We start from the raw sequence: 255,306 nt of genomic DNA on the forward strand, positions 1-255,306 counted from the left end.
CGGCCGGAGGATGGTCTTGCTCTCCCGCTTCAGGAATGGGGGGGGGGGGTATCACCCCCTCTTCCCCTGGGACCCCCTCACCCCGGCCACGCCGCGGGACCACCCCAGGGACAATCCGCCCGCGGTGGCCCCCCAGCCCCGGGTCTCCCGCTAAGCCGCTCGCTCCGTCGCCAGCACCAGATAGCTCCGTTTGTTCGTCCGTTTGTTTTAAATATATATATATTATATATATAGAAACATCCTTATTTTTATTTTTTTTTTGGAAGGGGGGAAAAGAGGTTTTGGGAAGGGGTCAGGCGCATCATCACGTCGCTGCTGGTCCTTCTAGTCCGGAGTTACGGGATTAAACCCTTCCCGGTTCGTCGCGTCGAGGCGCAGATGGAACCCCAGGGATGGGGATGGGGGGGGGGAAGGAAACTGGGACACACCCCCCCACACTCCCCCCCTCAACCTCTGTGATTCCCGTGGGATTTCGCAGCCTGGGGAGCGGGATAAAGGCACCGGTGACATTGGAAGCATCTTCCAGAGGAGAGCCACCATCTTGGTTTGCGTTCCCCTGCCTGGCGTCGGGGGTGTCCCCCCACCCCGAAACCGGGGTGATGCCGGGTGGGACCCCAAAACTGGGGTTTTCCTGGGCCGAACTCTCCCATTTGCCTGTTTCCCCCCCCCCATTTTTCCCACTTTCACCCCAAAGTCCAAGCGAGGCAGATCTGGGCACCCCGTTATCCCCATGGGAGAGGTGACAGCCGGGGTGACCGGGATGAACCGGGGTGTCCCCATCCGGGGTGGGGGGGTGGAATTTCGGTCACTTGGGGGGGAGGGGGCGGAGCTCGTTAAAGGTCACCCGTGTCAGAACGAACCCCCCGTGGTCTCGTCCTTCACCGGGGGCGGGGGACACGACACAAGGAGGGGACCCCCCCGGAGCGGGGGACGCCACCATGGGGACCCCCCCAGGGAGCACCGAGTGGGAAAACTGCCCCATGGGGAAGGGGACGATGGGGTGCGCGACAGGGAAAGTGGGGTGCAGCACCCATGGGAGCTCAGACGGGGCAGAAAATCCTTATTTTTCAAAAAAAATCCGTAGGGAAAACCCCACCGCCATCGCATTTTGCCCGTTTTCTCCCCAAAACCCCGCAGCTCCCGCCGCGCCCGGCAGGTGGCGCTGCCCGCGGTGGGGGGAGGGGGGAGTGGGCGGGGCGAAGCGCGGGGAGGGGGCGGGGCTCCGCCGCGTGACGTCAGGGAAAGGGGCGGGGCGTCCGGGAGGAGCGCGCCCGGCGGGTTCATTCATAAGGAGGGGACGAGCCCGGCGGCTCCGCGACGGGCGGGGGGGGCAGGTAAGGGGCACCCCCCGGCCGGGCTACCCCCCCCTCTGCCCGGCGGGGGCTCATTCCGTACTGGGAGGGGCTCATTCCGTACTGGGGGGGCTCATTTCGTACTGGGGGGGGGGTCGGGTTACTTCGTTTTAAAAGGTTTATTCCCCCTCGGGGGGGCGGGGGGGGTCTGGGTTTGGGGTTGCGGCAGCTTCGGGCTGGGGGGGGGTGGGAGGGTGTTTTTTGGGGTGCTCAGCCCCTTGTTTGGAATCAAAAAAGGGTGGGGGGGTTATTGCCTCCAGCTGATGGCTAAGGAGGGGGCGGGGGGAGCTGCGCTGTGGTGCTGCCTGAAGTGGGGTGCGGTGGTCGGAGCCCCCCCGAGGTTAAATTAAAGGGTGGAGAGGGGAGAAAGTAGGTTAAGGAAAACTGAGGGGGAAAAAAAAGAGATAGGAACTGCGTTGGGTTTGGTTTTGTTGGGTTTTTGTTTGTGTTTTTTTTTTTTTTTTCCGGATCTGGAAAATCCCTGAGGTCCCAGTTAAATCCCTGCATCAGGCAGGACGCTGCGGTGAGGGGCTGCACCCCAAACCCGCGGCTGGAGCGTGGCGGTGCCGGGGCTTTGCGCGCCAGCGATGCCTCTGCCATCGTTCGACTTTGACAGCGGATTTTGGGGATGGTTTTGTTGCTCCCACAGCTCTGGCGGGGCCCGAGGGATGCGATAACGCTGAGTTTTGCTCCTGCTGCCGGACAATCCCTTCCTTGTCCGAAGCCGCCTCCAAGAGCCGTTCCCCAAAGTGATTCCGAACAGTTGCTCCTTTTTTTTCCCTGTTTATCTGCAGGAGCCATCAGCTGAAACCCTGTTCCCCCATAGGGAGGAGAAGCCCTCGCTGGAATCCCAGCGGGTGGCTTTGGGTTCCTGACTCTATTAAGGGCATAAAAGATTTGTGGGATTTGGTGGGATCAGGGGGTACCGAAACCAAATCATCCTCCCCGGTGTCTTTGCATCAACGCACCGGCCAAGTGGGGCATGGGGCTGGTGGAGGTTGGGGTATCCCAAAAAAGCAGCTGGCTCTGGCACCGATGGGGTTATTTTTGGGTTTCCTCCAGCTCTTGGGGGGGGGATGATGTTGGTTTTGGTTTCACCCAGGAGCTTCAGGGCTTCTCTTCACCGCGCCAGGGCAGCCGGGCATCCCACCATCACCAGCTGCGGGTTTGTGCCTGCATCCCCCATCCCCACCTGGGATGTCCCTGAGCTGCCCCCAGAAATGGGTCCTGGCGTGGCCGTGACTGGGCAAAACTCCGGTGACAACCGGGAGCTGGGACCCTCTTGCACCTCCTATGTCCCCATGGCTTGGTCATCTAAGGGATGTCCTTAATCCTTGGATTAATCTTGGCTTTAGGTCTGCTTTCCATGGAGCCAGCCCTGTTCCTGGTGGGATTTAAATCCATTTGTCCTGAATTGGTGGGCCAGGATGCTCCAGTGAGCTGGGATGCGTGGGCTTTGCCCACCCGTGGCATCGCTTGGCCACGGCTCATGGTCCCCCAACCACGCTGAGACCTTCCCATCCCTTTCCAGGACCATCGTGGCTCCTTCCCTGGCAGAGCAGCACCCCAAACATCTCGAGGGGGTCCCAAAGGTGCTGCTATTCCAGGCTTAAATATCACCAGCCCGAAGGATTAAAATACTTCATGTCAGGCTTGAACTCGAGTTTTATTAGTGCTGGCTTAGGGGACGGAGGGCTCACACCCGTTTCACCCTCCTCCCACCATCCAGGGGCACATCCCGAGTCCCCGGCGGGATTCAGGATGTGTCCCCATGGGATGCCATCGCCCTGGGACGATGCTTAGCAGGGAGGTGGCGCGTGGTGGGACTCAGGCTGGTCAGGGCGATGGTGGCAACTGGCTCAGCACCCCCCAAAATCATGGGGTCCCAGCTTGGCGCGGGTGGTGCTGGTGAAGATGGGGCTTGGTGGCTCTTGGTTTGGGGGTGCAGCACCCCAAAAAGGGGAGAAGGGTCGGTTGGCTTCATGCTGGCACCCTGATGGGGTGGGAGGAACCGGAGCCCGGAGGAGGCTCATTTTTGAGGCTGGGCCATCATGTCCCAACCCACGGCTTATAATTCCCCGGCTCTGCCCCGCTCGCCCCCCCCAGCATCTTTAATTAGCTGCATCTCAGACCGACGATGCCGGCCGCTAATTAGGAGAACGTTGTCAGGCAAAGGCTGTAATGAAGCTCCCGCGGGACCGTGATGACCGGGGGAATTTCCATGCGGGCGGCGGAGGCTGGATCCGGGTTTGGGTTATTGGTTGTTTTTTTCCTCCCTCCTCCTGTGCCGTCAGGCTTTATTTTAATTTTTCACAATTAATTGCTGAGCCTGAAGAGGGGGGGGGGGATGAGCCTGTGGGAAACACCTTTTGTTTTCCTTGATTTTTGTTATTTAAATATATATGTATTTATTTATTGTGACTTCGTTTCCTCGTGGCAGATGAATAAGGATTTCCTCCGGAGCAGGAAAAACTTTGATTTAACGGTGTTTAGTATTGTCTGCTCCTTGCGCGGTTGGTCCTGACTCCGTTGCAGGGTTGGTCCCGCTCGGATTTGGGACGGAGTCAGGATCTGCAAGGGACAGGGGTGATGCCGGATCATCCCATAAAACCTCTGATCAAACATTTTTTGGGGGGTGGTGGAGGAGCGCTGCTGCAGGGAGATGCCTTGGAGCATCCCAGGGTGAGGAATACAGTCCCCAGATCGCTCCTCCGCTGGGATTTTCCCTGAATGGTGACCCCAGCACTCCCCCCTCGGGCAGGTCTCCCCTGGTGATGAAGAGGAGCGGGATGTGCTGGTGGCTTGTCACCGTTCTGGGGGTGAGTATGGCCTCATCCATCCCCATCCCATCCTTCTGCATCTCTGCTTTCGGCTCCTCCGACGTTCAAACCCATCCCAGCATCCCCCCTCTATTGCCACAACAGGACACCCCAAAATATTTCTCGGACAGAAACTCCCAGCAGCTCAGCCCCGGGGAGATGCTTAATTTGGGTCAAGGGTGGGGTTTTCCCAAAAAAAATTCTTTCTCCTCATTTTCTCTCCTTTGTCGAAACTTCTCCCAGGGCGGGGGCTGGTAGGGAATGTGGTTTCTCCCTTGCTGGTCCCCCCCGAGGCCACCGTGTTGTCCCACAGAGATGCTCTTGGGATGGGCCCTGTGGGTGCCCCAGGGTGGCTCCTTTGGGGTGGTCTGGCCTGGGTGAGGGTTGCAATGGGTTCACATCTGCCGTGGTGCATGTGATGGTTTTGCTCCACCATGGTGCACACGATGGGTTCGTATCCGTCATGGTGCACATGATGGCTTTGCATCCATCATGGTGCATGCGATGGGTTTGCTCCACCACGGTGCACACAGTGAGTTTGCATCCGTCATGTTGCTGGTGATGGGTTTGCATCTGCCATGGTGCATGCAGTGGGATTGCAGCCATTGCACCGCGTGTGACACGCTGACACCTGCCACAGTGCATGCAGTGAGTTTGCATCCATTGTGTCAGTGGCAATAGGATTGCATCTGCTGCAATAAACACAATGGATTTGCATCCGTCACGGTGCATGCAATGAGTTTGCATCCATTGTGTTGCTGCTGCTGGGTTTGCATCCGTCGGGGTGCGCATGACGGGTTCGCATCCATCATGGTGCACGCGATGGGTTTGCATCCCTCATGCTACTGCTGATGGTTTTGCATCTGTCATGGTGCATGCAATGGGTTTGCTCCACGACGGTGCACACAAGGAGTTTGCATCCATCATGCTGCTGCTGCTGGGGTTGCATTCGTCATGGTGCATGTGATGGGTTTGCATCCACCACGGTGCACACAATGGATTTGCATCCATCATGCTGCTGCTGCTGGGGTTGCATAGGCTGTAGTGTATGCAACGGGATTGCACCCATTGCATCACTTGTGACACGCTGGCATCCAGCGCTGTGCGTGCAATGAGTTTGCATCCATCATGTTGCTGGCGGTGGGTTTGCATCCATCACGCGGTGGGTTTGCATCCACCACGGCACATACACTGGGTTTGCATCCATTGTGTCACTGGTGATGGGTTTGCATCTGCCACTGTCCACATCACAGGTTTGCACCTGTGCCTGATGGCTTCACCTCTGCCACGTCACCCGGACCCGCATCCCTGCCGGCGGTGCTGAGCATCGCTCCCCGCTTCTCCCACAGGTGCTGAGCGGACCCAGCGCGGGGGCCGGGAGCTGCCGTCCCCGCGAGCACGGGACACCGGGATGCCCACCCGGAGAGGAGCCCACCGTGGTAAGCCCGTGCCGGCTCCGTGGCACGGCCACCCCGGAGGGCCGGTGCAGGATGCGGCCATCGCTCACCTCCCTTTCGCTCGGCGCAGGCGTGTGGCTCAGCACAGGGGCCGGTGGGGACGTGCCGGACTTGTCCCCCCGGCACCTTCTCACCGGGGGACGTATCCTGCTCTGCCCACACCCGCTGCCGGACCCAGAACAGGATCCTGGTGGCACCGGGAACGGCGGGGACCGATAGCCGCTGTGGTGGCTGCCTGCTGGGGTGAGCCCAGTTTAGGGGGGGATGCTGCGACCCCCCAGCACCACCAGCGCTCGTGGGCTGGATCCTGACCCTGCCCTCCCACCCTGCAGGTTTTACAGCCCTGAAGGGGAGAGGGAGCCCCGGGGCCGGTGCCTGCCCTGCACCGTTGCTCCCCGCAGCACCCCGGGGTGCCCAGGTGGGTGCCCGGGCCGAAGGCATCACCGCCTTTTTGTGGGTGCTGAAAAAGCTGGTGCCCATTGTGCCAACGTCCCCCCCGGTGATGCCGCAGGACACGTCCCCTTCGGGGCGGATGGTGACGTCTCACTGGGATGTGGCAGCTGAGAACGTCTCCACTTGTGACACGAGTGGCTTCTGCATCCCTGGGGGCCAACCCTGCAACGGGGCTCCTGGGGAAAACGGGGATTTAATCCCAACAAACTCCCTCTCCGAGGCTGAGCTGGTGCCTCCCACCTCCCAGGGCACCGGCGACGAGCCCGCAGCCCCGAAACGCTGGGGCAGCCGGCAGGGACCAACAGGACACGGGTGACCCTGATGGGTGAGGAGGAGGAGGAGGAGGCAGCGACAGCGCAAGCAGCTGTGCTGACCATCGTCCCGGTCTTCTGTGCCATGGGCTTGTTGGGCATCCTGGTCTGCAACCTGCTGAAGAAGAAGGGTTACCACTGCACCTCTGGCAAGGACCCCCAGCCCGGCAGCACTGGTGAGCCCCAGTTGTGCCACCGGGCACCTTTCGGTGATCCCGCATCCATCCTACGTCCATCTGGCTTTGCTCAGCCCATCCCCGTGGCTTCTGGTCCTTGTTGTCCCACTGAGTTCCCCCCGCCAACTTCTGCCTCCAGGCCCCAGCTCCGTCTACCAGCTGGAGGACGCCAACGAGGACACCATCGGGGTGCTGGTGCGGTTGATCACCGAGAAGAAAGGTCAGGGGGGGTCCCTGGGTGGGGGGTGACATGGGCCGGATCCCCGTGACGCCCCCATGGTCTCCCCCAATCCGTAGAAAACGTGGCGGCACTGGAGGAGTTGCTGAAGGAACATCACGGCCAACAGCCAATGCCACCGGGCTGCGTCCCCCCGAATAAGTAAGATCCCCCCAAGGTTGTGCCAAGGACACCCCCACCCCACGGTGGGACCAACCTCGTGCCAATGGTGTCTTCCCCCACCTCCCCTTCCCAGGTTGCACTTCCTGCCTCAGTTTCCCCCTGCCTGCCGCCACCAGCAGCACCTTCACACGGTGCAAGGTCCGGCCCCGTGCGCCCGCTGCAGCCAGAAGAAGTGGCCCGAGGTGCTGCCATCGCTTAGTGCCATCAAGGTCCCTAAACCTGGGGGCCACCCCACTGAGGTCACCATCCTCTCTGTTGGCAGGTAAGTGGGGACCCTGCCACCCCACTAACGTGTCCTCCCTGCCCAGGGTGGGGACAGGCTGATGTGATACCCCCCCCACCTCCCAACAGGTTTCGGGTGTCCCGGATCCCCGAGATGAGGAGTGAGGTGGGGGGTGAACCCCCCTGCGGTCCCCTCCCCACCGGTAGTGGGATGCGGCCCCCGTGGCTGAAAAGCATCGATGGCCCCCCCGAGGTGAGAGGGTGCGGAGGGAGGGTGGTGGGGAGCCCCTGGGAGGTCCTTCCTGGGCGAAAATGGGGCTTCGGGAAGCTGGAGGGTAGAGCGTTAACTCTGAAGCCTAATGAGGGCGCCTGGTGATTTGTGAGGCTAGAGCAGCCCAACGCCCCCAAGCCTCTTCCAGGAGCTGGGAGGCTTAAAAAAATACTGTAAAACTTGAGCCTAAAGGAGTTTGGTGAGTCCCTGTCCTCCCCCTTTCCTCTCGCTCCTTGTGTTTAAGGTGCTATAGGGGGTTGGGGGTTGGGGTCCTGTGCAAGGGAGTGGGTGCTGGTGGGTGCAGAGGCACCATGCTGGCAGCCCCCAGGGTGTCCAGCAGCAGCCAGAACTTTAATATACCCCCCATCCCCTACATATTTGCACGCTCCCATACAGCTACACCTATATACGCCCCTATAGGATGCTTAAAGCACGTATGGAAGTGCCTGCACCCCCCTATATAACACATTTGCATACGTTTACACGTATGATCATACACCCACGTAGGCACAAGAGGCTACACATACGTGTAAGTGCCCTTCTATACGTGCACGCACCTAAACACCCCTTGTGAACCGGGGCCAGGCCGAGGGGATGCGGAGGTGGTGGGGGGGTGTCACACACCACAGGGTGCTGCGGGCTTATGGCAGGGCCTGGCACGGGGTGACGCAGCCGGGTGACTCACGGGCAGCTGCACGGGCACACGTGTCCTCGCACACGTGCACAAGTCCCCCCCAGTCCCCTGCAAGAGGCGCTGGTGCACGTGGCTGCGCTGGAAATGTGTATGCGTGTGCACGCACGTGTATGCACAGGTGAACATGTGCACACGCAAACCCACCTCTGCACACATATGTGTGTGTGTGCTCATGCATGTATGTGCGTGCACATGTATGCAGTTGCACATGCATGCAAACACGCAGCTGGAGCTCTACAAGCTCCTGTGTAATGTATACACGCGTGCACAGATGTGCACGCACGCACTTGCTCAGAGCCTGCAGCGCATGCACGCACATATATGCATGGAGGAATGTGCGTAAATGCACATGCAAACCCACCTCTGCATACGTACACGTGCACCTATGCGCATGCACGCACATGTATGCAGTCAGGCACACGTGCAAACACCCCCAGGCTTGCAGGTGGAGCTCTGTGAGCGTGCATACACGTGTGCACACACACAGGCATGCACACAGGCACTCGTTCGCACACTGCCACACATCTACACGCACGTATGCACATGCAAACGTGGGTAAATGCACGTGCAACCCTACCTCTGTCTGCACACATGCCTACATATGTACATGCATGTGCAGTGCTACACGCATGCAGACACACGTGGAGCTCTACACGTGTGCATGCCCACACACACGAGATGTGCACACGACACCACACAACGCTGCACGTGCAAACACGTGCATGGATGAACATGTGCACATGCAAGCCCACCTCTGCACACATGCACGTATGCGCACACGCATGCAAACAGGCACGCACTTGCATACGGAGCTCTGCAAGTGTGCCCATGCATGCACACAAGCCTGCACATGCAAACCCTCCTCTGCACACATACATAAATGTGTGCACGTGCACGTATGCACACACGTGCGAACGCCCCCACACTTGCACAGGGAGCCCTGTAAGAGTGCACACACGTGTGTGCACACATAGGTGTGCACCTGTTCACACACTGCTGCACATACAGGTATGCAAGGACGAACACTTGGATAAATGCACATGGAAAACATCTCTGCACGCTTACACCGGTGCACATACACCTATGTACATGCTTGCACACGTATGCAAACACACATGCAAACACACCCACACTTGCACACGGAGCTCTTCAAGTGTGCACATGTATGCACACGCTGCTGCACATACAAACACATGCATGGATGAGCACGTGCACATGCAAACCTACCTCTGCATTCACACACGTGTGCACGTGCACATATGTACATGCACACACATGCAAACACATCCATGTTTGCACATGGACCTAAGTGTGCACACACACAGACGTGCACCCAACACCCGTTCACACGTGCAAACGTGTGCACGAACGCGTGCATAAATGTACGTGCAAGCCCACCTCTGCACACATACATGCACGTGTATGCAGCCACACGCGCATGCAAACACACCCCCGCTTGCACCTGGAGCTCTTTAAGTGTGCACACGCGCCCGTTTGCACACGTGCATGCACAAATGCGTGTGCAAACCTGCCTCTGCACCCATGCACATGTGCGCGTGCACCTGCGTACACGCATGCACACGTATGAAGTCACACCACGTGCAAACACGCCCCCACTTGCACGCAGCGCTCTGTAAGCGTGCTCACACGTGCACACACACGTGTGCACACACACGTGTGCACACACACGTGCACCTCCCTCCCTCCCAGGCACCCCTCCGCGGCCCTGTTTAACCCCCCCCACCCCGAACTGGGTGGCTGCTCTTAGCAGGAGGAGTTGTCTCCTCCAGCATGGGATGTCCCTGGGTGGTGACAGCCACTGCGGACGTTGGCCCAAGGAGATGTGGTCACATCACTTGTCCTCCACAGCTGGCACCTGGTCTGGGGGCTGCCTCGGGGGGACGGTGACACCCACAGAGACCCCACGGTGGGGACGGAGGACGTTGGGCACCGTGTGAAAGCCAGTCCTGCTTGGAGCCATGAAACGCTGGAGGTGACGGTGTGGCTTCTGCTCCTGCCACCGAGGTGTCTACCACAGCGTGGCAAATCCAACGTCTTGGCTAGCTGGTGAGAAGGACTGCCCGTCCCCGAGGTCCGGTGGTGGCCACAGCATGTTGGCCTCATGGAGAGCATCTCCAAGAGCCACAACACTGGTGGTGGTGGCCACGACGTGGGGGCCTCATGGAGAAAATCTCTGGGAGCCACAACACTGGTGGTGACCACGCTATGGTGGTCTCATGGAGAGAATCTCCAGAAGCCACAATGCCGGTGGTGGTGGCCACAGCATGGTGGCTGGATGGAGAGCATCTCCGGGAGCCACGACACCAGAGCACAGCCCTACTGGAGGCACCACGCAATGGAGCATGTTGCGTGGCCACGACGCCATTTGAAGGTCACCTTCTGGGTCTGTTGAACTGAAGCCCCTCTCCAGGAACATCATGAGCTCTTGAGTTCCTTCCATCACCAGGTGCCAGCACGCAACATCACAGGCTACAATGGTCCCTGGATCACGGGACAACTCCTACCTTACCAACAACCCAACGAGGGCATGGATTGCTCTGGCCAAGGCTGGTCTCCTGCATCCACATCTCCTCCTCTATCCAAAGTCTCAGTCAGCCCAGGAGAACGTGGTGATCATGCTCTGCTCACCGTAAAGATCACACACTCCACTTTCTATAGGAGCTGTTTCTATAGGACCACGTTGGCTTGGCCATGTCGGGGTCAGCGTGACCACCCGCTCAAGGTTGGGTTGGAGACCCTCAAGCTCCATCACCCACCTAGAAATGGGTTTAAGGCCAGTCCCGTTCACTTCACCACCACATCACCGCACCAAAAAAACAACCACCAAACCCTCTCGGGCTCTTTTATTATTTTTTTTTTTTTGGAAACATTTTAATAGTTATCGAATGTTCTACATCTTACAGTAAATATCGTACAGTTACAAACTCTTGGCTGAAATCTGTCGGGGGGGGGGAGGAGATCACGACCTGATCTTCAGAACCGAAACCAGAACAGAAAACGAAACAGGAGGGGAAAAAAAAAAAATACAACCAACAAACAAAGCAAACCCAACAAACCCCAAATTTCCACTTTGGATGGACAAACCGAGGCTGTGGGGCTTCCCAGGGCATCAGTTCAAGGTCATGTTCCCTACACACCTTGGAGACTTAGACTTGGAAGACGTGGTTCCTCTTGGGTTTTCATCTTTTTTGTTGTTGTTGTTGAGTTTTTTGATATTTATTTTTGCTGAAGAGGTCCCGTAATATTTAAAAAGGAGCTGGCCTGGCAATTGAAATTAATTATATAAAAAAAAAAAATTAATTACATGGAAAGAGGTGTAGGAGCCCAGCGTGGGTTCGCTCCGGGCTCCGGGGATGAGCGGGTGCGATCCTGCATCCCACTTTCTCCTTTTCCCTTCCCGACGGCCACCCACGCTGCGAATCACCAACCTTGGCATCCTGAACCCCCCTGCATCCCGGGAAACCGCCCTCCCCGCTCCGTCCCTCGCAGGAAGACCCAACAATGCCCATCAGGATTTTTTTTTTCCCTACAAACGGTTTGAGCGGTTCCAACTGGGAATCGCTGCCGTTAAACCACGTATTTTGCTATTTCTGCTTCGCCAGGCATCACCGGAACAGGTTATTTTACCCAAATACCAGGAAAATCTATAAATGCCACAATGTGACACACCAGAAAAACACTTTTTCCAAGCTCCTCAACGGGCTGTATTTTCCTTTTTTTCCCTATGGGAATGCTAGAACCCAGCAGATAAAATATCCGGAGCCTGATCCTGCCGACAGCCCGGTGCTCGCGGCAAAGGGAAGGGAAAGGTGGGCAGAGGGTCGCCACGTTTTGGGGATGAGGGATGCTTGGTGGGCCTGAAAATCTTGACAATTAAAAAAACCCAAACAAGCCCAAACCCCCAAAAAAATGGATTTATGGGTATCCAGCGGCTCTTATTGCTATTGTCGGCTGGTTGAGTTTTCCTATCGAAAATAAACCCCCCAAAAGTGGTTTTTTTCCTCCTTCTAGGCAAGAAAAATCCTCGTTTCACCCCTTCCAGCCCGGCACCGGCACCGCATCATCTCAAATCCTCCGCGGGGACGGATCTGCTGCCAGGATGCAGGAGGGGAAGGAAGGGATGGGAAAGATGGGGCTGGGGGGGGATGTTTCTCCGGGAAGGACCGTGTTCAGCGAGATGCCAGCAGCTGGGGGAAAAACCTGATAACCCTGAAACACCCATCATCAACAACAAAAAAATCAACAAAAAAACCCCAACCAACCCCACCCTTAAATAACACTTCATGGTAATTACATCTTGAAACTGCAAAAAAAACCACCCTGGGTTGTTCTTATTATCCATAAAATCCGGGAGCACATCGTCACCCGGTGGGTTCAGCCGCTCGGAGGCGTGATGGGTTCAAGCTCCAAGGGGCTCGCTCGGGTTGGGGGCTGCCACTGCTATTAAAATGCCTTTTTTTTCCCAAAAAAAATCTCAAGTTACAGCTTGTGGTTTAGAGCAGGGATGGATTACGGGGCGTACCAGCGGTTTGGGAGTTATTTTCCTTCCTCTTTAGCTGGAATTTTCATCTCCGATAGACTCTGCTGACCCCCGCTAAGGATGGTTTAACTCCTCCTGCTCTTCTCCGCTAACGCCCACTGTGATCCTTCATCATGGGAAACCCTTTTCCTTAACCAAAGCTTTGCTGGAGTGAAATATTTGAGAAGCTCATGGTCCAAATTAGTGTCCTCCCCCACCCCAGGATCTTCACTTCAGCCATGAGTTGGCCCTTAAGCCATCAGTTGGCCAAGGAAAGGGCTTGGGATTTCCTCCCATGCTTCCATCTACCCAAAAACCCACTTCCCTCCATGGGGAAGGGGACGCAGCTGGAGATCACTGCTGGCATGAGCTGGGGGACATCAAGGCCCACATCGTCACATGGTAGGAACATCTCCCCACCATTGCAGCCCCATGAATCCACCTTGGGAAGGAGCTCCCCAAGCCTGGAGCCATGCGGTGGCCAAGCCTACACCCGACACCAGTTGCCAAAGGGGCTCACCAAAGCCCCTCGCCCAACAGACAGTGAATATTTCACCTCTTTACACCCTGGTTGAGTCAATGGATGTTTCTGCTTGGGCGTAACGGGATGAGGAGCATCATATCTGCTACTGATCCAAGTGAAGGAATTAAAACTAAACCACCCCATGTCAGATCTCATTAGCGGTAACACTGGGTGATCCTCCACGCTCAGCTCCTGGAGCTTTCTAACCCCACCTTTAGTGGTTTCTTTCCTTTCAGGAGAAAGCCTCCCATCTCCTTCCTAGCCATGGGCCAAAATTTTAGCAGTCGTTCCTAATGCCCTCGAGGGCAAAGGGGGCCGAGGGCAGTGGTAGGATGGTGTCTGCTGGTGGAGATGTGCTGGGAAAGGTCCTCCTCTGCAGAGCCCAGGCTGTGATAATGAAGCTCGTTGGACCCTGCAAGTCGTAGTGCCGTTACGTTGGCTCGAGCTTACTCTATCCTACGTGTCTCGGTGCTGATGGACAACAACTGATGTGTAACGTGAAGTCACCACTGAGAGCAAAAAGGGATATTTGAGAGGTCTTCAATTTATTTGATTTATTGGGGTGGGTTTTTGGCCCAGCGTGCTACAAACAGTGGAAGGACGATGTAGTATCGTTATTTCCAAGTGTCCCGTTGCTGTTTTCACGCTAACCTTTGGGTTTGCCAAGCTCAACGGGGCAACCCTCTGATTATTTACTCTTTTTTCCTTCTCTTTCCCTTTTATACACACCCAAAGTGAAACCCAAAGTACTACACGGGCAAAATCCACCTTCCCCATCCCACAGTGTTGATGTTCAGTCTTCACCCACTTTGTTTCCCTTGAGGCTGGGAAAGTCAAGCAGAGCTTTGCTAGATCTCCTTTAAAAACAGCAGAACCAACCAAATGACCCCCATATAGAAGTGCCAGCGCCAACACCCAACCTGACAAACCACTTGGGATCAACTAGCAGTAGGAAAAGTCCTCTTGGGTCTCTAAGCTTGTTTCTCCCCATCTGGACCACACTCATGGGAAGGAGCTCCAGTAGCTCCTCCCCAAAACAGCAGAAGCCAAGCTGGGAGACATCACCAAGATCAAGGAGGTCTCACCCAGGTGCCAACCTGTCATCTTGCTCTTCTGAAAGACGCTCCAGTCTGACCTCTACACCATCACATCCTGGTCAGGGTGACCCTCTAGAGCTGATCCTCACTGCCCTCACCTCCATCTGGAGATGTGATCCAGACATGACCAAAGCAGAGCAACCAACAAAGACAGCTGGGTGCTGACTCAACACCATGCATGGGTTGTAAGTCCACGTCAAGCAGCGCCAGGAGGGATTCCCATCCACCCATCTCCTAACCTGACCTCTTTAAAGGCTCCGGATTTGGCCCGCTGTGATGACCTCAGAGCCCTGGAGATGTGAGAGTTGCGAACATCTCCGTGTGAATGCAACTCTTTTGGCACGCTTGAGAGAAAAATCAAAACCCAATGATGGTTTTGGGTTAGGAAAAAGAAAAAAAGGAAGAAAAACCTTGTTCCTATGCTGGGTTCAGTGACAAGGATTTAAAAATAAACTGGCTGCAAGTGCTGTCTGAAAATACAAACTCTCTCTGCTGCCCTCAAGACAAGTTACTGCTCTACTTGGACACCTCAAGGTGAGATGTTACCAGCCGCAGTTGGCTTCAAGTCCTCGTGCCCCTTGGGTAAGCCAAAACTCCCAGAAATGACCCCGATGCCCACAGCCTCTGCGTGCCCATGGTCTCCCAGCCTGGTCCATGTCAATCATGGAACACCTTCCTTGCTCTCGCCTTTTCTCAGGTACCTTCCATGAGGAAGGCGATGTGTTTATTGCTATGGCTTCCTCTTCCTTCTGCTTCTCCTCTCTCATCAAGCAGAGCAGCTGGACATCATCCCCCTCTCCAGCCTTCCTCTGTGGTTCCAGGATTTGTGCCTGGATGTACGTTTCTCCTAAAAGTCTCCGAGCTTAGTTATAACCCTAAGAACAGGGGCCACCCTGATCACCATGGAGGCATCATGGTTTGGTCTCAGCCTTGCCAATGACACAGCTGTAGGGTGAAGCCACCTGTCTTTCCCCTCACTCTGCCCCAGAGACTTCTCCATCGACCAGCTGCCCTCTTTCCCCACACCAGCAGAATCTGGAGAAGCTCTTCAGACCAATCGCAGGACCTGGAGAAGCTCTTCAGACCAAGCCTTTGACCTGGAGAAGCTCTTCAGACCAATCTCAGGACCTGGAGAAGCTCTTCAGACCAACCCCTGGACCTGGAGAAGCTCTTGAGACCATTCCTTGGACGTGGCGAAGCTCTTCAGACCAACTCTTGGCCACCTCCTTGCTTCCTTCAACAGCCATCTGGCCCACCTCTGCCTGCAAACAGTAGCCATGCAAGGAAGGAGCTGCCTTCTTTGTCGCGCAGCCCCAGGACGTGGCTGATGAGGAGCACCTCGTTTCCCCAAGAGGTGCAAGATGCTACCAGGGCACACGTTTCTCCGCTGCTCTCTTCCCATCAGGCAAGATCCATTTGCCCACTTGGAAAAAGCAGCCTAAAGACCCGATGGTGACCAGTCCTCCTACTTCCTAAGACGAGTGCGTTACGTCGCTAATTATATTTATAGTCTCTTACTCCTACAAAAGAAGGGATGAGTTTGGAATTTCACTGCAGAGAATGCATTTATAACCTATCACGACAGCTATCTGGAAGACACCAATTTTCTTGCAATATGTTATGGAAGATTAAATAATTTATATTATTCAACTAAAAATACCCCAACCAAAATGGGAAGAAGCCTGCCTACCAGCGCTGTGCTTTTCACGTAGTACCCTGAACACCAACCACTCTCACTTGCCAACGAAGATCTAGGCTCTTGTCAACGACGACGACAACGGAAAAATAACGGAAAGGACCCAAACGAAGAAGAAGTGGAGGGGGGGGATCTTTGCACCACTCCGCTGGGCAATGCTGGAAGAGTGAATATTCTGAGCTTTCAAACGATAGGACCAAAGAGAGAACTTTACTATTGCTCAGTGTCAGTATGTGTGTTACACAATTTATGTGGGTTGGGGAGGAGGAAGGGGGAGAGAGAGGGGGGAGGAAAAAAAAAAAAAAAAGAGGCAGAAGATTAGAAAAAGCAGCTTTTACAAAAACCACTAAAGAATGCATAAAGTGACCCTTGCACTTTTTTTTTTGTTTTTTTTTTTTCTTTTGTTCTTGCAAACAGACGAGGCGCTGCGGAACAGCGGCCGCAGCACCGATGTAAGACTTGTGTAGTTGCATACAATGTTTGACTCCGGATCTGGAAAGAGAGCAAACATATTAAAAACAAGGGGTTAGAAGAAGCAAGAAGCACAGGATCAGAGCCCGGGCAGCAGGGATAGCTGACAGGTTGCCCAGAGAGGTGGTGGATGCTCCATCCCTGGAGACGTTCAAGGCCAGGTTGGACGAGGCCCTGAGCAACCTGATCTAGTTGGAGATATCCCTGTTCCTTGCAGGGGGGTTGGACTAGATGACCTTTGAAGGTCCCTTCCAGCCCTAACCATTCTATGATTCTATGATTCTATGACACCCACGGGATTTACGCATCCCTCGCGCCGCTATACGGGCAATTTCTTGGGCGCGGAGCTGGGAAAGCAGCAGCTTGGTATCCAATTGCACGGGATTAAAATATGCAGATGGGATGTTCTCTGCTAATTGCACAACGAGTCATCATGGGGAGGATTAGCCCGCTGTAATTTGGGCTGCAAGGAGAGATTTCAGATAACCCCCCAGGCTGGGTGAGATCTGCGCTGCTTCTCCGGGCAGCGTCATCTGTTCCCATCAGCTCCGTTGCTCCTTAATTTGGGATGATGGAACAAGGGCTCCAGCAACACGCGGAGGGTGTTTAAACGAGCAGCTGGGATTGCTGGGATCCTGAGCACCACCCCAACCTGCAGCCAGTTGCAGGCAGCGGCACGCAGCCCCAGTGCTGATGACCAAGATGATTTAGCATCAGCATACTTTAGCAGAGAACAAACCCATATTCAAGTGATATGAAAGATGGGGAGGGATAGGGAGTGTAGTGACAGGACACGGGGCGATGGCTTTACACTGAAAGAGGGGAGATTTCGATGGGATCTGAGGAAGAAATTCTTCCCTCTGAGGGTGGTGAGGCACTGGCACAGGTTGCCCAGAGAAGCTGTGGCTGCCCCATCCCTAGAAGTGTTCAAGGCCCGGTTGGATGGGGCTTTGGGCAACCTGGTGTAGTGGAGGGTGTCCCTGCCCATGGCAGGGGGGTTGGAACTAGATACTCTTCAAAGGTCCCCTCCAACCCAAACCATTCTGGGAGTCTATGAAAAAGCATGATGCATCCCATCCAAAACCTTAAAGCATGAAAATTTCCACCCTTGCAGTGTCCAACTGCACTTAGAGTGGCTTCATGCCACTGAGGTCACTGGTGTAAATCATAGAATCATAGAATGGTTTGGGTTGGAAGGGACCTTCAAGATCATCCAGTTCCACCCCTCTGCCATGGGCAGGGACATCTTCCACTACACCAGGTTGCTCAAAGCATCATCCAACCTGGCCTTCAACCACCCACCCTGGCCTTGCACGCGCCCAGCTGTACGGCCAAGGTACGCCATGCTTCGCTAACACCCTCCGTAGCCCCATGCCAGCTCTTCTGGAGTCAAAGCATCACCCGGACAAAGGGATCCAGCAGCTTTGTAGGAAGGAGAGAAGCGACGGCAGCGCTCGGTGGCTGTTTAACCGACGAGGGCAGAGCAAGACCCGCAACGGCAGCACTTACATGAATCGGCCGGTGGGTTTACCAGTGTGGAGGTACGTAGCTGTAGGTGGGGGTTCCTTGAGCCCTGTACGTTGGCACGGAAACTGGATGTGCTCCGATGGCGGTGTGTTGTGGGGTGGTCAACAAGGTTCCTGCAACGGGCACGGAGAAACAGTTAGCCAGGAGGAGAGCTCCATGAGGGGAGCGGTACCCTGAGGGTGCGGTGCTGTAGATCGCATCCGAGGGGTGGGCACGGCATCAGCTTTTGCTTTTTTGATTCTCCTAAATATTATTCTGTCTGTGAGACCCGAATCGAAGGCGTTTGACTCAGGTGGTTGGTATCAGCCAGCACCATGAACGGGATAAACCCACCTAAGGCTCCAGCATATTTTCCACACTGCTTTTGGCCCTTAACTCATCTTTGTCCAATTTTCCTTGTCTTTAGTGGCAGCAGAACATGCCACTAACCTGCTGACACCTTCCACCTGCTGAAGGCACCGGGCTAAATGACAGCAGCAGATCACAGCAGGCATGGGGAGGGAGAACACAGCCCCAAACTGCTCTGTTCTGGGAGTAACTGGGTGCTCAAACGACTTCTCAGTTTCTGGGAATCTCTCTACAAATGCTACTGACGAGGCTTTAAGGCATCCCACGTGCATTAATTACATCTATCCACTTCTCAGTGCAAGCACCAGTAAACCTCTCAGAGTGGTTCTTGGCATACCCAGGCTGCAACATCTCCGCTTGCAACTGGGATCGTGGCCCCTCCCAGAGTCCTGGTTCACAGCTAATGCAGATGCAAAGGGATGAATGTCACATTTCCCCACGTAATCCAATACATACAATCCTCAGAACTGCTAATGAGAGAAATATGGGCTTCGGAAAAAAAAAGAAAACCAGCCCACATCCTTCCTTAATGTGCAATTAATTGCAGCTTGAAGCAATCCTGCACATAAAGCGCAGAGGATTTGGGATGCACAAACCAAGGTTAATGTTCATTTTGCCAAATGAAAGCAAAACCATTAAGTATCCTAAAAAAGGAACTCGAGGACAGAAATACAATGGTATCTGAAGATGGACCAACCTGGTTATTCCTCTATTTATGGAACAGACAGAGGAAAGAAAAATATATTTAAGGATGCAAGAGTGCATCCCTGCAGAGTGACCCAAACAAAAGATCTCCTCTGCTCACCTACAAACTGAGTTAGATCAGTATTGGGAGCAAATTAATTGATTTTTGCCGCAAAAGAGTGGTAACCAGCAAGCAAAACGAGCAAGACGAAGCTGCAATTAGCTGCACGGAGAGTTTTTCATCCAGGGCAAGGCTCCTGCACGGGATGTTTGGCTACGTCCCACCTGAGAGATGAAACTCTGGCTCAGAACACAGAAGAATTTTCCTTCTTACCTGCTGACATTGCCATGGTGGTCCCAGCGACCATCCCCATGGCCACACCGTTGGTCCTGGGCGCAGCGACCGGGGCCGGGTAGATGGCCGATGGGATGCTGTTGGGCTGAACCACGGTGGTGTGATGGATAACGTGAGGCTGTGCCGCGTACACTGGCTGGGTGTAATAAGCTCCCTGTTTGAGAAGAGAAAAAAAAGACCATCATCTTTGCCATTCGGTGGAAAGCACAAGCCAAAGCAGTGACTTGAAGCCCGGTATTTTATTTAGAGGCCATCACCAGCCGGCTGTGGCAGCAGAGCCCCACACCTCCCCCCTGTGCCAGATGGGACACAGGAGGTTCCCAAACCCAGCCTGTATCGTGAGCCCAGAGCAGCTCTGCTGTGATGGTCCTTCACTTAGAGACTTCAGTTAGAGACTTAGAGGGCTGGAGCACCTCTGCTACGAGGACAGGTTGCGGGAGCTGGGATTGTTCAGCTTTGAAAAGAGAAGACTTCGGGGGGACCTAATAGCTGCCTTCCAATACCTGAAGGGAACCTACAGGAAGGCTGGGGAGGGACTTTTTACAAGAGTGTCCACTGATAGGACAAAGGGAAATGGGTTTAAGTTGAACAGATTTAGATTAGATCTTAGGAGGAAATTCTTCAGTACGAGGGTGGTGAGATTTTGGAATAAATTGCCCAGAGAAATTGTGGATGCCCCTCCCTGGAGGTGTTCAAGGCCAGGTTGGACGGAGCCTTGAGTAGCCTGGTCTAGTTGAGAGGTGTCCCTGCCCATGACAGGGAGGTTGGATTAGATGATCTCTATGGTCCCTTCCAGCCTGTGCCCTTCTATGATTCTAGGATTCAAGCCTTCAGCTCCTCCAGATGTGTTGCAGAAGCAATACTTATGACAGGCTGGAGAGGTGGGCCGGTGAGAACCTCGTAAAGTTCAACGAGGCCAAGGGCAAGGTCCTGCACGTGGGTCGGGGCAATCCCAAGCATAAGAACAGGCTGGGTGGAGAATGGATGGAGAGCAGCCCTGAGGAGAAGGACTTGGGGGTGTTGGGTGATGAGAAGCTCAACATGAGCCGGCACCGTGCGCTGGCAGCCCAGAAAGCCAACCGTGTCCTGGGCTGCATCCAGAGCAGCGTGGACAGCAGGGCGAGGGAGGGGATTCTGCCCCTCTGCTCTGCTCTCCTGAGACCCCCCTGCACTGCTGCATTCAGCTGTGAGACCCTCAACATCAGAAGGACATGGAGCTGTTGGAGCAGGTGCAGAGGAGGCCATGGAGATGATCCGAGGGCTGGAGCACATCTGCTCTGGAGACAGGCTGGGAGAGTTGGGGCTGTTCAGCCTGGAGAAGAGAAGGCTCCGGGGAGACCTTCCAGCACCTTCCAGCGCCTAAAGGGGCTACAGGAAAGCTGGAGAGGGGCTTTGGACAAGGGTGTGTAGTGACAGGACACGGGGCAATGGCTTTACACTGGAAGAGGGGAGATTTCAATGGGATCTAAGGAAGAAATTCTTCCCTCTGAGGGTGCTGAGGCACTGGCACAGGTTTCCCAGAGAAGCTGTGGCTGCCCCATCCCTGGAAGCGTTCAAGGCCAGGTTGGATGGGGCTTTGGGCAACCTGGTGTAGTGGAAGGTGTCCCTGCCCATGGCAGGGAGGTTGGAACTGGATGATCTTTGAGGTCCCTTCCAACCCAAACCATTCCGTGATTCTACCAAGACAAGCAGGTGTCACACGTAGCTCCTGGTACAAAAAGCTGCCTGTGGGACATCATTAGAGCACTGCTGAGGGGCTGAGCCTTCTCATGAGCAAGCTACTGTGCCTGGAGACCTGGACAAGCAAGGATGAAGCCAATCTCACAGACGTCAGGAGTGGTCCCTGCAATGGATGAAGGTAATAAGACCGGTAGGGGGATGAGCATCATGGGTAAGAGTATCAGCTCATCAGGGACAAACTGTCCTGCCTCTGTTTGGTGGGATGAAAATAGGCCTGGACCCAAAAGACTGTCTGGTGGTGTACAAAATGAACGAGAGATGGAAGAAAAGGAGAATCCATGGCTCTCAGCCGATCCCAAGGTGCTTGCTTGCGTCCAGGAGGCACGTTGTCTTCTCAGGTATCCGATGGGAGACAGAGGGGCTCTGAAATCCAGGTTTTAAACAAATGGGGAAGGATGGGCAGGAGTAAACAAAAAAGGAGCCAACAGGAAAAGCTCCATGTCCAAAATAACGAAGAGCCTGAAACGTGCACAGCCAAAGGAGAGAAGAGCGACCCCTGGGACAGGCAGGGACACTGCCGGTACCTGCCAACCAGGGATGGTCAGCAAGATTAGAGGGTTTAAACCAATGAAGGGAGATTTTATTGTGTGTTAGTGAAAGCCATTAGAGACCCTCTGAAGGTATGGATTCAGAGGAGAAGGAGAGGCAAGTGAACTATTAAATTACTTCTTTCTTTCAGGAGCTACAAAGGTTGACAGGACAAATCGAAGCTGCTGAAAGGCATTTCTTTGGGGAACGAGAAGGACGTGCTAAGATAAATTAGAACCATGAAGAAAAGGTGACTGAGAAACCAGCTGCAGAGAAGGAACATCCCAGGCGGTAAGTGCTGCAAGCACAACGTGCCGAACGGATCTACCAATGCATCTTCTCGCCGTTGTTCCCTTCCAGGCTGTTGAAACTCTTATTTGCCAGTTCCTGGGAAGCAGAGATGAGAAAATGGCATCTACAAGCCCTGCTCCATCTCAGGCTTGCTGATGGGCACTGCTAAGGAGATGTGGCCAAGATCAGAGAAGAATCAGCAGGCAGGGATGGCTCTGGTACCCAGCAGCTTATGCAACGCTCGTTTAATGGATGGAGAGGTGAGAGCGGACAAAATCAGCAAGAGAAGATGCTCCAGTCTTGGCAAGGCATGGAGAAACCACTCCATGAGGTTGTAGCTGCTGGAGAAGTTGGTTATTTGACATTAAAGAGGAAGGGAAAAGCCAGGGAAGCTGTAGGGCCAGATTGCTCTGAGGAACTTGTGATCTACAGCAGGAAGGGGCATCAAGGTGATCTTCAGAGGACATCTGCCCTAAATTGCATCCCTGTGGAGGATCTTGGCGCCAGCACATAGCTGGAGGCAGTGACAATGAAGGAGCAGAGAAGATGGTATTGGAAACCCATCCAGGTGCTCAGGGAGGAGGTGCTCCATGAGGACATGAATCTGGGTCATGCTTGAATCAACTAGTGCTGGTGAAGGTGACACAGGGGCTTTTCCACAGGAGTTGCGATGCAAGTCGAGCGAGATGCCAATGGCCACCAGCAAGTGGTCCTCATGGTGACCCAGACTTATTCATGGCCCTGAGGAAGAGCAGCGTTGAGAGCTGGGGAAGGTGGGGAGAGGTGAGTGCAGGGACCATCCTGGAGCCAGTGAGCCCCAGCAGTCAGGAGTGTGATTTGGGGGAAAGGGACCTGATTCCCAACGACAGGGATGCCTGTGAGCCACAGGGATGCCACAGCGTTGACTCTGCTGCACCATGCAAGACCACATCTCTTCCAGAGCATCCAACAGAGGAGGCAAGAGAGAGACTCCAGCATCCTGGAGACCCACCAAGCACTTCCATCCCACCAGATCATGGATGCTCAGCCCTGATGGCCCTGCAGGAACCTCGGGCTCACCTGCATGCCGTTGAGCGAGGCTGTGAGGTGCCGTGGTGGCCGGCGAGGCACCTACCTGGGTGTACAGGTTCTGCTGTGGATAGGCACTTCTGATGGGGTACATAGCGGTTTGGTATGGATTCGGCGACGGCGAGTAGGGAGGAGGTGCGTTGTTACTCTGGGTCGGTGGGACCTTGTAGGGAGTCCCCGCAGTGTACCCTGGCAAAGACAAGAGCAGTCCGAGTTAGGGTGAGGATGTACAGTTGCAGAGTGGGTCAGCCCAACACGTGAGCAACCTGAACCACCATTCATGATGTACCGGCTGCTTGTGGGCATCACTCGGCGTAGAGGAGACATACTGACATCCCATGGAACCCACCAAGCCAAGACCTCTGAGTCCAGCATCCAGCCCCTGGCTAATCCATCACAGCAGCCGGGGCTGCATCCTCCACCTAGCCTGGCAGCAGCTCTTCCCAAGTTGCCTACACCAGGCCAAAGACCTGATGAGGATTCCCAATGGTCAGGGCATGGCTTGATGGGACTCAACCAGCACTTAAATCACCTTGGACAGCAGTATCTCCACACCTCCTTATCTGTCTCTCTACATCTACTTGATGAGAAGAATGTTTTTTTCTTCTCTCCTCCACACATTTTTGTCCTTTCACCTTTTTTGCTCCAGGTGACGGGCAAAACCAGAATTTAATTGCTGGGAGATCTAATTTCATGGCACAGTGTTGCTGTCCCCTGCCCATGTCCCCAAGCAATGACCGGAAAAGCAGCAACATCAATAGTCCAAACCCTATTATTAAAATGAAAATCACAGAATCAGAGAATGGTTTGGGTTGGAAGGGACCTTCAAGATCAACTCCCAGTTCTGGAGTCCCCAACATAAGAAGGACATGGACCAGTTGGAGAGGGTCCAGAGGAGGGCCACGAAGATGATAAGAGGGCTGGAGCACCTTTCCTATGAGGACAGGCTGAAAGAGTTGGGGCTGTTCAGCCTGGAGAAGAGGAGGCTCCGGGGTGACCTTATAGCGGTCTTCCAGTACCTCAAGGGGGCCTACAGGAAAGATGGGGAGAGGCTGTTCAGGAGGGCCAGTTATGATAGGACAAGGGGTAATGGTTTTAAAATAGAGGGAGGTAGGTTCAGGTTGGATATTAGGAAAAAATTTTTTACTATGAGAGTGGTAGAACACTGGAACAGGTTGCCCAGAGAGGTGGTGGATGCTCCATCCCTGGAGACATTCAAGGCCAGGTTGGACAAGGCCCTGAGCAACCTGATCTAGTTGGAGATATCCCTGTTCCTTGCAGGGGGGTTGGACTAGATGACCTTTGAAGGTCCCTTCCAGCCCTAACCATTCTATGATTCTATGATTCTATGATCATCCAGTTCCAACCCCCCTGCCATGGGCAGGGACATCCTCCACTACACCAGGTTGCCCAAAGCCTCATCCAACCTGGCCTTGAACACTGCCAGGGATGGGGCAGCCACAGCTTCTCAAGGCAACCTGTGCCAGTGCCTCAGCACCCTCAGAGGGAAGAATTTCTTCCTTAGATCCCATCGAAATCTGATGGATGCCTTCAAGTATTTCATCAAGGTGGATAATGTCGAGCAGTTTCCTCTCCTGCAAAGGAGGACTGTGACCTCACAGGGCAGATTGCAATTTTTGTCTTTCTTCTGTTCAGATGTAAGGAGAAGAAAATGGACTTCAGCATCTCCCACTCTTCCTCATTGTCCTATCAGGCAGATTAGCTGGGGCATCCAAGTCCCAGACTTACACTTTATCGAAGGTTGAAGGAAACTTTAACTTATCTTGCAGTGTTTAGGAGACACTGACGATATTGTGAACAAACTAAAATGAAGGATCCTTTCTAAAACATGGAAATTTTTCCCCCAAAACACACCTCACCTAACAAAATATAACCTAAAGGATAACGTAGTATCAGCTGACCTGCTTGCTGTAGGTGTCACCTTGCATTACTGCTGCCATTTGCGTTAAATTCTGAGCTGTTTGGTGCTTATAAAATTTTATTTTCCTTCCAGAAAGACTCAGCGGTACCAGCTCATGATACTTTAATGCGAGTCTGATCCCAGTGTGGCCAACAGGCCTAGGAAGGGGATTGTGCCCCTCTGCTCTGCTCTCCTGAGACCCCCCTGCAGTGCTGCCTTCAGCTCTGGGGTCCCCAGCACAAGAAGGACATGGAGCTGCTGGAGTAGCCCATCCCTGGAAGTGGTCAAGGCCAGGTTGGATGAGGCTTTGAGCAACCTGGTGTCCCTGTCCATGGCAGGGGGTTTGGAAGTAGACGATCTTGAAGGTCCCTTCCAACCCAAATCATTCCACGATTCTATGATCTCTGCTCTTCTTCTGGTTCCTTTCATGGTACCTACCTACCTGCTGGCTTGTGAATATGAGGTTGACCCCCATACCCTCTACCAATTTTGCTCTCCAGGAAGAAAGGGGAGGCTTTAAACAGGTCCATGATACCATTGCATAACCCAGTTTGTACAGCATCTAAAGGAGGTGCGACCTGCACCAAGGGTATGTAGCACCTGAATTCCCAACCTTCAGAGGCATTTCCAAGGAAGGCTCCATGAAGTTGCCCCTGAAGCATTATCACTTAAGTGCTAAATTGGAGAAAATTCCTCAAGAATACTTAAAAGTTGTGCTTTAAGGGTTGTTGGGGTTTTTTTAGGGTAGACTAAAAGCAGGAAGGCATCAAGGTGTTCGTCACAGCTAGATGAATGGTTAAAAAAAATGGAAATGGTAAAAAGTCTGCTAACATGAGCAAGGAAATGCAGGTGGGATGGGATGGGTGGTGAGAAATGGTAGCCAGCTCTTGCAGAAGGGCTGGGAGAAACCATCCTTGGAGCAAACAGGCCCCGAAGGCTGTGTAGGATGGAGAGGAGAAGTCAAAGCTCAGCTCAGCAATAAGATGTTTAACCACTCAAATATAATGAACTAATTTACTCAACCAGTGTTGAGTGTTCAGCAATTAACGAAGGCCAAGATTTCCAGCCTGCTAATATCCCACATGATCCGCCCAGCACTGGAACAGCGTGAAGATAACAAGGAGCTTTCGAGGAACTCCCAAACAGCATCTCACCGCCTCCCGATTACTGCAGATTGGAAGAAATGTCTTAATTAAACAGTGGAATGGCTGTGACCCTTCTTCTGACTCACATTAGCAGGAGAGCAACTATCTTTAAACGAGAGATGAATGCAGCGAGAGGAAATACCGGTTCGAAGTAGCGCCATAACAGCAGAAGTCGAGACTCTTCCATCACGAGGTCCTCCAGGAACCCAGCAACATCACCTACAGACCAACCAACCTCCTGGTTTTCAACCTTATGGATTTTTTTCCTACTCTGAACTCATTTTTTTCAAACAAAGACCTTGGAGCAGCCAGTTCTCGGCATCACGCTTCGTATCCGACAGCCAACTGGAGATGGGGACCAGCTCAAGGCTGCCTTGAATTCTAACACTTGCTGCTGTTTCCTGATTCCTGAATCACGGACTATTTAGCTACGATATTAAGAAAGGTGTTAAACACAGCAGCCCAGGCAGATGTAATCTTCCATGTTTAGAAGGTGGGCAAAAATAGTATGATTTGCGGGTAAAAAAAGACGCGTAATCGAGTTTTAATGACACAAGATGATGGAGGCTCCTCTCGGAAAAGCATGTCTGACCTTCATTTTAAAGCCTAATTACGACTGTCTAACACCTGATTAGGATTAAGGCTTCCAGTACGTAAAGGGGGCCTACAGGAAAGCTGGAGAGGGACTTTTTACAAGGGTGTGTAGTGACAGGACACGGGCAATGGATTTAAACTGAAAGAGGGGAGATTTCGATGGGATCTAAGGAAGAAATTCTTCCCTCTGAGGGTGATGAGGCACTGGCACAGGTTGTCCAGGAGAAGTTGTGGCTGCCCCATCCCTGGAAGTGTTCCAGGCCAGGTTGGATGGGGCTTTGAGCAACCTGGTGTAGTGGAGGGTGTCCCTGCCCGTGGCAGGGGGGTTGGAACTGGATGATCTTTGAGGTCTCTTCCAACCCAAATCATTCTGTGGTTCTATGATCAGGAGGTTGGCATGGCCCGTGCTTCTGCCGCTTCACGGTTCAGCATCAGGCCGGGGTTTTAAAAGCAGGAGTGAGCCTTTAAGCTCCGACTTCTGTTAAAATTGCTGATGAAATCCCTTGTGCCACTCCGGAAATCTCAGCCTTACTGATCCTGCAACACTGTGCCCTGAACTGCCCTAAATTCTGTTTTAGCTCTAAGGCTGGCAAGGGGGGGAAAAAGCTTTGTGCTGAATTTTTTATTATCAGCTCTTCTTGTTTCCACATGAAGAGTTCTCCACCAGCATGGTTCCTTAGATGGGTAAGGAATTGGCTGGATGGCCACATCCAGAGTTACAGTCCACAGCTCAGTGTCCAAGTGGAAACAAGCAACGAGTGGTGTCCCTCAAGCTTGGGTACTGGAACCCGTATGATTTAGTATCTTCGTCAAAGACAGACAGTGGGATTGAGTGCACCCTCAGCAAATTTGCAGATGACACCAAGCTCAGTGGTGCAGTCGACACACCAGTGGGAAGGGATGCCATCCAGAGGGACCTCGACAGGCTTTAGGAGTGGGCCCCAGTGAACCTCATGAGGTTCAACAAGTCCAAGGGCAAGGTCCTGCACATGGGCCAGGGCAACCTCCAGTGTTGATACAGGCTGGGGGATGAATGGACGGAGAGCAGCCCTAAAGAGAAGGTCTTGAGGATACTGGTGGGTGAAAAATTGGACATGAGCCGGCACCGTGCACTGGCAGCCCAGAAAGCCAACCGTGTCCTGGGCTGCATCCAGAGCAGCGTGGGCAGCAGGGCGAGGGAGGGGATTCTGCCCCTCTGCTCTGCTCTCCTGAGACCTCCCTGCAGTGCTGCCTTCAGCTCTGGGGTCCCCAACATCAGAAGGACATGGAGCTGTTGGAGCGGGTCCAGAGGAGGCCACGAAGATGATGCAAGGGCTGGAGCACCTCTGCTCTGGAGACAGGCTGAGAGAGTTGGGGCTGTTCAGCCTGGAGAAGAGAAGGCTCTGGGGAGACCTTCCAGCACCTTCCAGTGCCTAAAGGGGCTACAGGAAAGCTGGAGAGGGGCTTTTTCAAGGACATGTAGTGACAGGACACGGGGCAATGGCTTTAAACTGAAAGAGGGGAGATTTCGATGGGATCTAAGGAAGAAATTTTTCCCTCTGAGGGTGGTGAGGCACTGGCACAGGTTGCCCAGAGAAGTTGTGGCTGCCCCATCCCTGGAAGTGTTCAAGGCCAGGCTGGACGAGAGCAGTCAGGCAGGGGCCAGAGGACATCCCACATACCAGGGGAAGCACTGGGGGCCTTATCAGGGATCTTATCACCCTTCCTGGAGGCATTATTTGGCCTCCGAGGGGATATTACAAGGCTCCACCTGGAAAAGCCTGTTTGACTTCGATCCGTAAGCAGCGTCTCCTCCCCCTGCCTCTACTCAGCCACTTTGAGTTAAAAGGTGGAATTTCATCCTGGTTCCTCGAAAAATCATGCTTTATTTTGGAATTCTCTCTTTAAGTGAATAGGAAATATTTTCCCATTGTTTTTTTGACAAATACCGTTCTGCTCAACCACAGAGCATCACCACTGCAGATATACACCTGCAAACCACCTCAGGGTGCTTCTGGGGACCAGATGCTCCGTTAAAAAAGAGGCCTTCACCTTCTCCTCTTGACTTCCTCCTCTGAAGGAGCACAAGGAGGGTTGGTGCTCTCCTTTTCATGCTCCTTCATGGTTTTAACACACGCGAACGGAAAGGAGCATAGACGCTACCTGGTTTTCAGGAAGAAAAATACCCAAGAGCTCTGCAAAATTTCATCCCAGAAGGGAATGGCAGCAGCAGCCCAGTGCTCCCACTGGGCAGCTCTGGCAGCAGAAGGTGATGGATCTGCTACATGGTGCCAGCGAGAACCCCCAGGACCTGCAGCACTCAGGGAAGGATACACAGACACCTGCACGGACATGAACGATCCCATCCGTTGCAAACAGGCTGATCCCAAATCCAAATAACCCCATCCCCAAACAACCCAGAGGAGGGGAGGCAAACGGGCACAAAACAACCAAGTAAAACCCCAGAAGAAAAGGTTTATTTACTGAATGCTGCAGAAGAAGCCTGGTAAGTTCTGTTCTCGGTCCCGGTGTCCACCGGGAGGTGGAAGGTGCCCTCCGTGGCACAGGAGGAGGAGGTCTGTGGCCAGGCTTGCTTCATCAGAAGTGTAGCTTGAGTGGAGACAGAGAAGAGGTGTCACACAGAGCAATGAAGGTACAACTTCCCGCATTTATGTCACATTTGAATCACTTCGCTGCTCTCTTCCTTCCCCTCCCACCTTTCAAGGTCTACTATCCGTAGGAATTTCACACCGTGGTTCCTCTTGCCCCCCATGGAGGGATGGTTTGCACAGGGCATTGCAGCAAACCAGTTATGTACCCCAAACGACTGGTTTCCTGAGCTAAGTGACCCACATGAAGATCTACACCTGGGGGACATGGCCAGCAGAGCCACCATCCCTCTCCAGATACCACTGGTCACCTCTGTGCATAGGGACTGTGATAGTTTGATGTGTGGGGGGGTGTTCTGGTGGCAGGGGAGGGGATTTGCTCCCTGTGCCACCAGATCTGAGTCCCATCCCCCTCGGGGGAGGTTGAGCCAAGGCGGCGCCTCTGCGAATTGCCCTATTTAAGTTGGGACAAAGGGGCGGGAAAGGGCTTTTTGCTCAGGAGCGAGGAGAGAGCAGGAGGGCGCTGCCCTCGCTCCCGGCTCCCGGCCGGGCGGCCGCTCGGGCCCGGGCCGGCGCCATGTGCTCAAGATGGCGCCGGGGGAGCCGCATGGGGGACTCGGTAAGCGCCCCACTACCGGGGTGCCCACCGGGCCGAGCTCCCCCAGAGAGGATTAATATCTAAGAGAAGACAACCACAATGACCGGGTCAGCAAAGATGGAGCAGGAGGAGGTGTACTGGAGCTGAGGTTTCCCTTGCAATCGGTGTGAGATGGCAGGCGGCCCCCCTGCAGCCAGGGTGTACTCGGCGGAGCAGCGACCCACTCGTGGCCTGTGGAGAAACCCACGTCGGGAAGGAGATGCCTGAGCCCAGGAGAGGTCGTGGAGCAGGGGATGCGCGACCAGGTACTGTTGATAATGGGGCATGGAATGCACGACGAGGTCGTGGAGGCATCTGGAGACCGTGGGACGACCCACGCCGACGCGAGTGGCAGCAGCTCCCTAAGAGGCCGAGACTGGTAAAGCCCGAACTGGTGCGATCCATGGGGAGGATTGCAATCCTGCGGGCAGGACTTACTTTGGAAAAGTTTGGGGACTTTTTCTTTGTGAGTAGGGGATCCACCGAAGCAAGGGAAAAATGGTGTAAAGACTCCTCCTCCTTTAAGAAAGGAGCGGCAGTGAACAACATGGATGAACTGACCTGTACTCCCCCATTCCCTGTCTCCCTGCGCCGCCGGGGGGAAGACAGAGCCAGGAACGAGAGGAAAATAGGGGGTGGGGAGGTGTCGTTTTAAGATCGGGCCTTGTTTTCCCTTTTCTCCTCTCAAGTAACCGGTTTCGTTCCCTTTTGTCTTTTGTTTAGTAACTGTTAATAAATTGTTCTGTTTTATGAAGAAAGCCTGAGTCATGTTTTGCCCGAGACCATGCTTGGTGGGTGCTCCCGCTCGGTTCTTGTCTCGACCCTCAGTCCAAAAACCACGACAGGGACCAATAAGGGTTGTCCTTGGCCTCGTGTCTCCCAGCTGGAAAACAGGCTGAGCCTGGTGTGCAAGACATTTTATTCACAGTAAACCCCTTTGAGATGCTTGCATGGCAGGTACCACCAGTGGACAAGGTACTGGTCACTGGGACCATCCCATCATAGCGTCAGCTGGTCCTTAGAAACTCTGGAAAGGAGAAGCAGCAGAAGCAGTGGCTTTGGGCAGGTCGCCCTGCATCCCAGTTTGCAGAAAAGTATTTATGAAGCCAAGTGAGATAATCCAGAAGAACCTCAAGAGCCAAATTTTGTGGGATTTGGGAAGGGACCAACAGAATTCAGTCATTCTGTGGGTCTTAAATTTTCTGAAAGAGGAAAAGGTGCCATAAAGCAAGTCTGCATGACGGACATAGACATGGCCGACGTGTAGCTAAGGACTGCCATTGCACCGACGGCTTTCTGGAGCACATCTACGGAGAACACACATCACCAACACAAGCCTACAACCAGGCTCCTTCCTAAAGCTGGTGCCTCTGGGAAAGGTTTAACAGGTCTTTTTCCTTTTTTTTCCTTTTTTTTTTTTTCCCCCCTGAAACTATGGATCCGTCCTAACTTTTTGTCCCAGACTAATCTCGAATGGTGGCCCCCACCATCCTTGGTTTAAGTCTCGCCACCTCTACTACGGAAAGAAAATCAAGCGAGGGGCGGTTGTGAAGTTCTGGAGGGTAAAGGAGGTAAAGTGCCACGGCTGCTGGAATCAAAGAGAACCACCAATTTATGGCTTCTTTAAAGGTAATTTGGTTTTGTGAAAGCAGAAGGTAGACCGTTGACATGCTCTCTCTACACCGTATTACTGAATCCCCCAAGAGCTCTAGACGGTTGGAGGTCAGGGCATGCCCCCGTTGTCCCCCTCTCCCTGCTCGAGTGGTAAGATTTCCCCAGAAACGCAGTAACGGGGTTCTGGGTCAGATTTGGAGAAAAAAAAAAAAGGACCTTTGGGCAAGAGAAGAACAACGGAGTCTGATTTCACAGCCAGGGAACTGTTTCTGATAGCAGAACCAGCCCAGAACCATCTGGGACAGAAAGAGGAGCTCTTCAGGAGGGACATCCTGGCCCATAGGAGGAGCTGGTGGGTTTCTTATCCTCCCTGTCCGCCCCAAGGGAGTCACCCATGAAGACATTTTAAGGCTGCACTTCATAACTCCTTCTCCCAAGCAAGTTCCTAACCCCTGCTAACCCCCACAGAAGGGACTTTATGGCTTGGTCAGGGCTTGTAAACTTTTCTGCAGCCCAAAGGCAAGAGCAATGATGTTTTGAACTCCTCCAAAGCCTCCATGTCTGCTCAGACTCTCAATTAACCACCTCTGTAGCTGTGAATCTGAAGCATCACCGGGCTGGAAGTTGGGTACGAGTGAGTGAGGAGACCAAGGAGGAATCGGCGCTGGTGCCAGCCATGACACAGGTCCTAATAGTTGGACGCCACTGCCCAGAGAGAGCAGAGCAGCACTGCTGCAGATCAACCAAAAACTCATGAGCCCACTCTCCTAGTGTGGGATAGAAATACAGAGGACATGGAGGACACCCAGCAGCCATGCTTTACTGGACGACATGGTGATCACCAGCTGCGCAAAGATGTTTACGGGTGCAAGATCTGGCCGGCTGGTGCTTCGCTGCTGGAGACGTGGAAACGTGCTCCTCCTTCCTCACCTTCTTTAAGAGAAAACCAGGAGGTCTGAGGGAAGTGAGAGGTTCAGAGCGCAATTTCTCCTCCACTCAAGCACTGATCACGTTCTGCTCCAAGCCCGTGTCCCCTCCCAAAGGTTTGTGAGTTATTAGGGATTTTCAAACTGCCTTGCTTTGTTTTCCATGGTAAACTGCACTCCTGAACATCACGCTGGAAAGCTAACTCCTAGCACTGAGACAGAAACACTCTTTCACTTACGCTTTTATTCAAAATCAGATTCATTTTTGCCTCTCGATTTCATAAAGCTTTTAATCTCCAAGACTGATGAGACAATTTATTTAGATGTTAGATGAATCCTTCCTCTGAGATTTCTCCTCCCCACATTAGATCTACCAAAAAATCAAGGTAATTTGGGGCTGAGATGGCTGGGAGCTTGCCATAGCTATGCATGTTCTGTACATTAAATCGTGGATCCTCGGAGAATCCATCACTTAAAATTACACAAAAGGTGAATCATAGAATCACAGAATGGTTTGGGTTGGAAGGGATCTCAAAGATCATCCAGTTCCAACCCCCCTGCCATGGGCAGGGACACCTTCCACTACACCAGGTTGCCCAAAGCCTCATCCAGCCTGGCCTTGAACACCTCCAGGGAAGTAGGAAGTAGGCTTCTAGGAATATTAATATCTCCGGCTCCTTTGCAGGAGCTACAATTCACAGAGGTTACAGAAGAACCTAAGAAGGACATGGACCTATTAGAGCGGGTCCAGAGGAGGCCACGAAGACGATCCGAGGGCTGGAGCACCTCTGCTCTGGAGACAGGCTGAGAGAGTTGGGGTTGTTCAGCCTGGAGTAGAGAAGGCTCTGGAGAGACCTTCCAGCACTTGCTGGTCTAGTGGAGGGTGTCCCTGCCCATGGCAGAGAGGGTGGAACTAGATCATCTTTGAGGTCCCTTCCAACCCAAACCATTCTATGATTTCATGATTCTACAACCCAGTCATGACTATCTAATATCATTTAAGGTCTCTCTCTTACCAATGTCTTCTGGATTTGGTTTTACCTCTCACCTGCACTGTTCATTGAAAAATAAAGGGCTTTTATTCATTATCTGTTGGATCCCTGGCAAATCTGGTGATGGGAACTGGACACACAATGTGAACTGAGCATTGGCCTCTGCAGTGTTGGCTCTGGTCTGTCTCCCTCCTTCTGAGGACCTTTAGCCAACGTGGTAATGTTCAGGATACATTTTAAATTGAAAAGCAAAAACATGAATGAGATGTGCCTGAAGAAAATTCCGTGAAGTCTGAACTAGAGTACAGAATCGCAACGAAAGGACAAATCAGATGATACAACCTATACAGTATAAGTATTTCTTGCTTCCCTCTGCCAGCCCTACTGGTGATGGATACAGCCTTGAGCCTCGTACAAAGTTTGTAATAAGTTTAATTCCCCAGGTAGATCCATGACTGTGTACCTCAAAACATGGGAGCATGTGTTCTTGGGAAGCCTACAGGATATTCACTCCGCTAGACCCCAAGATACCCACCTTGATATGTCCCTAAATAGAATCACAGAATGGTTTGGGTGGGAAGATCTCAAAGATCATCCAGTTCCAACCCCCCTGCCATGGGCAGGGACACCCTCCACACACCAGGTTGCTCAAAGCTTCATCCAGCCTGGCCTTGGACACTTCCAGGGATGGGGCAACCACAGCAGCCTCCTTGATAGGACAAGGGGTAATGGTTTTAAAATAGAGGGAGGTAGATTCAGGTTGGATATTAGGAAAAAATTTTTTACCATGAGAGTTGTAGAACACTGGAACAGGTTGCCCAGAGAGGTGGCAGATGCTCCATCCCTGGAGACGTTCAAGGCCCGGTTGGATGAGGCCCTGAGCAACCTGATCTAGTTGGAGATATCCCTGTTCCTTGCAGGGGGGTTGGACTAGATGGCCTTTGAAGGTCCCTTCCAGCCCTAACGATTCTATGATTCTATGATTCTCTGGGCAACCTGTGCCAGTGCCTCACCACCCTCAGAGGGAAGAATTTCTTCCTTAGATCCAACCTAAATCTCCCCTCTTTCAGTTTAAAGCCATCGCCCCGTGTCCTGTCACTACACACCCTTGTCCAAAGCCCCTCTCCAGCTTTCCTGTAGCCCCTTTAGGTACTGGAAGGCTGCAATAGTCAGTGGGTGCCTACAGAGGATGGTCCCGAGCACTTCCGTGGGAAAAGACGCCGCCTCCACTTTCCTTCACAGAGCAACATTTCCTGTGGGAAGGACCCAGAAGCAGGAACGGTGCATCGGAGCCTCCGTCCTGCCCTGCAACGTCCCCGCAGAGACCCTTCATTTCCGAGGCTGATTTTAGAAATCCCTGCTGTGCTCGGGGCGGGGGGGGGCACCGAAGGAAGGGATGGGGAGCATTCTCCTCCCTGCATCATCAATAACTGCGGCTGAAGCAGGAGCCAGGCGCGTGCCCTACTTTCGGGAAAACAGAAAGGCACGCTTGAACGGAGGGAGCTGGAGCACCACCACCACCGCGGGAAGACGGAACGCCTGGGAGGGATCATGCACCAAGCTTAATGAAGACATATATCATTATTATTTTGTTTTTTTTAATTGGCGTGCCTCGTGTCTCTGCAGTAGAGGGATTTTAAGTGCTCGTTTTTACGTACTTGAAAGGAAATTTTTGGAATAGCACTGTCCTAAATAACCGGGCTTATTGCAGGCGTCGGAGTTTGCAACGTCGGCGTTCCGCAGTGCTCTTGTAGCTTGCCTTGTGTCCCTTCTGCTAACAAATGTGGAAAAACGCAACGGGAGAACTGCACAAGGCAGGAACTTGTGTTGTTTCAATGAAGCAGGGTGGGAAGAAATGAGAATCACAGATTCATGGTTAAATTCGTTCCTTTGCTTGGCGCAGGGCTCCTCTGGCTGAGCTTTGCAAGCACTGCAGGGATGGGCGGTTATCTAGGCCTTGAGAAGGGGTGGTTTGAAACAAACTGATGAGTTTATCACCCTTTTAGTGCTCAAACATTAGAGAATATCCACCAGCTACCTGACATGGAAAGAGGAAGGATTCAAGACTGGTTCCAGTTACCATTTTCCTTTCCTCACTGCTGCTGGACCTACAAGGACCAAGGGGACTCTAGACATCTCCAAGCTCTTCTCCATGCCACCTTACACTTCTCAGACTGAGGCAATTACAAAGTTCAGGGCTCTAAACAATTTCATTTTCCATGTGGATTCCAGGGTCTAGGAAAGTACAAGGTCAACAGAAGAGCCTGTCAGTGGACGGGATGCGTTTGACAGCAGCAGTTCTGGTGGGAACATACAGCATCTCTTTCTGCAGCGAGGCAGCGGAAGCCTCAACATCTAAAATTGCTTAAAAATACACTTAGAATCAGTTTGCTGCATCAGAATGAGAGATTTTGGGCAGGGAAACCCTCCACTACACCAGGTTGCCCAAAGCCTCATCCAACCTGGAAGTGTTCAAGGCCAGGTTGGATGAGGCTTTGGGCAACCTGGTGTAGTGGAGGGTGTCCCTGCCCATGGCAGGGGCGTTGGAACTGGATGATCTTTGAGGTCCCTTCCAACCCAAACCGTTCTATGATTCTACGATTTTAAAAACAAAGCACATCCCCTTCTGATTCCAAGTGTGTTTGATGAACCCCAGCAGCATGTTCTTCTCCGTGGTGGGGTTGTTTCCAGCCTCCTGTATGACAGCAGCTGATTCAATCTGAGCAAACGCTCTCTGTACTGACACAGACGACTGGTTTTAACTCAGCCACTGAACCAGGGTATTAGAATCATAGAATCACAGAATGGTTTGGGTTGGAAGGGACCTTAAAGATCATCCAGTTCCAACCCCCCTGCCATGGGCAGAGAAATCCTCCACTACACCAGGTTGCCCAAAGCCTCATCCAATCAGCCTTGAACACTTCCAGGGATGGGGCATCCACAACTTCTCTGGGCAACCTGTTCCACTGCCTCACCGCCCAACTTTTTGAGTATTACTTTAACTCAATTCTGTTTAACACAGTTGAGGATGCTGCCCGCTCTGTCGCCTGTACCCACCGCCGGAATATTTTGTGGAGCTTATTTTGCGGGAGTTGTCTCTCAAAAATCTTTATTTTTTCTCCTTAAAGTCTCTTTTCCATAGAGAAGTGACCACTGACAGTGGGTGTGATGCTGGGAGGTTCTGAGCTTCCCGGGGTTATTAATGTGGCATCTGGCAGACTCGGGATCTTCAAAAACATAATTCAATAAAAACTGGCAGGGAGTTGCAAATAGCTCGAAAAAGACTCTAAATTTAAGAAAGGTCTGAGCCAGGACTGCCTCTGTAGCCTCTCCTCTGCCTCTAAAAATAACGTTGATGGATGCTGTCCTCACTCCCAGCATCACAGGGGCTTTTTTTTCTCCACTAACTGGCTCTTCTGCATCCCTAACTGTCGAGTCGCTGGTCTGAGCATAAAACCCACAAAAGCATCTTTCCTCCTGGCTGCACGCGAACAAGCTGAGGGCTCTGACCCATGTCTCCTGTGAGATAAATCTCCAAAGAGTGGGGAAAAAATGCTGCCGTGACATTAAATTGCATTGATTTGAGTGCACGTTTGCTGAGGACACCAACTGTGTGGTGTGGTGGACACGCTGGAGGGAAGGGATGCCATCCAGAGGGACCTGGACAGGCTGGAGAGTTGGGCCTGTGAGAACCTCATGGAGTTCAACAAGGCCAAGGGCAAGGTCCTGCCACGTGGGTCGGGGCAATCCCAAGCACAAGCACAGGCTGGGTGGAGAATGGATGGAGAGCAGCCCTGAGGAGAAGGACTTGGGGGTGCTGGTGGATGAGAAGCTCACCATGAGCCGGCACCATGCGCTGGCAGCCCAGAAAGCCAACCGTGTCCTGGGCTGCATCCAGAGCAGCGTGGGCAGCAGGGCGAGGGAGGGGATTCTGCCCCTCTGCTCTGCTCTCCTGAGACCCCCCTGCAGTGCTGCCTTCAGCTCTGGGGTCCCCAACACAAGAAGGACATGGAGCTGCTGGAGTGGGTCCAGAGGAGGCCATGGAGATGATGCGAGGGCTGGAGCACCTCTGCTCTGGAGACAGGCTGGGAGAGTTGGGGCTGTTCAGCCTGGAGAAGAGAAGGCTCCGGGGAGACCTTCCAGCACCTTCCAGTGCCTAAAGGGGCTACAGGAAAGCTGGAGAGGGGCTTTGGACAAGGGTGTGTAGTGACAGGACACGGGGCAATGGCTTTGAATTTAAAAAGGGGAGATTTCTAAGAGATCTAAGGAAGAAATTCTTCCCTCTGAGAGTGGTGAGGCACTGGCACAGGTTGCCCAGAGAAGCTGTGGCTGCCCCATCCCTGGCAGTGTTCAAGGCCAGGTTGGATGGGGCTTTGAGCAACCTGGTGTAGTGGAAGGTGTCCCTGCCCATGGCAGGGGGGTTGGAACTGGATGATCTTTGAGATCCCTTCCAGCCCAAACCATTCTGTGATTCCGTGATTCAAGAGCAGGATTATGGAGGTTTTTGCAAAAGAAGAGTTGGGTTGAGGAGCACTAATTTTAGTCTTCAGCACTTCCTCGCTACTTTAGTGCTTAGCTGTGTCGTGTTACGCACTGGGAGATTTTGGTTCTCAAAGCAAAATGACCTGTCAGCTTTCTGGACGATAGGAAATTATTGAAAGCATTTTTTTAAGTATCATAAACAGAGAAATGAAATTTAAACATCAAGACAGCTGCCAAGGCTTTCTCGCTTGAGCCTTAAGCTGCGTAACAAAAAGATCTGGCGAGGGGGGACAAAAATGATCAGAGGATTTATTTTTTAGAGAAAGCAAGTCGGTAAAGATTAGGATTGCACTTCAGGAGGGAGCGCCGGGGGAGTGAACAAAAGGCTGTTTGGCACAAAAAAGATTGACCAGGGCTTTCGTTTCCCCTTTCACATCATGCAAATCTAAAGCAACAGACAATTATTTGCATTGCTTTTAAAAAAATAAATAAACCAAGCCTTAATTAATCTGCAGGATTGCTTGCTGCAAGGTATTGTAGCAAGAAAATACAGCGAGAATCAAAGCATGGGGGAGGTTAAGCATCTTTAATGAAAGAGAGGACACCCACAGCCACAGCCACCAGCATAAAGGTAGGGAAAAATCAAAGTCTTTGTGGTTTTGTGCCTATAAAAGCCGCTGACTAATGAGGTTTGGGGCAGATTATTCCATACCGAACAATTGCAAGGAAATTTCTCAAGGCCAATCTGGCCGATTTTAGGGAGGAGAGACCAAGGTGCATGGACAACCTGGCCCTGGCTGAGCGTGGGGGCTCCTTTCTGCTGGGTGGAGGACACAGGCTGTAGACTCTGCTGCAAGAATGATGGGGGGTACTCAAGGGCTTGCTGCTGCCCACCTGTGCAAACCCCAGTTTCCATGGTTATCCCTGTGTTTCCTTGGTCTCTCTTGGTCTTCTTGACTGTTTCTTCACTGTCTGGGTTGGGGCATCCACTTCGTTCTTGTCTTTGTTGTGGATGCAAGCAACTTCTTTGCTGGAGAGGAGACTTGTCCTCAAGCCCACTCCAGGACCTACTCTTTTACATGCCAGGTGGGTCTCACTTTTCAATCTATTCCTACTATCCTAACCTATACCAAGAAAGCAATCCCATAAAACATCACCCTAGAGGTCTCCTTCACTGAGGGTATCTTGACTGTACCAGAGGTACTTGAGAGAGCATCTACAAACCCACCTTGGGTTCCTGTTCCTCGTAAGCGTGAAGGACATCCCAGGCAGGATTCATCTCAAGCTCTCCTAGTAGGCCAGACAGGCATCCATGGGGCATCTATCCCCAAAGATGGGCTAAATGTCTCTCTAGGGAGGTCTCTCTTTCTGATGAAAGGGACCTGAGCGGGAAGGGTTGGAGAGCTAAGGTCTATACAGCTAAAGAGAAACAAATCTTCTCTAAATGTGGCAATTGCTAAACTACGTGAAAATCTCCTAATCCTTTTTTCTTTCTTTCTAATTTGGAAAATTAAACTGAGCTGAAATAAAATCTTTCCAGGGAAACATGTGGATTTCATCAAGCTTTTGCAAAGAAAAGTTATTTTGTCCGGATAGCAGCACCGCATTTCTGGGGGTTGCTTCGATTCGTTTGCTAGTCGGAACTCCAGCCTCCCAAGGATGGTGCCTGAGATGTACAAGAAGCAAGATAGACCCCCTCAGAAAAAAATATTCCTTGTCCTGCAGCGATTTGGTGTTCCCTTTCCCTTGGGTGTCCCCCTTGGCCATCTCCCCACTCAGTGGTGGAGCTCCTGCCAGTGCAAGGCACAAGCAGTGGCTGGAGACCAGAGACATTTCATGATGTCCAAGCCAATAGGCAAGAAAGCTGCTCTAAACACAGCTGAGCTGGGAGGACATTGCCAGCCTCTGGCAGGACAAGCCACTAATAAATTTGTGAGGTTTTTTTTTTTGATGCTGTGGATGTCTTTTCCTTTTATTCTTTCAGTGTTATATCCTTCAGAGCAATTGGAGGGTGACCAGCACACGTCTAGGGGAATAAACCTTGTTTCATATTACACGTTAAGATTTTCAGTGGGAAGAAACGCAGCTGAAGACCCTCCCAGAAGCACATAAACCCAAACAAAACCCAACAGATCCCTTACAGACCCATCTGCAGTAAACGGCGTTATTTAATAACCTTGCAAACCAACGCTGAATTTAAACTGGGACGTGGAGAAGACGGCACCGAAAGTTTTTGGCAACAAAACCCTCACTGCTGCTCATCAGCCTTGGAAAGCTCCCGAGCCTGGGGATCCACCGGTTTTATGACAAAAACTGGGCAATTGGCAGGAGAAAGGGTTCACCCAGACCACCACAAAGTCCACCTTTGTGTGCGTTACGCAAGCATCTATTTCACTCCGATGACCGCTGAGCACTTAGCTGCAAAGATGGCTTTATTCAGAATGTTTAAAAAGCATTCAGAAGAAACATCTCAGCCAACCAAAAAAAACCATGAAGTCAGAACGAAGGGCAAGATATTGTTTTTCACCTTCAATGTGCGCTTGGAAAGGGGCGAGCAAGAGATTTTCTTCAGGCCTTTTTCACAAAAAACATGAAAAAAGGCACAGTCCTGATTTCAGAAGTGCTTTTCCAACCACAGTTCAGACGCTGCCCATTTTTGCATTTGACCTATGTGACCATACCCCTTAAAGAAAATCCTCTGATAACGCACTACAGCCTAAAAAATCCACAGCTAAAAAATAATGTTCCAATCACACAACAGGTTGGGTTGGAAGGGACCTTCAAAGATCATCTAGTTCCAAACCCCCTGCCATGGGCAGGGACACCTTCCACTACACCAGGTTGCTCAAAGCCCCATCCAGCCTGGCCTTGAACACTTCCAGGGATGGGGCAGCCACAGCTTCTCTGGGCAACAAGATCTCAAGACTGCTATTAAGTAGGAGATTTCCTTTTCTTCTACTACTTTTCACTTAATTCACTTTGGATAAGAGTTACATTTTGAAACTGCTACTTAGCCCTTGGGTTTCCACCACCCTTTGTCATGCCAAGAGGCTCCCATCTCTCAGGTAATTTGGCTGAAAGCAGAGAACTTAACCCTGCTTTAAAAACTCTAGGTCGCTTGGTCCTTCCAAAGGGCTGGTTTCAGTAAAGTACTTAAATGTAGGTTTGACTTCAGTTAAATTTTTTCCTGAGTGGGGGCCTAAGAGAAGTCTTCATCTCCAAAAAGAAAGACTTCTATAAAGGTTTCCAAGTTTGGGCTCGAAAGCATAAAAAAGCAAGCGACTGATTTAGCAGAGCAACTCAAATGTTCTGCATTAAGCATAGAACCTCATTAGACCATGCTGTGGTGAAGATAACTCCTGGTGGACAGGTGAGAATTACTCTATGACTCCTGCTTTTGCTTTGAAGTAACTTCTCTGACTTAAAAACAGTGGAAGGTCTCCTTCTTCTGGAATAAGAAATGTCCCTGCTGGAAGTTCTTTGACAGCAGCTCCAGTGATTAATTCACATTCTGTCCTAATCTACATGAATCCTGTACCATTGGCAACCCTTGGCTATAAGCAATTCCCTCATCTCCCCACCTCACGTAGATGAGGTGTTCAACCTCAAAGTGATGGACAGGGCATGACTGTGTTTGTATTTATTCCACCCACATGCTTTGATGGCTTTGTCCTCTCCAGCTCTCTCTGGTCAGGCAGGAAGGTCCTGGATGTGTGTGCGACCTCCTCCATCCAGACCTTTCTCTGCATCTACACAGCAACATAACCAGAGCTATGGACTGGATATGTGTTTGGCCAAGAGACAACAGTGGAAACCAGACAGAAGGGAGGTGTGGAGAGATGGAGCTCAACAGCAGAGAAGGGAAGGAGCTTGGCAGTCTAGCCATGGGGCTTTGTCAAAAAAAAATCATGACTAATGGAGGAATTCAAATGAAAATGGCTTTGTGACTGATAAGGGGAAGCCTCCTTCCAGTGAGAGGAGCAGAAGGAACAAGGGAGACACTTGTTTGGAAAGGTAAGAGGTGAAGAGGACAGACATCACTGGCTGAGTCGAAAGAGCAATAAGGCTCTGGACACCACGGATGAATGGAGGGGGTGTTGTTTCTAAAAAAAAAAAGACTGTGTTGGATATGAGCAAGAGGGAGGCGAAGAGGGCGATGACACGGTGACAGCAGCGGGCTGGAAAAATTAGTTTTATACCAGCTCTCCAGAAGGGATGGAGGAGAATTTGCCAAGATTGGAGATGGCAGAGAGAACAGGGCTCCAGTGCAGGGGTTGAGCTATGGAGGATGAACACGTTACCCATCAGCCTGGCTGGTAGGATGGTTCAGAGGAACTGCAAAGGAGGATGCGAAAGAGCATGTGGTTGATGTGAAAAATGAAGAATTCCCTGAAAAATTAAGACCTTGTAAGGTTTCCCAGAGATAGAAGGGGAGTAGTGGAGAAGGCAATGAAGGGCAGAGCTTGGCCAAGCTGTCATGGAAAGCTAAAAGAGGCAGATGACAAATACGTCCCCATGGACACGCTGCAGCAGAGGTAGAAAACAACTGGCCAAACCGGGAAAGCCAGGGGAACACAAGATTTTATGGAGAAGAGGACAGCTAGTGCTGTCAAAGATAACCAGTGCACCAAGGCTAAGGCAGAAGAGTTCCAGAGTTCGGCCAGGAAGAGCTTGCTGCATCTTTCAAAGAGACATTTCAGGGTGGTGAAGAGTAGCTGCTGAACAGAAGAAGACACTAGGACAGTCCCTGGGTCCGTCAGTGCCACGGGAAAGCAGGGGACAGTAAAGACACAGCGCAGGAGATCTAGACACCAAACAAGACATGGTTGCACCTATCACATGGAAGGAGGGGAGAAGGACAACCAGTGGGAAGGCAATGTCGAGGAGATAGCCTGTGGTATTCAGAAAAGCCATCGACGTGCAGGTATCACAGCGACGAGGACTGTAAAATTCCTGGCACTGGTATCAAGATATAATTCATGGCTCAAAAGTACTTGGCAACGTAGACAAATATTCCCAACGGAGGGCGTGAAGTCAACGGCAGAGTTAGGAAGGGAAGAGCTCAACACGGGCCCCTTCCATGGAAAATATCTGCTGACAAGCACACGGACCTGCTGGGTTCTGTGCACCCAGCCGGGGAAGGTAAATCCTCCTGCCCGCTTCCACGTGCCCGATACACAGATCTTTACCTGGGGCGTAGCCGGGGCTGCTGGTTGGATACATGTTTGGGTTGTAGGCTGGGGCAGCGGTGGGATAGCCCGTCGGATAACCTGCAAGGAGAAAAAAAAAAGAGAAATTATGCTTTTGCCAACAGGGAGAGAGAAGAGGACAGCATCCCCGGCAAGCGATGAACATCCCGCGTGAGCAAAGAGGCCATCGGCACAGCTGGGAGGTAGAGCACAGATGTACTCTCGGGTGGCCAGGGTGTAGGAAGGACTATGAATGTGCTCTACAGACTTCCACGCGACATCATCAATATTTCACCTTTACTCCTCTAGAAACGAGGACGAGAACCAGAATGCAGAATGAAGGAATGTTCAAGGCGCTCCACCGAGAAAGCACACACCCCGAATGCAAAATTCACCTACGGAAACCCACCAGCACAGCTGTGTTTGAAAGGTTCTCCTCGGCTGCTGCAGCCATCGTAGCTCGATCGTCGTAGAACTTTGCATTCCAACAGCAGAGCTCAGCACCTGGCCCAAGCCCTTGGTGCCCAGCACTTCCATTAACCAGAGCTTCTTGCTAAAGGGATGGTAGCGATGCTGCATGAAAAAATGCCAGCCCTTATCTTCACTCATGACTGCACAACTGCCACCCCTGGGAGGGACCCGATTACCTGCCAGGCCACCTGGAAGGAACACGCACGGCAGCGCGTACCCTTTGAAGCCGCATGAGTTTTTAATGGGCACTTCAGAAAAGGTTGCAGAGCGTCTTCGGTTTTCATCATCTTCACTCGGAGCGGTCACAGGGAGTTCAGGGGAAATCAGCTCAGCTCAGTCAGCTATGTGAAGGACTGGAAATCACGGAACGCTGCAGACCCGAGTCCCTACGTGCACCCACACACAGTGCACCAAACTCTCACTTCATTAGAAGTTCTCGTCCTCCGTGAAGACCACAGACGACAACATCCACACCTCAATTTGCTCCATTTTGCTTTTGTCTACCACTCTACCTCCATTTCTAGGAAGTCTTCCCAACTGAAGACGGTAACACTCGAATAACTCCATCCCTTCTTACGTGCTCCTGCGTAAATCTCTCCGACAGACCGAACGGGACATGTTAATCTTCCTTTGCTGGTGGAGAGTTTGGCTTTGCTGTGCTTCCCCGCCACGGCCACTGCCCTGGTTTGTCTGTGCATCTCGTTGGCCATCGTCCCAGAGCAGAGCCAACCCAACGGTAGACAAAATGACCCTTGGAGAATCTTTCCACGCCAGGCTCCACTGACGCTGCCTGCTGGTTGCCAGCAAAGGCTGGAAAGAGGTAATTAGCAGTCGATCCACACCCAAATTTTTTTTTTTTTTTTTGCTTTATTAAATAAAAGCAAACGTGGGTCTTTCCTCCCCCTTTCTGAGCAGCAAGGCAAACACATCGCAGTCCCCGTGCCCCAAAGCTCTCTGCTCTCCGACTGCGTGCGGATTTCTACAACCTGGCACCCGGCACACAGCCGACTACTGCGGCAAAATTTTGAGGTTCATTTGAATAAATCTTAATTCAACAATCATGACCACTGTACTGGAATAAATGACTGTACGTTCTACCCCCTCATTTTCATCAGCGATATATTTGGCTTCTAAATCAGGTTAATTAAAAATTGCTGTAGTTAATGTTGGATAAGCAGCAGTTTAACAGATTTTATTTTTTTTTTTTTCCCCAGGCTACATAAAACTATGTTGTCATCGTGCTCAGGAATATATACAGCCTTCCAGCAATCAAGAAGCTCCTCGGAAAGTTATTTGCAGATCCAGTGATTGCAAGCAGAACATTAATGATGAAGATCTTAAAGCAGAAATATCTCTGCCTACTCTCTGCTTCATTAGAAGATAACCGTTTCTTTTCCAGTACATTCACCTCTCCAGGGTCCTCCCATCGCCTGCTCGAGCTCGATGATCCCTCATTGCTTCCTGACCAATCTGGCTACGTGTCCAGCTCACTGCTTGACCACACCAAGCGTATTTTCCCTATAATGCTCTCAAACCATGTTTCTACACGAGATTTTATCTCCTTGACATACAGTTTAGTAGCTGATGGCTGTGCGTGCGTGCCATGGCGTTGGGAAGACCCTTGCTCGTCAACAAGGGACAGGATCTAGATGATAGCCTCTCGGGGCACCAAGAGATTCTTCTGGTCTTTGCTGCTGACTAATCCCACCAAATAAGTCCTGAATCCCATAACTGTTGCAGTAGTCCTTAATAATTGTCCTTAACTAATAGTCTTTAAGCCAACAACCACGACAAACACAGTCCTGTGTGGCTACATGCAACAAATGTTTCCTCTGAGATACCACCAGCGCCCACACACTGCCAAATTCAGCGAAAAAGCCCTTCTCTTTTACTCGGATGAAAATTGTAAACATTAGGTTTATACGTAAAAAAAACCCCAAGCCTGAAATAAATCAGATGACTTTCAGACCACAGGAAAACTGTGGCTTTGGGTAAGCTTTTCCACCCAGCCAATTATTGAAAGGCTTCACGGTTATTTCAGGCAGATGAAGACAACCATATATTTAGGTCGTCTTTCCCTTTTTTTGGGTTTAACTTCTGCTTGGTAGGACTGCGTCTTGCTTACCGAGGTATCTTTTGTCATTCTGAAAGAAAGTTATGGCCATTTTCAGAATAATTCCATTTCAGATAAATACCATTTCTATCAAGGAAGCTTTAGTGGCTCCGGACACGAAAATACGCAGCCAGCCTGGCTCTACTCCATCTTCCACTCTGATCTCATAAGCTTTGGTAAGTGATGACCTCCAGCAAGAAAACTTGTCCTTTCTATTTTAAGGGGAAACGGAGATGGGAAAGGTGCAGGAAAATTGATGTGGTTTGCTGCTTTTTTTAGACATACTGAAAGATAAGAAAGTAGCAGAATCTGGGGCAATTTGTGCCAGGGAAAACGTGCTTGAAAATTCCCAGCACTCAAAACCCACAGGGTTTAAAAATACACAAGACATTTTTATACCTTGTTGGTTTTTGAGCCCTTAGGATTTATGTTTGTTGGCTCTTCTTCATCCCCTAAATGACCACAAACAAGCTTCCTCTGGAAAGCAAAAGCTGCAGTCCCCATGATCCCCATGGGACCTGATGAGACGCAGCTGCGGGTCCTGAGGGAAGTGGCGGATGAAGTTCCTAAACCATTATCCATCATATTTGAGAAGTCGTGATGGTCCGGTGAAGTTCCCACCGACCAGAAGAGGGGAAACCTAACTCCATTTTTAAAAAGGGTAAAGTGGAAGACCCAGGGAACAGTCAGTCTCACCTCTGTGCCTGGCAAGATCATGGAGCAGATCCTGCTGGCAACTATGCTAAGGCACATGGAAAATAAGGAGGTGATTGGTGACAGCCAACATGGCTGCACTAAGAGCAAAACGTGCCTGACTAATTTGGTGTCCTTCTATGATGGGGTTACAGTGTTGGTGGATAAGGGAAGAGCAGCTGTCATCATCTACCTGGAGTTGTGCAAAGCATTTGACACTGTCCAGCAGGGCATCCTTGTCTCTAAATTGAACAGACATGGATCTGCCAGATGGACCACTCGGTGGATAAGGAACTGGCTGGATGGTCACACTCAAAGAGTGGCAGGCAATGGCTCCATGTCCAAGTGGAGGCCAGTGACGAGTGGTGTTCCTCAGGGGTCGGTACTGGGGCCGGTGCTATTTAATATCTTTGTGGCGTCATGGGCAGTGAGATCAAGTGCACCCACAGCAAGTTTGCTGTGATAGCAACTGTGTCGTGTGGTGGACACGCTGGAGGAAAGGGATGCCATCCAGAGGGACCTGGACAGGCTGGAGAGGTGGGCATGTGAGAACCTCATGGAGTTCAACAAGGCCAAGAGAAAGGTCCTGCACGTGGGTCGGGGCAATCCCAAGCACAAGTACAGGCTGGGCAGAGAATGGATGGAGAGCAGCCCTGAGGAGAAGGACTTGGGGGTGTTGGGTGATGAGAAGCTCAACATGAGCTGGCACCGTGTGCTGGCAGCCCAGAAAGCCAACCGTGTCCTGGGCTGCATCCAGAGCAGCGTGGGCAGCGGGGCGAGGGAGGGGATTCTGCCCCTCTGCTCTGCTCTCCTGAGACCCCCCTGCAGTGCTGCGTTCAGCTCTGGGGTCCCCAGCACAAGAACGACATGGAGCTGTTGGAGCGGGTCCAGAGGAGGCCACGGAGATGATGCGAGGGCTGGAACACCTCTGCTATGAAGACAGGCTGAGAGAGTTGGGGCTGTTCAGCCTGGAGAAGAGAAGGCTCCGGGGAGATCTTCCAGCACCTTCCAGTACCTAAAGGGGCTACAAGAAAGCTGGAGAGGGGCTTTGGAGAAGGGTGTGTAGCGACAGGACACAGGGCAATGGCTTTGAACTGAAAGAGGGGAGATTTCGATAAGATCTGAGGAAGAAATTCTTCCCTCTGAGGGTGGTGAGGCACTGGAACAGGTTGCCCAGAGAAGCTGTGGCTGCCCCATCCCTGGAAGTGTTCAAGGCCAGGTTGGATGGTGCTTTGGGCAACCTGGTGTAGTGGAAGGTGTTCCTGCCCATGGCAGCAGGACTGGAACTAGATCATCGTCAGGTTGGATGTTAGGAAGTATTTCTTCTCTGAAAGGGTTGTCAGCCACTGGAATAGGCTGCCCAGGGAGGTGGTTGAGTCCCCATCCCTGGATGTGTTTAAGAATAGGGTGGATGATCTACTTAGGGATATGGTTTAATGGGGATTAGGGACGGTTGGACTCCATGATCTCTGAGGTCTTTTCCAACCTCGAAATCTATGAATCTATGAATCTTGAAGGTCCCTCCAACTCATGATGACCCCCATGTCTTACATCCCCTGAGCTATAAGACAAAGCCCGGATCCAATGACCAGGAATGAGCTCAGGAGAAGTGGCAACACCAAAGCATCTGGCATCCTGTTCTGATTTTTCCCCTGCATACCCTAAGAGACCTCCTATAAATCTCTTTTTGTCCTGCTGTCCCTGCTCCACTGCCACCATGTCTGTCTTGCCTCTTCACCTTGAACCAAAAATAACAGCAAGTGGGCCAAACTCCCTTGTTCAATGTTGAGTGCTGCTAATCTTCATGGGCTTCGACATGAAAATGTCAGAAAGAAAATAGCCTTTACTTGCTACTTGTGCGGATCTGCACGTGATGGAACCCTGTCTCTGCTCTGGCTCGGGGCCTTATTACAGCAATGCTACAGAAGGAAAGAAAATGAGATGAAAATGTATTGAACAAAATTTATTAGATTCCTCACAGAAGAAATCAAAAGTTGTTTTCTTGCTTTATTTTAATTTAATATCAGCTCCGCAATCAATAGGAGTAGGAAAGCCGGTGTTCATTTAATGTTCTCCCCAAGGAAAACATCCAGCGCTCCAGCTCGGAGAAGCACAGTTTGAAAAATTACGACGCCAATAACCGGCTGTGCGAAGCGAGGAGCACGCGGGGCTGCATCAAGCAGGTATTTTAAAGCCACCTTTAATTTTTCATGTCTTTCTAAATGTTTCAACACCAATATCTCCAGCTCCGTCGGCCCTGTCCTCTTTGGCGCGACGTTGCTTTTGATGAACATTCCTTTACTGGCACAGGTTGCCCAAAGAAGCTGTGGCTGCCCCATCCCTGGCAGTGGTCCAGGCCAGGTTGGATGAGGCTTTGGGCAACCTGGTATAGTGGAGGGTGTCCCTGCCCATGGCGGGGGGGTTGGAACTGGATGGCCTTTGAGGTCCCTTCCAACCCAAACCATTCCATGATTCTATGATTCTATGAACGGCTTTTAGGCTGCAAGTCCCAGCTACCCACTCCCACTTTTCAACAGGCACACCTTTAAAAGATGTGTTATAAAAGGAGCTCATGAAATAAATTAAAAGAATTATATATTTATATATATATATACATATCAAATTAAATATAGAGACTTCAGATGCGTTTGTTCAGCCCAGGCTCCTTCGCGATTATACTCAGAACACCTATAACGAAGGGGGTTGGAACTGGATGATCTTTGAGGTCCCTTCCAACCCAACCCATTCTGTGATTCTATTTCCAGCTGTATGTATTTTACTGCCTACATGCAAGACAGATGCATCTGTAACCATGCACCATAGCTCACCCCAGACCTCTTCTGCACGAGACAAGAAATGTTTGGATGGGGCATTTAAGACGGCTCTTCCCATCCTGGCATCCTTCTGAGAGAGCTTATTCCTGGTCCCGAGGTACCGAGCTCCTACGCAGCCGCTGGGGTTGTTCTGTACGACAGTACGGCAAAAAAAATGTTGAATTGCTGGGGAGAAATGAGAGGGCAGGAGAAAAAAACCCCGAGATGTTGGCAGGCAAAGGGCTGCCCTCGGTGGAAAGGATGGCAGCAGGGTGGGGGGATTAAAGAATTGAATGGGCAGCGATAGACGGGAAGGGTTTGTTTGGGCTCGTTCGAGGATTAGATTTATTATTCTCTTTCATTCACTTTGGTATTTGAAATTCAGGGTCTTCAGCCTCAGGCACAAACCAGCTCTGGATCTTTCTTTCCATGAGCCACCAGAAGAAGTCTTGTGATACCCTGTAGGTCGGCACCACCAGGCTCCAGAGGATCATTCACAAGGGATAAGTGACATTAAAACCCCATAGCAAAGGCATTTGTGGCAAGTTTTAGAGGGAAAGTCTCCATTCAAAGATCTCCTCCCCATTTGTCTGCTTCCTCTAAAGGAGACTTCAGCACACAGTGCCCATCCTCGCTGTAAATGAGCACCCTGCACCCACTGAATCACAGAATCACAGAAGGTTTGGGTTGAAGGGACCTTAAAGATCATCTAGTTCCAACCCTCCTGCCATGGGCAGGGACATCTTCTACTAGACCATGTCATTCAAAGCTTCATCCAACCTGGCCTTGAACACTTCCAGGGATGGGGCAGCCACAGCTTCTCTGGGCAACCTGTGCCAGTGCCTTACCACCCTCAGAGGGAAGAATTTCTTCCTTATGTCCAATCTAAACCTACCCCTCCTTCAGTTTAAACCATTGCCCCATGTCCTGTCGCTGAAGGCCTTGGTAAAAAGCCCCTCTCCATCTTTCTTAGAGTCACCTTTATATACTGGAAGGCTGCTGGAAGGTCTCCCCGGAGCCTTCTCCTCTCCAGGCTGAACAGCCCCAACTCTCCCAGCCTGTCTCCACAGCAGAGGTGCTCCAGCCCTCGGATCATCTTCGTGTCCTCCTCTGGACCCACTCCAGCAGCTCCATGTCCTTCTTGTGCTGGAGACTCCAGAGCTGAACGCAGCACTGCAGGGGGGCAAAGGAGAAGGGGAGAATCTCCTCTCTCAACCTGTTGGCCACACTTCTTGTGAAGCAGCTCAGCAAACTATAGGTCTTCTGAGCTGCAGGCACACATCATCAGCTTATGCCCAGTTTTTCACCTACCAGCATCCTCAAGACCTTCTCCTTTATCCTTTATTACCCAGTCTGTATTGATACTGGGCACTGCCTCCACCCATGTGCAGGACCTTGCACTTGGCCTTCTTGAACTTCATGAGGTTGACACGGACACACTCCTCAAGCCTGTCCAGGTCCCTCTGGATGGCATCCCTTCCCTCTAGCATATCACTGCAATCCAGATTTGAAATAATTAAGCAAATTTACAAAAAAGACAAAACTGCAGATGCATTACCATGATACTTTTTGACAGTGAAGAACCTCCGTAGGTTAACCAGCATCTTAGCCAGGCTGCAAGCCTGCCTCCGTTAGCTTTAGGTCGGAGCTTCGGAGACACCAACATATGGTATCAAGCAGGGATCAGGCCACATTTTCCCTTAAATTTTATTAATGTTTCTAGTTGTCTCACCGACTGTGCACATTTTTTACACCCATCTAACACAGCCTTCTGAAGGCACACTATAAACCTCAACATATCGTACAATTCACGCCCTCTTGTCCTCCATTTTCTGGATTTGCGCTCTCCTCCATGTACAAACATCACAAAAGCCACATTCAAGAGACAGTGGCGTGTTCAGGAACCGCTGTGGACTTCAGGAGACCTTCCCTGGGCCTCTGTCACTAATTTCTTCCCTCCAGCCTTGCTAAAACGGAGACAGAACTCCGTTGTCTACATACCTGGGGCACAGAGACATTACAAAATGGAGCAGACAGAGCACTTGAGAATACTTAGAGAAGGAATCAATACGAGGAGCTGAACCTGTTACACTGAACCAGTCTGGTTATCACACACCAAAGTCCTTCTCAAAAGGAGCACGCTGGTTTGAGCAGCCCAAACTCAACACGTTCACCCAGGGTTTGGCATCTGCCAGAAGCACCTACCATAATCCACCCACTTGCGATTTCACGCCACGTATGGGTGAGCTTCCAGCTTCAGATCACAAGCAAAATTGTTGGGAGCACCTAAATAACGTATCAGCCAACGCAGCACTGAAAATCCCCAAGAGCTGGATCTCTGCAGGACTTGGGTACTCTTGAAACTCTTGGAAAAGAATCTGCTTCTCTTCGGCCAGAGAGCCCAGGTGGTTCGGTCCATGTTTCAGCCTTCCACCGGTGATTGGGTGAATGAATTGCCGCTTCCAACACTGGTTTCCAAAATGTGCTGTTTAATTTTTTCAAGAAGAGTTTCCATTGGCCATTATCTGATGAAGGTTTAAATGGCTACAAACGGCCTAAATTCATTTCCAAGAGGAGTCTCCTTCATTCGTTCTCCTAGCAAGTCTGGAGCAGTGATACTCTCCTAATGGCCATGGCGCAGGGATTTTTACAAGGACAGATAACAAAGTCCCTTATCTAAGTGCAGGATAAGGCGCTGTCAAACCACACTTCAACCCGTTGGACCACTGCCACCAAGGACTCCAGCTCATGGTTGCTCAGACACTTGCTGCACCATCTCAAGAGCTCATCAACTACCAACATTCAGTGGACTAAAAAGCCAAGCAGCCACACGAAACTGTCCATGTCGAGTCACTCATTGCTCCAAGGTGGATAAATTCAAGGGACGATTTTATAATTTCTCCCTTTTAAACCATATGCCAGCTTGCTTCTGCTGACCAAGAGCTTTGAAGGTGCAACAACAGGTCCAGGACCATTTTCTCTTTACGATCACCTCTTCAGACCAGCTACATGAAGCCAAAATATTTTCACCTGCCAAATACTTTCATGTTATATTTGAAGCCCATCCTCCATTTCTCACTCTTTATCTCCTAGACCTCAGAAACTGTCCAAAAATAGTATTTATGAGTACCATCTCGGGACAGAAACGCGAGAAACTTCACGTCTTCAACCTCACACTGCTGTAAAACCGTTCCCTTTAGACTGATTGAGAATTTATTCTTGCAAAAAGACACATTCTGTGTCATGAACATGCAAATTTGGCACTTGAGGAATTACCCCAGAGCTGAGAAATTAGAGAGCAGACACCACGCAGGCTTCCTGGCATAGCTCCGCCAAAGCCTCCACCAGCCAGACTCGCAGCGATGCTCTTGAAAGTTGATTGCTGGTAGCATTGACAGCAGAATGAATGTGCCTAATTACGTGATGATTGAGGGGCATGGAGAAAATATCTGAGAAGGACATCTGGGAACTCATCCTGCATTGGAAACCAAGCCTCCAGAGATGAATAGCTACGGCCCTTCAGAAGTGGCTTGCAGCAGAGACTCAAACCAACCTTGCTCTCCCATGCCATGAGCCATTCTCTATCCAGAAGGACATCTATTCAGCCCGCCTTGCTCCTCGCACAGCTGCAGAGCTCAGAGCTTGAGCCGTACATCTTCTCCTGCCCTTTGGGGAGTTGTCCTCCGGGGCACATCCCTTGGTGCATGGGAGGTGCATGCGACCTCTGAATGGCTTCTTACACAGGGCATTTTATAGACCTTCTCTGTTCAATGGGGAGTACTTAAAACATCATTCACTTGAATCATAGATTAATTGCTCCAGATTTATCCCACTTAAGGCACCTAAATTAGGTGTGTAGCTGCCCTGATATGACACAGTTGCCTACCTGATATGGGGCAGGTATTCCTGTTGTTCCTTCAGATGTTCATAGAATCAAATTATAGAATGGTTTGGGGTGGAAGGGACCTCAAAGATCATTCAGTTCCAACCCCCCTGCCATGGGCAGGGACACCCTCCACTACACCAGGTTGCCCAAAGCCTCATCCAACCTGGCCTTGAACACTTCCAGGGATGGGGCAGCCACAACTTCTCCTGGGCAACCTGTTCCAGTGCCTCACCACCCTCAGAGCGAAAAATTTCTTCCTTAGATCTAATCAAAATCTCCCCTCTTCCAGTTTAAAGCCATTGCCCCTTGTCCTATCACTACACACCCTTGTCAAAAGTCCCTCTCCAGCTTTCTTGTAGGCCTCTTTAGGTACTGAATATTTCCATAAGATCTCCCCAGAGCCTTCTCTTCTCCAGGCTGACCAACCCCAACTCTCTCATCCTGTCTTCATAGGAGTGGTGCTCTGGCCCTTGGATCATCTTTGTGGCTCTCCTCTGGACTCACTCCAACAGTGGACCTGGCCAGCCAATTCATGGCCAGCCTGTTCATCCTCTCGTATAAGCCATGACCCAACACTATCAGGCTGCTTGTTTTACAGGTTCAGCTGCCTTGGTGGGCATGAGGCTGCAGCAAGGTCAACGGAGAGCAACGCTTCCAAGACCAAGCAGGAGCCCATTGTCACAAGTAACTTACAGGCTGAGGGCAATTAGGATGCTACAGGTACGATTAAATGATTGTACGTGAGATTGCCAGTGTGTTTTAAGATGTTACTGTCCTTCAACTGGAACTTGGGTCAAACTCAGTCCTAAAACATCAAGACATCTCTCACCCATTAGATCTCACTTACCCTCCAGGCTTAATTTTGGCCTCGTGCATTTTAAAAGCCACATCCGTTGTACCAACACTCCTTTCATAGCTCAAAATGTCTATTCCTCAATTCACAGAGTTTTCCACATCAAACCTAAGTCTAGAAGCAGTCTCTAACTCCGGAGGACAGAGCTGAAACCCTCCTAAACTGATTTCTATTTTGGTTTATGCTTAATATTTAACATTACATGAATCTGAGTGAATCCTGTTTTGCCAGCTCACAAAGGCAACCACAGCAGGAAGAACCTTTCTTCTCATCCCACGCAGAACAATGTAACAGTTGAACCAAACACGGCGATCGTACTCGTTTACAGCACAGGGGAAAGGGACCTGGAGGTCCTGGTGGACAGCAGGATGACCATGAGCCAGCCATGTGCCCTTGTGGCCAAGAAGGCCAATGGCATCCTGGGGTGTATTAGAAGGAGTGTGGTTAGTAGGTCGAGAGAGGTTCTCCTCCCCCTCTACTCTGCCCTGGTGAGGCCGCATCTGGAATATTGTGTCCAGTTCTGGGCCCCTCAGTTCAAGAAGGACAAGGAACTGCTTGAGAGAGTCCAGCGCAGGGCCACAAAGGTGATGAAGGGAGTGGAGCATCTCCCTGATGAGGAAAGGCTGAGGGAGCTGGGTCTCTTTAGCTTGGAGAAGAGGAGACTGAGGGGGGACCTCATTCATGTTTATAAATATGGAAAGGGTGACTGTCATGAGGATGGAGCCAGGCTCTTCTCACTGGCATCCAATGACAGGACAAGGGTAAATGGATATAAGCTGGAATATAGGAGGTTCTGCTTAAACATGAGGAAGAACTTCGTCCCAGTAAGGGTACCAGAACACTGGGACAGGCTGCCCAGAGAGGTTGTGGAGTCTCCTTCTCTGGAGATGTTCCAAACCCGCCTGGACGCGTTCTGGTGTGATCTGATCTAGGTGGTCCTGCTCCGGCAGGGGGATTGGACTAGATGATCCTTTGAGGTCCCTCCCAATCCCTGACATTCTGGGATTCTGTGATTCTGTGATTCCATCTCAAGCACTACCCAAACCTCTCCCGTGCTTCTCCTCAAGCATTACAAAGGACAAGCATCCAGATCTGCAAATGCTCCTTGATGCTACAGGGAGCCCAGAGCCTGGGCCAGGTTTCATTTTACACCGATTGTCCCACGTTACCGCCAGTATCCCATCACTCGTTGCCTTGCCATGAAACTATTCATGGTGGACGAGAAGCTCAATATGAGCCGGCAATGTGCTCTTGCGGCCCAGAAGGCCAACCGCATCCTGGGCTGCATCAAGAGGAGCGTGGCCAGCAGGTCAAGGGAGGTGATTCTCCCCCTCTACTCTGCCCTCGTGAGACCTCACTTGGAGTATTGCGTCCAGTTCTGGAGTCCCCAACATAAGAAGGACATGGACCAGTTGGAGAGGGTCCAGAGGAGGGCCACAAAGATGATAAGAGGGCTGGAGCACCTTTCCTATGAGGACAGGCTGAAAGAGTTGGGGCTGTTCAGGCTGGAGAAGAGGAGGCTCCGGGGTGACCTTATAGCGGTCTTCCAGTACCTCAAGGGGGCCTACAAGAAAGATGGGGAGAGGCTGTTCAGGAGGGCCAGTTGTGATAGGACAAGGGGTAATGGTTTTAAAATAGAGGGAGGTAGATTCAGGTTGGATATTAGGAAAAAATTTTTTACCATGAGAGTTGTAGAACACTGGAACAGGTTGCCCAGAGAGGTGGTGGATGCTCCATCCCTGGAGACGTTCAAGGCCCGGTTGGATGAGGCCCTGAGCAACCTGATCTAGTTGGAGATATCCCTGTTCCTTGCAGGGGGGTTGGACTAGATGGCCTTTGAAGGTCCCTTCCAGCCCTAACGATTCTATGATTCTATGATTCTATGATTCTATTCCAGCCCACTCATGCTAAATGGGTGTAAAAAGAGAGGAAAAGCTGAAAGCAAGGGTGGGACCGTTCTGAAGAGCAAGTTAACGGATGATTGAGAATCCAGCGTTTCTGAAGTCTCTGAGGATAATAAATACATTCATCCCCATGAAAAAGTGCCACCCCCTTATTACTGCTTCAAGCCTCATCAGCCCAAGAGTAGAGCAGTCAAACGAACACGTATTCACCAGACACAGGAACTGTTTTTTAAAAAAAGATTTGCTCTAACATTGGATGACCGGCTCTCTTCCCTGGAGACCTTTCACAGTTGGTTCTTTTTCCACCTGAAAGGTCCTTTCCTTTATATAAGCAGCAACTTATTTCTTGCTCGTTACCCACGGCCATGCAAAACCAATCTTCATGTGGACTCTAAAGGCACCCACGGCATCGCTGGTGCTGTTGTCTCCCATTTTTAAAAACTGATGTCCATATAGACCAGCAGTGGCTGACCATGTACTCAGATTGAGGCTCTTTACTCATCACAGAGCTGGAAAATCATATCTCACGCTCGCTGCTGCTGAGGGTTGTAAGTCAGTACTGCTGTCTGATCCCAGGAAAATTGAAGGACTTCAATGAAATGGGGCAATATATCGTATCTACTGTTCAAGAGTTGCCCTTGTGCATTCATGCTGATGGGAGACCTCGTGATGAGCTGCAGACAGATGGCCAAGCCCCCACAGCCTGTAGACTAGCAGCAGTGGGGAAGGATCTGAAGGTAGCAGGGCTCTGGCTGGAGCAGGGTACGTCCTTCCCATCAGTGCACAGGGCTTTGTGCTGTCTCTGTTCCCTGGGCAACCACAGAATCACAGAATGGTTTGAGTTAGAAGGGACCTTTCAAAGATCATTCAGTTCCAACCCCCCTGCCATGGGCAGGGACATCTGCCACTAGACCAGGTTGCTCAAACCCCAATCCAACCTGGCCTTGAGCACGTCCAATGATAAGACATCCACAACTTCTCTGGGCAATGTGTGCCAGTGTCTCACCACCCTCATTGTGAAACATTTCCTCCCTATGCCCAACCTAAATCTCCCCTCTTTCAGTCGAAAACCATTGCCCCTTGTCCTGTCACTACAGGCCCTGGTAAAAAAATCTCTGTCTTTCTTAGAAGCTCCTTTTATATATTGAAAGGCCACAAGAAAGTCTCCGTAGAGAATTCTCTTCTCCAGGCTGAATCACGCCAACTCTCTCAGCCTTTCATAGATTTCATAGATTTCATAGATTTCTAGGTTGGAAAAGACCTTAGAGATCATCGAGCCCAACCATCCCTAATCCCCATTAAACCATATCCTCAAGTAGATCATCCACCCTATTCTTAAACACATCCAGGGATGGGGACTCAACCATCTCCCTGGGCAGCCTATTCCAGTGGCTGACAACCCTTTCAGAGAAGAAATACTTCCTAACATCCAACCTGAATCTCCCCTGACTAAGCTTATGCCCGTTTCCCCTTGTTCTATCACCCAACACTAATGTAAAGAGTCCTTCCCCCACCTCCCCACCATCTTTCTCAAGTATTTATAGGCCGTAATCAGGTCTCCCCTCAGCCTCCTCTTCTCCAGGCTAAACAGCCCCAACTCCCTCAGCCGCTCCCCATAAGTTTTATTTTCCAGCCCCTTGACCAGTTTGGTCGCCCTTCTCTGGACTCGCTCCAGGAGCTCAATATCTCTCTTAAAGCGAGGGGCCCAAAACTGGGCACAATATTCCAGGTGCGGCCTCACCAGTGCCGAGTACAGGGGCAGGATCACTTCCCTGTTCCTGCTGGTCATACTATTCTTGATACACGCCAGTATCCCATTGGCCTTTTTGGCCACCTGGGCACACTGCTGGCTCATATCAAGCCGGTAGTCAACCCTTTATCCATAGGAGAGATATTCCAGCCTTTTGACCATTTTCATGGCGTTCCTCTGGACTTGCTCTAACAAGTCCATGTCTTTCTGGTACTGGGAATCCCACAGTACTCTAGATGGGGTCACATGAGATGGGAGTAAAGGGGAGAACCAACTCTCTCAACCTGGATATTGTATCCTCAACCAGGATACAACTGGCTTTCTGGGCTACAGGCGCACGTTGCTGGCTCACATCTAATTTTGGCATGAAGGAAGGATATAATGGAGCCTCACCGCCTCCTGAGTCTCTGGCTTCACTCTAGCTTCACATTTCCAGGACTGTGAAGACGTTATGCAGGGGTAGGCAGGCTCCCCAGGAGGGGAGGCAGCTCTGGACCTGAAGAGTAGGTCCAGAGGAGGAAGGAAAGAGTAGGAGATGAGGAAGGAAAAGTGCAAGTCCTCTAGTGTGAAAACTTCTGTATCTTCTTCCCTCTCCTTCCTCTCCCTCCGCAGGACCACAGCTTGACCCAAAGGGTGGTGAATTCCACTCGTGTGAAAGCACACAGTCTTTGAAGGAGGGTTTTTTTACAGGTCATCCACATCTTGCATCAAGCACAATACTTGGAGACTACAGAGACAGGAGCTTTACAGGCATCACAGATAACACAATCATGTAGATAACACAATCGTACCTCTGCAACCTTCAGTATAAACCCAACCTCCCCCAAAAGACCTGACAAAAACTACACGAATCTGGCAAAAAAACATTTCTTTTTTAGGACCATTTCCTTTATATGGTACAGACTTCTAAGAAAGCATTACTGAAAGTCATGGGAGCAGCAGAGGTGCCTTTGGCATGAAAGGTGATGGAGAGAAAACCTTCAGTTGATGGCATGATGGTATGGTCTATTCGTCTCCATTTCACAGAGTCACAACGTTGACCTAACGGAGTCCTGCCTGCCTGGAAGAGATTTTCCCAGCTGGAGGTCAAAGGCAGGTGATGGCTGCTGAGGCCTCCCTGCCCTGCAGAGCTGGAGAATCCTGGTTTCTTGGGAATTAGGCAGGAAGAGCTGTGGATTTGCGCAGAGGTCTGAGCTCTTCCATGGGCCCTTGTGGTTGCATGATCCAATGTGTCAGCTTGAAGCTGTTGCCTTCAGCATGCCAGGGAATTAAGAGACTTTACAAGACCTAAAAGACTTTAAGAAAACGACAGAAGCACTGTTTTGGGCATACGTGGCCTTCATTTTCCCTTGCTCAGAGAAAACTTGCTTTTAGACCATTTTTTACTGTTCAATACAGTTGCAAGCTGTTGGCCAAAAAAAGATGATTCCCATATCCATTACTTTTCCAGTTCTACCTGAGTTTTACTTCCCACCTACATCCAAAAGGAACCTCCCCGGCCTCACTGCAGCTGTCTGGGTTGAGGACGCATTTGGATGAGGAAAACTCATCTTGAAAACTAGGAGCAACTGTCCAAAAATATTAGTGAGATAGTTCGGTTATTTAAGGCACATGCTATAAATAAACCACAGTGACAGAACTTGACAGGCTGTCAATCAACGTAACTTCTGGGCGAGAGACGTGTCATATCCTTTCCTACGCTGAGACAAGTCTCTGTGGGAAAGAAGTTCTAGAAAATGGTTGAAGTCAAGCAATATTATTGCTCCCTGCAATTATTTACTTCATTCTGTATTTGACTAATCCAAAGCACGATAGGAACCGCCGCTCATGATAAAATAAAATTGTCCGTTGCCCCAAAGCAAACACAAATCCTCGATAAAGAAGCTATTACAGTTTTTTCTTTAACACTGAACCGTGGCTCCACCTTATCCAATAACGTTCCCCAGGGAAATCTTTAGCTGGAAGGATTAAAATAAGTTCTGATAGTAGCAGGCTGCTAAAGTTACAGCAGCCCAAGTGGTATTCCTTCTATTCTGCCCAAGATAAACCCTGAAGAATAACGATTTTCATTCTTCCTCAAAGGAATCCCAGTCGTGGTGGAAATCAACTTGCCATCACTCTGCAGCCCAAGCCAGGCACCCACATCAGCACTGGGGAACCACTGATATGCCTGTCCCGAGTCAAGCAGAAAAGACTAATGAGGCCAGGGATGCTGGGAGAGGATGGATCTTTTATTAGAGAAGCTGATATAAATACAAAAAAACTGAAACTTTTCCAGGCACAGAAGTCCACCTGCAGCTCTCTCTTAGGAGAATTTGCCACCATTTAGTTTCTTGTGCAGAAGACCAGGTAGTGCAGGAAAAGTGAGTTTCAGAAGTAAGTATTGGTATCCCTTGTGGTGTTTTGGCCCTGATGAGCTCTGGATGTGAGCAAGAGGAGAGACTGAGCCACCAGAACAGCGGGGGCTCTACCATATCATTACATAAGCTCACCATGAGCCAGCACTGTGCGCTGGCAGCCCAGAAAACCAACTGTGTCCTGGGCTGCATCCAGAGCAGCGTGGGCAGCAGGGCGAGGGAGGGGATTCTGCCCCTCTGCTCTGCTCTCCTGAGACCCCCCTGCACTGCTGCATTCAGCTCTGGGGTCCCCAACACAAGAAGGACATGGAGCTGCTGGAGCGGGTCCAGAGGAGGCCACAGAGATGATGCGAGGGCTGGAGCACCTCTGCTCTGGAGACAGGCTGGGAGAGTTGGGGCTGTTCAGCCTGGAGAAGAGAAGGCTCCGGGGAGACCTTCCAGCACCTTCCAGTGCCTAAAGGGGCTACAGGAAAGCTGGAGAGGGGCTTTGGACAAGGGTGTGTAGTGACAGCACATGGGGCAATGGATTTAAACTGAAAGAGGGGAGATTTCGATGGGATCTAAGGAAGAAATTCTTCCCTCTGAGGGTGGTGAGGCACTGGCACAGGTTGCCCAGAGAAGTTGTGGCTGCCCCATCCCTGGAAGTGTTCAAGGCCAGCTTGGATGGGGCTTTGAGCAACCTGGTGTAGTGGAAGGCGTCTCTGCCCATGGCAGCGGAGTTGGAACTGGATGATCTTTAAAGTCCCTTCCAACCCAAACCATTCTGTGATTCTACGATTATCAAGCACACCCTTGCACAGGATGGTCCTGGGGAAAAGCAAGAGGCAAATGTACCAAGGAAAGGCCCACAGCTGAAGAGCAAGCTGAACCAAGAAGGTAATTATTTCCCAGTAAGCTGAGCTGAGCACAAACACCAGGAGATATTACTTGGACACTAGCAATTTGTTCAAAGGACAACTGTTGCTGAGGTTACAGCTGGGCTTCAGCAAGAACCTTATCAAGCTAACGAAGGACATTAACCTACCAGCAGCTAATGACTGTATCACCGTCCTAGCCCTGCTTGTAAACTTCTCCTCTTCTGAATCACTCACCACAGGGATAACACAAGGCACAAGTCTGCGTTGTCAAGACCTGAATAGCTTTGATAAGGTCATCCCTGGCCCTTGTGGAGATCCCACAGCAGTGACGTGATGGACAAAGCTGACTTTCCCTCTGAGGAGCAGTGCACATGGTCAATTTAAAATGTAATGCCTGTTTTCTCCTCAGGAAAACTATCTCAGCAAGAGAAGTTTCTCTTGCTCAGGTAAACAAAACTGTTCCTAAATTAAAGGACTCATAAAAGATGGTTTAGAATCATAGAATCATTTTGGTTGGAAGGGACCTTGTAAATCATCCAGTCCCACCATTAACCTGACACTGCCAAGGCCACCAATAAACCACGGCCCTCAGCACCACAGCTACACGGCTTTTCAATACCTCCAGCGATGGTGACTCCACCACTTCCCTGGGCAGCCTGTTCCAATGCTCCACAACCCTTTTGGGGAAGACGCCTTTCCTCATATCCAACCTAAACCTCCCCTGGAGCAACTTGAGGCCATTTCCTCTTGTCCTATCAAGACAAGTTGTACGAACAGAGCATGGATCAAAAACAAAAAAAGGCAAGGACTCTGCAGGAACTCCTTCCTAAAGCAGAGCAGGTGGCACTGCGGTGCGCTGTAGGCTGCAGAAAGGTCAACCACAAAGAGATGAACCACCTGGAGAACCAAGCTGGGAGAAATACTGCCATCGGCCAGGTCACGTCAAGCCCCTTTCCTGCAGAACTGCTCTCTGGTGATGCCATCAGTGGGAGATGCTCTGCTGTAGAAGAGGATGCTACTGATAAAGCATCATGGTTTAGCAGCCAAGGTGAGAAGCGCGAAGCTGAATTGTAGGTGTGCAAAAGGCAAACAGCATCTTTTTATCGATAAGAACGTTAAGACTCACAGAAACGAAGACTATTTCTGCACGCACAGTCAACGCCAGCACTTGGATGAGGACCTGAGACCCCAAACTCCCAGATTGGTGGCATACCCGATGCCCAGCGCTTCTTAACCTCTCAACCAAGCCACCACGAAAAGCCAACACAGGGCAAAGCATGTCCCATCCCACGTGTCTAACCGTGTCTAACCATGACCAGGCGCAACAAATTCTTACTCAACTGGTGTGAGGTGTGGGCTACAGAGACTGGGACAACACATACGAGCAGCTGTACTGGATCAAAGTAAAGGTCTGTTTAGTCCAGTACCCTGCCTCTGAGAGTGGCCAAAACTGGGCCTAGGATGCCCAGAAAAGAGAGTAGGAAAAATAAATGTTTATTATTCCCTCCCAGTACACTCCAAACCTCCAGTCATCTACAGCCTGGGGAGTTCCTGTGCTAGATACAGTTTTCACCCCATTTAGTACTTACTATTATTTCTCTCTCAGTGGATTTCTCTTCCATGGTCTTCTCAAGTCTTCCCTTGAACTAAATAACCTTTCAGCCTTGGATCACCGCCACCCAACTACTTGTTGAAGAAGCTTCATCTTTGTTTTGTTGGAAGCATTTCCCTTTCCTTCATTTGATGGCTCCTAGTTTTTGTACTACGGAAATGGGGAGTGACTTATTTTTAGTGACCATGTCACCCATGGCTCTGTTGACCTCTCAAATTCCCCTTGGTCATGTCTTAGGCTGCAGCTTTTCAGGCTACTCAGTTGCTCCTTGTACAGAGGCCTTTCCAGACCTTTATTTGCCCTCACTGTCCTTCTCTGAACCTCTTCCAGCTCTCCTAAAGCTTTTCTGAGATGAGGGCCAAAACCACTCAGAGTGTTCCAGAGATGGGTAATCCAGGGAGATGCCCAGAGCTGTATTGGCACACTCTGGTCTTCAACTCCTTTCCTGATTAACTCCTACCATAACATTTGTCTTTTTGGGCAGGTGCTGAGAACTGAGCTGATGTTTTCATGGCACAGTATCCTACTCCTGAGCAGAAGTAGTCAGCTCAGACCCCAGCACCTTCGATGTGAGATTAAGGCTCCTCTTCCTCAAATGCATCACTTCACATTCATCATCTATCCCAAATTCCATCTTTACTGCCTGGTTACTCAAGTCTCATGAGAGGCTTCTGCAAATCTTCACACTCAGCCTTCAACTTCACTGGCCTGAATAATTTAAAATCATCGACACTCCTTCCCTTTCCCAGGTCACTTCTGAAAGTGCTGAACAAACCCAGTTCCCACCGTCGACCTCTGCCAAACGCCAGGACCCCTTCACCAGAAACACTCGTTATTTACTCCAACGCCCTCTTTTTATCTTTTAATAGAATCATAGAATCATAGAATCATAGAATGGTTAGGGCTGGAAGGGACCTTCAAAGGTCATCTAGTCCAACCCCCCTGCAAGGAACAGGGATATCTCCAACTAGATCAGGTTGCCCAGGGCCTCGTCCAACCTGGCCTTGAACGTCTCCAGGGATGGAGCATCCACCACCTCTCTAGGCAACCTGTTCCAGTGTTCTGCCACTCTCATGGTAAAAAATTTTTTCCTAATATCCAACCTGAACCTACCTCCCTCTATTTTAAAACCATTACCCCTTGTCCTATCACAACTGGCCCTCCTGAACAGCCTCTCCCCATCTTTCTTGTAGGCCCCCTTGAGGTACTGGAAGACCGCTATAAGGTCACCCCGGAGCCTCCTCTTCTCCAGCCTGAACAGCCCCAACTCTTTCAGCCTGTCCTCGTAGGAAAGGTGCTCCAGCCCTCTTATCATCTTCGTGGCCCTCCTCTGGACCCTCTCCAACTGGTCCATGTCCTTCTTATGTTGGGGACTAATAAATTACTTATCCTGGAAAGGACCTTCCCTCTCCTGCTGTGATGCTTAGTTTCTCTACAGATCTTTGCTGAGGGACCTTGTTGAACCTGTTGGAAACACCACCTTCTTTCTGCAGGAGCTTGTTGACATCCTTGAACAACGGCAGTAGGTTTGTGAGGCTGCCTCAAGTCTAACCTACTTCTTTCCTGCTTCATCTTTATTATTTTCAGTATCTTTACTTCAAAAGACAATTAAATGTGGTTTTTTTTTTCTATAGAGTAATGAGGCTGAAGCACAACTGCACCAGGCCCTTAGCTCAGCCAGTATTTTCAATCTAAAGAAGGAAAATAGAGTAACTGTTCCTCTTCCTTCTCACAGTGACTACACATAGCTCATTTTTCATCCTGTCCAGAGGTTTCTTCCTCTGGCTTTTCTTGAATATTGTAGAAAGCATTTTCTGGAGCTGTTATAACATGTAGAAGGTCAGCACAGGTGCACGGCAGGTGAGGAGATGCCACAGCAGGGCTCCTGAGATGGCAGCTGAACTGATGCGGAGTGACAAACTAAAGGGAGGTTACAGTCGGAAAAGTGACAGGATTGCCTTTTTTTTCTGAAAAACTCCTCTTTCCTGGGTGTACTCAGAGTCAAATCTGCTTACTTCACCGGCAGAAGTCGCCTTCTGCTCTCACTGGCTTGCAGATGCGACGTGGTTTGGGAAAAGTGAGCTGGATGCTTGCTTGACTCATGTATCTTTAATGGCATAATTATATTCTCAATACTGAATACACATTTCTTTGTCTGAGCTGAAATCTGCACTGAGGTGCAGAGGCTGAAAGGAAAAAAAAACTGCTGTAAAGTGAAATTTGGGGAGATGTACGTAAAGAGAAGGAAGAGGAGGACATCACGTTTCTGGTACTGTTTTTCTACCTTCAAGCTGAGGTTGCCTGGGGCAACTTTTGACACAGAGAATCATAGAATCATGGAATGGTTTGGGTTGGAAGGGACCTCAAAGATCATCCAGTTCCAACCCCCCCTGCCATGGGCAGGGACACCTTCCACTACACCAGGTTGCTCAAAGCCTCATCCAACCTGGCCTTGAACACTTCCAGGGATGGGGCAGCCACAGCTTCTCTGGGCAACCTGTGCCAGTGCCTCACCACCCTCATTGTAAAAAATTTCTTCCTCAGATCCCATCGAAATCTCCCCTCTTTCAGTTTAAAGCCATTGCCCCGTGTCCTGTCACTACATGCCCTTGTCCAAAGCCCCTCTCCAGCTTTCCTGTAGCCCCTTTAGGCACTGGAAGGTGCTAGAAGATCTCCCCGGAGCCTTCTCTTCTCCAGGCTGAACAACCCCAACTCTCCCAGCCTGTCTCCATAGCAGAGGTGCTCCAGCCCTCGGATCATCTTTGTGGCCCTCCTCTGGACTCACTCCAACAGCTCCATGTCCTTCTTGTGGAAGGCTCCACCATGGTGAACTCTAAGCATCAGATCCTTCTTGAGATCCTTCCCTAAGCAAGGAGGAGACAGAGCATCCTTCTGGCTCCAGAGGAAACCTGGGAGTCCAACCCACAAGGACCGGCATGGTTTCATACACGAAGCTACAGAAGTGCAAGCGCTTTTCAATCACGAATGCACCATCTCCCTGCAATCTCACGGAGGGCGAGGAGAGCCTCACGCTTTCCGAAGCGGGCGCTCGGGTCCCCTTCTGCTCTGGCAGAGTTTCTATGGCAACTCTAGATGGGTCTTGAAGGGAGGATTTCTGGTAGGCTCTTTCTGGAGGAGTTTGTAATGTAAATGCAGGCAGGCAGGAGAGCAAGCCCACGCTCTCCCTGCCCTCGGGTTACAGGTTATGGCAGGGTATTTACAATAAGTGCTCAGGAAACAGCCCTTTGTGATTTCCAAAATGCAGTTGTTCATCTGGCTAATCTTCAATTCAGCCTTTTCATCTCCGCTCTCAAGCAGGGAGAAAAAAAAAATCTCTTCAAGCCTCAGCGTTTTGCTCCAGATGTAATTTCTCCATGATGGACACTGTGGTGTGTGCAAGACCTCTGTGCTTCCAGCTATGGAAAGGGAACCAGCTTCAGTGTGCATCTCTGATGTCTTTTTGGACTTTATAATTGGAAATTTGCTCCTGTTTCATATCTATCCTAATTCCTTTCGTCTGCCTGGTTGGCGTTTATGACAATTGAGTCCAAAATATTCCTCATTTCAATGACAGCAGAAACCAGAAAGGGCCTTTCCTACACCAGGTACCTGCAGACGTGTCAGAAATCGGTTTGTCCCCAGAACTTGGCAATCTGAAGAACTCTGCAATGCAAAGAAATGGTTGAAAAGGCTGGAAGAAGGAAGGGAAATCCCAGTTTCACAGCCAGGGATGCCCACACGCCGAGGAACGTTCTAGCCCGCCGCAAGTCACCCAGAAACTGCAAGCGAAGCAGAAGACGACCCTGGTCGGTCTGTTTGGCTCAAGTCTATCCTGCCCCTTCATTTGTCACCTCTCAAAGTGTTGTAGAGATACAGTTTGGATTTTTTCTGGGACAAGTCGCCTTTTTCTGCATAGGAGGGTTTGTTGCTACAGACCTTGTGGGACTGGCGGAGGAGATAACGTTGAGTAATTGGTGTCAGAAACGCTTCTTTCAGACTGCAATTTTACAGGACCAACAACAAGACATTGACTTGGAAAAGAAGTGATGGCCGAAAGCTCCTTACCTGGCCACGCATTACTTTTGGATTTTCTTAATACAGATCATAGAATCATAGAATCATAGAATGGTTAGGGCTGGAAGGGACCTTCAAAGGTCATCTAGTCCAACCCCCCTGCAAGGAACAGGGATATCTCCAACTAGATCAGGTTGCTCAGGGCCTCGTCCAACCTGGCCTTGAACGTCTCCAGGGATGGAGCATCCACCACCTCTCTGGGCAACCTGTTCCAGTGTTCTACAACTCTCATGGTAAAAAAATTTTTCCTAATATCCAACCTGAATCTACCTCCCTCTATTTTAAAACCATTACCCCTTGTCCTATCACAACTGGCCCTCCTGAACAGCCTCTCCCCATCTTTCTTGTAGGCCCCCTTGAGGTACTGGAAGACCGCTATAAGGTCACCCCGGAGCCTCCTCTTCTCCAGCCTGAACAGCCCCAACTCTTTCAGCCTGTCCTCATAGGAAAGGTGCTCCAGCCCTCAGATACTTGACTTTAATTTGCCAGTGTTGGAGCTATCTTAAAAACAGTATTCCAGGTGCGCTGCCAAAGCCAAGGTCCCCAGTGCTGCCGGTTCGGTGTGCCCTGGGCATCCCCAGAGCATGATCGAGGATCAGCGACACAAAACCTGCCCAGTAATTAAGACTCTCGTACAGCACGAGCATTATCCTGCTTCCCATCTCTGCTTTTTACACTCCATATCCCCCTCGGACATTGGCAGCATCTTCCCGGTTTCACCGGAGCTGGTCTTGATTCACACCCTTAAACAAGATCTCTGGGGACACTGAATTTTGTATTTCACCTAATTCTAGTAACAGGCAATTCCAGGATGATCACAACAATGTTACAAAATCAAATTATTGCCCCAAAGGGCCAGTTTTAAAGGATGCACCTGGCGATTTTAATTGGCGAGGGTTCGCAAAGACAAAAATCCCAAATTATAAAATATTTGCGCTGGCGAGAACGGGCCAAGCTTGAGTTAAGCTCGGGTTTAGGAACCACAACATCCTTAACTGAGATATTGAATTTTAAAATGCTAATTAACTTTAAAATGTCCATATGGTATTTTGGACATTTTGGACTTAGCCCAGCCGAGTGAATTGCTCTCAAATACATTAGCTTTAGACAAACACAGCAGCAGATGGAGCACACACAGAATATTAACAAAACCAGTTTTTTGGGTGTTAAAAGGCTTAATGGGTCTCTCACATGTATTTGGGCCAGGAGATTCGATTCAAATTGTGCTTGGGGGAAGCTGAGAATACATAATATTTGAACTGGCAAAACTCCACGGCAGTGTTTAAAAAAAGGCTCGAGCGAAAATCAAATCTAATTTCACCAGCTCAAAAGTGCAAAGGTTCTACTGAAAACAGAAGGGAAATACAGTGATCCCGCAAACATCCCTTATCCTGAGGTCTTTATTATTCATCTTCCAGCCAAGAGCTGGGATGAGGTCCTCTGGTCACCACACCAGACCCTGGAGAAACCCATCAGCAGATGCAGCTCCTGCCCAACTCACCAAAAGCCAGGGAGGAAGAGTAACAGAGCTGAAATCGTGGGGTTTTGCAGCATTTACTACTTCTGGTTCATGAACTGAATTGTTCAATCACGTTACTTCCTAAAGAAGTGTCTATAAACCATGTTCTTGCCCTATAATCCCTCTCCTAAAAACCCAGAACCTAATTTTGGGAAATGTTTTAATTAGAGCTATGTTTTTGTACCAACTGTTCTGGTCGAGCTTCTCTTCAGAAAGCTTTAGAAGAATAAAAAAAAAAAAGAAAAAGCAAATAAAAATCCCTCCCCTCCATCTTGTAAATATTTTATTCCTTACAAACAGACTTCTGCCCAGAAGAAACTACAAACGTATTAAAAACCCACAGCTGAAGGGTGACAGCCCAGGGATGTTTCAGCACAGCACAATTTTCATTTGCCTTCCATAAAACAATGATTTCTATGATAGTCCAACTCAACAAAGCAATTACAGCTAATTAAGTAGATTACATTTTATGGTTGAGGTGCTTTCTCCCAGTTGCTCAAGCAGATGTGATAAATTTGTGGCAGCTCCTCTTTCACTTGTTTTTGATACTGAGAAGCTGTCAGGCTTGTTTTAAAACATCCCAAGACTAGAATCACAGAATCACAGAATGGTTTGGGTTGGAAGGGACCTCAAAGATCATCCAGTTCCACCCCCCCTGCCATGGGCAGGGACACCCTCCACTACACCAGGTTGCCCAAAGCCCCATCCAACCTGGCCTGGAACACTGCCAGGGATGGGGCAGCCACAGCTTCTCTGGGCAACCTGTGCCAGTGCCTCACCACCCTCAGAGGGAAGAATTTCTTCCTTAGATCCCATCGAAATCTCCCCTCTTCCAGTTCAAAGCCATCGCCCTGTGTCCTGTCACTACACACCCTTGTCCAACGCCCCTCTCCAGCTTTCCTGTAGCCTGTTTAGGTACTGGAAGGTGCTGGAAGGTCTCCCCGGAGCCTACTCTTCACCTGGGTGCAACATTTTATGTGGACAATCGGGGGACCTCTGCGACTCTCGGGATGGATGGCAGACATAGAGGCGTGGAGGAAGACAGAAGCACCTCCTCCAGCATCATGCTCAAAACCTGTGACCTCAGCCAACAAGGCTGGGAGACACTATCCAACAAAGTAAAAGCTGAGGGAAAAATCCAGGGACTTGCTTGCTTGTAATCACCGGATTGGCAGTTCTCGTACCTGCATGCTTGGAAAGGAGTTGGGCACTTATTGTGCTTCTCCCTTCCACCGCTGCCAACAAAGCTCTGGAGGAAGCTCAAGTGGATGGATGGCACAGGAGTCTAAAGGTACAAGGAAAGATAAAACCAAATGCTTTGTATGTGATTTAGCAGCTGGAAATGCAGGGGAGGAAGGTGCTGACAGCACTTTCCAATGCATGCGGGTGGCAGTAGGACCGTAGGTGGGCTGCAGACCACCAAAAGCTACGGCATGAAATCAGTGCTGCCCGTCCACGTGGAAGAACAGGAGGGATTTTAGTAACACATCTTGAAATATTTATAACGTTAGATACACAACAAACACTCCTAAAACACGTAATATAAGTGTGGGCACCTCAGAGGTGGTAGATGTGTACCCATGGCGCACGCAAGCCCAAAGCTCAAACGAAAAAGACAGCAAGTATTAAGCAAATAAGTCTTGTGGCTACGCTGTCACGTGCTGTTCACATTTTTGCAGACCTTTGACACGCAAGCCCCAATCCCAAAGGATCAAAAGTGGTCTCCAGTGCCTACATTTAATGAGGGTAACTTATTTCCCCCTATATCACACATGTCTTGAGTTAGACTGAAAGCTCACTGGAGAGAGATGGTATTTTCATGTATAGATCCAGCAAACCAAAGCCAGTAGAAGTATCCCATTCCCACTTCCAAACAGGGTTCTACAGAGTTTCTTCATGATTTAAAGCTGAAAGGCAGTTCTTCAGGATCAGGGTACCCCCTTAGGGATGGAACAGGTTGCCCAGAGAAGCTGTGGATGCCCCATCATTGGAAGTCAAGGTCAGGTTGGACAGGGCTCTGAGCAACCTGATCTAGTGGAAGATGTCCCTGCCCATGGCAGGGGGGTTGGACTACATGATCCTCAAAGGTCCCTTCCAACCCAAACCCTTCTGTGATGGCTCAGCAACACAAGGCGCCATGGATCCCTCTCTGCAGACAGGAGGAAATCAGAAAAGTATCCCGATAGCACTTCCCACCGCATCCATCCCAACGTCCCAACGCAGTTACTCTTCCTCTTGGTTTCCCACAACCACCCACTGCAGAGCTAACAGAGCTCTACCTACCAAAGGAGAAACACCACAACACATGAAATATTGAAAGCTGCAGACTTATGTTTTCAAAAAAAGTATAAAACTGTAACAAAGAACATCACTCTGTGTTCCCTCATTAAATCATCCTGCCTCAGGCATCGCTTTTCCCTACAAACTCGAGGCTTGCCACAGCCCACCCCCCCATCAATGCCTCTGCCCCACCAAGTGGCTCTTGACATGAAGACAAGGCTCCTTGGGTCACTCTATGTGATAGTTTGATGGGGGGGGTGTTCTGGTGGCAGGGGAGGGGATTTGCTCCCTGTGCCACCAGATCTGAGTCCCATCCCTCTCGGAGGGTTGCGCCAAATCGGCGCCTCTGCGAATGGCCCTATTTAAGTTGGGACAAAGGGGCGGGAAAGGGGCTTTTTGGGGTCTTTTGCCCAGGAACGAGGAGAGGGGCGGAGGGCGCTGCCCTCGCTCCTGGCCGGGTGGCTGCCCGGGCTGGCGCCATGTGCTCAAGATGGCGCCGGGGGAGCCACATGGGGGGCTCGGGAAGCGCCTCGCTCCCGGGGTGCCCGCTGGGCCGAGCTCCTCCAGAGGGAATTAAGATCTAAGAGAAAACAACCACAGTGACCCGCTCAGTCAAGATGGAGCAGGAGGAGCTGTGCTGGAGCTGAGGTTTCCCTTGCAATCGGTGTGAGATGGCAGGCGGCCCCCCTGCAGCCAGGGTGTACTCGGCGGAGCAGAAACCCACTTGTGGCCCGTGGAGAAACCCACGTCGGGGAAGAGATGCCCGAGCCCAGGAGAGGCCCATGCAGGGGATGCGCGACCAGGTACTGTTAATAATGGGGCATGGAATGCACGACGGGGTCGTGGAGGCATCTGGAGTCCGTGGGACGCCCCACGCCGACGCGAGTGGCAGCAGCTCCCTGAGGGGCCGAGACTGGTAAAGCCCGAACTGGTGCGATCCATGGGGAAGGATTGCAATCCTGCGGGCAGGGCTTACGCGGGAAAAATTTGGGGATTTTTTCCTCGTGAGTAGGGGATCCACCAAAGCAAGGGAAAAATGGTGTAAGGACTCCTCCTCCTTTGAGAAAGGATCGGCAGTAACATCATGGATGAACTGACCTGCACTCCCCATTCCCTGTCCCCCTGCGCCGCCGGGGGGGAGGTAGAGCCGGGAACAAAAGGAAATAGGGGGTGGGGGAGGTGTTGTTTTAAGATCTGGCCTTGTTTTCTCTTTCTCCTCTCAAGTAACCGGTTTCGTTCCCTTGTGTCTCTTGTTAAGTAACTGTTAATAAATTGTTTTGTTTTAAGAAGAAAACCTGAGTCATGTTTTGCCCAGGACCATGGTTGGTGGGTGCTCCCTCTCGGTTCTTGTCTCGACCCTCAGTCCAAAAACCACGACACTCTACGCCCCCTAATTTCAGCAGAGCAGACGCTTGTGCTGGATTTAGGGAAGATTTTGCGACTCTGTTTTACTGTTCTTAAAGGATTTGAGGATTTTATGCTGCGCTCCTAACTATCCTCTCAAGAATTAAATCCAGAAGCCGACTTCTTGGCAAAAACGTAGGGGACTTTGCAAATCCGTAATGAGTCATCGTGCCACAGGTAGTGAGGCTGGCTTAAAAATATCACGTCCACCAGCGCGTCTGGGAAACGGCACAAAGAGTCACCAGTTCCCTCCAGGAATACCAAATTATAGCAATGGACTCGGATAGAAGAAGGAAGGGGACAAAAAAAGAAAACCTCAGAAGTTGGAGGGGCAAAAGGCGTTATGTCGAGCAAAATAAAAATCAGATGGTTCACATCGGCCTCCTCCTGGCCTGTGAGCTGCTGAGTAGCCAAATTAGCTTAAAAAAAAGGAAGAAAACTAGCTGTGGTTTGGGAGTCAAAACAGCAGCCCACTTCATCAGAACCAGAGGGTTTTAAATGGGGAGTGCAGAAAAATGAGGTTTTAAATGAAGAGAGGAAAAAGCTGTTTGGAGAAATCTCTCAGATGGTTTTAAAAACCATTACCAAAAAAGTCAACAGTAGGAAACCATCATTAATTCATCGCACCAAAATATACTTCCTAAGAGATAATTTGAGGCACTTGAGACTGGAAAAATAGCAATATAACTGTGTAATTACGAATTTTTCCTACACTACTTGATGTAGGAAAGGTCTCTTTCCTAAGCTTTCACACATGTCCCTGCCCACACCTCCGTCTTGGTAAGGACCACCCCAAACCCTGGATTTGGATCATAGAATCACAGAATCATGGAATGGTTTGGGTTGGAAGGGACCTCAAAGATCATCTAGTGCCAACCCCCCTGCCATGGGCAGGGACGCCTTCCACTACACCACGTTGCCCAAAGCCTCATCCAACCTGGCCTGGAACACTTCCAGGGATGGGGCATCTACAACTCCTCTGGGATGATGGGACTGTGGTCCACCATCGCTGGCTCTGCAAGCTGGGGAGCACTGCAAAACCACCCTCCTGCTCTGGAGAACCAGGGGCATCAAGAGGAAGCCATGCTTGAGGGTGCTGTGCAAGGACAAGGTCAATCCTGCTCTGTGTTGACTTCTCCTTGTAGACATGCCCAGAACTACACGCACTTGTGCAACGTTGATGCATTTAAGAAACGCGTTATTGCGTCTACGTTGTTTTTGATGTAAACTTGTAAAATTCTGTATATCCTTCAACAAGGGCTGTGTAAGGCAACATGATGAAGGAGCCAAAACTCATGGCAAGTTTCTGCTTTATCTTCTGCATATGTATGTTAATGGGAACAGTCAAGAACTAAGGATCAGCTGAGGGTGTCTCTAAATTTAAAAAAAAAAATAGCTGAAATGCAACAAGTATGTATTTATCCTGGCATGTTTTTTCAATATCGACATTACCAGCAGAGCACACAGTCCCTCCCCAAAGGTTCAGCAGGCAACGGTGCTACCTTCTCCTTAGATCTCCTGAAATCCTCCTCCGCCTGGATTTCTGCCTCCCACTCCATCTCAGCACGCTGGAGACCTCCCATCATCCGCAAAACCCTGGTCTACTTCCAAGCAGGTCAAGAATAAACAGGATATATTTTACCGGATACGGTTATTTTTAAAGCTATATGAAAAGAACATATTTAAATCATTCTAAAGCCGCAGCGATATAAACACTAAGGTAATCCTTCTTCATCTCTCTAACCTCTTTATGGAGGCACACGTTGTAAAAAGGGTTCTAGCTCAGCTCCTGGCTTCAGCAGGTGTCCAGATTAAAGGATAATCTGGATTCAGGGGCTCAGATTAAAGGATAAAAGGGCTTGCAGGGCCTGCAGGGCCAAGGATGGAGCAGAGGAAAAGGGTTGAGATGTGGTGTAAGGTCATTGGAGTATTTGGCATTGAGGGTACTAGAGTGGTGGGATGGGACAAGGTACAATGGTCATCAGAAGGTGATGGACACTGTAGGAAGAGGTTCCAAATATCAACTCAAGCAGAGAAATGGGTTAATGGTGATCAGTCCCTGAAGAACTGAAGACTTCAAGAGTCCTCAAAGAGCAAGACTGTCCCAACGGGACTAGCATGAGTTGCAGGAGGATCCAGTTGTGTGGGATGACCTTTCATTGATGTGGACCCGTTCCTTGCTTGACATATTTTTGGAGGGATCAGCAGCAGAGACTCAAAGGGGCCAGCAGGTTGGAGGATGGGAACCAAAGGAGGTCTCTCTGGGGGATGTGTGTTCCATATAGAACATTGTGAGGACCTGTTAATCATTTCATTTTCACTGCAGCTTTACAAGATGCGAGATAATCACTCAATATACACCTATAAAAAAATAAATATGCATCAAGCTATAAATTCCTTTTATAAGGGATGCAGTTTTATTTTCACACGGTTGGGAACTGCATATTGAAAACCCTTTCATGAGGAATTATTTCCCCTGAAACATTTTTTTAAGCATCGTTATACAAAGGAGTTGCCAGCTTTTCAGCAGATTTTTCAAGGGTCTGACTACAGGAACGATACTTTGCATTAGCATTCTTTTAATCAGCAGAGCTGAAATCAGCCTCCTCGTTACCAAACGAATCGAGTCAACAAAAAAGGCCAAGTTTGCAGAGACTGCTCCTTCAAACCTGAAGGGACGTTTCTTCATTAAGCTGAAACTCACCAGAAATGAGGAACCGTTTCAGCAGCATCAGCTGAAACAAAGTCCAAGACCCCATCACCAGTGAGTCTGCCCATGTGCTTTCATGTGATGGCAAAGAAGGTCTCTGAGGAAGCGTTTTCATCTGCATCATGGTCTAAAGAAATTGGCAACCAGATCATAGAATCATAGAATCATAGAATCATAGAATCATTGCCATCCAGAGGGACCTCAACAGGCTGGAGAGGTGGGCCCATGCCAACCTCATGAAGTTCAACCAGGCCAAGTGCAAGGTCCTATATCTGGGTCATGGCAATCCCAGGCACAAATACAGACTGGGTGGTGAATGGATCGAGAGCAGCCCTGAGGAGAAGGACTTGGGAGTACTGGTGGACGAGAAGCTCAATATGAGCCGGCAATGTGCTCTTGCGGCCCAGAAGGCCAACCACATCCTGGGCTGCATCAAGAGGAGCGTGGCCAGCAGGTCGAGGGAGGTGATTCTCCCCCTCTACTCTGCCCTCGTGAGACCTCACCTGGAGTACTGCGTCCAGTTCTGGAGCCCCCAACATAAGAAGGACATGGACCAGTTGGAGAGGGTCCAGAGGAGGGCCACAAAGATGATAAGAGGGCTGGAGCACCTTTCCTATGAGGACAGGCTGAAAGAGTTGGGGCTGTTCAGCCTGGAGAAGAGGAGGCTCCGGGGTGACCTTATAGCAGTCTTCCAGTACCTCAAGGGGGCCTACAAGAAAGATGAGGAGAGGCTGTTCAGGAGGGCCAGTTGTGATAGGACAAGGGGTAATGGTTTTAAAATAGAGGGAGGTAGATTCAGATTGGATATTAGGAAAAAATTTTTTACCATGAGAGTTGTAGAACTCTGGCACAGGTTGCCCAGAGAGGTGGTGGATGCCCCATCCCTGGAGACGTTCAAGGCCGGGTTGGACGAGGCCCTGAGCAACCTGATCTAGTTGGAGATATCCCTGTTTGTTGCAGGGGGGTTGGACTAGATGACCTTTGAAGGTCCCTTCCAGCCCTAACCATTCTATGATTCTATGATTCTATGGAATCATGGAATGGTTTGGGTTGGAAGGGACCTGAAAGATCATCCAGTTCCAACGCCCCTGCCATGGAACTAGATGTTCTTTGAGGTCATCTCCTACAGGAATCTGATTTTATCAGACTGGTTTGAGACAGAGTGTCCTTAAGAAACACTTTCAGGAGATTTTGCTCCTTCTTTTAAACACGATCAAGTGCCAATTCCATGTCACTCAGCAAACATCAAGTTGGTCAACAGGAAGAGGCTGTTCTTGGTGCATGGTGACATCTTGGGTGTCCTTGCTGGCACAAGGAGACTGAACTTTGGTCAAATAACCATCAGGCACCTGGTCAGCCGGTGCTCCTACAATCCTGTTCAATATTAATGAACTTCTGTAGATTTACAAGTATAAAATCAACACGTTACAATTAATTTACACCGAGTCACTGTCTTGCAGCATCTCCTCGCAGCAAGCAACTGTAGGGCAAACCAAAACTGAATAATAGCTTCATTTTCTAGGTGAAACTCTGAGATGTAATACTCATCCCCTGCCTCTCCATGTCACCAATGAGTCAAATCTAAGCTTTTGTCCTGGAATAAAATCAAATGAGATCCTAAAACACTGAGCAAAGGTCTGAGATGCAAAATACAGCTGAAGTTAGGAGGAGCCCTACCATTCCTATCAATGATTGGGCTTTCTGCCCAGCTATCAGCCTGCTTGAGCTTAGACCAGTACCACTGACCTCGTATCAAAAGTCAAGTGGTGAACCCTTCAATAGTCAGGCAGCTACTGAACATCCACGTTCCTGCTGCCGGCATCCACCGGGAGCTGTGGCCATCCAGGCACTCCCCACAAGTGCACTTAGGATTTGTGTCCACCTCAAATCCAGCACTGCTTCAAAGTACGAACCAAGAAGAAATCTGGTGACGTTCATCACCTTCTGTCTACTGGAGCCTCTTGATGCCTCTAGAGAAATGAGGAGTTATTGGGGCCTAAATGAACACATCCGTGGGTCCATCTGTAAAATCTGATCTTTTAGGTGTAAAAACAATGGTGGAATGAAAATTCTCCGAACTGAACATTTGTTATTTCTCCATGCTTTAAATATCGAGTTTAACAACGAAATTGCCAACCAAATCACCCATCCAGGAGTTTTAAGACTATAAAAAAAGCTGAGGACTCCTGAGGATACTTTTCAAAAATGAAAGGACCAATAGCAAAGAAGTTCAGAAATATAACAGGAACGGAATGCATTTCATTTCCAGCAAAACAAACTAACAAGAGCTCTATTAGAGGTACGGAACTTTCGAAATTCACGTTGGAAGCATTTCAGGAAATGGTGAAATTTCACCTCGAAGCTCCACGCTTCATTGGAAGCACGTGGGAGTCTTCACTTTTTTTGCAAAGCAGCTGCTCAAGAACTGCAAAGTCACTTATACTGCCATGTGCAAGCTCAAACCAATGGAGGCAAACACCAGGGAGAGCAGAATGACAGCTAGAACAATTAAGAAGTTCATAATCCAGTTTTCCTCATGGAGAAGCGACAGAAATGCTATAAAACCCAAGGAGGTGCAACAGAAAATGGTATGGACAAATGCTGACCACATTACTAGGAGATAAATCTCAATCAGAGCATCCATCTCAAGACAGATCACAGGACAGACATCTCTAGGCAAGGAGAGAAAAGAGCTGGATTCAGTCTCATCTCCTCATCTCCCTCTGATCTCCAACAAAAATGAAAGGTGAATTCTGGGTTGTGCTTCATCCCAAATCGGGGTTTACACCTTTCTTTGGTGACTATTTTTCCCTGAAGAGGACCCTCCATCCTCTTTGTTTCCTGCTCACGATCTGGAAGTTGAAATATCAGCCCATCAGTGAGGAATCTGGACAGCCAGTGTTCTGGCTTCTTTGCAGACTCTTATTTTGAGGATCAGCATCTTGCCTGGTTTTGCTGGCAGTGGACACTTCAACACCTTGCTTTTGTAAAAAGGAAGAGCAGGACTCCACTACACCAGGTTGCCCAAAGCCCCATCCAACCTGGCCTTGAACACTTCCAGGGATGGGGCAGCCACAGCTTCTCTGGGCAACCTGTGCCAGTGCCTCACCACCCTCATCATAAAACATCTCTTCCTTATGTCCAATCTAAATCTCCCCTCCTTCAGTTTAAAGCCATTTTCCCTTGTCCTGTCACTACAGGCCTTGGTAAAAAGTCTCTTTCCATCTTTCTTAGAAGCTCCTTTTATATATGAAAAGGTCGCAATAAGGTCTCCCCGGAGCCTTCTCTTCTCCAGGCTGAACAACCCCAACTCTCTCAGTCTTTCTCCATGGGAGAGGTGTTCCAGTCCTCTGACCACATTTGGTGAAAGTCCAAAACCTACATCCTTCCTGAATGAACAAATTCTGAGGTAAATTTAAAATATAAAGGCAAGAAAACAGGGGATATTCAGTATCAAGCAAAGGCAGACAGAAGAACTCCTGAAGTCCCTGAAGCACCAGTCCCAAGACTGGCTACAGCATGGGACACTTAGAAAATTCTGCATCAACAGAATACAGAATTTGCCAACATTTTAACCTAGAATTCACACTTGTGCTTTAAGAACTGGTTCTGTTCACCTTAAGATAGTGTCATGTTCAAGCACGCTCAAGCGAACATGGTGCTTATGGTATGGTGCTTTGGCAGAGATGATGGAAGGTATCTGCCCCCCTGAGCTTCCTACCTGGCACCTGGAGCTGGTACTCCCCTCTTTCAGTTTAAAGCCATTGCCCCATGTCCTGTCACTCCACACCCTTGTCCCAAGCCCCTCTCCAGCTTTCCTGTAGCCCCTTTAGGTACTGGAAGGTGCTGGAAGGTCTCCCCGGAGCCTTCTCTTCTCCAGGCTGAACAGCCCCAACTCTCCCAGCCTGTCTCCAGAGCAGCGGTGCTCCAGCCCTCCCATCATCTCCGTGGCCTCCTCTGGCCCTGCTCCAGCAGCTCCATGTCCTTCTTGTGTTGGGGACCCCAGAGCTGAAGGCAGTACTGCAGGGGGGTCTCAGGAGAGCAGAGCAGAGGGGCACAATCCCCTCCCTCGCCCTGCCGCCCACGCTGCTCTGGATGCAGCCCAGGATATAGTTGGCTTTCTGGGCTGAATGTCGTTTACGTCTCCAAAATCCAGCAAAATTCACATTGCCTGGCTTCAGGCTGCCTTTATCAACCAGCTAAATGGTGCTGGGCATCGCTGCCCAGTTGAAATTTCATTTTCAGTGCTGCAAACCATCCGAATGGGAAAGACGTACGCGTGCCTTAGCTGATTCCTGCAGTGCTGCTGTGCCCATCGCATGTTCCACCTTCCAAGGTGGTTCCTGCACATTAAATCAATTTATAGAGAAGCTGGGAAGACTTCGGAGTGACCGCAGAGAATGTCGGCATCTCAGGGGCGTACCTGCGCATTTCACACACACTCTTGAGCAACAGCAAACGTACTTGAACAGGGAAACAACACAAAAAGAACCTGAAAAATCAGACCTTTAAATTGGATACACTGGAATGATGAAATTCAAGTCCCCCTGCAATGTGGTTTTGAGGCGAGGAAGCTCAGTGAAGATATCATAGAATCATAGAATCATAGAATGGTTAGGGCTGGAAGGGACCTTCAAAGGTCATCTAGTCCAACCCCCCTGCAAGGAACAGGGATGTCTCCAACTAGATCAGGTTGCTCAGGACCTCGCCCAACCAGGCCTTGAACGTCTCCAGGGATGGAGCATCCACCACCTCTCTGGGCAACCTGTTCCAGTGTTCTACAACTCTCATGGTAAAAAATTTTTTCCTAATATCCAATCTGAATCTACCTCCCTCTATTTTAAAACCATTACCCCTTATATCTAAGGCTGACTTGCAAATGTCAAGGAGAAGAAATGACCTGAGGCTGGTTTGTCACTGTCACAGCTCTGGTTGAATGAGTTTTAACTTTTCCCTGAAGCAACTTCCCGCCGAAGTACAATAAAAAATGCATGAAGACCATCGTCTCTTTTTGCAGGAGGTTTTTCTCCCCATCAAAAATCAACTAACGTGTAACACCTTCAGAGTTCTGACCTAAAATAGATTTCCCATCAGTCACCACTAAAAATGCTTTTAATGACTCAAAATAGGACGCGAAGCTTTATAGCAGAATAGTTGGTACAAAAGCAGATTTTTATTTCAAAGAAGTTAAATTAGGAAGCTAATTTAGAAAGCCAATTTTCTTCCAGGATAAGGCGTCTTTCACATGATTAGGGCAAGAAAAACACCAATGCAGGCTGCAAGGCAACGTACACAGAGGTGCAACTGCTGAGAAAAGGTGACGTTATTGTGTTTACCAGTTCTTTGTATGCGGTTCCAGGCGGTGGACCGCTCTCCCGTAACAAGGAGCCTCAGGAACGCCGTTTGGATACCTCTGCTGGGATACAGCAGGAAGAAATTCGATGCTTTTTCTTCACTGAATGTGTTCTTGCCAGTTGTGGTGCACGGGGAAAACGGAAGGAAAGGTTCTGAAGGTGTTGAGTGCGCTCAACATGGCAAGTTGCTGGAGAAATTTATTGAAACAAATACGCTTCGTTCTTTCATCAAGAGCCCCCTGGGATCCAAAATGAAGGTTTGATAATGGCACCTCAGACTGGTCCAAGGTTATTTAGCCAGATGGAAGCAACCAGTTTCATCGACAGGTCTACTTAACAGCAGAAGTGTAGCAGGAAGAGAATTATTGCGTATAGGACGTTGCACGTTCCCGAGACTACTTATATTCACTCAAATCACTAGAAAATAATGGAATAGATCATCATTGGGTTCAATTCAAAGAGTTCAATATTTATAAAATTTTATCTGCAGCACCTGGTCATGTCATGTGCTACATGACATACAGAGCAAATTCAGTGTATCAACTCCAGTAACCTGAAAAAATGGAGAATAAATGACGTTTACAAGAACAGCAACAGGAAACTTCTCTCTCTCAAAGATCAAGGACAACATGATCCTGAGAAGATACATGTCAGACGTGCAGAGTCCATCCTGCAGTGACATATAGTTACATTCTCCTTTGTCACTGCCATAATTTCAGCTTCCACAAGTCTTCCACAGGCTCCGTTGTTGCTTTCTCTTCTCCTCAACTTCTAAAGCTTTACCTTGTACAACCTAATCTAAAAGAGCAAATGTCAATACTGCCTCTGTGCAAATTACACCTACCTTCCCAACCCTGGATTTGTCCACGGAATACCCTGAATACACTCAAATGGCTGACACCTCATAGATGATCAGGTCATGAAGACAGACATAGCTCCACCTCATCTCCACAAAAGCCTTTCCCACCACATTTTTTACCACTTGCTCTGCAGATCACCGTGATCCTCCTGTGCCCCTCAACTAGGACAGATCTCGCTTCTCCAGACTCTACCCAAAACTTCCCAATTCTTGCTGTTCAACAGCTCTAAACCACAGCCTTTGCCATCCAGCTCTGTAGGCACGTGCCTCAGCCACCACCTTCACTACTGCACTCGCTTCTTCTCAAGGTTGACAACCGCAGTCTCACCCTACCTACGTGCGTTCAGTCTGCCGCTGCAGAGTTCGTTTTCTTAGCTCATCATTAAGACCGAGGAACATCCAATAATAGTCACCCACCTCTTTAACTGCAAATTCGAGGCTCTTCGCAGCCAATCCTCCCCCTTCCTGAAAACATCTCTTCTCCTCACATACAACCTTCTCGTTCTACTGAAACGCCGGTATTTTAATCTTCGAATATTAAAGCCTTTTCCAGCACACACTTCAAAAGGAAAGGAGCCAATAAGAAACAAACAGGTTGAGGTCAGGGTATTTCCCTGTTCAGCTCATAAAATAAAGAGGTGATGTTCCTCCCTCCCCCGCTCTCAGTTCTTGTGTGCAAATTTTAATTGCTTTTCTGACATCTACAGAATGTAATCTTCTCTCCGTGTTGTAACTAGGATTAGGGCAATACGAAGGTAAAGCTATTTTTTATTAATATGGAAATCAGAAAGTCCTTTTGAGAGAAAACTGGGGACTGTTCCTAATACTACTTTATCTATGGGGAATTACTAATCTAAAGAGGAACAGGAAAGAGCTGGCAGCTCGCAAAGCCTTCCAACCTGGGAAAAACACGCTTAACAACATCTAAAAATCTATTCTGATGGAGAGACGAGACTAATATAGTTAAGAAAGGGTTCAAGCCGAAGACAAAAGACAGTTAAACCCCTCAGAACAGTGAACATCAGTTTATCTTGAGAAAAACAATGAAAAAAAAAAGGTAATGAGACCACATGGTACAAGGATAGCTTCCAAACTCTAATGGCTAACTTTGTTCCCAATTCAAATCTTTTCTTGCTGAAGTTCAAATTGTCCCCAAGACTATTCAGCTGAATCTCTAAAGGGCAAAATTTTGAGGAATATGGTGGCATCCAGCTCCATCTATTTGTGCAATGGGAAGAATTTGCAGAGAAGTATCGGGCTATTTTGGATGGACAACCTTAGCTGATTTCTGAACCATTTCTGCTGAAGAGCCTCTCTTTCTTTCAACCCATATGATCTGAACCCATAGAATCATAGAATCATAGAACCACAGAATGGTTAGGGCTGGAAGGGACCTTCAAAGGTCACGGGATGAAAACTTTGGCTCAATTTGAGGTCTTGTACTACCTCCTTGGCTGCCACCATCAATGCACCTGGGTGAATTCACCTAAATATGGAGTTATGCAGATCCTCCCCATCTCCAGCAGCCACACGTTGAGGTGAGAAAGAAAACAAGGAGATGAAAAGTGAGGACTCCTGGTCTTCCCCAGAGAAGTTGTGGCTGCCCCATCCCTGGAAGCATTCACGGTGAGGTTGGACAGGGCTTTGAGCAACCTGATTTAGTGGAAGATGTCCCTGCCCACAGCAGAGGGGTTGGACTCGCTGATCTTCAAAGGTCCCTTCCAGCCCAAACCATTCTGTGATTCTGTGATGCTATGGCTGGAGAGCAGAGATAAAGACAAAAAGCCGTGTCAGCAGTCCCACCTTCCTGCCAAGAGTGACTGCAAGAGTAGGAGACCGGAGATGATTTAGAAGGAGTACAAAAGGTACATCCTGGCAAGCTTAAGCCTGGGAAATTTTACTCCATTTCTCTCTGAAGTACTTCTGAAGCCCTGCTCTGACAGTGCCGCAGGTGCACGCTGAACAATAGGAAGCCTGTGGAAGAGGAACCATACATTGTCCTGGGTTTTTTTTATGTCATCATTGTGTGCATGAGATTAATGGGATTACAAATGGAATTGTCGTGCTTCAGCTATGCCTGGAAACAAAGGCATTTTACTATGACTACCACAGAGGAGTGAAAAGAAGACAACTGTGTTTTATCTTGAAAGCCCTCAGACGCTTTCAGATACAGGAATCAAATAGCTTTGTGTAAAGACAGAAAGCCCTCAAGGACCCGTTGGGCCAAGCTCCGGTGTTTTAAAATGCCAAGATGTGGGAGCAGGCTATTTGTATCGAGACACAACGTCGGAGCACAAGGTTTGGTGGTGTTACAAATCGATTCAGACGTGGGAAAACCTGTACTGAAGTCTCACAAAGCCAGAGGTTCAGCTCCGTGTGCCAGAGAAAAGTAAACACGTCGTTGCATTCAGCAGGTATCCAGTCGTACCATGGTTATATATATATTTACTTTGGTATCTTGAGATGCAACGTGTTCAAACTGGAATTTCTGCTGTATTCAAGACAATGGGCAACGCTCTAAAACCTGCTGACTGTGATGAGCAGCGTAAAAATCATTCACAGGGAGAGCCCTTTCCTAAGGTGTAACATCTTTCTTCCGACCATTTCTTACCGTATTTCATAGAATCACAGAATGGTTTGGGTTGGAAGGGACCTCAAAGATCATCCAGTTCCAACCCCCTGCCATGGGCAGGGACACCCTCCACTACACCAGGTTGCCCAAAGCCCCATCCAACCTGGCCTTGAACACTTCCAGGGATGGGGCAGCCACAACTTCCACAACTTTCCTTCCACATAAGATTTTGCAGGAAGGTAGGTTTGGGAGTTTTAAACATTTTGTAACTCCATTGACATATCCTTGTCACAGCATGTTCTTTTTATTAACTGTGCATTTCTGGGAGGGGAAATACATGTTTTCTGGTTTTAGGAGAAAATATCCATCACCTTAAAGGCATTAAGTGCAGTCTTCACTTGATTCTCCATTAGTTCTCGCAATTTCCAGTACATTTCCTGAATTCTCCCATGAAAATACAAATGATATAATAATAATTTTTTTTTAGCAGTTGGCTCTTGGTGGCATCTCCTGCTGCTACGTGGCTCTGGTCCTGCCCGGACAGATTAACAAGGCTCACCAAACATTTTGTTTGGGTAAGGAACAGCTTAAGGGCATGGCCTCCTTCTTCTATTAAAAGCGCCGCAGGAACTCGGTAACATTTTCCTGTTGATCTCAGCTGCTTGATAAAACGGAGACCTCATCCATTCCTTCAGGAGGAGAGAAGACATTTTTAGGAAGGGAAACCAATTTCCTTCCCGTGTTATCGAGTTAAACACGGTAGTTAACTTTTCAAAGGTATTAAGGTCATTTTGTTGTTCTCCCAGCCAGCGCTCGCTGAGCCGTCGTATCAGCCATCAGGGACTGAGACAGAAAAACTTCAGCTCCGCAGGCAAATTCCTACAGATCATGTGCTCCAGCAGCGAGGGGACGGTCGGCACATATATACTGGCAGTGATGGAATACATCTGAACGCATGGAGCTCAGAACAATTACTGCCCAACAGCCTCCAGCACACCACGAGCGAGAGAAAGGAAAAAAAAAAAAAAAAAATCTTCAACTATCTTTGGAAAGATGAACAATACTTCTCGTTATCAACACTTCATTTAGCATCTTACTTGCCCAAACCCAATTATTTCCAGAAGAGGCGACTACGAATGAGCAGGATGTGAGCAACGCCAGATAATGGGACAAGATAAAAAACCACTCCAAAAGTAATGGACTCATTTGGCATTCGTCAGCCGCGCAGGAATGAGCAAACGCAGATTTCGAATCTAAATTCATGTCAAATGCTTCTGGGTAAAATTATCATGAAGCATATTTCAAAACACCCATTCAAAGTGTCGCTGCTGGTTTCTCCATCCCCCTCCAGCAGAGCAGACACTCTCCTATTCCGTAGCTCCTGGTGTTCCTCCTTCCAGCCCTCACTCCGGTGTTTAAGGCTCTGTGTCCTTTCCCCTATACCCGAACTTGAATTTCATTTTCCACGCTGGTCCAAGCTCTCAGAACACTTTTCAACCCCCATTTAAAGGACTATTTTTGGAGACACCCAAAATGAGTAGAGTGATGATGTCGAGGGATAGGAACCAACACAGAAGACTACCAAGATATGTCCCTAACAACCCTGGACACCCCACAGTCTCACCTCTGCTGCTTCCCAACTCCCTGCTCCTCAGATCAGCAGCTCCGACCGTGTGTTCGCACAGGAGCACACTTTGCACACCACATCCCCAAATAACTTGAGTTCTTAGAAGAGAATAGAACCATCGAGTCATTTTGGTTGGAAGAGATCTTGTAAATCATCCAGTCCCACCGTTAACCTGACACTGCCAAGGCCACCAATAACCACGGCCCTCAGCACCACAGCTACACGGCTTTTCAATGCCTCCAGCGATGGTGACTCCACCACTTTCCTGGGCGGCCCGTTCCAATGCTCCACAACCCTTTTGGGGAAGATGCTTTTCCTCATATCCAACCTAAACCTCCCTGGTGCAACTTCAGGCATTTCCTCTTGTCCTATCACTTGGTACTTGGGAGAAGAGCCCGACCCCCACCTCGCTACAACCTCCTTTCAGGCAGCTGCAGAGAGCGAGAAGGTCTCCCCTCAGCCTCCTTCTCTCCAGGCTGAACACCCCCAGTGCCCTCAGCCGCTCCCCATCACACGTGTGCTCCAGACCCTTCACCAGCTCCATTGCCCTTCTCTGGACACGCTCCAGCACCTCCATTGTCTTTCCTGTAGTGAGGGGCCCAAAACTGAACAAGATTCGAGATGTGGCCTCACCAGTGCTGAGCACAGGGGGACGATCCCTTCCCAGTCCTGCTGCCCACACTATTGCTGATACAAGCCAGGATGCTGCTGGCCTTCTTGGCCACCTGGGCACACTGCTGGCTCATGTTCAGCCGGCTATTCACCACCACCTCCAGGTCCTTTTCTGCAGAGCAGCTTTCCAGCCACTCTGCCCCAAGCCAGTAGCATTCCATGGGGCTGTGGTGATCCAAGTGCAGGACCCAACACTTGGCCTTGTTGAACCTCATACAATTGGCCATGGCCCATGGATCCAGCCTGTGCAGATCCCTCTGCAGAACCTTCCTACCTTCTAGCAAATCAGCACTCCCACAGAGTGTGGATTCCATCCAGGTAGATACAGACTTTTAATTTGTTTTTATATTAAAAGATAAACTGTGGGCTTTAGAACCTCAGAGTGTTACAAACAAAGACAGACAATCGTGTCTCCCAAGAATTAACTTCTTTCCCGGTGAGGCAGGTATATGTATCAGCAGGACACTGAAAAAGGAGGAAAAATCTCCCCTGTACATGGCATCAACAACTCCTTGAGCGAGCCTCAGCTGCCCGTCACCCATCGTTGCCTTTACTCTTTGGCCTTACAAGTAGTTTTTACGCAGACCGTAAAATCTTTGGCAGCCACTGATCTGATTTAAAATACTGATTTTTTTTTTTTCTCCAAGAAACTGGCAATGGAGGAGATTCGTTGTCGTTGGTAGCAGTGAACTGATCCAAGCACATCGCATTTGGATCAGGGTCACTCCAAATCCTTGATAGCATCACGGAGGTCACCTAATAGCAGTCTGCTGTGGTAGGAGATGCACATCCCTGGACAAACATGGCCAGAAAACCATGGCCACCATTTCCAGACACTCACATAGAGAAGTCAACAAAAACTGCTGTCCATTCCAGCAAAACACAGCATCATCCTGCAGCGGAAGAGATCATGGTGGTAGTAACACTTACCACCATAACGGTACATGAAAATGTTCTCCAGATCCTAAAGAATGCCTTTTATAATTGGACAGCACCTTTGCTTCTACTCAACAGAAAATTCCTTTCCGTTAATTTTGGTGGCGTGAAAAGACTGGCAAAAAAAGCCTTACAAACGTGGAGAACGTGAGTAGGAAGGGATTGTAAGAATAAAAAATGGAGTAGGCCAACTGTTGAAGACAGCACTCAACACAAGCAGCTCCCCTGTGCCTCCCAAGAAAGCCCCGGCGCCCTCGTTCACGCTGTTCTATACAATTTAACTACTTTTTGACCTTAAAGAACTTTGAAGCTCATGAGTAATCCAGCTGGGATGAGATTTCATATTCCTTGATGAAACATTTGAAGCCGCTGTTCGGTTTGCTGATGGATCCTTTTATATATCTGTGTGCCAGGCAGAAGCTGCTGTTTTTTCTATTTTTTTTTTTGAAGATGAAGGGCACCCAGCGGACACCGGGCAGAGACCATGCAAGCTTCGAATTAATTGTTCCGCCAAAAGCAGAAAAGATCTGACAACAAAGGCTGTTTCTCTCTCCATCTTGAGATGTCTGTCTACTGACTTTGTTGTACCGTGGACAGCCCCGCTTCACATCTGTCAAAAAGTGAAGACTGCTGGCTTCTCCAACTTCAGCTGGTCCAGAAAAGGAATTTAAAGCTCTTCAATCTCACACAGAAAACTCAAACATTGTCTACTGTAAACCTGACTCCAAATTAACATTTCCACTTGACATCTTTTCATGGATGTCAAGGATGTCTACCTGTCAGCTGAAGCTTGGTGGTGGGTTGACACTGGCTGCACACCACGTGCCCACCAAAGCCGTCTAAAACTCCCCTCCTCAGCTGGACAGTGGAGAGAAAATATAACGAAAGGCTCATGGGTTGAGATAAGGGCAGGGGGAGATCCCTCACCGATTACTGTCGTGGGCAAAACAGACTCAACTTGGGGAAATTAGTTTAATTTATTACCAGTTAAATCAGAGTAGCATAATGAGAAATAAAACTAAATCTTAAAACCACCTTCCTTTCATCCCTCTCTTCTTCCCCGGCTCAACTTGACTCCCAAATTCTCCACCTCCTCCCTCTGAGCATGAGAAATGGGGGTTGCGGTCACTTCATCACACATTCCTGCCGCTCCTTCCTCCTCAGGGGGAGGACTCCTCACACTCCTCCCCTGCTCCAGCGTGGGGTCCCACCCATGGGAGACAGTCCTCCACGAACTTCTCCAATGTGAGTCCTTCCCATGGGCTGTGGTTCTTCACAAACTGCTCCAGCGTGGGTCCTTTCCATGAGGTGCAATCCTTCAGGAACAGACTGCTCCAGTGTGGGTCCTTTCCATGGAGTCACAAGTCCTGCCAGCAAACCTGCTCCAGCGTGGGCACCTCTCTCAAAGGGTTCACAGGTCCTGCCAGGACAGGCTTCCCATGGAGTCACAGCCTCCTTCAGGCATCCACCTGCTCTGGCATGGGATCTTCCACGGGCTGCAGGTGGATTTCTGCTCCACCATGGACCTCGATGGGCGGCAGGGGGACGGCCTGCCTCACCATGGTCTTCACCATGGGCTGCAGGTGAATCTCTGCTCCAGTATCTGGAGCATCTCCTCCCCCTCCTTCTTCACTGACCTGGGTGTCTGCAGAGTTGTTTCACATATTCTCACTCCTCTCTTCTGCTACAGTTACATAGATGTTTGGTTTTTTTCCACCTCTTAACTATGTTATCCCAGAGGTGCTACCACCATCGCTGATGGGCTTGGCCTTGGCCAGTGGCAAGTTCGCCTTGGAGCCAGTTGGCATTGGCTGTATAGGACATAGGGGAAGATTCCAGCAGCTTCTCACAGAAGCCACCTCTGTAGCCCCCCCCAACTACCAAAACCTTGCCACGCAAACCCAATCCAAGCTCTTGAAGAGCAGAAGTATGTCAGCTTTCTCCACAAACTCTTCTTATTACTTCTGCATCAACTATGTCCAGCATCTTCCCTGACACTTAGAATCATAGAATCACAGCATGGTTTGGGTTGGAAGGGACATCAAAGACCATCTAGTTCCAACCCCCCTGCCATGGGCAGGGACACCTTCCACTACACCAGGTTGCTCAAAGCCTCATCCAACCTGGCCTTGAACACTTCCAGGGATGGGGCATCTACAACTTCTCTGGGCAACTTGTTCCAGTGCCTCACCACCCTCAGAGCGAATATATTCGCGCTTACAACTTCATCACTGTCTTCAGCTGCAACCTGCCTGTGCTCCTGCATCAAACTAGGCTGAAGTCGTCAAAATTCTTTGTGCATAACATCATTAAAACATAGCCTTCCCCCTCCATCTAGGCAACCATCCACTTATCATCTCACATCCCAACTATTGGAAGAGTTTTTTCTCCAACCTTGACAAAACCATTACTGTTTCATCCCTGCCTATTCCAAACACCACTAGAATGACCCCTTCCTTAGCACATGGCTTTGTCCCTGCCATTCCTCCTATGTTCAACTTGACTGGCTCCCATTCCTCTGCCAAGAGTCAGGAATTGGTGCTTATTTCAAGATTCTCCATCACCTAATCCTCCCTCAGCATCCATATTCAGTAGCGAGGTACCAACTTCTCCCTGGTTCCTCCTGCATGCCAGCCTTGCTTCTGCTGCTCACTCAGGTCACTTTAAATTAAACACCTTCCTGTGCTTGATCTCACTCAGGCTGTCCCACTAAGGAAGGCTAGAATTCCTCCTAAACACCCAACATCTCTTCAAAATGCTCCTTTGAAAGTATATCTCCAAAAAGTGAACCCAGGTTGCTCTTGTGCTCCATCAACCACTTTTATTGGCTTCTCTCAGGCTCTGGGGTACAGCTTTGGTCTGGTGCTTGGGTGCTGCCTGGAACAAGGAGATGTTGATCATAGAGTCATAGAATCATAGAATGGTTTGGGTTGGAAGAGACAATAAAGATCATCTGACCCCCTCCCTGCCATGGGCAGGGACACCTTCCCCTAGATCAGGTTGCTCAAAACCCCATCCAACCTGGCCTTGAACACTTCCAGGGACGGGGCAGCCACAACTTCTCTGGGCAACCTGTGCCAGTGCCTCACCACCCTCAGTGTAAAAAATTTCTTCCTTAGATCCCATCGAAATCTCCCCTCTTTCAGTTCAAAGCCATCGCCCCATGTCCTGTCACTACACGCCCCTGTCCAAAGCCCCTCTCCAGCTTTCCTGTAGCCCCTTTAGGCACTGGGAGGTGCTGGAAGGTCTCCGCGGAGCCTTCTCTTCTCCAGGCTGAACAGCCCCAACTCTCCCAGCCTGTCTCCAGAGCAGAGGTGCTCCAGCCCTCGCATCATCTCCGTGGTCTCCTCTGGACTCGCTCCAGCAGCTCCATGTCCTTCTGATGTTGAGGGTCTCACAGCTGAAGGCAGCACTGCAGGGGAGTCTCAGGAGAGCAGAGCAGAGGGACAGAATCCCCTCCCTCGCCCTGCTGCCCACGCTGCTCTGGGTGCAGCCCAGGACACGGTTGGCTTTCTGGGCTGCCAGCGCACGGTGCCGGCTCATGGTGAGCTTCTCATCACCCAACATCCCCAAGTCCTTCTCCTCAGGGCTGCTCTCCATCCATTCTCCGCCCAGCCTGTACTTGTGCTTGGGATTGCCCCGACCCACGTGGCAGGACCTTGCCCTTGGCCTTGTTGAACTTCATGAAGTTTGCATGGGCCCACCTTTGGGTGGGTTTTGCTTTCTATCAGAACTAAGACTTGCAACAGCGGCAACAAATGGCTCCTCATCCAGAAACACAGTGAAGGAGACAACCCCCCGGTTTGTAAGTACAGAGTACGTGTCGTCTCAAGGTTGCCAAAGGCACCGTCGGTCCTTGGTGGCTCAGAACATCCCTGTGAGTCAAACATCATTTAAGTCCACACATCAAAGGTTTGGAGGGGTAAAGTGATCTGCAAAAGATCATTTAGCAAAGCCCTGAGCACAAGAACCTTAGTCCAGCACCCACCTCTCACCTGCTCCTGATCACACCCCTCTTATCCCCAAGGCCTTTCCATACACAAGTTAAAACATTTCTCTCTTTTCCCAGCCTCAAACTACTGCAGCAAAAAGCAATAATCCACCCCGCATTAACAACACCCAGGAGAAACCACTCCTGAGATCCGTGTGCTTGTACGCGAGCGTGGGACTGACTGTTCACTGAACAGGATGAAATCAGGGTCAGGTCCATGAAAGCCAAAAAAAAAAAAAGAAAAGAAAAAAAAAAGTAAAGAATAGGAAAGTAGGTCAAGGAATTCACATTTGCAGAAAAGGACAAAGAACACCGCAGATTTTTTATTACCTTCTACAAGTGCTACCAAATATCCGAGGCATCCTTTTTATCCGATTCAAACCCCACGTGAGCAATCCATGATTAAATTTAGTGGGTGTGAAATTTCATTAGGTCGTTCAATTTTAAGCATATTGGATAATGAAGTTCCGTCGTCCTTCAGAATTCAGAAAAAAAAAAAAAAATTAATACTGTAATTTTTTATCTCACTTCCAGCCTTCCCCCATCTGTGAGACGACTCTCGTTCGTGTAATACATCAGTGTCTCACAGCTCCATCTTCGATGCACGTGACCTTCACTATCCAGACAGGTTACCCGCTCGTAAACGTTGGCCGGCAGCGAGGAGCACGGCTGAACCTCCTGACTGCTCTGGCAAAAGCTAAAAACCAAAGTAGACTTCACCCCACGCTTCTTTAGGATAAATCCAGATGGGAAACTCAACGTTTTCTTGAAACAAAGCCATGGAGCAGCCCATTACAGACTCCGGCAGGGATGTTTCCTAAAAGATCGGGATTTCTCAGCAAATTCGTTGGGCTAATTCAAGACCATCGCACGCGATCGCGTTGCTGTCGGTATGGGAAAAATGTTAATAGGTAGCAGATGCCACACACGTTAAGTCTTGATTTACCACTGGGAAGAGCCAGGCAATGCAAAGAGAAGCCACCAGCTTGCGTCGTACGAAAAGGCTCCTCGCTAAGGCAAAACATGGAACTGGAACACCAAGGACATGGAACTACTGGAGCGAGTCCAGAGGAGGCCACGAAGATGATGTGAGGGCTGGAGCACCTCTGCTCTGGAGACAGGCTGAGAGAGTTGGGGCTGTTCAGCCTGGAGAAGAGAAGGCTCTGGGGAGACCTTCCAGCACCTTCCAGTACCTAAAGGGGCTACAGGAAAGCTGGAGAGGGGCTTTGGACAAGGGAGTGTAGTGACAGGACACGGGGCAATGGCTTTGAACTGAAAGAGGGGAGATTTCGATGAGATCTAAGGAAGAAATTCTTCCCTCTGAGGGTGGTGAGGCACTGGCACAGGTTGCCCAGAGAAGCTGTGGCTGCCCCATCCCTGGCAGTGTTCCAGGCCAGGTTGGATGGGGCTTTGGGCAACCTGGTGTAGTGGAGGGTGTCCCTGCCCATGGCAGGGGGGTTGGAACTAGATGATCTTTGAGGTCCCTTCCAACCCTAACCATTCTATAATTCTATGATTCTATAAAACAAGAGAGGTTTGGAGTTTTTCCAGGGTTGGAAAAATCTGTTTTTTCAAAAAGCCTGTTTTGAACTCGCCCTGTGTAAAAGGGAAGCACTGCTCGGGTTTTCCGAGAGCGGCAGCGGCGCAACGCCGGGGAGCGGACCGGTCAAGCCAACGTTTAACCATACATCGCGCTGCGTTTCCCGAGTAGGATCAATAAATTCTGCTTATTCCCTCCCTTTAGGAAAATTATACAACTAAATTTTTCAATTCGATTGTATAATGCTTGGGAAGAGCCCAGCTGAGAAAGAGTTAAACGACAGCCGCGATGCACCTCGCTGTATTTCCGAGGAACCCAGCAAGCGGACGAAGCCGCTCAACGCCAGTACAAATAAATAATCTCTCGATACACGTCACCACCACGTATCTCCATCTTGATGTCGCTCACCCGAGCGTGATGACAAATAACTGATGGCGGAACAGGAGTTGTCAATTCCGCCTTAATCATGAGTTTACTTTCAGTCTTGACAGAAGTTGCAATGTTTCTCCCATTCTCCTAAATGGCTACCAGCTGGTTTCGGTAAACGAACCGAATACAGCGAACACCAATCTGCCTTCTACATCCTTCTGCTGGATAGTTTTCTCATGAAAGAAGAGGGAAAAAAAAACCAAACCAACCTTAAAATTCATCAAAGAAGCCGAAGCTTCGCACGTCTAGAGAAGCATCAAGGAAAAAATCATGTTTGGACAGATACTACTTGACGGAACAAGACCAATGTGTGTTGGTCTTGACATTTATTAGAAGTATACCCCAATATCACACATTTACGTTAAACAAATCCTCCTCGGAATTCATTTTAGCAGCTCCTGGAGTAGGAGTTGCGAGACATCAGTCAGGCATCAACAGCAAAACAAAACAAACACTACAAAATAGTGAAAAACCGACCAGCCAACCTGCAGCTTTAAATAGCACTGAGGAGCTTTTTCTGTCAAGAGCTGTTTTCTGGCCAAGCTCCACCGCATCCTCCCTCAACTTTGCCCAAACCAGCATTTTTCACATTACTAAAATCCTCATCCAAGTCTGGATCCGTGTAATTCTCAGCCTGTTTATCCCTCGCGCAGTTTCACACACACTTTCTTTGTCCATCTTGCCTTCCTGCCTATCTTGGATGCTTTCCCTGATCTCTTCTCCCATGGGCTTGAACATCTTCACCAGTTATGTTATCAGACACCTTGAGAGTCAAAAGTGCAGAAGACAGACATCATAGGGAGCAGGAAACCCAACAAACCTACAACCCCGTGTAGCGCAGACACACCAACAATGGGCCAACATCAGTGATTTGGTTTGGGTCAGGAGTGCATTTCCCATCCCATTTTCATGTTCCAAGGCTGTGGCACATGCGGGCTGCATGGATGCCATGGATCTAGAGAAGAACCTGGAGGAGAACCAGGGGAGAGAAGTTATTCGATGATGTAGGCAACACTATAGTACTGATTATGGGAAAAAGGAGGAACGCGAAGGTAGGGAAGAAGGCACAGTACCAACATGAGCCGGCACCGTGCGCTGGCAGCCCAGAAAGCCAACCGTGTCCTGGGCTGCACCCAGAGCAGCGTGGGCAGCAGGGCGAGGGAGGGGATTCTGCCCCTCTGCTCTGCTCTCCTGAGACCCCCCTGCAGTGCTGCCTTCAGCTCTGGGGTCCCCAGCACAAGAAGGACATGGAGCTGCTGGAGCGGGGCCAGAGGAGGCCACGGAGATGATGCGAGGGCTGGAGCACCTCTGCTCCGGAGACAGGCTGGGAGAGTTGGGGCTGTTCAGCCTGGAGAAGAGAAGGCTCCGGGGAGACCTTCCAGCACCTTCCAGTACCCAAAGGGGCTACAAGAAAGCTGGAGAGGGGCTTTGGCGTGTAGTGAGAGGACACGTGGCAATGGCTTTAAACTGAAAGAGGGGAGATTTCGATGGGATCTAAGGAAGAAATTTTTCCCTCTGAGGGTGGTGAGGCACTGGCACAGGTTGCCCAGAGAAGTTGTGGCTGCCCCATCCCTGGAAGTGTTCAAGGCCAGGTTGGATGAGGCTTTGAGCAACCTGGTGTAGTGGAAGGTGTCCCGGCCCATGGCAGGGGGGTTGGAACTGGATGATCTTTGAGGTCCCTTCCAACCCTAACCATTCTATGATTCTATGAAAAATTAGAAATATGTAAATTTACACTTCAATGGACTTCTGCTTGTTCATGGGTCTGGTCAGTGAGATCCCACGGGATGTCATCCTTAGTAGATCTGTGAGAGCTGGCTGTGCATGTCTGGCATCAGAAAAGCGAACACTTTGCTGGAGTTGAAATTGTCAAGAAGGGCAACAAGAAGGACTTCTGCAGCCACAGAGGCAGCAAAAGGAGAACTAAAGGAAACATGGGTTTCCTTGGGGGTTGGACCAGATGACCTTTGAAGGTCCCTTCCAGCCCTAACCATTCTATGACTCTATGGGCCACATGAAGGAGGAGGCAAGAGACCTAGAAGCAAAGGACACAGAAAAGACTAAGATAATTCAGGTCCTTCTTTGCTTTATCTTTATCAGCTAGCTCTGCTCCCATGTGCCCAAGAGCAGGTTGTCTTGGCAAAGTCTGAAGGAGTGAAGTGTTGATAGAGGACAGATGAGTTACAGACCACTTCAGCAACCTGGACATAGCCAAGTCCATAGTGTCAGACGAGATGTATTTGAGGGTGCCAAGGGAGCTGGCTGATGTCACTGGCACTCTGTCATCTCTGAATGGTCTTGATGATGAGGAAGGTCCTTGATGACTGGAAAAAGGGAAACATCACACTGGCCTTCAAAAAGGGTAAAGAGGACAAAGCGGGGAACACCAGCCCAGTCAGCCCCACCTCTCTACCCAGAAGTTCATGAAGCCAATCCTTCTAGAAACCATAATCAGGCATGTGAAGGAGAAGAAGGTGACTGGGAACAGCAACCATGGATCCGTGAAGCACAAATCATGCCCAACTACCCTGACTGCCTTCATTGGTGAGACCACTGGCTCAGTGGCTGACGAGAAAGCCACGGATGTCGTTTACCTTGACCGCAGCATGGTCTCCCACAGGACCAGGCAATTAAGGACTGGATGAGTAGACTACAAGATGGGTGGAAAACTAGCTGGATCATCAGACTGGAAGGGTGACTGTTGGTGGTTCATAGTCAAACTGGCACTCCCAAAGCTTGGGGCAAACAAAGTGTGAGGGGAGGATGATGGGAGGTGGGTTTGCTCAGCCAGAAGAAGAGAAGGCAAGCTGTAGACCTTAATGCCACCTGAAGCTACCTGCTAGGGGGCGGGAAGGAAGACAGAGCCATGCTCGACTTGGAGATGCGTGGCAAAAGCACGATGTGCAATGAGCGTAAGATGCTGCAAGAAAAATTCAACTCAATATCGGGAAAAAACCATCCACGGGGAGGGTGGAAGTGGGGCCCAGAGAGGGGATGGAAATATCCTTTCTCAGCTAAATTGGAAACTCAATTGGATACGACTACATGTAACTTTGAAGTTGGCTTTGATTCGAGCCAGGGGCTGAGGAAAAAAGATCCGCAGAGAGCCCTTCCCAACTAAATTATTCTGGGATTTAATATATTAGCCAGAGAGTTTCTGACACAGAATTCTTTAATAATCGCTATTTTCTGCTTTCGCTATTCCTCTCCTGCACTTCAGCTCCTGCTTCTTCTCTCTTCTCTCCCCTGAAACGGTCTCTTTTTGTTCCATACTGGCAATTACAACAAGCATGGCTTTAGGTGGGATATATAGGAGATAGCAGTCCTGCTTTTCACCCAAATTTGGACACTAAGAGGTGCTGGATCCATTTCGGGCACTCTAAGTGGTGTCAAGCACTTTCTGTTATTAGAAGCAACGCTGGCAACGGAAGCACGGCGGAGGGAGAGCACAAAGTCAGCGTGCGCTCATTTGTCTGCTAATGGGTGATAAATTCGAATATGGTAATAGCTTTAATCATTCCTCTTGAAGCTAATTTACTCTTTTTTCTCTCTCTCTTTTTTTTTTTTTTTTTTTTTAATGTGGGCAGTTCTTAATGAAAAAAGTAAATAAACCAGAGTGGAGTAATGACATACACGGACTGAGCTGTCAATCAGGACGAGAGCTTCCGTGCTGTTTGCTAATGATTTACAGGAAAGGGCTGTCTGAGACCCACGGATTGAAATCAAAAACGTAACTCCCACAATGAATTGCATTCACCAGAAAATGACACGAAATGGAACTTTACGATTCAACGCAAGAATCGTACATCAGAAGACTTTTCCTCCCTGTCCAGGAAGTGGCACGTGCTTTGGAAAATTAACTGCAAATCATAGAATCACAGAATGGGTTGGGTTGGGAGGGACCTCAAAGATCATCCAGTTCCAACCCCCCCTGCCATGGGCAGGGACACCTTCCACTACACCAGGTTGCTCAAAGCCTCATCCGACCTGGCCTTGAACACTGCCAGGGATGGGGCAGCCACAGCTTCTCTGGGCAACCTGTGCCAGTGCCTCACCACCCTCAGAGGGAAGAATTTCTTCCTTAGATCCCATCGAAATCTCCCCTCTTTCAGTTCAAAGCCATCGCCCCGTGTCCTGTCACTCCACACCCTTGTCCAAAGCCCCTCTCCAGCTTTCCTGTAGCCCCTTTAGGCACTGGAAGGTGCTGGAAGGTCTCCCCGGAGCCTTCTCTTCTCCAGGCTGAACAGCCCCAACTCTCTCAGCCTGTCTCCAGAGCAGAGGTGCTCCAGCCCTCGCATCATCAAGTATAGACAGTCTAGTAGGGAGAAAGAAAAAGAAATAAAATAAAATAAAATAAAATAAAATAAAATAAAATAAAAAAAGGTAGTGAAATGCATTTAAATTAATCCTTTGGCAAAGGATAAAGGAAAGACGGGTGAAACCAGGGTAGAAGAGTTCGACTCCAAAGTGACAAACGCCCAGCATCTGCCCTCCGCATCCCCTCCCGGAGGGTCCAGCCACCAAACGTTCCAGCACACACGCTGCTGCTATCACTGGGCACTTTAATTAAAAGCTATCAGCTCACTGTCAGTTCAAACAAGGAGGAAGAAGGTTGGTTGCCTGAACTGACCCGGGCTCGGTGTCCCGGACAGGGTGTACTTTCTTTCTCCCACTGCAACCAATTTGCGCATTTGCTGTGATAAAGGCATCGATAACAACGGTCAACGTTAAACGGCCAAGGAAGGACGTTTGGTCTCGCTGTCCTGATTCTGTGATAGAGACCAGGGATGAGGGGGAGGAGGTTCCAGCCCTCCACCGAAACCAGCAACGATGAATATTTAAACTGACGTGCTGCCCTGTGGGCACAAGGGGAGGGCTGGCTCCTGAAACTTGGGAACGGCAAAAATATCCCCCGGCAGCTCCCCTGGCTCACGGAGGAGGCTCTATAATTTATTTTGTATTAATTCACTGCAGCACCACTTCTCTATTAACTTAGGGAAGAAAAAGGAAAAGTCATTAACAATTCTTTGAGATACGTATTAATAATGAAAAGCAAGTAGTAAAAAAGAAAACCTGTGAGTAAAGTGGTATTGACGACACTGGCCAGGCCAGAGAGAACCACATGGAATTTAAGGGGAAAAAGAAATCTGTACAAAATTTAGTGAATAAGCCAAATGACAACCAATAAAACCCACTAGCGATAAGTGTAAAATAATGCCTAGTGGGAAAAAAAACCCGAAACATCTGAAGTATTAAATGAACTCAGTCTGCTGAGGAAAGGTACCGGTGTTAACAGTGCCATCTTATCCCACGTACGAGTACAGGCTGGGCAGAGAATGGATGGAGAGCAGCACGGAGGAGAAGGACTTGGGGGTGTTGGGTGATGAGAAGCTGACCATGAGCTGGCACCGTGTGCTGGCAGCCCAGAAAGCCAACCGTGTCCTGGGCTGCATCCAGAGCAGCGTGGGCAGCAGGGCGAGGGAGGGGATTCTGCCCCTCTGCTCTGCTCTCCTGAGACCCCCCTGCAGTGCTGCCTTCAGCTCTGGGGTCCCCAGCACAAGAAGGACATGGAGCTGCTGGAGCGGGGCCAGAGGAGGCCACGGAGATGATGCGAGGGCTGGAGCACCTCTGCTCTGGAGACAGGCTGGGAGAGTTGGGGCTGTTCAGCCTGGAGAAGAGAAGGCTCTGGGGAGACCTTCCAGCACCTTCCAGTATCTAAAGGGGCTACAAGAAATTTAAGCAATGGCCTACAGAGAGGAGGTACGGACAAGAGTAGGGAGAAACTGGTCAAGAAATTCCCGGGCTGGTGCAAAATGAATAAGGCAACATTTAATGAAAATAAAAGGTCATTAATACCAAACAAAGTATAAGAAATACTTGTTTGTGAAAGTCCTTATCAGAGTATGTCACCGATGCCAAGAGTTTATCACAGAATCACAGAATGGTTTGGGTTGGAAGGCACCTCAAAGATCATCCAGTTCCAACCCCCCTGCCATGGGCAGGGACACCTTCCACTACACCAGGTTGCTCAAAGCCTCATCCAACCTGGCCTTGAACACTGTCAGGGATGGAGCAGCCACAACTTCTCTGGGCAACCTGTGCCAGTGCCTCACCACCCTCAGAGTGAATATAGTATGTATCTAACGCATTCAGGACAATAATTAATAAATAATACATCCATCATAGAAGGAGCTGGGAGATTTCATACTGGAGAGCTTAAACCACACTAACAGAGCTCAGGAGGGGACTTAACATCCATGCACCTGGAGAGGGGAAAGGAGGAACCCTCCATGTCTTCACCTTGTGGAGATCCTGCATCTTTCTGCAGCACCTGGTGCTGGTCCTGCCATGGAGAAGAGAAGGAACCAGGCGGACTATGAGGACCCGCTCCAGACTGGCAATTCTTAGGCTCTCAGCTTGTCCCACACTTGAAAGACAGGTGACTATAATAATATAGGAGGTGAAACGAGGAAAACATCTAAGAAAATGAAGTACGGCTTCCAGCTTTCAAGAAGAGGTCAATAAACAGGGCAACTTCCTTTTTTTGTAGTTTCAGACAGCTCGGCAGGATCTTTTTGGTGTTAGTATATCAAAAGATAAAGAGATTATGAAAAAGAACATAAAAGTGAAGATCTGAAGAGCTTCAGCAAAAGCAAAAAGTCCTCCTAAAGCTACTGCTACAGCACAGAAGTTTTGTAAATGGCACAAATATACCTCATTTAGGTTTTTGCAACTTCAGGGCTTTATCTTCCTTCCAAACTTCCATCTCACGTTATCCCTGACATGGTTTACGTGCCTCGTAATGCACTTCTACGCGGAGCCGGAGAACATTCTGATGCAATACGTTGGCTGCTTCATCACCAAAGATCCTTCCTGCCTCGCGGTCTTCTTTAAAACGTGTTCCACACACAGATGATTTCACTGATCTTTTGACCGGAATTAAAAACATGACCCTGAAAACTACTATTGAGGTTTTGGTTTTCATAATTTTGTCTAAATTTCTTCTTTTCCCTCTCTCCTCCCTTCATTACAGCGTTGAATGTCACACCTCGCTGGCTCTCTTCAGCCTCAAGCTACATGCACCACCGTCTTCTTGGTTCCTGCTCAGCAACGTGTCTATATGTCTCTTAATTTTCATCCCACTTTCACTGGGCTGACCAATCCACAACCATTTCATAGAATCATGGAATCATAGAATCATAGAATCATAGAATGGTTAGGGCTGGAAGGGACCTTCAAAGGTCATCTAGTCCAACCCCCCTGCAAGGAACAGGGATATCTCCAACTAGATCAGGTTGCTCAGGGCCTCGTCCAACCTGGCCTTGAACATCTCCAGGGATGGAGCATCCACCACCTCTCTGGGCAACCTGTTCCAGTGTTCTACAACTCTCATGGTAAAAAATTTTTTCCTAATATCCAATCTGAACCTACCTCCCTCTGTTTTAAAACCATTACCCCTTGTCCTATCACAACAGGCCCTCCTGAACAGCCTCTCCCCATCTTTCTTATAGGCCCCCTTGAGGTACTGGAAGACCGCTATAAGGTCACCCCGGAGCCTTCTCTTCTCCAGGCTGAACAGCCCCAACTCTTTCAGCCTGTCCTCATAGGAAAGGTGCTCCAGCCCTCTTATTTCTTTTGCTTATCACGTCCTTCACTGAATTCTGGGTGATTGTGTCTTTGGCTTCCGGTGCATGAAAACGAGCAGTCTCTTGGTACGTCTCTCTAAGAACGGTCCTCTCCAAAGCCTGTGCGCTCTTCATCACCTTCAGCCCCTCTGTGCTCGTGACACTCAATAGTGCAAAATCAAACTAAGTATTTCAGTTCTTTACTGAACATTTTATCACAGCCGGTGTGTCCCAGGAGTAGCTTGCACCAGATATTTACGCACCGCTTGCACCTAGACCAACCATCTTGCAACCTGCAGGTGACACCAGCTTCTCACGCAGCATTTATCCTTTCCTAGAACAAAGAATCACCGCCTTTTTTTTCCAGGAGAAAAGGACAGCTACTGACTGCCTGGTATTCGTGCCTCGGGAGAAGGTACAACACGTTGTCAGGATTATTTTATACGACCGTTGGCAGAAGAGGAGATGCTCTGAACGCGGTAAGGGTACCGAGCGGCAATGAAGTCGTGTCTCAGCGTCATTACATCTCTGCTCAGCAAGAAGTTACAAAGGCTCAGCCTTATTCTCACGATTAAGAGCATCAAAAAAATGATTCTAGCTTAAAATTTTCACTCGTTAGGGTGAAAAATAAGAAAGCACTAGACTTCCCCATCTGTGGAAGTGTTCAAGGCCAGGTTGGATGGGGCTTTGAGCAACCTGGTGCAGTGGAAGGTGTCCCTGCCCATGGCAGGGGGGTTGGAACTGGATGATCTTTGAGGTCCCTTCCAACTCAAACCATTCTATGATTCTATGATTCTATGATCATACAGAGGTCTGTGATCAGTTCTTACACCGAGGTTCACGCATCTTTATCTCCGATATATTTGACAGAAATTAATTAGTTTCAATTAATTAATTAGAGGGGAAGGGATTCCTTGTAACTCTGAATAGTTCTATGTTTGCTAAAATGAGTAATACTCAAGAAATCCCTGTTTCTCCCCAGCAACAGCCTGTGATGAGGGGCTAAAGTTTAGACCCTCTGTACTGACACCCTCTAAAGACAGGTGAGATGAATCCAGTCCTTTAGTTGACATCATTTTGGTCCCTTTTTTTAAAATTTATTTACAGGCCACTAAGCTAAATACACATTTACCATGATTTTGAGTAGATATTTTAATTTCTAAGTTTCTTTTGAGCAACGATATGGAGCCCAGCACTTTCTGATGAATATGATGCTCAGCAGAATGGGTGGTGAAACCCAAGAGCTGGTAATTCTTCAGCCAACTGCTCTGTCATCGCCTAAATTCTGGGAAGGGCAAGGCAAGATCCGCCAGCCTGGTTGGTGGTTATGTCCATCTCCAAAAGCATTGTTAAACTCAACACAAGTGGGAGGTAGGAAACAAAACAGGGATAAAAAATGAGTCGTGGGTTCTTCTCTCATGTCTAGGAGCTCCCTGGCCCTGAGATGTCCTGCACTAATGAACACTGGGCTGCCGTACATAACCTGTACCAGCCATTCATTTGGAAACACGTTCTGGTTTTAGGATGGATTTCTGATCATTAAGCCCTAATCAAAGTATCATACTCACATGAGTTGAACCGAAGGAAAGAGTTTGCTCTCGTAACGTATTAATGCCTAAAAAGAACAAATGTTCTCGTACAGCAAAGCATTTTTTTTTTAAAAAAAAGCACTTTTAAAAGTGCAGCAGTCCACGCTGCACTTTTACCTGGCCAGGGATCTATTTGAGCTTGCGTGTCTTCCTAAATCAAGACCGATGCAAGACAAAAGGACAGGTCTTCTCCAAAACCCACAGCAGCTCTGCTTCCCGACTACCATCAGGCACGTTTGTAAGGAGAGAACTGGACAAATTTCCTGCCAAACACCACGAAGTCACAAAGGGACAAGATATGAATTACCAAACCATGCTGGACTAAAATCACAACAGAAGAGAAACCCAACTGGGGCTACTTGAATAAAATCAATCCTAAAGGATATCACCGTAATTTTTACTGTAAAGTCATAGAATAAATTGAAATTTAGGAATGGAAGTGACGGCATCGTTCATTTTTATTATTATTCACGTTCTCATCACTATGACTTTCAAAAGACTGGTTTGCTTTTGAGACCCTTCCTCCAGCTCAACTAAATTTGCTTTACATATAACAAGAGACGCCATTTGATCACATTAAATATGTCATTAGGGACGTCGAGGGAAACTTACTGGAACAGCCCTTCGACGTTTCACAAAAGAATTAAAAGGAAAGAGCTCCAAAAGATTGGCATGATCGTTGAGTTGGTATCTTACCTGTTTGAAAATGCTTTCAAGCAATTTTCCAAAAAGCCTTTTGGTGTAATTCGTGTGGGCTTTCAGGAGATGAAAGAAAATGCAGACGCAGGTTCCTTTCAAAGGAAACAGAAACGGGCTAAAACTAATCTATTAGTGGTCAAGGGCATAGCACGGCCAAGTGAGACTTAAGATTGAGGATTTTTCCAGGAAATTTTGGGAAGAGGCACCGCAATCATTGTAAGAGTAATCAGCTGGATCTCCTACCCGGTGCTGAAGTATCCGCTTTCAAATTGTGTAATTTACATATGGAAGGAGGTCAGGAGGGATTAAGGAAGTAAATATATCACCTGATTACATATGCAAGCTCAGGATGCTAGAAGGACATATTCAATGAATATTCAAGAAGGTCTTGGCTTCCCAAAGGTTGAGTCGTACGCATGCGATAAATTGAGTATGTAGCAGAAGTCCGGTCAGAAAACTAAAGATCTCACCAGTGTGCATCAGAACACGCTTGTTCCAGGGTGAAATCAGACTTTTTTGTATGTTAATTACCTTTTCCGTCTTACTTTGTGAAAATAAAGTTGAAGGGAAATATACAGAGGCAAGGAAGAAAAAACTCTGACCCAACAGCGACACGTTCACTACTCACGGTCGTGCGTTTTCAACAGAAGCAGACGGCACTACCCAATTATCCTAAATTTGTGCAACATTTAATACAAGAGAGAATATCACACTGCACTGCTTCAGCCTTTTACTTGGGATAGACAATACAGGGAGATGATACGATCATCATCTGCTTTGATTCATACTTTGTTTCCTATCCAGAATGTCATTTAATTAGGAAATAAAGAACAGACTAGATCAACTGAAAGATCAAACCAGCTTTCCAGGACGAAAACTGAGCTGAACTTTTGCTAAATGATCCATATTTACCCCAATAACCATAAAATGCGCCTTCAACTGAGTTAAATTGGAGAAATGGTTGGGCAATAGTCTTGTATGAAGTGTGCTCCGCTGGAAAGAAGAGATGGACCCCACCTCAGAAGAGCCAAGATGTCTCTAGGAGAACCTCCTGCTTTTCTCACATTCTCTCTGCTTTTATACTCTCATCCTGCTCTCAAAGAAACTGTGAGCAGCACCAGCTTTTTATATTACACAACCATAGAATGGTTTGGTTTGGATGTGACCTTTAAAGGCCATCTAGTTCCAATCCCCCTTCCCATGGGCAGGGACACCTTCCACTACACCAGGTTGCTCAAAGCCTCATCCAACCTGGCATTGAACACTTCCAGGAATGGGGCAGCCACAGCTTCTCTGGGCAACCTGTGCCAGTGCCTCACCACCCTCAGAGGGAAGAATTTCTTCTCTACATTTAATAAAAAACTCCCCTCTTTCAGTTTAAAGCCATTGCCCCGTGTCCTGTCACTACACGTCCTTGTCCAAAGCCCCTCTCCAGCTTTCCTGGAGCCCCTTTAGGCACTGGAAGGTGCTGGAAGGTCTCCCCAGAGCCTTCTCTTCTCCAGGCTGAACAGCCCCAACTCTCCCAGCCTGTCTCCAGAGCAGAGGTGCTCCAGCCCTCGCATCACCTCCGTGGCCTCCTCTGGCCCCGCTCCAGCAGCTCCATGTCCTTCTTGTGCTGGGGACCCCAGAGCTGAACACAGTATTCCAGGTGGGGTCTCAGGAGAGCAGAGCAGAGAGGCAGAATCTCCTCCCTCGTCCTGCTGCCCACGCTGCTCTGGATGCAGCCCAGGACACCGTTGGCTTTCTGGGCTGCCAGCGCACAGTGCCGGCTCATGGTGAGCTTCTCATCACCCAACACCCCCAAGTCCTTCTCCTCAGGGCTGCTCTCCATCCATTCTCCGTGCAGCCTGTACTTGTGCTTGGGATTGCCCCGACCCACGTGCAGGACCTTGCACTTGGCCTTGTTGAACTTCATGAGGTTCTCACAGGCCCACCTCTCCAGCCTGTCCAGGTCCCTCTGGATGGCATCCCTTCCCTCCAGTGTGTCCACCACACCACACAGCTTGTGTTGTCACATCACATCTCTGCTAATTGCACAATCTAGGAAAACAAAACAATGTAATGTTCATCAGACATAACGTGCAGCGTCATACAGCATCGGTATGAATAGGGATGTGTTTCGGATGAAACGGCACTGCTACTCCTTTCCTGTTTCTGCTGGGTGACTCATCGTCCTGAATTTGGGAGGATGTGGACATCCATTGACAAAACAGCACCAGCTGCAAAAGCTTTGTGTCCACAGATCCTGTAAACTTTGGAAAAAAGAATGAATCACAAAAATAAAGCAAGAAACCCAGTGTTCAGAGTGATAGTGCAGCAAAGGATACAAAATCCTTCCATAAAAGCCATAATATTTTCCATAAAAGCCCATAAGGACTAAAAGGAAGACTGGATCCTGTCAGTGAGGAGATAACGGGGCCCGGTTTTGATGTGCTGCTGTTGAATTTCCACCGTGCCCACCCTGGTACCTGCTCTCTGAGGTCAGCCCCAAAGCACTGCAGGGCTCAAACACTAACAGAAGGGGAAAAAACAGCAATAAAATGTGCATTTCTGTACACACCCACCCCAGCACCTAGAAAAAGAGATGAAGGAACGTCCCTGCTAAGGTGTGGTTGAGCTAAGCCAAGCCCAGCAGTGTATTTAGACAAGAAAAGACTGGGATGGGTAATAAAGTCCTTGAGCTGCCAAGGGATGGGTAATAAAGTCTTTGAGTCAGCGCCAAGAATGATCTAAAATAATCTGCACAGGTAACAGCCAAGAGAAAGTCCCCGCGATGCACGTCCATGGCAAGAGTCTCCAACCAGCCTTGACCCCAGAAGCGTTGGGTCATCATCTCGCGTAGGACAGACGTCCCACACCTGCGAGCTAAGGTACATGAAGGTCCATGTGTCCCAGCTAAAGCCTTGAGCTTTCCCCTTCCCCATCTCTCCCTTGAACTATGCTCATTCGAAGCTCTGTTGTCTTTCCAGTTTCAAGGAGAGAGTGTTTTACAACATCCTGGATCCTTTGAAGGTCCTTCCTAAACTTGGCCACAGAGTCAGGAGAACTTTTTTCAGCGTCATTTACAAACCCGCCAAAGCACGTGGCTTCAATCATTTGAAAACATTTCATTAACTTCTGTCAACCGGACAAGGCCCTGAGGAACCCAACTCAAGCTGGACCTGATGGCTCGAAGTGGTCCTTTCCAATCTCATTTATTTGGTGACTCCCATCAAATTTATGAGATGATTTCAACTGGAAAAAAATCCTGAGGACGGAACCTGCTGGTTAGAATGTGCATTTGGACACTGGTCCCACTCCAGTGTTAATGAAAAATTGAATAGGACTATAAATAAACAGGAAAAGCATCCCAAAATATCCTTAAAACCTTGCGATCGCTCTTGAAAGAAGAGCCTACAGGTTCAAATCTCTTCAGACAGAATTGAAGCTGGTTCTTCCATACCATGAAAAAAAATCCTGACCCTGGGACTACTGGGTTGAAGAGGAAAATTAGCACCTTTCTTTGCTCTTTGTTTCCTTTAGTTATTCTCATAAACTACTGAAATTAAATATTTGGGGTTGAACGAAATAATTTGGACCAAACGCAACCAGACCGGCTGGCAGGCAAACGGGAGCGGTTGGAAAAGAATAAATATTAATTATTATTCAAACGGAATGGAATTATTTTTATGTTTGCAGCTTCCTTGCCAAATTAAACAGAACATCACAGTCACAGCCCAGGCTGAAGAGGCAGGAGAAGAAGTGAGAAGAACTGGGAACAAAGAATGGGAACAAAATGGGGTGATGCAGGAAGCCAAGCCCAGAGCTGAGAGCTGGAGGAAGCCCTGGGAAAACTGCTGAAGCAGCGTGAAGCAGTGCTTAGGGACTGATGGAGAGGGACCTCGTAAACCTTCTGGGCAGAAGAACGATGATGCCAGCTATCCAAGTCCCAAACTGGAAGCAGAACAGATTTATTTGCCCCAATAAATTCCTTAGATCTATGAAATAATTTTTTTATAATGAAGGTGGCAAAACACTGGCACAGGTTGCCCAGAGAAGCTGTGGCTGCCCCATCCCTGGCAGTGTTCAAGGCCAGGCTGGATGGGGCTTTGGGCAACCTGGTGTAGTGGAGGGTGTCCCTGCCCATGGCAGGGGGGCTGGCACTGGATGATCTTTGGGGTCCCTTCCAACCCAAACCATTCCATGATTCTGTGATTCTATGATTCTAATAAAGTTGTCTTTTCTTCCTTCCCCAAAATCACCATGTCTGCCAAGATTTCTCTTTCTTTTTTGACACTGCGATTCATTTTCCTTGTTTTTCCCCATCCTGGTGAATACACCTGAAATGTTTTTCAAGAAAACCAATTTCTAACTCTCTGTTTCATTTTCAAAACAATGTCGTGTCCTGTTCTTTAATAGAATCCCGACTATTTGTTCACACAGAAAAAATTCAGTGCTTTATACGATACTTGTAAAGGTTCACGTCAACACAAAAGCAAAGAGAAGGAAAAGAAAAATCAGTCTACGGGACTGAAAGATAAGGACGCTGTCAATCTTGGAGCATGGGTCTGGCCCTGGAGGGAATAACACCTGCAAGGCAGAAGACGTGGCTCCCACGCGATGCTAAGGTGGGACAGAAACGTACATGGTCACACTAGCAGCTCCGACTGAAACCTTGAAATGACAAATCACTTGCTAAGGAAGCCTCCTGAGAACTCCCCGCCTGCCCCTGCAGGGAGTCGCTCGGCCGGGAACGTGAGGCTTTGGAGGAACCTAATCTAGGATAACATATCTGACCTTCGTGGTCATGAAGCACGGGCAGCAGGGCGAGGGAGGGGATTCTGCCCCTCTGCTCTGCTCTCCTGAGACCCCCCTGCAGTGCTGCCTTCAGCTCTGGGGTCCCCAACACAAGAAGGACATGGAGCTGCTGGAGTGGGGCCAGAGGAGGCCACGGAGATGATGCGAGGGCTGAAGCACCTCTGCTCTGGAGACAGGCTGGGAGAGTTGGGGCTGTTCAGCCTGGAGAAGAGAAGGCTCCGGGGAGACCTTCCAGCACCTTCCAGTGCCTAAAGGGGCTACAGGAAAGCTGGAGAGGGACTTTGGACAAGGGTGTGTAGTGAGGGGCAATGGCTTTAAACTGAAAGAGGGGAGATTTTGATTAGATATAGGAAAGAAATTTTTTACAATGAGGGCGGTGAGGCACTGGCACAGGTTGCCCAGAGAAGCTGTGGCTGCCCCATCCCTGGAAGTGTTCAAGGCCAGATTGGATGAGGCTTTGAGCAACCTGATGTAGTGGAAGGTGTCCCTGCCCATGGCAGGGGGGTTGGAACTGGATGATCTTCAAGGTCCCTTCCAACCCAAACCATTCTGTGATTCTATGATGCTACAATTAATTTATCCTCTGATACGTACAGAAAAGCCTGGAACGTGCCGGTGGGACAGGACCCATAGATGCCACGCTTGCAGGACATCATCCAGTGCTTTTGGCAGCCTGTGCCCTGCAACGTCCCCCCTCCTAATGATAGTAACTATTTCCAATGACCACAAGTTTGTTATCTTATCGCAGCAGCATCCCTCTGTGAGATTCATCAGGCATCCCAGTGTCATGTTTTATCTCGAAAGTCTTGGATTTAGGCACAGCACACGTGTCCTCCCAAAAGCCAGGTGTACTCCAGTCCGACAGGATCTATAAACATCTCATTTTTTTGTGATATGCACAAAGTTTGCAAACCTGCTTAAAATCAAACACAGTCCCAACACCGACTTCAGCTTCTGCAATAAATTGGCCGATGATTAAAAAAAAGGAGGAAAACATTTAAAAATCTGGCAAATGTCTCCTGAAAGTAAACGAATACGGTTCAGACAGAACAGAAGTGTGGAGTTTTATCCAAAACCTGAAAAAAAAAAAAAGTCAAATAGGGCACACATTAATGACAGTGCTTCCATATGATTTTCTGCCCAGTGCAGCAGAACACCCTGGCCTTGAACACTTCCAGGGATGGGGCAGCCACAGCTTCTCTGGGCAACCTGTGCCAGTGCCTCAGCACCCTCAGAGGGAAGAATTTCTTCCTTAGATCCCATCGAAATCTCCCCTCTTCCAGTTTAAAGCCATTGCCCCGTGTCCTGTCACTACACACCCTTGTCCAAAGCCCCTCTCCAGCTTTCCTGTAGCCCCTTTAGGCACTGGGAGGTGCTGGAGGGTCTCCCCGGAGCCTTCTCTTCTCCAGGCTGAACAGCCCCAACTCTCCCAGCCTGTCTCCAGAGCAGAGGTGCTCCAGCCCTCGGATCACCTCCGTGGCCTCCTCTGGCCCCGCTCCAGCAGCTCCATGTCCTTCTTGTGTTCGGGGCCACAGAGCTATATATTATTATAACAGCAAAGGTCCTGGCAATTCTCATCAAATAAATAAATATTAAGGACTTTGTAAAATCTGCTTGATGGAGAGACCTGGCAAAACAGCCAAGAAATGCTGGATAAGCAAAAGGCTCACGGATTCTTAAGGGGATTCTACATAGAGGTGAATAAACAATAAAAAACTCCCTCTCTACAAAGGGCTCTTTATTGTGACGCATTCAATGAGCCCATATTGCCTACGACGACCCGTACGGCGCCGCTCGTAAAAGCGCGTAGGTCACCGTTTCACTCGTAAAAGAGCACGAAATTATGAACGTTTTACTGGGACGCTTGCCCAGATCAACACATGACAGCATCACAGAACGGTTTGGGTTGGAAGGGACCTTCAAGATCATCCAGGTCCAACCCCCCTGAACCTGCACCAGTTTCTTTTTCTTACCTAAGAAAATAAGAAAGAAAAATCTTAAGGATGACAAAAAGTACTCGATAAAAATGTAAACGGTAAGAAAACTGGAAGTGGCACTTTGATGCTGAGATGATCCCAGTGCCAGTGTAAGACGCAGGGAGAGAGGGAGGTAGATGTGAGGATGCCCTCACTTGGAAAAATACAAGGTGGAAGAGAGAGGGTTGCGTTACCGGGTTAACCACAACCCAGCAGCAAACATCCCTTCGGCTTGGTGAGGACAGGCTGATGCTCATGTCGCTGGCTGGAGGGTACCCAACCTCTTCAGGACCAAGGGACACACTATGGGAACCTCCTCCAGGTTTCCGTCAACGAATGGTACAGCCAAGCAAATGAGGAAAATGAAAACTAAAAAGCAGCCAAGGCAGTGTAAAAGTGAGCGTATCCCCAAAAGCCAAAGCTTAGAAATAAAATATTGGTCAAGACACTTAGGTTACAGCAGGCCTATCTCCAAGGTGCATCCTTGGTGCAGTTTGTTGCTTCCCCTTCTATTGACAAGGTTATGTAGCAAAAAAAAAAAACCACATCGAGTAGTTGTTGAATTCATTTTCCTCCTAATTACTTTTTTCCTTAACTAAGGTAAACCAGAAATCCTACAAAAGCAATGAAGGCAAAGCAAAAACCACCAGTGGTAGCATAACCCTGAGAAAAACACTAGAAGTGGTGACTCAGGTACGCGAGCAACTAAGACCAAGTATGAGTTTCATCAAAGCTTCAGCCCATGCCAGGCTTGAAGAAACAGCTTCATGGCACAGCACTGCGGTCTCTCTTCATCTCCATCATCCCCAATTTAGGGACCCGGCGCTAGGTGCTCCTGGAGTGTCCGCAATGGATGTGCCTCTTGGATGGGATCTAAGTGGGGTTGGGGGTGAGGAACCCCAACCACGTCGCTGATGTCCTGGAGGAAACCTCTTTGGTGGGGATAGGAAACAAAAGGTGTGGTGAGAAAATGTGGCAGAGAGGCAGAGACCTGTCCTTACAGCCGGGAGCTGCATTTGAGGAGGGGGAGCTCGTGCCTGCAAAGGCAGCGTGGATGAGCAGACCATGACCAAAATGTAATTTATACGAAGATGTTTTGAATTTCTTCCAGCTACTCCGAAGTCAATAACGCATAACAGCTCCTTGCTGCTTGCGCACAAAGGTTTCTGCAGAGAATGTCATTTTGACTTTAATTACAGGACAGCATTTAAAATTAATCACCGCAATAGCCCACGTTCAGGTGCACTGTGCCATTTAATTACTACGCTCCTTGCTGTCCATAGCATCTTCTTCACCCCCTAGCCTCCAGAATTTCCATCCTGGTGACACATGGCTAACTAAAATACATTTGGGGAGTAATGTTTTTGGCTTGGTGGGGTTTTTTTTCAATATGTCTTCAACTTTCAGAAGAGTTGAGTCATTTTTTCAACATGACTTCAACTTTCAGAGTTACAACTCCATCCAGGCTGAGCAAGGAGAACCAGCACCACGTAGCGCGGTGGAGTGGGGACATCTTGGCTCCTGCTTCACCTTCAGTCGTAAAACCATGCTACGAGTGCGGAGTCGAGCAACGGTGTTAAAACTAAAGCAATGGGCAAAATGAAGTATCATTTCTCCAAACTCCTTCTCTGGGTGTGAAGAAACATCTGCCTCAATTGCACTCTTTGAGATATCACTTTTCTTGAGAAATCTAAGTATGATGGTCGCTCGCCACTCAGCAAGGCTGAAATCCCAGGTTTTCTTCCCTGTAGTAAAATCAATTTCAATCCCCCAAAGATTTTCTTCTTTTAAAGAGTAACAATGAACACAGAGGAGAAAAAATAATCTGAAGATCAAATATTCGACCCTAAATATGCATAGAAATACCAAGAAATTCCTGGTTTATTGATTTCACAGAAAAACTGAATTCTACCAGTTTGTCCCACCTCAAGGACTAATAATAACCCAACTTGATAGGAATTTCAGGGAAACGTGGCGGGTTTTGCAGCCGTGTGTGTCCTCCACTTCTGGATCAGTAGGATCTCAAATAAAAAAGCCCAGTAAGTCTCAATAAATATGCAAATAACTTCAAAAAGGAGATTAAAAACCTTCGTCCTGTTTATGTAACTAATGAGTTTGTGTGCCGGTAACAAAAAGGGCGGCTTTCTTATTTTAAACCATTCCTTGAAGGTCATTTCTATTCAGAAAAAAAAATTATTTTTTTTTTTTTAAGACCTCGAAACTTGTTATATAACAAAGACAGATCTAAACATATGGCCTTGGGCTGGTTTGAATTAGCTCACTTGTATCAACCGCGTTCCATCGATACGCACTGCCATAGTAACTGGTTCCTCGGCTGGAATGCTAATTACTCCCCTCTGCTTCCAGGAACAAGAGCATTAGATGTACCAAAAAAAAAAAAAAATCCTTTCTCCTCCTCTCATTAACTAGTTTTACTCGCTCAGCACATCAGTGCAGAGCTAGGAACGATTATACAGGGGCAGCAAACGAGTTGCATAAATCTGTTTTCTGTACACATTAGTCGTAGGGACTCGGGCACAAGGAGGGTGATGCTGGAAGGGAACCCAGTGGTCCTCACCGGTGGGTTCATAGAATCATAGAATGGTTAGGGCTGGAAGGGACCTTCAAAGGTCATCTAGTCCAACCCCCCTGCAAGGAACAGGGATATCTCCAACTAGATCAGGTTGCTCAGGGCCTCGTCCAACCTGGCCTTGAACATCTCCAGGGATGGAGCATCCACCACCTCTCTGGGCAACCTGTTCCAGTGTTCTACAACTCTCATGGTAAAAAATTTTTTCCTAATATCCAATCTGAATCTACCTCCCTCTATTTTAAAACCATTACCCCTTGTCCTATCACAACAGGCCCTCCTGAACAGCCTCTCCCCATCTTTCCTGTAGGCCCCCTTGAGGTACTGGAAGACCGCTATAAGGTCACCCCGGAGCCTCCTCTTCTCCAGGCTGAACAGCCCCAACTCTTTCAGCCTGTCCTCATAGGAAAGGTGCTCCAGCCCTCTTATCATCTTCGTGGCCCTCCTCTGGACCCTCTCCAACTGGTCCATGTTCATGTTGGGTACCACACGGGTGAGCATCGTCCCAGCACCGGGCAGCAAAGGCAGGGCCTGAACCTGAACTCTGGGGCCGTCGCGAGGTGTTCAGGTTCAGGGCTTGACTTTCCGTTTCTAAACCGAATCTTGCCAACGAGTATGGAGTTGACAAGGCGGGCAGGTCTTGTGTTCACCGGAAGGATGGAAATGACCTCCATTCTGCGGATGGAACGTGTTGGGTGGACAGTGCAGGGAAGGAAAGGCTTGTATTTAGTAACTGAGTAAGTACAGTGACATCAACGGCGTAGAGTCTGTACTCGTGCAGATGCCGTGCAGGCCAGGATCCGGAGAGACCTTCCTAGGAAACCTATTGATTTATGCTGGGAGCAGGAGCAAAACAAAAAATGTCTCTAAAAATAAGAAATAAAAGAAAAAATAACCTAACTTGTACTGTTTGCCAACAACATTAGCAGACATGTCATCCATCAGAGCTCTCCATCCTGGAGAATGCCAAGTCCTCCCGCTTGGAGAGGGTGGTTAGGGAATTACAGGATGATGGGTCCTGCCTTTTGGAGCTGCCCAGCTTCGGATTTACTTTGGAGAGTTGCTTTGAATGGATAGACCAGAAGCTTTAACATCAAGGTTCCCTTGGACCACACATTACTCTTCCTAAATATAGATGAGTTGGACTCTCCCAACAGATGACGTTTGCTCCTGCTTTCTTCTTGCACGTGATGAAAAAGCAGCAGAAGTCACTCAGGCTGTCCTTTAAACGACCAACCAACAGAGTTCTTGGAAGTCACAGTATCTTGCTTTCTTTCTTAAACATTTCTGAAAGCAAAGATTTTGGGATAAACTTCCCGGGGGCAAAGCAGAAGAGGATTCTCCAAGGCCAAAGCAGGGCCAGATGGGTTCAAGTTTGCTGCCAGACGGACCTGCAGAGAACCACCTGGACCACCTTGAGCAGTAAATTAGTCAAGGAAGCCCCAGGGACTTCTGGGGATCATTTAACTATTGGTTAATTCAAGAGCTGGAAGGCAAACAACTGGACGAGGCGGCGGACAATCAATCGTAGCGCATCCGCTGAGTCAGTGCCTGGCAGCGCGTGGCACCGACAGCAAACGCCTCCTGAAATTCCCTTTGCCCGTTTCACACCGTCCCCTTTGCTCTTTTATACCAGGCTGTGATACTCCAGACTTTTTTCACTCGAATACAGGGTCCCTTCCTGCTTTCCTATAAAAAACAGAAGCTCCGTACACCACCCACTCAGCTCACACGGGCCAAAAACCACTTGCCTGGATGGCAGCTGAAGTGATGATGTGGAGCTGAAAAGTTCCACCCACCATTATTAGTCTCACATCTATTTCCCCAGCTCTGTTTTTTGAATTAAGTAGAATCACAGAATGGTTTGGGTTGGAAGGGACCTCAAAGATCACCTAGTTCCAACCCCCCTGCCATGGGCAGGGACACCTTCCACTACACCAGGTTGCCCAAAGCCCCATCCAACCCAGCCTTGAACACTTCCAGGGATGGGGCAGCCACAGCTTCTCTGGGCAACCTGTGCCACTGCCTCACCACCCTCAGAGGGAAGAATTTCTTCCTCAGATCCCATCGAAATCTCCCCTCTTTCAGTTTAAAGCCATTGCCCCGTGTCCTGTCACTACACACTCTTGTCCAAAGCCCCTCTCCAGCTTTCCTGTAGCCCCTTTAGGTACTGGAAGGTGCTGGAAGGTCTCCCCGGAGCCTTCTCTTCTCCAGGCTGAACAGCCCCAACTCTCCCAGCCTGTCTCCAGAGCAGAGGCGCTCCAGCCCTCGCATCATCTCCGTGGCCTCCTCTGGCCCCGCTCCAGCAGCTCCATGTCCTTCTTGTGCTGGGGACCCCAGAGCTGAAGGCAGCACTGCAGGGGGGTCTCAGGAGAGCAGAGCAGAGGGCCAGAATCCCCTCCCTCGCCCTGCTGCCCACGCTGCTCTGGGTGCAGCCCAGGACACGGTTGGCTTTCTGGGCTGCCAGCGCACGGTGCCGGCTCATGGTGAGCTTCTCATCAACCAAAACCCCCAAGTCTCACAGGCTGAAAGAGTTGGGGCTGTTCAGCCTGGAGAAGAGGAGGCTCCGGGGTGACCTTATAGCGGTCTTCCAGTACCTCAAGGGGGCCTACAGGAAAGATGGGGAGAGGCTGTTCAGGAGGGCCAGTTATGATAGGACAAGGGGTAATGGTTTTAAAATAGAGGGAGGTAGGTTCAGGTTGGATATTAGGAAAAAATTTTTTACTATGAGAGTGGTAGAACACTGGAACAGGTTGCCCAGAGAGGTGGTGGAGGCTCCATCCCTGGAGACGTTCAAGGCCAGGTTGGACAAGGCCCTGAGCAACCTGATCTAGTTGGAGATATCCCTGTTCCTTGCAGGGGGGTTGGACTAGATGACCTTTGAAGGTCCCTTCCAGCCCTAACCATTCTATGATTCTATGATTCTAAGTCCTTCTCCTCAGGGCTGCTCTACCTCAAGGCTGTGTGAGCTGCCTTCATTCTTCTCATCAAAATACTTCAGACTTAAGACCAGCTTGTATCTCCTCATTGCCAGAAGAAACTTTGTCCTCTAAAACCAAAGTGAAAATTTTGCCCCTGATTCTAAGGCAAGGTCTGGGAGACCTTACCTCAAATTCAGTTGAAACCAAGGACGGGAAATGTCTCCTCAACTTGGGAATTTGATTTATTATAATTTTGATAAAGTATCAAAAAGAGTGAGAAAATCATGTCACAGATCTTGTATTTAAGCTGGTCAAACACTGTAACAGGCTTCCCGGAGAGGTGGCCAATGCCCGACGTCCGTCAGTCTTAAAGAGGCACTTGGACAATGTCCTTAATAGTTTGCTTTAACTTTTGGTCAGCCCTGAAGTGGTCAGGCAGTTGGACTAGATGATCATTGCAGGTCTCTTCCAACTGAAATAGAATATTTTACTCTATTCTATTCTATTCAACTCTCCAGAACAACATGAGAAACAAAAGAAGAGAGAAGCAAGGTGGAAACCTCAATAAAGTCTCGGGTTAAAGATGATCTCAAGTTTACTGACTCTGATGGCAGATGAAGCACTTAAGTGCTTTCCATGGGAATCCAAAAAGAAGAGCAAGAGACGTAAAAGTTGTTGTGGGAGAAGATCCTGAGCTCCAGGCACAGAAGCAGACAGATTAGAAAGGTCAGATTTTGCAGTGAAGAAATAAGTCTAAGCAGAAAAGAAGATGCGCAAATTTTCACTTCAAAGAACGCTGCTTAATTTGCATCTATTGATAACATCTTCTGAAACAGAAGCAACAAGAGCAAGGATATACCCTGGTGGGGATCTCACAGAAAGCCAGAGGTGGAACAAAGCAGAACCTCTGAAGGGACAAGATGTGACGAAGCCTCCTAAGTTGATAGGGAAGGTGAATCTCAAAAACACGTCAAGGAGGCTGAAGGACAAAGCTAGAGGTAGATGGAGATCATTGGAAATTCATAGAATCATAGAATCATAGAATGGTTAGGGCTGGAAGGGACCTTCAAAGGTCATCTAGTCCAACCCCCCTGCAAGGAACAGGGATATCTCCAACTAGATCAGGTTGCTCAGGGCCTCGTCCAACCTGGCCTTGAACGTCTCCAGGGATGGAGCATCCACCACCTCTCTGGGCAACCTGTGCCAGTGTTCTACAACTCTCATGGTAAAAAATTTTTTCCTAATTGTGTGGAGGTGCTTTAGTAGACGAGCTGCAGATGCCACATCAGAAAGGACTTAAGATGGAGGTACAGGAGAGAAATGCTCCCAGTAATTCAGGGCTGGGCATTGACCCTGCAAGAAAATACATTCAGTGCTTGAGGAGAGGAAATTTAAGGCTCTGGACTCCAGACCCATCTTGATACTCAATATATTTTCAAATGAGAGTACGATAAAGTGCCCCTAAACAGACAGGACCTAAAACTATCACTACTGAGAAGACACCAGGAACCCAACTAGGCCACAGTCAAACGGAAAAAAATCCCCAAGTTATCACAAGACTCCTGTAACAAATACCAGCAATATTTTTGAGGGGCACAAACAAGACCGTACTTTCAGAAGTTATTGTTCTACATTTTTACTCGCTCCTTGATCTCAAGGCTTCAAAGATTTGTTTGTTATAGTAAAAAGAAATATTTAAGAACAGATTCCTGCTTGGGATGACTTCTTTGGTATCCAAAGAAAAAATGCACCAGCTGCCTGGAGCTGTTTGCCATTCTCATTTACCAACAGAATGAAGCTCTTGCACATGTGGGTTGGTTTTTTTTTTAAATAAATATTGGAAAGAGCTGCAGATAGCCTACACTTCTACAAAATCTTTACAAGCCCATTCTCCAAGCAACTGCTGGTGCTTTTTGGTGCGAGCGTGTAATCACAGAGAGAAAATCTCCTGTAGATGTAAGGATTTTACACAGCTTTTTTATCTCTAAGTCTTTCTTTACTCTAAAAGTCATCGGAGTGGAATCTACATTAAGGAGAAATCATAAAATCATGGAATGGTTTGGGTTGGAAGGGACCTTTAAAGGTCATCTAGTCCAATCTCCCTGCCATGAGCAGGGACATCTTCAACTAGATCAGGTTGCTCAGAGCCCCGTCCAACCTGACCTTGAATGTTTCCAGGGATGGGGCATCTACCACCTCTCTGGGCAACCTGTGCCAGTGTCTCACCACCCTCACTGTAAAACATTTCTTCTTTATAACTTGCCTGACTCTACCTTGCAAGCAGATTCCGCATAGCTCTTCATCTCAGGTAGCCTGAACCCAAAGTCCTCTCCTGACCCTGATTTTTGTGCAAGCATCTCTTGCTGCAAACCAGGCACGACTGTCCTTTGTCAAACTGGGACTTTTCGAATAACCGCTGCAGGTCGAGGTCTTTTGGCATCTCATCAGCTTCAGCTTACGGTGACAATACCCTTTGATACAGAAGAGTCTCCTTCCTCGTATTACCAAGGGAACCAAATGGACTTAATTTGTATTTGTGCTGATTTAAATAAGACGAATGACAATAGGGAAATCTGAAAATTCCCCCTCCCTTCCAAAATAATGCTTAACCTCTTGCCTTTTCCATACCTGCTAAGTGCAAGAGGAAGGAAACTCTGCTCTTCTGGGCCTGGAGATTCCTCATTACACTTCACTGCAGCTGCTGGTCCCAAGCTTAGAGAAAGCACAGATCATGGTGCATTGCATTAACCAATGTGCCTCATAAAACTCACTCACTGGTCACAGAAATGCAAACAACAACTCAAATAATATATAAAAAACCCCAAAAACTCCAAGCAACGAAACCCACTTGACAGGAAAACTATCAGCAGTGTCATTAATAACTTGCATAAATTATATTAGCTATATCCTTTATGGGTAACGATAACAGCCATTATAGCAACAAATGAGACTGGGAAAAACTAAATATCCTCTTAAACACACATGAAAAAGGCAAATAAATTATTTTGAGTACAGCAGGTGAAGAAAATTCTGTGCCAACGCTTAGATACAGCCACACGCTTCACAATCAACACAATTAACCATGCGAGTAACGTGAGCATAATTATGCAATGTGCTCCTCAAGCAGTGGTATGAAAAAAATTATCAAAGGGATTGGTGGATTATCATTTCATTTGGGTGCTATATCCTCAGCATCAGGTCTAGATCTTCTTTGCATCTTGCAGAATGCTGAGCAACATCAGGATCAAAATCTTGACGCCACAGCTAGCGCGACAAAAATCAGCTGTATTGCACGGAAACATGGAAACATGGAAGAGTTTGGGTTGGAAGGGACCTCAAATATCATCCAGTTCCAACCCCCCTGCCATGGGCAGGGACACCCTCCACTACAACAGGTTGCTCAAAGCCTCATCCAACCTGACCTTGAACAGTTCCAGGGATGGGGCAGCCACAGCTTCTCTGGGCAACCTGTGCCAGTGCCTCAGCACCCTCAGAGGGAAGAATTTCTTCCTTAGATCCCATCGAAATCTCCCCTCTTTCAGTTTAAAGCCAGTCCTATCACTAAATGTCCATGTAAAAAGCCCCTCTCCAGCTTTCTTGTAGCCCCTTTAGGTGCTGGAAGGTGCTGGAAGGTCTCCCTGGAGCTTCTCTTCTCAAGAAATACTTCATAAATAGAGAGCAGTTAACAGTCAGCCTTGCCCAGCTTTTGGGTACCAGTCCAATGGATGCAACCTGGTTTCCTACTCTTTAGTCTTATTACTTCTAATTCCAAATTCCAATTTATGGATGCGAGACTCCCGTGGATCACATGAGCTGGCTACTTGGGGAGAAAATAAAAACATGGGGAAAAGGGAGGGTCACAAAGTAGAGTTTTGTTTCCTTTTATAATTGAGGTAATCTGTAATATTGCTTCATGATACACGACTAAATTTTTAGCTAATTGAGCAAATGTTACTCCAGTAAAATTTCCTTTGTAAACTGTTAGAAAGACAGAGAAAAAACATCTTTTCTGTGCAGGTTTTTTTTCCCCCAAAACAACTACATAGCAACTAAAAACAAATGACCACTTTAAGCATCCTGTTCATGGTCTTCTATAGCTTTTCTGGGGTGTTGGGTGATGAGAAGCTCACCATGAGCCGGCACCGTGCGCTGGCAGCCCAGAGAGCCACCCGTGTCCTGGGCTGCACCCAGAGCAACGTGGGCAGCAGGGCGAGGGAGGGGATTCTGCCCCTCTGCTCTGCTCTCCTGAGACCCCCCTGCAGTGCTGCCTTCAGCTCTGGGGTCCCCAGCACAAGAAGGACATGGAGCTGCTGGAGCGGGGCCAGAGGAGGCCACGGAGATGATGCGAGGGCTGGAGCACCTCTGCTCTGGAGACAGGCTCGGAGAGTTGGGGCTGTTCAGCCTGGAGAAGAGAAGGCTCCGGGGAGACCTTCCAGCACCTTCCAGTGCCTAAAGGGGCTCCAGAAAAGCTGGAGAGGGGCTTTGGACAAGGGTGTGTAGTGACAGGACATGGGGCAATGGCTTTAAACTGGAAGAGGGGAGATTTCGATGGGATCTAAGGAAGAAATTCTTCCTTCTGAAGGTGCTGAGGCACTGGACCAGGTTGCCCAGAGAAGCTGTGGCTGCCCCATCCCTGGAAGTGTTCAAGGACAGGTTGGATGGGGCTTTGGGCAACCTGGTGTAGTGGAGGGTGTTCCTGCCCATGGCAGGGGGGTTGGAACTGGATGATCTTTGAGGTTCCTTCCAACCCAAACCATTCCATGATTCTATGATTCTTCTTCCCTTGCACAATTTTTTTTTCCAGTGGTCTGTGCAGAACCTGAAGTTTTTCAACATAATTTAATGCAACAAATAACGTCACATGCAAAGAAGAACACAAGTGTTCATGTGCTACAGTAAATGTAAATGTTAAAATTCACACCAGAGAAGATAATGAAAAAAAAAAAACCAAGTGCACACAATACAACAAAGCAGTAAAAAAAGGTACTGCAGAGCCCATTCTTGCCAGGGCTGACGGAAGGATCGGTTGACCTCGGAGGTCTCCGCCTTTACTGACTTACACACTTCTGTGAGGCTCATTAAAGGCTTCAAGCACAAAGCATCAAACACTTCAAGTAAAAGTTGGTCTCCATGGGAATAGAGGACAAACTAAAAATAACGCTAGGACAGCGTTTTAACAATTTTGCAGGAGATTGTCATGGCAATGAAGAGAGTTGTAACCTGTTGTCATGATAACCAAAGTTTTAAATTAATGGGAAAGCGTTCCGCTTCCCCTTCATCTTTATTCATAACGGGTCCAACATCCACCATGGGAGAATTACACATTCACTGCCTTTGAGGAACCAGGGAGCTGGGGAGAAGGAAGGGGGGGATAACGCACTGTCTGGTTAAAAAAGAAATTAAAAAAAGAACTTTAAAAACTCTACGGTCAAACCAAAGCACCGATGGGATAGAAAAGAAGCCGGAGATGAAAATACATGGGGAGATTCATGATGCTTTTTTGACGGAGATGCTCTTCTCTGGTCTTCATCACTCAGCTAACGTTATCTTTACTACAGGATGAGTAGCAGAAACGTTGATAGCAGGTCACTTGGGCCAACTGCTCAGGTGGAAGCACCACTAACATTCAGGGAAGGAGCAACTCAAACGATTTATCGTTTTCATGGAGACGAATTAATCAGACCAAGCTCGTGCAGCCATGCTGATGCCAACTTTTCCCTCTTTATCCGGAGTCTTTGTGTTTTGGTAGGTGGATTTTGGCATGGGAACACTGGGTAAGGTGGAAAGCGAACACCAGCTGGATGCCCATGGACCCTCTTCCCTGCAATGGGATTGGGTACGCAACGAGCGTTATGATTCATCTGTACCAGTCATCGGCTGCTCATTTTTTACACCAGTGCTTAACGTTTTTTTTCACTCATTTCGGCATAATTTGAACCTTTTAGGATTTTATTTCATCTCAGTGGAGGCATTCCCACGGCTGCCAGAGAGAGTAACGCAGGTCTTTGGTGAAGAAATGGCAGAAGAACAGTTAAGAGAAAAGCAGGTGTTGGTGGCACCTCTGTCAGCAGGTCATTAAGATGATGGCACATTAAGAAATCACGTTATGTCCCGTTGCCCAAGACATCCAAACTAGGGGAAAAAAAAAGGATGAGAGCCATAAGACCTCCAGATGGAGGGAAAAAGGGGCAGTATGTAAATCCGCAATGTTGACTAATGACTGACAAGAGGTGAGAGGATGAAGAGGAGAAAGATTCCCATCACTGTCAACTCCTAAAGGGCACAAATGGCACATCTAAAAATCATCCTGTCTCTGCCACCCAAGGGGAACCTAAGAGACGTGATGAAGAGTTGACAGCCGCATGCCGCCTTCTCCTTCGGGCATGCATGTGGTCCTGGCAGACTCTTCAGATACATTCATCTCCATGTTGTGAGCGTGCGAGTATGACAGCGTAAGCAAGAGGGAGACGAGGCATGTGTAGGGTTTTTTTCAGTAAGTCACCTTCCCCTTCTACATGTCTGACCTGCATTTTGCTAGAGACATTCTTATAAGCTGCATGACATGGACAACGTATGTTGGGGTCCCCAACATCAGAAGGACATGGAGCTGCTGGAGCGGGTTCAGAGGAGGCCACGAAGATGATCCGAGGGCTGGAGCACCTCTGCTCTGGAGACAGGCTGGGAGAGTAGGGGTTGTTCAGCCTGGAGAAGAGAAGGCTCCAGGGAGACCTTCCAGTACTTAAAGGGGCTACAGGAAAGCTGGAGAGGGGCTTTGGACAAGGGGTGTAGTGACAGGACACGGGGCAATGGCTTTAAACTGGAAGAGGGGAGATTTAGATTAGATCCAAGGAAGAAATTCTTCCCTTTCAGGTTGGTGAAACACTGGCACAGGTTTCCCAGAGAAACTGTGGCTGCCCCATCCCTGGAAGTGTTCAAGGCCAGGTGGGATGAGGCTTTGAGCAACGTGATCTAGTGGAAGGTGTCCCTGCCCATGGCAGGAGGTTGGACTAGATGATCTTGAAGGTCCCTTCCAAACCAAACCATTCTGTGATTCCACGACAGGCTCTGATGCAGACACAAAAAGTGCCCCCAGTATTCCGGACAAGCAGTGGACAGCAGCCACCTTTGCCCATCTAAAGCAACTCTCACATTCCTCTTTGCCCACAGGAGCCTAATCATCTCCACCCAACACCTGCCTTCAGCAGTGCGAGGAGCACCATCAGAACCAACACCAGCAGCAAACACAGCCAGCTGATCTGTAAGCAGTGGGATTAGCTCCTTCAAGCTTTACTTCAAATCACAGTTAGAGACGGCCGCCCCACGGAGGAGCCCACCGCAGTGCCATGTCTGTAGGGTGGCCAGGAGCACAGTGACACCGGCAGCAGAGATGGCCAAAACCCAGCCCCTTCCATGGTGGAGCAATGACAACGTTGATGTTGACTGCTCTCGTTCCTGTCCTGTTGAGGAGGCAAAATATACTCACAAAATTGAATCACCTCTCCATCAGCACATAGGAGAGAGAAAAAAACATCACGACAGATAACACGTAACTCATCGTGCCCTGTCCTGCAGGGACGTTTCAAGCAGTAGCACGATTTTCCTCCCAGCTAAACAAAGATTGACTGGATACTACGAGCTCAATGGAGAACTCATGTTTTGCAGTTTCTGAAAATCTACAGTAGGTAAAAGATCCACCCCAAGAGCTTGGCTCCGAGCCACAACGACCTCCACGGCTGCTCGGGCAGCATGTCACCCCGGATCAGTGCCGAGCACAGAGCCTACGGCACTACGTGCCAACCAGAACAAGGACCATGAGGACATCTCCCCCATGCACCGTGATGCTACCTTACCATCCCAGCACCACTGGTCCATCACCAGCAGCCCAACCTGTCACAAAAGCTTCATTCACTGGTCACTGGTGGACGAGAAGCTCAATATGAGCCGGCAATGTGCTCTTGCGGCCCAGAAGGCCAACCGCATCTTGGGCTGCATCAAGAGGAGTGTGGCCAGCAGGTCGAGAGAGGTGATTCTCCCCCTCTACTCTGCCCTCGTGAGACCTCACCTGGAGTACTGTGTCCAGTTCTGGAGCCCCCAACACAAGAAGGACATGGACCAGCTGGAGAGGGTCCAGAGGAGGGCCACGAAGATGATAAGAGGGCTGGAGCACCTTTCCTATGAGGACAGGCTGAGAGAGTTGGGGCTGTTCAGCCTGGAGAAGAGGAGGCTCCGGGGTGACCTTATAGCGGTCTTCCAGTACCTCAAGGGGGCCTACAAGAAAGATGGGGAGAGGCTGTTCAGAAGGGCCAGTTGTGATAGGACAAGGGGTAATGGTTTTAAAATAGAGGGAGGTAGATTCAGATTGGATATTAGGAAAAAGTTTTTTACCATGAGAGTTGTAGAACACTGGAACAGGTTGCCCAGAGAGGTGGTGGATGCTCCATCCCTGGAGACGTTCAAGGCCAGGCTGGACGAGGCCCTGAGCAACCTGATCTAGTTGGAGATATCCCTGTTCCTTGCAGGGGGGTTGGACTGGATGACCTCTGAAGGTCCCTTCCAGCCCTAACCATTCTATGATTCTATGATTCTATGATTTCTTCCCAATTTGAGGATTACAGCTCCTTCTTGGCCCCATGCGATTCAAAGGGGGGCCGCTGATGAACGCGTTTGTCGTAAAAAGACCCGGAGCCGGCAATTCCTGCAAGGAAACGAGCACTTCTCAACATCAGCAGAAATTCGAGGGTCGGGGACGGGGGAAGGACCGGTGGGGCGAGGGGAGGAGAAGGCAAAAAAAAAAAAAAATAAAGGCTGTAACACTGAAGAGTCTTTCAGGACTCATTTATTTGAGCAGTGCCAAGCCAGCTCACTGATGCAATATTTTCTTCCCGCACTCTGAGCCAGGGCTTTGGGATCTAATAAATCATCGCTGGCCGCAGAGACATTAAAATTCTAGCCCAGTACTGCATGAGATGAAACGAGGCCGGATGCCAGCAAGCGCAGGGAGAGGGACCGGCAGGCACCCGCGCTCGGAAATAACGATGGGAACGCGTTTGCATACGAGCAACTCCGGATTTTCGGATTCAGATGAGGTGAAATCCAACGCAACCGGCGCAGCAAAACAGATTTAACGAGCCAGAGCTCAACCGCGCCGCTTTGGGAAAGCTGATCCCCGTTGAGCTACGACTGAGACGTTAAGAGCAGGAGAAGAATGGAGTCGGTGATTGAGAGATCTGCCCCAAACCAGGGAACTATTTCTGAAGCTTCTAAAAGTCTTTCACGACCCCGAACCGGATCGCGTTGCGCGGCGTGCAGACCTCCGCGCTGCGCCGCGTCGGCTGTGCGCGGCGTAAAAAAAAATACCTGCGTACCAGAGGAGGTGAAAAATTCAATATTTAATCCACAAACGCGTTTCCAGAAGTTGAGCCACAGAATTTTAATTTATTACCTTCAGACTGCAAAAATATAACAAGTATCCAACCGCTTATTGGCTGCGCCAGACACAAAAAAAACGGAGGGGAGCCGGAGGCAGCAAATATTAAGGGGTTTTGACGGATCATGAGGCAGTATTGGAGCTTGTTTTCAATCATTTAATTGAAGCACCTGGGGATTTAAGAGGTATTGAACGTGTGCTGTGCAAGTATGCACCGAGAAAAACAAGCAAGGAGAAGAATTCCATCTGCAAATGGCAGAAAAAATTGCAGAAAAAGCCGTTTATTTCCGACTGGGTGAGATTTTAACTTACAGCTGAGAGATTCGGAGCCGGCATGGGGAGATGAGTTTTCCTTTTGGATTACGAACCACCCCCATCTCCAGTTCCTGCAACGACAAGGTCACGCTCCAGCTCCACGGTGCCCACAGCAGAGGCTCCCCAAGCGCCCTGCGGAGAATCACTGACCCATTTAGCGAATGCTGATGGACTTAGAATCATAGAATCATGGAATGGTTTGGGTTGGAAGGGACCTTAAAGATCATCTAGTTCCAACTCCCCTGCCATGGGCAGGGACACCTTCCACTACACCAGGTTGCCCAAAGCCCCATCCAACCTGGCCTGGAACACTGCCAGGGATGGGGCAGCCACAGCTTCTCTGGGCAACCTGTGCCAGTGCCTCACCACTCTCAGAGTGAAAAATTTCTTTCTTATATCTAACCTAAATCTCCCCTCTTTCAGTTTAAATCCATTGCCCCTTGTCCTATCACTACACGCCCTTGAAAAAAGTCCCTCTCCAGCTTTCCTGTAGGCCCCCTTTAGGTATTGGAAGGGTACTTTGAGACTTTGGCCAACTGATGCTGATGCTCTTCACCTCCAGAAGGAAGGATTTTAAAAACTGATCTAGTAGTTTTTCCACGATTGCTACCACTGGAAGAGAGACACCATGGCTTCAGGAAAGGAGGTGTTCTAGACTGGGAACAAGGAGAGGGAGGTCTCAGTAGAGGAGCTCCATAGTAGGAACACCACCCACATCAGCAGCTTTCTCAACAGAGCAAACTCAACATCCAGAGGTAGCTACGGGGAGGGAGGAAATAATTATGGGGGGTTGGCAAGCAATGAGGCCAAAATAAGTTTAAGATTTGATGTACAGTAAATCAAGCATGACTTGGTAACGTGACCTAGAAGCACAGAGAACCAAACGGCCACAGAGACAACACCAAGATGGTTGACATGACCTTCCACTGTCTATACAGATGTTCCTTGTCATTCAGCAGTGAAGTAAAGGGAACCTATAGGAAAACATACGGAAGTAAAGGGAACATATAGGAAAATAAGTTTTAAATGGTGTAAAACAATATAACCATGGCTAAAATGAAGAAAAAGAAGATGGCTGAGAAATGCTATAAATTCAGAAAGCCTCCAAAAAAGAGTTTCATTCTATGATATACAGAGACTGGGTAATAAGACAAGGACAAAAACCACATTCACCAATTTTAATACTGAATATAGATTTAAAAAGCCCAATTCAGTGGTTAGAATTTGTCTCCACGCTGGGTAAGACAGAGTTTTGGTAGTGCTCGTGCTTAAAAACAAAGCTTATTTCTTCCCCAAGACAATGAAGAACTTCAGATTATGTGCTAATTCTCTACAGAAGTAACCAACACACAGGAAAATTCTCCGTTCACCTTTTGTTTTCTTTAAATGAAGGAACCCAAACCGTTCTATGATTCTACGAAGTACCGTTCCCTTCAAAACATGTTTCCAAGGCCATCTCTTTTTTTCCACCTACGTGGTTTTTTTTCCTTCTCTACCTTATCCACGTTTTCTCCAGCCCTCTTCAGCCCCAGTCAGTTAATCTTTTTCTTTCTTTTCCACTACGGGGCAAAACAAAATCAATATTGCAGCCAAGAAATGAGGTAGAGCATAAACCAGTTCCACGTCCCAAGGGAGCACGTAGGATTAGAAGGCGCACAATGGGGTCATTCAGGAAAACATAACGTGAGTTTTGTTTGCTTTTAAGATCTGAGTCTATTCTGTTTATTTACAACACAGGGAAACCCAAAAGCATGTAAAACCTTATAAAAACAGTTACGAAACGAGGAGCGAAGGACGTTCCCCAAAGTTTCTATGAAACTCCTTGGAAGGTTGACATCAGTTGGACCGAACTTCAAACCAGCTGAGCCTACAAGCATCTGGAATGAGATGTTATGAATTATTTTCTTCAAAGGAGCTTTACTATGCCTCCATTTCTAACACTAAAAAGAAAGAAAGCCTTGAAACATGCACCCAAACTTCTGTGCACCAAGATCTATTTTGCACAGCAACCTGCGTCCATCCATAGGTGAGTGCAGTGGGGTGACCTCCATGTCCATCACCCAACGGTGCTGCCGTTGGCAGGAGGAACCACCCAAATACAACCTAAAGCTATTGCACAAGATATAAATAACCCTAATCTCACCCAAAACCCCTCTGCTTCCTTCTCCCTCCCTCCCCAAATAAGAAAACTTGTCCCTTATTTCCGTAGGGATTTTGGGCTTTTTATGACTTTGAGAAAGTCCATGAGTTAATTTATTACAAAGATGGTGAATTAGCCCCCCTTGATCAACCAGAGCACTGGAACTCCAGCAGCTTCCACCACTGCGAAATTCAGCAAGTTGTTTGGAAGTATTCCTGTACAAAAATTATGCATTTAAACAGGAAAATAACAAGAGTCTACACAAGTCAGAGCTCATTCTTCTCCCAGTCAAGTACGATTTTCCTCTCTGCTCTACGCACACCAATTAATAAACATGAAGAGAAAAAATATTCACTGTACCCACTTCATACATTTTTAATCACCTTGAAATCAGCTCAACACCCTGAATACAGTTGAAAATTTCTGTTTTACAGAACCAGTGAGTAATGGATCACCTAATTAAATCCAGAAATGGCATTTCCCAAGCAATGGACAGGGTCAACATGCATGGAGATCTTACACGGACAAGGCAAGATAAGGAGAGCACCCCAACCCTGCCCGCTCCAGCATCAAAGCCATTTGCCCGGCGTTCCTCGGCGCTCCCCACAAATGTGCTGAGGAATGCCAAAAGGAAAGGAAAAAGGTCTAATTTATCCTCTTTGCACACAGCAGTTCTGAAAGAACTTGGTTTTCCCGGCCAAAGAACTAATCTGTTATCAAAGGCCCAGCCTTTCCAGAGAATAATACAGCAAAATTTTAATTTTCAGTTAATAAGAAAGGCTGAAATCAAGCCTAGAATTATCTTTGTCCCACAAAGAGTATGTAAAAAGGATTAAAAGCAGACTGTATAAATCCTATCGGAACATCCTTCCGTCTGCGACAAAAGTGGAGGCTACCAGCTTTCAACACACCAATAAATTAAATGAACAGTCAAGTGTAAATCAGGTCAGTCCTCACACGTGCAGTTGATCTCTGAGGTTCCACAGTAGATACAAATGACACAGATTAGGATAAAAAACGCACGTGAGAATCCCACACCTCCTGTCCTGCCAGCTACGAAACCACTGACCAGAGGGCAGATGATGGCAATTCCCTCTGCCAATGGCAATTGATGGCAATTCCCAAATGATGGCAATTCCCCTGTCCCAACAAATGTCGTGGTTTCACTTTGGGGAAAAATATAGAATCAGAGAATGGTTTGGGTTGGAAGGGATCTCAAAGATCATCCAGTTCCAACCCCCCTGCCATGGGCAGGGACACCTTCCACTACACCACGTTGCCAAAAGCCCCATCCCACCTGGCCTTGAACACTGCCAGGGATGGGGCAGCCACAGCGTCTCTGGGCAACCTGTTCCAGTGCCTCAGCACCCTCAGAGGGAAGAATTTCTTCCTTAGCTCCCATCGAAATCCTGTCACTACACACCATTGTCCAAAGCCCCTCTCCAGCTTTCCTGTAGCCCCTTTAGGTACTGGAAGGTGCTGGAAGGTCTCCCCGGAGCCTTCTCTTCTCCAGGCTGAACAGCCCCAACTCTCCCAGCCTGTCTCCAGAGCAGAGGTGCTCCAGCCCTCAGATCATCTTTGTGGCCCTTCTCTGCATGCACCCCGCTCTTCTGGAGGGCGCAGAGGTCCTACACAGGGAACCCAAATCACAGATGGGAAAGCTCGACGTACCATAGGAACCATTGGAGCTTTCCACATCCAAACACGATGGACTTGGGCTCGCTCACATGCAAGAGTAGAGGTGTGGAGAGTCCTAGAGGAAACCCATCCTCACCAAGCAGCATTAGTCAACCTAGAGCACGGAGCAAAGGCTGTGAAGTTAACACTGATATTTTTCTTCTCCATCTTTCCACAGAGATTTAGACAGAATTACGCTCTGAAGGCTGTATGATTTTTGCCTCGGACCTCTGCAGCCTGCCAGTACGGTTCACAAACATAAAAGCATCGGCTCGCACAAATCCTTAGCCCTTTTGGAAACCCCTCTGAAAGATCTCCAAGACTTCAGACGCACAAGACAAAACACCAAACTGATGCCTTCCCACCAACATAAAAATCCAGTAATTAGTAGGTTGGCTCATCTATTTGTTTGCCTACCAGCCACACTCAGTCTCTATCACAAAATGTTGAAACTCTAACCGCACGCGTGCGTTCTACCGTAAATTAAAATTACATTACCTTCAGATATGTTCCTCAACGCTCTCAACAGAGAGATTGCCACTTGAAGAAGCAGGAAAATCAATGAAATTGGAAAGCAAATGAACCCAGACCTCGAAGACAGCGTAAAAAGGGTTGACAGGTGACTCAGGAGACACCACGCTTTCCTACCTACAAACGATAAAGCTCTTAGCCAGGACTTCTCCTGAAATCACCAGAAATAAGACTATTTCATGCTTCGAAATGAAGAAAACGCATTTGTTGCTTGAGGAAGAACATACTGGATCTCGCAGCGAGATCACAGATGGATCGTAAATGTGATTCAAGGTCTTCCTTGCTCTGCTTCCGTAAAATACTTTGGTGAACGTTACGCGGGATAAAACTCGCCGAGCCCCTACCCTTGAAGATTTATTTCACATTCGTGTGCTGCAGAAGCTCCCTAAAAGTGCCTCTGGGCAGTCGAGGTTACTCCACTTTGGAAACTCAGCTAAACAGAACCCAGTCGCACAAAGACCTTTTATTAAAAGGCATCAGGTTCCTCCTGGTGAAATAAATCCAGCTCTCCTGGACCCGTGCAGGTGTTCTACAGCTGGGCCAGGCTGACAGGCTGCAAGAGAGAAAGAAAAACAGCTGGACTGGAGTGAAAGACTCCAGAGAATGAGCAATGCAAGAAGAAGGACTAGAAGAGCAGCAGAGGGGCTTGACTGATAATCTTTCCCCAAAAAATAGGGAAGGGGGTGATGGAGGGTGCTACCTTCCAGCCCTCTCCGAGACAAAAAGCAAGTGCAGAAGCAGCCGGAGATCCATGGCGTGAACCTGAACACAGGATGGAAACAACTCGGTAGCAAAAGAGAAGAAGGAATTAAGTAAAAGAGATAAGGTTTGTTAGCAAAGGAGACAAGGGAATTCCTGCTGCAGAGACACGGGAAGGCTCGGGGCTCCACCTGACAAACCACGAAAAGCCCTGGGAGAAGGGATGAGGGTATCCGTCATGTTCAGATACTGCCATTGGGATTCCCAAGCCTTATGGGCAATGGAGGCAGAAGAGCAGAGAGTTCCCAGTCTGTATCTGGTCAGATAAGGACATCAGGCACTGCCTTCGATCAGGATGAAGCGTCCCAGATATGGTGACACTGACCTTAAGATGTTTTGGGGGAAATCCCTTGAGAGTTGCAGGCTAAGATGGAGCCCCTGCAGTACCACCCACGGAGCAGCACATAGAATCATAGAAACACAGAATCACAGAATGGTTTGGGTTGGAAGGGACCTTAAAGATCATCTAGTGACCACATCTGGAGATGTGAACTCCTTATAGACCTGTAGCAGTGGGGTTGCTCATAGATAATTAACTACCAGCAGGACAAGTGCGTTAGATATCCAAACTCTGAAACACGTTTTTATTTATCAAAACCAGAGGATTAGGCCATTTGAATGCTGCCACCCAACAAAAGCTTCTTGACGACACAGCTCACATTCACACTCAGTGATCTACTGATTCCTGAAAGAAACAAAGACTCAGTTGTCTTCTCTACACTCTTTATGACAGTGGGACCCTCGTTCTTGAGGACTCCTTGCCGTTGCTTTCTGCCACGCTGTCCTCGGCTGCCACCAAGCTGCACATCCCTGACTCTCTCCTGAGCAAGACCAAAGAGGTGGGAAAATCAGTGACCTATGTGGCTTCAGACCAAGTGTCCTCACTAACCCAAACATCCTTGATCTCACGGCCTTGAGGACAGTCTGCAGTGACAGCCAAAGGCTGCAGGGATTAGATGGGAGCCAAAAACCTTGAATTTGAGAAATGACCTGCCTAGTTGGCCTTCAGTGGGCACGGTGTCCACGTTTCGCATGTGATGGGAGTATTCAGCCTAGAAAGAGAGTTACCATCCTTCCTTGGCCCAAACCTCTGAAGATAGGTCTGTCTTTCCCTTCTCACCCAAGAGCCAGGCACAAAACCTGGTCAAGACAGAATGTCTTTAAAATGGATTTTACCATTTTAAAAGACCTGCAGTAAATAATTGAGATACAAACCCCAGGGCTGGGACTCATGACCAAACATGGACCACCTCGTGTAGATGTCTCCATCTGAGTTCTGAGTCAACCATCAATACACCTTTCAGTATTAGAAAAGAGCATTTCTAGCGCATGGATGAGGCTTTGGGCAACCTGGTGTAGTGGAAGGTGTCCCTGCCCATGGCAGGGGGGTTGGAACTGGATGATCTTTGAGGTCCCTTCCAACCCAAATCATTCTGTGATTCTGTGATTCAGATGACAACGGAGACACTCTTTTCTTGCCCCTTACCATTAAATCCCAGGAGATCGGTCAGAGACAGACATCCACTCTGCAGGTATCTAAAACTGGGCAGAACAATTCTGAATTTGGGTGACCTGGCAGCATCAAACAGTGTGTGCACTTCCACAGGGGGGATTTAAGACTAGTCTGGAAGAAAACCGTGTGAATTTTTGTCAGAGAGAAAGTGAAGAGTTGGATGTGGGAAAAGGTGGAGAAGGACAACTATCTGGAAGAGTATCATCAGTAATGTGTGGTCAAAGAAGGAACAGAAGAGAATATATACCTATTGTTGAGTGATTTTTAGGAATGGAAAAACAGAATTTGTCCTGTCCTTTTAAAATTTCAAATAATCTATTAAATAAACATATTTTTCCTTTACCCTCAGCAATTTGAGTGGAGGGGTGGAAAGAATAGAAATATTGTTTCTCCAAAGCCAACCAAAGGCTTCCATCAGCAAAAACGGAGCTGGAGAACATCTCTTCTGAGCATGGAAGCTCCAGAATGGGTTGCTGCAGCGGTAGGACCTGGGAAGTGTCGTGCACTAGAGCAGTGTGACACAAACTCCTCAGAGATTTACTAACCAGCTCCACATCTTTGGGCTCTTGGATTTTATTATCATTTATTATTTAGTAATAACTAGGACGAATACAGAGTCAGTCTACCGAAGGTTCATGAATCTCAGCATCTTATCAGCATATTAATCAGCTTCTGGTAGGGAAAAGGATAACGGTGTGAGCTACAACAAACACTTCTATAGCTTCACGCTTGAAGACAAATGAGCTACAAAAGAGACTGATTCTTCATCCCTGATTCCACACCAACGAGCTCATCTATTGGCTGCAGGACCGGTGCCTTAGTGGATGCAAGAAAATGGGAAGGATAACGGGAAACCAGGGGGTTCAGTTTACGTTTGGGGCAGGTAAAGTGAATTCTACAAAGAACAAAAAAGGCAAATGAGAGTCCTTAAGTACATTTTAAAGTTAAGCTCAATTAAAATGACAGCTTACATGAAGATCCAAGTTAATTACAGTCGGTTTTAATTAAATAGCAAACAATACTCAACGCCTGTTTGCCAGTATGTTCTAAAATAAGTCGAATCTATAGAATCATAGAACCATAGAATGGTTTGGGTTGGAAGGGACCTCAAAAATCATCTAGTTCCAACCCCCCTACAATGGGCAGGGACACCTCGCACTACACCAGGTTGCTCAAAGCCCCATCCAACCTGGCCTTGAACACTGCCAGGGATGGGGCAGCCACAGCTTCTCTGGGAAACCTGTGCCAGTGCCTCACCACCCTCAGAGGCAAGAATTTCATCATTAGATCCCATCGAAATCTCCCCTCTTTCAGTTTAAAGCCGTTGCCCCGTGTCCTGTCACTACACTCCCTTGTCCAAAGCCCCTCTCCAGCTTTCCTGTAGCCCCTTAAGGCACTGGAAGGTGCTGGAAGGTCTCCCCGGAGCCTTCTCCAGGCTGAACAGCCCCCACTCTCCCAGCCTGTCTCCAGAGCAGAGGTGCTCCAGCCCTCAGATCATCTTTGTGGCCTCCTCTGGACCCACTCCAGCAGCTCCATGTCCTTCTTGTGTTGGGGACCCCAGAGCTGAAGGCAGCACTGCAGGGGGGTCTCAGGAGAGCAGAGCAGAGGGGCAGAATCCCCTCCCTCGCCCTGCTGCCCACGCTGCTCTGGATGCAGCCCAGTACATGGTTGGCTTTCTGGGCTGCCAGCGCACGGTGACGGCTCATGGTGAGCTTCTCATCCACCAGCACCCCCAAGTCTTTCTCCTCAGGGCTGCTCTCCATCCATTCTCCGCCCAGCCTGTCCTTGTGCTTGGGATTGCCCCAACCCACGTGCAGGACCTTGCACTTGGCCTTGTTGAACTCCATGAGATTCTCACAGGCCCACCTCTCCAGCCTGTCCAGGTCCCTCTGGATGCCATCCCTTCCCTCCAGAGTGTCCACCACACCACACAGTTGGTGTCATCTGCAAACGTGCAGAGGGTGCACTCGATCCCACTGTCCATGTTGCTGACAAAGATGTTAAACAGCACCAGCCCCAGTATTGACTCCTGAGGAACACCACTCGTCACTGGTCTCCCCTTGGACATTAAGTTAGTGAAACGGAAGGAGTCACCAGCCAAGCATGAGAAATCAGGAGTCACGGGAGCACAAAGTGAGCGTTGGGCAGACGTAGTTCTGTCTGCAGTGAGAATATTCTCTCCATGTCACTTTAGCTCAGCTCAGCAAGCAGCTCATTCACCAGCGAGAAAGCACTGCCAGCCGAAAAGGCACAAGGTTTATTCTCCTCTTTCTGTTTTGGAAGGAAAACGGGCAGGAGGTTGCAATCCAACAGATCTGAGGGTCTTAAGGGCGCCAAAAAATGAGATGTGCTAACTAAATAAAATGCCTTTCCTTAATAAATCTGTTAGTTCAAATATGGGGAATGTTTCAGTAAACATTTCCCTTATGAATTTAACACTTCTGACTTTGTTTTGCCTTAACTTCATTGCAACTTCCAATTAAAATTCATCTAACTCAGACCACACTTCAAAAATCATTTCAGAAACAACTGTCCTTCACATCTTCTTTAAGGAAGATCCAGTACGTAAAGGGGGCCTACAGGAAAGCTGGAGAGGGGCTTTGGACATGGGTGTGTAGTGACAGGACACGGGGCAATGGCTTTAAACTGGAAGAGGGGAGATTTCGATGGGATCTAAGAAATTCTTCCCTCTGAGGGTGCTGAGGCACTGGCACAGGTTGCCCAGAGAAGCTGTGGCTGCCCCATCCCTGGCAGTGTCCAAGGCCAGGCTGGATGAGGCTTTGGGCAACCTGGTGTAGTGGAGGGTGTCCCTGCCCATGGCAGGGGGGTTGGAACTGGATGATCTTTGAGGTCCCTTCCAACCCAAACCATTCTATGATTCTATGATTCTATTTTCAAAGCAATTTGAGAAGGAATCTACGAACTCCTTTTAACTTCGTGTTCCTCCTGTGAAAGGTTTATTTTGTTCATCTCTGTGAGTTTAAATGTCCTCCAGAATAGCTGGTGGCTACACTGGACACTGCTCCATAGCTAAATCGCGCAACGTAACGCACTGTTCATGAAGTCGAAGCACAGGAAGAAGGAATTAGATAGACAGAGCCTGGCACTTGTCATGCAGGAGACATGACAACCTTCTTTTAGGAATTGCTGAGCCCACCCTCAGGAGCTGCCTGCCTTTGATATATAAAGGAAAGAATTTAATTTTTTTTCCCCTTTTTTGCAATAAAACTTCAGGTCTTTCATTAAATATTCAAACCAATTCATATTTAAAAGGTTTTGTAATACTATTTGCCTAGCAAAGAAAATAGCTCTTTGTTTAAACACTTTGTAACCTATTATCTATGTCGGGACTTCACTGTAGGAATTCAGCCCTCTGACTCCTTACCTGACACCTGTGCTACGGAAAAACCAAGCTCTGATATGATTCAATTCCTACTTCAGTGTCCTACGTCCAATCGGTCACCTGAATCTTCCCTTCATAGATTTCATAGATTTCATAGATTTCTAGGTTGGAAAAGACCTTAGAGATCATCGAGTCCAACCATCCCTAATCCCCATTAAACCATATCCTCAAGTAGATCATCCACCCTATTCTTAAACACATCCAGGGATGGGGACTCAACCACCTCCCTGGGCAGCCTTCATAACTAAAGACCTTGTTACATGGATCTGCCTCCAACTTTTTTCTTCAAGGTCATCCTGCACATATGCTGCTGATTTCTCTTCTTTCACCACAAACTCCGGAAGACAAATGCCAGAATTTTGATGGTTTGGGTGAAACCAGATTCATGGAGGCCACCTCGCCGTGATCCCTGCCAGACCTGGCACAAGCTGGCTAAGGCAGACAATAGCTTTACATATTTAAGTGGTGTAATCTTCATGGTGATTAACCAGTAGGTTATTTTAGAAGATAATACCCTGTTAATGTTGTCATTTGACTCATTCAGAATGCACTCATGTAGAATATATTCATCTAAACCAGAAATCACCCTCTAAAATCCTCCTTCTAGAACGGTCAAGGTACAAACTCTGTCCAATCTGCACCTCGATATTTAAATAAAATTGTCTTCTCAAGTGCCACAAAGCAGCTTCTAAAACATTCCGGATTGTGTAACAGCAGATATAGAAAATCTACATTGCATGGATATTAAGGTGGAGTTTTGAGAACATGCTGAAAAAGAAATAAAAGTGTGAGAGCGGGATACTCTTGTGTGCACCATACTCGTGTTGGAAAGCACAGAATTGCACTTATGAGCTCATTCTATCACCCAGGCACTGCTGGAGTCTGCAGACCTCTTACAACGGGGATATTTTTGAAGAGACTATTATTCACAGAGATTATTCTTTTTTCCCCAAGCCTCTAGTGCTTTGACTGTGAGACCAAAGTTCCCTCGAGCTACAGTATCTCCAACAAAGCAGCATGCATAAATTTGATGGGGAAAAAACGAAAAGAGTGAATAAAAACGGGGCAAAACGCCTTTGAGGAACTCTCCACTCCGCAGAGTATCATCAGACAAGTCTCCTCGCAGCAACGCAGCCAGCCCTACTGATCCACCAGCTGAAACAGCTACCAAAATCGATGAGAATATTTTGTAAATGGAGCAGCTAAGAGCATTTGACGTTCGTTTCCATCTGCCGTGGACCGCTCTCCTCCACAAAAGCACCTTCCCGAGCAATTTCACACCTTTGGTAGAAGTCAACACCTACAACTGGCAAGGCAAACACCATGGAGGAAGTCTCTAACACAATATGTCACTTAGTAGCTAATGACGTTCAACAGAACGTTAGAATGAGACGTCTCCCAAGGCTGATTTCGTCAGGTGCTTATACCAGAGCAGAACAACTGCTGGTAAACATAATCCACGGGGAAAACCACAGACACACGTCAGCTGAGATTGTCTTTTTCCAAAGCACTATGTCTCTCCGAGCGAAATTCTTTCCGTATCAGCACACTTTAGTGCTCCACTAGTTACATAATTATGGTAAACATGTTTCCGTGCCTTTTTCAAGGATTAAAGATGACATTTTTTGACAACTCAGTTCTGAAGACGGACTTCAAACAGCTGTCAGACATGATGCTGTTCAATATAAGATTAATTCAACCAAAGCAGAACTCGAAACCACAAAAATCCATCAGTAACGCAGTTTAAATCACCACCTGGAACAATAACCACAGGTTCTCCAAAGAACAAGCTCTCGCCTGTGGGATCCTCAGTTCTACGGCAGGATTATTCCAGCACGTGCACCCGAGTCGCCCAGTTCAGCTCCGGAGGCAATCCCTCCAGCTCCCAGCTGATTCCCCCAGCAACCTCTTGCATCTTTTGTTTGTCTGAAGAAACCCTCTTTTGATCCTTTTCTTTCAGATTTCCAGGGAATCCTCTTCTTAGGAACTCACCTCCATTTCTTCTCACTAACCCTACTGCATTGGCTTTGCTCAAGAAATTTTTCCTGCAAGTCACGTTCCCATCTGGCTCCCCGATGGGAACTCTTTCTCCCTTCGTTACGGGATTAACCACTCATTAACAATCATCTGCTCTCACCACCGCGGACGGACATTCCCGAAAGAGCCACCGAACGCCGGTCCTACCTGTATAGGCCATGTTCTTCGGGTTTCCGTAGGGAGCCCCAGGTTGGACGGGGCTGTAAACAGGGTTCATGGTGGAAGACCGGGAACTCTGAGGACAAAAGAAAAGCAGAGTTGAGCCGAGTGCCTTACGTTAGCTCCAGAGTTGTCTTCTGTGCCAAGAGTCTCTTGCTACGTGATGGCGTTACCGCGTTGTAATTCAAGACACAGAGAGCTGCGAAGGAAAGGATTTACAACTCGACGTTACAATCAGATAGCACATTTAATAATTCAAGGTTTGGATCTCTTGGTTAATTCCCCTGTAACTTCTTCAGCGCTGCACATTCTGCCTACCAACGTACCCGGAGCAGATCGATCCTACACACTGCTGCCTTCAGGGGGGCTCAGAACTCCTGACCCCACCTCTAGCTTGCGATGAACAAAGAGGAGAAGCCCCAGATTCAGCCAAGGAGTTCTCTCCCTTGGACGAGCTAATAGTTCCTGGGTGACAAAACCAACCACAATGAAGATGTGACCTTTCGGAAATGAGCAGATAAAAGACCATTTGCTGCTGTCGAGACAGAAAGCGGCAAATATTCGTTTCTCTCTCTGATAAAGATGATGAAGCAGTGCCGGGTGAGCTTCTTGTGAGTTTTATTTAGAGGAAAGGAAGTAACTTGGGAATTTGTGTCTACTAACTGTCAGTTAACCAACTGGCTCAGTTAATTATCTTAATGAAGCACATTCTCAATTCTGATTAATGGGAAAATCAGTCATTAAGCTTTATTAGGCGACGCGTTTGTCTCCATAGCTATCTAGTGACAATTTCACATAAGAACCTCAACGATTTTGCTTCAAAATGTGGTGTGTTTTTTTAAAAAATTTATTATTTTACAGTTCATAAATAAAACCGTTCTTTCCAAACAAGTCTCTCGTGATGGATGCCCAATTTGTTAGATCATTAACTCCTTCCGCTTTACCTCGGGATAGTAAACAAGTCAAATGTTAAATGTTAGCACCAATTGACTTGACAACAATTACTGCTTAATTAATTAGCCTTCCCTCCACCCCCAAGTTAGCACAGAAGGAGCAATTCTCAAAGCAAAGGAAATCATGGCTATAAAGTGAGCTGGAAGAGAAAGCTACACAGAGACACGTATTTACACCAGCGGCTTCGGTAACGCACGATGGAGCTCTTAAGATCAACAGAAAAACCAGTGGAAAACTTTACGTCCACGAGACATTACAGCTGGGGATTTACATCCAAGAGAAAGGGGTTTATGGCCATTTGGTTGTCACGTCCCCAGGCAGAGCCATGAGTTTTGGTGAGCCTGTTTCTGGGAAGCAGGTGTTTGCCTGGGCTGCCTTCTGGCTTGAGTTCTCGTTTACGGGAGAAAAGGCAAAGTCATCGATCTCTGAGACAGAAGATGGGCTGGGAGAGTTGGGGCTGTTCAGCCTGGAGAAGAGAAGGCTCCGGGGAGACCTTCCAGCACCTTCCAGTGCCTAAAGGGGCTACAAGAAAGCTGGAGAGGGGCTTTGGACAAGGGCATGTCGTGACAGGACACGGGGCAATGGCTTTAAACTGAAAGAGGGGAGATTTAGATTAGATCTGAGGAAGAAATTCTTCACTGTCAGGGTGGTGAGGCACTGGCACAGGTTGCCCAGAGAAGTTGTGGCTGCCTCATCCCTGGAAGTGTTCCAGGCCAGGCTGGATGGGACTTTGGGCAACCTGGTGTAGTGGAAGGTGTCCCTGCCCATGGCAGGGGGGTTGGAACTAGATGATTTTTGAGGTCCCTTCCAATCCAAATCATTCTATGATTCTATAAAATAAAATTATTCCAGCCCTGTATTCTCCTTCTCACACATGCAGAGCCAACCTCCTACCTATCTGATCCTTCCTGCTCAAGAAATAGAGATTTTGATGGTCCCTCTTCCCCGGGAGTGATAAAAGGAAAAGCAAAAAACACCAAGTATCCTCCTTTGCAACAGCACCGGTTGCTGTGAGCCAGCTCAAGGACCTGACTCACCTGAAAACCAACCTCTTCTCTCCTCCTTCCAGTTGAACGTGTGTTCCTCACACCCAGGACCACACAGTGATGGTTGGACCTGACAATCTGGACTCCCCTCCGCAGCAAAACCAAATAACAAGGCAGTAAATTTCCTGGAACTCAGCAGACCTGAATCCCTCCCCCAGAGCTGCTCGTGCCACGGTCAGGGCATCTTATCTCCATGACCATGTTCCCCTCTCGCTCCTTATTTGCCTGGCCTGTCCCACTGTAAGCTCCTGGACAAGGATGGAGTCACAGCTGCATTTATAAAGTGCCTTGTTCAAGGCAAGCCATCGTTTGCACTCTTTGGGGTGTGAAGAGTCAAAATAAATCATAATTTTGGTGAAAATTGCTGCATGCGTCTGGTTTGCACTCGGTGTGGGACCAAAGGGTGAAAAGAAACACTCTTACTGAGAAGGATGAAAAGAAAATGCTTTTTAGCTGAGATAAGAAGATTGTAATCACGCTAGGGGGATCGTGAGGAAGAGGTCTGTGCTTCCTCCCTGCTTGGTATGCAGGTGGTTACTTCCAGCCAGCATGAAAAAGTCCCTGCAAACGGCATTTCAGATGGTTGATTTTCTTTCTTTTCAGCATCTAAAGCACGTTGAGATGAGCTTCCAACACATTCCGCAAGACAATACCATTCCAAAAGCCATTTTAAATTCATTACGGACACCGCGTCGGGGCATTCGGATAGCTCCGCTGCAACGGGAAGAAACCAGGATTGGCAAAACGAAACCTCCTGCGCTACGACAACTCGCAGCACTCGCTCGTGGCCACGAATACCCAACCAAAAAAGACTAACAGAAATGAACTAGAAACAGGCAAACACAACTATTGCTCTATTGCACGGAGCTTCCACCGCTTCCTCATCCCCACGACAGCGATGCTCGGTCGCTTAGAAGCTGCTGAGACTCCAGCAAGGAGCCAAAGGAGCAACTCCAGCAGGAACACCATGGGAATACGGTGTTGGCAAAGAGTCTCGGGATACTTTCTGGCTTTGGGCCACCTGGTGTAGTGGAAGGTGTCCCTGCCCATGGCAGGGGGGTTGGAACTAGATGATCTTTAAAGTCCCTTCCAACCCTAACGATTCTATGATTCTATGATTCTGTGTTACCTGGTTACATTTTCATCTATTTTATCTTTTCTGTGAAAGTGCATAGCATGCTTCCATCACAGTAGGAAATTACTTCAGATGAAGGGGGAAGAGAAATACAAGAGAGGTCAGTCTATGGGTGGCCACCACGCCATCAGCAGGCCAACATGTCGGCCAGATGGAGTTTGCACGTGTGATTTTCAAGCAGCGTGGGAAGGGAAACGGAATTGCTTGTGTTGTGAATGCTGAGCTTGAACTTGCTGTGCTGGGAAGTGACTGTAGAACTACCCTTGGGCGCTCTCGCCTCGCTGGAGCAGGGTTGGGCCTTGAAGATGATCCGAGGGCTGGAGCACCTCTGCTCTGGAAAACAGGCTGAGAGAGTTGGGGTTGTTCAGCCTGGAGAAGAGAAGGCTCCAGGGAGACCTTCCAGCACCTTCCAGTACCTAAAGGGGCTACAGGAAAGCTGGAGAGGGGCCTTTTACAAGGGCATGCAGTGACAGGGCACGGGATGATGGCTTTAAACTGAAAGAGGGGAGATTCAGATTGCATCTAAGGAAGAAATTCTTCCCTCTGAAAGTGGTGAGGCATTGGCACAGGTTGCCCAGAGAAGCTGTAGATGCCCCATCCCTGGAAGTGTTCAAGGCTGGGTTGGATGAGGCTTTGAGCAACCTGATCTAGTGGAAGGTGTCCCTGCCCATGGCATGGGGGTTGGAGCTAGATGATCTTTGAGGTCCCTTCCAACCCAAACCATTCTGTGACTCTATGATTCATACTCTGCATCGAGCTCTGCTGCTGCAGCCAAGGTGCCACCCATCCCTGGTGACACCCTGAGACATGGCCTACTTCATCCTCCTCCTACGGAAGCACTCAAAACCAGCACAGGTATCACCACCACCTTCAAAGTACTACAGACACAAGACTACAGGAACATCTTACCCTGTTTTTTCTATCATTAGTTTACTTTGCGTCTTTGAAAGCGCCGCGACCAGCTTCACTGCTTCTCAAAGTCAACCATGCCTCCAATCTTCTAATACTGGTGGGCATCAGTAATTTTTACACATACACAAATTTTAATGTGAGTATTTCTGTGCACACGCCGATGGAACTGGCACCTTATACACCTCTCCCGCTCAGATACACAGAAACGTAGGTATTTCCCACTTCTACTGTCCGGAGGCAGAAGAAAAGAAAGATGACATTGAAGGAGCTTTAAAAAATCCTAAAAGAAAAGAAAAAACCTGGCACGCAAGATTCAGGAGGTTTATGAAGTTATTATCCTTTTCTTTTCAGAATAAGTGAATCATCTTGACAAACAGAGTGATCCAAAGAAATAAATATATTTTACGGGCTTCTTAAAACAGTGACGGCGACGCGCGCGTCTTTCAGGTTCTCAAAAAATTAAATAGCAGATCTAACCTTAAGTCTGACTGTAGAGAAAAGAGGAAATAACGCAAACGTGAGCTCTTCTGGATGATGGACACTTCTCCATCTTGTTTCATGTCAGTCCTTGTGTCAGCATCAACTTTCTGGAACGCTTAGGTTGGGACTAGGTTGGGACTAGGTTGGAGGATTTCCCTGCCCATGGCAGGGGGGTTGGAACTGGATGATCTTTGAGGTCCCTTCCAACCCAAACCATTCCATGATTCTATGATGCTATGACTTAGCCTACATCTTTTGTGAAACTGGGACGTAAGTGCTTTTGGGAGACCCGTTCCTTATTCTTCTCTTTGGAAAGAGAGAGGTATTTTCTCCTCCAAGCGTTCACAAATCTGCACCACAAATTCCTTATTTCACATAAAGCGGCGCAGAACCAAACACGGGAGAGCGGGAACAAAGCAAAAAAAAGGCAAAGCAAAAAGACACGTTTCAGCCTTGATCTGCACAGCACCTCTTTGAACTCATTTTATACAAATCACATGCTAATAGGATTCAGCCAAAACCTGCTTGAACGTGAAAAGACCTCCTGACCTTACACTACATTCAAATTCCAAGAATTTTCTGACAATTTTTCAGCGAAGTCCTTTGAAGTTTGACCCTCACTTGGGATCCTCCAAACAATAATTAAATTAACTTCCAATCCATCCGCTAAAGGTTAATTTAGGCAAGTCACAAGGCTACATCCCATCTTTCCCCCAAAAAGAACCTCCGCTGTGACGGCGAGCACGAGCTCGGAGGGTCATAACACAACGTCGTTTTCCACAATTAACACCTCCTTTTTAATTAACTCCTTTTTTAGCCACACCGTAACGAAAAGGTGATTGAACGCATCGCGCGCGAAGCGAAATATTTAACTTGTTGAAGATCTTCTAAAAGAATCAGGTCAAAGTTGACACGATTTTAGCTCATCTTTTATTAACGAAATAAAAATGCAATTTGAAAAAAATCAGTGTAAAGAGGGAAACCAAAGAAAGGCCAGACTCAAGTTGAAGACTTCAATTAGTAGTAAATCATTAACGGCAGCTCTTGTTTGTACAACAGAACATTTTTTATCTACGGCATCATTACAGAGCCTGAGGATTGTGGGGTTTTCTGCAGTTCTCTCCACTTCCCACTTTCACAGAAAATTTCAGCTCTGCTCCGGCCTTAGTTTACCCAAAAACCTGTAAATTTCATGCCACAAACTCCAGCTCCCCCTAACCTGCAGCACCCGGCTTCAGAAGCTCATGCAGCAGGAGCAGAACGGTGGTCATCATCCTTCTGCTCAAACCATCCTACCGACATATCTATTGATTTTGAGATGGCTGTTTTTACCGATAAAGCGCCCACGAAGTGGCAGACAGCAGCGAGAGCCAGGCAAGAAGCTTTTCTTCTACCCGGCAAAAAAATTTGCTGGTCCAAAAAGTGTTTCCACATTTGATTTCAGGCTCGTTCACTTGCTCTCAGTCACAGAATCACAGAATGGTTTGGGTTGGAAGGGACCTTCAAGATCATCCAGTTCCAACCCCCCTGCCATGCGCAGGGACACCTTCCACTACACCAGGTTGCTCAAAGCCTCATCCAACCTGGCCTTGGACACTTCCAGGGATGGGGCAGCCACAGCTTCTCTGGGAAACCTGTGCCAGTGCCTCACCACCCTCTGAGTGAAAAATTTCTTCCTTAGATCCCATCGAAATCTCCCCTCTTTCAGTTTAAAGCCATTGCCCCGTGTCCTGTCACTACACACCCTTGTCCAAAGCCCCTCTCCAGCTTTCCTGTAGCCCCTTTAGGCACTGGAAGGTGCTGGAAGGTCTCCCCGGAGCCTTCTCTTCTCCAGGCTGAACAGCCCCAACTCTCCCAGCCTGTCTCCAGAGCAGAGGTGCTCCACCCCTCGCATCATCTCTGTGGCCTCCTCTGGACCTGCTCCAGCAGCTCCATGTCCTTCTTGTGTTGGGGACCCCAGAGCTGAAGGCAGCACTGCAGGGGGGGTCTCAGGAGAGCAGAGCAGAGGGGCAGAATCCCCTCCCTCGCCCTGCTGCCCACGCTGCTCTGGATGCAGCCCAGGACACGGTTGGCTTTCTGGGCTGCCAGCGCACGGTGCCGGCTCATGGTGAGCTTCTCATCAACCAGCACCCCCAAGTCCTTCTCCTCAGGGCTGCTCTCCAGCCATTCTCCACCCAGCCTGTACTGAGAAGACTGAGAAGTCTTTTGACTAGTTGGGTACTGCGTTATTGGACCGGGTTGACCACAGATTTGGTGCAGGTTTTCAGGACTGGTATAAGCAAAGCCATGGTTGACCCCACCTAGTGCTGGCAAAAGATCAGCTCTGAGCATGAGGTCGGACTAGATGGCTCCAGACGTCCTTCCAACCACCATTTCATCTCCGGCTCAAAGTAATTTGTGCAGTAACTCATTTCTCAGACCTCTATCTCCCTCCACAACCTCAGGCTGTAACTTTCTTGGTGTAGCCGCTTTCCAAAGACTTTGGCTTTTCCTAACGGCCCCCAGTAAGAAGTTTCCTTGGCACTTGGTAGGACACCAGAAACCTTGGAGGTGTGGTGGGAGAGAGGGCAGCGTTCACACTTTTCTATTGATGGGTATCTTACTGCAGCACTTCAACCAAGGAGACGATGTTATGATGCCTCATAGGACCATGCAAACTTACTTACCACGTCAGCTATGATGCTAAGCAAGCACCAAATAGTGTTTAACTGACATTTTTTATTAACTTCATGCAGAATTTGACCTACTATAAATTTTTTGAGGATTTGTTTAGAAAATTTCCCTGGATTACCAACATCAATCCTAGAACATCACCCAATCACTATAAATAAAAGCAAAACAATATTCTTAATTATCGTTCGTATCTGAGACTTCTCGAGCTGCTTCAGACCTTTCTCACAGTCAGCCATCGCTCCTTCCCCCAAGAGAAGCTACACTTTAGTAGTCAGACATCAAAACCAGCCACAAAAACAGTTTTCATAAAAAGACAATTTAAGTTACTAATAAATATAAGCTTCCTCCCTTCCAAGCTATTTAAAGCCATTAAATAATCCATCGTCACTGCAGCTTCATTTTACTGATGCCAAGAAGTCTGCAGGAGACCATGGAGACGATGGGCTCAAGGGAAGCAAGACCAAAGCACCGGGACAGAGATTCAGCTCCTGAGCGTCAAACTTGCTGCCATTGGTCTACTGGTTTTAACAGAGAACACTCAAGTACTTGAGCATGTTTTGGAGATGGAGGCTCCCATCTCAAAGGGTTTAAAGCATAATTTTTAAAAAGGGATGTGGTCTGATAGAGCAATACCAGGCTGGAAGAAGAGTTGAAGGCGACATCATTCCAGTGAGCTGAGGACGCAGTCGCTTGCGGACGGCATATCCAAATCACACCAGCTGCATAGAATCGCGGAATCATGGAATGGTTTGGGTTGGAAAGGACCTCAAAGATCATCCAGTTCCAACCCCCCTGCCATGGGCAGGGACACCTTCCACTACACCAGGTTGCCCAAAGCCTCATCCAACCTGGCCTTGAACTCTTATTTTCATTTCAAGCTACAGTATCACATTTTCTTTTCTGTTCCACTGGGTCAAACTACACCCATTTCTAACAGAAAAATTTCAATACCAGAACAAGTCACATTACCCTCAAACACATGCTTTAATTTACGTTTTGCTGCAAAATATCCAACCGCTACCACTAATTACCTTCCTTCAATTTTTGTAATTACTCCCCTCAGTATGGGAGAATCACTTTCCAACCATATCTGAATATTGAAAACATCGCTCCTTCCCACGCACTGTAACAGGAAAAAGATCTAAATTTGTTTCTGAATAGATTACACTGTACAAAGTTGACACACCAAATACACCAGTTGACCACCTGGAATTAAAAGCCCATGAGGGGCAGAGATGTCCTTTCAATAATATCTGGGTCAGAACCCTCTCAGCTTTATTTGGTCAGCATTCAAACCCACCACGTGGTGGGTTTTGACTGGGTCATTTATGACTTAAAGCCACGGTTGTTCCTCTGACGATCTCCTCCCAGGTCCTATTTTCTGGTCACGGGCTTTCTTCTCCAGTCAAGACTGGAAACCCAATGTAGGATTCAGTGGCAGGAGGACAATGGAGCCATCCTCCAGCTCCGTTCCCCTGGGCAAACCCCACCCTGCCCTCTCTTTTCCTTTGGTGAGGCTGATGCAGAAAGAAGGGGTATAGAGCCTGGGAAAAATGAAGATTAACAGTGCAAACGGAGGGGCTCAATCCCCCGCAATAGTGTCTTCTTCCTTCAAGATTTCACAATCTTTGTTCTAAAACAAAGTTGTACCAGGGACGACGAAGGAGAGCCCAGGCTAAATCTGCTGGCGGAAAGGGAGTTTTGGCAAGAAGTCTGTTTATCATCCTCTTTTTGTAATTTCGTGTTGGCAAGAGGCACTGCATTAATGAGTCCAGGAGACAGAAAGTCTTTCCTACCCACAGGACAGGCAGACGCCGGCATCCGTTCACTCCGTTTGGAAATCAATCTACAGGGAAGGAGAACAACAACAGATTCCAGATTTCACAGAATCCCAGAATGTGAGGGATTGGAAGGGACCTCAAAGGATCATCTAGTCCGATCCCCCTGCTGGAGCAGGACCACCTAGATCTGCTGGTCTCGGTGCTGGTGTTACTAAGGTCCACCAGTACCTGGCTAATACAGATGGCAACTTGTGATCACTCCAAAAAACAAGCAGAAGAAGGCTGTTGGCTTTTTCAGGTGAAAGCTGCCAAGTGATGACCAAGCAGATTTCAAGTTACAAAAATAAGACATTCACAACAATCACAGGCAGAGCTCAGGCAGCATTTTTACTTCCTAAGGAAATATGGGACAGTCCGGGCTAAAAACCAGAGGGATGCACACCCAAAGGCAGTGATGTTGCAATTATTATTACAAGTCATCAAAATAAAGATGATTCAAACTGAAAGTATGTAATTAATTAGTCGATTTAAATCCTAAAGACTTACTTACTCACTTTCAGCTCTCAAATGTCAAAGTGGAGTGGGAGACCAGGTGGCCTACGAAACCTTTGCACTGCGTTGGCTGACGGTTAAGCAGGGCTGGTGGGGTTCATTGCCCGATCAGAGTGTCCTACACATCTCACCAGCTGCCCAAACTCAACTGCCCCCATGACCAAACCGTGCCACACTCCTGGGCGGCTGCAGGTGGATGAAGGAGTCAACTGAAGGACTGCAGCATCCTCCCCTCTGCTATCACGAATCCATACCTCCTTCTGCACATATGCACAGTACGCATCCAACTCACATCATAGAATCATAGAATGGTTTGGGTTGGAAGGGATCTCACAGATCATCTAGATCCAACTCCTGTGCCATGGGCAGGGACACCTTCCACTACACCAGGTTGCTCAAAGCCCCATCCAGCCTGGCCTTGAACACTGCCAGGGATGGGGCAGCCACAACTCCTCTGGGCAACCTGTGCCAGTGCCTCACCACCCTCAGAGGGAAGAATTTCTTCCTTAGATCCCATCGAAATCTCCCCTCTGCCAGTTTAAAGCCATTGCCCCGTGTCCTGTCACTACATACCCCTTGTCCAAAGTCCCTCTCCAGCTTTCTTGTAGCCCTTTCAGGTACTGGAAGGTGCTGGAAGGTCTCCCCGGAGCCTTCTCTTCTCCAGGCTGAACAGCCCCAACTCTCCCAGCCTGTCTCCAGAGCAGAGGTGCTCCAGCTCTTGGATCATCTTCATCATATCTGAATTCTTTACTGCTCAGTGTTTTTTCTATAGACTCTGAGCCTACGCCTCTATGGGTGGATGCTGCAAAGGACACGGTAAAACAACACATAGCAAACTTAAGAGAAAGAAAGTTTGCATGAAATGACCACAGTCAATCACTTGGAATCTTTAAATGAAGGCTACATGCGTTCATAAAGCCGTACTAGGTCTTAAACACAAGTTAAACATTCCATACAGGACTTCCTGAAGGTCAGCAGCAGACACGACACAAGAGACAGGAGACCAAGACCCGTGAACGTATGACATGACTCCATAACGCGCGCAACACGCAGCCAATTAGCATATTCATTTCCTAATCACTGTAAAAGCCAAGAATTTTTCAGCCTGCCATTACAGAGGATTTTGCAGGGCTTTTATCCACCTAAACCCTCATTCAGGTTTCCAGTGAATATAACCCAGCCCAGGAGGCCAAAACCAGGAATGCTTTTGCAGCGCGCACAAAGAAAAGGGCTGGAAGGCCACAGTAAGTCAACAATTACCACTTCTCACGGGTTCCGGACTTTCCTTCCTAAATTAAAGAGTGGGAAGAGATTCAATGAAGTTTGGAGGAGCTTACGGCTTGGGGTTTATATCAGCAAAAAAAAAGAATTGTTAAATCCCCAGCCTACGATTCAGGCTGGCCAGACAACCCAGCTTTGCTTTCTTGTTTTCCATCCGAGGGGATAAGGGGAGTTCGGGGGTCCGAATGGCAAAGCAGAAACTCTGAAATAGAGTTTATTTATTCTTATATCTAAGATAAAAGCAGAGCAGCCATTCGCTTCCTCCTTAAAATAACCGTGGATGCTGACAGTCAAAAAGAACTGAAAAAAAAAAAAAAAGTCTTTGAGGTGTTGAAAAGAAAAAGCTTACTCTGAAGCAGCTACGCAAATATTGGTCTTCGCATGTCAACATTTCTATTCACCTCAACTCGATTTCTCCTGCGTGGAAGGTCAAGGATACGTGGAGTCACTTGAACAATCAGGACTTCAGCAGTCGTGCGTAGAAAAAAAAAAAAATTCAGGCATTTTGTTTAAAGTATCAATAATGTTTAAAATATCAACAACTCAATCCAATCCGAGACGATGCTCTGGGTGTCTAAGAGTGACGTAGGCTTTCCAACCGCAACTACTCATGTTTTCCATAAAAACCAAAAAAATTAACGCGTTCACTGTTGAAGGATATTACACAACATTCAAACTCAAGAGGGCACCCAGCAATGATCATAGAATCATAGAATCATAGAATGGTTAGGGCTGGAAGGGACCTTCAAAGGTCATGTAGTCCAACCCCCCTGCAAGGAACAGGGATATCTCCAACTAGATCAGGTTGCTCAGGGCCTCAATGATATGATTAGTTTAATTCACTGACCTGTCACTCACATTTGCTTTGGCCTGAAGGATGCTGGAGTCTCCTCACCGAGAGCTACGATGCCTTTCGACATCGCCGTGATAAAAAAATCTTACTTTCTATCAATCAGTGTCCCTTTGACACTATGACTCCCACGCTGACAAAAATAAAAAAGTCTAAAATGTCCCATTTGCCACAAAATGGCTTAATTTCACGTTAATCCCCATTGGAAGAAATCGATTTTGCGATTTAACCGATTCAGTGAATTTCTGGTTTTTAAATATCATCTACAGTCAAGAGGTTACCCCAAATTTTACACACATGCTGCCACCACAACTCGGACTGTCTCTACAAAATCATTTTAATTGTCCACTTGCCGAAGCTTTCTGCATTTTTATAGAATCACAGAATGGTTTGGGTTGGAAGGGACCTTAAAGATCATCCAGTTCCAACCCCCTGCCATGGGCAGGGACACCCTCCACTACACCAGGTTGCCCAAAGCCCCATCCAACGTGGCCTGGAACACTGCCAGGGATGGGGCAGCCACAGCTTCTCTGGGCAACCTGCTTAGTACCATTTCAGTATATTCTAGGTACAAAGGCAAAAGTTTAATTGAAGACACAACACATAATCTCTGGGTAATGGCCTTCTCCAAAATACACTGAAATTAAACTTCAACATCTACCTACGCCTCCGCACCATAAATAACGTAACAGAAGGAAGACACCAAAGCACACACTTGCTGCTGCCTTCTACCAAAGCCAACATCAAATCAAGCGCTTGTGCATGCCCAAATAGATAGTCAGGGAGGTGTTACCTATGACTGATAATTTAATTATTCTCAGAATTCAGTGCTGCAGCTAATTTACAACCCACTTAGGCGTAGGCATGCGTGGCTGTAGCCTCACAGCTTTCCATTATTAACTCTCCGGAGCCGAGTCCTTTGTATATTCTGCAAAGCTCCTGGCACGCGTCGGGCAGCGATTACCTGATTTACAGACGCACACCCCTTCTTGATGCATTTTGAAAAAGAAAGAGGGGAAAAAAAAAAAAAAAATCAGGCCTTTGATTTGCAACCCATTTGTGACACGTTTATTTTCACGCCGATAAGCATCATCTCTGTATATAATAACCTTTTTGCCATCATTCTTCCTAACAATTCAATTCCCATTTCAAACTAACTCCATCAATCACACAACAGGTGCACACCACCTACTCCAGAGATTGCCTTTCTCCAAATTTTTTCCTCACTCTGACAATGCCCGAACTGATATTACCTGCAATGAAAAACACAGCCTGGCAGGGGACTAACTTTGGGAAGATTCACTGGAGTTTTTAATTAATTCACAGGTTTGTTTTCACATGCTTGGAAAAGAAAGTCAGAATTCCCAGTTGGTATTTTGTGAAATATTGGGTGTCATGATTGTTTTTTTTTAAAAAACAAGCAGACAAACAATAGAAAACGAGTTCCTGGTTTCAGTTCAAAGATTAATTCCATTTTCTGAGATGATTCCAACAGCAAGGAAGAACGATGCCTGGAGAGCTACCAAGGAACTGGGAGTTAGAAAGAATCAAATATATATTAAATGTAGGAAAACCCTCTGCAGCCCAGTAGCCAGCACATCCCATTAAGACAGGAACCAGGCTGGATGTGCAGCCTCTGCAAGACCAGTCCTAAGATGCTCGACAACGTGACCGGCGCAGAAAACAGAGGGAGAACACAGGGCAGGACCTAAGTGATCTTCCCGTGAATTGCCAGGCAACACGGGGGAAAAAAATGTCCTTGATGGAAAGAAGAGGAGGGCAAATTGTGAGAGTAATCATGACCTCTACGATCGGGAGAGCCTGGGAATATACACTTCGTAAAGAATGAGCATGACACAGCCAGACACTTCCCCAAGGCCCCCCCCTTTCTTTCTTGCTTGCTTTTTTTCCCCAAACAGGCTTCTTTCAATAACTAGAAAATAACCTGCTTATTCCTTTTCTATCCATCATACGTATTTCACTATTATATTTAAATATAAACTTTATATTTACCTTTCTTTCCATGCAAAATGCATTTTAACAGAACGGTGCAGGCGTTGAGAAGTCAGCGCACAGGGAACGACACCCCAGAAATTATCTCAATATAAACTTCCCAGGGTGGAGGGGTCCCCCACATTCCTGGGGAGCCGTGCTTCCCCCACCAGCACCTCCCAATGTGCAAAACGCTCCCAGTCCAGTTACAGAGGAAGACTCACAGAGAGGAAGACGCACTTCACGCCCTTTCCTTTTCTCCAACAGTGCCGACATTCAGATACCGGCACAACGGTGTCAGATTTTCCCTCCTGATGTGGCTGAAGGCTACGGAAATGCAACTCCAGAGCTTTTCAGGAGTGGCACTTTAATGTCACCCTCAGGCAGCATGTTTGCCACAGGCAGGCAATAAAGCCAGCGGGTACCTTCGGCCCGTCAGCTCCGTGCAGAGGAAGCCCCGGCTTCCCCCGGCCAGCGCTGATCCTTTTCGGATTAACGTGAGCCCACGCGGAACCGCAGGTATCTGCGACCAGCGCACCGCCTGGACGGGTGAACTCTGTTACACCTCCCTGCAAAGCTGCCATCGACGCTCGCTGGTCTCACATCCCTTCTTCGGAGCAGCCGATGCAGAAAGTATCCGCAAAAAGATGAAGGACGTGCCTGCACCTATCGTAGAATCAGAGAATGGGTTGGGTTGGAGGGACCTTCAAGATCATCCAGTTCCAACTCCCCTGCCATGGGCAGGGACACCTTCCACTACACCAGGTTGCCCAAAGCCCCATCCAACCTGGCCTTGAACACTTCCAGGGATGGGGCAGCCACAGCTTCTCTGGGAAACCTGTGCCAGTGCCTCACCACCCTCAGAGGGAAGAATTTCTTCCTTAGATCCCATCAAAATCTCCCCTCTTCCAGTTTAAAGCCATTGCCCCGTGTCCTGTCACTACACACCCTTGTCCAAAGCCCCTCTCCAGCTTTCCTGTAGCCCCTTTAGGCACTGGAAGGTGCTGGAAGGTCTCCCCGGAGCCTTCTCTTCTCCAGGCTGAACAGCCCCAACTCTCCCAGCCTGTCTCCAGAGCAGAGGTGCTCCAGCCCTCGCATCATCTCCGTGGCCTCCTCTGGACCCGCTCCAGCAGCTCCATGTCCTTCTGATGTTGGGGACCCCAGAGCTGAAGGCAGCACTGCAGGGGGGTCTCAGGAGAGCAGAGCAGAGGGGCAGAATCCCCTCCCTCGCCCTGCTGCCCACGCTGCTCTGGATGCAGCCCAGGACACGGTTGGCTTTCTGGGCTGCCAGCGCACGGTGCCGGCTCATGGTGAGCTTGCAATGCTCTACTGTTTTTTTTTATCTGATGCAAAATGCTTGTCATTGGCTGAAAGAGAAAGAAAGGTACGATACCAGAGAACAGAAATGACATTTTTTGAAGGATTATATTCTGCAGAGAGAGGTGAAACCTTCACATTTCCATAGGAGAACATAAAACCTTGGCAGAGGCAAAACATCTGTCAAGGCAGCCTCGTAGAAGGACCAGAGCAGAATATCAGGTGGCCAATGTCACTGAACTCTGCTCCTTCTCATCCCTTCCAGCATCACCCGCTCCACGGCTACACTCCTGAGCCCCTGCTATCGGCTGACCCCAGACTTGTAATCTCCTTCTGCTGGAGCGTGTTTGAGAGGAACGCTAATCCTCCTCATTTGCAACTCGCTGCTGCCATCGGAGTTCGAAAATCTTCTGCAGACATCAGAGGGGGGGAAAATAGAAAATTGAACACGAGAGAGAAACCACCGAGTCTGTGCTGCCAGTTACTGGCAAATTAAGAGGCACAGAAAAATCCTCATCGAGGCTCTGTACCGTCTTGGAAATCTGAGTGGACATCATTGACAAAGTCGGCTTCTCGTGCCTCTCCGTCCTTCTGCGGCACGTCGTGTCCCGCCTGTCGTCTCCATCTCATGGCTACTGAACAGTCTCTGCGAAGTGAGTTCACCATTTCAGTCCAGATCATAGCAAATGGGCTTTTGCATCCACAACGGGCAGTCATCACCCCGTTACTGGCCGTTAACGGGAGAGGACACACACGATCAAACCACGCACCGATTCCGAGCTGCCGCGCCCGGAGAGAACTGCCATGATCCCGTCCCACGTGTGACATGAAGAGCACTTCGTGGTTTCAAGGGCTGTAGGTCAGCCACTCCTCACCATTAAATCCAGCCTGCCCTCAACATGAGCACGTACAAATTGCACAATAACATTCAACGCCCATGGAGCTTCCTTCCTGCAGTGTGGACCACAGTTGAGACAGGAACCTTCACAAGCATCACGATGGACTTAGAACCACGGAATCATAGAAGAGTTTGGGTTGGAAGGAACCTCAAAGATCATCTAGTTCCAACCCCCCTGCCATGGGCAGGGACACCCTCCACTACACCAGGTTGCCCAAAGCCTCATCCAACCTGGCCTTGAACACTTCCAGGGATGGGGCAAACACAACTTCTCTGGGCAACCTCCTCCAGTGTCTCACCACCCTCAGAGACAACAGGTGACAGTCTGTGCACATAGCTCATGAGGAACTTGCCTCCATAGGTGCTATGTGGAGGAGGAAAGTCTCCCTAGTGATCTAGAACAACCAAAATAAAACATTTTAGTTCCAGATTTATGGTTTGTATTATTAAAACATCAGGTGAGGGCTTTGTGACAGTCTCAAAATCTCCTGTGCTGGATTCTTCTTCCGATGCTGATTGTTAAAATATTGAGTCAATCACAAAACCCCTGGGGTCAAGAGGAAAGTCATTTAAACTGAGGAATGTTACTTGAGGAACACGATAGGACTGGATCAGAAACGAAGCGGGGGAAATCACAGAGGCGGAGGGAAGTGCTACGAAATGCAAAAGCAGCAAGTGGATCTCCAAGTTCAAAACCAGGAACGGAGGAGGCTGAGTCACAGCAGCTATATTTGGTATAAATCCAGAAGAATCATTCCAAAAATAGGTTAACAAAATACTGAGAAGGAGAAAAAGGAAATTCCATCTCGAATATAGAGAGAAAGACTTCATCTCAGAGAGTTTAGGAAAAGCTCCAGGGTCAGGAGCATCCAAAGCTGACGAAACACTGGTGCAGCTGAAGAGGATCTTTGTTAAACATAATCCTGGAATTGCAAAAGAGCCACATAAAAATACACCTCTATTTCCAATCTTGTAAACCAGTATTTAACACTTGCTTTTATCAGGAAAAATCAAACATCCTTTCTTTTTTTTTTTAAGGCTGTTGAGCGTTTTTTCAAAAAACAAAGTAAGGCTTCAGATGAACGCAGCATGAACGCTGGTGCTTTACTTTCCCAGGGGTAAGGAGACCAAGGAAGCATGTGCAGCCCAGGAAAGGTTTGGGAACTCTCAATATTCCGCAAAAGATCGGGCTCACAGCTGCTTCAGCAGCCTCTGGGTGGTCTTTTTAGCACCCACGACCTCAGGCAATCACCTGCAAATCTCTTTCAGTGCCTGGGAAAGGCTCCATGTCCAAGTGGAGACCAGTGATGAGTGGTGTTCCCCAGGGGTCAGTACTGGGGCCAGTGATATTCCACATGGTATCTCCTCCTTCGCCAAGCAAGGAGAGATGCCCTTCAGAATCAGTAGCAGCTTCTGTTGTGGTTCTTAGAAGCTCACCATGAGCCGGCACTATGCGCTGGCAGCCCAGAAAGCCAACCATGTCCTGGGCTCTATCAAAAGCAGCGTGGGCAGCAGGGCGAGGGAAGTGATTCTGCCCCTCTACTCAACTCTTGTGAGACCCCACCTGGAATATTGTGTTCAGCTCTGGAGTCCCCAACACAAGAAGGACATGGAGCTGCTGGGACGAGTCCAGAGGAGGCCACGGAGATGATCAGAGGGCTGGAGCACCTCTGCTCTGGAGACAGGCTGAGAGAGTTGGGGCTGTTCAGCCTGGAGAAGAGAAGGCTCCGGGGTGATCTTATTGCAGCCTTCCGGTACCTAAAGGGGGCCTACAGGAAAGCTGGAGAGGGGCTTTTTACAAGGGCGTGTAGTGATAGGACAAGGGGCAATGGATTTAAACTGAAAGAGGGCAGATTTAGGTTAGATATAAGAAAGAAATTTTTCACCCTGAGAGTGGTGAGGCACTGGCACAGGTTGCCCAGAGAAGCTGTGGCTGCCCCATCCCTGGCAGTGTTCAAGGCCAGGTTGGATGGGGCTTTGGGCAACCTGGTGTAGTGGAGGGTGTCCCTGCCCATGGCAGGGGGGTTGGAACTGGATGATCTTTAAGGTCCCTTCCAACCCAAACCATTCTGTGATTCTATGATTCTCCCCAAGGGTTTCTGCTGAATTGGAGCTGCTTTTACATTTGTTTCTCTGTGAGCAACAGGAAGCCTTGTCCAGAGGGCAGTCAAGAAGTATTCTTGATCGCTTCTTACAGCACCCAAAACTCCGCTGAACACTACACAATCCAGACAAAAATAGCAATGAACTTTCTTCCCAGAAGAAAGAAAGAACAAACACTGCACAGCAAGCAGCAACAGCCCCAGGGCTGGTTTGTGCCTTGTAAAGCAGACGGGCTCTAAGGAGTAACTCTGGTGCAACTGGGAGGGTCAGCTGACCCCAGAGCCATCTGCTCCACCCTCTCCTTCCCTCCTTTGCTCCGAGGCAAACACACTGGAAATGCAGAGTTTTTATTCCCCCTCCTTGTTTGCAGTAACAGCAGAGCCTGCCGAGAGCCGAAATACTTTACGGCTGGCAAAGAACTCCGCAGCAAGTCGCTCAAAGGAATCACGGAATGGTTTGGGCTGGAAGGGACCTCAAAGATCATCCAGTTCCAACCCCCCTGCCATGGGCAGGGACACCTTCCACTACACCAGGTTGCCCAAAGCCTCATCCAACCTGGCCTTGAACACTGCCAGGGATGGGGCAGCCACAGCTTCTCCGGGAAACCTGTGCCAGTGCCTCACCACCCTCTGAGTGAAAAACTTCTTCCTTACATCTAATCTAAATCTCCCCTCTTTAGATTAGTAGTAGGGAAGTATTAAAAAAAAAAAAAATAAGAAAAGGACTCTAAGGCTCTGGGTTTGTGCTCCTGACAAGGAGTCTTAATTCATCCCAGGATGGCTTCAAAACAGCACATCACCGCTTGGCCCCCCCTGCTAACCGGTTTCCCTAGATCTGCTGAGCTGTTTGGGCTGAATGAGCAATCAGAGTATGAGAAAACAGATGGCTCTATTTGGCAACTTCTTTCAAAGTGTCATTTTGAGACCAGCCAGGTCACATCACAACTAAATTACTCCAGATTAACTGCTTCCAGGTGACCTGTAGTAAAGGGATGAAACTACTCGGGCAGCGATCTCTGAGGTTGCCGAAGTGATTGCACCCATTCAACCACCATCATATTTTATCATTAACAACAGTTGATTCGTCCTCATGAACAGGATCACAGAATCATAGACTGGTTTGGGTTGGAAGGGACCTTTTAAATACATTTAATCATTGCAGAAAACGTTTGGCAAACAAAGGATGTATATGCGGAGCGTGTCCGTCTCCTTTTCCCTTTTTATTCAAAACCCCAAAGCTTTTCCACATACAGAGAAAGATTCTTCTTCTAAGCTGCCTCTGGGACTGAGCAGGGATGCTACTGGACAGCACCACTGCTCAGCAACCCTGGCTGAGGACTGAAGAAAGAGGTGGATCATGTTCTCATATATAAAAAACTAATAGCCAGTCTGAGTCCAATCTGCAGCCCAAGAGCCACGGTGACCATCCATCCACATCCATCATACACAGACACACAGGTTCAATGTCACAGTCCATAAAAGTTCTGGGGGTGAATCCATGCTCCTCCTATCTCCAACCAGTTTGCAGAGACATGATCAACAAAAGCCTAGGGAATAATTCTGTTGGGATCACAAAATCGCAGGATAATTTAGGTTGGAAGGGACTTCCAGCAAGGATCTTCTTCAACCACCAGTTCCAAGCAAGGACAACTTCAAAGCTGTGTTAGGTTGCTCACAGGCTATCCAGCCAGAGTTTTAGCACATCAGAGGATTCCATAGAATCACAGAATCAGGGAATGGTTTGGGTTGGAAGAGACCTTCAAGATTATCAAGTTCCAACCCCCCTGCCATGGGCAGGGACACCTTCCACTACACCAGGTTGCTCAAAGCCTCATCCAACCCGGCCTTGAACACTTCCAGGGATGGGGCAGCCGCAGCTTCTCTGGGCAACCTGTGCCAGTGTCTCACCACTCTCACAGTGAAGAATGTACAGGTTCTCACGTACCATATTAATACAATGATTATACAATTAATTTTCAGTCTCTTTCTAGTGATCTTGGTTCAGAGTAGAAGAACAAGAACAAAACACAAACTAAATTAAGCTCATAATAATCCTAAGACAAATTCAGCCAAGAGCATCATTCTCCAGTTCCCAATTTCAGAAACCAGCTATAATTTGAGAAGGAACCTGGGGGTTGTCCCGGCTTTGCTGAAATTCATTCTGACCGATCCCTGTTACCTCCAATTTCCATATGACATCCGAGACGTCATCTTGGGCAGCACAACGTTTCGTTGTGCTTGACTGGGATATCAGTTCAGGAGAGCTTCCAAGTGACCCTCCTCCACCGCTGCAGCCCCCACCCAGACTGCGAGAACCTCCCTACTTCAGAAGCGTCAGACAGCAGCTTGAGCAAAAGAAAGAGTCGCTGTTTTCCAGGATGAAACCAGTTCCGATGACCAGTAAACACTCTACTTGTCAACCGCTGCCAACATACGATTTCAACGTCCAATTTTATATCAACCAGTACAATCTGAACTTCCAGCAACACGAAACACACGAAGGAATTTTACGCCGGTGTTTTTATGTTCAGCGGTTGCCCGTTTCGTACAAACTACCAGAAAAACAGACGACGTTACCCAAATCCCTCCTTCCTTTACTCGTCTGTAGACGGGACCGTAAGCCCATGACTAATTTCAAACCCAAAGCTGCTGTTTACAATTCAGATGTGAGTCTGGCAAACATACGTTTTTCCAAAAAGCACCAATCCCACGTTTGCATTTCAGTTGAATCATAGATAGGTCCAGTTGGGGGAGGGGTAATTTTTTTTTTTTTTTTTTTTGCAAGATACTAACTGCATTCGCTGCAAATTAATGTTTGAAAATACTATTATAGGCTACGTGTGTAAATGAAATGTGCAATTTAGCGATGCCGCTTTGGAGAATCCCACCTAACCCGTTACCACCAGGTAAGTTCCAGCACCTTTAATGCAGAACTAAAAGCAAATTGGATTCTTTAACCTGAATTTAACTATTCATAATTAGGTTTTAACGGCAAAATGAGTTAAGGATGAAACCTGCCCAAAGCAATTTTAAAATGTAATTTCAAGAACATATTTACTTTTGCCTTTTTCACTCTTCCAGCTGTCCAAGGGTAGAGTTTGCTGGGTCCCTATACCAGAATCACGTCTTGTAGGGTTGTTACGGAGAAATTCCAGGGGGTTTCTAGTTATTAACAGAGTCCAGCAGAAAGAAAATCTGATTCAACAGTTCACTTTTTCAAAGGTTACTGGAAATACAGGTGAAAGAGTTGGGAATTATTCCAGGAGAGAGATTTAACAGTTGGGGGCAAAAGGGAGCCCCCAAAGACATTCTACTAATTTATGATTATTTTTTAAAATATTTATTAATATTTAAATAGCTAGATACCTAGTTAACATAATTTTTACAGACTGATCCTTCATATGTTCTAATTGTATCGGTAGCTTTGAGTTATTAGATTAGTCTTAACGCTGCCAATGGACCATCGCTTGGTGGGGCTTATGAAAACACGATACTTCAGAGAAAACAACGTTTCTCCTAGAGATTTTACAATTTTCTATCATCACTTTAAAAAAAAAAAAAAAGACAGGCATTTCCAAACAGCTGTAGACCACCCAAATTACTGAATCTTTTCATAGAATCATAGAATCATCTGGTTGGAAGAGACCCTCAAGATCATCGAGTCCAACCATTCACCCTGCACTGTCAGGGTCCCTAAACCATGTTCCTCAACACCAAATCCACACGGTTTTTAAACACCTCCAGGGATGGGGACTCCACCACCTCCCTGGGCAGCCTGTTCCAATACTTCACAACCCTCTCTGGAAAGAAATTTTTCCTGATATCCAACCTAAATTTCCCCTGGCATAACTTGAGGCCATTCCCTCTTGTCCTGTCATTCCTAACGTGGGAGAAGAGACCGACCCCCATCTCCCTACAACTTCCTTTCAGGTGATTGTAGAGAGAAAATTTTTGTTATTTTCCCAGTTAATAACAGCAAGGATAGATATATTTTTGGGTTTGGTATATCTGAAGCTCCGAAACGCTCGAGCATTATCTCTGAATGGTCTGAAAGACCTCTTTCCCCAATTGATAATAATAAAAAAAAAAAAAATTTAACACTGCTAGAGCTACAGAAGGCATTACGATATTATCTTGCCTTGACAGGCTGGAGAGTTGGGCCTGTGAGAACCTCACGAAGTTCAACAAGACCAAGGGCAAGGTCCTGCACGTGGGTCGGGGCAATCCCAAGCACAAGGACAGGGTGGGCAGAGAATGGATGGAGAGCAGCCCTGAGGAGAAGGACTTGGGGGTGTTGGGTGATGAGAAGCTCACCAACAATGTGCACTGGCAGCCCAGAAAGCCAACCATGTCCTGGGCTGCATCCAAAGCAGCGTGGGCAGCAATTGGGTTTTCTTTTTTAAAACCACACCTATTTCACAGGTGGGATTGAAAAGATCAAAACAAAGAGATGGATATAAAAGGCGACAACGGTAACGAGAAGTGAAGGTTCAGCTACATGTCTGGCTGTCGAAGGAAAATGCAGAACTGAAGGAGCAGAAAGGAGGAGAAACTCTCTGAAAAACACACGTAGTGGAAGGCAGAGCCACAAGCATCCCGCAACGCTCTCCCTGCGACGGCAGCGAGGTCTGGAGCTGGGGGAGGATAACAAGAGCAACGTATGGATATGGAGGATAACAAGAGTAACGTAGATTGGATATTAGGAAAAAATTTTTGACCATGAGAGTTGTAGAACACTGGCACAGGTTGCCCAGAGAGGTGGTGGATGCTCCATCCCTAGAGACGTTCAAGGCCAGGTTGGACGAGGCCCTGAGCAACCTGATCTAGTTGGAGATATCCCTGTTCCTTGCAGGGGGGTTGGACTAGATGACCTTTGAAGGTCCCTTCCAGCCCTAACCATTCTATGATTCTATGATTCTATGTGTACGGATAATTTCTTCCTCTCATTTTACCGACATGGATATTCCTACTATCAATTGATTTGGTTAAACGATTGGCAGAAAAATAACGATTTTACTGTTGCCCACACGACTCGTACTATTGTCAACCTACACCCCTCGGTGAGGCATTAAGGGCAGCACGTCAGAACCATTTCTCTCAACGATATTTGGCGGATAACCTCCTGTGCCCAAGCATTTCCCATTTTCTTTTTTTTTTCAATCAACATTAGCACCAACTGATTCCTACATGGCATTCAGCCAGGATCCTGTAGCCATGAAACCTTCATAGGAAAAAAGTCATTTTTTTCCCCAAAATATTATTTTAAGGTAGTAAAAGGAATATTTTTTTTCCCCTTAAAACGAACTGTAGTTCTCTTTGAGGTGAAAAATTTAATATACATTTCCTCTTCTATAGAATCATAGAACGGTTTGGGTTGGAAGGGAACTCAAAGATCATCCAGTTCCAACCCCCCTGCCATGGGCAGGGACACCTTCCACTACACCAGGTTGCCCAAAGCCTCATCCAACTTGGCCTTGAACACTTCCAGGGATGGGGCAGCCACAGCTTCTCTGGGCAACCTGTGCCAGTGCCTCACCACCCTGACAGTGAAAAATTTCTTCCTTAGATCTAATATAGAAATATTAATAGAAACAGAAACAGAAATAGAAATTTGAAATAGAAATAGAAATAGAAGTTTGAAATAGAAATAGAAATGAATCATAGAACGGTTTGGGTTGGAAGGGACCTCAAGGATTGTTTAGTTCCAACCCCCCCTGCCAATAGAAGAGAATTAAATAGAAAAGAACAGAACAGAACAGAAGAGAAAATATTCTGATTACACTACAGAGACCCACGTTTTGCTGATACATTTTCAGCGTAAAAATTACACTCAGGAAAATGAATTTTCAAAAACATAAAAGACAGTACAACGATTACATTAGCAGTTTTGAACACCTCCACCCACTCCGTAATCCCCAGGGATAAACCCAACAAATTCATCCGCTTGTTCATTAGCCCTGATTGCCATCAGGTGAAAACGAAGAGCCCTCCTGCCACCGCCGCAACGACCCGCCGTCGGGACGCGTCGGGTCATCGGATCCGCCGCAGCCCCCGCCGGCCCTGACAACAACGGAACGCTTTGGCGGAGCGCCTCGAATTCCTGCCGATGGAAAGGAAAAGCCTTTCCAAGCGTCCTGCCGGAGCTCGCCGTGACAAATCAAGCAATGATTCACACCCGAATTGCAGTGAGACGCTCCGGAAGGCGACGGGCGGAATTCGCCGTTCCTCCCCGCCACCAGCTGGGGGAAGGGAATCCGGGGATGCTCCGGTGACACGCTGGTGTCGGAGAGACCGCTCAGCAGAGGGGAGGTATCCAAGGAAAGCAAGGGATGGTGAATAAGGTGCAGTGGGCTTCCTACACAACGTCATCACACTCCATGAGTTTCCGTAGTCCGTCAGCTTTCGGCCCATAATCCTTTTTAAACGGACACGAGAATTGGCTGTCGATCCTGAAATCCCACATTATTTGAACATGACATGCAAAATGTTTAGTGAACCAAAAGCAAGTCCACCAGAGCAACCAAAGCTTAGGAATTTGGGAGAGGCTGTTCAGGAGGGCCAGTTGTGATAGGACAAGGGGTAATGGTTTTAAAATAGAGGGAGGTAGATTCAGGTTGGATATTAGGAAAAAAGTTTTTACCATGAGAGTTGTAGAACACTGGAACAGGTTGCCCAGAGAGGTGGTGGATGCTCCATCCCTGGAGACGTTCAAGGCCAGGTTGGACGAGGCCCTGAGCAACCTGATCTAGTTGGAGATATCCCTGTTCCTTGCAGGGGTGTTGGACTAGATGACCTTTGAAGGTCCCTTCCAGCCCTAACCATTCTATGATTCTATGATTCTATGAATGTTCATCAGAACCTTTAATGGACTGACAAATAATCCTCCAGCAGCACCTGTGGAACGGCCCCCACAGGCCATCAATAAACCATTTTGTTGTTAATTTGTGACAAATAGCAAATTTTTCTGTTCTTTTTCCAGCATTTTTGCTGGAAAAATGACCTACCCGTAGACAAGGCAATAGCATCTTTGCCATGGCAGGAAACGTTGCGTCCATTTTTTAAAAGGGTGGAAAGGAAGACCCTGGGGACCACTCACCGGCCAGCCTCACCTCTGTGCCTGGGAATATCATGGAACAGGTCCTCCTAGAAGCTCTGCTAAGGCACATGGAGGACAGGGAGGTGATTCGAGACAGCCAGCGTGGCTCTACCAAGGGTAAGTCCTGCCTGAGAAACCTAGTGGCCTTCTAAGACAGAGTGACTGCATCAGTGGACAAGGGAAGAGCTATGGAGGTCATCTCTCTGGATTTCTGTAAGGCCTTTGACACAGTCCCCCCTAAAATCCTTCTCTTTAAGTTGGACAGATACAGATTTGATGGGTGGACTGTTTGGTGGATGAGGAATTGGTTGGATGGTCGTGTCCAGAGGGTAGTGGTCAACAGCTCAATGTCTAGATGGAGATCAGGGACAAGTGGTGTCCCTCAGGGGTCCGGACTGGGACCAGTACTGTTTAATACCTTAATCAATGATGCAGACAGTGGGATCGAGTGCACTCTCAGCACGCTTGCTGATGACACCAACTGTGTGGTGTGGTGGACACGCTGAAGGAAAGGGATGCCATCCAGAGGGACCTGGACAGGCTGGAGAGGTAGGCCTGTGAGAACCTCATGGAGTTCAACAAGGCCAAGGGCAAGGTCCTGCACGTGGGTCGGGGCAATCCCAAGCACAAGTACAGGCTGGGTGGAGAATGGATGGAGAGCAGCCCTGAGGAGAAGGACTTGGGAGTGCTGGGTGATGAGAAGCTCACCATGAGCCGGCACCGTGCGCTGGCAGCCCAGAAAGCCAACCGTGTCCTGGGCTGCATCCAGAGCAGCGTGGGCAGCAGGGCGAGGGAGGGGATTCTGCCCCTCTGCTCTGCTCTCCTGAGACCCCCCTGCAGTGCTGCCTTCAGCTCTGGGGTCCCCAACACAAGAAGGACATGGAGCTGCTGGAGCGGGGCCAGAGGAGGCCACGGAGATGATGCGAGGGCTGGAGCACCTCTGCTCTGGAGACAGGCTGGGAGAGTTGGGGCTGTTCAGCCTGGAGAAGAGGAGGGTCCAGGGAGATCTTTCTGCAGCCTTTCCATACTTAATGTGGGCCAATAATAAAGATGAGGACAAACTTTTTAGAAGGGTCTGTTGCGACAGGACAAGAAGCAATGGTTTTAAACTGAAAGAGGCGAGATTCACACTAGATATAAGGAAGAAATTTTTCACAATGAGTGTTGTGAAAACACTGGCACCGGTTGCCCAGAGAGGTGGCAGATGCCCCATCCCTGGAAGTGTTCAAGGTCAGGTTGGACAGGGCCCTGAGCAACTTGATCTAGTTGAAGATGTCCCTGCTCATGGCAGGAGAGTTGGACTAGATGACCTTTAAAGGTCCCTTCCAACCCAAACCATTCTGTGATTCTGTGATTTTAAATGTATAGCGCTGCCGTGCTCTTTTCCAAAGTGCCTATTTTGAAGTGCCTTCAGAAACAAGACCGCAGCTTACATCTGTCTTGTACACCTGTTGGAGGATGGTGCACTGAAGTTATTCTTATGATCAGCATTCCTTCCTTGAGCAAGATTGAAGTCCTTTCAGTGCCCTCTTTAAGAAAAGAGAAGTTGGATACTGGCCAACCAAACCAGGTTCAAAGCCAACGTACAATACTCAGCTCGTTTGATCCACAAGACTTGGTCAGGTTCTTACAAAGAAGGCGGCACCTTTCTCAAAATGAATGGTGTTTTTGAGAGAGAAATCTGGACAGAAATGTTGCTGATAAGGCCCCACGTACACATGCATGGAACAAAATGAAAGTGCAGTCAGTGATGCACAGCCCCATTCAGGTTTTTTTTTTTCTTTTAACCAGAAATTACACACCCAGCTGTATACAAGACACAAAATACAGCATTTCTCCTTGTCCCCAGCTGTGACATCCAGAAAGACTGACAGACAGGCAAAAGGCACTCACTGCAGTGCCAAGACGGCCTCCAGTTTGTTTCATTTTCTCCCATTTACATTTTTACTACATCTAACTGGAGCCTTTGAACTTCTAATTCACCAATTTACATTTCTTCCTCCCAGAGTGGCATCTCACTTCTTTGCAGATTCACGCCAGCCATGGGTCTCGGTGTGGAGATGAGTATGGCCAACATATACTTCTTCTGGGAGGTGGACAAACTGGGAAAAGGCTTTCACATCTGCAAGAGAATCCATCGGCTGTTTTGGTTGGAGACCACTTTCTCCATATTTTAACATAAAACATGGAAAATAAACATGCATAAGGAACTCATCTCCAAAATGTGACAATGTTCTTACAGCAGCTTTTGCTGCTCTACCAATTTGTCTTCAGTTTTCCTAACATTTTTGTACCTGACCTCCTCTTCACTACTTAACTAGACCACATCCAAGGGTAAATAGGATCCTAACGAGCTCTTATTAGCTAAACTTCCCAGTAGAACACTTCCAAAAAAAAAAGATCAAAACTTGCCATCAGTAGAAGGAAAATTTCAAAGGACCAGGAAACCAGCTGTCAGCTTGTCCTACTCAAAATCTGTAGCTTTTAAGGACCCACTCCCCCACTAAAAAGCCATACAACGAGCTGCATTAAGCCATAAAATAATTATAAAAGTTTCAGAACAGCTGGCAGCTGTTGTGCAGTATCTTGTGATCGAACGCAGCATTTGATAGGAAAAAAAAAAAGATATTTTAAATGACAAACACTTAGTCCATACACCACGAGGGCCACCAGCCAGACCTCACCACACCTCGTTTCATTGACTCGGCTTCAAAGGGGCAGAGACCACCTACTCCCAAATTATACGCTTCTGTCCCAAAACGTACGCGGGATTTCATCCATCGAGCAACGGCAGATTGGGAGGCTTTGAGGACTGCTGTGTGGGATGAAAAGGTGAAAGACAGAACCCTCAGCCTTGAACTAACCCATGGGAAAAAGCAAATAAAATCTTTCCAACACTGATGTCTAGACAGCGCCGACGTCTTTGTCTTCGGGAAGAGGGATTAGGACAGAAATCTGGCTGCGTTGTCCCTCGTTTGATACGAAAGCTAAAAGACACTTTGGGTTAAAGGTCTGGCCCCGTTCCAGAACCTACAAAAAGGAGGTCTGTAAGACAGGAGAGTAAGATTTCTGCCTAGCAGTCGCAGCAATTAAGCAAGTTGTCTTGACGAAGAAGAAAAAAACATCGGAATAGAACCCAAAGGCTCAAAAGAGCAGGAGAAAGTGATTTTGAGAGTAGGTCAAGACTCCAGAGGGGATTACCTTGCCAGCTTGAGACTTAACGCTAGAGACATGCTTCGAAAAGCTGACCAGCGAGATCCTGCTGATACCACGGATGACCCCGTAACGTCTGCGCGCTCAAGCACAAGTCAAGTATTGAAAGTGAATGTTGAAAACCGTGCGAGTTAGGATCAAAAAACGGTAGAATGAAAAGGTGCCTCCTCCCTCCTTCCTTCCTTAAATATTAAAAAATAGATCTATTTTTTTTTAAAAAACAGCTAAATATTTTGTATAGCTGGCATTACTAGGTTATTCAACATCTCAACTTGAGAAGAGCAATCTAAGCACAGCTCTCTGGAAGAGGGACAGAGTGGACTTCACATAGAGTTTTCAAGAAAGAGGGACTCTCCTCCTGTATTGGAATCGATTCCTCTATAGCTTGAACTGGTTTTTATTGGGCATCAGCACAATTCCACTCCCTCAATTACCGTGCTACCTGAGCAGGTAATAGCCTTAAAATTGAAGGAAGTGCTGCTTATACTTGTTGGAGCTGAAAGAGCTTAGGGAGACTCTCCCAAATAAAATCCCTGCTATGAGACTGCAGGGTAAAAAGTGGTGGAATCGAATCCCGGATCATATAAGAAACTTCTAAGATTTCACTTCAAAGTGCTACTTCAGCAAACAAAGTAGCAGAGTCAATTTAACGCTTCTCGTACTGGAAAGAACCTCTTCCTTCAAGTGGGGAAGGAAAACAAATGATGGAAAGTCAAAGTCCGAAATATTTCTGGAAGCTGTGAATAACCATCCCGGGGCTGGGGCTGTAAAAAGACGCTGGGCAGATGCTTTCCTGGCCGTACCAGCGCACTGTACAAGGTCCTGCACACCAGTGGTCCCAACACACTGGACTTACTTCTAAGGACGTGCTGCCCGAGAGTGAAGAACAAACCAGAAGCTCAAAGCTTTTCATTTTCACCCAAAAATCTGCCCGCCAAACACGGCAGACCCCAGCAACTCGCTGCCCCAAGGACTCGGATGCATGCAGAGAAGAGAGAAGGGCATAGAGCTCCTCCAGGCAAATGGGAATGTTCTACCTGTTGGAACCTGAGCTTGGGCCCGAAGCATTTTCCTTCTCCTCCAGGAAGGAGCATCAGCAGCGACCACGCCGGATCAAGGAGCCTCGTTCCTTACCCCGCTTCCAGCCCTTATCAGCTGCGGCAGGAGAAACAAACTTGGGAGCCTAAACAAGCTGACAGATAAGTAAGGGAAGAACCAGCTCTTGAATATCTTGGTGCTGCTGAAGATATTTGTCATTTTAGATCTGTCTGGGTTGCTGTGAGGAGCCAAGTTTTGCTAAAAAATGCAGTTTAAAGGCAGTTTCCATTTCCCTCAATACACAAAGGATGTTTCCAGCTCCATACTCCGAAGTCCTCCACAACCACCATCACCTCTCGAGGTGCGTAGTTGGATTCCCAGGTGTCTCATTTTCTATATTTAGCCATTCAAACACACGCGTAGGATTTCTTTTAAACACACCGCCGTTTTCTCCCAAATGGTTTTAATTCAAATGAATAATTAAATAAACCCCAATCAGCAACAAAAACAAGGTAGAAAGTTCGTTCCCTTCTCTTGAGGTTGCGTAAGGTTTGTTACAACAGCTCTTGTTGCAATGAGATCCTGCCCCCCGTCCTCTCTAATCCCTTCACCAGTCTAATTAAACTCATGAAACACAATTCTGGAAATTCTGTTTCCACTACCGCTCCTGAATTCAACTGGACAAATTGCCAAGTTAGAACTTCTCAGTTTGGGGTTCTGAAGGAAAAGGAAGAGTAAATACCTTTTATGTAAAAAATACAAATATATAAAACACCACTTATTTCAAGGTTTCTTGGAGAGTGCATTTTGAATAGATCCAACACTCCGGGAATAACGTGCAACTACCCCACTCCTGCCTCTCATAATCTCACCTCATCACTCAAAATAATCTTTTACCTTTTTCCTTAGAAAGAAAACCTTGAGACACATGATGAATTGATTTAATCACACACACACAAAAAAAAAAAAAAAAAAAAGAAAACAACGAGTTGCTGGAACAGGTTGTCCAGAGAAGCTGTGGCTGCCCCATCCCCATCCCTGGAAGTGCTCAAGGTCAGGTTGGATGAGGCTTTGAGCAACCTGGTGTAGTGGAGGGTGTCCCTGCCCATGGTAGGGGGGTTGGAACTGGATGATCTTTGAGGTCCCTTCCAACCCAAACCATTCCATGATTCTATGATTAGTTTCCCATGGAAATTGGGAATTTGATGTTGGTCGAGCGGAAACTCAAAACAAAGCTTCTCCCATGACAGGGCAATTATCACATCACTGATGATTTTCTTGTGCCCTGTGTGTGAATGCATGTTGCCACTTTACCCGCTTACAAAATGTCGTCTTCCTTTAACATGCAGTATTTTCAGGAGATTTGGAAGAATTTAATCATCTCCAAGACTTCTCCATCCCTTCTCAGACTTCAAAGTCTGCAGAAGGGAAATGCTCATGCAGAGAGCGTGAAGGCATCAGCCCCATTTCTCCAAGATATCGGGTTTTGAAAAGAAACGGTTAAATCCTAATTAGTGCTTGAAGTCTAACTCCCGATTCTAAATGAATCCGAAACGCAACTCCCGGCAGAGTTGTCCTGCCTCCCCCACCATCCAGCTCTGTCATATATTTGAAGAAATTAGGTTAGCAACGTTTACAAGGCTCACGAAAATAAAAGCATCTTCCTGTCAAGACTCAACCCTGGGACCTCCTTGCTGTTCTTCTGCTCTACCTGTCCTGCACAGTCCTCTTCTGCCTCACTGCGTTTCCCCATCTCTGCTAAAGACTGGCTTTTCCCCAAACGACAACAAATAAGCCCAAATTCCAATAGGCACTGGAACAGGTTTCCCAGAGATGTCGTGGCTGCCCCATCCCTGGCAGTGTTCAAGGCCAGGTTGGATGGGGCTTTGGGCAACCTGGTGTAGTAGAAGGTGTCCCTGCCCATGGCAGGGGGGTTGGAACTGGATGATCTTTGAGGTCCCTTCCAACCCAAACCCTTCTGTGATTCAATGATTAAATTCCTAGTTCACCTCTTCTGTTCCCCAGGAAAGGGGCAATTTCTCCTGGACAGTCCCCATAACTCATCACATGCCTTGTCTTACGCTACTAACCATGAGCAAACTGAGTATCTGGAGCAGAAACACACTCTTGAAACTCTTTCCGAAAAGCAAATCTTGCAGAGATGACAAATTATCATTGATGTCTAACCGAGCAGGCAAGGAGCAATCGTTTTTATTATAAAACTCAGCCTGCCTCATGAAAAATAAGTCTTCAGCTATCACTAATTTTCTCTTTTGCCATTATTTGAGAGCAGAGAAGGAAGGAACCATTAGAAATTGTTTACATTAGGAAAGAAAAAGCCCAAGTAAGAGGGAACGATGATGATAATGAGCCAGAGGATGATATTCAGCAGGTTAGTGCTCACAAAAATCTTTCAAGTACAAGGACTTGGTGGTGAAGCAGCACATGCACTTGGCAGCACTACCACGAGTATGCACTTGGGCAGGCTTTTTATTTTAATTGCAACATCTAGCACCGGGCAACCCCGAATCTGAAACTCTGTTAAATGTTCAGTGATTAAACTATTCATAGATTCATAGATTCATAGATTTCTAGGTTGGAAAAGACCTTAGAGATCATCGAGTCCAACCATCCCTAATCCCCATTAAACCATATCCTCAAGTAGCTCATCCACCCTATTCTTAAACACATCCAGGGATGGGGACTCAACCACCTCCCTGGGCAGCTTATTCCAGTGGCTGACAACCCTTTCAGAGAAGAAATACTTCCTAACATCCAACCTGAATCTCCCCTGACTAAGCTTATGCCCATTTCCTCTTGTTCTATCACCCATCACTAATGTAAAGAGCCCTTCCCCTACCTCCCCACCATCTTTTCTCAAGTATTTATAGGCCGTAATCAGGTCTCCCCTCAGCCTCCTCCTCTCCAGGCTAAACAGCCCCAACTCCCTCAGCCGCTCCTCATAAGTTTTATTTTCCAGCCCCTTGACCAGTTTGGTCGCCCTTCTTTGGACTCGCTCCAGGAGCTCAATATCTCTCTTAAAGCGAGGGGCCCAAAACTGGGCACAATATTCCAGGTGCGGCCTCACCAGTGCCGAGTACAGGGGCAGGATCACTTCCCTGCTCCTGCTGGTCACACTATTCTTGATACACGCCAGTATCCCATTGGCCTTTTTGGCCACCTGGGCACACTGCTGGCTCATATCAAGCCGGTAGTCTACCAACACCCCCAGGTCCTTCTCCGCCAGGCAGCTCTCCAGCCACTATTTGTACAGTGGTCTGGTTTTCAAACTACAACTTGTAAAAAAAAAAAAAAAAAAATATATATATATATATATATAAAAGAAAAAACTATCCTAATTTGTCATTTAACAAATAATACAGGTTTATTTCTAACCCCAACCCCTTATTGGACCAGGCAGAATGATAATTACAATTCTTTGCAATGGTTCTCTGGGTTCATTTATCATGACAGCCAAGGAAGATGAGCCATAAGCAGATTCATTCAAGGACTCTGAACAAGAAGATGATGGTAAAAAATTCCAAATCCCATCCCACAACTTTGCTAAAATGCCAAAAATCAGAGGTCCCTTTCCACTTTCACTTATCAAAAGTCAGTTACTTAAAACAGAAGGGCATTTTCCATAGGGCTGGAAAATGGCAGCACCTTGACAGCAAAGTGTGGGCAGGCGCTGGTCCATACCCACCACCTTTCGGCCACGGGGCCAAAGGCAGCACGTGGACACGTTCTGACGGTACACCATAGGTTTAAGAACTGGGCAAGAGGGTATCTGGAGAGAGAAGACAGTTCTCACTGTGTCCTAAGCCCAGCAGAAGCCAGGAGGGTCCCTCCACCATCGACTCGTGATACCCTCCAATAAAGTCATCACTAACATCTACCTGCAGAGAAGGTCTCCAGTTGCTGTTGGGTTTCTACGGACATAATTAATGGTGAGGAGAGGGAAAAGCATATGGCAGCACGCTTTCAAAGCTGCCAAACCTTGAACTGGCCTACAGAGAACAGCAGACGACTTCACAGGGCAAACATCTTTTCAAATATAAATTACGACAGAAGACGTCGGTATGTCATTATGCACAGATAAAATATTCCGGAAACCAAAGGTGGGTTTTTGTTAAGCCGAGGAGTTTCAGGTGTATTCCGTCGTTCTCTCTCATCTAAGGACGCAAAATCTTCTGGATCAGCTGGATATTTGTGTGCTTAAAAAACCTTTGTGCACTGGGTCACCGTCGCAACATCACACGCGCCCAAGGCCAATTATCATTATTATTATACATATTAATTATATATATTATATTCTGTTCCAGAACACTGGAACAGGTGGCCCAGAGAGGTGGTGGATGCTCCATCCCTGGAGACGTTCAAGGCCAGGTTGGACGAGGCCCTGAGCAACCTGATCTAGTTGGAGATATCCCTGTTCCTTGCAGGGGGGTTGGACTAGATGACCTTTGAGGGTCCCTTCCAGCCCTAACCATTCTATGATTCTATGATATTATTGTTATAATAAATATGCACTATCATAGAAAAGAAACGAAGGTACTATTGGAGGTACCACACTGGGCAACTGGTGGCTCCTTAATCACAAGCATTAGCAAGTTTGGATGGAAACCCAAGTCCAACATTCTTTTGGATATGATATATATTTAAGACAGAAGGAAATTTGATAAGGACAGAGGGAAATCTTAACTCACAAACGAACCAGAGGCAATTATCAACACTATGCCAATGGTATTCTTTTTTTGCAGTCAAGGGCAATTATGGAAGGTCTGCTTAAAAACAAACCTTAGCCTACGATTTGCATTTCAATTAATTTTCAGACTTTTCTGTAGAGGATAAATGGTAGAACTGGGTACTACAAAATCTACCACACACTGAAATACGCATGTAAATGTTACAGTGTAAGAATTCCAAGTATAAAATCCAGGCAATGCTGCAAGGACTGGGTTTTTTTTCTATCAGCCTGTACGAAACAAGTGAAGATGAAGTGGAAAACAAAAAACATCAGCGTTACCAGCGACACAGTTTCCAAAACTTCCATTACATTCACGCGCTGCTGAAGTATGGCACAACGGGCAAATTCGAGGCTCTGGAGAATATATGAATATTGGGTGGATAATCTACTTGAGGATATGGTTTAATGGGGATTAGGGATGGTTGGACTCGATGATCTCTAAGGTCTTTTCCAACCTAGAAATCTATGAATCTATGAACACATATAGGGCCAGAAAATACGTGGCCAGCGGGTCGAGGGAGGGGATTCTGCCCCTCTGCTCTGCTCTCCTGAGACCCCCCTGCAGTGCTGCCTTCAGCTCTGGGGCCCCCAACACAAGAAGGACATGGAGCTGCTGGAGCGGGGCCAGAGGAGGCCACGGAGATGATCCAAGGGCTGGAGCACCTCTGCTCTGGAGACAGGCTGAGAGAGTTGGGGCTGTTCAGCCTGGAGAAGAGAAGGCTCCAGGGAGACCTTCCAGCACCTTCCAGTGCCTAAAGGGGCCAGGAAAGCTGGAAAGGGGCTTTGGACAAGGGTGTGTAGTGACAGGACACGGGGCAATGGCTTTAAACTGGAAGAGGGGAGATTTCGACGGGATCTGAGGAAGAAACTCTTCCCTCTGATGGTGGTGAGGCACTGGCACAGGTTGCCCAGAGAAGCTGTGGCTGCCCCATCCCTGGAAGTGTTCAAGGCCAGGTTGGATGGGGCTTTGGGCAACCTGGTGTAGTGGAAGGTGTCCCTGCCCATGGCAGGGGGGTTGGAACTGGATGGTCTTTGAGGTCCCTTCCAACCCAAACCATTCCACGACTCTGTATCCTTTCCAGGGTTTACCAAGGCTACCAACTGTGTACAACAAATCCTCTGGATATCGCTACTGCAAATCTAACGATATCGATTTATCACATCCACCTGTTAGAAAGAAGATTTTCTCTTAAAACACATGCAAAGTTCTGTCCAATCACTTTACAACTTTATTGCTTTTCATTGCACAGGACTCTTGCTCTTCAAGCCCAACCACTGTAGTTCACACTGAACTCCAATCATACAATCAGGAAAAGTCAGAGATACCGACACCTAAACAAGCTTCGGCAAAAATCAAAGGCCCACCAAGGGCTAAATCAGAAGCTGGCTCACACCAATTCTTTTCTTTGCGCAGCCAACCAAGACTAATTAACGCTTTTAATGTCAGTTTACCCCTTTTGCTACTATAAATCAGAACATGCAGCTTTTATGAGTCAACAAAAGAACCTGTGAAAGGTGCAGCTTATTAACCAAACTCACAAATTCGAACGCGCTTCATCACAAACAGCGTTGTACCCAACGAGTGGAATTATCTGCAGGCTGCACACAGAGAACATTCATTTATCAATACAAACAAGGCTGGCACACCGGGAAGAGGTGGTAAATTACCCATCTGAAGGAAAGGCCACTGCTTCCAGCATGGCTTTTGTGAGAGCAGAGCCGTGGAGCAAACACCGCGGGCAGGCGCTACGGAAAGGTGGAGGGAACATACTGGATGTTTGTCTCTCATCTCAGCTGAGCCACAGAGAATGCAAGAACTGGGGGTGAGACTGCACTTCAGCAGGAATAGAAAATCAGTTGTTGAGTAGATCTCCCACCATCGCCCGCTTGGCAAGGACCGTCAGCAGCTTCTCTGTAGCGTGCTGCACTGGTTTCAATGCATCATTTGAAGAGTTCATAGAATCATGGAATGGTTTGGGTTGGAAGGGACCTCAAAGATCATCCAGTTCCAACCCCCTGCCATGAGAAGGGACACCTTCCACTACACCAGGTTGCTCAAAGCCCCATCCCACCTGGCCTTGAACACTTCCAGGGATGGGGCAGTCACAGCTTCTCTGGGCAGCCTGTGCCAGTGCCTCAGCACCCTCAGAGGGAAGAATTTCTTCCTCAGATCCCATCGAAATCTCCCCTCTTCCAGTTTAAAGCCATTGCCCCTTGTCCTGTCACTACACGCCCTTGTCCAAAGTCCCTCTCCAGCTTTCCTGTAGCCCCTTTACATACTGGAAGGTGCTGGAAGGTCTCCCCGGAGCCTTCTCTTCTCCAGGCTGAGCAGCCCCAACTCTCCCAGCCTGTCTCCAGAGCAGAGGTGCTCCAGCCCTCGCATCATCTCCGTGGCCTCCTCTGGACCCGCTCCAGCAGCTCCATGTCCTTCTTGTGCTGGGGACCCCAGAGCATTATGAACCTCAGTTCTCATTATGATTTCGTTTCTTCTCCTCGTCAGGAAACACAGATCTCCATGATTTTTGTGTTGTTTCTGAAATCCATTTGGCTCTCCATGCAGCGGCCCGTTGGGACTTTCACTTTGCAAGTCTGCTGGGCATCAGTCTGGTCTCTAAGAGAAGCAGCTATCACAGGGCTTCAAAAAGACATCCACATGGTAAACCTCAGTCCAGAAAGAAGTCAAGGCCACAAAGCTTTGGAGATACACACATATTTTTTAAGAAGATATGTAGATATGGCTCATGTCCTAGGCTCAGAGAAAGAAAAGAGATCCCAACTGCTGGGTCTTTCTGGCTGAGCAGACAGACAAACAGTACTTTGGTGCGCTCTCCGCACGCCTCAGGGCAGTATCTACGGCACACTGGAATATGCATATGAACTCATAGATCAAAAGTAGAAAGTCAGTCCAGGGCATCTTGAAAAGTCTGATGTCAGAGATCCTCTCTGCTGCTTACGCCCATAAATCTTATTAAAATCTTCCTTTGTTTTCAAATCAGTTTTTGACAGTTGATTCTTTTTTTTCCTTTTCATGGGAAATGTCATCTTTCTAACGATGCCTCACTCTTTATTCCTCTAACAATTACTGTATATCAGCAGCATTGAGCCATAAATAATCATGAAGCCGCTTTGTCGATAAAATAACTCCTCTGCGCCCCAAACTAATCATCGTGGGATGTTCAGGCTGATGCTCCTCTCCTGACACTCGATTACAACACATCCCTGTGGCACAGCATCCATCACACGCCGCAGACAGGCAAAGGACACCACGGGTTTCATCCGGAGAGCTGCAGTGGGTGTGGGAAGCGACACAGCCCAGCTTGGGGACCTGCAGTGACTCTGACCGTCACAATATACTCAGACAAAAACATTCAAAGAGGAATTTTTTTTTCGGGGAGTAGACCTGACTAAGAGAAGCATTTGTACAAATGCTACTTAGGATCATTAATCTTCACAAATTCATCCCCTTAAGCAGGGAAGAAGTTTGCCTACATGATAAGCAACAGCGTGTTTAGGGACATCACGGAGGAGGGGTTCCTTTCCTTTCACTGATACATCCAGCATTGCAGCAGCGCTCACAAAGGAACAAAAATCTTTGCAGGAAGTGAAAATTCCCACAAAGCGTGGGTGGGCAAAGTCGTTACAGACCCCAAAGCCTTCCAAACCCTATAATATTTGTGACTGGCACGGGAGACAGGGAAGAATCATAGAATCAGAAATTCATAGAAGGGTTTGGGTTGGAAGGGACCTTCAAGATCATCCAGTTCCAAACCCCCTGCCATGGGCAGGGACACCCTCCACTACACCAGGTTGCCCAAAGCCTCATCCAACCTGGCCTTGAACACTTCCAGGGATGAGGCAGCCACAACTTCTCTGGGCAACCTGTGCCAGTGTCTCACCACCCTCTGAGGGAAGAATTTTTTCCTTAGATCCCATCGAAATCTCCCCTCTTCCAGTTTAAAGCCATTGCCCCGTGTCCTGTCACTCCACACCCTTGTCCAAAGCCCCTCTCCAGCTTTCCTGTAGCCCCTTTAGGCACTGGAAGGTGCTGGAAGGTCTCCCCGGAGCCTTCTCTTCTCCAGGCTGAACAGCCCCAACTCTCCCAGCCTGTCTCCAGAGCAGAGGTGCTCCAGCCCTCGCATCATCTCCGTGGCCTCCTCTGGACCCGCTCCAGCAGCTCCATGTCCTTCTGGTGTTTGGGACTCCAGAGCTGAACGCAGTCCATAACTGACAGAAATCACCTTTCATATTATACGCTCTCTGAAAGGAAATTTCTTTTCCAAAACAGAGCTGGTAATTCAAAGAAAACTTCACATCTGTGAACAAAGAATTTGCTCGTGCACTAAAAAATTTCTTAAAATGCCCCATGGCCCAACAGCAAAGAAGCATCCATCAGCTCCTGGCAAGATGCTTCACTTCAGCTCTGGATTTGGTGCGTTCCCAGCCCAGTGAAGGCCATCATTTGGACCCCATCAAACTGGCATAATGGTCCGGAGACTAAAAATCAGAAATTTTCCATGAGTTCAGAAGTGTGGAGGTGAACGGAGCAAACACATCACGTCCAGGCCCAGTTAACCAGATGCCAAATTCCACTCGCGCACATTGTATAAAAAACAGCCTAATGTAAAAGCACATTTTAAAATATTTACATCACACCAAACCATTACACAGATAAGAGGAGTATTTTTAGATAGACATGGATTTTACACAGACATGGTGATTAACTATTTAATTGCTGGAATTCTCCTTAGGATTTGGGGCAGTGGGCTACTTCCCAAGCAGGAAATAACTTAATTTAAGTAAACGAAGTTAAGGGGTCGGGCACACACACGTTGAAGAGCTTAACTCAACTTCTTTTCTGGACAGGTTGGATGAGGCTTTGGGCAACCTGGTGTAGTGGAGGGTGTCCCTGCCCATGGCAGGGGGTTGGAACTAGATGATCTTTGAGGTCTCTTCCAACCCTAACCATTCTATGATTCTGTGATTCTTCTGCCTTTTGATTTCTGAACCATCATGAGTCTAAAATGGGGAAGTTCAATCCAAGATAAAGACACCCAAAAATGAAATGTCTGAAGTGGCCGGTGGAGATCCCAAGCAGAGAAGTCACAGCCTGGAGAGCAACCTCGATCGGCTTGAAGAGGACAACCAGTAGCTAGTCAGCCAAATCTCCCCACGTGCCATCAGTCCCACTCTAAATATCTCCAGGGACCAGGCTGGGAGCTCAGACACTCAGCAGACACAAAGCTTAAACTGGAGTTTCTTAATCTGGAGTTGAACTGAACGAGGAGCCCCTTGGAGCAGCAGCTCTCTTCCTCACGCAAAGCCAACACTTCTCAGCATATTCTCAGTTGAAAAAACATCTTGTCTTCTACACCTCCTACCAGTACCAGTTCCAATTCTCCAGTCTGAGCAACTCACCCCCCACCTCTGCTTTCTCCCTACCTCACAACCCACCAAACGCGCACCCTTGGCTTTGCCCCTCTCCCTTCTGCAGCCCTGGACCTCTGCTTCTCAGTCCCCAAAAAGGCAGCACAGCCCCAGCTGTGTCTCCTACTGTTGCTTCAACTTGAAGATATGGGAGGCAGTGGGCAGAAAAAGGGGACAGGAGCAGCATAAAGGTCCTTTAAAAAATTCCTGTTTTCTAGCACGACATTCAACAACAAAAAGGAGAAGAGTGAGATGGAAAAAGGCTCATTGTCGTTGGACTGGCACAAGCAAGGAGGAAGCAAAGATTTTCGGAAACGCTTGGCACTTCCTGCCCCATCCCAGCTAAGACAGGCCGAGCTGCTGAGGATGAGATGAGATGAAGAAACAACAGTCTGGTTGTGTCCATACCCAACGAGCAGGCATCTAATCAGGGTAGGTTTTTCCCAAAGCAGGGCTGGAGCACTTCCACATGCTAAAATATCGGGAAGAGAAGGGTCACGGCATGCCTAAGCGTTCGATCCCGGTGCAGAACAGTTGTTCCAAGAGCAGAGAGCACCCATCAGCACCGTTGTTGTCTGTCTGCCTCTGGTTTTCAGCAAACCTGACTCGAGTGGGAGCACAACGCTCAGTGGGTACCCTGGCAGCTGACATTTCAAGTTCAAGTTACTAAGCAAGAAGCAAAACTTATAACAGAGAAATAAAAAAATATAAAGAGTCAGCCCTGTTTTTTTTCCATACTCCTGCACAAGAACAGCTGGATCGGGTCAGGCTGACACTTCAGCTATCCCAGTGTCTTCTCTGCACGAACAACTGATGTGAATATCCAGGGGAAAATTCATATTTGATTTTCTTACATATAAATGCAACTTGTTTAGGTCTCGTAACACTAGACATCATACAAAAAAATAAATAGTTAAGATAGAACCTGTTCCAACCCATTTAAAGACCACATTCCACTGCAAAGTTTCTATTTTTAAAAAAATGTTTCTAGCTTTCTTTCACAAAAGGCTGCGACATGAATCATTAGAAAATAATTTGCCCGTCTACGGGCAAATGACAGAAATTTATACGAGGAATCACGCCTCTGCCAACCCAGCCGGCGAACACGCGCAGTACTTTTTGCCTTCTTTTTAATATAAAACAAAAACAAATGATTTAGGAAGAAGATAATAAGACTAATAAACCCTAAAGAAAGCTTACACTCACGATTCTTTATAGGAGCAGCACATACCTACTGTGTGCTCTACTCCAGTCTGCTGATGACCTCAGGCTTATTAATTTTATAAATCAACGCAATAAAATACACTACTAAACATACAGCGTTGTTGGGAGTTTCAGCTACTGTGTTTCTTGACCCAGAAATTACCTGTTTAGTTTAAAATGTACTGTGGTTCCGTACCAAAGTTCATTTAATAGAAACAAGGGCCCAACCCATAATAAATACGAACGCTTTTTAATCAACCCTTGCAATCTCCGTGGCATCCAAAGCTTTTCTGTCTGCGGAGGGAGAAGGGAAGAAGGTGTCTGGAGGGGTATCTAAACTCAAGCGCTGCAACTGAAGGGCACACGTAAAACAGGAATTGATACCTCTTGGGTATGAGCTTCCTTTGGATGGAGACGATCCGGAGAGGAGTCTGCCTACGGCTGCAGGGCAGGGAGTCGTCACAGCATCCCACAGCTCTGCAGCAGCAACCCAGAGAGAGAGAGAGAGAGAGAGAGAGAGACCCGTGAGGCTCTGTGGGCAAACCTGGCAAACGGAAAACACGGCTCTTTCTAGCCAAGAGTGGTCTTTGTCTCCATCGGAGCGAAAGGAGGAGTGGGCACGTGTGAGAAATGTAGTCAAGGAAGGAGGAGTGATGGAGATGCGGGATAAGAAGAGGAGAGGGAAGGGATTTGGGGTTGTTCAGCCTGGAGAAGAGAAGGCTCCAGGGAGACCTTCCAGCACCTCCCAGTACCTAAAGGGGCTACAGGAAAGCTGGAGAGGGGCTTTGGACAAGGGTGTGTAGTGACAGGACAAGGGGCAATGGCTTTAAACTGAAAGAGGGGAGATTTCGATGGGATCTAAGGAAGAAATTCTTCCCTCTGATGGTGGTGAGGAACTGGCACAGGTTGCCCAGAGAAGTTGTGGCTGCCCCATCCCTGGAAGTGTTCCAGGCCAGGTTGGATGGAGCTTTGAGCAACCTGGTGTAGTGGATGGTGTCCCTGCCCATGGCAGGGGGTTTGGAACTGGATGATCTTTGAGGTTCCTTCCAACCCAAACCATTCCATAACTCTATGATACAGGAGCTGGTTACGAGACCGTCAGTCACAAAAAAAGACAGCGTGATGTGATCTACCACTCACGTTTCCCACCTGCTGCCATTAAACAAATAAATATGCGTATTTACTGCACCTCTCTTACAAACAACTACCTCGATTTGCCTTCCCCTAAACATACCAAGGCGACATTTTTCCATCCCCATAGGTAAAGGAAGAAAGACAACAGAAATCCAGCGTTTGCCCCTTGGAATCAAGCCACGGAACCTTCCTGCAGCTCAGTGACTCTGGGTGGAACACTCACATCCTGCACAAAGTCTCCATCAGTTACGCTCTGCTCAACAGAAACCAGAAACAAACAGCATCAGAAGCAGATGACATCAGAACTCGGGTCTCCGCAGCTTCCGAAAGGGAGAAAACAAAGTTCAAACTTCCCGTTAAATCCAGGTTGACCAGTTATTTGTCAGGGTTTGGGCCTAAACGGGCCAAAAAAAGTTTTACACATTGCTCCTGCACTCTCCTTTCCCAGCTGACACAAAAGCTCAGAGAACTGACAATAAAATACCTCAAAATAAAGTACAGCCCACAAAAAAAAAGCTCTCAAGCAGCTCCATGTTATCCAGAGGAACAGAAAACCTCCTGTTCCCAAACCAGGACCAGTGCTCCTTGTACCAGTTGTTTATTTCAATCTGCCCAGTACCAAAAGGTTTACATTAAATATTTTTTTCATTGCTTCTAAACATTGATGCAGTATTAGTTCACATTCACTCAGAAAACATTCTCGGGGAGAAAACAGAACACAGGAAACATCGAATCCAGCAAAACAACCGAGAATTTCTTTTGGAGTGCCGATCCATCCCACCTTTCCCTACAGCATGACCCCAAGAGGCCCTTCAAGCCCTGCACCAGCAAAGGAAACAGCATGAAATGGGAAATGAAAAGAAGAAAAAAATGATAAATGTTCATTTTTACTGAAGTTCCCGGAATCACCCACTGCAGGGAAACCCTGTGGATGCCCCATCCCTGGCAGTGTTCAAGGCCAGGTTGGATGAGGCTTTGGGCAACCTGGTGTAGTGGAAGGTGTCCCTGCCCATGGCAGGGGGGTTGGAACTGGATGATCTTTGAGGTCCCTTCCAACCCAACCCATTCTGTGATTCTATGAAACCACCACCACACCACCTGAGATGGCATCCTTGGAGAAAAGTCAAAAACCACCCTGCTGATGCTCAGACATCCAGATAATCCCAACACTGTTGCTACCAAAAGCATCAGCGCATCCAGGGAAACGACTTGGAACTATTTCCACCTGTTGTACAGATGCTTGACTTTTGTATTTCCACCTTATAATAGGCATAGTCATTGCTTGGAATTTTAATTCATTTTTAGGCTTCTTGACTTGCCTTCACGAGCCCCAAAGACGTACCAATTCCAAAATACATAAGCAAACATCTTTAGGAGAGAAAGGAAGGCGTAAGCGAATTCCAGCGGAAACGACGACTTGACAAATCTCATCACATCAAGCTCTGCAGTGGCAAATTAGTCTCTCTTGGAGCACATTCTGTACTCAAAGTGGCCTCAGCACTTCGGGAGGTACCAAATATAACACAGCCCCATTTTAACTTCCTTCCAGGAATACACACAGTCGTTTATCAAGACGACGTGGGCTGCAGTTTCAGTTCCAACAGCTTCAGTAACATTTTGTGAAATTAAACAAACGACTCCTTTTGTGGCAAGAAAGAAGCAGAAAATAATCTGGGTCCAAGTAAACGAGGGAGAAAACCTCCTCCCCTGAGTCTTCCTCCATCCTTGAGCAATGTCGCCAGCTACGCCAGGCTCAGCATCAACCATGGGATCAACAATCCTTCCTTCTCCTGCTTGTACACCTCAAATCTCGATGCCTTTGCCATTATTATTTCATTTAGTGGAGGTGGTTTGACAGTTAAATTGGCTTCAAGTCCAAGTTTTGGAACATTTTAACATCTTTACACTTGTACGGCCAAGGAAGTCAATAAGCTCTGCTTAGCAAACACTAAAGGTTCCTCGTACGTGTCCAACACGGCTCCGTGTGCGGAATTCGTGATGGTTTCCAGGCATCATCACGATTTAGCAGGAGGACAGTGTTGCAGAAACCTTTAATGCTGGGGCATTATCAGAAACTTCACCTTTTTGTTCATCCCAGCTGCTAAAGAGATGAGAGAAGTTCCGTACCCACCTCCCATTAACCCTGGCAGTGGGACCTCTCTTTAGCTGCAAAACCTTCTTGAATCATGCTGCCACACCGACACTCAGTAGAATCACCCTTTTGGGGGGTTTTCTTGGTCCTTTTTCTGGTTGTTTGTTTTTTCTTTGACCAGAAGTCAAAACGATTAGGTTGGTAATAATTGGATGCTGCTACCAGAGAGAGATGCTGTGAGGAGCTGCAGAGATGGAGGCCACCCATCTCCCAGCACACACACCCCACGGCCCTCAGTCACCATACAAAAACCAGTCGCAAACGGTCAGATTTTCAGAGAAACCATTCAAACGAGTACGGACACAAAAAGAAATCCAGTTTCACAAGGATCTTTCTTTCTCTTCACTTCAGCACGCAAGAAGATGCAAGACATAAATGTGATGGAAGCTGCGTCGTTGCATTCTCTTGCTCCGTGCTGTACGTCCATCTCCCACCCCTCTTCAGCTGGAGTCCTGGACAGCCATGTTCTCCAACCACAGCGATGCTATAACCACGTAAAATTTAGATGTATTTACAGAAATATGAAATACAATGGTGAGGTACTGAAACAGGTTGCCCAGAGAAGTTGTGGCTGCCCCATCCCTGGAAGTGTTCAAGGCCAGGTTGGATGAGGCTTTGGGCAACCTGGTGTAGTGGAGGGTGTCCCTGCCCATGGCAGGGGGGTTGGAACTGGATGATCTTTGAGGTCCTTTCCAGTCTAAGCCATTCTATGATTCTATAAATACAGTCAGACCCAATCAAGCCCTTCGAGTAAAACTAAGAACACATTCATTAGAGAATGAGAAAAACAAAATCTATTTTAAAGATGGAAAACATGAGGAGGTATTAATTTGGAAAATTTAGGGAAATAGCACAACACTGGGAAGTTCTGCTAGCACAACCACATTCATCAAGACTTTGATCTCAGACTAACCCCACGATGCCATCAGAGCCTCCCCACTCAGTATGTTGGTGCAGTTCCACCAGCAAACCTTGCTCCTCTGAAACCCACGGGAAAGGAGCAGCAGCTGGAGAACCTCAGCCTCTTGCAGAAAGCTGAATAAATCTGCAGAAGTCACTCCCATACAAGATAGGAGTAGGTAGAAAGGAAAGGGAAAAGCCTCTTTGTAGATCAACAAGAAAAAAAAGCAAACAAAGGGAATAAACTTATTTTAGAATCAGAGAATGGTTTGGGTTGGAAGGGACCTTCAAGATCATCCAGTTCCAACCCCCCTGCCATGGGCAGGGACACCCTCCACTACACCAGGTTGCTCAAAGCCCCATCCAACCTGGCCTGGAACACTTCCAGGGATGGGGCAGCCACAGCTTCTCTGGGCAACCTGTGCCAGTGCCTCACCACCCTCAGAGGGAAGAATTTCTTCCTTAGATTCCATCGAAATCTCCCCTCTTCCAGTTTAAAGCCATTGCCCCGAGTCCTGTCACTACACACCCGTGTCCAAAGTCCATCTCCAGCTTTCCTGTAGCCCCTTCAGGCACTGGAAGGTGCTGGAAGGTCTCCCCGGAGCCTTCTCTTCTCCAGGCTGAACAGCCCCAACTCTCCCAGCCTGTCTCCAGAGCAGAGGTGCTCCAGCCCTTGGATCATCTCCGTGGCCTCCTCTGGACCTGCTCCAACAGCTCCATGTCCTTCTTGTGTTGGGGGCCCCAGAGCTGAAGGCAGCACTGCAGGGGGGTCTCAGGAGAGCAGAGCAGAGGGGCAGAATCCCCTCCCTCGCCCTGCTGCCCACGCTGCTCTGGGTGCAGTCCAGGACACGGTTGGCTTTCTGGGCTGCCAGCGCACGGTGCCGGCTCATGGTGAGCTTCTCATCACCCAGCACTCCCAAGTCCTTTTCTTCAGGGCTGCTCTCAATCCATTCTCCACCCAGCCTGTCCTTGTGCTTGGGATTGCCCTGACCCACATGCAGGACCTTGCCCTTGGCCTCGTTGAACTTCATGAGGTTCTCACAGGCCCACCTCTCCAGCCTGTCCAGGTCCCTCTGGATGGCTCCCCTTCCCTCCAGAGTGTCCACCACACCACACAGTTGGTGTCATCTGCAAACTTGCTGAGGGTGCACTCGATCCCACTGTCCATGTCACCAACAAAGATGTTAAATAGCACTGGCCCCAGTACTGACCCCTGAAGAGCACCACTCGTCACTGGCCTCCACGTGGACATTGAGACGTTGACCACAACTCTCTGAGTGTGACCATCCAGCCAATTCCTTGTCCACCCAGTGGTCCATCCATCAAATCCATGTCTCTCCAATTTGGAGACAAGGATGTCACGCAGGACAGTATCAAACGCTTTGGACAAGTCCAAGTAGACAATGTCAGTTGCTCCTCCCTTTATCCATCAATGCTGTAACCCACCATACAAGGCCACCAATTTTCTCAGGCATGATTTGCCCTCTGTGAAGCCATGTTGGAAGTCCTTCCTCCCCTCCCACTTTCTTCTTGGGGTGAAAAAGTTCAAATCTCTTAATATTTCCTTATAAGATTACTGCAGCTTCTTAGTAAGAAAACTTGTTCCCCAATATCTTCATCAACTACACCTGGTATTTCCAGCAGGGTAACAATATTTTTCATTTTAATTCTGTCCTCTTCTCCTACGATCAAAATTTAGTTCACTGCTTTTCTTTTAGTACTTACACCATTATGATGATCTGATTACTATTATTCTTCCGTAATTCCCCTTTTTTTATCCATTACTTTTGTTCTTCTTTCTATAAAACTGGGCTGCAGTGGTAGGAGGTGGGTACACAGATTATAAAACAGATTAAGAATTAATTAGAACGTGGTGATTAAAAAACCTGCTTTGGTAGATGGCAGATTGTTACGAGAAAATAGCATAATTCATTTAAAAATACACACCACGACTACTTACCCGATGAAGATAAAAACGTTCATTAAGTGTTGGACATGCTGGAGAGTACAAACACAGCATTATCCACTGAGAAAATAACTTTATTCAGTTGGACAGCACTGCAAAACTTGCCTCGTGAGCCAATTTTCCGTCTCAAAAACCTTCCGTACCGCTTGAGTTCCTTGAATTGCATGGCCATCCATCAGGACGTTCACCAAAACCGGGATTTTTGAAGGAAGAGAAAAACATTAGCGGGGAAAATCCAACTGGAAAAGGTCTAATGATGCTTGACTGGAGTCAGGCACTTTCGTTTAAATCCTGTTCCACAAAGTTTTGTGTTTAACCCTCTGAGTATCCAAACCCAGCAAAATGGAAAGGGATCTTCTGGGCTCCGATAAATAAAATTAAATCGGCTGAGATTGGAGAATAAATGTTCTTGGGGCAGCTGGGAGGGCTGACATTGAGCTTGCGTAGCCTTGTACATCAAACGTGTCCTTACAACAAACATGTTCCTAATTCCAGCAGGAAAAACTCTTCAAAAGTAGATGTTGAAGTTATACACCTCCTGTTTCCATCAATTTTTCAAAACTGGTTCTTGAAGTATTGATTCTGGATTAGTTATTCTCTCTTGTGAAATTTATATATTCTAAGGCACTTAGTGGTTTCCAAGTCGCAAGTGACTTTGTAGGCAAAAGAAAACAACTCAATTATGTAAGATTAATATTAATTGAAGGAAAATTTACTGCACTACCGACAACACTCAACCTTCAAAAGGAAACACAGGCAAAGTTTCAGTAGTAAAAAAAAATATATGCAGCCATTGTCTTAAAAATAAAAGTAAACCTTACAGCAACAGCAGCCTTGTTCGACCTTTACCTTTATTTAAATAAAATAAAACCTCAGAAAAAACATCGTAACAGAAGCCTTCACAGCATTTTAAAAGAGGGATTGATGAGAACATGGCAGACAATCTATTTGGACATAAGGAAAAGCGTTGACTTCATTCTGAAAAGTTAATTCAGACACCTTTACTCGCCCAGGGAATATAATTAAAGGACTATAATTTAAATGCAATAATAAAGGAGGTGGTATTGAGTCGGGAGCAAGGAGATACCATAGAGAGGATACCAGAGACATTTGTCATACAGCCCAACGTGTTTAGTGTCCAAATTAAGGAAGAATAGGGCAAAATCACAGAATCACAGAATGGTTTGGGTTGGAAGGGACCTCACAGACCATCCAGTTCCAACCCCCCTGCCATGGGCAGGGACACCTTCCACTACACCAGGTTGCCCAAAGCCCCATCCAACCTGGCCTTGGACACTTCCAGGGATGGGGCAGCCACAACTTCTCTGAGAAATCTGGTCCAGGTTAAAATGTTGATGAATGTACACAGATCATCCAGAATGGAGCTGAGTTCATTTCGTCTCAGGGCACATTAAAAACCAAAAACACCTCAAAAACAAACTCTGAGAAAGCAGAGGTATTGGCAAAAAAAATACCAGATGAGATCCACCTGGAGGAACTGGAAGCCAAAACATCTGTGAAAATACGTAGCAGGAAATAAAGGCACGGAAAGAAATAATTTTGGAAGGCAGGAAACTGCAGGGACATCACTGGCTGGAAGCGCCTTCCCGTCTTTCCTCTCCTCAAAAATTGCCCGTTGCATTTGTACCGACACGACTGCTACGGAGCTGAAGGGTGAACCAGATTAGTGATCTGACCTGGGTTAAAAATAACTTCTTTTTTTTGCCGTTCACTGATCTGGTTCACCATATGGCCCCTCGGATAGTTGTACCAGCACGGTTAAGGGAGCCCAGCAATGGGAACAGGCAGCAGAGGAGGAGTGAAACTCCCAAGAAAAATGCTTCACCCTGAAGGAAGAAAACACAGGATGCGGCCAAACGAATTTCCACCGAGCGAAAAGGACGGCACAAGCAGAAATTCACCCTTCATCTTCCCAAACCCTGCAGCACGTTGGTGGTGCTCAGGAGAGAAAGGCTACCAGGTCTGCTTGCATCTCCTGAGCTTGCTCCTGTCAACACAAGAAGGACATGGAGCTGCTGGAGCGGGGCCAGAGGAGGCCACGGAGATGATGCGAGGGCTGGAGCACCTCTGCTCTGGAGACAGGCTGGGAGAGTTGGGGCTGTTCAGCCTGGAGAAGAGAAGGCTCCGGGGAGACCTTCCAGCACCTTCCAGTGCCTAAAGGGGCTACAAGAAAGCTGGAGAGGGGCTTTGGACAAGGGCGTGTAGTGACAGGACATGGGGCAATGGATTTAAACTGAAAGAGGGGAGATTTCGATGGGATCTGAGGAAGAAATTCTTCCCTCTGAGGGTGGGAAGGGTGCACTGGCTCAGGTTGCCCAGAGAAGTTGTGGCTGCCCCATCCCTGGAAGTGTTCAAGGCCAGGTTGGATGAGGCTTTGGGCAACCTGGTGTAGTGGAAGGTGTCCCTGCCCATGGCAGGGGGGTTGGAACTGGATGATCTTTGAGGTCCCTTCCAACCCAAACCCCTCTATGGTTCTATGATTCTAAGGATAAACTAGAGGAATCAACATTTAGAGGGATCTTGTAACACTGGAGAAATGAGCGAAGAAGAAACTCACGGAGGTTCAGTCAAGGCAATTGCAGAGTCCCTCACCTGGGACATGAAGGAGCATGTGGCGGGGAGCAGCTCTGCAGGAAAGGACCTGGGCTCCCGGCAGACAAGAACTGGCCTGTGAGTCAGCATGCCCTTGCGAAGGCCAACCACATCCTGGGTTTTGTGGCATGGGAAGTTATTATTCCCCTTGGTTTGATACTTTTTGAAGCTTCATCTGAAATACTAGCTCTTGTAAACCAGCAGTACTGGAGTCCTCAGTACAAGAGAGAGTCCAACAGAGAGCTCTCAATTGAGGAAGAGCTGCAGGAGATGGGTTTGTTCAGCTTGGAGAATAGAAGGCTTTGAGGGTCCTCCTTGGTGCCTGCAAGTAGCTACAGAGAAAATGAAGCCAGACTCTTAGAAGTGCACAGGGAGGGAAGAGGGACAAGTGGCAGCAAGGAGAATTCCAGATGGGTATAGGGCAGAAACAGGTTCATACTGGGGGTTAAGCGGCAGTGGAAGGGGTCCCCAGAGAGGAGGTGCAATCTCCATCCTTGGAATCTCCTCATCTAGCAACCCGATGTAGCAAAAGATGTCCCTGCCCACGGCACGAGGGTTGGACTAGATGATCTTTGAAGGTTCTTTCCAACTCAAACCGTTCTATGATTGGGTTTTAGAATCTGGTTTTCCCTGATGCTCCTTTAACATGCCCAAAGGATGTTAGATGAAGTCTCCCAGTGGAGGCTTGTCTCTTGGGAGAAAAGCAGATGTTTTCAGCAAAGAAAGACATGCTTTCCAAAATAAGACATTTACCTGTCAAGCAGAATACTCCATTTAAGGACAGGGAGATAAAACAATAGAACAAGACCTGCACACATCTCTCTCACCACTTCTGATGGTTTTATCCATACTTTGTCCTGACCTGGAAAGCCAACTAATGGTTTGTAGTCAAACTCCAAAACAAAATTACAGGTTAAGGATAGACCGTGATCTCTTCATGTTGTTTTGCTAATACAGCTACACAAGGCAGAGGTGTGAGATTTTCTCTGCTGTCCTCACAACAGCCAAAACACAACAAAATCAACTTGCAAATTGTTGCATTGACAAAGAGACTTCTTGCTGTAGTTATTTCCATTTGAAAAAATATCTAAGCTCCATTGAGGAAATCATTGGTTTACCAGTACAAGTCATCATAGAATCATAGAATCATAGAATGGTTAGGGTTGGAAGAGACCTCAAAGATCATCCAGTTCCAACCCACCTGCCATGGGCAGGGACACCCTCCACTACACCAGGTTGCCCAAAGCCTCATCCAACCTGGCCTTGAACACTTCCAGGGATGGGGCAGCCACAACTTCTCTGGGAAACCTATTCCAGTACCTCGCCATCCTCAATGTAAAGAATTTCTTTCTTATATCTAACCTAAATCTGCCCTCTCTCAGTTTAAATCCATTGCCCCTTGTCCTATCACTACACACCCTTGTAAAAAGTCCCTCTCCAGCTTTCCTGTAGCCCCTTTAGGTACTGGAAAGCTGCTATAAGATCACCCCGGAGCCTTCTCTTCTCCAGGCTGAACAGCCCCAACTCTCTCAACCTGTCTTCATAGCAGAGGTGCTCCAGCCCTTGGATCATCTTTGTGGCCTCCTCTGGATATTTGGTCATGTCTTGACCACATGATTTTGCTAACAACGCTTTTGTCTCTAGAAACTACAACCAGTTCTGCTCTCCCATATTTCTTGGGAGAGGAGTTCTGGTCAAAAAAGTGAGTCACAAAAGCGTTCGTTTTTTCTCACTTACCCATAAAGCTTCCTAAAACAACAATTGACCATTTATCAGATCTTTTGTATTCCGTTAGACCTAAAGCACACACACGTCGACATATCCGAGCATCACCCCCACACTGAACTCCACTTAATCAAGTAATTAATTGAGCTAGTCGTACAGATGAGGTAGCAATAACAACAATTTGAAGGTGGTGGGTAACTGCTTTTCCATAAAGGTGTTCCCAAAGTTCACCACAATTTTTCAAGGACTTGAATTACTTGTCTTTTCAATAACAAACTCACTTTTAAATAAGCTTAAAAGCAATTAAAAACGAGTTCAGTCAACATCTCTTTCCCTGGGGTCTATGAAGCCCTCGTTTAAGGCAATCCCAATCTCTCCTTCCCTTGGAAGTCATAAGCAACTTCTGTCACCATGGACTTGATTTTTCTTTACTTGATTCCCTCCGCCACGCAGCAAGACACAGATAGCAATGCCAGGGAAAAAAGCCAGTCGAAATTTAGAGCAATATCCACCAGTGCTTAAAGAGATCACTGGGAACTCCCCCCTTGAGTACTTCACCTTCTCAAATACCGCAGACGGATAAAAAACATTCCTGCTAATATTAGAGAAAACCAAAAAGCTTTCTTCCAGCCCTGTAGCAGCTTTTGCAAAGGACCTTAACCATCTCCTCTTCCACCACCGGCCAATCCTAGCGAAGATCTCGGCTAATAACGCTCTGATCCGTACCCAACACGTTTGGGTTCTTGCCATCGGGTCAGGTCACTGAGCTGGCAGAAATGATCCGTTATTAATTAGTCGGTAACTAAAGAGCATGGAATTCCCACATTTTCAGTGATGCCACTTCCTAAGTTTCCAGTGTGTCATGGTACTCTTGAACGTCCACATTGACTCTGATAGATACACATACTCTTGAAAATGACTCCAGGCTGCTCCCAGCAGCTCTGCCAGACCATCAGCTCCACTCTGGTTGTCCTCCTCTGTCCCACCCTCTTCTCCACCCTACATCTTCTCCATCCTCCTCTTCTCCACCCTACATCTTCTCCATCCTCCTCTTCTCCACCCTACACCTTCCACCTGCTCCTCTGGTTTGGGCGATGCTGATCCCTACTTTTCCTTGCACAAAAAAATCCCTCACTTTCCTCCAAACTATTCCCGAAAATGTATTTTTTATCCATTCTCCTTTACACAATAGCCAGTGTTTCCACTCTCACTTTTTCTTCTCCTTACATTGTCTTCTGCCATTTAAAAAGCAGCTTCCCAAGGAAAGGGCTATGCTGAATTTTGTGTGTACTCAAATTAAGCTACACACGATGGATATATTCTCCTTCGCTTCATTGACTACAGTGAGAAATATTCCAAAGCAACAGCAGGCAATGGCCAGCACCAAAGCTTAGCATCTTCTGCTCAAGCACCCTTGATGTACCCTCTTTCAGAGAAGCTACAATTCATCTTCAAACAGCCCTGAAAAAGTGCCTGGAGGACATATTCTGAGCCAAGCCTACTACTCTGCCTGTAGCTGTTTAATTAAGATACCTACATCGCCTCATCTTCACAGTATCTGACCACAAAAAAAAAAATCTCAAGTATTTTTCTTTATTTCTGCAAGAGAAAACGGTAACAGTGCCCTTCTCGTAGAGATAAAAAATAAACCATATGACATAGACTACAGCCTAATCCCTTAAAGATATTTAGAAGCTCAACTGCCACTGAACCAATGAGGTCGAATTCCTAAATTCTCCCGCAGAACCGGGCAATGGAGAAGTACAGTTTTCTCCTTCAGGTGGGTATTCCACGTTCAACATTTGGATGCCCCATCCCTGGCAGTGTTCAAGGCCAGGCTGGATGAGGCTTTGGGCAACCTGGCGTAGTGGAGGGTGTCCCTGCCCATGGCAGGGGGGTTGGAACTAGATGATCTTTGAGGTCCCTTCCAACCCAAACCATTCTGTGATTCTATGATTCTATGTTCTGGAGAACCTCCAAATCCATCAAAGTCTCTGAACGCGTCAGAGCTTTTGCTTCATCAAACCTCCAGAGCTTTGCTTCCAGAACTTCTTTGCTCCCGCCGTCACCGCGGGAGCAAATGGTTCAGCCATTTCGTGCTTTCGGTGACCCTAACACACCTCCGTTTTATTCCACGCACTGCAATGAGAGTTCGGCAGCTTTTCATACCGTGTAACAACAATTAACTCCCTTTGGCATAATTTATATGAAGCATTGATTTAATACAGATAGCTAGGAGAAAAAAAAAAAAAAAGACCTATGAAGTCATCTAAATGACCTTACCATCACCGCTGGATTGTTCCCAGCAGTGCATTTTCCACGCTTGTTTTAAATGTGCTTGTCACAGCACAAGTTCCAAAATTGTCTGCAAAGCAGAGACATGTTTCACTAACATATGCTTTAAGTCAACACGGGGTTGGAAATCTTCAATTTATGACTAAATGTTGCACTGCACTTTTATTCCTCCAAACAGACTTTAACATTTCTTGAGGGAGTGAAAAAGGGTTATTTGTATTTCACTGTGCAGTAAAAATGCGTAGTAAATATTTCCCTGATGATCACAGAATCAAAAAGTCCTAGAATGGTTTGGGTTGGAAGGGACCTCAAAGACCATCCAGTTCAAACCCCCCTGCCATGGGCAGGGACACCCTCCACTACACCAGGTTGCCCAAAGCCCCATCCAACCTGGCCTGGAACACTGCCAGGGATGGGGCAGCCACAGCTTCTCTGGGCAACCTGTGCCAGTGCCTCATCACCCTCAGAGGGAAGAATTTCTTCCTTAGATCCCATCGAAATCTCCCCTCTTCCAGTTTAAAGCCATTGCCCCGTGTCCTGTCACTACATGTCCTTGAAAAAGCCCCTCTCCAGCTTTCCTGGAGCCCCTTTAGGCACTGGGAGGTGCTGGAAGGTCTCCCTGGAGCCTTCTCTTCTCCAGGCTGAACAGCCCCAACTCTCCCAGCCTGTCTCCAGAGCAGAGGTGCTCCAGCCCTCGCATCATCTCCGTGGCCTCCTCTGGACCCGCTCCAGCAGCTCCATGTCCTTCTTGTGTTGGGAGCCTCAGAACTCAACACAATAAAGCAGATTTATAAGCTGAATCCAAGGCTTGTATGTCCAACAAACTAGGACTTGGAATACACTGGTGCCCATCTCTAAGATATGGATGCACTGCGAGAGGATGTCCAGTTCTAGAAGTACACATAATACAGGCATGCAACATATTCTCAGGATGTTTTTTGGTGTTTTTTTTTTAATCTTTATAAGAAAACAAGGTGAGACTTTCTTTATGCAAGTCCAACAGGCAGGTTATGGGAAAGGCAGAACTGGAAAAAGTCATGGTCTTGGTCCCAGCTTTAAGGAAAGAACAATACTGCAATTATTGCTGGCCGATGTGCTTTCTAATCTCAATCTTTCTAATGGGGATTCCCATGTTTCCTCAGGCAGTAGTTCAAAGTTCGAGGCTGCTTTTCTTCCCCTTCTATGCATAACCTAAATCAAATTTGTGTGTGTTGCCTCTTATCACTACACACCTCTGAGAAGCATGCACCATCTTCCCTGTAACCTCCCCTTTGGGTAAATGAAGATAATGGCAGTAATGAAGTTCCCCTGCAACCTTCTCCAGATTCATAGAATCACAGAATGGTTTGGGTTGGAAGGGACCTCAAAGATCATCCAGTTCCAACCCCCCTACCATGGGCAGGGACACCTTCCACTACACCACGTTGCTCAAAGCCTCATCCAACCTGGCCTGGAACACTTCTAGGGATGGGGCAGCCACAGTTTCTCTGGGCAACCTGTGTCAGTGCCTCACCACCCTCAGAGGGAAGAATTTCTCCCTTAGATCCCGTCGAAATCTCCCCTCTTCCAGTTTAAAGCCATTGCCCCTTGTCCTGTCACTACACGCCCTTGTCCAAAGCCCCTCTCCAGCTTTCTTGTAGCCCCTTTAGGTACTGGGAGGTGCTGGAAGGTCTCCCTGGAGCCTTCTCTTCTCCAGGCTGAACAGCCCCAACTCTCCCAGCCTGTCTCCAGAGCAGAGGTGCTCCAGTCATCGGATCATCCCCGTGGCCTCCTCTGGCCCCGCTCCAGCAGCTCCATGTCCTTCTTGTGTTGGGGACCCCAGAGCTGAAGGCAGCACTGCGGGGGGGTCTCAGGAGAGCAGAGCAGAGGGGCACAATCCCCTCCCTCGCCCTGCTGCCCACACTTCTTTCGATCAAGCAGACCTAGCTCATCACCTCTTCTAACATCATGCACTCCAGCTCACAACCACCTTGGAGGCTTCTACAGCATTTCACCACCTTTCTTGTGCCAGGGAGCCTCCTGCATGGGATTATTCCATCCCAGGTGAAGGACTCCTCTGCTGAGCTTCATGGGTTTCTATCAGCCCTGTTCTCCACCTTGGTAAAGTCCTTCTGAATGAGAAGACCTGCTCACAATCACAACAAGCACTACTCTAGATTCTGCTCCATCCATTAATTTACAGAGGGTGCATCCTATCGCATCTACTGAGCTGCTGAGGACAATGTTAAAAGCTGTTTGTCCCACTACTACTCCTCAGGAGGCCACACATAACCAGTCCTCTGGTTACATCAAACCACCACTGACCTTTGCAACCAGTTTTCCACCCATCTCGTAGTCCAGCACTCTCCAGTAGGGCTACCAGGACGTACAAAAACCTCGCTAAATCTAAGTAAACGACATCCACTGCGCTCTCTCCATCCACAAAGCCCATCATCCTCCTACCAGCGGCAGTCGAGGAACTATCACGAGTACCATGGCAAGAAGAGAGGTGTTTGCAACAAGCGCCGCTGCACAAACGCAGATTAAATACGCTCCGTGCTTTATTTATTTTTTTATTTCTCTCAACCTTTGCTGTTCTGGCACCGTAGTGTCTTCCACAGTTTGGGTTTAATTCAGACAAATCCAAAGTACGTCTTACTACAGCACGCTGAGCGAAAAATTAAGGGGGAGAAAGTCATGCACAAAAGTGCTGCTGTTGGTCCACCAAAGCTGATTCCAAAAAAAAACCCCACCCTACAATACTGAAAGTTAAACCTAATGCCTTACAGTGTTGCAGAAGATTGCATCCAGCACACTGAGATGTTCAACATCTGGGAAAGAAGACAAAAAGTAGCGCTCCTTAACACAGAGGAATAGAAACAGTCGAGTGAGAACAACCACTTGGATGGAGATATGAAGGAAAGTACAGGAAAAGTCAAGACAACAGGAAAACAGAAGCCAAACAGATCATTCATTTGCCTGTTAAAGCAAGGAAAAGCCTCCTGAGAAGTAAATTAAAAACCACCAGAAGCCAGAAAAATAGTAAGGTCATTGTCTCATGAAAAAGGACAAATGAGGAACAGCTCTTTCCAGATGGCGGGCACCCTCCATTTTTAAGTTATAAAGGGACAAGGAGATTTTTGTATTAATTCAGATGTATTTCCTGCACAACGCAGCTGGTCTCATCTTCAGGCAACAATTCAAAGAGGGGCCCCATGGCCAAGTGAAAACATTGGAACAAACCACCGATGACAGAGTCTCCATCCTCACTGAGCTCTTCACAGCAGCTCCACGGCAAACTTGGCTGGGTCAAAAAAGGCCATCACCCTATAGAAATGTAAAGTGTCTTATATAGGGAAGGTAAACTGCAAGATAGAATCATAGAATCATAGAATGGTTTGGGTTGGAAGGGACCTCAAAGATCAACCAGTTCCAGCCCCCCTGCCATGGGCAGGGACACCTTCCACTACACCAGGTGAGATATTCCGAGACCCTGAAACTCAGAGTCTCCCGACTTTGCGAGATCCAAGTGGTACTCACGAGGAGATTGCTCACCCTGCAGATAGTGGAAGGAAAATTATCCCGGGTAATAACACCAGATTTAACATGACAAAAGGTCTGCGTGTGGCCTGGAGAGCTGAAGTCTCAGAGTAGCACAAGTTTGGAAGAGCAACTAGTTTTCCTTCTTTCTCTGCAATAACAATATCTTGTGCTCTTGAAATCTTCATTGTCTTGATGGTTTCAGCCTGTCAAAAGGTGCCTGTGACCTGAAGTCATCAAAGTGTCCCAGGCTGAGCCTTTGGTTCCTTCACGATGCAAGAACACAAAAGGAAAAGACCAGGTCAACACAACAGCATCACAAGCAGCGTTCATGACAGTGTATGTCATTAAGGAGAGGGAGTCAGATTCCACAACTTGCATTTTTCCTCTTTTTTTGTTGGGATCCTTTCTCCATAGCTAACAGAAGGACACCAGTACCTAAAGGGGCTACAGGAAAGCTGGAGAGGGACTTTGGACAAGGGGGTGTGTGTAGTGACAGGACACAGGGCGATGGCTTTAAACTGAAAGAGGGGAGATTTCGATGGGATCTAAGGAAGAAATTCTTCCCTCTGAGGGTGCTGAGGCACTGGCACAGGTTGCCCAGAGAAGCTGTGGCTGCCCCATCCCTGGAGGTGTTCAAGGCCAGGTTGGATGAGGCTTTGAGCAACCTGGTGTAGTGGAAGGTGTCCCTGCCCATGGCAGGGGGGTTGGAGCTGGATGATCTTTGAGGTCCCTTCCAACCCAAACCGTTCAGTGATTCTATGATTGATCCTATGACATCAGTCTTTCTTCAGCTCTAACCATAGGCAATGTTTCGTGTTTCTGTAAGACTTTGAAAGCTCAAGGCAACTGTTCTATCTGGACAGGTTAAATGACCTCCTGAGTCAGGAAATGCCATGGTCCCTTTCTCCATATAAAGGCTTCCAACTGAAGATCGGTGATTTTGCAGGATCTTGAGAACCACCACAGGAAAAGCACAAGATCAAAAACTAGAAAACTGAGTAAGAACAAGTGGTATGTTAGGAGGACACCAGAGACCAAGTGAGAATCCTCACATGGATTTTCCTCGCCTGAGGAGCCATGTTAGGGAAGGATCACCATAATGAGACTTGGGATAGCTGAATTACTGTCAACATGATGATTTGGAATAAACCACCACAGAGTACGTAATCATTATCGATCTCTTGTCATAGCCAGTGACAACGTGGTCCCTGTACCATTCTGGCAACCTACGAGTCTTCAGACATGGAGAGAAGAGAATATACAAAGAAGAAAAACATTAGTGGCTTGGGACAACAAAGCCCAGGTAACACTGAAAATGTGCAGCAAGGCCAGAAGAAATTGGACACGAGGCAGTCCTGCACTGGATAACGGGAAGAAAATATTAACAATCCCAAAACGTTGACTGCAAGCCTAGAAGAGCACGAACAAAGAGAAAGTGTCCCTGAATGTTGGTGATCCGTAAGCATCACCATCTGCCTACCTGTTCATCAGTGTCTGAAGTGTTTCTGTTGGACATCCAACACATGGGATTACCCAACCGTGCACAAACATCTCACACCTCAGCATCTACCCCTTGCCTTCCTCCGATCGGCACCACCACTGGACTGACAGTTCCTTGGATGTCAAATTCCGTTACATGGTATCCAACCGCTTTCATTTTATCGTTAACGCCATTATCACCATGTGTCCTGCTGCAGGTTTTTATTTCTTTCCCAAAAGAAAGTAAGAAGCAAAAGGTCGCAGTTCATTACGGTCACTAACCTGTTTATGGAGTTGGTGACCCTGGGAGAAAGAAATAGTTGGTGTCCTGAAGATAAATCACTGCCCTTGCCATGATCATGACCATTGTCATGTCATGATGTCATGATGTGCACGAATTCGTTCCAGAAAGTGTCTGTGCTACAAATTCTAACACTGAAAAAACCCCATCCCTAAAAACCTCTCTACTCATCTCCAATAAGGAAGCAGACAGAGAGGAAAAACTCGCATGAGTAATAGGAGAGATGCCTAGTGCTACAGATAATGCATCAAAATTCATCCTCCAACCTTTTACACAACCCCAAAATGAGTAATTATGTGCCAGGAGATATCATCTACTCCACAAATCAAGTCGCTGAAACTACAGACTAGAAACGGTTTTTAAAAAAGTCAATTTATTAGAGATTACTGTGCAGACAGCCATATGAGTGCTCTTGTGTACTTGCTGCATTAACAACCTCTCAAAAGCCACAGGAAAAGAAAAATCAATACTGTATATTTTTTCTCACATCAATTTATCTACTGCTGAAAAAAATAACCAGCTCCTGCGTATGCCATGCGTACGATATTCCAAGGTTTCCTTCAAGCAGGGAAAATAAAAGCAGCTTTTGCTGGTTTCAACCAAGGAAACTCTGCCTTGCTGAACTCAAATTTTGCTTTGGATAAAACCTGAAATCAAAGTTTAAAAACTCAGAGCAGTCTCAGGCAACTTGGCATCGGTACAGAAAGCCTTTTGTTACGGATTCCGTGGTACTGGCACAAACCCGGAGCCCATTAGCAGTGAACTGCCCACTAAATATTTCATGATTCTGGATTTCAGACATCTCCCAGGACAGGTTCTATCACTAGAGATGGTACAAACAGGCACGACAGTTGCTAAATAAAGTATATCATGCAGAGTAGCCTCTCCAAAGCACCCACAGATTCCCCACCCAGGAAGAAAAAAAAAATATATATATATACACCCCAAAAGTAGGTTTTTTTCCTCTCCAAATATCAAACACTGAACTTCACCATATAAAGTCTTTCAGACTGTTACTTTCACAAGAATCAAAATAAATCCCATGACGGCACACCCTGTCAAGCAGACTAATCTTGCTTCCTTCATTTTCTTTTTCTAGGTCATCAGTTTACTTCTCTCTGCCAGGAGCTCCCTGTGGACTGCAGGAGGACATCTTCAAGAACTCTTTGCAATCGTAGCATCTTGCCACCCCATTACAAAAGTCTTAAGGGCCCTTAAAACATTTCTGCACATCTGCCAGATCCCAAAAAGGGGCAAAGTCCTCACTGAAACTAGTGCCACAGCTCTCATTCTCCAGGTCGGTTATGATTTCCAAAGACACAACCTCGCTGCTTTCCCACAGCTGGTGGAACAAAGCCTGCCTAGGGGTGGACACAGGAGAACATGGTCTTCACCAGCCACAGCTTAGCAGAAGTTGGATGGTGTAGAACAAAGCAGCAGAGAAAATGTCAGGACTCAAGCTGGGAAGCTCTACCAGACTTCATTGACTTCTCTACTCAACCACCATGGTTGCCACTGAGGTGCTGTCTGATACTCCTCTCCCCTGATACTTCTCTCCCAGTAACACTTGGTTGCTCACTTGAATCACACTCAACTTACACAGCCAGCAGGACTAATCTTGCCCAAAGCCAGGCTCGTCAAGTCAAAGCGGCTTTGTGCGACAGGAGGAATGATTCGCACCACGAACAGGTTTCCCCCATCGCCACCTCACTGGGCTTCACTTTCACAATTGCTTTAAGCTGATCTAAGCTCCAAATAACATGGCCAAAAACATTTCTTAAGCAGTAGTGACCCACAAATATTCATGCTAGCCCAAGGAGAGGTGGGAAGAGAGCAGGAGAAGACATTTCTTTCTGGTGGGAGTCTACCTAGCGACACAGGACAGGCCACTCTTTGACCCAGGGAACTACTGCAACCTGGTATTCCCATCGTTTTTCTTCTCTACCCTGAGAGTCGTTTCACAGCTCACCCACCAGCGAGGCACCCAGTTCTCCTCCACCTCCCCAGCTCCTCTTTGCAAGAGCCCCTCTGCGCCCCTTCCCAGCGCCCGTGGTCAAGCAGTCCAAAAGAGATCACCGCTGAGCTCAAAAGTCAGCCCTTCCCCAAACGTCACCATCCACCAAACATCCAAACCTGGTGGAAAACTATATTTTTTTAAATGAAAATTTGGTAGAAGTTGACCCCACGCACTCAAAATCCGCGAGGAGGTGGCAGACTAACAGATGTCACCGCTGTGTAAGCCTCATTTCTTTAGGAAGTCGGGCTAAAAACGGAACCAGTGATCACCACCACCATCTATGTTTAGACCCAATATTCTAAACAATTCCTTCCTCTGCAGTTTGTGGTTGTTATTTTTTTCTTTCCCCTGAAACCATCTTTGGCAGAAAAATTAAACAGCTGCTACCGAGAGTAGGAATTGAGTTAAAAGATGAAGAAATGCAGCGCTGGTAGCAATGGAGACACACCAGCTGGATGCCTTCCAGGTCACTGCAGCCCGTCAGTCGCCCGAAGAGGACAACCCAGCAGAACACAGTTTGCTTTTTCCCCCCTCCACGTAGGCAAAAACGGATAATGACAGGGAATCATTTCATGCTATAAGCTATGCAATTCATGTTTTGAAAAAGGTTTGCCAATCAGATTGTTGGGCTCGAGCTAAAGAAGAAAAAAAAAAAAAAAGAAAACATACGGAAAGACTTTTCACGGGGAAAGCATTCCACTTGGGATTTGACTTGGCTCCCTGTGCCAAATTGGCAGGAGAACTGTATAATTACGGCGCTTTTGCAAACAAAATTAATTTATTGCAAGCCTGTACATGGTCACCCTTACCTACGTGTATTTTATGGAGAAGGGAGAGAAAGGATGTCACAGCTTTATCCCACCCCACAGTTAAACCACTCTTCCAAAATGGGAGCATTTTTAAATAAAATCACTGTGTTGCCACGGATCACAACCCCCTCTTCCATTTTAAAAGACAGACAAACTTCACAACACAGAGCCCCGGAGAGCCATGTTGTGGTGGATGTTGTGGTAGATGTTGTCCCATCCTCAGCTGTGTGCTCCCACGTGGGGACCGGGATGCAGGCTGCCCGGGATTTAGCACCAAGACACAATATGGAGATAATGAAGGGCTATTCCCAACGTTGCTAAGCATAAAACGTTGTTTTCTTACATGTCTCACCAGGAGACTCAAGCTCAAGATATATCTAAATAGATGTATCTAAACTAGATACAACCAAATATACGTACCGTAAAAATCCATTATCCCAAAAAAGCCACGTTGCTGCATATTAAAGGTTTATTTCCCTTCATTATCCCCACACATCAATTCCATTAGGATATGCAACCAGCTTCCAAGACTCCTCTCTTGTTTTCACAAATGTTCATTCTGCGTATCCTAATTTTCAGTTGTTTTCCCTGTCACGTTCAATACGTCTCATGTTCATAAATTATAGACTTGCTTGATTTTCCTAACATTACCCAAGAGTCTACGGGAACACAACAGAGGCTGGAGACATCCAACTACAGATGTTGAGACTTTTTTAAGATGCTAAGGACACATGCTGGGAATTTTTAAAGATGCCAAGGGACTAAGGCACCTAATTGCCCCCAGACTGAGTTGGTCACCTTCCTTTCCCTTGTTCTCCCTCCAAAATTGAACCCCTAGAAATTCACAGTTGAGGTGCTGAAGAGATGAAGATGACCATGTATGATCCCATCCTGCTGACGTAGGATCACACCTCCCCATTTACGTTCCAAAATTACGCCGAACAATTTTACTACATCAAACCACACAGATTCCCTATTTCCCAGCGACACGAGACATCCCCCCCCATTCACTCGATACAGGGCCACGGAGATGATCCGAGGGCTGGAGCACCTCTGCTCTGGAGACAGGCTGGGAGAGATGGGGCTGTTCAGCCTGGAGAAGAGAAGGCTCTGGGGAGACCTTCCAGCACCTTCCAGTGCCTAAAGGGCCTACAGGAAAGCTGGAGAGGGGCTTTGGACAAGGGTGTGGAGTGACAGGACACAGGACAATGGCTTTAAACTGAAAGAGGGGAGATTTCGATGGGATCTAAGGAAGAAATTCTTCCCTCAGAGGGTGGTGAGGCACTGGCACAGGTTGCCCAGAGAAGCTGTGGCTGCCCCATCCCTGGCAGTGTTCAAAGCCAGGTTGGATGAGGCTTTCAGCAACCTGGTGTAGTGGAGGGTGTCCCTGCCCATGGCAGGGGGGTTGGAACTAGATGATCTTGAAGGCCCCTTCCAACCCAAACCATTCCATGATTCTATGATTTTTTGGGGGAATAAGACGAGATCTGTCATTTCACCAGCACCTCCACACGACCATAACACGGCGATCATCAAATAAATTACCGGCTCGGTGCCTGTTTTAGCTGGCAGATACGCTTCTCATAAGCAAATTCCTTCCAAACTCTCATCTTAATTTCAGTATTATTCTGGACATGGTAACGCTACCGATACAACTGTAATTTAGAGCAATAAACGTCAAAAACATTCCACGTCTTTCTTCATGCAGGCGAGACAATTAACACACGCGTGTTGAGTTACACGTGTTTGCGACGCGCAGCACGAGCTTCAGAGCTGCCACGCTGACGAGCTCCTACCCAATGATTCATGTTTTTTTCCCAGTGCTAAGAGGCTTTGTTTGTGTTGTTTTGGGGGTTTTTATGTCATCTCCTATATATTTCTCTGGTAGCTCTCTTGGGGGAAGGGGGAACCTATCTTTAAGAGGATTTTAAATTATTTTAATCTGAAGAGCACTATAAACATCTCCCACTATACAGGAAGCACAATCTGTTGTTGTTCGTACATTAATCCTGGCGAGCACTTGAAGGGCAGAAACACAATGGGGTGAAATTGTTACAGATGGCCTCAGGGTTATTCCAATACTTGAACAACTAGAATAACGGGGTGGAATTAAAAAAACGTCGGCCAAAGCATAGGAAACATTCCTCCCGATAAGATCGCTGTGCTCAAAGAGAGGAACGTGAAATTACTGAAGGGGAGACAGTTGTAGAAATTAAAAATGAGCCTTGTGGAAACGCAAGAAGTATTTGCTACCCCAGACAGAAAACCATCCGTTTTCCACTCAAAAAAAAAAAAAAAAATCATCAGCAGCAGGCAAATTGTCTGTCTTCCATTTGGACAAGTAAAATTTCACAAGGTTACTGCAGAGAACGACCCCAGAACTGGCAAGATAGAAGAGAGGCGAGATAATCTAATAGGCCTTTTCGATCTAAGTTTTATGATTTTTATGACAAATGACCTGAATAAGTGAAGTTATTTGCCCTTGTCCTCCTTGTTCATACTGAATTGAGTCATAAGGGAAGCCCTGCCAAGGGCAGTATGTTTTCCTCAATTTACTATCCCTTGTTCTGTAAAATATTAGATACACGATAGAAAAGGTGATGGGGTTTTGGGGTGAAGGGTTTTTTGCAACGGGAAAAGAAAGAACACCTCAAGCACTTGCTAGCAGAAAGAATTAAGCCAACAGGAACTGATTAAATTTTCTGTACAGAATATTTACCTATTAGTCCACGTTCAGAGGATTATATTAAACCCCAAATACGGTCTAATTAAGAAAAAAAAATAGTAACGGAGTATTGAACAAACAGTTTCTTCAAACATTTCAGTTCCAAGTAGGTCACGAATAGCAGCGGAGTCGGAAGCTCCGTCTATCCGGTGCACAGACTCCATAACTGCAAGAAGCTGAGGTTTTCTTTGAAGGTGCAGTATTTTATTAGGCTGCTACTTTTGGCCTCTCGCTGTTAACGACACGGTCAGACTGCTCCTGTTATTACAGCAAAAGGCAAGAAACAGGAACCTATTCTTGCAGGGATTGCAGTCGTGGTAGCTGGCCGAGACCACCTCCATCCTCGCGTCGGGCTGCAGACTTCTCCCACGAAAGACACCCCTCACCCCAACATCTGCGCAGACAGAACCCGGGTCATGCACAGCAGACAGTCAACCATAACTAACGGGCAGAGAATTTGGGTTGAACCCGGGTGCAGCCGGCCCCCAGCACCACCCATCAATTCTTCTGGGCTCCAGCGCACTGAAGTTGTTTTTCTAAAGCTATAAAGGCGAACCGTGAGCAGGCAGGATCTCTGAAGTCTTGGGAACGCACTCCCCTCTACAGAGGGACCTGGACAGGCTGGATCGATGGGCCGAGGCCAACTGTATGAAATTCAACCAGACCAAGTGCCGGGTCCTGCACTTGGGCCACAACAACCCCCTGCAGCGTTCCCGGCTTGGGGAAATGTGGCTGGAAAGCTGCACAGCAGAGAAGGACCAGGAGGTGCTGGTCGACAGCCGATTGACCATGAGCCAGCAGTGTGCCCAAGCACCAAGAAAGCCAACGGAATCCCAGCATGGATCAGAAACAGTGTGGCCAGCAGGAGCAGGGAAGTGATTGTCCCCCAGTACTCAGCACTGGTGAGGCCACACCTGGAGTACTGGGTCCAGTTTTGGGCCCCTCACTTCAAGGACATTGAGGTGCTGGAGCAGGTTCAGAGAAGGGCAACAAAACTAGTGAAGGGTTTGGAGAACTTGTCCCATGAGGAGCAGCTGAGGGAGCTGGGACCGGTCAGTCTGGAGAAGAGGAGGCTCAGGGGGGACCTTCTCGCTCTCTGCAATTACCTGAAAGGAAGTTGTAGGGAGACGGGGGGTCGGTCTCTTCTCCCACGTTAGGAATGACAGGACGAGAGGGAATGGCCTCAAGTTGCGCCAGGGGAAATTTAGGTCAGATATCAGGAAAAATTTCTTTCCAGAGAGGGTTGTGAAGTATTGGAACAGGCTGCCCAGGGGGGTGGTGGAGTCCCCATCCCTGGAGGTGTTTAAAAACCGTGGGGATTTGGTGTTGAGGAACATGGTTTAGGGACCCTGACAGTGCAGGGTGAATGGTTGGACTCGATGATCTTGAGAGGGTCTCTTCCAACCAGATGATTCTATGTGCGAGCGGTTCGGTAAGATTCCGGTACGAGGTTTTGGCGTTCCTCTCTCACCATTCAATCCCTGCCCCAAGCCAAGAGCCTGGGAACGAGCAGCTGCACACGCTGTTGTAATAAGCGGTGTCAAAAATGCCAAGCAAACGAGTAACACATGTCTGTGGAGCAGACCCTTTTCCCGAGCTGACCTCCGAGGCGGAACGGCTGCCCCTTTCCTGACGAAAGGCTTGCAAAAAGAAAACCATCCTGCCTACCGCTCCGTAATCCTGCGGGTAAGATGCCACGTCCCTTTTGGCGTAAAGAATGTACATCGTGTGTTCGGGATAAGATCGGATCCAACCGTAGTAAGCACAGCCCAGCTCCTTAAATACTCCCATTTCTCCAAAGTTTCCTTCAAAGCTGAACAGACTCCCACGGAGCAGGTCTCCGTTCCCTCAAACACTGGAATTTATTTTATTTTTTTTAATTAAAAAAAATTATTTAGCTTTGGCTAAATCACTGTTGCTGTAGTATCCCCCACGGATTTGACAAGGCTGCTCTTGGAATGAATACTGGGAGACCAAGTGAGAGCAGAAGCTCCGACTCACCTACAGGTTTCTGGAGTTTGGATTTTTGGTGTCGTCGTAAAGATGGACATGCTCCTCTCCAGTTGGGTCTGACACAAGCCTCGAAAGGCCTAGAAATTATACATGTTATTGCTTAACCTCTTTCACAGCAAGTTCCTCCTGACCCTTTACTTTGGACTAAATTACACACATTTACAAAAACTAATTGTCTAAGACGCAGCCCAATTACAAGTCTAATTATACTTTTCTAACTGTTGCCTGACTGACTCAGTGTGAAATCAAACCATCCTTTTTTTCTTTTATTCCATATTAAATGGGGCTGAAAGGCTTTCTGGAGTTCTATCAAGTCCAAAAGTAGATAAAATGTAAGCAGTTGCAGACTCAGTAGGTAGAAAGCTGAGACAAGACAAGGGTGCAGGGTGATGAGAAGCTCACCATGAGCCGGCACCGTGCACTGGCAGCCCAGGAAGCCAACCGTGTCCTGGGCTGCATCCAGAGCAGCGTGGGCAGCAGGGCGAGGGAGGGGATTCTGCCCCTCTGCTCTGCTCTCCTGAGACCCCCCTGCAGTGCTGCCTTCAGCTCTGGGGTCCCCAGCACAAGAAGGACATGGAGCTGCTGGAGTGGGGCCAGAGGAGGCCACGGAGATGATGCGAGGGCTGGAGCACCTCTGCTATGGAGACAGGCTGGGAGAGTTGGGGCTGTTCAGCCTGGAGAAGAGAAGGTTCCGGGGAGACCTTCCAGTACCTGAAGGGGCTACAGGAAAGCTGGAGAGGGACTTTGGACAAGGGTGTGTAGTGACAGGACACGGGGCAATGGCTTTGAACTGAAAGGGGGGAGATTTTGATGGGATCTAAGGAAGAAATTCTTCCCTCTGAGGGTGCTGAGGCACTGGCACAGGTTGCCCAGAGAAGCTGTGGCTGCCCCATCCCTGGAAGTGTTCAAGGCCAGGTTGGATGGGGCTTTGGGCAACCTGGTGTAGTGGAGGATTTCCCTGCCCATGGCAGGGGGGTTGGAACTAGATGATCTTTGAGGTCCCTTCCAACCCAAACCATTCTATGATTCAAAGGACAGTAATCAACGGCTCAACATCCAGCTGGCAGCCAGTGGTTGATACCTGGACTACTGTTATCCAAAAACTTCATCAATTACTCAAATAACACCACCTTTCCTTCAGCAGATTTGCAGACGTGACCAGTAGAGCTTAAACTGAAAGAGAGCTTGAGAAATTTGAGGACTGGACCAACAGAAATCTTCATGTTCAAGGAGAAGTACGAAGTTGCACATCTCCAGCAGAATAATTGTTACATCAGGAAAGGCTGATGTACCAGCTTAATAGCAATCCTGCTGAAAGGGTTGTGTTTCAGCAGATATCAAGGTGAACATGTGCCAGCCACGGGCACTCACATCTAATAAAGCAAATCCTCACAATGAACTACGTTAGGAGGAACGTGGCTAGCAGGTCAAGAGAAGTCATTATCAGCCCCGACTTGGCACGGGTGAGACAGCACCTGGCAAGTGGGGGACACTTGTCCAAGAACAACATGAAATAAACCAACAAAAACCCAGCAGAGAGCTACCAAGACGACTGGGGCATACAGCACAGGACTTATGAAAACAAGTTGAGGAGACCAGGCTTGTTTCCTCTGGCCAGGAGGAGGCTAAGGACAACCTCACCACCACCTGCAGCTGCCTAAAAGGCAGCTACAAAGATGACAGCAATAACGTTGTGGGTTGACCTCTGCAGTAGCCTCATCCCAGAGCATCGTGCCCAATATGCTCAGGATCAGTCCGAGTATCAGATTAAGTCCAGGAAGGAAGGAATCCCCTTCCCTCTTCCTCTGCTGCAAGAACCATGCCCAAGTGAACCTTCAGCAATGCCCCATCAAAGCAGACTTGGCATTAATACTTGTGACAGAGTTTAGCCCACAGGGACTGAAAGTGGGTATTTAGTTTACTACTCAGAATTCGCGCCATCTAATCTACTCATAATTAGCACCGATGATCTAACATTCCCTTCTGACCTTAATTTTCACCAAACCCATCAAATTAATTATTCTTTTGGATGTGTACACAGACCACAAAAGCTCGAGTCATTACAATTCCTCTCCGGTTCCACGCTGGTGTAAATGAAAGAATCGCACCCTCAAATTCCTGAAGAACTTGTAAGCAGCGTTGAATTAATGGATCTCCTGGAACAACCACCTCTCTGTGAAGAAGAATGTCAACCACTTGTACGGCAGCCTTTGAAGCGCCTCTCCGCAGAGGAAACAAGCCATCAGCCTCGACAAATTCTCCGACTGGGTTTTGATGGTTAGATGGATCACGTGACAAACGGATCCGCACGCTGCATCCCAAACAGATGCTGAAATTGCTTTCTGCTCCGCAGCTTATACTCCCAGGAATCGCTGGTGGCAATAAAGCGGAACGGCTCCCGACTATTTTGCCTTCTGTGGTTGCTGTTCTTGCTGCTGCGTAAGGAAAACAGTCACCTTCGGACAAAGCGTGGGGCTTTCACGCAGCCTTCTGTTCTTGGCTTCAGCCCTGATGCTGTCCTGCTCAACACAGGAGCATAAAATTTAAAAAAAAAGATTTAAAAACCTGTTATAAAACCTGTTACGAAAACCTTAAAGTGGGTACATGCATATTTGGGGATGCAAAAAATATATATTTTTTGCATATTTTGCACCTTTCCTATGAGGACAGGCTGAAAGAGTTGGGGCTGTTCAGCCTGGAGAAGAGGAGGCTCCGGGGTGACCTTATAGCGGTCTTCCAGTACCTCAAGGGGGCCTACAAGAAAGATGGGGAGAGGCTGTTCAGGAGGGCCAGTTGTGATAGGACAAGGGGTAATGGTTTTAAAATAGAGGGAGGTAGATTCAGGTTGGATATTAGGACAAAATTTTTTACCATGAGAGTTGTAGAACACTGGAACAGGTTGCCCAGAGAGGTGGTGGATGCTCCATCCCTGGAGACGTTCAAGGCCAGGTTGGACGAGGCCCTGAGCAACCTGATCTAGTTGGAGATATCCCTGTTCCTTGCAGGGGGGTTGGACTAGATGGCCTTTGAAGGTCCCTTCCAGCCCTAACCATTCTATGATTCTATATAAAAAAAATATTTACTGCAAAAATCCAAGTGCAAAGAGAGCACTTGCATATCTGAGGAGGAAAAAAAAGAAAAAAAAAAGAAAAAAAAGCAGCATATTTCCTTTGAGTGAGTTTGATGTTTATCTTCAACACCGAACAAGCTGAGACAGGTTCACACTTTTCTGCACCCTTTAGTTTTCCAAAACAGCCCAAAAGCACCAAAGATGATATCTGCCTAACGATGAGGGAGAAAAGGCTTATTCTACAGGACTTGAGGATTCCAAAGAGTTGGATATTTGTGCCAGGTCCTGGTTCTGCTTACCTACAGGATCTTCCTACACAACCCCCAGGACAGCACCTCTCACCAGCAGCTATCGTCTCCCATCTGCAAGAGTTGTGCAAAATTCCAACGGATGAAGCAGCGAGCACGGGGATGGCAACAGAGGTCGAACCACTTAACGGTCAGAGGACGGAGCCAAGACATTTCCATGCTAGTTTGGATGAGGCAGGGCAGAAAAAGGACAGGACCACACAAACCCTTTGAAAATCAAATCTATGGTGACTGGAAAGCACCCTGTCAATTCATACCTGCTGCTGACATCGCAGTCTGTTTCGAGAAAGGTCTGCTTTTCTCAGGAATCCATCAAACACAAAGTCACCCTATTAACGTAAACGCTTGAGCATCCCACACTGTATTAAACTGATTTCCAGATTCCAAGGAAGGTTTGACATTAGTTACTAGAACACAACATCACTGAAATGTATCATTCTCTGTTTCCTACAGAACAAAAAATTAAACAAAGACTCTCAAATTAGTAATTACGTGTCATTGTTTCAACTAGCGTGCACAGAAGCCCAAATAAAGGAGTTTTAATTTTAATGGAAAGGCAACAACTTACGACTAATATTTGAAGGGTTGTACCAACTTCTTTTAGGAAAACAGAAGCACAAAGAGAAAAAACGAATTTACGATCAAATGTTATAAATCAGCACTCTGGGATCCTTGACTTAAACAGAATCACAGAATCATGGAATGGGTTGAGTTGGAAGGGATCTCAAAGATCATCCAGTTCCAACCCCCCTGCCATGGGCAGGGACACCCTCCACTACACCACGTTGCCCAAAGCCTCATCCAACCTGGCCTGGAACACTGCCAGGGATGGGGCAGCCACAACTGTCTTGGACAACCTCTTCCAGTGCTTCATCACCCTCAGAGGGAAGAATTTCTTCCTTAGATCCCATCGAAATCTCCCCTCTTTCAGTTTAAAGCCATTGCCCCATGTCCTGTCACTACACACCCGTGTCCAAAGCCCCTCTCCAGCTTTCCTGTAGCCCCTTTAGGCACTGGAAGGTGCTGGAAGGTCTCCCCGGAGCCTTCTCTTCTCCAGGCTGAACAGCCCCAACTCTCCCAGCCTGTCTCCAGAGCAGAGGTGCTCCAGCCCTCCCATCATCTCCGTGGCCTCCTCTGGCCCCGCTCCAGCAGCTCCATGTCCTTCTTGTGTTGGGGACCCCAGAGCTGAAGGCAGCACTGCAGGGGGGTCTCAGAAGAGCAGAGCAGAGGGGCAGAATCCCCTCCCTCGCCCTGCTGCCCACGCTGCTCTGGATGCAATAACATCAACTTGATTCAAATTAATCTATCAAGTTAGTAAACAGGTGTGCTGGCAGCTGGCAGGTAATATTCCCCATCCAGCTTTCCCAGGCAAAGCTTTCACTGTTTCATTGTACCTCAGTGACTCCTTCGTATACTGGGGAAGCTCTGGGATGCAATGGGTGAAATGGAGCCGTGCATCTACAGTCTCAGGCAGTCAGCCCTTCTATCATTTTTCTCACACTGGCAGGGGGTTATTTTCAAGGATACAACAAATTTCTTTTTTTTCTTTATATAAAAACCAAGAAGATTCAAGACAAACTGAAGATTCAGCAGCACTCGCCCAAGGAAATCCCTGCACATCACAAACCACGTGCTCCGTTAAGCCCCAAGAACGGCATTTACGCCCAGGAATGATACAATCCAGGGACACAAAATGAATACTCGGGTAGAGCAAAGCAAGTCTAAAAGTTCTAGGAATGTTGGTCGTATTTTCTAACACTTGTTCGTGTTAAAGTCAGCACCTCACCGCGATGGAAACGGCACGTTGGCCAGTTTGGTACCCCCCAGCCGGGAGAGATTCCGTCATCCTCCCGAAGCCCCAACGCACGTTGCCAGCTCCGCTCTGCACTCGCAGCCCCTGTTACATATTATTTTTATATCATGACAGGTACAATTCTTGCTTCCCGTGTCCTGCAGCCGTCTCACACGTGCAGACTGTTTTTTAGCAAAAACCTCGTGATTTTGTTAAATTAACAGGAAAACTAATCTCTCTCCGGAAAGAAACGAAGGTGCGTCTGAATCCGAAGGAAAGATGAGGAGGACGACAAAATAACAAGCTTTGATACACAGAACACATCTGTAAAGGCAGGTAAAGGAGGACAGGCGAAAAGAATCACTTCCTCTCCCAGTAGACAAGACTCCAAGATCCTCTTTGTCAAACAAATAGAAAATTCGAAAAGAAATTCAATATTTAAAACGCATTATGCCTACTGCAGCCCTTTTTCATCTAAAACACAGTAATCCCAAAAATAGCAGCAGTCGAGCTTCCCTGACAAGGTTATTACTTAAGTATTTGCACAATCCTTTTCCATCTTTGCTGTATTTCGCCAGGAGGAGGAATAACTCCCCACCTGCTGCAAGAGCATCACTCACGACCGTAGCGCAGAGAAGGGGATGCAGAGGAAGGTCTGGGGCCGCAGCAAACCTCCAGGAGTTTTGTAAATCCTGCCTGTGCTGGTCATAGTGGAAATGGCCAAGTGGGATGGAAGAGAAGAGGTATTCCAGGGAGGCTTCTTGCTTTTGTCCCCCACAAGTACATCCTCTCGTTATTCCGGGCTTACAGCCTCACCCTCAATCAGAAATTTCAAGGATCAAGCTGAAATGCTTTCTCCAGCTTTCCTGTAGCCCCTTTAGGCACTGGGAGGTGCTGGAAGGTCTCCCCGGAGCCTTCTCTTCTCCAGGCTGAACAGCCCCAACTCTCCCAGCCTGTCTCCAGAGCAGAGGTGCTCCAGCCCTCGCATCATCTCCGTGGAAGACAACTGATTGGGCAAGTAAAAGGAAACACATACACGGACTAAACGTTTCAGATAGCGAGTAGCCTCACAACTCAAATGATTATATACGGAAACCAATGTAAGAAAGGCAAAAAAAATATTTAAAATTGGATGGTAAATGCTAAAATCCAACTCTACCACCACCCTTCCCCACCAAGGACGCAGTCACACACAGACTGTGTCTATATGCAGAATTCCAAGAGGAAAAATCAAACAGGGTCTAACAACAACAAACAGAACGAGAAAAGAATCTGTTCAAATCCTCCCACTCTCAAATTCCTTTGATGGGGATTGTTGGCATTAACATAAATCTGAAGTAGAAAAATCAAGAAGATACAAGATGCAGATTCACTGCCACTTCTTACCTTCGCTGATACTTACTACGTACTCAAGAACTTCAGTGCATTATAAAAATCAATTCTTTCTTCAGTTCTCACTACTTTTAAGGGGCACCAATGCCAGAACCCAGAGCTACAAGGACTTGTCTTCTATATAATCGATCCCTGCAAAGGTTTTATCCAAAAAGACTAGTAACAGCCTCACAAGGGAAATATCATTCATTCTCTTTCAGGGATATGAAAAAATAAATATCCAGACAAGCTACAAGTCTTGCTCGAAGTCATACAAGTCAGCTCCTGCATCATGCACAGTCCGTGTCTAAGTCTCTGCTTTTGTCTTTCCCTTGTCTTGATGGAGACTCTCTTCATCCTAAATCTAAAAAATACCTTAGCAGACTACAAAAGAGTCCACTTCCAAGAGAGAAAAACATAACTTGCCTCTGACAACCATTTTTTATATGGAAACACCTTATTGAACAAGAGAATTTTCCACAATGAAAGGGTCTGAGAGCTCTTCAGCTTCTTCTTGCTAAGAATTAAATGGGATTATTCAGGACTAATTTCCCAAGCAGAGCTTGCAAACTACTGCAAAGTAGCAAAGCACCACAGGGCTTAAGCCAAAAGTTTCTGCAAGGTTCTCAGGTAGACCTGTTGTTTAAGGAGAGAGGAGAAAACGAGGGGGGGAAAAAGGAAGAATATAGTTACTGTGGGTGAATGAGCACTGAAAATATGAAGTTTCGGGGTTTTCTTCCAGTCCCAGAGGTAGCTCTACTGGCTAGCACTGAATAAAACTGGTTAACTCCACTGCAGATACTCGACGCTCTGCAGGCTCCAGCAGTTACATTCATAATTCATGTCATTTACACATCTACCTGCTGCTTGGGAAAGATGAGTGGAGAGAGAGACATGACACGGGGAAGAGTTTCTTCCCTTCTTTTACTCTTGTTTTTGCCCTCCCAAAAAAAGGAGAGAAAAAAAAAAAGAACAGACCAAAGAAGCAGAACAGTGATTAATCCCATCCCTGTAACAAAAACTTAGTGCTTTTTTCCAATAAAAAGAGTAAAAATTGAGTGATACGGTTTAGACAGGGATGACAGTGCATTCAGCTCTGGGGTCCCCAACACAAGAAGGACATGGAGCTGCTGGAGCAGGTCCAGAGGAGGCCACGGAGATGATGCGAGGGCTGGAGCACCTCTGCTCTGGAGACAGGCTGGGAGAGTTGGGGCTGTTCAGCCTGGAGAAGAGAAGGCTCCGGGGAGACCTTCCAGCACCTTCCAGTGCCTAAAGGGGCTACAGGAAAGCTGGAGAGGGGCTTTGGACAAGGGTGTGTAGTGACAGGACATGAGGCAATGGCTTTAACCTGAAAGAGGGGAGATTTCCACGAGATCTAAGGAAGAAATTCTTCCCTCTGAGGGTCGTGAGGCACTGGCACAGGTTGCCCAGAGAAGCTGTGGCTGCCCCATCCCTGGAAGTGTTCAAGGCCAGGTTGGATGGGGCTTTGGGCAACGTGGTGTAGTGGAAGGTGTCCCTGCCCATGGCAGGGGGGTTGGAACTGGATGATCTTTGAGGTCCCTTCCAACCCAAACCATTCCATGATTCTATGAGAAAAAAAGTGTGGCCACAGCAGCTGGAAGGCAGAGGGGATGAGTGGGCCTTTTGCCTAAAGCATCACTCCCTACACCCCATTCTTCCACACAAGCCCCCGGCAGGGAACCGTCCACACTCACACCCTCACAAAAAGCAAGTCTTGCATCCAATTTTTAAAAGTTAAAGGTAATATTTTACCTTTGCAGTTACCGGTTTGGAACGGCAGGGAAATCTATATCCCTTTCAAAACTTAAAACAAGAGTGAAATTGTTAAGCCATTTCCAAACCTTACGTTGCCAACTTGGAAAAACTTACTTAAATAAGTCTGATAAATGGGGAAAGTTGACTATAGGAAAGAAAAGTGCTTAATTAACACTACACTGAATCAAGCAGGCTACGTCTTCCTACCGAGCAATTACTACCACCATCAGTAGATGATAACGAGCTGGAGGTGGTGGCATGGAACACTCCGGCACGGGAAGCACCACGCATTTAGTTTGTATGCAATTAAGACCATTTCATTGTCTCATCAGCTTCCCTGTGACACCCAATTAAGTAATAACACAGGAAAGTGCTCTTAATTAATGAGGAAAACCCTCTGCAAGCCAGACACAGGTGTGCACCTCTCAAGTAGAGCCTGAAATAGTTGAATAGACCATTTAATCTTTAGTAAAAACCCCCAAAACTCCAATTTGTACCTAATTAACTCAATAGCAGGATTCTTTTTGATTTCTTCACAATATTCAACAATCAAGTGGTTTATAAAAGATTAAAATTAAAACTGACATTTGGAGTGTGCTGTTCCCATTTTCCACACGTCGCTTTAGATGATCTTTCTTCTTGCAATGCTTTTTTTTTTTAAAAAACAGCCTCCTATACTGGTATGGAATGAGCACGTTCATACTGATTTCTAAGCAGATGTTTCTCAGTGTGTTTTAAAACATTGTCTCCACCAACCAAAAACCCACCGACGCGACACCGTATTACCGATCCGCTGTCTCTGACCTCTGTAGTTACAGGATCACTAACGTGTGATGGACAGCAGAAAGTCAGATGAAGTGAAGGTGGCCCATCCTTCAGATCCAAGATCATCTGGAGAATGAAAACAGACTCGGACCCGGTCAGGGGCTTCAGCCCAGTTTCTTTCAACAGCCATGCATTTTTCTTCCTCCTCTGAGCAGAGAGCATTGCTATTTGCACACTACGAAAGCATATTTCCAAACCACAAAACACAAGGAACAGTAACCCTCACCCTCCCAGTACAGTATTTTCCACTCTTTATTTTGGTTTGCCTTGGTACTCTGCCTACTCCATACAAAGTTTTCTTCAAAACAGGGATATCAGTTTCATTTGTGAAACTTCTACCCAAATCGTAGACATCTCTTACAAATTACAGGCATGGATGTTATTTTTCTAAGGAGCAAAAAGATCTTTTTAAGGTCTAATCCTATATAGGGAGATCTATACGTGTGTCTAGGTAAGCCTAAGGCCATCCCCAGGAGCTGGTGCGTGTGTGTATTTGCACATATTCTATGATCCTACATACAAACAGCTCCGTTCACAACCTGGTTAAGGCCAAATTAAAGATATTATCTGGAACACCCACAGAAAATCGTTCTGCTTATACGCAGCTGTGCTATTTTGGTTGAGCGAAATGAAACCCCATGGCAGCTACCAACGTTAGATTGGGCAGGGCAACATCTTTTTAACGTTTTGTGATGCCTGTCAAGGCCAATGTCATACCAGAAAAAGTCAGAATATCATCCCACGTCTTTTTCTTCCACGCTTCGGTAAGCACAACGGCAAAATTTAAATGCAAAGAATGACATTTCCATCAAGTACGGTAGTTTTGTACCCAAATTTCTCCAGCTAAACGAAGTGGACACGTGTCCTTCAATGGAGTAAACAAACACACAGGACCATTCTTCGTAACTGTACATAAAATTGTGTATCCATAACGTGCAGCTGGTGTGGACAACTCTACTAAAGGTTCTCTCCGACTTTCCATTGCTTGGTCTCAGTGACATTGCAACCTGAATACATTTTAACTGTTCAAGCCACAGTTTTCCACCTTTGGCATCTGACCTGTCATGTATTTTGCAGGGCTTGAACCTGGACAAGCTGGAACTGGTCTGAGTCTTCAGAGACTAAGGAAGTCCAGACCTTATCTGAGCATTTTGTACCCATAGTTTGGTTACAAGAGTAGACCAAAAGGTGAGGCAAAGCCAATAGACATTAAAGATGTGGTTTTAACCATGCATACAAAAATCAGCCCAAATTATAGACCTCTGAAAACGGCAGCTTTTACAGGTTAATTTGCACCATTAAACACAGAATATTTCATCTTCCTGCTCCTCCACTCAGGCCCTTTACCTACACCAGCAACAGAGCCCTACTCCATCCCACAGGCTCAGCACAGGGGGTCTTTGCAACTCCCCATGATTATGTTCTTTGGAAAAATCCGGAATTCTGGGTATCAATCTCCAACACCAAATAAAATGAAAAAATAGTAAGAAACATCAAATAACACGAGTCCCTTCTAAGTGTTACTTTGCACAAATAACATCAACCTCACACTGACTATTTATGTCAGAGCTGTGTTTCCTGTTTAAAGTCTTAGTGATAAACATAGTTCATAGAATCATGGAATGGTTTGGGTTGGAAGGGACCTTCAAGATCATCCAGTTCCAACCTCCCTGCTACGGGCAGAGACACCTTCCACTACACCAGGTTGGTCAAAGTCTCATCCAACCTGGCCTTGAACACTTCCAGGTTCCATATTAAAAGTTTTTCTTTTTCATATTTCTAGTTCATTAAAGCCTCATATGAATATAAACTTGTGAGCAGAGCCAGAGGAGGCCACAGAGGTGATGCGAGGGCTGGAGCACCTCTGCTCTGGAGACAGGCTGGGAGAGTTGGGGCTCTTCAGCCTGGAGAAGAGAAGGCTCCAGGGAGACCTTCCAGCACCTAAAGGGGCTACAGGAAAGCTGGAGAGGGGCTTTGGACAAGGGTGTGTAGTGACAGGACACGGGGAAATGGCTTTAAACTGAAAGAGGGGAGATTTCGATGGGATCTAAGGAAGAAATTCTTCCCTCTGAGGGTGGTGAGGCACTGGCACAGGTTGCCCAGAGAAGCTGTGGATGCCCCATCCCTGGCAGTGTTCCAGGCCAGGTTGGATGGGGCTTTGAGCAACCTGGTGTAGTGCAAGGTGTCCCTGCCCATGGCAGGGGGGTTGGAACTGGATGATCTTTGAGGTCCCTTTCAACCCAAACCATTCCATGATTCTATACTTTCCTGAAGTAAATTAAACTTTTGTTTCAAGAAGGAAGGACCACAGTAAGTTCAGAGCTATTCCAGTATCGTTTTGATTCTGCCTTTTCTGACGTGGGATATGAGGAATCATCACTGTTCCCACTGCTGTTCAAGGGACAAGAGGAAATGGCCTCAAGTTGCGCCACAGAAGGTTTACATAGGATATGAGGAAAAATTTCTTCTCCAAAAGGATCGTCAGGTATTGGAAGAGGCTGCCCAGGGAAATGGTTGAGTCACCATCCCTGGAGGTACTTAAAAGATGTGTAGATGTGGTGCTGAGGGACATGGCTCAGTGGCGGACTTGGCAGTGCTGGGTTAATGGCTGGACTCAATGGTCTTCAAGGTCTTTTCCAACATAAAAGATTCTATGATTGCAAAGCCACACAACAAACAGAGAAATTCCAGCACTGACAGTACATGATATTTTTAGAACTGATATTTCACACTCACGGATTTTTTTTTTGCTAGGACATCTATCTTAATTCATTCAAGAACCAAATGAGCCTTAAGAGTGAATAAAGCAGTTGTATGCAGGACTCCCACTCTCTTGGCTGAAGAATCACAGAATCACAGAATGGTTTGGGTTGGAAGGGACCTTCAAGATCATCCAGTTCCAACCCCGCTGCCATGGGCAGGGACACCTTCCACTACACCACGTTGCTCAAAGCCTCATCCAACCTGGCCTGGAACACTTCCAGGGATGGGGCAGCCCCACAGCTTCTCTGGGCAACCTGTGCCAGTGCCTCACCACCCTCAGAGAGAAGAAGTTGGATGGCATATAGTATCAACGAGAAGGAACTGCAACAGAGGTATGGTCTTGTCATCAAGCATTAAAATGAATACTGCCCCAAGGAACTGGTCTTTCTGAGCTTTCACCATGGAGATTCTCCATGCTGCTCAACTGAAGACTCTTTCTATCCGATTAACTCACTGTATAATCTTAATTTTCTGGACGCTCAAACTGCAAGTTAGATGCTGAGACCTGACAATTGCATCTGTGGTCAACAGAGCTGTGTATTGACTACTTGAAGTGATATGAAGATGCAAAGTTCGTTCGGAAACACATACCTCAGGCATTCAAAGAAAGAAACATGGTATTTGGGAGCAAATATTTTTCTGATGAATGCTTAACTATCCACTTTGAACTTTAGTTCCTCCGCTGCTAAATGTGGACCCATTACACAAGAATTAACACATCACACTCCTGCTTGTGAAGCAGCCTGATCCTGCACTTGAATTTGGACCCACCATATGAAGAAGGGATTTCTCACATACATTTCCAGCCCAGGTGACCCAATCTTTGCATGTTGTCGTGCTCGGCTACACAAGAAGAACCCGTCTACGCTGCCCGATAATCTGCTTCCAAACAGATGGACAGCTGAGTTAATCTAGTGCAAGCACAGCCTTTATCTGCTCCCACCTGCAAGCCCAGCTCTGGGGAGCGTGCCAGGCACCACGGATCTACTCTTCCAGCTCCTCACTCCGCTTTTGCACTGTCACAACAAAACACCACCCTTTTTTTTATTTATTTTCATTTAAACTCCAGCATCTCGGGGGGGGGTTTGTCACACCAAGAAATAGATATGTCTCAGCCATGCAAAAAGTTCATAACTAAAACATCTCCGAGGAACCCCCAACTCTGGGGGTTGGAACTGGATGATCTTTGAGATCTCTTCCAACCCAAACCATTGTGTGATTCTATAAGCATTCTAAGTGGGAGTCTGAGCACCGCTGTGTCCCTGCACTCCCCTGCTCATTTCCAGCCTCATCGTTCCTCCCCGTGAGCGTGGTCACTACCAGACCACCACATCTGGTTGCCACTGCCGCAGGCAACACTGAAGCATTGGAAAATTCTAAATTTCTTCCCCGCGAGGATCAGGTATGGAAACAAACTCCTAAATCCCTATTTCAGGGGCAAACACAGGCAGGAATTGCAAGAAACATTATTTGTAGGAGACGGGGAAGGGCAGGGAGGGAAGCACGTGAAAATTTGCACTAGCCCTTCTTCCCAGGCTCCTCAAGCAGAGTTTCTTCCCGTCGGCCATCAGCCTTCCACCTCTTCCGCCCCTTTTTCCACAGAACATAGAATCACAGAATCATGGAATGGTTTGGGGTGGAAGGGACCTCAAAGATCATCCAGTTCCAAGCCCCCTGCCATGGGCAGGGACACCTTCCACTACACCAGGTCGCCCAAAGCCTCATCCAACCTGGTCTTGAACACTTCCAGGGATCTACATCTACAACTTCTCTGGGCAACCTGTTCCAGTGCCTGACCACCCTCTGAGTGAAAAATTTCTTCCTTATACCTCATCTAAATCTCCTCTCTTTCAGTTTAAAGCCATTAAATGGCTTTAAACTGAAAGATGGCAAAGGAGATCAGCTTCCTAGAAACTGGAATCTTCTTTACAGCACAATAAAGGTCTTTGATTAAAAAAATAATAATTATTATTTTAAAAGTATCGATCCAGGCTACAGCGTCCTGTCCAAAGTCTTCTACAGCAGATTCCTACAGGGAAACGTTGATAAAGGGGACAGAGCTGTCAACCTGTACTTTCATAAGCCCCACCACCATATCTTTCATCACATAGGTTCTTCTCCCAGTCCTAAATCTCTTACTTCAGCTGCTCATTTTCAGCCCTTAAAAGTTTCAGTACAAAGAAGCCACTAAGCCAATTTTTTTTTCTTTGATCAATCATGTCCCACTGTTCAGAAAACAGGTGAAAAACCATTAGTCTTGCTGACGTTACCCAAACGCTCGCTGGGATCTCATCTCTCCTGTAATTTATTTAGCACCAAATCCCTCGACAATACATCTAAAGAATTCTTAGATCACTTCAGACATCAGTCAAGGCAGCAGTTTTGATTGCGAGGCAGAACTGGCAGAAATGGGTTTTAGATGCAGACAAAGACCGACCAACGCGCGTGGCACGTTTGTCTGAGAATCGCTATGAATAGGGTCCGACGGTCACGCTGGTGACGCCTGGCCCCAACGACCAACATCGTTGGCCAACGACCACACCACATCATCTGGAGGTATCCAGAGACGGTAGCACATCACCTGGAGCCAGGGGATTTAAAGAAAGTCTTCGTCTTGCTGCTCACATGCCCTGAAGAGTATTCTATTGTATTTATGTACATTTACATGTAATATTTAACAGTGTCTTACAGACCTCTGCTCTCCTGAGACCCCCCTGCAGTGCTGCCTTCAGCTCTGGGGTCCCCAACACAAGAAGGACATGGAGCTGCTGGAGTGGGTCCAGAGGAGGCCACGGAGATGCTCCGAGGGCTGGAGCACCTCTGCTCTGGAGACAGGCTGGGAGAGTTGGGGCTGTTCAGCCTGGAGAAGAGAAGGCTCCGGGGAGACCTTCCAGTACCTAAAGGGGCTACAAGAAAGCTGGAGATGTGCTCTACAACATTTTTAGGGCTTCTCTTCAGCTCATGCTTAATTTGAGCTATAACCCAAAACCGCCCTTACCAGAACACCATCCTGTACAGAAATTTTTGACTAGAGCGAGGCAGTAATTTTAATGCACAGCTTGTCCCATTAAGCAAAAACCAATGTTTCAATTAGCAAACTCCATCACCTCCTAACACCACCTCTGGTTAACGGCGCCTGGTGCCTCTCCATGATTCTTTCTGCCCAGGAAGAGAAGATTTGTTCATAGTTTCATCAATTTAAAGGCCAGGAAGAGACCACAGGTTCCCTGAAATTCCCCTCCTGCCTACCACATGCCATTAATATCCCCAACACACGGAACCTCATACCTGACAAGAACATACCTTGTGTCAGCCCACACGATTTTAAAAGAAAAGTGATCAAATAGGGGAATTCCTAGAGGTGGGAAGTGCATTTTTTTTGCTTTCATCATTTGTTACAATGGGCGGTCCACCTCCTTAATAAACCCACGCCTCGCTTCAACACTGAACTGCCTGATTTTCCCTTTAAAACACTGATTTTAGGCACGACTTCCTCGGATGCTTCAGGACACTCAGTGCCTGGAATTTTCTCCCTGTGATACTACCCTCTGATAAGCTAAACAGACTGAGCTCGGAGCTTCTCTGTGCCGGGTTTTTTTCTAGTTCTCAGATTATTTTTGTGTTTCTTTTGTTCCCCTACAACTTATCCAAGAGCTATTTCAAGATGTTGAAATGGAAATGGCGCACAAGCTTCCCATCGGAAAGTGACGAGTACCAAATACAGCAAAAAGAATTTTCTCTTCTAAGTATTTTTTTTCTCATAAACCTATAAAAAAAAATAAAAAATGCATCTGCCTATTTGCTACAGCATCAACCCTAGCGTTCAAACTAACCTGCTTTGCCCACCACTGACTTTTTAATCACTTCAAGCGTTACTACTTGTAATTACAACTCTCTCCTCCTTCCACCTCATTCTGCAGGCATGGCTCGCAACTCCTACCTCCAGCAGCATCACTTTACCTCTATTTTATTTTCCTTTTTGAATATAGAATCACAGAATGGTTTGAGTTGGAAGGGACCTCAAACATCATCCAGTTCCACCCCCCCTTGCCATGGGCAGGGACACCTTCCACTACACCAGGTTGCCCAAAGCCCCATCCAACCTGGCCTTGATCAAATCAAACATGAAGGTAGAAAGTCCGAGGTACCAAGATCAGAACCACCTCATATGATGATACCTGCCCTTGATGACCACATCTAAGCTGGATTGCTCAACAATATCCACGTGGCACTATCCCTCCAGATTGGGCAGGTGGAGACCAGGAGAATCCACCAAGGTGTCCATCTGCTCCTTATGTTTAACAGGTCATGATTTCTTGCTTTGCCCCTCTGTGTGATATTTCATTCACAAACAGTACCAGTCACGGGACTTCAAGAGCACTAACAAAAATGCCGTTGGGTCCACTGCTAGTTCACTGGAACCCTTCTAAAACTCTTCTTCTAAAACTTCTAAACCTATCAATCGTCATTTTTTAAAAAACAACCGCTTTTCTTAATGTAATAAATATCACCTTTATTTGGATTTGATGGATGTGGATGAGGAACTGGCTGGATGGTCGCACTCAGAGAGTTGTGGTCAATGGCTCCATGTCCAAGTGGAGGCCAGCGACGAGTGGTGTTCCTCAGGGGTCAGTACTGGGGCCGGTGCTATTTAACATCTTTGTTGGTGACATGGACAGTGGGATCGAGTGCACCCTCAGCAAGTTTGCAGATGACACCAAGTTGTATGGTGTTGTGGACACGCTGGAGGGAAGGGATGCCATCCAGAGGGACCTGGACAGGCTGGAGAGGTGGGCCTGTGAGAACCTCATGAAGTTCAACGAGGCCAAGGGCAAGGTCCTGCACATGGGTCGGGGCAATCCCAAGAACAAATACAGGCTAGAGGATGAAGTGATTGAGAGCAGCCCTGAGGAGAAGGACTTGGGGGTGTTGGTTGATGAGAAGCTCACCATGAGCTGGCACCGTGCGCTGGCAGCCCAGAAAGCCAACCGTGTCCTGGGCTGCATCCAAAGCAGCGTGGGCAGCAGGGTGAGGGAGGGGATTCTGCCCCTCTGCTCTGCTCTCCTGAGACCCCCCTGCAGTGCTGCCTTCAGCTCTGGGGTCCCCAGCACAAGAAGGACATGGAGCTGTTGGAGCAGGTCCAGAGGAGGCCACGGAGATGATGCGAGGGCTGGAGCACCTCTGCTCTGGAGACAGGCTGGGAGAGTTGGGGCTGTTCAGCCTGGAGAAGAGAAGGCTCTGGGGAGACCTTCCAGCACCTAAGGGGGCTACAGAAAAGCTGGAGAGGGGCTTTGGACAAGGGGGTGTAGTGACAGGACACGGGGCAATGGCTTTGAAATGAAAGAGGGGAGATTTCCATGGGATCTAAGGAAGAAATTCTTCCCTCTGGTGAGGCATTGGCACAGGTTTCCCAGAGAAGCTGTGGCTGCCCCATCCCTGGAAGTGTTCAAGGCCAGGTTGGATGGGGCTTTGAGCAACCTGGTATAGTGGAGGGTGCCCCTGCCCATGGCAGGGGAGGTCCTGCCCAACCCAAACCATTCTGTGACTCTATTTGATAACATACTGCCAATTTTCCTACTCAGAACACCTCTCGGTACTAAAGCGCCTCAGAAGTCCCAATTTAACGAACGGCTCCATTTGTTGACACGTCCCCTGAGGTTTTAGCACAGCCCCAGGTCTGCAGGCACCGCAGGACAAGGGTAACTTCTCAGCGCTGCTGCTCTCCTTCAAGCTACTTAATTGGCAAACAGTAATTTGAGCACAGTCAACCCAATTTAATTTCCCATTGAAGAAATAAACTGGCAGCCTATTTAGGCATTATTAACTTAATATTAACTTGATATTGGCTTGACAGTAACTTGCAAAGTAGATCTGCTCTTACAAGACTGAGTTTAAGTCTTTAAGCATCCCTTTATTATTTGAGGTTTGGCTGTCTCTCAATGTTCTTACATAAAGACGTTTTTTAAGATGTGTTTATTCCATGCCTATGTACACAAGGCAGAATCCCAAAGAGGTAAGTTGAAAACAATAACCTTGGAAATTAAGACACCTAAGTCTGGAGAAACTAAAGAACTTTAAGTGAAAATCCACATAAAACCACAATGGTGTCTTTAACTTTTAAAGACGGGTTCTCATCCATTTTGTGCACTTTTGCAAAGACCAACTCGTTACCTAGCGACCACCTGCCAGCTTGAAACTCCAAATTAATTGCCCAGCACTGCTGAAGGCACTAGTCCACCATCATCATAGAATCACAGAATGGTTTGGGTTGGAAGGGACCTCAAAGATCATCCAGTTCCAACCCCCCTGCCATGGGCAGGGACACCTTCCACTACATCAGGTTGCTCAAAGCCTCATCCAACCTGGCCTGGAACACTTCCAGGGATGGGGCAGCCACAGCTTCTCTGGGCAACCTGTGCCAGTGCCTCACCACCCTCAACGTAAAAAATTTCTTCATCATATCTAATGGAAATGTCCCCTCTTTCAGTTTAAAGCCACTTCCTCCTTCGAGCAGCAGTTGCACGAAATTGCAGTATGGACCTTCATCTTATCTCTCCCTTTGTTTTCTGCTAAAAGGGTCCCTCTCTCAAAAAAAAAAAAAAAACATAACATAGTGCAATGTGCCTGTACTAAAAATCTGTGTCGTAACAGTACACATTAATACAGGTTTATTTTATTTTACTCATTCGCCTGTCGAATGTGGAAAATACAGTAAAAACTCAGCACATTCATGACTTCCAAACTGAAAAAGAGAATTAGTGCTTTCTCTGCAAATTTCTGTTTATCCTTTGCTAAACCATAATATGCTTTTAGTCCAAGGATGTGCGACTGTGCTGTTATCACTTCACTAATGAGCCTACACACAACACTGCAAACAGCTGCAGGTTTGGAGAATAAGAACATAATCGTTGCCTTTAAGTCAGCCAGACAAAAAGCAGCGTTCAGATAAAAATCAGCCACTTCTGGTCAGATACATCAGAGATAGTGCAATCATTCGGAAAACAGAGTAAGTTAAGGAAACTTGGAATTAGAGGCAAATTTTGGAAGGACTCAAACTATAATCAGAGTATGAAAATGAAAATTAGAGCACGCTGTCTTTCTGGCTGTGGCAGCAAACGTGTTTATAGCAGAGATATTTTCATGTCCATCATCCTGCCTTATCTGAAATTTATTTTTGAATACAGTCTTTTAATATTCTTCTCCATTTTAGTGCGTGAGAACCAAATTCCAAGTTATTCATGTGAATCACAGGCACACTGTGAAACAGGAATATTTTTTTTCCCTGTAAACAAAAACTTCTAAAACTAAACGAAGGAGCAGTACTTCTAATTGTTAAGCTCGATGTCCCAGGCATTGTGGAAAAGAGACCTGGTTTTAAAAATAAGGTACCTGCCTCCTTTTTTTCCCCTTTGGAAATTAGAGGGATACAGCTATCTTCAAAAAGCTATTTTTAAAGGCTCCCAGCTATCTCACTTCCCTGCCTTATCTGATAAAATTTTGTCTTCCTTTTTTAGTTTTAACCGTTTTCGGTTCTTCACTCTTGTATGCTGCCTATAAACACGGAAATGAACTAAATCAGGAAGAAATCATCAGGGTTAATCACACACAAGCAACAATTCCAAGTGCTGTTTGTGGCAGCAGTTGATTTTTATCCCCTAAGTATGAGATCTGCAATAAAACAAACGCAAAAGGTGAACCCAGGAACTATGTCCCCACTGATTCGGGTACTTTTGGGGGAGGTTTAGTTAATTTCCTACACAGATTTTTATTCTTTCTTACTGTACTCAGGCAACTTGAAATGGATGTAAAATGCCTGAGGTTTTTATACTCTCCTGCTACTAATCATTCTTACCACTCTGGCAGGAAGCACGGCTCCCAGAAAGCTGCTCCAATTAAAACAGATTTCCGCTCTCAGTACCAGGAATAAACTCTGGATACTCCCCAATAATCTTAAAATGGATACTCCCATTAAATTATTTCAATATAAAAAGATTTGCAGAGACTACTGATCTCCAACAAAGCACCCATGCTTCATCTTGAGAACACGCTTGAAGGAAATTTAATCTCTGGATTCTTTTTTGCTCCCTCTTTACTAAATAACAAGATCCCTAAAATCAAGGCAGCTCCTGGTGTCTACCTTCTTGAGCCAGCAAAAGAAACACTGCATTGCTATAACTTTAAAAAAAAAAAAATATATATAAGGGAGTTGTCCTACTAGAAGTCCCAGAAGATGCCAGACATCATCCCTGAGCTTATTCTTCCCCTTCCAATTTATGCTTTGCAAGGTTCTCCTGGGTTATTTGCAAGGTTTTTGTGTAGGTTGTTTGCAAGGTTTGCTTGTAGGTAGGTTATCTTCCTGCCAGCTCAGGGCACTGAATCAGCTCACCACGCAGTCGGACGAGCATCACTGACGGCATAGCAAGGCAGCCAGTCCCCTCACCCCAAACATGGTGTAAAACTGCGCCTCGAGGACGCTGTTTCAGTTCCTGAAGCCAAACTTCAGCTCGTTTTAGCCAATAAATTCATGGTGTTACCAGAAGGTGCGGTCTCACCTTTCCGCCCTTCTCCTTGGCCATGTGTTCCCAAGCTCAAGTTCACGCCAGGTGGAAACACAACTGGGCAGCTCCAAGCAGCGGGTACATCATTAGTACCCCACGAAACGCTGCCTTTGGCACGAGGTAAGTCAGAACATGCAGCAGGAGGGAGGGCAGAACTACATCTTTCGCAGTACTGAGGACCTGCACCCACCTAAACCAGCGACAAACCAGGCCGTCAGCCCATTTTCCAGATGGGAAACTGGGGTAAATGACACTTCCCTACCTCTAAAAGCACTGTTAGGTTAACTGCAGTTTGTAAGTGGCTCAGATGGTCTGAGAAGGAGCCAGAAAAGTACTTCAGGTGGTTTCAGTATGTAGTCTAAATGCTCTATCATCCAAATACTATCTCCTGATACTTGGCCATCAGAAGATCACGCTGTATTTTACATCAGCAGGCAAGCAAGAGCCTTAGTTCAGAGAGTGTATGTGCTGTATCAAGGGAAAGAGCTAAAATTACTGCAAGACACCCACACAAAACCTCTTGCCTTCAAAGAACAGCCTCAGGATTTCTGGATCTGGGTGCCAGCGCTTCAGGAATTTGCAGGCACGAAATACAATCGTGACTCTTATTCCGCTGAGACGTAGATGCCGATGGCAGCGAAGGGTCCCTTTGTCTTCCAGTTTATTTTGCACTGCAGTATCTCAGAGTTTGGGGTCGTACCTTTTGTCATCAGCAAGATTGTTTTAGCATCAAGAATTTATGGTTAACTCTTCAGGTGGCAGCTATTGCTTGAGAAGTTATATGGCTGCTAGTAAGAAAATGAGTATCTTATGTCCACTGGGTGCTACTGATTTACATTTTTCTCCCTTTGGATGTTCCTTAGTCAGAAGTAAGTAACAGCAATGGGCATAATTCAAACTTTCTGGATGAGTGACCTCACTCCAGAACAGCCCACGCTTCCACAGACCCACAGATCTGACACCTGCAGAAGTTCACGTTTATTAACTCTGACAGCGAAGCAGTTTTGAAACTTGTCAAGACACAGAAAACGTGAGATGCCATGTTGGTCCTTGAGATTTTCCAATTGTATTTTCTTCTTAAATCAGAGCAAGTTATTAACTTTGAAGGCAAAAGTCTCCTGCTTCTGGAGCTTAACCAAGCAAGTCGGCATGGCCCATTTTCTCCTCTCTCAGGACAGCCCACGCTCCTGGTACCCTGCCAGCATCTCAGGAGGGCAAGCAGAAACCAAAAGCCATAGAAAAAGGGATTGTTTTCCCCAATGTTCTTCCCGCTATCTTTTGGTTAATATAAAGACACACACAAAGCAAAAAATATGAAATAATAATAGAATCACAGAATGGTTTGGGTTGGAAGGGACCTTAAAGATCATCCCGTTCCAAACCCCTTGCCATGGGTAGGGACACACTCCACTACACCAGGTTGCCCAAAGCCTCATCTAACCTGGCCTTGAACTAACAAAAAGGTAAAATCACAGGAAGGTCAGATAAAACCCAAAGCCACCGAAGACACATACAACTCCCTCCAGTTGCCGCTATAGGAAGAAAACGCCGTGATCCGTAAGCCCTGCGGCTTATCTCGATAGCCAGAAAATCCTGATAACACCGAGAAAAACATATTCCAGAATCAATGCCCCCCCCCACCCCAGGAGAAAACTCCGTTGAAGTCCTCTCAGATTTAAAAACAAGATTATGAACAAAGTAAAGCCCAGCTAATCCTGCCTGCCGGCAGAGTCCTGGGGAAAGAGGTCTCACAAGGAGATAAGATTCAAATCGAGAGTTTTGCAGATCAAAGGCACCAGCCTGAATTGTAAACCCAAACCAGTAAGACACCAGGAACAGCCTCTGCAGCACCGATGTCACGCGCTTTCTGCGAGAGCCATTTCTATGTAAGCGGAATAATTCGGTGCCAGTTAGAAATCTTTGTAAAACTTAAAGAAAAACTCCATGTAGGGCACAACGGAGGAATCCGACCACGAGCACAGGGTCAACAACTTCTTCATTCCTTTAAGTGCTGGAGAAGTGGGGGGAAGTCATCGCTGGGGGTATCAGGGCATCTCCCAGTGTTTCCTTTCCCTATCTTGGGAAGTAAAGGCATCACCAACCCTTTTTGCCATATTCCAAATGGGAAACCGGGGCACTGCTTATGCAGTTGGTGAACGAGAGTGAAATTGTGGACACGGAGAGAACCGGATGCCCATCTCCCACGATCTAACCATGAGATCATCATTCATCACTAGCAAAATACCAGGTTCTCTGGCAGAGAGATGTCCCCTGAAGCAAAAGCACAATGCTGAACCAGGTTATGAATTCGTCCCAAAAAATCTCCATTGAAGACAATTCTGTTACGTGAAATTTTGGATGAAAAGGTTAAAGCCAGCAAAGCTGGCCACAAACTGGCCTAAATAGATGTGCAAGAAAAAAATCTTCCCAAGGGTCAAGCTCAGAGCATCAGGCGTTGTTTTGGTAGAAGGGGAACCTACATAAACCGCAGAGAACAGGAGAGAATACGCGCGCTGTCGAGCCTCCTGGCGGAGCCAGAAGCACCAGTGAAGAGCACCAGGAAAGCACGAGAAAGTCAAGGGCAGCCAGGGAAACGCTCGTGGTGGAAGTCACAGAAAAACCCTTGCGCGTACGTGCGCGCATGTATTTAGCGCTGGCAGGAAAAACCGACCTTGGAATCGCGAGCGAAATGGTCTCCTGCTGTTTGCTTCAGACCGAGTTCGGAAAAAACAGCCTCTGCAAACACGCTCTGTGCACCAGCACGACTGTCTCCAAGAAATACCTGCCTGTCATCCATCTCCCCTTTGGACAATCACAAATATTGGCCAATCACTCCGGTCGAAAGAAGAAACCACGCGTACCGGGAGCAGCGACTCGGCGCCAGCGGGAACTAAGCAGACGAGAAAAGATTTCAGGGATCCTGGAAAAGAACTGAAAAGGAAACTCTAAGTCAAGGTTTGGCAATCTTTACGCGGTGCCATGCCAGGCTTTTTTCTTCCCCACGCTACGGCTCGAGCGTGCCAAGAGAAACCTCGCGGGACGTGGCAGAAGCTGCCTCTCAAATCTGCCAGTCAATGGGATCTCGTTTCTACGCAAGACAGCGGCTTGTGCTGAGCCTGGAGCTCAGGGAGAGTCAGAAATTCCAAACTGCTGCCTCTTGCAAGCGAGGGTCTCAAAATGCCAGTGCGATTAGCCCCGCACCCCATTCGTAGTCTGGTGGGGCATCCACAGGTTGTTGACCCCCGAGCTAAACCACCCAGCCAGTCCTAGATGCAAGAAAAGGTAAAAAAAAAAAAAAAAAAAAATGCTGGTGAGCTGAACAAGGCTGCAGGACTGATGAGAATATTTGGATTTGAGTGATTGCACGCTATCGCAGGGAACAGAGACCACAAATTGCAGAGCCAGCATCTTTCCAACTAACAAGACACCTTCCCAGATGAAACTGCTGATGCATCCAGGAGAGGAATAGCTAAACACAAGAGAAGGACACTTGGAAGGGCAGATGAGGTTCAAAGTCAGACAAGAGCGTCCATAAAGAAAATGAATTTTCTATTGCTATATATACACGGATGCAAGGTGTCTGAATAACAAGCAGGAACAAATAAAATCCTGACGGGCAGTAAGAAAAAAAATGAAACCTGGTGCGATGAGTGTGTGACTGGACTTTAAAATCGTTCGTTGGACGGTGTTCAGACACGGGAAGGAAGAGATGGCTGCAATACATCCCTACAAAGAGGGGGGGGAAAGGCTCACCTCTTTCACAGCTATCAGTACCACAGAAAAACTGAATTTCCAGGGCAACTTGGCGGTAACTCAGTGTTATAATGGGTGAAGCCCAGGAGGAGGTTCTGGGAAGCGCCATGACAGGGAGCAGCGTACATGGCTCCATAGGCACACAAAGGGGGAAAAAAGATGTGGGGTTATGGAGGAGGCAGGAGATGTACAGAAACTCTCATGCAGAGAGTAATTATAGAATCACAGAATGGTTTGGGTTGGAAGGGACCTCAAAAATCATCCAGTTCCAACCCCCCTGCCATGGGCAGGGACACCCTCCACTACACCAGGTTGCTCAAAGCCCCATCCAACCTGGCCTGGAACACTGCCAGGGATGGGGCAGCCACAGCTTCTCTGGGCAACCTGTGCCAGTGCCTCACCACTCTCAGAGGGAAGAATTTCTTCCTCAGATCCCATCTAAATCTCCTCTCTTTCAATTTAAAGCCATCACCCCGTGTCCTGTCACTACACACCCTTGTCCAAAGCCCCTCTCCAGCTTTCCTGTAGCCCCTTTAGGCACTGGAAGGTGCTGGAAGGTCTCCCCGGAGCCTTCTCTTCTCCAGGCTGAACAGCCCCAACTCTCCCAGCCTGTCTCCAGAGCAGAGGTGCTCCAGCCCTCCCATCATCTCCGTGGCCTCCTCTGGCCCCGCTCCAGCAGCTCCATGTCCTTCTTGTGTTGGGGACCCCAGAGCTGAAGGCAGCACTGCAGGGGGGTCTCAGGAGAGCAGAGCAGAGGGGCAGAATCCCATCCCTCGCCCTGCTGCCCACGCTGCTCTGGGTGCAGCCCAGGACACGGTTGGCTTTCTGGGCTGCCAGCGCACCGTGCCGGCTCATGTTGAGCTTCGCATCCACCAGCACTCCCAAGTCCTTCTCCTCAGGGCTGCTCTCAATCCATTCTCCACCCAGCCTGTCCTTGTGCTTGGGATTGCCCTGACCCACGTGCAGGACCTTGCCCTTGGCCTTGTTGAACTCCATGAGGTTCTCACAGGCCCACCTCTCCAGCCTGTCCAGGTCCCTCTGGATGGCATCCCTTCCCTCCAGCATGCCCACCACACCACACAGTTGGTGTCACAGCAAACGTGCTGAGGGTGCGCTCGATCCCACTGTCCACATCGCCAACAAAGATGTTAAATAATTCTAGGGGATTAGTTTCCCAAAACACTAGGTGACAATTTATAACACACAGTAACTACTCAGGACCTCATTACAACCAATAAGCTGTGGCAATCACTGGGCTGGAAGTCTGGACAGCAGAGAAAAAGAACAGACTCGCATTTAAAGATATCCAAGTCTCGTAATTCAATCAAGATTGCAAACTGCCTTGATTTAAATAATTGATTTTAACTTGTATGACGTTTGTACTTTTTAGTTATCATCTTAATGAAATATCAACGTAATGAAAATAGGCACCACTTAAGACGCTGATTTTTCACAAACAGAACTTAGCGGAGGAAAAATTAAGGAATTTGCATATAGATGATCCACTTACATTCACTCACAAAGTTTCAAAGTGCTTTTGGGATCAAAAAAGAAATAGCTACAGAGTCGAGTTTGGAAAAGCTTCTAAAGCGAATTAGAGATTTAACTCCCCTCGCAATCAGTGGGAGGATACTAGAAAAATTACGGAGCAACTTATATAAAAGCGACTACAGGATAAAGCAAAAAAAATGAAACGACACGGATGCGTCAAGATCCAGTTGTGTCCAACCAAAATAGCCTGGTGAAACTCAATAACGACAGGCGCGAGAGCAGCGGATGCTGCGCAGGTGGAGAAAAACCAGTTAGGCTGCTGGAAGGGAGAAAATTACCTAGAGGGTATATTGGGTCATAAATGAATATAAGTTGACAACACAATGGATTTGGAGAGGGGGAAAAAAAAAAAAAAAAGGTGCATTTCCGATTGTTTTCACAGTGTGCCACGTGGAAAATAGCGTTACTTCATTTTATACAACACTGACAAGGCCACGGAGTACCGAGTCTGTGTACAGAGAGAGGGAAACACACCAGAGCACAGAGGAAAGCTGCAAAAAATAATAAAGATTTAGAAACAATAAAATCCAGGAGAACAGGTTAAAGGACCTTGTTCAGCCCAGAGGAAAGAAAACGGAAGGAGAACGTAACATGCCCCCATCAGTGACAACGGAGACAAGGGGAAGGGTCATTTCGCAGGTCCTCTGGAGTGAAGTAAAGCATCTTAATTTGCCAAAGATACAAGATATTTGAAAATTAAATTCATTAATTTAATCACCCGCTACCAGCTACCTAAGGAGGCTGGGTACCTTCTAAACTGGAAGATTTTAAGGAAAAATTAGAAACATATTTGTCAGGGATGCTGTAGAGACACTTTGTCTTGTCTCAAGGATGGGAAGGGACTGGAGAGTCTCCCGAGCTCTCCACCAGCTCTGCATTTCCACAAGAGGCCCAGGTTGTTTAACCAGAGTCTTCAAAGAGTCCTCCACCATTTCTGAGACCCCGAGGCTTTGTCTTCAATATTTTTTGGAACGCAGGAGAAAATCTGAAAGACATACGTTTCTAACGTGACTACATCAGGAGAGGGCAAAAAGACAACTCAAGTAACTATCCATCAGTTGGACAAAACAAGGGACAACTGAATCAGGCTTGATCTAGACTTCAAAAGGACAGGAATAGAATCATAGAATCATAGAATCATAGAATCATAGAATCATAGAATGGTTAGGGCTGGAAGGGACCTTCAAAGGTCATCTAGTCCAACCCCCCTGCAAGGAACAGGGATATCTCCAACTAGATCAGGTTGCTCAGGGCCTCATCCAACCGGGCCTTGAACGTCTCCAGGGATGGAGCATCCACCACCTCTCTGGGCAACCTGTGCCAGTGTTCTACAACTCTCATGGTAAAAAATTTTTTCCTAATATCCAACCTGAATCTACCTCCCTCTATTTTAAAACCATTACCCCTTGTCCTATCACAACTGGCCCTCCTGAACAGCCTCTCCCCATCTTTCTTGTAGGCCCCCTTGAGGTACTGGAAGACCGCTATAAGGTCACCCCGGAGTCTCCTCTTCTCCAGGCTGAACAGCCCCAACTCTTTCAGCCTGTCCTCATAGGAAAGGTGCTCCAGCCCTCTTATCATCTTCGTGGCCCTCCTCTGGACCCTCTCCAACTGGTCCATGTCCTTCTTATGTTGGGGGCTCCAGAACTGGACGCAATACTCCAAGTGAGGTCTCACGAGGGCAGAGTAGAGGGGGAGAATCACCTCCCTCGACCTGCTGGCCACGCTCCTCTTGATGCAGCCCAGGACGCGGTTGGCCTTCTGGGCCGCAAGAGCACATTGCCGGCTCATATTGAGCTTCTCGTCCACCAAAATATTAATTAATTAATAAATAAAATAAAATTAATGACAGTCAACACAACGTTATGGAAAATCAGCCTTGTCAAACAAAGCTGATTTCCTTCTTAGACGAGATTCAGAATCAGGTTGAGAAAGATAACTGCTGCAATATAACAGGCAAACTTCTGTTGAGCATGACATCTTGATTAAAAAAATTACCACTCTACTATGTCAACAAAGCACACTAAACGGATTTGGAGTTGGCCAACTGACAGATGACTAAAAGCAGTCATCCGTGGAAAATCACTGCCAACAAAGTTTGCTGTAGTAGGGTTCTGCTGAGCTTGATATGGAGCCCAGTACGATTCAAGAGGTCCACATGGATCTGGGAATTTAGATAATCACAGGCAAGATTTGTGAATGGCCCTCAGGATGACGGATGAAGAGGACAGGCCGACCAGACAGCAATTGGGACTGCGAAGGTCACTCGAAGTAGACTTCAGTACATCCAAACGCCAAGTACTACATTGAGGAGACAAAATCTGAAAGCCAGAGACCCTGAAACACAATCTGAGATACTGCCAGGCAAGAAACTGCCCAACACTTCCCAGCTCAACGGCACATGTTTAACTTAACCGAAATAAAAGCTGAAAGACTACTCAGTTATGGAATTATGACTTCCCTCCAACAGGAAAAGTTATTTGGTATCAAAGAACCTTTGAATTTAGCCAAGAAAAGGCTTTTGGTAGCAATAATGGGAAAGTAATGCAAATCAGACCTCAATTTTTTAATCAGAGAGGGTAACTAATTGCTGAAAATATATCAAGAGAAGTGACGGATTCTTCATGACTTGAGATCTTCAAACTACGACTGACTTTCCTGGTAGAAAGTAAACAGTAGCCCAAAATAAATAGTCATTAGGCTCCATTCCCAGTGAAAAACCTAAGGATCCGTGGTTTCAAGGAGGTCAGTCTAATTAGGCCTTAAGCTCTAGGAATTCTTTTCTAAGTCCATACAGAAAGCCACTAACAGAGCATCTGAGCACATCCCAACAGCACACAAAGCAAATCAAATCCATCTCCCGGCCCCTGCAGAGGGAGAAGCAGCACAGCATCTGATCCGACCCTGCTGTGCAACGTCAGCAAGGAACCTCCAGACTCCATTTTCCATGGTGGAAACACAGATAGGACATCTACGCATGAGGAGCTTGCAAGGCTTAACCCAGGGAGGTCTGCAAGGACCTTCCAAGAATCTTGGACAGAAGCAGCCTTAATGGTCTGCTGCAGGTCACCGTCGTAGAGCGAGCATCAGAAAGAAAGGGGTCATCTCTTGGACCATCTTCACAGCGGTGTTGTGGAAAAGAGAGGGAGAACAACACGATTCGTGCTGGACACTGCTGAACAGCAATTCAGAAGCAATCAAGAACTCCAAGGGTTTTATGCCTTTTCTTCAGAAGTTGTTTGTACCATAAAACGAGGAGTTTGATTCCCAAACCAGCAAAAACTCACGTAACAACAATCTGCTGTAAAACACTCCAACATCATGTCACAAAGCCCAAAGCAATTGAAGATGTCATTTCTTGAGGGTAATGCTAACAAACACGTACGTAAAATCAGACTCCAGGAATCAAGGAGGAAAAGCTGAAACTCAGATGAGAACAGATACGACACACCACATTTATCTATGGAGCCCACAACACAAGTCTACCACCACAGAAGCAGTCAACTCAAACTAAGCATCTTCTCTACAACCTTGATTTGGGTGCACGTGTGTTATACACAGACAGTGAAAAAATTCTTAAGGAAATAAGTATTTTATGGAGCTTCCGAATAAGATCGGTCCATATTCAGAAGACTCAGCCAGCTGCCCAGCTCAGCAGCTGGGATTCAGATGCTAGAGCAAAGAAAAAGAAGCCACTTCTCAAATTTAAGGCACTGCATTTTAAGACTTCAAGAACGCTGTTGCGCACACGAGTCAAATCAAGAGCAAACTTGAGCTTTAACCAGTTTTCCTTGCACTGGTTTCGCTTCGCACTTGCACCACGGTAACAGCCAAGGATGTTTAGGTGATCCTGTTCTCGTGGCCAAGTGACCACCCACTGAATACAGCTCTGCCCACTGTAGGACAAGGACAGGGCACACGTGAGTCTTTCCTCCTCCAAACAACCACAAGGCCAATGGAAATCTTATTCCAGCTGTCTATATCACACAACATTGCACCTGAAAAATATGTGGAACGCCGTAGATTTTGCAAAAGCCATTAAATGTCTCATTAAGTTATGACATACACAGGAAACCAAAGAAAATTATTTGCAGAATAAACTACTACAGAATAAACGTTCATATGGGGACCTATTCCAAAGTAATTGCACTTGAAATGCTCACACTTAATTCAAAATACTTTGCCATGAAGACAAGTCCTTACAGCCTGCCTGTCCATACAGCCACTACATTCATCCTGGTTCAAAAATCATCAGCAACTGTAATGAGTGATCTCACTTTGTCCACCTAAACGGCCAGAGAATCATAGAATCATAGAATGGTTAGGGCTGGAAGGGACCTTCAAAGGTCATCTAGTCCAACCCCCCTGCAAGGAACAGGGATATCTCCAACTAGATCAGGTTGCTCAGGGCCTCGTCCAACCTGGCCTTGAACGTCTCCAGGGATGGAGCATCCACCACCTCTCTGGGCAACCTGTGCCAGTGTTCTACAACTCTCATGGTAAAAAATTTTTTCCTAATATCCAACCTGAATCTACCTCCCTCTATTTTAAAACCATTACCCCTTGTCCTATCACAACTGGCCCTCCTGAACGGCCTCTCCCCATCTTTCCTGTAGGCCCCCTTGAGGTACTGGAAGACCGCTATAAGGTCACCCCGGAGCCTCCTCTTCTCCAGGCTGAACAGCCCCAACTCTTTCAGCCTGTCCTCATAGGAAAGGTGCTCCAGCCCTCTTATCATCTTCGTGGCCCTCCTCTGGACCCTCTCCAACTGGTCCATGTCTTTCTTATGCTGGGGGCTAGAAGATCAAATATGCTTGGTGACTTGGTGACAGGACACGGGCCAATGGCTTTAAACTGAAAAAAGAAGATTTTGATGAGAACTAAGGAAGAAATTTTGTACAATGAAGGTGGTGAGGCACTGGCACAGGTTGCCCAGAGAAGCTGTGGCTGCCCCATCCCTGGCAGTGTTCCAGGCCAGGTTGGATGAGGCTTTGGGCAAACTGGTGTAGTGGAAGGTGTCCCTGCCCGTGGCAGGGGGGGGTGGAACTGGATCATCTTGAGGTCCCTTCTAACCCAAACCCTTCTGTGATTCTATGATCCACAGAATCAGAACAGATTTATCTGCTGGGACTGCGGAGAGTCTTAGGAGTTTGTTAGGAATAACTCCACAAACCCCTCGTCCATTAATAAAGCAAGTTGGCATCGCCTCCAAATTCAAGTATAACGAACCGAAAGGAAAACGGGGACAAAGCAGACCGTGCTCAAAACTTCTTGCTAGTCTTCAGGATGTATTTCCAACATCAAAACGATAAAATCCACACGTTATCAAATTTAGGGAGTTGGGTATCTAATGCCAAAGAAAGCAAAAGCCCAAATACTGTGCTTTAATTCCTGGCAGTTAAACTAAAGAGTCTGATGCCATAAAAGAGCCAGATCTTTTTGATTAAGTTCAAAAGCAAATTAGAAGCAAGGGGAAAAAAAAAAAAAAAAAAAAAAGCCCTGCAGAACTCGAGATGTTACGGTCTATTTTAACTTCTGCTGCAGTCTGCAATCTTTATCCGTTTTATCAAAGAATTAGACATGCCTAGCAGGCATGATGGCATCTATTCTTTTCTTGCCAGTTTAGTAGTTTTTCTCCCAGAAAATACTCTAAGCTTGTCTTCAATAATCCTCCCAAATCTCTAACCCTTGCTAAGACAAGGAAGGCAAAAAACGTTCAGCCTACAAATACACTTCGGCATTAATCTCCCTATTGAGAAAGTTATCGTCTGAAAGCCGCGATAAATCCCAGTTTGCTGCTCTGACTTTTAATTTTCCCACCTTCCAGGTTTCCAGGTGACCCTTTCCCTCAAGGAAAGACGGGGGAAAGTCCAGTCAAATGAAAAGCAGCATCTCCAGCAGAGGACAGAAACTCATTTTTTCAGCTTTTACAAGTCCTATGGTGACAGCCTCCTAAATGCTTTGCTGGAGAGCGTCAACAGGTCCACGTTTTTTCCTCCCAGAAAGCACACAGCCACTTGAAATTCCTTTACAGTGTGAACAAAACTCAGAGGAACTTTTTTTAAAAGTTTTTCAAGTCCCACTGAGGAAACCAATGTGTCTCCATCACCCTCAACAGAACCTCGTTCCCTGTACGGTTCTTTGAAAAATAAAGCATTATGTCACGAGTATCGTCATCATCGTCGCTTCCCTGCAGGGTTCCAGCAGGAAAGAGAGAAGAAACATCAGGTTTACTTCAATACAAGCATGACGAACCGTGTCATCTGCTTTCAGACTGAGAGGCAGTGGGAAAGAGATTTTAGAAAAGTAGAGAAGTAACAAAATGCTCATATTTGAGCAAAGTTACATATTAAAAAAATCTACCTGAAAATTACTCAGATTTGTGTGCTCATGTTCCTGTTTGGAGCCCAAGCCAAGAAAACAGCCTGGTTCTCAAAAGTTACTTCATACACAAGAGCTTCCACAAATTTCAAGGGATCTGCAAACGCTGGATAAAACTCTGGATACGCTTTAAGAGCTGGATCTTCCCTGAGTGGGATCAGGTCTGGGATTTACGCTTCAGACGCCCATTGCAAGGTGCACCTGCCTCTCAACAACAGAAAATCCTAAAAATTCACAACTCTGTCGCCACCAATTCCAACCCACAAGTAAATAAACATAAAATCCCACCTCAAGATTATCCACCCAACAAAGTCAAGCATCGATATGTGAGCACAATAATCCAAAACATATATCCTATACATGTTGTTCCAAAATCAGCAGGACAAACAAGCTACTATTTGGTGGCCATCAACCACCACCTACACAACACTTCCAAGCTCTTCTCCACCTGCTCAAAACTTCTTCCAAACTCCCTCCCACAGCCCCCATCTCTTGGTTGGGCAAAGGACCACACGTGCTCCAGCTGCACATGACCTGACCAGCCAGCAAGATGCTGTCTCATAGAAAAATAAGGGGAGCAGTTATGAGCCCTGCGCTCAACTTTCTCAAAACTTTAGGAAAAAATAAAGCTAGATTGTCTTCTACATCTATGGTCCTTTGAAATTTGGATCAAAGTGCCAAAGGGAGTGCAGAATTCGTGGTGGGCAGGTAGATAATGCATCACCTCATCCTCACCTCCTCAAGAAATCAGGTTTACGTGAATTTGCATAAATAAACACAGCACTGCCGCTGACATTTTCCTCCTGCATTTAGTGATATCCATGTTTTAAACACAAAAAATAGGAACAGAATGATTCCGTTGAGCGGAAGGAACAAGAAGGAAACACAATTTGGACACCTCTGGAGAACGGCATCCGTTTGACTGGCAGGTAGTCGAGTCACACGGAAATAATTCTTGAAAATTTATTCCCGGTTCTAAAAAGTGATAGATTAAGAGCCAATATTTTTTTAATTCAAAGAGTTAAAAGACCGTCAACAGGCGAAAATCGGAGAAGTGGATTTTATTTACTGTCACCCAAAAATCTTCACCTATTTATTGAACAGATGCACGACAGCACACAAGAATCCAGTAACATCAGACAAGACTAATGGATTTGCATTTGAAATCAGCCAAAAAACGCTGGTTATGTAGTTTGGAAAAACACAGTAGAACACAAGGAGAACCCTTTCCTCGTTCAATCACTTTGGATCGAATATTTCCATGGACTGAACATGACGACTTAGAGATTTTAAGCAGGAAAATTGAGTCTAATTGGCAAGAAAGATCACGGTACATTAAGAAACGAGACCAAGGTGAGCAGATACGAACCTCTCCTCACAGCCAGCTTCTTCTCGGACGCACGATCTCGCCTGCAAACAAATCAAAGTCGGAGCTGCACCAAAATTACCTCGTTTGCACTCGGAGAGCGACGCCAGAGTCACTCCTCCCCGAGCACGCCGGCTAATAACACAGTTCTCATGGGGATGCTTCAAATACTTCTTTGTCGGACCAGCGCGGGGAGGAGGAGATTGGCAGGACATGGCACGTCTCTCGCCTCGTGACGGGGGTCAGCCCCAGCACCTCCACGGCGCCCATCCATCCGAGGGGAGCACCGACCGAATGAGTGAGAGGAGCGAATTCGGGGACCGAAAGGCGCAGTGGAGAACGCGGCGGTTTAAGGAGAGACTTTGTATGAATTGCAGAGGAAACAGAAAGTACACGGAGCACTTGGTGCTGCGGAAAGGGAAACCGGGGGCCTCCGCAGATGCAATCGAGCCCAAAAGGCACGACTGGAAGACAAATGAAGATCATAATCCGGACTGAAGGAAAGAGTGAGCTCAGAAAGGAAGATATAAAAGTCGTATTTCCCTTTTGACAGCCTCATCGACTGCTACATCAACCACTTGAGAGCTGGAAACGGCCAGAGAGTTCCTGGGTGGAAATGTGGAGGTTTCTAAGCACCAGATAAAGGTCTGAGATGCTCCTATGCCACAGGCAGCAGCAGAAAAATACCTGGGTTTAAAATGAGACTGAATTACGGTTTATGCCACGGTTGCTGGCTTTTGCGGCGGGTAGGACTTGGCCACCCCGGAGCTCCATCCCAGCTGCAGATGTCCCACTTCCCAGAAAAGGAGACCAGTGCCGATCTCACGGCGGTCGCCTTCAAAAACTCACCAAAAGCAGAGCCTAACCTGGATGAAACGCACGCTCCCCGTGCCTGAAGCGGCTGCATGCCTACGCCTCCAAACCCAGGTTTACAAGCTCTTCGAGACAGATCAGATAATTAAATTTAGACTCAATTTAATTATCATTTTAATTATGTTTTCAGCAGAGATACCGAAGGCCTTGCGCAGAAGCGTTTCTCCGAAGCGTTTTCCCTCGCCTGAGGAATGTTTTCAGGATCACCAAGAGCAGCGTCCCCTTCCCCTCCTGGTTTTTCCCTGTTATCCATGTGGTGGGTTACTGATACAGGAGAGCATGAAACCTCACAAAGAGGTATTTTAAAAACCTCTGAACAGTTCACCTGCTGCAATGCAGACTTATCACTCAATTTGACAGACGAATATCACCTGGGATCAGAAAGGATCTCTACAACACCTTCTCCCGAAATGACCGTACCCCATAGTTATCTCACATTAATTTTGACGAATACAAGAGTATCATTTGGGTTTCTCACTCCAAGCAATATTTCCCATTACTGAACAAATTCAAAACACCTTCACGGCACGCGGTCATTCTGCTTCCCATCCCTTTGTTCCAAAGGAGAAGGGTTATACACCTACCACTCCAAAAAGCGTGTCTTTACTAACAGCCAGGAATTTTAATCAACCAAAGAGCATATGAAAAAAAAAAAAAAAATCCCTCATAAATCTGAACAACAATATCTGAAACACTTAGCACGCGCGTATTAAAACGAAAGGCCACATCATTTGGGAGAGAGAAATCCCTTCTCAGAAATGCAAACATTTATTTTGGTTAAAAAAAAAAAAGTTAAGATGCATAAGTAGATAAGCTGATATTTGTAACCTCTAGGACAAAAGTTAACCAGATTTAATATATATTTCATCCGAAAAATACACTGCTCACTGCTATCAGCCCTTTTAATGACTACATACATCTAGCAAGAATAAATCACAGAATGGTTTGGATTGGAAGGGACCTCAAAGATCATCCAGTTCCAACCCCCCTGCCATGGGCAAGGACACCCTCCACTACACCAGGTTGCCCAAAGCCTCATCCAAATATTCAGACTATAGTTGTTGGTTGGGTTTTTTTTATGTGCTCAACCATAAAGGTCAAGAGAATCCATGAAAGAGTTAAAATTCAAAATCAGAAAGAACTGAAAAAAAAAACAAAAGCATTTGGCCTCCTAGTACCAATTTCCTTTTGCTTTACATTGCCCAACATCGCTCCTCAATTTGAGTTCTAATCAACAACCACTTCACAGTTAACATTTCACAAAATAATGGGGTTGATGCAATCAAGTCCAGCAAAATGTTTCCCCAAAGATGTTTCCATCACTCACATTCCTTTAAAAAAAAAAAGAGGAAGAAAGCTCTAGCTTCCTCCATCGCTGTTTAACAGCAAGAATAAACACACCACTGCATCTTAAATCATATTTTGATTAAAACATAAATAGAAGCACTTGGGGTTTCTTTCTGGTTAGTACAACACGCCTTTGTCCAGGAGAGGGGGAAAAAAAAATAAAAAACCCTCAACCTGCTCATTTTCCTACATTTGACAGTGCTCAACACCAAACGAATGCCTTTCGGAGGAAATTCAGTCTATGGAAATACAAGCCATAACCTGAAAGCTTCTCATCGCGATGCGCAGGGGGGGAAAAAAGAGGAAAAAAAAAAACCAAAAATCCCCCGTGAAATGCAACACAGCAGAAAATCTTTTTTTGATGATGAATATTTATTTCTGTTTCCCGTGACGGACTGAAGCCAAGCACCTTTTTGGCGTTATTAACCCTCGACACAGCGACGGGCTTCAGCCCCCGAAACCCACCACGCCACCAACCAAGTATTCAGGCAATTATTCCCAAAAAAAAACCCAAGAAAAATAATCACTCCTTTCACGCAAACGAACAGAACACACTATTTTACGGAGAAAAATATCGCCGCCCCACAGCTCACCCCGCGCTCTCCGCTGCCAGCCCACGCTGACAGCCCCCCGCCCCAGCGAACCGGTTCTGAACCGCCAGGAACGGGAGCGGGACGGGGGGGGACCGGGGGGGACGGGAGCGGGACCCGGGGGGGGGGACGGAGCGGGACTAGGGGGGGAAGGGGGGGGGGGGGACGGGAGCGGGACTGGAGCGGGGGGGGAACGGGAGCGGGAGCGGTACCGGAGGGGGACGGGAGCTGGAGCGGGACCGTGGGGGGGGGGACAGGAGCCGACGGCCGCAGCTCGGCCGTTCCCATCCCACGGAGTTCCCGGCGGGCTCCTTAATATTCCCGATACCGCTCCCGCCGCCGCCAGCGTCCCCACGTGCCCCTCTCGGTATTTTCGGTGGGTGCGCTGCGAAGCGGCGCCACCCCCCCCCCCCCCCCCCCCCCACCTCTGGGGGGGCTCCGGGACCGGCTCTCGCCCTCCCCGGGGCGATGCTCTCCCCTCCCCACCGGCTCCGGCTCTGTCACGCGTGACCCCCCCGCGACAGGGCCGCCCCCCCCCCCGGCCCTGTCCCCTCCGGGGGTGCCCGCAGCCACCCAACACCCCCCCCCCCGCGGTCCCCTCATGTCCCCCCCGCCGCTGTCACCCGCCGCCTCTCACCCCCCGCCGCGGCCCCCCCCTCAGCGCCGCCGGTCGCCCTCCGGGGTGTCGACCCCCCCCCCCCCCCGCCTCACCCTCACCTGCGGCTGCTCGGGCGGCGGCGGCGGCGGCGTCCCCTCTGCCGGTGCGGCGGCGGCAGCGCGCGGCCCCTCCTCGCGCTGCTGCTCCGCGGCTCTGCCTCTGCCCGCAGCCGGTGGGGGAGGGGGCGGCGGCGGCGGCGGCGGCGGGCGGGGGGGTGAGGGGGGGGAGTACCACCCGCGGGACCGTTACAGGCGCTGCGAGGACTACCGCTCCCGGCATGCCCCGCGCGCGGCCGTCGCGGCGCAGTGCCGGCCGCGCCGCGCGGGGCACTCTGGGTAATGTAGTCCGCGCGGCGGGCGCGGAGGTAGCCGGGGCCCGGGCGGCCGCGGGGCACTCTGGGAGGTGTAGTGCGGGGGGGGGGGGTGTCTCCGAGCAAAGCATGACGGGAGCTGTAGTCCGACGGGGCGTGGCGGGAGCTGTAGTCCGCGCAGGCTGAGGGGAGGACGCGGCGGGGACCGCTCGCGGGCCGTGCGAGGCGGCGCTCCGCGGGCCCGGGGCCTGGGTCCGGCTGCGGGAAGCGGCCCGCGGGCCGCCCGGCGAGCGCGGGGCAGCGGGCCGGCAGCCGCGCCCGCGGCGAGAGAGCGGGAGCGGGTACCGGGCCCGGCCTCGCGCCACCCCCCGCCTCCTCCTCCTCCTCCTCCTCCGGCCGCGCCTCACGCCTTCTCCTCACGTCGCGAATCGGCCCCTTCCCCGCCAACGGCCCATTCTGTCGTATCCCCCCAAAAATCCCTCCCCGCGCCCCTCCTCCGGCTGTGGGGCGCAGCCCCCCGCCCGCTCCTCCGCCACTTCCCTGCCCAAACCGTTCGCCCCGCGTTCCGGGGGCACCCACCCCTCAATATTCGGGGAAGGCGGCTGCCGGCACCCCCCGGCCTGAGGCGGGGGGAAAGGGCCCTTTTCCAGAAATGCAAACGAGCGCTTCAATGTTCCGTGCAGGAGCAGGCGCGGAAAATTCCCATGAAAGCTTTTAGGAGGGAGCCGCAGCACCCACCAGTGCGCACGGCTACGAGGTGGGTGCAAACTTCATCGCCGCGGCTCAGTGCCCCGGTTTTAGGGCGAGAAAGCAGGATTTGGGGAAAGTGCTGGTGCCTGGGAGGTGGAGAATTAAATTCCTATGGGTCTCCATCCAGGCACTGATACCAACGGGGTACGGCCCCGCATGCCCTCTCCATCCCTCCTGTCGCACCAATCATGGCTGTTGGGAAGATTTTGCTACTCATGAAGGGTCTCACTTCATGATTTTGTTTCCCAACTGATCGCCGTCAACCCCCATCCCATGGGAATGGAGATGGGGGTGTCCCAGGAGTGGCAAGGGTCACACTCGAGCTGCTCGCTTTGGTTTCTCACCCCTTGGGCGTGCTGCCATGAGGGGAGGGGTGTTGTGACAAAGGAAACATCGCTCCTTGGACATTTCTGCCACTGGGTGGAGGATGCTGGTGGCACCGATGAGATGTGTCCAGCCCGTTCTGGTGATGCTCAGTGTCATAGAATCAGAGAATCATAAAATCATGGAATGGTTTGGGTTGGAAGGGACCTGAAAGATCATCCAGTTCCAACCCCCCTGCCATGGGCAGGGACAACTTCCACTACACCAGGTTGCCCAAAGCCTCATCCAGCCTGGCCTCGAACACTTCCAGGGATGGGGCAGCCACAGCTTCTCTGGGCAACCTGTGCCAGTGCCTCACCACCCTCAGAGGGAAGAATTTCTTCCTTAGATCCCATCGAAATCTCCCCTCTTTCAGTTTAAAGCCATTGCCCCGTGTCCTGTCACGACACGCCCTTGTCCAAAGCCCCTCTCCAGCTTTCCTGTAGCCCCTTTAGGCACGGGAAGGTGCTGGAAGGTCTCCCCGGAGCCTTCTCTTCTCCAGGCTGAACAGCCCCAACTGTCTCAGCGTGTCTCCAGAGCAGAGGTGCTCCAGCCCTCGCATCATCTCCGTGGCCTCCTCTGGACTCGCTCCAGCAGCTCCATGTCTTTCTTGTGTTGGGGACACCAGAGCCTCCAGCGAGATTTGGGGGCTCTTTTACAGCCCGCAGTGGGGTTTTATCCCGCCTGACCCATCCCAAGGGCGGATGTGTGTTAGAAACAGCAAATGTTGGGGTGTCCTCACTCACAGCTCTCCCTGGGTTCCAGCACAGGGACAGTGGGTCCAAGTCCCCAGAGCTTCTGCCTCCGCAGCAGGAGGAGAAAGGGGAGCCCCACTGGGGGAGATGCTGGTTTCCTACCTCATGCGAGACGCAGGAAGAATTTCAAAACTCCTTCGTTTCATACCCAAAACTCAAGGCTTTGGCTAGGACGGGGGAGATCTCCCGCAGACACCGAGCCACCGCTCTGGGGCAGCTTCTTTCTCTAACAACCTCCCGCCCTGGGTGAGGCATGGCCAGAGCCCCGCTGGAGGGAAAACAAGCTGGAAGTTTCAAAGTCCATCTCTTTTACTGAGCAGCGCCCGATTTCTACAAAAAAATAAAACGAGGGAAAATCTGGGATTTGGCTTCTTCGGGTGAAGGGCTGAGCCCCTTCCCATGTTGCATCCTGTCCCTTCTTCCACTCGCACAGCTTCAATCCCCGACGGCTGCGTTGGTGTTTGCTCCCTGGGGGTTATATTTCTGCTCTCTCTTTTTTTTTTTTTAAAATTGTTGGCGTTTCCTTCATCTCCTTCTCGGAATAAACTTCACGTCTCACCTGCCGGCTGCCCGCAGGCTGCGGCCGAGCAGAACCCATCAGTGCGGCGCAGTAGATGTTCGACCTCATGAAAATCTGCTGCCATTTTAAATCCAGCACCTATTTATTTCACTCGCCGGCGTGTCCTCTCGCTGCCAAGGAGACAAATTATTCCGCTCCCGTGGCAGAGCTCACGATAACACGGCGGAAAAGCTGCGGGAGCAATTTACACCAAACCCTGGCATATATCTGCCTACGGAGGGGCAGCCCGGTACCGGTGGCTAGCCCAGAGTAAGAATAGATGAAGGGTTTTTGGCTTAAGGGCTGCCAAAATGCTTAATAAACCTCTTTATTATCCACCCAGCCTTGACTATAAATAACTTAAATTGTGTTTTCAGGCGCGTAACACCAGCCAGCCGACGGGGATTGCACTCCCTAAGTTGTCTCGGGCCCCAGCGTGCGAGCGAGGCCGTCGGAAATGTGCAGTTTCCTTCCCCGGGTGGCAAAAAAAGGCTTTGGGAGAGGCTCCGGGCTCGTGCCGCTCCCACATCCCTGCCCACATCCCTGCCCGCGGTGGGTAACGCCCGCGCGTTTGCCTCGGCACACACGTATAGAGTGAGATACAGATAAAAACCAGAGACCTGTTCCCTCCTGACCCTTGTTCTGTGGAAGAAGAGGAGTGGATAAGAGGGGCTGCGTGATTCTTGACTCTCCATCTCCCTGAATAATCCAACCTCCCGTTTTCCCCGCGGTTCCCCAGCCTGCGATTTCCAAATCTGCCAACCACGGCTCTGCCGGCCACAGGGATGCATCCCGGGCTCTCCTCCGCTCCCAACCTCTTTTTTTATTTTCTCCCAACAGGTTTGCAGAGCCTTGGCTGCCTCAGGCAGGGCGAAACGTTCCAGTACTGTGCAGTGACAATTCCAGAAGCTGTTCCAACCCTGCAGCCTTTGAGCACGTGCGACTCCAGCCCGTCTGTCTCCAAGGCCGACGGTAGTTTTGCTCTTACCTCCAGCAGGAGCCAGGTCAGACCTTGATTTTCACCCGAGGATAATTCACTCCACTCAGAAATCCGGTTCAGCTGAGCACTTGGCTGCTTCAAACTTGGGCTGTTCCTGATTTACACCCCTGCCAGTCGTGTGTGCCCCTGGTGCTTGCTCCATAAAACCCCATTGTGGTGTAAAATGCCTCCTCAGATCCATTCCCAGTGCCAGAGGAAGGTCCCGTATCCCCCAAGCACCTCATCGCCACATGCCCACCTCCGGTGCCACCTCTGCGTGGAGCAGGAGACCCCCAGACATCCCCTCGCTGCCCCGGGCACGGCTTTGGGGCTCCCATTTGGGCCAAGCCCTCCCAAGGGCACCCGCATCACTGGCACCAGTGTGTTGGTTGTTTATGGTCCCCGTAGCACTGCTGCTCGCCTCTGCCCAACGTCCCCAGTGGCAGTGCCAGGAGCAGAAGGTGTTGGCTCAGTAATTCCAGCAGCTTTTCGCCCAGTTTCTCCCGACCATGTGGCTGCTCCATCCCCGGAGACAAAAAGAGGGACTCGGGGGAGAAAGCGGGGCTTGGAGCTGCTGGATCCCGATTCCTCCGTGGATCAACCGTGGGCATCGCCGGTGGCACCAGCCCGGCAGCATCTCAGCCGCGCCGAAAGCGGGCACCTGCTTTTTCGGGACGAATTGCTAAAACGCGCTCTTTTCCCTCGGGTTGGCACCTCGGGATGGTTACTGGCAGCCCTGGCCCTGCCCGCTGCTGCCCGCCCCCGCCGGTACCGGACTACAGCTCCCGGCGGGCAGCGCGGGCGGGCAGGGCCGGGCAGCGGGAGCGGAGCGCAGCGCTGCCCGCAGCGGGGACCCGCCGTGCCGCCTCCTCCCGGTGAGGGATGCTCGCTGGGGGGGTCCGGGATGTTGGGAATACCGGGGAGGGGGACCGGAGGGGGTGCGACTACTGGGGGATGGAGGGGACTGGGGATGGGGGTACCAGGGGATGGGCGGCACCGGGATGTGAGGACCTGGGGATGGGAGTACTGGGGGTACTGGGGGTGTGAGGGTACCAGGGGGTGCCAGCTCTGAAGGATGTGGGTACCAGAGAGATGCAGAAAGGGGGTTCCCCAAAACATGAGTACAGGGTGAGGAAAGATGCCAGGGGCTGGGGGGGATCAGATGTGGGTACCAGGGGCTGCAAATACAGGGGGGAGGGGGCTGTGAGGATGTGAGGGCTGAGGGCACCAGGGGCTGGGGGCACCTGAGGGAGGTGCGGGTTCAGGAGGACGAGGGTGCCAGGGGATTTAGGCACCCACGGGCTGTGATTTCTGCGGGATGTGGGTGCCAGGGGGATGCAGGCAGTGGGGGATGAGGGTACTCCAGAGGCACGTGGATACCCAGGGATTTGGGGCACTGGGTAACGCGGGTTCTGAGGCACAGCGGTACTGGGTGGGGGTCTGTGCCTCAGAACACCCCCTGACCAGGAGGGGACCCAGCCAGGTGGTCTGGAGGCCGTCCTGGGGTGCTGAGCACCCACTGAGGTCCCTGGTTGGTGGGTGGTTAGGGAACTATGGGCAGGGAACTGCTCCCGCCTGGCCCCGGGGAGCTGGCACTGCGCGGGGACCTGGGGAGCGATGACTCCACGGCCTTATTAAGGACAAATTTCCATCCGAGTTGGGAAAACAAACCAGCGTGGCCACCGTTTGCCATGGAAAGTTACTGGGGCCGTGGGGAGTCGGTGCCTGTTTCCATACACGGCCCGGATTTCTCCACTTACCTCCACGGGATGATAATCCCTAAATCCCAAGGAGATTAAAGGCAGGAAGGTGGCCGCAGCTCCCCCGCCCTGCCTTTGCCGCCGTCCCCACACGACGAAATCCCGCGTCTGTCTAACCCCGATTAACCCGGGCACTCGGCTCATCCTGCCCCCTCACCCTCCAAAAAAAAGGGGGAATCCCCATCCCGCTTTGCTCTGGGAGCCGCAGGGAGGTGGGAACCAGTGGAAAAGCCCCAGGCGAGGCAGGAGCTGCTGGTTTAACCCTCTGATTGTTTTTCCAGAAAACCCTCCTGCGGACATGGCGCTGGTGAAGAGCGGTTGGCTTTGGCGGCAGAGTAAGTGCCACCCTTGGGCTTCCCAGGTTGGGAACTCTCCTCCAAAAAAAAAATTCCAGAGAGGTTTTGGCTACGGGATGCTGGGAGGAGGCTCGTGGGGAGTGGGAGGACAGGCCCCGAGCAGGGCAGTTAATCCGTAGCAGCGAGGAAATCCCTGCTCAGCCGCTCAGGGATTTATGTAAGAGGAGAGAGGGGCAGCTCCACGTCCAGGTCTGGATCCGGTCCTGGGCACACAGCAGGGCAGCACCACGATGCCCTGATGGGCTTTTTTGGCAGCTCTTTTTAATTTAAAGCCACCTGGCCCTGCTGCCCGTGCCAGGCACAGGTGCCCTGCAGGATGCAGCGGCTTTTGCAGGGGGTGGTCGGATCCGGATGCAAATCTGGGAGACAGCCCTGGGTCCCGTGAGCGTGCCAACCGTATCCCGCTGGGCTCCCCGCGGTCCTTCACCTCCTCCCCGTCCCGGCAGGCTCCATCCTGCGCCGCTGGAAGAGAAACTGGTTCGTCCTCTACCTGGACGGCAGTCTGGTCTACTACCAGGACGAGACGCAGCGCGACATGGACGGCCGGATCCACGTCAGGTACAGCTGCCGGGACGTCAGGGCCGGCCGTGAGTGCCGAGGTGAGCAGAGTCCCATGTTCCCAAGCCCATCCCGTGCCTAGATCCCACCTCTAGGATACTCCCAAAATAACCCAGGCTGCCTAACTCACCCCCTCCTAGCTCCCAGAGACGCGTGGTGCATCTCCTCTTCCCTAGCTTTCCCCAGGGGAGGAAGGAGCAGCTCTCCTCCCGGTTAGTGCTCGTTCCCAACACGCTCCCACGGCGTGGCTCATCCCGCGCCGTCTCGCACCAACACGGAGCACAATCAGCAGCTCGCCCCGGCCCGGCAGCCCACGGCCGCCACACAAAGCGCCTTTCTTGGCCCGCCAGCCGCCGGGACGCCGCGCCGGGAGCACCAACCCGGAGGTTTATCCTCGGAAAGGGTCCGGCTGAGCTTTGAGAGGCAGAGGAAGGCGAGGCATAAATCATGGATTTGAGATTTTGTCCTCGCTCACGATCCCACGCCGGCGGCAAGAGCCTTGCGCTTCAGCAAAATTTGGGTGCCACAGTGTGGCAAATTCAAACCAATAATTTTGGCAGCTCAGCCGGGATTTTTGGCAATTTTCTCTCCTTCCCTTTTTCTTTCTGCCGTGGGAGTGAAGTTTCTGCTTGCCTGCTCTTTGCTCGGGTTTGCTTTTAACCTTTGGGATCCCGGCTGTGAGCCGGAATTAAACCGGAATTGGCGAGCGTGGCGTCCCAGCGGCGTTTTAACGGAGGCTGCTCGTGCCAGGGATAATTTGGAGCCTGGCCCTGCCCTGGAAGGACGGGGGGGCTCTGGGGCACCACTTTTGCTCCCGTTTCCAGAGGTGCAGCCGCCCGAGGGGAAGAGCCGCGACTGCCTGCTGACCGTCGTGCTGCGGGACGGCTCCAAGACGACGCTGTGCGCCGAGAGCGAGGACGACGCCGTGTAAGCCCAAATCCCGCCGCCGCGGCTTTTCCAGCTGAATTATCCGAGCCTGGAAAGAGCCTGGGCCACCCCAGAGCCCCGTCCCGCTCCCACCACCCTCTCCCATGGCTAAAACCCCCGCTTTCTCCAACACCCGCCTTCGCTCGCGGGGCGACAGGCGGAGATTCGCTTTTCCCGCTGAATAATTCGGAGCTAAACAGCAGCTGGTTTTAAGGAGTCGGGCTCCGGCGGGGCGGGTTTCCCTCCCGGCTGAGAAATCACCTCTGGGCCCGACTGCGGAGCACCAGGGAAGCGTTTTCATCAGTATTTGGTGAGAAATAGCAGGAAAGTGGAATCCCAGTTGGCTGAAGACCACGGCCCAGCGGGAGGAAACACCCACTTGTAGCACCGTTCGCCTTCTGTTTATTCCTATCTTAAACAATGAAGAAATTTATTTTTATCCAAATTAAAACATTTATAAAAATGTCCCCACGGGGACAATTCCCACTCCCTCCCCCCCCAGCCAGCACACCCCAAAACTGAGTCTCTCCGTTTTATTTGTAGTGCTTGGAAGATGGCTGTGCTGGAGGCTAAATCCACCCCGGTAAGGCTTCAGCCCTCTCCCAAAAAAAGGGGGCAGTGTCCCGGCACAGGCTTTGGGCAGGGTGTGGGTGGAGGGTTACGCCAACCTGGGTCCTTCCCCTCGAGGCTGATGTTGAGCTCACGGTGGCCTCCCGACACCCTGCAGCCATCGGAAAAGCTTTGGGGTTTTCCCAAAAAAGCTTTACAGGGAATAAAGCCTCTGGAGCCAGACAGGGAAGAAGGCTGAGGAGAAACGGTGACGGAGCTTTGGCCAGAAGATGACAAGAGCTGAGGGTGACGGTGGTCAGGGGTGCTCAGGGATAGAGTTATGGTGATGGGGACACAGCTCAGGTGGCCCAAGCACAGGGAGGTGCTGGAGCAAAGGCTGCCCCTGGCATTTCGGACACTCTGGGCCCCCTTTCAGCAGGGCAGGGGAAACTGAGGCACAAGGGGAAACTGAGGCACTGCACCGGCACAGCCACACTGGCTAGGCTGTGGCTCCAGTCCAGACCGCAGCCTCACACCGCACTCCCACCACTCCCAGGTGCACGTCTACGACCCCTATGACGACGACTACTACCAGACGGTGCCCCTCGACTCCCACCAGGCCGCCTACATCAGCTCTGGCCACTACGGCCACCAGTACGGAGGTGAGTGGCCCCAGCCAGGGGCAGTGGCCGCATCCCAGTTCACCCCAACGTTGGTTTGGTGCTTCGCCTTTTTATCAGCCGGGGGATGCTCAGTTTGGCTGGGGGTCGTGGCTCCCCCCTCGGCACATGGAGCCCCCCCCGGTGATGGTTGTGCAGTTCGGGGATCGATGCCCACGGGCTGAGACCTGGCAAACTCGGTGCACCGTTGCGCGGTCGGGGTGGGGGCACCGGGGTGGGGATTCTGGAAGCCATGGCTACACAGGGGACACGGGTGACAGCCAAAAAAAGGGGGGGTCCCCCTCCATCCCACTCCGGTGGCACCTCCAGGCCCCTCCCTTGGCATCAAGGGGGTGCCAGGAGGACAACGTCCCCCCCCCAGCTCACCCCACCCCCCTTTTTGCCTTGCAGCTCCCGGGGTGACCCACGTCATCGTGCGCGAGGATCCCTACCGGGTCTCTGGGGACCAGATGGCCTTGGGGCTGCTGGCGGGGGCCGCCACCGGCGCCGCCCTGGGCTCCTTCATGTGGATGCCATGCTGGTTTTAGCAGCCTCCCGCTCTCCTCCCGCAGGATATGCTCCCCCCACGCTCGGCCACGGCCCCCTTCACCTCCCCAGCCCGGTTTAGCTCACCCCTGGCTTGGTACCCACCCTGAGCCACCCTCGGCCTCCTGAGCATAGCCTGCTTGGCACCCTGGGCACAGAGATCCAGCCCCAAACCCAGCCCATATCCTCCTCCCAGCCCTGCCTTTTGCATTAAATAACCCCCACGTGCTTCAGAGATCCCCAAAAAACCCACCCCCAAAACCCCCCCCAGCCTCCGATTCCCACCCGCGAAGGGCCTGGGGAGCTGCCGGGACACGGGCAGCGGGGAGGGCGCAGCACCCCAGCCCCCAAACCCGCCTGGATTCCCAAATGGCTGCAGAAATGCCGGGGAACTTGTTTTGGGGGGTGGCTCCCGCACAGGAGCAGGTGCTGGCACAAGAGGCAACTCCAGGGATAGGTTAGATTAAAGGATAAGGGGGATGAAAAGCTTTTTGCAGCATTTCCACCCCCTTCCAGCCTCCCAGCGGGCCCCTGGGCCTGGCCAAGATGAAGAAATGGTGCAAAATCCCAGGGGAATTGGGGCCAAACCCCGGGGGAACCGGGCTGGGAAGAGCCCTGGGAATATCGTGGCTTCTCCAGCCAAGCGGCAGTTGCTGCGGGAGGCAGGAGTTTCACCCTGATTTTTTGGGGAAGAAAATCCCCTGGGGCCACAGGCAGCTCTCCCTGGGGACCAGGGACCCTTTCTGGCAGCCCAGCCAGGAACTTCCAAGCAGGGATTTGGGATTGAGGGTGGGGAGACACACACAGGGTCCCTCAGGGTGGCCCTGAGGCCAGGGGACAAGTGGCAGCTCCTGGTTTTGCGTTGGGAAGCTCCAGGCAGCGCTGAGGGAATCGGGAAGGCGCTTAGAGGCGGGATTTTATCCATCAATATGAAACAAACTGAAGAATTAGAAACGAAACCCCGAGCAACCCCAGTGCCCCAGCCCGCTCTTGCCATTAAAACCCTGGATCAGTTCATCCCTGTGCCCGGCAAGGGATGGGGAGATCCCAAAACACCGTCCTCATCCTCCCCCGGCCTCCCTCGCTGCTGCAAACCCGCTCCCATCAACTGCATCCATTTTTGGAGAGGAGAAAAAAGGGAAAAAAAAGCAAAAAGCTATCCGCAGTGTAATAAAGGCAGCGAAAAAAACGAGCCCCAGCCTGCGGGTGAGCGAGGATGAGGAGGGAGCTGCTCATCCTCACCGATCTCCACGGGGTGGGAAGGTTTGGGTCCCCCTCGAGAGCTGCACATGGATGTCTCCCCCTTTTCCAACCCGGAGCTCCGAGGGCAGCTCGAGGGGAGGGAGGGGGCTGCTGGAAAGCTCCAAACCACCCTCTGCCTGGAAAACCGGGACCCGAGCCGGCCTCGCCGCACCCGGAAATGGTCCCGGCACTGCGGGGTCCCCAGCGTGGCGCGATGGATCCAAACAGATCCCGAAATCCCGCTCGTCGCGGTGCCGCAGGACCGCGGTCGCGTGGCAGCACAGCGGCTCCTTCCTTTGCGTCCCAAATTCGGACCCTGCCGGAACAGGACGAGCCGGCTCCGCTCGGGAAGGGCGCTGGAAGCCTCGAGGTGGTTTCAAAGCCTCGCTGGGTCCGTTTAATTCCCGCATCCTCAAAGCTGAGCTTGCCCTGCCCCCTGCTTTTAGGGAAAACACAATTTTCCAAGCCAGGGATCCGGGCTTCCCCCACAGCCTCTCCATGGCTGCGTCTATCCCCACATGCAGATCCCAGCTCCCGAGGGGTGGAGAGGGGAAGGATCCGGCCCCAGACACCTCTCCGCACCCTCATCCCTTCCGCCCTCCCCTATTTCCCAGCCCAGGTCTCGTGTCCGGCGCGCTCACCTCAACGCTTCCCAGTGGCACCTCGTTCTGCTGCCCATCTCCAGACCCCCGGGGTTATTCCCTCTCCACCGGAGACGGGGACAGGGAAACGGAACAACAAACCCACGAGCGCTTCCCGGATGTGCATCAGATGGGAATCGAGCTGCGCCCGGTCCTGCTCCCTCCTGGCCCCGCGGGGGTCCCGTTTTCCAACCCGTTTTCCAGCATCACGTCTGTCTACCCCTGTCCCTGCGGGGTGTCCTGCACCCTGGCCCAACGGCACGGCTTCGGGAGCAACAGCCCTTTCCTGCCCAGGAGCAGGACCTGCTGCCGGGCAGAGGGACGCGGCATTCCCGCAGCGGGCACAGCCAGCTGGGCAGGGTGGCCACCTCCTGTCCCACCACCATGTCCCACGGCAGCGGGATATGGGGACCGAGTGTGGTCCAGCTCTGGGGCTGAACCAGCCCCAGCTGCTGCCGCCACCGGTTAGCACCAACAGAGACTCCCCAGTGCTGTCCCATCCGCCGGGAAGCGCGGCGAGCGGAGCAGCGCGTCTGGCTGCGGACGAAGCGGCCTGGGACACGGAGCCTCCGGGGTCCAGACCAGCTCCGGTGGGAATAAAGCACCCAGATCTCGGCAGCATAACCTGCGGGGGCAAGACAGTTCAGGCTGGGCAGGGAAGAGGCATTTGTAGGGACACGCCGCGCATGGGGACATCCCCCAAACCCTCTTTTCTCAGGGAATTCAGCAATCCCAGGAGTCGGGAGCTCTGGGAAAAGCCGGAGCTTTTCCTGGGTAAGCCCATCTCCAGTGCTGGGCCTGGAGCTGCTGGCAGGTATTTACCACACAAAGCGCCGACACGCCTGGAGATGGAAACATCTGGAAACGCTTCACTGGGAGCAGCAGGACCTGGAAGTCAGAAACCCTTTCCGTGCCACGTCCAGCTGCTGACCTGCAAAAAGCTGCTCCCACCTCACACCCCCACGCTCCCATCCCTGCGGTACCTGAACATCCCAGGGCTGATCCTGCCTCTCTCCCACCGAGCGGGGCTGTGCCGGTCCCCCGGAGACCCAGGGACACCGAGTGATCCAGGCAAGGCCACCGAGACGGGCAGCGACGGACCAGTGGGCGCCTCCCACCGTGATTCCCGGGGTCTTCGCGCCGTCGGTGGGAGCAGCTGCTGGCAGCCAGACCCCTCGCTAGGAAGCTGAACGAAGGAGCAATTCCAGAGGTTAGAACGAAATTTGGAAGCACAAACAACAGGAGTCATCGTCCACAAAACCTCCCAGCTTGGTTTCCACTCGGCTCCAGTCTTCACCCACAGGAGAAGGGCTTCCCGGGAGCTTTGGGTGCCAGTTGGGACCAGCAGGACACGAAGTGCCAAAACCCAGAAATTCAGGTTGACCTACTCCATTCCCAACTCCAACACCGGCTCGCCCCACTCCATTCCCAACTCCAACACTGGCTCGCCCCACTCCATTCCCAACTCCAACACTGGCTCGCCCCACTCCATTCCCAGCTCCAACACCGGCTCGCCCCACTCCATTCCCAACTCAAACACTGGCTCACCCCACTCCATTCCCAACTCCAACACCGGCTCACCCCACTCCATTCCCAACTCCAACACCGGCTCGCCCCACTCCATTCCCAACTCCAACACCGGCTCGCCCCTCTCCATTCCCAACTCCAACACCGGCTCGCCCCACTCCATTCCCAACTCCAACACCGGCTTGCCCCACTCCATTCCCAACTCCAACACCGGCTCACCCCACTCCATTCCCAACTCCAACACCAACTCACCCCACTCCATTCCCAACTCCAACACCAACTCGCCCCACTCCATTCCCAACTCCAACACCAACTCACCCCACTCCATTCCCAACTCAAACACCAACTTGCTCCACTCCATTCCCAACTCCAACACCGGCTCGCCCCTCTCCTCTCCCAGCAGCGAGAGTTGACGAAGCCCAAACACTGGCCAAAAGCCCAGAATTCCTCAAAAAAAACCCTCCAAAATGAGGATTACCACGGTGGGAGCTGGCACGAGAGGTCGATGTCCGACCATATCCACAAAGAGCCTTGTAAGGCTAGTCCCAGGGAAAAAATGGGCCGGATGCGATGGGAAACCACTTATCGGGAAACAAAGCGGCCGCATCGCGGGCCGCTGCGCCTCGACAAACGTCGGGATCAAGCCTCCCGCTCCACCCATCCCCTCTTCTCGAGCTGGGACAAAGGTGGGAAAGGTCCCTGCCAAGTCCAGCGCCAGCCCCAGGAGCATCAATAAACATGCTGTATCCGAGGACACGCGGCACTGCGGATGGACCGACGGGCTGTGCTTTAATTAGCGTGTCGGTGCTTTAATTAGCGGTAACTTTAATCACGCCGTTAACGCAATCCTTGCTCCAGACGCGCTCTCCGGGCGGCCGACAGCGAACGCTCACGATGGCTTGAATTGATATCCCAAACCCTCGGGAACAGGCGGCGAGCCCGGAGGACTCGACTCTGGGAGCACTCACAGGGAGCCGCCACCCTCGGAACGCAGCAGGGCAGAGCCAGGGGCGGCGGGAGCATCATCCCGCTGCCTCCAGCCCCGGCTGCCTTCAGCCCTGCCCTCCTCCTCATCCTCCAGGGATGGCAGAGCCGCTCACGCCATTGGGATTCAGCCGGTGTTTAACTCCCACCGTGCCTGAGCTGGGCGTGTTCGGCATCGGTCTGGGCTGCTGCAGGATCCCGAATACGTTATTAAAAAAACACATTCCACCTCGGCACGCGCTTCGGCCGGGATGGGGTAGGGAAAAGTGGGGAAAGAGGGGATGGGGGGGAAAAAAAAAAAAATATTAGGTCCTTTCACAAATTGACGAAAACCCAAGCCCAGCGAGTCTGGAAACACCAGCGTGGAAGAGGAGGTGGAGGAGGAAGAGGAGGAGGAGGAAGAGGAGGAGACTGCAGCGCAGATGGGAGAGGCTGTTCGGCGGTCCGGGTGTTTGCTGCCGCTTTCCCGACTGCGGGAGGATCGGCAGCCGCTGCGGCAGCGCTGCAGACGCTGCAAGGAGGACGCTGCGGCTCCTCCGGCCTGGAAAAATCAGGGCTGACCCTTCCGGCGGAGCAGACAAAGGCGCCACCAGCACACACCAGCATGAGGCACCCTCTAATCCCAGCCAGCCACTCCCCAGCTAACGAAATCCAGCACGGTCGGGAGCAGAGAGCGTGACCCGCTGTAGCCGTGAGCGAGCCATCAGGACCAGCATCCGACACCGGAGCTGATGGGCGACCCCAGACCATGGGCAGCCTCCAGTTTGATCCAGTCCCCTTTTACAGGTGGGAAACCACTAATTCCAGTGCCTCTCCACAGTGACAAGGCGACATTCGAGTTCCTCGTTTGTCGAATTTAATGACCAATTTATAGACAGTCCTTTTAGCATTAGAAGAGCCAAAGCAGTTAATTTCCCTGGAATACACGACCAGGATTACTCCCCAAGAGCATCTCTCCTGTGGGTACTCACCCACCCATCCCTCCAGCAAGATGGAGGCTCAGTGAGGATCCTCCCTGGGGAAGGGGGGGCTGGTTCACCTCCGCTCACCAGCTACCGCGGCGCGGGCACCCCTGGGAGCGGTGAAGCCACCCAACGCGCCCCAGTCACCTTGGCCAACAGGAAGGGAGGAAACCATTGGATTTCAAGAGAAAAGGACTGGAAAGGCAGGGAGCAGAGGACACGCTCGCTGTCTCATCCCTAGTATCGCTTGTCGATGGCTGGAAACAGAGACACCGTGCAGAACCGGAGGGACAGGACAACTCCATCATCTTTCCTCTGAAAAAAAAATCCATAAAAAAAAAAAAAAAGCTTTCTCCTGCCCTTAAAAAAGGCTCCTGCAGGAATTCCAACCCCCCGAGCCTGCGTTCCGATGGACACGCTTAGAGAAGAGACCCAGAGCTTTCCAATGAGACAGGTATTTATTGAGTTCAAGCGCTAAAGGTTTTCGTCGGCGTCGTTTCATACCACCAAACAGAGCTGAGGTACCGGCGACATTCCAACATGAAGGAAAGGAACCTCTTTCCCCCTACACAATTTCTCCAACTACTTGTATCAAGACAACAGGTGAGCGATGGAACAGCTGCATGATGGACTGTACAACGATCACGCCAGAGCGGGGAGGAGAAAAGAAACGGAGCAGAAACCTTCACCGTTCACAAAATCATCCGTAAAAAAAAGTCCGTTCCCGTGGTTCTACCGGCCGTGTCGACGGGGCGAAACAAAACCGAAATCCTGACACACCAGACGGCGCCAGGAATTGTGGTGTGAGAAAATGAAGACTGTGTTGCTCCCGTGCTCACTTTGGACGTGCCCTTTTCTCTGGAAAACTGGGATTGGGCCGGGAAGGAGTCCTGCAGCTGCGTTAAGTGCTGACTACCAGCAAGGGCACACGTTAAACGTACCTGGCTGTGCTGGCAGCCCTCGGGGCCCTCCTGGGGGTAAGTGCCAAGCACTGAGAACTGGTC

At 48.6% G+C, this 255,306-nt stretch overlaps 3 protein-coding genes across 5 annotated transcripts; 2 read left to right on the top strand and 1 right to left on the bottom strand.

The window, feature by feature from the left end:
- The first annotated feature begins 4,126 nt into the window (after positions 1 to 4,126).
- On the top strand, positions 4,127 to 10,063 carry RELT (RELT TNF receptor). Its single transcript, XM_086615197.1, has 10 exons — positions 4,127 to 4,171; positions 5,521 to 5,610; positions 5,699 to 5,871; positions 5,961 to 6,046; positions 6,329 to 6,568; positions 6,708 to 6,788; positions 6,866 to 6,947; positions 7,042 to 7,230; positions 7,320 to 7,443; positions 10,025 to 10,063. Exons 1-10 carry the CDS (start codon positions 4,127 to 4,129, stop codon positions 10,061 to 10,063), a joined length of 1,149 nt encoding a protein of 382 aa, XP_086471323.1.
- A 6,323-nt stretch (positions 10,064 to 16,386) lies between these two features.
- Positions 16,387 to 239,960, bottom strand: FAM168A (family with sequence similarity 168 member A). Of its 3 annotated transcripts, XM_086622360.1 has the most exons (9): positions 239,935 to 239,960; positions 177,627 to 177,719; positions 136,534 to 136,621; positions 43,112 to 43,192; positions 29,147 to 29,272; positions 23,070 to 23,212; positions 19,376 to 19,550; positions 17,992 to 18,122; positions 16,387 to 16,503 (listed from the first exon to the last, which is right to left on the bottom strand). In XM_086622360.1, the coding sequence occupies exons 3-8, from the start codon at positions 136,601 to 136,603 to the stop codon at positions 18,010 to 18,012; spliced, it is 708 nt and encodes a 235-aa protein (XP_086478486.1). In that variant the 5' UTR covers positions 136,604 to 136,621; positions 177,627 to 177,719; positions 239,935 to 239,960; the 3' UTR covers positions 16,387 to 16,503; positions 17,992 to 18,009. The 3 variants fall into 3 exon arrangements, with proteins under 3 accessions (XP_086478486.1, XP_086478500.1, XP_086478492.1); XM_086622374.1 differs by lacking the exon at positions 29,147 to 29,272; XM_086622366.1 differs by lacking the exon at positions 177,627 to 177,719 and having other exon boundaries at positions 239,935 to 239,952.
- A 5,680-nt stretch (positions 239,961 to 245,640) lies between these two features.
- Positions 245,641 to 248,948, top strand: PLEKHB1 (pleckstrin homology domain containing B1). The gene is made up of 6 exons (XM_086615205.1): positions 245,641 to 245,686; positions 246,154 to 246,306; positions 247,090 to 247,192; positions 247,736 to 247,775; positions 248,298 to 248,403; positions 248,812 to 248,948. The coding sequence occupies exons 1-6, from the start codon at positions 245,650 to 245,652 to the stop codon at positions 248,946 to 248,948; spliced, it is 576 nt and encodes a 191-aa protein (XP_086471331.1). The 5' UTR covers positions 245,641 to 245,649.
- The last annotated feature ends 6,358 nt before the right edge of the window (positions 248,949 to 255,306 follow it).

Source organism: Tauraco erythrolophus, chromosome 1 (assembly GCF_009769465.1).
Source record: "Tauraco erythrolophus isolate bTauEry1 chromosome 1, bTauEry1.pri, whole genome shotgun sequence".
Taxonomy (NCBI): Eukaryota; Metazoa; Chordata; class Aves; order Musophagiformes; family Musophagidae; genus Tauraco; species Tauraco erythrolophus.

Coding starts and splice junctions, on each gene's coding strand:
- RELT (XM_086615197.1), top strand. CDS start 4,127: ATGAAGAGGAGCGGGATGTGCTGGTGGCTTGTCACCGTTCTGGGG. Junction 4,172..5,520: donor GGCTTGTCACCGTTCTGGGG/GTGAGTATGGCC, acceptor CTTCTCCCACAG/GTGCTGAGCGGACCCAGCGC. Junction 6,047..6,328: donor CAGCACCCCGGGGTGCCCAG/GTGGGTGCCCGG, acceptor CCCACCTCCCAG/GGCACCGGCGACGAGCCCGC.
- FAM168A (XM_086622360.1), bottom strand. CDS start 136,603: ATGAACCCTGTTTACAGCCCCGTCCAACCTGGGGCTCCCTACGGAAAC. Junction 29,273..43,111: donor CAGCCCCGGCTACGCCCCAG/GTAAAGATCTGT, acceptor TCTCCACTCAAG/CTACACTTCTGATGAAGCAA. Junction 23,213..29,146: donor GGCTTCTTCTGCAGCATTCA/GTAAATAAACCT, acceptor TGTCTTTGCCAG/GGTACACTGCGGGGACTCCC.
- PLEKHB1 (XM_086615205.1), top strand. CDS start 245,650: ATGGCGCTGGTGAAGAGCGGTTGGCTTTGGCGGCAGA. Junction 247,193..247,735: donor GAGAGCGAGGACGACGCCGT/GTAAGCCCAAAT, acceptor TTTTATTTGTAG/TGCTTGGAAGATGGCTGTGC. Junction 247,776..248,297: donor TGGAGGCTAAATCCACCCCG/GTAAGGCTTCAG, acceptor CACCACTCCCAG/GTGCACGTCTACGACCCCTA.